The following is a 219,350-nucleotide window of genomic DNA, read 5'->3' on the forward strand; positions in this document are numbered from 1 at the left end:
TGCCTGTTCTTTCTGACTCATCTTCAAGTATTCATTAGAGACACGTCTGGAAATGATTTTACATTAAGTGATTCACAATAGTTCAAATATGGAAAATCTATGTTCGCCGAGCAGAAATGCCTCTTTGGTTAGACTGAGGATGAATTCACCTGATGCCTGAATAGACTTTCTGTTAAATGTAGAGAAAAAGAATAGACTTGAATTACAGCTGAATTACTTCCTGTTTTTCTCTTTGGAAGCACAGCTGGTTTCTGTGGAGGTGCTTTAATGAATTTGCAGTGCGGTGTGCTGCTCGCTCTGTTGGTAGAAGTTAGTGGCGCTCACCCAGCATCCTTTTCCCAATCTTGTTTAGAAACGTGATCAAATCCGACGTGTTGGCTGATACTGTCGTCCAGCCGTATTCACACTTTGGATTCTGGTATTTAGGTGGATGGATATCCTGCACGAGTCGTCACAGTCCACAGCAAAAATCATGATTTTCTTTTATACGTGTGTGTACTCGTAATAAACAGACATACGACTCACATATTCAAAGCTCAGGCCAAATGACTTTGATTTGTAAAGATGACAATCTTGGCACCTCAAAGCAACAGAGGCGTGAAGACACGAGCATCCAATCACAAATCAGCCTGGACCAGTATCCAGCAATAACAGCTTCGCTGTTCCTGTAAAGATGTTGCTCTTTAATTACAAAACTGCTGCACTGTGTGACGCAGGCAGACAGAGCGCTCAAAAGGCTCCGTCTCCTTCAGATGGTCTAATAATGTTTAGGTTTGATATAGTGGATCGTTTCTGAATCTCTACACGAGTCCATGAACCCGCCCAGCACCAGGTCAGTGATCTTGCTCTGCAGCTCACAGAAGGGAACAAGTAACGTCTGACTACAAAGGTCAAGGAGCAACTCTGGATTTACAGCAGTGTCAGAGGAACTGTTCAGATTCTTCTGCAAATATGCTAATACTAGATTAAAACATTTTTATAAATACTCATGCAACTTCACTGCAACTGAGTATAAGAATGGCACATAAGGAAAAATACTGGAGAAAAATGTTCTCAGTTTATTTGTGCTCAGAGTTTAAAAAGTGAAATACAGCACACAGTGGAAACAGCACACAGTGGAAAGTGCACAGAGGGTTGTTCAAGTCAACCTCATAAAATCTACAGTTTAAAAACACTTTATGCAGTAAAAGATTCTCCACAGTTGATTTGAATCCAGGGAATATTGTTCAGAAAGTGCAAACTGCAAAGGCAAATACAGTTTCAGTTCTTTAGTTTTCTACCAACAGTGACGCGGGGATGTGTTTATAATAAGTGTAACACACAAAAAGAAGAAGTGGAACATTTGTGTGATCAATAGATGAGTAACAGAGATTCAAACCAGAGCAAAGGATGGAGGACGACGCAGAACTGCTCCGTAAAAACACCTAAATGTCAAACATTAAAGAAAATCATAGCCTCAGATTTTGCTCATTTCCAAGTTGAACAGAAAGTTTTCTGTTGTGAAACGAACAGTTTCCATTCTGCTCGTCTCTACAGGGACGTTCTTCAGGTCATTAGAAATATGGGTTACACATTCACACCCATTACCTGTCACCTTATTCTATGCATGTACACAGAGACACCTCCATCCTGCTGTGATGTAGTTCTTAGGTGGAAAGGACGTGAGAAACGTCCTGGATCACGTGGAACAGCTTATGTGTGGTGACGCTTGTGTTTCTTATTGTCCAGGAGCAGTCTGTACGCCTCTCACTGTTTACATTTTACTAACTGAAATAAAATTCTCATTATAGTTTTAAGTTTTGTTTAGTTCCCTATACTAACCTTGGTGTGCACGTGGCAACAGAAACGATGACAAATATACTTTTGATCGATAATTTATTACCAATAAATCATTTGCTTCAGAAACTTCAATCTAAAAATGAAAAAGTGTGGAAATGATAGAAAATGATGTAAAATTACAGTTAATAAAATCTTTCTTGTTACTGATGTAAAACGGTGCCGTTCCCACCACCACAAAACAAACTCGTGCTGACATGGACACGATCGTCTGCACTCAGGATTCATTCTTTTGTCACACGTTCTTTAAGCTGCTCATCACTCAGTGACAGTTTAATGCTTACAGTTTGAATCACACGCAGTTACAAAGTCCGATTGAAGGTCAAACCACAGAAAACATCCAGCTTCTTGAAGGCACCTCGATCCTGGCGCTCTTGCACATTTATACACAGCACACAGACGGTGCTCATGTTTCTACCAGGTGAAGACAAAGTTTGGGTTGTTGTGGTTAAAAAAGGTATTTAGTGTCTTAAACTTGGTATAAACGGGAAAAGCAAAAGGAAGCGGGCAGGATTCACTTTAGTCGCTGGGCTCCTGCAGCTTCGCTCGTCTCCTGAATCTCAGACTCCTTTTGTGCTGCTGGAGCAGGTGGCAGGAGTAAAACCTCTGACTCCTCCTGCTTGGATGATGGCTGCTCTTCTGCCACAGCCTGACTTTCCTCTCCCTCTCCAGCAGACTCGGTCGCCTGGAATTCCTCTTTCTGCTGCTCCTCGGGTTCGTTGTCGTCTTCTGGCTTTTCCTGTGGAGGCTTGGAGACTTGCAAATCCATTCTGGTCACACAAAGGTTTGTTTTCAGAGTTCTCCTCCCCAGCTCCATTCTCTTTCCGCCCCTCTCCATCTTCCTCTGGTATGTCTTCAACACCAGGCACCTCCAGGCACGACTCGCTAGGCAGGACAGCGGTGCCGTCCATCTGGATCAAGGACACCACCTGCTTCACTCTTTTCTTCTTCCGGGACGTCACACTTTCCACCTCACCATCGTACTCGGCATCATTCTCTGCCCCATCCACCTCCTCCTGGTCGCCTCCGTACTGTCCCGCCCAGTCGATGGAGGGATTATCTCCAAGCAGATGCAGGTTGGGGTCACTGTTGCTCAGAACAATACTGTCCCTGTACAGATTGTGTCTCCTTTGGACTGCCGCCTCCTTTACAGCTGCAGACAGAGAGAAAAGGGTTCAAATGTGGATTCTCACAATAAGTTCAATGACTTATGTCATGTGCACAGAGTACAGCGGGGACCAATATGAATGATGCTGATCTCCCAGGTTAAATGGATCCAAGATGCCACTTTTATATCATATTTAATCTGAATCTTATCACAGTGAAAGCAGCTGTGACCACTACACGGAGACGTTTGTTAAACACTAAATGCTTCTTTAGAATTTGATACCAGCATCTGTGTTGCATCACTTTGATCTGTTGCACAATTCAAGGCCGATTCTTCATAATGTACCAAATGTAGGAATCAGATAAATTAGTGGATGACCCGTCTGGACTCGAGGACCTTTCTGGGGAACTGTGTCGTTTGAATACTTGCAGAGTGTGCTTTGGCTTTCTCTGGATGACAGGATATTTTGCTTTGAAACCTTTTTGTCTTGTTCAACATTCATCATATCCTGTCTGATTTGTTGCTTTGTGAGTCCATGCAGGCTTTCCTCTTAATGGTTCCCATTGCACTGCCTGCAATGTTGCCTCCTGGTAGTATAATAAGGCCCTCAGTTCTGACTGCTTTACTCTGTCTTTCTTCATCGATACAGATATACCACCAAAGAAGACTGACCCATTATAATGTCCTTCATGACTGACTGCAGCACAACCTCTTCAAAGATGTTTTCTACCAGGATGAAGTGGGAAAAGTCCTCGAAGATGAGCTCCTCAAAGCGTGGCAACTCCTGGTGTTTCAAAGAAGAATGAAACCAAGAACAAACACAACAATGAACCAGTCACAATGCTTTTCTTTGTTACAGAAACAAAAACCTAACTGTGCATTATTAATTTTCCAGGTTCTGGGGAAGAGAGAAGGTGATGTACTCACAGATACAAAGCAAGGGTTGAGCTGCTTTAGAATGTAGGGGATGAAGATCTGCAAGAGAGCCTCGCGGAAGAAACACTTCCTCACTGTGCTGCTGTCATAGTCAAACTTCTGAACCACAGGAAAGAAGGAAAAGGACAGCTTTAGTGTGTGTGTGTGTGTGTGTGTGTGTGTGTGTGTGTGTGTGTGTGTGTGTGTGTGTGTGTGTGTGTGTGTGTGTGTCAGTCAGATGGCAACTATAAGTTGTAACTTCATTTTGAACAAATGCAGTATATGTGGAAAGCATTCACAACGCTATGATGTGAATGCTTTGACAGGAGCTTCCATGTGGTACAGAGGAAGGTTGTTGGCCCTTTCTTGGATGTCTGCCACTGTGATGGTTACTGGTCCCAGTTCAGGGAGGTTGCTGTGGTCTGCTCTTAGACCCAATAGGCACCGAGCACTGCCGTTATGTGTTGCGTCCTTCTCCCATATGCTCTTCCAGTATTGCTCCATCTCCAGTCTTCCTCCCCCTTGCTGAAGCATTTTTGCAGCAGAAATTGTTGTCCTTCTGGATGATTCTTCTCTCTCCACGGGGCAGCGACGGAGCTCAGAGAGACCATCAGGTTCGTGGTGACCGCCCTGACTAAGGCACTTCTACCCTGATAGCTCAACAGGCCACGAGTTCCTGCCCCAAAGTGGAGGAGTTCAAGTATCTTGGAGTCTTGTACACATGTAATGGGTGAAGGGAGCGGGAGATCGACAGATGGATTGGTGCTGCGGCTGCACTGATGTGGATACTGTACCGGTCTGTGAAGAGAGAGCTGAGCGGTCGATCTACGTCCCTACCCTCACCTATGGTCACCAGCTGTGGGTAGTGACCGAAAGAATGAGATCGCGGAAAGAAACTGCCGAAATGAGCTTCCTCCGAAGGGTGTCTGGCCTCTCCCTTAGAGATAGGGGAGTTCAGCCATCCAGGAGGGGCTCAGAGTAGAGCCGCTGCTGCTCCACATCGAAGGGAGCCAGCTGAGGTGGTTCAGTCATCTGACAAGGATGGATCCTGGGTGAGGTGTTCTGGGCCCGGCCCAGGATAAGCAGAAGAAGATGGATGGATTAATATGCTCACACTCTATATGGATGTTGTAAAGTGGAGCGAATCCAACCACCAACCTTCAAATCTACCACCCCAGTCCTCCTCTTCCATGTGTTTCTGGTTTAGGAGAAAATGGTGATCTAACAGGTTTTTACTGATCACGTGTTTTACCTTGATAACTCTGTCCTGGCAGCGCTGGATAGTCTTACAGAGATCCTCACCGCCCTGAGACTCCAGACTCTGGTGAAGGATCTGCTCAAATGTATAAACAGCATTGTCCATTTGCTGTAAACAGACACAGATGGGGACACTATCACGAGTGCATTCAAATGTATCAGTATATTTTATAATAGCTTGACTTTGATAATTATCACATAAATATGATATGAAAGAAGATCTATTAACTGATCCAAAACTTGATGCTCCATGATGTGCCTCCACCTAGTCATACTTCCCCTTCTCCTAAGCAAATACACTTTCAGAAGTGCTGCCTTCCTGCAGTCCTGTTGTGTTCATGGTACTCAATTCCTCTGCAAACTGAGCAGCAACTATTCAAGTTTAATTTATTCTTACAACACTGAGAGTAGAGAGATGCTCACACAAAATTAAAGCAGACATAAGCAGTGTAATGTTGACCTCAGAAAAGGAGGCAGGAAATGTTTCGAGTTCAAACACGGACAGTGAGACTAACAAACCACAAAGTATTTCATATTCAATAATAACTCAACTATTCTCTTTAGAAATAAAACTTTCTGATCTCATCCTGACAAATTTACAGCAATCAGTGAACATCTCAATTCTAAGAGATGAAGGCGACAACATAATGTACTTTGTATGTGATTTAATACACAGGAATGGAGGATATTTGCATAAGAGATGTTTAAATCCAGACGGGAGCATTTCTTTGTGGTGTTTTATGTTTTAGTGTCTGCTAGTGTTCTAAGCTTCTCAGAGCACACATCAGTGATTCTAATGCATTCGCCTTTTCATGGAAGTCAGCTGATATGAGTTTGTGTGTTACTTGTTTCTCGAGTCATTGTTTTCCTTCCCAACTGCATTCTGTTCTGGGGTTAGTGAAGGTGAATCATTTGTTTCACTATATTCATTTTGATTTACGTTGCCTGTATTTGTTACACATTCGGGGATCTGAGAACGGTCAAGTTCCTAATACAGCGGGGAGTTTGTTTTTCAAAGTGTGTGATGTTTATTTACCAGTAAGTGCTGATTGTAACCTCCTCTGTTTAGATCGTTTGTAACGTGTTGTTTCATTAGAAAATGTAATAAAATGAAATTTTCAACAAATAAAATGCAGATCTTTAAAAATACATTTGATCAGAAAACCATTCGTACAGTAAATTACGATTGTAATCAATACATCACTTAGACCTCCAGCAATATGTTAAAGCTGCACTGCTTTGAAAAGCCAGCTGCCAGTAAGCGATCATCACCTCTCTCATGAGGATCTGGACCCTCTGGATGAACACCGAGGGGCTCGAGATGTCAAATCTCTGATCCAGACCTTCCAGACTCAGCTGCATCACCTTTTCATAGCAGCTGCACATCTTCACTGGATGGAAGGCAAGCATTGAGATCTTCTCCATGTGCTGAGGAAGAGGAATAGATTACAAGCACTGAATGTCACTAAATGTTTCTGAGTTCAATGGAGGCAGAGGGAGTATCTCCTTTACTGAATTCCCCTCTCCAGGAGGACCTCTTCTACGTGCTCACCTGTGCCACCATCTCCTTAGTGCCCTCATTCAGGACGTTTTTGCTCATGTCCACCAGCTCTCGGAAGAAAACCTCGCGGACCTCGAAGAACCCTCGGCTGGTGGGCTCCAGCAGGGCCTCTAGGATGGAGCTGATGTAGGGCTGAATGCTCACCTTCAGCAGCTTCTCTGCTTTAGGAAGAACCACGGCTGCAAAACAAGAGAGAAAAGCAGGCTTGCAGTTTCAGGCAGACGTCTGGGATCGTTATGTCAGATTAGAAATGTGACAACCTGTAAATAAAGCCTCCAGTTGTTCAGTTATACATCAGTAATTTGTCTGTTAGCAGTGCATCTACCTTCCTGTGTGTCACCTAAACAGAGTAACTAACACCTCCACTCACAAGCTTCTATCAGTCACTTCAGTACGTACAGAACGTGGGGAAAAGGCATTTTCTTACAATGCTGAACTGAAGGGTTTTAAACAAATCCTAAGGACAACGGAGGAAGCATGAGGGCTGCTCCTGTTCTTCATGTTTTATTGTTACTGTCTTTTATTTTATTTTTTTTTCCAGTTAATTAGTTGTTATATGAATTATAATGACTACAGTATGTTTATCAAGCTGTAGTTTTGTGAGGATATTTAAAACAGGTTGCTGCTCAAAATGAGACTGTGTGTCTCAATGAGGTTTACCTACATAAATAAAGGTGAAATAAAATAAATAAATTTAAAAAAGTTAATCCAAAATGCTGCAGCAAGAGTCCTGACAGGGACTAGAAAGAGAGAGCAGATTTCTCCTGTTTTGGCTTCCTGTTAAATCCAGAATTCAAAATCCTGCTCCTCACATACAAGGTCTTAAATAATCAGGCCCCATCTTATCTTAATGACCTTGTAGTACCATATCACCCTATTAGAGCGCTTCGCTCTCGCTCTGCAGGCCTACTTGTTGTTCCTAGAGTATTTAAAAGTAGAATGGGAGGCAGAGCCTTCAGTTTTCAGGCCCCTCTTCTGTGGAACCAGCTTCCAGTTTGGATTCAGGAGACAGACACTATCTCTACTTTCAAGATTAGGCTTCAAACTTTCCTTTTTGCTAAAGCATATAGTTAGGGCTGGACCAGGTGACCCTGAATCCTCCCTTAGTTACGCTGCAGTAGACGTAGGCTGCCGGGGATTCCCATGATGCACTGGGTGTTTCTTCTTCACTCACTATGTGTTAACAGACCTCTCTGCATTGAATCATATCTGTTATTAACCTCTGTCTCTCTTCCACAGCATGTCTTTATCCTGTCTTCCTTCTCTCACCCCAACCAATCACAGCAGATGGCCCCGCCCCTCCCTGAGCCTGGTTCTGCCGGAGGTTTCTTCCTGTTAAAAGGGAGTTTTTCCTTCCCACTGTTGCCAAAGTGCTGCTCAGAGGTTTTGTCTGATTGTTGAGGTGAATGTTGTGATTTGGAGATATTAAAAATAAAGCTGAATCAAACTGAGTTAATTGGCTGGAAACAAGTAGAAGCACACGTAGATTAGATATCATACAATTTAAAAAGTTACCCTTCAGTAACTTTGTTTGGTTTAATGTCTCTTATCTGCAGCTGAAACCTTCTGAAACTGTCTCCCTGCTTTCTACTGATCGACAGTGATGTTAAAATATCAAACTGTAAGATATTGCTATATTTTTATTATCTTTTTTTTTTTTTTTTTTTTAAACCAAGACAATGTAACATCTACATATCTCCATCCATCTCCACACACACACACACACACACACACACGTTATGTATTTTTACAAACATGTAACAGTAAGTTGGTTGCTGATTTGGCCTTTTTGTTAGTTTGTCTGGTTTCCTTGTGCTTGCTGGACGTCTCTCTGGCTACTCTCTCTCTCACAGCTACATTTAGAACCAATCATCTAACTGCATGGATGCATGTCTTCAGCTTGATGTCATGGATGGATGCATCATCATTCCTTTGTTCCAAAGCAGGTAAACTATAGGTTTCATAGGTTTATACACAAGCATTCTCACTGATACTCTTGCCATGGTGCAGTTTTAAAAACAAGCAATAAACGTTCCTATTAAGATATGAATCCACATTTACAGCTAAAACTGAACCCACAGTAAGAATTTTAAGCCCTGTAGATATTTAGAACAACACTGCTTTAACATTTACAGTTATTATTACGACTTCTACTTCCATGAGTATTCTATCGATGACGGGCTTATAACTAACCAAAGATGAAAAATGCTCTGAGAAATGTGCTGCTAGTATCTGAATGAGGAGAAGTGTTGCTCTTATCCAACCTCTGATCTTGTTGGTCACGTGTTCCTTGGATGTGATGATCTGGTCCACGTCTGTTCGTATGGAGGCCTCTAAAGAAGAGCGGTTAGCCTCACACTTCTGCAACACTGCTTCATACTGCGTCTGGCACTGCGCCTGCACCAGGCTGTACACAGCATCACTGATCTACAAACACAAAACACACAGCTGCCAAACTCACACCTGTGCAGTACATCGTCTGGTTAAGTTTCACATAGTAGCCTAAATGGTTTGGAATATGCATGCAGTGAATATATTTGTATATCTGCGTAACACAGACTATTGAGTTTACAGGTGAATTTGGAAGCAGTTGGGCTGTACCTGCTGGAGAGGTCCTGTGGAACTACAGACCTTTGAAGAAATGTAGATCAGCTTTTTTTTCTGTTGCACTCACATTACTAAAATAAGCTCAAAGCTTATACATACACTACCAGTCACAAGTTAGAACACCCTAATCTTTCCAGTTATTTACTGCAATTCAAGTCATTCAGTCCAGTCAAGAGCTTGAAATGGTACAAAGGTGAGGGTGAACTGCCAGAGGATAAACAAAGGTGCAGTTACTCAAAACTGAAAAATAATGTACATTTCAGAATCATACAAAAAGCCTTTTCCAGGGACAACAAGGGTTAACAGGTTAAATCTGTTCTGCAGCAATGCAGGTTGATCAAGCCTTGAAAGCTGCTGCTACTAATTCCTGCAGCTGTTCCAACCTTTCTGGATTACTCCCCCCTCTGTCTGCATAGAAGCAGTGCTGAACACACCGTGGTACCATACGCTCGTCAGCTGCAGCAAGAAAGCCATTGATAAGATGTCAGAATAAGACAAACAGGTCTGTCTGGGCCATGAAACATCGACACTGGACTACTGAAGACTGGACGAAGGTAAGATGGACTAATGAATCAAAGCTTGAAATCTTCGGCTCATCACGCAGGATCTTTGTGCGCTGTCGAGTAGGTGAAAGGACGGATCCACAGTGTGTGGCATCAACTGTCAAACATGGAGGAGGAAGTGTGACGGTCTGGGGCTGTTTGCTGGATCCAGGGTCGGTGACTCGTACAGAGTGAGAGGCTCCCTGAATCAAAACAGCTACCACAGCACTCCATGCAGGACCCTCTGGTGTGCAGATGGTCAGGGGTTCATCCTACAGCAGGATAACGACCCAAACGTAAGTCCAAGCTGTGCCAGAACTACCTCAGGAAAAAGAACAAGATGGTGAGCTTGGAAACATGGAGTGTGCAGCACAGTCTGCAGACTTAAAGCCCATCGAGCTGGTTTGAACTGGACAGAAGAGTGAAAGCAAAGCAGCTACAAGGTCCACATTCATGGGGAATATTTGATTTCTATTGTAGAATGAATGGCACGGGTTTGTTCAGCTGCTCTATCTGACAAAGGTGCTACTTTGTTGAGTCAAAGGTTAGAATACATTTTAGTCTATAAACTGATTCAATGATTTCTTTTTTTTAACTCCACGTGTTTATTTGTACTACGCTTTTGTTTATTTCAGAGTGCAATCAGACAATCAACTGCATAACTTTCAATGACAAACTGGACAAATTGGGGTGTTCTAAAACTTTTGACTGGTAGTGTACATCTGAATGAATCACACAACACCTTTGTCATTAAAGTTCCTGTTATTCTGGCAAAATAGCACAATGTTTGAAACAAAAGTGCTAAAAAGACCCTGAAAAGTTCCAGAAGAACAAGGAGCATTTCAAACAGGTGATGTCAACATTTACAAGTCCCCCAATCACTGGTGCAGTATCCACCAAACTTGCAGGTTAACACTTATTTTGCTAAAGACTGAGTCTAATAATCCCAGAGTAGTTTCTCACCAGTATCCAGTTCCTTTGTCTCTCATGGAGTTTGCCTTTGAGGCGGGGGGAGATGAGGTCTCTCAGCTCCGAGAGGAGGCCCTCCATCACCAGGTTAGACAAGATCTACAAGGAAAACGATTCCCACATACAAATAAGAGGACCACGAGCACTCTGCATTTTTACAGTCGCTCGTGTGATCGTCATGGTAACCTCTCTCTGTACATTTTCCATGTTGCCACATGTAAGGAAGCAGAACATAACAGAGGGACTCACACAGGCCATGTGAGATGAACTACAGCGCGTGCAATTAAGTTTTCTTCCACAGAAGACAACGTAAGGTGGTTATGCTTCCATCAAACTAAGTCTGTTATCACATAATTAATAATAAGACATTTTATTTGTGGGCGCCTTTTTAAAGCATAATCAGTCAAACAGAATGATTTAAAAACACAGCATTAGACAATAACTTAATTTAAATGACATATAAATGTGATTTGGGTTTGAAGAAACATCTAGAAAAACCTGTTCAGCACTGAAGCATGCACAGCAGGGCCTGACTATGATGCAACATGTGCATAAAGCATTTAATCTTCTGACCATCAGGTGTTTGGTGAAAACTTTGAAGAACCTCGTGTCGCAATTCAATGAAAAATCAGGTTGAGGGAGGACATCAAGTTTACATTTCATGACACAGCACCTGATTCATCCCAGCTTCCAACCCCCCCCCCCCAAAGTCCGATTGAGGCCACAGAAGAACATTTCTGCCAACGCTACCTGTGACGGTGCACCACACATCATTTCCCAGGTGCCATACTGGCCTTGAGCTTGACGGTAGAGTCGCACTGCATTAGTGAAGGCTGGTGTCTGAACTTTTTTCTCATCTGACAAACCTGGAATTGAAGAAGCAGCCGTCAGTGAACTTTTAACTGATAACTGCAGGTCTTCTATCAGAGAAGTGATGAAGGTAAAACAGGAGGGAAAGCAGGGCTGATGACAGAATGCAGCATCGTGAGATTAAGGAGACCCTTTCAAATAATCGAGTTCTCTCTCCTTCAGATGGTACCAGGCGATTTCAAACAAGAACAAAAGTGGAACAAATCTGTTCCACCACAATTAATTTGACTTTTTTATACTTTGATCATCAATCACACAACTCCTACAATGATCCACGCTTCATTTGAATGTAAATATAAACTAATGGATGGATAAATTACAGTTAACTGTTTTTAGTTGTTCACCTCCACCAACCAATCAAGTTGCAGTTTAAACACATAACACACAAACAGTGTCATCATTTTATCCTGCTGAAGAAAACACTGCGATGGTGAATGAACAGATGACTTATTAAACTGGGGGTCGGTCGGGTGCAGGAGCCCAGATGACTTTTTACAATGAATGAATTTTGTTGGCTTCATATTCAGTGTTTTACACGAGAAATGTAAGTAAAAATGATCAGATTTCATAACTGTGTCTGAACAATATTTAGGATATATCTGCAAGTTTAGTTTTACTACATAATTAAAACTAATGTATGTACCTTGGTAAGGTAATTGTTTTGCCATGTAATTATAGGTTAGTTGTGCAAGGACACTGCTCAGCTTTTAATTTGTATCAGAGGGATTCATTTTTAATTTTAAGATAACAGAGGAGTTTTTGGCCATGCAATCCATAAAGAGGAAAACGTGGGGAGAGGACTTGTATGACACGCGGCAGAGGTCATCAAGAGGTACAAGCCACCTCGGAGTACACTCGTCAGGCCACCACAGATGGATCGCCAAATCTGACTGGAACAAAAGTCGGGTTGCTCAGAAGAATCCAGGGCAGGTTGAAAGAGGACAACCCTGAGCAGGAGGTTGTTTTTTCCACTGCATAATCCACCAGGAAGCCCTGTGCAAGTCTGTGCTGCACCTCGATCACACAGTGAAGCCAGTTGTAAAATGCACTTTAGAGTGAGGGGACCAAGCATCCAGATGATGTCACAGAGGATGCTGGTGTTGTTTGGCTCCACGTATGTGTGTGAACAGACAAAGCAGCACCCACAGATCCCAGCTGAGTGATGAACACCTCAGATCTGTTCTTGCCACAACAAAACTAACAGGAGATTCTGATTCACTGACAAAAAAGTGTGATCTTAATGTTTATGTTTGATATGCATGGATCTGGTGCTGGCCCGTCACATTTTAAAAGTCAATGTGGCCTCTGAGCCACCCCTGCTCTAAACTCAGATGAAACACGGGTTCTTGTACTTGGCCTTCAAAATCGTAGAAATGCAGCATCTATCCAGATTCTCACTCTGCATGGTCTTACTTTGGCCTCCAGTGAGACTGAGGGTTCGTGGAGTCATGTTTGCCCTTCAGTCTGCATATCTGTCTCTAAAGTTAGAAATATCCTGTCTCAGAGTGACGCTGAAAAACTAGTTCATGCATTCATTACTTCCAGGCTGGACGACTGTAATTCATTATTATCAGGAAGTCCTAAAAACTCCCTGAAAAGCCTTCAGCTAATCCAAAATGCTGCAGCAAGAGTCCTGACAGGGACTAGAAAGAGAGAGCAGATTATTCTGAAAACACAAAACAAAAACCTTATCATAGAAGTGTATTATCCCAGCAGAGCACTGTACTGTCAGGCTGCTGGTTTACTTGTGCCACCTATGGTGCCTAAAAGTGCAAAGAGAGGCAGAGCCTTCAGCTTCCTCAGACTCAGGAGACAGACGCCCCCTGTTGTGATTGCTGTTAAACGTTTCTCCTTCCCAGAGTGCAGATCCGATCGTGCTGTTGTATTGTAGTCTTGACCTTACAATACAAACTGCCTTCAGGCAACTGTTGTAGTGATTTGGCACTGTTATTTATTTATTTATTTATAAATAAAATGTCTAAAAATTACAGACAAAAGCAAAAATGTTCTGAATCACATTTAGTGTTAAATTTAAATTATCTCAGGATATTTGTTTTAGTTTCACTTCTGATGGTTGTAAGCACGACGTCAATTAGATGTGCATAAAAGCGAGTGTGTGTGTGTGTGTGTGTGTGTGTGTGTGTGTGTGTGTGTGTGTGAGACAGTACGAGGACTAAACTGTGTCACAGGGTATTTAATGAAAACAACTTCATTTCGTTCACTGTAGTCAGACTATCTGGGACTTTATGGCCCGTATGTAGTTACTGCTATAGCTCCGGTCAGGAGCTGACATCTTTATGGGCAAGTCTCAATCACAGCAACAGACTTAACAGTCAGTAAAGCAGAGAAGGAAAAGAGAGCAGGAGCGCAGAAGACAGAAAAGCAACGTGCAGATCTAGTTTTTGTTTACAGCACAGAGAAGAATCCAGAGCTCTGACAAACATGAAACTGTTGAGGACTGAAAGTAGCAGCTCTTCGTTTGCAGCCTGTCTAACGTGTGCTTTCCTCCTGCTTTGCATAGATTCCTCTAGTTTGTTATTCATTCTCTCTGTCCTACTATTATAGTTTTACACCACGCACAGCTGGTGTGGAGCACCCACCGTTTCGTTGTACACGCACAATGACAATAAAGGGTTATTCTATCATTACATTAGCATGACTCACCATTGTTGGAGTGTCTGACACAGTCTTGGAGTACCATATACCACTTCTGCTGCTCTTTCTCTGTCGTCACACAGAAATAGTAGTGGCGGGCATAAGGGTGCCACATTATCAGAGGGTACGGAGTGGCACACTTTAGAAAGGGGGAACTTCCCACCTTGGCTTTAACACCTAAAAATAAAATCGTTGCATTAATAATACACTGAAAACCTCACTGAAGTTTCTCTGTAGAGTTAAAGGGTAACAAAAAGACTTCATCATGTTGTCCGTGCTCACTGATGGTGTGCAAACATTTCTGATTTTGCAGTCAACTTTTCCTTTTCTTGAGTACAGCAACATTCAGAAACACCGTGGCTGCCAGTGTGACCCCCCCCCCCAGCCTCCAAGAAGACACATCTGCAGTCTCAGTGTTAAACTCCTGCATCCTCACTCTCCAGTTACCGCATTAACAAATTTGCGTGTGCTTTACCCCATCAGCCTTTTACAGCTAAGACAATGGCAGCTCTCAACTAACAGCTAAGAGAAATGTTGGTCTGCTTCACCACAGAGAGAGCTCAGTACCTTCAGCAACAACATTCAACCAGTAAGGCTGAAGTCCTGGAACCTGTTGTTGGATGCACACTATCCACCCCAGCTTCACCCCGCTGTGGTCTTTACTGAACAACAGGGGTCAGGATCGGGCAGCTTATATCTACCATAGAGGCAGGGTACACCCTGGACAGGGCTCTCACAGTCACACGTTCACAGTGACCAGTTAAGCTGACCCCACTGACTGCATGTCTCAAGTTGCCACAATAAATCATTGCATTTGATGAACTGAGTTTCCTGTTGATTCGAGTTTTCCCCTTCCTACTGTAATAAAACAGTTATTACCAATTTACCAACCATAAAGTACACTCTCCTTACCTACCCGCTCCTCACCTGGCAAGCTGTTGCTGATCAGATTCAGGTATTGCTCCATAGATGTCAGGACTTTATACCCGGCACAGTTGATGGTTCCTTTGGGATGGAGGAGTCTGTCATGGGACTGTGGTGAAGCCAAGGAAGAACAGAGTCGATGTATTAGACAGTGAGTAAAACTTGCTCATGTACAGAGAACACTGCACCCGTCTCACCGCCTTGCTGTCGTAGTACTTGACGTCATGGGAGTCTGGGATGGAAAGGAAGTGGTTCCTCCATTTCTTGTTTTCCTCCAAGTACTGGAAGAGGGAGCCTGAAAAAATGGCCTTGTTCTCCAGAGGAATCTGTGACACATTTCACAACCGAAGAGAAACCTTTGAGTCATTAAAGTCTCTCTCTGTCCATTCAGAGCCAAGAGGACTCACTATGGTCATAATCCAAATGATTAACAGACAAAGACTTTGGAGCATAGCTCGCTAATCTGTGAGCAGCATCGGTGTGACACTCAAAACAATGAGCCACGTGGGACATCCTTACTGCCATGGTTACTCGCTGGTGTTTGGAATAAAAGCAGAGCTTTCAGAGAGGAGTTTGTACCTTGCGGTGAAGCAGCTGAGGTTGCGGGGTTCCTCCTCCCTCTACGTCAAAGCGAACTTTGTTGAACAGAGCTACTGCGTACTGCTGCTCATACAAACGCCCAAACTCAGCAATCACCTTTCCGGTCCGAGCTGCAAACACACACACACACACACACACACACACACACACACACACACACACACACACGAACGATACAATTAAATCTGCGCAAATGTTTCATGATGAAAGAAAAGAAAAAACCTGAATTTGGGTTACAAAACAAATTATAAGGGCCTGTCTTTCTTTACAAGCTCTACTGTTAACAACGACACTTATTTCTCTTTGGTTCTTATTTACAGCAAAGCAGTTTACCAAATTATCATAATCTAACCAGAAGCTCAGGATTAAAATTACATTTTCTTTAAAAATGACCAACATCTAAAGAAAATGAAATGACAAAGAGGCCTGTCTTATCGCACACAGCCTGGATCTTACTGCTCAGTCTAATGTCTTGGCCCCGGCCCACAGACAGTGGAACCATTCCTGTCTTCCTTCTGGACCTTGTTAGTTTCTTCAGGCTGATTTGTTCCTGCGTTCTTGCCTTACTGGTGCTGCCTTCTTTAAAAACAGTCACAGCTTTCTCTCCAGCTAACCTCGTTTCCTTATATAGAGAAATTGGGGCGTGGCGGTATGCAGATAGTAAGACTACAAGATGTAAGCACAAGCCTGTGGATTTGGAGGCAAACTGACTAACATGTGCACAGTGGTAAGAACAAACTGGCCGACATGCACGTGTCATGAGTCTAACGGTGAAATGGATTATTTTTTTTGCACATGATGATCTCCACACACACAGGTAAATGAAGCCCACGCTTCTGTTGTATGATCAGTCTCACAGATGGTCTCACTGTCAGGTTTAAACAAAGCGGCCTGAGGCTGAATTAAACTCATCCTCTGGCCTTTATTACTGGAACAGGAATTCAGCCCGCTGAAAGCGACTGGCCTCCTTTTATACTCGACCTGCCTCAGGTGAGCATCTGGAACGGCCAAAAACAAAACGTCTGAAGAAAGCAGCACCAAACCAAACCAAAGAAGAAACTTTTACACGTATACAAACTCTTTCAGATAATAAATAATTATTCACATACTATATGTATTCATTCACCTCTCTCATTCTGCCATCCATCCGTCCCAGCCACCACCCCAACTCCCACCCACAAGCCTGAATCACCGTCCCCACCTGGGTGGGGGCAGATAAACTGGGCTGGACCAGTGTGAATGGCTAAACATCTGAATTTTGGGGTGTCCAACTCATTTTACACACACATGCGGCCCAGATTCCAGTCTCACGTTAAAACTGTGCAGCGTCTTCACCGCTGCTGCCTTTCTGTTTGAAACTGGGGGCTGTGTGGGCTTAACGCCGTCACCTTTTATTCAGATGCTGCTTGTATGGCAGGTCTGTTTTCAGTGGATGCAACACTCTGGTCTAACATATCGGCGCGCTGCAAAGCTGTGCATTAAAGGAAGCATAGAAGTAAACACTGCGTCCAGACTTTTTTTATTATTGAATTATTCAAAATTCTCAATGTATTGCAGCCCTAGAAGGGTTAACACAAACCATTTATACCCACCTGGAGTGGTTAGGAGTCATAGCTAATGTCACAATGCAGAGCAGCCAAGAGGCTTTGACTGTTGGCATTATATGAATAACATTGAATTTAAGTAACATATTGAAGTTGTAGCTGCAGTCAAAACTGCAACGGTTGCTGTAAACATCTGTGTCACTGTTTTTCACATAAACTATGAATATCAATGACTGCGGCGGCGGCTGGACACAGATACTGCAGGAGTTACAGATGACATGGCTGAATCAGTCCCAGATGAATGGACCACCAGCACCAACATCATGTCATGCAAGACACGACAATCCTATCACGATTGAAGAGAGTACCTCTGACAAGAAAGGAAAAATGATTTACTGCCTGTAAATAATGAGAGCACTGCTTTACACTGGTGTGCATAAATAAGCTCATCACTGTACACTGACAGTGATGAGCTCCCATCAACACCAGAAAGACACACGCAGGACGCCAGCGATGACCAAACCTAAAACGACTAATGCGACATCCTTATCTTAAACGCATTTACAAAGTCACTCGTTGTTTGTATTTCTCTAACACAAAGCTGGACAGTATTTTTCTGTCTACGTCTTCATTGTGTGATAAATACAAAGAAAGGGAGGAACCGTCGGCCACCTTTTCTGGTCCTGCTCTCGCGAGTTTCTGGGAAGAAATATTTAATATATAAAACCCGATCTATGACGGCATACTTGCAGTGCTGGGCACATTCAGATAGCGTTAATGTTCTGACTCAGTGAAATCATTAATGACTTGGAGATCTGCAGAGAGGAGTGGGACAAAATCCACCCTGAGATGTGTGCAAAACTTTTGGCCAACTACAAGACAAGTCTGACCTCTGGTATTGGCAAAACCTTTGTTGGCACCTAGTACTAAAGCATGTTTTCAAAGGGGTCAAATACTTATTTCCTTCATTAAAATGCAAATTAATGTGTAACTTGAGGTGCGTTTTTTGTTATGGTTCCGTCTCTCACGGTTCAAATAAACCCACCATTGAAACTATGAGCTGAACATTTCTTTGTTATTGGGCAAACTTGCAGAATCAGCAGGGGCTCAAGGAATTTTAACCGTATAACTTTCCTCAAGGTTTAGAAGTGCGAATACGGGAATTTTGAATAAACTTTCACGAGGCGCATTTGTAAAGTTGGACACTCTTGTTTGATGAGAACGCCTGGTTGGCAATCTCTGACCCAACTTATTCCAAAGGTTTTCTACTGGGTTAAGAATCCACACCAAAGTCACTCACTCATGTCGTCATGGAGTTTGTGCAGCAGCGCACAGCCATGTTGGAACAGAAAGGGCCCATCATCAAACTAGTTCCACTGGGAGCATGAAATTGTTTAAAATGTTTTGCTATGCTGAAGCGTTACAAGTTCCTGTCAGTGAAACTAAGTAGCAACTCCTCACAAACAGCCCCCCTCCAAACGTTACACTTGGCACAGTGCAGTTAGACAAGTACTGTTCCCCCGGCAACCGCTAAACCTAGACTCGTCCATCAAGTTGCCAGACGGAGAAGTTAGACTCCTCAATCCAGAGAAATGTCGCCACTGCTCCAGAGTCCAGTGGAAGCTGCTTTACAATTTGGATGAAGCTCACAGGCCAAAGTTGGCGACCTCCACGCAGCAGATTTAGAGTGTAAAGACCCTTTAATGTTACACAGAAAGCCCCAGAAAACACAAGCAGCAAGTGCTTGGAGACGATTAACAATGAATGATCATCTCGCTCCCCCCTTAAAAAACCAAAAACAAACAGTTTTGCATTTCATTGTTTTCTATGTTCTTTATAGATTTTTATTTTAAATCACATTTTATTAAATTTCTGTTCTGGTATCATAGAGATCATTTTCTGCAGTCACATGAGTCACATGATCCGAGAAAGGCCCCTTCATCATCACTAAAGGTTCAGGTTCATCTGATCCAGCCAAAACTATACGTTACCAGTAGTGCAACTGGAAAACAAACATAACCCTGGAGATGCCCTCCTGGAGGGAGAGCACAGGCCTATTTAAACCATCCCGAAGCCTCTACCCTGGTGTAAGCCAATCAAATTAACTACCATCACTGAACCTCTGCAGGGGGTAACCCTACTGAGTATACAAAAAGGGGAGTGGCCATAACAAAATGACGTGCTCTACTCCCTGAGCGACAGCCGTCCCAGACACAGAGTCTGTTTGCTGGTTCCACAGAACAAAGCTGAAGGCTCTGCCTTCCACTCCACTTTTAAACGGCCCAGGAACCACAATTAAGCACGTAGTCTGAGAACCAAGTACGGTACTGGAACAGTCTTTGAAATCAGATGGGCTTCTTGCTGCAGCATGCTGGAGGCTTTTCAGGCAGTTTTTAGAACAGCTGGTTGAATGAAGAAAATATCCTGGCTAAGCTGGAAACCTGGAAAATATTTTCTTAACTACAAAAATATCGAAATACTCTCCTATACAGTGAAAGGTCAAAGTCAAATAAAAGAAGACGTGTGCGATCTAAACTACAGAAACTGTACCTTTACTCTGTGTTCTTGGAAGGCTTTCTGACATTAACAGGAGACGGAAAGCGTTCATGCAGTGCTTTGGTTTGGTGTGTGTTCATGAGTGTTTGTGCGTGAGAGTGAACGAGTGAGGCGTTTGTGTCTGCAAGCCTGCGATGAAGAAAAGCGACAATATCAGCATTTTAAAGTTTGGCCTGAGCGCCGATGAAACATCTTTGTACTGCTGAAAACGAGTAATTATGATGGTTAATAATAATCCAGTGTGTTACCTAACAAGCCTCAGGTCACTGGCTCAGAGTTTTACCAGCCCGTGTTTGTCGTTATCAACTCATGAAAAGCTTTTATTTTTATATTTTTAAATATTAACGCACTTTAATTAACACAATATTTTATGTTATTTCACTTTCAATCTGAAAAATGTTATGAAAGCTTTTGGAAAAAGCTCCACCTGAGCTCAGCCTGTCACACTTTTACACGTGACTGCTGAATACGTTTGTACTGCAGGTCTAGTTTAGTCACAAACGTGGGTGAATCGCTCGCATTTCCATGGTGACAATGGCGCACTATAGACCGCTGCAGTACACAAAGCGTCCAAGCAAAGAATGTGTCAATTAAATTAGTTGAATGGTTGCATCCCTAACACATTTATTGTCCAATTTGAACCAAAAGTGTGATAGAGTCCATCCCTGAACACATCTAACTGCAGTATTTGACATCACAGTAGCACCTGATGGGAACAGCAAAGTCTTTTTACATGTTTAGGAACAGTTTTAAGGTGGTTGGGATGAACAGCCTAAAATGTGGTCAAAAAAAGCCTCCAAGAGAATGTCTTACTTTATGTTCAAAACTTTTCGCCAAAGGGCGCGACCCGGGCAGAATGGCGATTTATTGGCGTGTTTACTGGAGAAACTTTGCCAGTAAGCAGGAAACAGCTGTAACGCAAAGACACATTGTCCGATCCTCCCAACATTCTCCGGTGTGATGGGAATCCAGCCATGAACAGATGAAGCACCACATGGTGACGACAGGAAGCTGTCACCTACTGCTCCTTCCAGGTTGAGCACGTCCACCTCAGAAGCAGTCTGAATACACATCAGAACTTGATGATGCTGGCGTGCTCTGGTGGCTGGGGATTCGCCATGAAACAGGAAGCAGTTTGAGGGGTTTGGGAAGCTTGAAAAGTCATGAAATTTGGCAGAAACGTGCAGCGTGTTAAAGGCTCTCAGGTTGTATGGCTCTGGTCATTGAATATTACAAAATGGCTCTACGTTTCAACTGTGAAATCTTGCAGCTTATGCGATGTCTCAAGATGTACAAAACATCTCTTGGAGCTAAACGCCAAACCCAGAAGAAAGGCAGCTATTTTGAATTTAAAGTATAATTCTGGCAGACTCCCCGGGACTTCATCAGATCAACATGACCTTTGATGAGTACAGTCTAAAGACCTTGGTGATGTTAAATTGTGAAGCTTTTGAATTTTCGTGAAATAATTCGCCACAGGAGAAGATATCGCACATCTCAACTGAACATTGTTCAATCTGCCCCAGTGGCACGCTGAATCATCCAGTTAAGAAAACCTCAAAAAAGTCAAGTCCGTTCATCTGGATGTAGCATTTTCATGGGGAGAAACTTTTCATCACTCATCCAAGAAGTCACTTGTATATGTCAACTGAGAAAATGTTACGTCCAGATTCAACTTTTGGGAATCTCTCCCAGACTCCCAAATTCCTGATGGAAGACAGAGACTGGAGATATCTATGTGCCCATATTAGGTCGTGTTTATAGTTCCACCTACTGTCAAAAAGAAACACAGTAGGTTCTAATCATGATCCAATCTATGCAACATTTTAATTGATGGTTCCACTCGATATGTACCAGTATGTCATATAGTTAGTGGGTATTCTATATTGCCACCTAGTGGGCACAGAAGGTAAATTGTCAGTTGTAAACAGACCGTCTCTTATGTTAGCGCTTTTCTGCTCCCAGCACTCAAAGAGCAGTCAGTGAGGAAGTGATGTGACACTGAATCAGCCATGTGACTGTGTGACTCACCCTGCAGCACGCTGGCTGTTCCCAGGGTGCGAGGGCCTTTCATTGCTGCTTTAAATGTCATAATTTTGTTGGCGTCTGTCAAAACATGGATAGAAGGAGTTCTGTCGACTTCTTACTGGCCATGTCATATATTTCTATTGAGGAGAAGTTAACTTTGAAATAAGTATTTCTCATTTTATCAGACCTGTTTAAAACAATCACCTGTGCGCTTAGTTGGGTATTTGCTGAAGGTGAGAGGACCACATGTCACCAGGCAACAGGAAGATACAGGTCAGAGGTTAGAGATTTCACAGAGCCAGGGACAAGGGGAGGGAGGGGGGGGGATTTCCTGTTTCACTCACTCATAGACCAAGCAAAGCTCTACATTCATCCATGTAAAAACAAAGTCTTCATTAAGCAAAACACTGAAACACTGACTGTGACAACTGGAGCAAATAAACCCAACCAATAGTGTCCATTCTTCAGTCTTCTTGGTTTTAAACGAGACGCTCATTTTATCTTCAGTGTAGATACTGACCGGTACAGTTAGAGAGTTTTCACAAGTGAAGTGAAAATGAACGTTTGAGCTCTCTCTCAAACCCACTTTGACATACATATATGTGTAAATATTAAAAAAATGTCCCCTTCTCGCCCCTGCGGGCGGTTTATCCTTCAAGCTCGGGTCCTCTACCAGAGGCCTGGGAGCTTGAGGGTCCTGCGCAGTATCTTAGCTGTTCCCAGGACTGCGCTCTTCTGGACAGAGATCTCCGATGTTATTCCCGGGATCTGCTGGAGCCACTCGCCTAGCTTGGGAGTCACCGCACCGAGTGCTCCGATTACCACGGGGACCACCGTCACCTTCACCCTCCACATCTTCTCTGAGCCCTTGGTATTACTCCAGCTTCTCGTGTTCCTTCTTCCTGATGTTGTTGTCATTCACTATCGCTACATCAATCACTACGGCAGTTTTCTTCTGCTTGTCCAACACTACAATGTCCGGTTGGTTAGCCATCTGTATCTGGAAGCCCCACAGGACCTTAGGTCGGCCATTCTCCACCAGCCTAGGGGGCTTCTCCCATTTTCACCTCGGGACTTCCAGATTAAGGTTCGCCCATGCAGAAGTAGGTTGGAAGGCAATAACAGAGAAGCCCAGGATTGGGTTTAGTCAATGAACTGAGGTGCGGGATAATCCATAATCTGGAGACTCTGCTCAGTGAAACTATGATTCTCCTGCTGCCTGGTTCTTCATGTGTCCATTACCCACCCCAGACAACCCACTCAGTCAACAATAGTTCAGTTTTCTCTAACTACAGTCTGTTAGCAGCTATGTCATTCTCATTTTCACATGTCATAATACCAATTAAGTGCTGACAACTCAATGCCCAATAATAACAGTCAGTATCTTCAGGCATCCTGACTAAATGTTAAAACAAAGAGGCAACCTAACACTAACTGATGAGTTTAATTTCTCTAATTGTTACAGTCAGTTTCAGTGTTTTGCTCACAAAAAACCCCAAAACACACAAGTAACTGGCCATATTCACACAGACTTTGTTTTTACATGCATGCTCACTCCAAAATATAAATGTAAATAATCTGTTACTAATCCAGTCTTGCTTTTAAACCGTGTGGTATCAGAGGCCACTCTCAGTTTTCAATAACAGGACTCAGCTTCTCAGTGTGCTAAGGTTTCCATCCAGCCACACAGAAACGTGTTTTTCATGCATTCCTCAAATTCCACATCTGATACGTGTACGTGCTACTCTGAGTTGTAATGACAGTGAAGGAAAAAATTATCTTTAGCCTCAATCATGGCATTCACTACGTTTCCTGAGCTTTAGGTAAGCCCTCTAAACTTTAAGCAGAAATCAAGCGTGGAGGTCAGTGTAAAATAGAAAGGTCACTGAATGTCTGTAGGTCTATACCAATGAGGTTCATCCCACATTTCAACTTCCTCCATTCTCTGTAGATTCTATTTGTATTATAGCTAAATCCAAGTCTAGTATTACTCAAATTTTCTTTGGTCTTTCTGGGAATCTGTGGCCAAAACTTGCAATTGATTCTTCAGACGAGTCATCAAACCTCAAATCATTTTTTAGTAAAAAGAAAAGACTTTAAAAACAAAAACAAACCTGTGGAAGCGAGCATTGTCAGCTTCACACACACAAAAACTGTGAAGCTGGATTTTACAGTGCTTAAAGTTAAAATGTATTAAATCTGTTCAGCGCCATCTTCTTCCAGTACACAGTGTTACATCACTGGGTTGGTTGGTTTCGGTCATTACCAGTTAGGTAACATAAACTAATGTAACCGACCCAATAGCTCAGCGGAAGGAAAATTAAAGATTAATGTAAGGGGCTTACTGTGCTGCAACATTTTCATATTAAGACCAAGGACATACTGTCCACTTTCACTCTCTCTTAACCAGTAAGTGTTGTTGTTGTGTAGCTAGTTGCACTGATACGGGAAAATCCCCCTGTTGGCTGTAACATTCAGGTTTGTAAAGCACTTTAGAAATGAGAAAAGTGTGGAGAAGGGCCTGTTTGAGTTAGCTGACAAGTGGTTCACCCACATGCTGGAGTCAGAAACTCCACGTTTTCCTGGTCTGTGATGCTGTAAACAGTTTACCGATCAGGAATCCCATCAGTACGTCTGCAGGGAAAATAGGTCGTGTGTGCGCAACGGGGAGGAAACAAAAACCCCCAAGACAGTCCAAGGAAGAGGCGCCACACTTTTTTCACGTCAATGTTTAAAAGTTTAACTTTAATCTGTCAGAAAAACAAAAACAACTCATTCCTTGGATTTATATGTCAAACTGAAATTCAATGTTTTTAAAGTAAACATCTCAAGTACAGTCAAAGGTCAAACTCAGCTAAATAAGATGTATAAGAAATGTGCCTTGACTCTGTCTTCTATATTTTTAAATATCAAAGCAATTTAATTAAGACTTTATATTATTTCTCCTTCAATCTGAAAAATGTTACGACAACCTTGAAATAAATATGGTCTAGTACACCTCATGCCCCCCTTTAGTTGCAGCCCTGTTTGCTGCAGGTATTTGCTTCGATGTAAAATATCTTCAGCAAACGATATAATTGAAACATGTATCAGACTAGGTTAACAGTTCATCTGCATATTTGAACACTTCTGGAGGCTTACTGGTTGGAGCAGCGACAAAGTTTGTTTTTCTTCATGTCAGAGTTTGTTGGTGCTTTGATGAAAGACTCCCACCAGCTTTTTCCCAGTAAAGGTTTTAATTGTGGTGACAGGAACAGACGCTCACCAGAGACTGAACAGTGCATCCTTCATTTGAACATCAATGTCACTGTTGCAGCCAAAGTCAGTACAAAGTGAAACCCTTTAATGGGTTTTTAGTTTAAGTCTCATTATATTGGTTCAGTTATTAATTAGTTTATATCAACTAATTAAAGTCTATCAGCAGCAACCAACCAGCCAACCAAACGTTACTTAGATGTAATGTTCTGTACTGACAGGAGATGGCGCTAAACACGTTTCTAAAACTTTAAGCACGCGCTTAAATCGAGCTTCACAGACAGAGTTACATCTATGTAGGGCTCCATGACGTCAATTAGTCATTATACATGATGTGTTTCATGTCCATTTTAATCCAGTACTAGAAAACTGAGCCCAAATATCTACCTTCATGCGCGGTCTTCTTTATTTTATGTACGTTGCTTCATTTTCTAAATGGAAAAAAAGATAAAGAGCCTACTAGAAAGTATGATCTGCAGTTTGGGTACAGACCAAACCCCGTACAGGTCACTGGTCTATCAGGTCAGGACTGGTCAGGACTAACCCTACAAAAACATGTGTGTCAGTTGTTTTGAAAATTAAACATCCCAACAACTAAGCAATGAAACAGTAACATGAACACTTTTTGAGAGTGTAATAAAAGTCACTGAAGTTCCTGAAATTTGGCCCAGTTCAGGAGAAATTGTAACAACACCCCACCCACCACCACCAAAAGTTACAACATACTTGTGGATTCTTCTGTCAGCTGTAATCCTCACAAATAAAGAGAACTGAGGTGAAACAAGCCAAAAATAAGGAATTGCTAAACCTGAACTTTCCACTCCTAACACACAAACTGCAAAGTCAGAGTCCAACGGAACCTTCCGTCCAGTCTCGGGCAGAAGATGAGTGGCACATCAGGAGGTCATCAGTGATGCCTTTTATATGAGACACATCTGTGTGGACCAGGCACGAGTACTGTGACACTTAAGTCCAATAGATACTGTACACGAGTGTGCTGCTGAAAAATGTCAGCAGCTAGGCTTATTCGCTTCAGACTCGACAGCAAGGATTAGAGAAAACCTGATAGGCTGTGACATGTCCGAGGCAGGGCCACTGACGATCAGCAGAACTTTATCTGCTGCACTCCCCATTTGTAACAAACTTTAACGGGTCACATCATTTCCTATTACGTTTCCAGTTTTTCCTTCTCTTTTGGTGTCGTGGAAGCGCTTCAGTACGACAAAGAACAAACCCGAACCCTAAAGACAGAGCTGTTTGGTCCAGCTAAGGGAAGAGAGCGGTGCCCAACGCGCTACGTGGATATTTGTGGTTCATCAACGAAGCAGATAAAAAGCCCGTTTAGTTAGTAAACAAAGAGGTGCTGGACTCACGCTGACACTGTGGCAAAATGGAAAACACGCCAAACCAGCACTCATCAAACTAATCACCCGCGGCGCTCCTTACCTGTGATAATCTCCCGCTTGCCTTCATCCAGGTGACTAGAAATCACATCCCCCATGATCAGTGAAGCGTCCCACGCGAACGCTGCGTCAGACCGACAACTACTTTTTAAGACAAACAATAAAGTCTATAGAGACGTGTCTCCTGCCACAGCAGCCCTGTCCGCTCATGAAATGACTGCAGCGTCAGTAATAACGGGTGGTACCAAACACTCAAGTCGAAGCTGTCGAAAGGAAGTTCAAACTGTGTAAGAACTGTGCGTTTTTCTCTCGGACAGACACACCCTCCTAAGTAGGAGGAGAACTTCTGCCGTGCAGCCACGTTACGTTAAAGTCTCGTTGGGAAACAGCAGACCCAGCGCTGTGGGACAGAGAAGGTTATTATAGAGCAGCTGGACAATGGAGACGAAGTCAAAGCAGTAAAAAGAAGATACAATGGCAAGAGAGAGAGTTGGTCACACAGGTTTAAATAACACACTAAAGAAGATGAATAAGCACGAGACAGGGGATTATGAATTTTGTGGACAGGAGGAGACATTTGAACGTGTGATGTTAGAATGCGCTGAATACAGGCAAATACTCACATTACAGAAAAGCAGAGTTCAGTTAAGGGTGCAAGAAATATTACAAAGGAACGCAGGGCGATATTTGGGTTTTTAAGAGCAAGTGGTGTTTATATGAGAATATAGATGTATAAACTGACCGAGCCACACTCCAGTCCAGAAGGTGGCGGTAATGCACCTTGTTCGCCAACCGCAGCAAATAGCGACCACAGGGCTGTAGCCATGATACAAAGAAATCCTGAGGCCAACACAATCACCATTATTGTTTTCCTTTTCCTTGACCTCGATGGAAAACATCATAAGATCAAGAAAAGCTTCGAAGGATAATTGTTTCTGTAATTTTACACTGTTTTTGTTGATTAACAAATGTTTCCATCATTAATGTTTGATGGAAGATGGAAGAAGAAGGAAAACAGCAAAATGTTAAATTACAGTTTTATTACAAAATGAGTTTGAAGAATTCATGTTCCTGCCTCTAAAACTATATTAAAATTACTGTCGTTAAATATCATTTCGGCCCACAGGATCTTAGCTCGGCCACTCTTCACCACGCTGGAGGGCGTCTCCTATTTTGACCTCAGGACTCCCATATTCCCATATCCCCTCCATATTCGGCACAGATGTTTCTGTATACTATGCTGGACACTTGGTTATGGCGTTCCAGTTCCTGTGCTGCCATGATTAGTGCCTCTGTGCTGTCTTTCAGTCCAGCTTTGTCCAGCCTGGTAGGATTTCTGGATGTCAGCCACCTCCTCTATCTGTCGGTGGTACATACCGTGCAGGGGCCTGTCCTTCTATGATGGTTCCTCCTCATTCCTGGGCTTCTGCTGCCTGAGGTATTCACTGAGCACGCGGTCGGTTGGGCTCATCTTCCTGATGTATTCGTGGATGTTTGTTGTCTCGTCCTGGACTGTGGTGCTGACACTCACCAGTCCCCGGCCTCCTTCCTTCCACTTAGCGTACAGCCTCAGGGTGCTGGACTTGGGGTGACCCGTGGCACATTACGCACATGGACATAAATACATATTTCTTACTTGTCGGTGTTGCGTACTACACAATAACATTCAATATTTAGTATTTACTGTTAGTTACAGTTATCTAGGTTATTGCTGTGGTGTCATGTTTATTGTGTTGCTCTCTTTTTAATAATAATAATGGATTGGATTTATATAGCGCTTTACAATGCCACTATTCATTCACTCACTGGTGGAGGCAGCTACAGTTGTAGCCACAGCTGCCCTGGGGCAGACTGACAGAGGTGAGGCTGCCATATCGCGCCATCAGCCCCTCTGGCCAACACCAGTAGGCAAGTAGGGTAAAGTGTCTTGCCCAAGGACACAACGACCAGGACAGAGAGCCCAGGGATCGAACCGGCGACCTTCCGGTTACAGATGCAATTCCCAACCCCCTGAGCCACGGTCGCTTGTTTGCTTGTTTTCCTTTTTATTTGTTTGTTTTTTGTGTCTTCTCTTACGGTCCTTCTTCCCCTCTGTTTTTCTTTCTCTCTCCCTTTCTTATCCCCCAGTCATGTCTGTCCCGTCTGTAACAACTTGAAATAAAATAAAAGAAATAATAATAATAACAAAGGTCAACCAAATGGACCAATATGGCAAGGCTGTGATGATCCACTTGGTAAAGTAAATCAGTTGGGCATCTTTCTTGGCCTTCAGACAATAATTCTGATGGCTAAAGAACCAAACGGGACAGGCAAAGAAACCAAATTGATAAAACGTGTAAAAGGAAGATGTCCAGCGATAAAACAGGCCAGCTTTCCTTCTTTCCTTCTTACACAAGAAATATCTTGTAACTCACCAATCTCATGGACTCACACTCTCAAAGACTCACACCCCCCCCCAAATAAAATTATGAATTATCTTGAATAAGTTGGCTGTTGATTTTCTTTACTCATTTCAGGTATTAGCAGTAAAACAGTTGCATGTTTAATCATCTTGGAATTTGCCCAGATTTATTTATTTATTTAGACAGCGATCCTGACACCCCCACCCCAGTATTCAGCACAAAGTTATGCCAATGCACAAACTAATGTGTACACTTGTGTCTGCATTCATATTTTGTTAAATATGAACAAAATGATGGCAGAAGCGCTGCCAAGTGTCTGCACAGACAGAGAGGCTTCAGTTAAGAGGGAAGAAAAAGAATCTGTGTTCACGTTTGCATTTTTTTTAATATAATATTTGAATTTTAAAAAACAAACAAAACATTTTCAGAAACATTTGTGGATGTTTGTTTGTTTGTTTGTTTGTTTGTTTGTGTTACTTGAACACTAAAGTGGCCCTCCAATGAGACGACAGTGCCAGCAGCGGCCCACAGCTCATTTGAGACCCCTGATTTTAGACTATATTTTTTCACTACACCAACAATTGATAAATATCTTCTATAAACATGTTTCGAAAAATCTGAGACAACATAACAGCGATACTGGAATAGCTACATTACTGAAGGTGAGTGAAACATTTGGTTCAGGTTGGTTAGCACAGTAGAAAATTTACAAATAAAAACAAAACAAATAAATAATAAAGAGTGTCGTAAAATGATTTGTTTTTCAAAATAAAACATTTTACTCTCCTCTGTCCTTCTGGCTCACATTTGTGGATATTTGAACTCACAAGTTAAATGTATATTCTGCAGCATCTCTACTATTCCGCGTAACTCTGCACCGAGTACGCGTGAGAGCGTTGATTTGTCTTCTGCTGCCCTCGCGTGGACACCAAACTGAAAAGTCACCGTTTTCTAGAAGCGTCTAAGTGCGCCATCATACCATAATCATCTCAGTAACTCTTGATGTACATTAGATATAAACTCACATTATATATACCTAATACTGATTTATTATCCCCGATCCATTATTTCATTTTCATGTAAGGGCTCATAATCGAACGGCGCGGACGAGGCTTTCCAGAGTTTCAAAATAAAAGTACTTAAATTTCAGTCAATTTAGGGACAAAACTTGACCTGATAATCTAGATTTTTAAAATCCACAAGTAAAACACATACTTTACATTTTTCATAATAATAATAACAATAATAATAATAATAATAATAATAATATATTGCCTGGTGTGCAATATAGCCCCTTTAAGTCAAAAGTGTCCAAACAGATTACACTTATGTTGCAGTTCAGTGCAGCGAACTTCAGCGTTTTCTGCTCATCACATCTTTTTGACCATTTTCATGTTAGTTTCACTCCTGGAAGCTATTTGGTGGAGCAAACTAGAGCTTACAGGATATCACATTTTCAGTTTACTTTATTCTACCTATTCCAAAATCTAGAATGAAGGAGGAGTTGTTGATATGTATTAGTTGACTTACTTTAGAACACTTGCTATTCAGTATTGTGTTAAAGGGAAACCAGGAAACCAGCTCGCCTGCATGATTTGGCTTGAAACCTCAGGAGAGGTTCTCTCTCTCTCCCGTTTAGCCTGTTTTGCTATGCTCGCCTAACTGGAGGCTTTTATTTTGAATTTAACTGGAACGACTGGGTGTTACTTACTATGATGAGCTTTACAGCAGTAATAGCTCCACTCGGTTTTCTTTGGAGAGCAGGACGCGCACTGACGGGATCATCATGGCACCGCTGGGACTAAAAGCCATTGTTGGAGAAAGTAAAAAAATTTTTTATTCTTATTTAATTCTTATTTTTATTCTGATTGTTGTTGTAACGTGGGGCCGAGCTGCTCCTTTCTTTTTATTAATGAAATGTTGGTGCGCTAAGACGCACGGAGTCACTGGAGCAAAGCATCTGCCGCGAAGTGTCGCAGGCAGTGAATTAATTGCACTATTCGCTGGTGTTCTGCTAAATTCTGCCGTTATTGCCCGTTATTGTGTTGTCAGTGTAAAAGCATGGAGCCCAGGTCCGATGTAAATCCGGTCGCGCTAATCTTTGTGCGGATTAAATGCTTTGACATAATTCTCTGGGGAAGACCAGAGGTGGAGGAGGACAGATCCGACTCTGGCTGCCTCAATAACCGAAGAAGCCTTAGTTTATACTGCCTTTACTATCCCAGACCTGTTTCTTTCCTCGTGCATTGATTCCACGGTAGTTGTGAGCACAGTTTGGTAATTCCAAACTGTGCTCACTGATTTTCGATTTGTGTTAGTTGCGCTTAATAAATCGCACCAGCGCATCTTTAGACTTCCAAAAACAGCACGCACCCAAACGGCTAAAGGGAGGTTCAGTGAACTTGGCAGTGATGCGCCTTCACTAACTCATTGAGTAACCATATTAATAAAACTAGTTACAACCTATCAAGCCTTTGGATAGTGACTGTGCAAGTTATTGAAATACTGTCACAATCTAAATACATGTTTGCAGTGACATGGCCGCACACGGACAGGAAAGATCTGACATTTACTCCAGACCAGTATAACAGCTCTATGCAGATCATATTTCCATTTAAAGGCAGAGATTTAGGCCATTTAAAGGATGTTGAAGAAATTCATCAAAGAAAATCAAAAAACAAATCAGACAGTTGTCAAACAGGCGTATTGTTTAGATTGTGATGGAAATGAGACAGCTATGCTGGAAAACAACCGAAAATCAAGTGTTATTTAAAAACAAAATCACAAGGTAACAATCACTCAGAAAAATACTAATGCAATACTGTAAAGTACTTAAATCCTAAGAAAAGTCGTTGGATGAAAGCACAGGTGTAGGCGTCACGATATTTACGACACAAAGACTCGTCCCCTGCTCTCATGAGCATCCCCTGAAAATCGTCTATGTCGAGTTTCATTGGGTGCAAATTTCATGTTTTAAACCTTGAAATCTATGCAGAGAATTAGACAGCTGTAAGCATGTAACGCTCACAGCTGCCTTGGTTGAGGATCCTCAGAGAAAATAATGGTAACATTGAGCTGCACACATGCTTCAACAGAAGAAAACAAAGTATTCACATTACAGTGCATTCATGCTCTCATCTGAGAATGCGTCGTGATCACAGAGACTGTCTGGGAGTCCAGAAACTTCCAGGTGAATCTGAGCAGTGAAGGGTCACATCAGAATGAATGATAGTGAGGCTGTGATGTCAGAGGGAGTGCCCAACAGGTTATCTGTCTGCAGACCAAAGTCATGACCATAGATGGATTTAGTTTATGTTGCCCAAACATCAAAACGTTGTCTCTCATGATGACAGTGTTTGTCAGGAAAGAGGAGGTTAAAATCCAGCGAATCCATGTGGATAGGAGAGCTAGAACTGAAGCAACAGCCGACTGTGCCTGCTGCCCGTCAGGCGGTGCTCCGTTCTTCCACAGGCACTCACACCTAATCCAGCGGACTAATTGGATAAACAGGACTACTCACTGACTTCACTGTAGTGTGTCTCTGACAATAGCTTTCCTCGTCATGTAGCTTGGTCTACCTGATAAAGGTGTATCGGCTCATTGAGGTGTTGTGTAACAAATAATGTGCCTAAATCGATCATTTACAGTTATTGTAAATTCCTGCATGAGATGGCTGGCCTCACTGTGTGACTGTCATGTCACTGCAATGTGCTTATGTCAGCTGAACAGCAGCTCTTCAAGCTTAACGATACCTTTTGGAGGAACATGATATGTAGACTTATTTTGGAGAGCAAGTGTTTGTGTTTATCAGTGTGTGTGTGTGTGTGCGCGCACTGATGCAGCCATGTATGCTGCTTTCCTGTGATGTCACGTCCGCTGACACAGAAATAGCTGTGGGCAGTAGGGAGTAGTGGATGGGGTAAGAGGATTGGGAGCAGATTAGAGGCAACAATTGCAGTGGGCCTGTCTCTCTCTCCGTGCTCATTCTCACATCCTGGACATGTGCTTAAATCCCCAATAAGGGAAACCTTGACACATTTTAACAGAATATTGGGAAATACTAGATTTGCTCTGCTTAAAAAACAATAACAGAAAAAAGAATGAACTAATATCTTTTAGAAATGTCTCTTTGTGTTACTCTGTCTCTGTGAAAACAGTATTTTTTCCCTTCCTAGTTCTCTAGTGTTTTGCAAATTCTTCATAACAAAATGTTTTAAATTGTCAAACATTAGATTTTAATACCAGACAAAAACAAACTGGGCAAAGAAGAAAACTAAACTTTAACAGAACCTGAATCCAAAGATTAACAAACATACAAAACTAGAAAGACTATTGAACTCAAACCCGGGGACCACGACAGCTGCGCCAGAAGCTTGGACGCTTATGATTCACCAAATGTAACCAGTCGTTCTTCAGCCCGTGTCATTGGTCTGCAAATATGGAAATAACTTTGAAGTCTAATCAGTGTATTGTTCATACATGTTGCACTGCTATTATTTTCTATTTTATGGTTAAATTGTTATAATTTTAGACACAAGCTCTGAAAAAGGATTTATGTTACAAATTTGACATCCACACAGCCAAACACGTAAAATCACTGACGTCAGTTCAGTGCTTACATTTCTGTGGGAGATCTCCTGAGCTGTGACCATTGTGAAAGTTCAAGTATCAAACCTGATTCAAACAGAAGATTCGCTGTTATGCATCTATCGGCGTAAGTGTTTGCATGATAATCAAAATGCTGTTTGAATGTGGCTTAGAGCAAAACGTGCTTTGACTGCTCAGAGTTGAAAAGTCCAATAAAAGTATCCAAAGTACATTAACCAATCAGGTGAGGGGACAGGTGGCTGCACACATGTCAGCAGCATCCTCGTAGTGAATGCACCAAGGTGAAATAATAAGCTTTGCTGCAATTTGGCAAAGTCTGGTGTCAAATGAATAGTTTCTGATTTATACCTGCTACAAGAGTATTAAAAATCTTCTGACCGAGAGCAAAATAAAAGCATCTGTGATGCCTGAATAGAACTAAAATTCAGCATTGAATGGCTCCTCGCATTATTGCTGAGGTGGCAGCAGCACGTCTGTGACCATGTTTGTGTGTTTCTCAAAGATGAGATTAGAGTGGAAAATTACCCCCAACTGATTTTACATGTGTACATAAAAGACCTGTAGAGGACTTGATGCCCGATGTAGCTTTTCTGAACCAATAATAACAGTTTTTGTTTCATCTTAGTTTAACTTCAGGACCTTTGCACACATCTGTTAGACAGTGTATAGAGTGGGAAAGGTTAGCTCAATCAGTGGCTCTCACTGGAATGCAGAGCTGCCATCAGCACAGCAGTCTTATTAAATGTCATATGCCAGTATAATGTGACCTAGTGGTAGCATATACAATGTAGACCTTTGGGGGACTCCGCTGCAGAATATGGAAAAACATACAAAATATGATTTAAGACTGCAGAGCTGTCGTAGATATACCGACCCAGTGCTACAGCCTCACTATGAAACTGTAATGATCCACTATATTAAATGCTACACTTGGGTCACATAGTACAAGAACAGAACGTTTATCAGTATTGCTGCAACACAGTGAGTTATGATATCACCCTAACAAGCACAGTCTCAGGACTGTCCAAACCCTGACTGAGATGTTGTTCTGACTGCATGTTTCAGAAGGCTGAAGACAGTTATAATAGATAAGATAAGATAAGATAAGATAAGATAAGCTTTATTAGTCCCACACGTGGGAAATTTGTTTTGTCACAGCAGGAAGTGGGCAGTGCAAAAGTTATATAGCAAAAATTAGAATACAATACGAATAATAGACTGTACACAACTGTACAGAAGAGAATAGAGTAAAATAAAATACTATATACAATAGAATAAAATAGAATAAAATACACAATAGGATAAAAATAGAATACAAATTCTATATACAACTGAGTAAAAATACAACTTTGTCAGAAAAGAGGTCACTTTTATAGCATGTGGACTGTAATCGTAGCAGTCAAGGATGAAAACATCACAGAGAAGTTATGGGAAAATATTATCAATAAAACAACCAAGAGTTAGAATTTTTTATTTGATTTGATTCATTTTATTCTTTAAAAAAGTTTAGAAACTTTAATCTTAACGTGATCATCAAAGCTTTCATCTCTTGGTGATGTATATGATGATGATTCATCTTCATCCATCTCCGTTCCAGTCTGCAGGATTGTCTTTTAAGAATGTGAATGTCTTTATTGATCCAGGCCACCAACAAGCACCACATTTCTTCTTTACCTTAAAAGCTGCAGGAACCTAGAGCGGACATGCAAAGAAGGTTAAAATGATTCTCTAGTCTTTCCTGTCTGAGATAGAAGGAACATTTCTGAAAATGTTTCTCATTGAGAACGCTCCTGCTTGTTTAGAAACACGATATCAAAGAAAATACCTAATTGTTCTGATACAAATAAATACATTTAATATGAACTCATTAACACTGAAGAATGTCCACAGTTATGTGTAAGCCCAGTAACATGCTTTATAAAATCATGTTAATTTATTATACTGAGGAACTGTGAGACAAATCATTCTGAGTGTCAACATTAAGATTAAAATCCCCAGCTGCTCAATCATGTTGGCAGCTGCTAAAATAAAACCAATTCTGTCACAGCAGCACTTTGAGACAGTGATCCAGGCCTTTGTTAGCACTCAGCTGGACTGCTGTACTTTATAAAGGGGTCAGTGCTTCATAGGTTACTCGTCTACAGAGGAGGCAAAATGCTGCAGCTCGTCTTGTAACTGGAACTCGAAAGTTTGAGCACATTTCTCCTATTTCATTTATTTGCTTTTAAAGCTCTCCATGGCCTCGCCCCATGTTATCTCTCTGAGCTGCTACAGCCTCATACACCCGCTCTGTCAGGTCAGCTGATCAGCTGCTCCTGCATGTACCCAGGACTGGGCGTAAACTTAGAGGAGATCCTGCTTTTGCTGTAGCAGCTCCCAAACTGTGGAACGAGCTGCCTTTAGAGATCAGACGGCTTCTTCTCTGCCTGTTTTTAAATCACTCCGGAAAACCCAGCTCTTCACCCTGACCTTTGACACCACGTGAGATGTTGGTGTTTAGTTTAGTTTAGTTGATTCTATGTTGGTCTGTTTTAATTTTAATTCATTATGTGTTTTATTTATTTATTTATTTTTTATTTTATTCTATTGTCTTATTTACTGTACAGCACTTTCATCCTGTGCTGGCTATTTTAAAGCTCTTCATAAATAAAGCACTTTATAAAGTGCTTGGATTACTTAAAAGAAACAAAGAAGGTAAGAAAACAACAAACAGATGGTGTCAGTAAGAGCGGTCTGTCTGCTGTGACACCAGCAATGCTTTTGTTTTGCCAACATGCAGAGATAGATTATTGTCCTTGCACCAAAGTGCCAGCTGTTGCACCTCCTCTCTGTAAGCAGCAGCATCATCGTCCCAGCGCTCTGGTGTCATCTGCAAACTTGATAATGTAGTTTTTGTTGGAGCTGGAGGTGCATTTGTGGTTCAGCAGCGTGAAGAGTAGCGGTCTCAGCACACGTGCCTGCAGGGTGGGAGGGGGCCGTGCTCAGTGTGATGGTGTTGGATTCCAACCTGTGCTCTCTGGGGTCTATCAGTGAGGTCCAGGATCCAGCTGCAGTGGAGCAGGGCAGGCTTGCTGATCAGCTGTTGGTGAATGATGGTGTTGAATGCTGAGCTGAAATCAGTGAACAGCATTCTTACGTGGGCGTTACGTTAATCCAGGTGTGACAGGGCCAGGTGGAGTGCCAGTGAGATCGCATCGTCTGTTGATTTGCTTTGACTGGTGTGCAAACTGTAGCTGGTTCTTGATGTAAGTCAGGACTAGTCGCTCGAAGCACTTCATGATGATTGGAGTAAGTATTAGTGGGCGGCAGCCTTTGAGCTCCGAGGCTGCAGCTGTCTGTGACACAGCAGCTTGGCTCAGGGCAGCGGTTGTTAAAGAGTTCTGACAGGTGGGGCGCAAGTTATCGTGAGGATTGGGAGGAGTTAAAATGGAAAAAATGGAACGCCACAAGGAAGCATAGTTAGCCCGTTATTGTTTTCACTGCTGATAAATGATGTGTTTAAGAACACAGAGGGTGGGACGGGGTTTTCACTTTCTGCAGACGATGGGGCGATGTGGGCAAGAGGACGACGGTTAGACTTTTTGGTAAAGAAAGTACAGGCGGCAATCACAGCTCATATAAATGGGGGTTTAAATTCTCAGCTGATAAAACTAAATAAAAAAGAGTTGGTGTTGACATCAGGGTCAGATTATATGGACAAGCATTAGAAAGGGTAAAACAATTTAAGTTTTTGGGGTTGTGGTTTGATGAAAGGGTGACATGGACTGTACATATTCAGAAAATAATAAACAGATGCAAAAATGTGTTAAATATAATGAGGTGCTTAGTGGGAACTGACTGTGGGGCTGATAGGAAATCTTTAAAAGCTTTATATACTGGGTTGATTAGGTCAGTATTGGATTATGGGTGTGTAGTATATAATTCTGCGGCCAGAACAAGTCTTCGTAAGTTGGATAGTATCCAATATCAGGCACTAAGACTCTGCACAGGTGCATTCAAAACAACATCTGCAGCAGCACTACAGGTAGAAATGGGGGAAATGCCATTACAAACAAGAAGAGAGCAACTGACACTGACTTACTGGGCAAGTTTACAAGGACGTGGTCAAGATCATCCGACAAAAACTGTTTTCCAACCGTGCTGGGAAAAAGAGAAAACACAATTGAAGAGCTTTGGGTCTCTTAAATTCACATACAGTGCAGGAATATATTAATCAGTATTATAGTCAAAATCTACACAGATGCATCAAAGAATACAGCCAACCAAAGCGGGATAGCCTTTATTGTTCCTGAATGTAATATCAAGGTGGGGAAAAGGATCAGTGACGATTTATCAGTGTACACAGGAGAAATGGTTTCAGTATTGTTAGCAGTCCAGTGGATTGAAGAAACAAAACCACTAAGATCTGTGATAAGTTCAGACTCGATCTCATCACTGGCCGGTCTGCAAGACAGTCACTCAGACTGCAGACTGACATTCTGATAGAGATCCAGCAAACATTGTTCAGACTTGTTATGATGGGGCTTATGGTCACATTCTTATGGGTACCAGCACATCATGGAGTTAAAGGAAATGAAACAGACAGGACAGCAAAAGTCGCAACGAGGAGACCGATGGTAGATATTAGTGTGAGTAGGACGGAGCTCAAGAGTAGAATACGATGCAAAATGAAGGAAAGGTGGCAGAAGCAATGGGAGGAGGAGAGGAAAGGGCGATGGTTTTATAAAATCCAAAGGAAAGTGGAGGAAATGAGAAGTACAGGCCGAAACAGGAGAGAGGAGACGATTATATCTCGACTGAGATTCGGACACACTGGTTTAAATAGCACATTGTTTTTAACAGGTAAACACTGTACAGGGGAGTGTGGCTGCAGCAGGGAACAGGAAACAATAGAACATGTTTCCTTGAATTGTCAGAGGTTTGATATTGAAAGGAGACAACTGATCAAAAAGCGGGACGATATGGACGTGAAGTTGGACTTGATTGATTTGTTTCGCACGACCTCTGTAAGTGAAAGTTATCGGGCTGTACTTTGGTTTTAAAGGCAGACCCATTTGTTCGAGAGAATTTGAATTTTTCCACACCATCACGCCCTGCCGCAGCTCTGCAGTCAAAAACAGTGAGTAGTATTAAACTCTCACTAAATTATATATTTTTCATCTCTGCTCACCAGTTTCTGGATCTTTTGTTTTTATAAGACTAAGACTGAACTTTATTTTTCCATGTTTGGCGATGTTCACATTCTGTTTAACTTGTTGCTTTTTTGAAGAAGTGCTGCAGACGAATGAAGCAGTCGAGTGACAAAAGTTGCAAATAGTTGCTTGAAATGAAAGTTGTTTGTTTAAAACAAAAATTACTGACGGATTCAGTGAATCCTTCGGGGGGGGGATAATATCTCTGCCACGTGAGGAATGATGTAAAAAGACTGAGAACCACTGGTTCAGGGAGATGTTGAAGAAGTCTGCTCGGACATCAGTCAGCTGATCAGCACAGGCTGTGAGGACAGTATATTGTCTGGTGCAGAAGCTTGTGGGGTGACTTTAGCGAGACTCCTTCTCACATCGTGGACAGGGACAGCACTCGTTTGTCTGGCGAGGTGTGGTTTTCTGTGCTGGCTCCTTGTTTTGAGTCTCAAACCTGGCGTAGAATGAATTAAGTGCTTCTGGCAGAGAGGTGGGGCCTTGTAATGATGGCTTGGATGTCTTGCCACATTCGCTGAGAATCTCTTGAGCAGGCGAAGTAATCACTGACTTTCTTCGAGTACTCAGGCTTTGTTCGCTTGATGCCCCAGCACAGATCGGGTCTTGTCAGTCTGAGCGCTGCCTCGTCGTTGGCCTTGAAGGCACCAACCCGTGTTTTCAGCAGTTCTTGAACGCCTGCAGTAAAGCATGGCTTCCGGTTAGCGCATGTTGTGACAGTTTTGATGATGGTGGCATCTCCAATGCATATGTCACTGTCTCAGCATACTCATTTATGTCTATGTGATGTTCAGTGGTCGCCGCTTCTCTGAAGACGCTCAAAACTGTAACTACACTGCACTCTCCAGATTTTATTTTACATTTCTGTTATAAGACCAAACTTAGCCAAGGTGGACAGAAGTCACAATTAGAGCAGGGTGATATGGCCAAAAATATTTATCACGATATAGATTTGAAAATTTGCGATAACGATATAACTGACGATATAATTGATGTGAGACAAAATGCAACTCCACAACTTTGCTAGCGTTTACAGCATCCTGCCATGCGACTGTATTTGTCTCTAACCATCAGGAACCTTCACGTTAACTTTTATCGAGTGGAAAAGTGTTAGCTTAAATCCTGCAGCTTCACTGTTTATGTTATGCTAACATAGCTGTGTCGCTAGCGATCACGTAGCACATCATTATATACCAGCTAGCCCAACTTCAGTAACTTTACAAACATCACTGCTGTTTAGTTTTCTGTCTTCATTTATGTTGGAAGTGATAGCAGAGCTGTACGTTTGAATTTTTTCAGAAATCTCTCAGTCAGAACATGCTATATCATGTTTAGGTAACTAGCGAAACTAGCGAGCTAACTTCCGTTAACCACCTGCTAACTTCTAACTTCGTTAAATGTAATAAATTCTGTTTTCATGGATGCCTGGATGCTAAACTTCATAGTTACACCTGGTAAAGCAGCAACGCTGATCGTTTTATTAAAGATGAAAGAATTTAGACAGTTTTTAACTCTCAGTGACGCTGCAGTGTTCATTTGACTTTGGGACTGAGTGACGGACAAACACCAAACCAGTTCCACATCACTGAAGTGGCAGCATTTTTACAAACCTATTCTGGTTCATCCGTTTCACTCAACGATCCGCTTTCTCCATTCTCATTCTCCGTTGCCGCCATGCTTTTTCGGCCATGTGCGTATGAAAACAAAGGCACTGCACATGCGGGTTTTACCCATATTCTAACGCGATATTTCATTTTCTTATCGTTGCCTAACATTGTACCGGTATTACTGTGAACGGTATGATATGGCCCAGTCACAATAGAACTGTAGGTTGGAAATTTTCAATTTCAGTTCAGCTGTTTTTTTTTTATTTAGCAACAACAGCCGAACACTTAATAAACTGGATGAGGCAGCAGATTTTCTAGGTTTGCACAAACTAGTCTGTTAGTTATTAAGACTGGAATATCAAAAATGGGCAACTGGCAGATTTATGACCTGATGTGTGAAAATGCTCTAACTCTTGATTGAACTGTACAATATACACAAAATATTTTGTTTACAGAGATAATGAATGACGTCATCAAGAAGGCAAGAGAAAAAGGAAAATGGAAGGTAATTGTCATTAACATCATTATTCATACGAAGTTGGATATCTGTGATTCAAAGATAAACAAAGACATTCATTAAGTATCAGATATAGTAGTTTCCTTTGCTATGTGTGATTTTATTATAGGTTTTGGTGGTGGACAAGCTGAGCATGAGGATGGTGTCCTCCTGCTGTAAGATGACAGACATCATGTCTGAGGGAATCACTAGTAAGTACTACCAACCCAGCCACACCCAGCTCACTTGTATGGAAGCCCGTTTCCGCCACTAAAAAAAAAAAAAAGGATCCATAACTCAAAATTCCGAGTTACTTTCTCGAATTTCGACATAGTAACTCAAAATTTCGAGTTATTTTCTCAAAATTCTGAGTTAATAAATCGGAATTTTGAGAAAATAACTCGAAATTTTGAGTTACTATGTCGAAATTCGAGAAAGTAACTCGGAATTTCGAGAAAATAACTCGAAATTTTGAGTTATTTTCTCAAAATTCCGATTTATTAACTCAGAATTTTGAGAAAATAACTTGAAATTTTGAGTTACTATGTCGAAATTCGAGAAAGTAACTCGGAATTTCGAGAAAATAACTCGAAATTTTGAGTTATTTTCTCAAAATTCCGATTTATTAACTCAAGATTTTGAGAAAAGTAACTCGAAATTTCGAGTTAGCGCTGCCAATCAGTAATCTACGTGACTGACGTCATTTCCTCGTTACCCGGAAGCTGAAGCCCTCAGCTACAAACGCTACAGCTAAGCTGCCGGTATTACACCCAGTCGTGAATGCACAGATTGCTGAGTGTTTTCAGCCTGGCTTCACAAATGATGAAATCCCCGTGTTATTAGCTGAATCACATGGTGTTACTATCAGCAAACGTACTCGCAAAAGCGCCAATTTGTTGGGATCCGTTTTTGAGTGCGCGTTCCTCTGCGCCATATGCTTCCGGGTAACAAGAAAGCGACCTCATTCACATATATTTTTGATTGGCAGAGCTAACTCGAAATTTTGAGAAAACTAACTCGAAATTTTGAGTTATGGATACTAGCTGTTTTGTTTTTATTTAGTGACGGAAACGGGCTTCCATACACTTGACCTGTAGCTGTGTAGTTAGTTTAATCTGTTTTAAATAAATCAAATTTAACTCTAATTTCTAATTAAGTTAAATGTATCCAACAGTGTTTACAGTGTGAAAATATTTCTATATTTATTTATTTTTTTGCAAGGTAATTGAAATATTAGAAAAGGATAAGATCAGCTGTGCGGTTCCTCGGTCGTTGATCCAGTGTTTAGTTTATTTTCCTCTGTTCTCAGTTTAAAGTTTCTTATTGATTTCCAGTGTTCTTGTAATTATGTTGTGAATTACATGCTGGAGTTCAATGTTCGTAGTTGTGATCTAGTCCCAGAGTTTGACTTCATGTTTATTTTTCTTATAGCAGTCTGTTGAATACCGGCTGTTTAGTCTTCCCTACGTATCCCATGCCCGGTGTACGTGTCTTACTTTCCAATCCATCAGTCATGTGCCAGTTTTACTTCCCCCTTTGTCTTTCATTAGATTCTGTTCACCTGTTCATTATCCTCATGTGTGTATTTAAGCCTTCTGTTTTCTTCCGTTCCTTGTTGCATTCTACCAACAGGTGTGTTCCAGTATTGTTTTTTACTTTTGCAAGTTCCAATAAAAAAAGCTGTCTTTTATGAGTTCACCATTTTGAATAAAAATGTCAGATTAAAGACAGGCTTTGGTATCCGTTCCCACCAGAACATTGCTGACTAAATAGTACTTTGACTGTGAGAAACATGGCACCAGGTAGTGACGGTGTGATGAAATCCCTTGAATGTGTCGACTTTTTCCAGCCAATTGCTTTGCCAAAAGGCAGATCACACGAAGCTCATTTGGAAGTACTGCTGTGATGATGCAAGTGGGCTACGTACCAAACGTAATGATTAGGGATGTTACTGGCCATTAATTTCTTAGTTGACTAACTGTGGAAAAAAATTCCACCAACAACTAGTCTAAAATTAAGAAAAACTCAGATATTAAGTTAAATTTAAGAACCATCCATTTAATGGAAAACGTCAAAACTAATATCAGAGGTGTTTTGGAGAAAGCTAATTTCCGCCACGTGTAGAAGCTTCGTCAGTTCTAATGTCGAGTGGTGGAGAGTCCCAGATTTAAGTCCTGGGGGAGTGTCCCCAGGACTTTAATCACACGAGTCAGCAGTGTTGGGCAAGTTACTTTGAAAAAGTAATTAATTATAGTTACTAGTTACTTCTTCAAAAAAAGTAACTGAGTTAGTAACGGAGTTACAAGATTCTAAAAGTAATTAATTACTTGAAAAGTAACTATTTCGTTACTTAAAAATAAAAATAAAACGTTTAACCCTTTTGATGTTTCCTCCACATTTCACCTTTAAAAACTGTTTATTTGCCGTGTTTGGTATCATCCTTTTCAGCACAACCTCACGTGTCTGAATTTACAGTTATGTTTTCATTTTGACATATTGTATTAACACAATTGATCTAAAATCAGACAAAACACATAAAATCCGAGTAGAAAAAGTGATATTTTTTTACTGTAACAACCACAAACATGTTTAATAAATCATATTTCATAACTTTAAATGCAAAAATAAATTGACAATTTTAAAATTATATGTACAACATCACAGCCTGATACCTGCAGGTCTGACAGCAGCAGGTGTATCACTCCTGTTTCTACCTGGAGACAGCAGTCACCTCATTGTTCTGACACACAACACAAAACTATCCACAACACTACACACTAACTACACAAGACAACACGTCACTCCTAAATCTTCCCCCTCTTCCTAAACAACCAAATGTCATGTTGCCATGTCATTTTTTGATTTGTGATTATATATCGTTGTTGGGATGATAACAACGATATATATTGGGATATATTGGGATATGAGATCATACCAAAATCTCAGACTTTAACCAGCCTGATGAACGCACTGACCTTGCTCTTTATCCACTTCAGTTGTCGAAGATATAACAAAGCGGCGTGAACCTCTGCCCAGCATGGAGGCCATCTACCTGATCACACCCTCAGACGAGGTAAATAAAGCAGTTCCTCTACAGCAGGGGCGTCCAGCTGCAGTCCTGCAGCTTTTAGACGCATCCTTGCTCCGACACACCTCAATCAAATGGGTGGCTTGTTACCAGGCCTTTGTCAAACTTGATAACCATTGATTCAGCTGGTTGGAGCAGCGATGCATCTAAAAGCTGCAGGACGGCAGCTCTCGAGGACTGGAGCTGGACACCTCTGCTCTACAGCCTCATTATGTGATTTTCTTCATTGCAAATGTTTGTCCATCAAATTAGAAACGACACTTTCCTTTGATTTGAATCCTTTACTACAATACATTTAGTTTGATGTTTGCAGTGATATGTAACTCACTCAACAATGTAGCAATGAATTATTATTCTGTTCGTCTTTGCTCTTTCAGTCTGTCGAGGGTGTGATTGAGGACTTCAGAGACCCTCGGACTCCGAGGTACAAAGCCGCCCACGTCTTCTTCACTGACAGTGAGTAGACCAAAATCACACCCACAACATACACGATTTAGTTTTATTTATATAATTCCAAGTCATAACACATGTGGTCTCAGGACACTTTATATAACGAGGTTAAGACCATATCAGGATCACTACTCTCTTTAACTCGAAGCACGTTTACTGTATTTAAAAATCTTCACAGGTGTCTTTGGTTTCTGTATTTTTTCATCTGTCAGTATAGTTTCACAGCTGTTACTGGCTGGATGATGCTGTTTTGTCTTTCTTTTTTCCATTGGGAGATAAATACAACTGAATAAATGTAACTGAAAGTAAAATATCCTAAAATTTTAAGTTTTACAAAATGTAAAATAATTAGCAGCTTTTAATAGTGCAAAATAGGCTCTTTGAGGAGTCACTATGACTAATAAACACCACTGCTAGTCCAAAATAGTAGATCATACAATACTGAAAACACATTTTAATAAAGTCCAACACGCCACACTGCAGCGGTGCTTTGTAGACAAGTGGGCAAAGTTACAGTCATTTAACTTGTGCAAATCCACGTGAATTTAGTACGCCTACATTTGCTTTTCGAAAAAGGAATTTAATTTGAAAAGCAACAACAGGGGCCCGTGTTTTATATTTGGCTGTATTTTGTTTTAATAATTTCTATATTTGTATTCCTCTGTTTGACTTTGATAAGCTGCCCATTATTACTGTAAATATGGACAGAAAAACTACACGTGCTTAATTATACTTTCATCTAAGACTGATTTAATGCGGCTGAAGTTATTTACAATTTTCACTCAAAAAAACAAACAAAATCACTCCTTTGTTCAAATGTGTATTTTGGACAGAAAAGGAAACAGAATCCAGAACCATAAACACCATGTTGAGCCAAGCAGATAAAATAAATGAAACGTTTAATTCTTACTCTGTAAAACCTACAGTTTCTCTAAGTAAACCAATATGTTTGTCTTTGCTTGCAGCAATCCCAGACTCTTTGTTTGGACTCTTGACCAAATCCCGCGCTTCTAAAGCGATGAAGGCCTTGACTGAGATCCACATAGCCTTCCTGCCCTATGAGTCTCAGGTAAGATCCTGGCCACCATCAGTCATGACTGATGGGTAACAATGTTCTTATTGAGTGTTTTGAGATCTTTGTGTTTGTATAATTTGAATACAGATGAATGAATAGTCAGTAAAATCTCAGCTGTCTTTCCACGATTTATTGAACTGAGCTACAAGTTGACTTTTCATGTTGCAAGAAAGTGAAGAGAAAACTGATTGTGCTGAAACCATGTAACACATTTATGACCAGATTTAAGAACGTTGCATTATTAATGAGTAGAAGGAGACGAATCAGCTTTGCACAAGGTTCACAAGGTACCAGTTTGATTTCAGGATTATATAAGACCACCAGTAACCACCCAGACTCAGGCCTGCATTAAACTGGGAACTGCTGTAACACTGAAACGCTGTGCACATGGGAGGTGTTGAGGATGTATCCTGTAGTGTTGCCTCTGTATACCACTATACAATATTAAATATTCAATCAAATAGTCAGCCCAGTTATTGTCCAGTTATTTCTGAGCCTGTGAAAACTGAGCACTATGTAAAGAAATGGCTTTAATTACTTAATGCTGAAATTCAGTTCGATTAAAGCTGAACCCCTGCACTTCAATCGAGTATTGCTGCATCTAAAATCCAGTGTTGTGGTGCAGATGGGAAACTATACAACTGTGTGTCGTCTTTGTACTGTTTTCTGTCGTCAGGTCTTCTCCCTGGATAAAGTGGATGCTTTCCAGGACTTCTACAGCCCCTTCAAGGCTGACGTGAAGAATAACATGTTGGAGCGTTGTGCTGAACAGATCGCCACCCTCTGTGCCACGCTGAAAGAGTATCCAGGAGTTCGATACAGAGGGTGAGCTCCTTTTGATTTTTTTTAAAGACTGAATTGGCTCTCTATTTAAAAAGTGGTGATCTCTGATCCTGTGGGTCTGCCCCAGTAGGTCTGCAGGGTTTGGATGGAGCCAACGGGGATTTGCTCAGTACTAACTGCCTCTCTCCTCTGGGTGTCTACCCTGTCTCCTCTGATTAAAAATCAGGAGCCCTGAGCAGGCTCAGTGCTGGTGGAATACAACTGGAGAATGTCAACAATGCAGACTTTGAATGTAGCAGACTGTAGCTTTAGCAGCAGCAAAGCACTTATACTTATCAGCCTGCTACAAGCTGATGCTGACTTTGTTCTGATCTTTGTGAGGAAAATGCTTGGAGAGGACGAGCACAACCAGATCTAAAGATTCACTTATCTAGCAGCATTCCTCGGAAATTCAATCCCCCAGGAATACAGTGGAAATCCAACACGGCACAAATGAGCAGAGAAAAATAGAGTAAAACCATCAAAATCAATTTGCAGCGTCACAGTTTGTGGTTGATCTCTCTGGTGTGGTCTGTGCTTCACATTCCAGCTTCTTATTTCCAATCTCCTGACCTGACTTATATTGTAGAAAAGAATGGGAAGAACGACTTATCTCCTCTGCACAGCACTTTTGACCTTCTGAACATTACATCATTTGAGATGGCCTTAGTCCCTCTGTGACACCCGTTCACCGTTGTTGACACATAATGTCCTGATGTCCTGATATCCAGCAGCTCCTCAGCATCCTCTCTCTGACTTTTCAACAAACATGATTTGAAACAAAGTTTAAAATCTAAACTTTAATATCACTTCATTTCATTTTCTGTCTTTGTATGATGCACTTTACAAGATTCTTCTGTGTGTGTGTGTGTGTGTCAGTCATAATATGCTCCATACTGCTCCCATCCCACACACACACACACACACACACACACACACACACACACACACACACACACACACACACACACACGTTTAAGTCTAGATCATGTCTACGCACACACTCATTTCTATTCTAACACATTAATCACACTTGTACTTTGATTGCATCTCTGATCAAGAATGAAGATGTTTCATTATTAGCAAAAGCACATTTAGACTTTTAACATAACAGGCTGGATGTTAAGGCCTTTTCCCCTCAGACATGATCGGAGGTGAACCATCGGACTTCAGTCTCTGCTTTCTGGACAGAGTGGTGTGCACATCTTTCTCAAAGCAAACTCTACCAGAAGACAAAGAGGCCTGAGGGCTTTGTGTTGTTCTGAGGTTTAGCAGTTTAGCAGAAGACACTGTACTCTTCTGGACATAGGTCTAATTTTGTTCCTGGAAAATGCTGGAGCTACTCTTCCAGTTTGGATGTATGCAGCACAAATGTTCTCGTAGTCCACTTGCTTGATCCAAGTGCTGACTCAGCTTGCATCGTCCCGTCCTGCTATCATGTACCAGGCTGTCTGCAGGACGCCTGTGATAGACTCCTGTCTCTATCTGGATCTGTTCTTGTGCTGCCTTGATCAGAGCTTCTGTGTTGTCCTTTAGGCTGGCGTCTTTCCGTTGCTTGTAAAGCCACGTGATGCTGTAATTTTGGGTGGAACCCTCCATGCATTGTGGAGAAAGTGACATCAATATCCTCCTGTTGTCAGCCTATTATTTCAGTTGAGTATCTGCTGACTGGGATATGTGTTGATATTCCTGTCAAGGATATCCTTATTCCATCCCACTGAGCTGTCCTACCTCCTGGAGGAATCACACTGTGGGTTTTTGTGTGTTTCTTGTGGTTCCTGTCTGAGATGCCCAGCCCCCTCCTCTATCTTGCTTTCTAACAGCTTGAATTTGGATGACCGTCTTCTTGCCAACACTGTTTTATTAGAATCTGATTTCTGGATGATTTCTCTTATTTCTAAATAAGCCAAATGTTTTCTTCCTGGCTGTCTCTTCCATGCTGTTTGATTTTTAAAATGTGCATGAACTAACACCTGGATAAATGAATACCTGTGTGTGTTTTGGATTAGGGACTACAAAGACTGTGCAGTTCTGGCTCAGATGCTTCAGGAGAAGTTGGATGGCTACAAAGCTGATGACCCCACCTTGGGAGAGGTAATGAAGTGAAATGACTAGATAATGAATGGAAGAACCAGATTATGGTAAACATGTGGACATTTCTGAAACGAGAGAAAAACAGAGGAAATTACACACAATGTAATAAATCGTACCCAGCTCTAATCTGCCATAACATCCAGGTTGCTTTTATCGATCATTAGTTCTTTTACAAGCTGCATTAAAAACTGTACAGCTATTACACGTGTTAATTAGAGTTAAGTAAGAAAAGAATAAACTCACATAGTAAATAGATTTTCACTCAGCTGTAGTTTTAGTTTTCTGTGTTGGGGGAGATCAGCTGGACTGCTCCCATGACTCAAGCATCGACTGCGTCGCTGTTGAGTGGGTAACCATCCACAGAGGATGAAACAGACGTTATGGTCTGTCTGTGGGCTCCATTGTTCTTGGGGCGATAACTAAGCTGCTTCAGTTCTTCCAAAGGTTAAACTGATTGCTGTTGGAAGAAAGACGTGTGGTACATGTTAAAGCAGCGTTTTCTACATGCTCTGGTGCCTCCAGGGTCCCGACAAGTCTCGCACTCAGCTGCTCATTCTGGACCGAGGCTTTGACCCCGTGTCACCTCTCCTGCATGAGCTCACACTGCAAGCCATGGCCTACGACTTACTGGGTGTCGAGGATGATGTTTACAGGTAGAGATGCTACTAAAGGAGGTCTGACACCTGCCACATGTGTTTTTTAATGTTATGACTGAAGGTTTGGGTCGCACAAATAGAAATAATAGCGACAATGTGAAAATCAAGCAGTCTGTTAACACGTGTCTGTTAACACGTGTCTGTGAGGTTTGAGACCAGCGGGATGGGAGAAACCAGGATGAAGGAGGTAGTGCTGGACGAGGATGACGATCTGTGGCTGAGTCTGAGACATAAGCACATCGCTGAGGTGTCGACGTAAGTGGCTTTCACCTCCTGCTCACAAATGCAGTCAAACAAAGGACCGGTCCCTGCTGTCACTAACGTGCTTGCTCAGGATACTGAGAACTTTTTCTTTTACGTGTCCTCTTTGTGTCTCACTACGCACAGAGCTGTGACTCGCTCACTCAAGGAATTCTCTGCCAGCAAAAAGATGAACACTGGAGAAAAGGTAAAAGCCACGGCGTGTCTCTGTGTTCGGCTTTCTGGATCCTCTGTTCGTCCTTCACATAGTTACAGTGAAAACAACATGACCATACATTTGTTCACTCATCTCAGTCACTTCCTACCACCAATCACTAAATTCTCAAAGATTCTCAGACAGTTCATATGTCGAGTTATCGAGCTAGTCATCAAAAGTCAGCATTATTAATTTGACTAATAACCTTTCATTCAAACTAGTGAGTCTGTTGTCTTTGTAGATGAAAGGTATTTGTTCTGTGTGTCTCTGTAAGAAGCACGGCACACTAAGAAGCCACTGTCAATGTGCACAAAATCTTCATTTTTTATCCATAATTGGAAACTTTTGTTCTTTGAAATCAGCATTAAAGCCACTTTTGGTTTACTCTGCCTCCTCTCAGTCCTGCAGCTCCTGCCTGCCGCTTCAAATAGGATTTTCAGTTACTGGAAAAATATTCACAAACATATAAATCAATGTGTACGCAATAAACTGAGCTGTAAACTTGTACTTTACTCACAACTATTACTCTACTAAAGAGTATTAGACACATTCAGAAAAAAAAAGTTATGGTTTATTTTGCAAATAAACTCAAAGTTTTGTAGATCAAACGTGAAATAATATTTATATTAAGTCAATGTGGAGATAAAAGGAGTTGTTATTGCAATTCAGCTCCAATGGCTGCCTTGTGTAAGTTAGTTGGTGAAATTGTGCTTCTACTACTACTAAACACGAGTGTGGTGTAAAGTAGGGTTGTGTGGTATAAGGATGTTGCAGAAACATGCATTCAATCAGAAGGCAGTGGGTGTAGTCATGGCGATGGCTAAGATGCATGTTACATCAAAAGACACAATGAGACAGGTGATCGAGCTGCCTCACTGACCCAACAACACGAGGCATGTGCAGAGTGTGTAGCTGCAGTGGGACTTGACTTAAAATGACAAGTTCAACATTACTCTCAAAATGAACAATGTTTCCTGATCCATTGTGGATTTACACCTGCTTGACTGCAACCTCTCTACTGACAAATTCATGAATTTGCGTGCTTTGGCTTTTGCAACACTTCTTGTGCAGATACCTGAAACCCGTCATTCCTCATTAGGTCCAGTAGCAAAAATGAGGGTGAACAAGCATTTTGGCTGTCAGTAATAATGTTAGCTAACTAGCTCTCCAGCATAAATAACACTGATCAGTATGGTGCTGTGACATTAGTGTCACATCAGTGTGTTCTCGTGCAGTGTGGCTCATTGTTAGCAGTAAAAGAGGACAGTCAGCTGAGCCCTCGCTCTCAACCACAGGACTCAGGGGCATCAGGACATTCCACTTTAAATGACGCAAAACTAGTCTTCCTCAGTACGTTCTTGCTTCATGCACCCATGGTGCCAGTGCGCTCTTCCAGCCGGCATGTAGGCTCTATCAAAAAAGAAAACAAAAATGATATTGACCCACAAGCTCTTCTGCACTGTGTCCCAGATTACCAGTCCAGCCCTGTTGTTACCAACAGCCAAGATGATCGTTCACGCTCAGTTGTGCTTATGTAGCAAGAAATGAGGGATTTCCAGTGTCTGCATTGATTCCAGGAAGAATAATGGCAGGGACTAGAAAGAGACTGTATGTTTCTCCCATATTAGCTCCTCTTCATCGGCTCCCTGTCAAATCCAGAATCAAACTTCAGATCCTTCTCATCACATGAAAGCTACCACGCCCCACCTTATCTTGGTGACCTTATAGCACTGCGTCACCTTCACGTGATGCACTGGTGGCCTCCCCTCCCGTGGCCTGGTTCTGGTGGAGGTTTTTCCTCACTGTTGCCCAAATGCTTGCTCAGAGGGGGTCATGTGATTGTTGCAGTTTTCTCTGTTTGCTTTGCATTGTTGTGGGCTCTTTATCTTACAGTGTAAATCACCTTGAGGTGCTTGATTTGGTCCTATAAAAATACAATTGAATAGCCTGTCTTGCCTGTAGTGGGATATTGCCTGTTTTGGCTGATACTACTGTACAAATCTTTGGTGTTTCAATCACTGGCTGCCTTAAAAAATGTTTTTTCTCTTTTTAAATATACAGAATTCTACAGATGACTCCTTTAAACATCTGCTCAGCGTACAGGACAAACAAAACCTCAAAAACTCATCAAACTGAAGTTCTTCAAAATTATTCTATTAATATAACATTACAGTAAATATGATAAAATTATATATTAATATTACAATCAATTAAATATTGATATTTGGGATATGAAAGGCTTTGTACTCCTTTATGGAAGACATTTAAATGAAGGTGCAGATAATAAGTCATATAAGTGAATAAAAACATGATCCTGGTCCTTATAAAAAGTAAAAAGCAGCTAAATGTATTCAAAACATTGTTCAGTCAGTGGAGAATAAAACAGTAAAAGCATTTGGTTTATTGTTTTAGTTGTGTAGCATCATTTGTAGCTGATGTTGTTGTTGAAAGAATCTTTCATACCCAATGACCCAATGAATGAAGACATTTTATTCACTGCAGGTGTCTCATTGTCTTTCAGACCACCATGAAGGAACTCTCGCAGATGCTGAAGAAGATGCCTCAGTATCAGAAAGAGCTCAGCAAGGTAGGAGCTAAAGTCACAACGACAACAGCGTTCATGGAATACTGAATATGTTTACCTCATTATTCAAAATTGTGGTCACATTTGATATGAAATCATGATGTTGTAGAATTATACTGCAGACATGACAGAAACCAAAAGAAAACATAGCAGCAGCTTCTTCTGCTATGAAGTACATACAAAGTGCTGCTTTCCCCTCAGCATAAGCATAAATTATTATAAAGTTTTTGTCTTTTTATTCTCAGTCCATATGAGAATATTTTGTTTAATGTGTTGAATTTGTTTATAGCTGTGAACTATATTGATGTAGAGATGTGTGGATAATCCACAACACATTTGGTTCTGACACTTCATGACAAACAGCACGAGGAAACAAGCTCATTTAGAAGCGTTATGTAGAAAATATTAAGATTATTATTAAAAAATAATAAAGTTTAGATCTGATGGTGGTCACTTTGTCAGCCTGACTGGCAGCGTCTCTCTCTCTCTCTCTCTGCTCAGTATTCAACCCACCTCCACCTGGCTGAGGACTGTATGAACCGCTACCAGGGCACCGTGGACAAACTTTGCCGTGTGGAACAGGTAAATCATCAAAACTCTGTTGGATCTGTCAACACTGAGGGAACAGGCCTCAGGGTCTTGTTTCAGTGTGACCGCTGGGAGCATTTAGAGTGCCATGACAAAATATTTGTCCCCTTCCTCATTTCTTTGCATATTTCTCACACTTAAATGTATGACATCATCAAACAAATTCTAATGTTAGCCAAAATGTTAGCTAAAAAGAAAGTGTGGTTTGTCGCTATTATTGGACATGAGGGTTGAAAAAAAAGGGTTTTCAGCTTTAACCCTTGTGTTGTCCTCGGGATTCCCATATACTTGTTTGCCATTCACCTAGGGGTCATTTTTGACCCGAGGACAACACAAGGGTTAACAGCTCTGTGACACTCGAGTATTCTTTCTTCTGAAACTTTGAGGCGATCTTTCTCCCATCGTCTCTCTGGGCATTGCCAAGTAAGCCAGGAGTTTAAGCCAGATATTCTCCACTTAACCATCCAAGGTGGCAGGGGAACAACATGAGAACAGAACAGCAAGGCTGGAGTAATATGGGAGAAGTATGCAACGCATCTTTATTAATCCTGGGAAATCAGTATCAGTTGAATGATTGAGGTAAAAACATTATGACAAGATAAGAACTAATAAATAGGCTGATATTTAACACAAATGACTCTCGTTCATTTATTCTCCACGAATTGAAATCCACTTCTTTTTACACAAAATCACAATCACTTAGTTTAAAAGAGGAAAAGAGAAAAACAAATGAAATGGAACAAATTAAAAAAGAGGATTTCTGCATTTCCTAAAGCTGCACAATGTTAAGCAGAATTAATGTTCAGTGTGAAGGTCATCACTGTCACTCGCCAACATTTGCATGCTGTTCAATGCAAATACAACAAAAGAGCACAAGCATGTTCTCTGAAGGTTGTTCCAGCTGCCATGTTGTACGTTGTCCCATCCAGCACTGGGTAGTGATGTGCGACTCATGAACGAATCGTTCAATGCTCGAGAATCACTTTACTGACTCGTGAATCACGATTCACAAGCCCAACTGACTCACTGACTCATCCCTGTTGCTGTTAGCAAACTAATTCCATTAGTACAAATATATCTAGCTTATAATTAAAATTGTGGAAAAAAACAACAGCCAGTTTCTTAACAGAAACATTTCTGCTCTGAACTGGAAGAAAAAACCCTGAGCAGAAGCTCACATCAAGACAATCGCTCCTCAGTTCACAGTAGCATCGCTCTGCTAACATGCTAACAGCACATTTGAGTTACTCACCCCCTCCCTCCTGGCTCACAGCTTCTTCTTGGTTGGCAACCAATGTTAAGGAGCATTACCGCCCCCTGGCTCACAGCTCAGTGGACATTTAGATGAGAAAATAGGAAAATACTTAAATAATAAAATAAAATAAATGTTCCCTTTAGAAATCTTAATTTTTTTGCTCTTTTTTGCTCTATAAAAATAGTTGTTTTTCTTCTTCAGTCACTCATCTTAGCTGTAGGATTTACATGAAAAGAGAAACAAATTAAGTTTGAGTGAAAATGTACATTTGTTGCACTCTCTGGTCAACTGACTCAGTGACTCAAAAAACCCGATTCACTTTGGTGAGTGACTCATTCAAACTCGATTCAGTAAAAAGAATCGAATTTACCATCACTAGTACTGGGCACCTCGTCATGTTGTTGGACACTCCCTCTGCTAATGTCCTCTTTCTCCGCATGTATTACTGTTCGTATACATGCTCTGTAGAACAGGTGTGCCCCTTGATCTCTTTTGGGTCCGTATATCTCGCCATGATATTTGGCGTCGATGCACATTGCGCTGGTTTGGAGGCGTTCCCCCACGTTGCTGGAGCAGGTGGGTTTGGCTGCTGTTGCTTCTGCTACTGCTTGCTGTATCTCAGCCTCCAGATCCATAGATCTTACCAATATTTGTCCAGACCTCACCTTGGTCTTGGTGGTTTCTCTGTTCTTCTCTGCTATCTGATGTTCCAGCATTTCTTCTGTCAATTTTTCCTTTTTCTTGCAATATTGATCCAGTCTTTGACACATTTTCACTCTTTGGATCGCCTCGTCTTCCAACTGTTGTTCCAGTTGGTCAGTTTCTCTCTGTTTAACTGCTAAATGCTCCTGGACTTGCTTCAGTGTAGTTTCTTTCTGTCTTTTCTCTTTGATGAGGTGAGTTCATTAATCAGGGATGCAGAAGCAGAACCATAGGTGTGGCCTCTGCAGCAGCTGGTCCAGTTTCATTAACACTCTGGCTTTGTGTTGTGTTTTCTGATCCATCAACACATTTTTTTAGGTATTTACAAATTACTAACTATGTTGTCAGAGTATAAAAGACTTATATGTCTTCCAGAAGACACCGGATGTTACACACTTCTGTTGGGCCGCCAGACTAAAAAAACCTGGTTGCTATTTTGTTATTCTCTGAGACTAACTCTGATAAATAATCTATTAAGATATCCTGGTCGGGGTCTGGGCTGTTGGGCTTCCCCGCTGCTGCAGGACTGGGGGCGGTCTGCTCATCTCCACCCCAGAGGACAGGGAAGCATCTCCTGGGTCTGGCACAGATCGCCCCTCTGGGGGAGATGGTGCCTGGATCTGGGAGTACAGAGTATGTTTGGAGGAGTGTGAGTGTGTGTACAGTGTTCATGTCTGTGTCTCCATGTTGGCTGAGTGCTGAGTATTCCTATATGTGTGCATGTTTGTGTCTATGTGTGTCTGTTTGTCGAAGTTTATGTGTCAGGTCAGGGGTTAGACTCCACCTCTGAGAACATCTCAGGCCCCGACAGGTGGGGGGCCTATTTTCCCCCACCACACTCCCTGCCAGTGTCTGATGCCCCCACCCACTGGTGCGTTGGTGGTTCTTGGTGTCCGGGGCTGGGTGCTCGGGTGTGTACTGGTTCACTCTTGGCGGTTGCTTGGCGGGACCTTGGCTCAGTCAGACCCCTTCCAGGGTGTGGAGGCCCCTTGGATCTCGGGTCTCTGGGCCCGGGGCTCAGTCTGCTCTGGCGCAGCCAGCTGCCAGCACAGCCTGCTGCCTTGTCGCCGAGGATCCCTGTGGCTTCTGCACTGTAGCTCCTTGGTAAGCCAGATGTGCTACCAGATGCTCATGCAGTGCAGTTAGCTTCTTTAGCCAGACATGAATCATGTCAGGGCGCGGTGGTGTTCGACTCTTTATGCTTGAGATTCTTTTTTGGATGTCTGCACTGTAATGGTTACTGGATGGCTACTAGATTCTGGGTCTATCTGCCTCTTCTACCCTGTATAGTGACATTTTTTTTCTCCATAGTATTATTGTTCTTAGTTTATGCTGCATCCGTTTATTCATTCATTTCTGCCCTGTCCACTCAGTGTAACCTTTTTAACACTGTATTTTCAGGTATGTTAGCGTAATTAAAGATAAGGCCCGTTTAAACTCATTAGACTCATCTCCTGTTTATCATTGAATCACTTTTAAAAATTTTAAATCTCTAACATCTCCTGTGACATCACTTTTAGTAGACTGCAAATGAAATACAGCTTAGAATTGTGACCTTAGTCTCCTGTTAATGTGTTAACCAGTGACTGGCATTAATTGCAGCAAGAAACCACTCTAATAATGTTCTCCATTATTTTGAAGGATCTCGCGATGGGAACAGATGCAGAAGGTGAGAAGATCAAGGATCCCATGAGGCTCATTGTCCCCATTCTGCTGGATGCCAATGTCAATGTGTCCGACAAGATCCGCATCATCCTGCTCTACATCTTCCTTAAGAATGGTCAGATATCCACCGTCATCCTGTTTTTCATGTCAGCTGAAAACCATCGTTTTTATCTATCGGATCACCTGCAAATGAAAGACGGGCAGCCCACTACCAGTCTTTCAGTTTTGTCCTTAGACAGTGTCCTATTGCTACAGTTTAATTTTTCATACGTGTATTCTCAGGTTTTGATTTATTTTCTTTTGTCAATTCATTCTTTTTTTTCTAAACATGCATGTTCCCATGCGTGTGAATTGCATGTTTGGACCGGGTATTTGTACTGCATGCATTTGTGTGTCTCACTGTGTGTGTCAGGTGTGACTGAGGAGAACCTGTGTAAGCTCCTGCAGCATGCTAACATCCCACCGGAGGACAGTGACATCATTTCCAACATGGCCCACATGGGTGTTCCCATTATCTCTGAGGTGAGCAAATCTGCCAACAACCTCATCAGCTCATTTAACATGACCCCCCCCAAATAAATAACAAACAAATAAAAGCATTTGGAAATGTCACTACTGCAGCTTCCTGCATCAAAATGTCTCAATGCTGCAAAGATAAGACCACTGAATATTAATTTATTTAGTCAAAAGAATCTGAATCTCCAATTCATCCAGCCTATCCAGTGGAACACAGAGGTTTTTCCCATGGCCTGGGTCTGCTCTTGCCCCCTTCTGGTGGGACATACCTAAAACACCTCTCCAAGGAGGCATCCTTGCCAGATCCCTGAATTACTTTGACTGCCAATCTCGGATGGCTGAATTCCTCACCCTATCGCTAACAAAGAGGCCAGCAGTTTCTGACATTTGTAACTACAGTCTCATGCTTTTGGTCACTACCCAGAACTCATGATGGTAGGGACGTAACTCGACTGGTAAATCAAGAGCTTTGCTTTTGTGCTCAGCTCTCTCTTTACCACGATGGACCAATGCGGTGCCCAGATCACTGCAGCTGTGTTCCCATTTGGACCCCGACTCGCAAAAGGCACTCCACTTTTTTGCAGCTAAGGACCATGGCCTCAGACTTGGAGGTGCTGATTCTCCTTCCCACCACTTCACACTCGACTGCGAACTATCCAGTGAAGTCAACAAAGCCACATCATCTGCAAAGTGATGAGCTTCTGAGGCCACCAAAGTGCAACCGTCCACCATCTGGCAAAGAAATTCGATCCATAAAAAGTATGAATAAAACTGCTGGCAAAGTCCAACACGCACCAGGAACGAGTCCAACTTACTGCTGGCAATGTGGACCGAGCTCCAGGAATGGTTATGCAGGGACCGAATGGCCCATAGCAATGAGCCAGACACCCTACATTCCCAACCATCCCCCGCAGGGATGAACTCTCCGGCACCCTGGCATAGTGTCTGAGTATCGTGATCCTCTGGTAGTTGAAGCTCACCCACTGGTCCCCCCTTGTTAAAAATGAAAACCACCATCTCAGTCTGCCAATCCAGTGGCACTGCTTCAGATCTCCACATGACATGTCAGAGGTGTGGGAGCCAACAATGCCCTACAACATCCAGAGCTTCTAGGAAACCTCGTCCACCCCTTAGGCCTGGCTACCAAGGAGATGTTTAAAGAGGACATGAAACACATATAAAGGTTTATTTACATCAGAATGATGTCAGTACATAACGTTACGTCACCGGATGGGTCACCAGAGTTTATGTTGGCTAACTAGTGACAGAACTGATAACTCAGTGGAAATCAAGGGGACTGAAAATCTGTTTAAAAGGATCACTTTTGTGCTGCCCCCTGGCTGCAACAATGAGCTTTATGTTAAAACCAAGGATATGCTGTCCACTTTTTTGGCCCTTCATTGTTTGTTCGGCTGCACTCAAATGGGAAAATCCAGCTGTTTGCTGTAATGTTCGGTTTTGTAAAGGACTTTATGAATGAGGACGGTGTGGACGAGAGCCTGTTTGACTCAGTTTACAGGTGGTTCACCGCAGCAACAAGCTGGAGTTAGAAACTGATTTTTCCTCATCTGGCCTAGTGCACTGAGCGACGCAATCAGCTTATGATCTTCAGCTTGATGCTTCCTTCACCTCCAGTATCCACCATGTGGTTCGGGGACAAGCATGAAGCTCCTTGCAGCTGCCTTGGCAATGAAGGTGGAGAACATGGTTCCCAGCCTCCCTCGAAAAGCTGCCAAAGTTCTGCTGGAGGTGGAAGTTGAAGATCTCTGGAACAGGGTCAGATGTTCCAGAGATCGTGTTTGGGTGTGTCGGGTCTGTTCAGCATCCTTCCCCGCCACCTGATTCATCTGGTCAATTGACACCTCAGCTGCTCTCTTTATCTGAGTGTAATCATATCACATCAGGTCTGTGGCCACATTTATTGTACAAAGTCACTCAGGTTCCTTCCCCACCAGAGGCGTGGCGGTCCATGTCCCGATAGCCGACTCAGGTAGCTGAGGTTTGGATCACCAGGGCGCACATTGCACCCGACCCCTATGACACCTCCTGCAGGTGGTGGGCCTACAGGACGGTCTGCAGAATGACTTTTTTTAAATTAAGGAGAAATAGGTCAACTATGATAGCCGTTTATTAAGAGTACCTTAAAAAGAATGAACATTTTAAAGAATAGTAATGTTTTTGGGCTGAACAAAAGTCATTTTTTGGTGCTCATGTGTCAACAGTAAAAACACTTTAGTTAAAAAGAGCATTTGTTCACAGGGCACCACCAAGAAAACCAAGAAGCCTGATCGCAAGGAACGGATCAGTGAGCAAACCTACCAGCTCTCCAGGTGGACCCCTTTTGTCAAGGATCTCATGGAGGTACTTTCCATCTGCTGTTGCTTTGTGTCAGTATTTAGGAAACAAATGTGTTAAACAGTATTTTGGGTTACAATCGGTACAGTTACAAATTGTTGCTACTTGCATGTCTTCCCACAGGATGCAATTGAAGACAAACTTGATCCCAAGCAATACCCGTATATTTCCCAGCGACAAGCATCTGCCAAAGCCAGTGCTCCATCAAGGTGTGTAGCTAAATACAGATTTCAGGTGATACAAAATAAGAAGCTGATTGCCACTATCGTTGTTTCAAAGGGTCTACGTATACATGTGTAAAACTCTCAGGACTTTGGCATAAATGTTTGTCTGTTACTCATCATACAGTGCTCGCTATGGTAACTGGCACAAGAACAGGGGCCCCACAGAGGTGAAGACAGGGCCCCGGATAATCGTCTTCATCATTGGAGGCATGACATACAGTGAGATGCGCTGCGTGTATGAGGTCACCCAGGCCAATGGCAAGTGGGAGGCTTTGATTGGTGAGTTGATTTGACTGAGAATACTTATAGGAGAATTGGGTCATCTGTTAAGGGCAATGCATGTTTTATACAGGCGAATTGGTTTGCTCAACACAGAGAGTACTACTCAACTTTAGCATCCCTATAACTGAACTTAGAACGAGGTGATTTTGAAATTCATGCCACAGCTGCATCTTCTAGAAATCTTAGATTAGTTTGAATCGCACTAATCTCCACCTCAAGGTCAGAGGTCAAGTTTTCTCAGAATCTTGTGAATGTTAAGAAGTAATTTAGGATTTTGAAATCCGTACCATACTATGAGGGTGACAGCTAGCACTGGACAAAATACACTTTAAAGTATTTTTAAAACTCTTGCGACTCATTTTTATCAAAAGCGCTCTGATCCGATCCAGGCTCTGCTGTGTCCTCTGAATCTGAAACATCACCTGGTTGTTTGGTGTAGAAACACTGACCTCTGTGGACAGTCGAGCATTTGTGACTTTTCAGTAAAACCTTTGCAGAGTATTTGTTTGTGTCTCACGTTATTAACAAGCTTTCATCCAGCACTTGCTGAGCTTTGAGAATTTTGTTTCCTGTAGGCGCCACCCACATCCTCACCCCACCAAAATATTTAAAGGAACTACAGCACCCAGACTTCTTGGACCCCAATGCCTCACCAGAGGGCGCCGAGGAGCCTCCTGTACAATAAAAGAACATCTGGAAGTAAATACTGAATGTCATTTTGTTCTTTGTGTACCTCTGTGTTTGCTGCTGTAGCCCTGTCCCCCACATCATTTGATGCCCGTGGTTTTCACAAACAGTCAGAATCTGTGTTTGTCAGTGTTTTAATAAATCGTCCTGCAGGCGAACTCGACTGTCACAGAGATCCTCCCTGTTCCTGCTGGATTTCTACCATCCCTTGTGTTTGACAGCTGTCTGAGGCAGGACTGTGTTCTGGTTGTAAAATGGCACAGGTTACCTGCAACATACCATGTAATCTTTGAAACCTGCATTTTGTTCTAGCGATAACGTAACATTGTTGAAAAACATTTATACATTTTAAATTCATAGCACCTGTCAGTTACAACAAAGTGATCTTCTAGATAACACATACAAGGACCCAACACCTCCAGTAACACTGTGAGGAATCCTGTAGTGTGCATATTAGACAAATATGTAGGGCTGCTCTCTTCATTTGACTTCTTTTTATTTTATTCTGATCATTTTGCATCCTCACCTCTATAAAAACCATAGACTACAGTATTACATGATGATGAATTATCCTTTCGTTCTTGATCGAGTAACGACAACTTTACGGTGCATCCAGAAACTATTCAGAGTCCTTCACTTGTTCCAGATGTCGTAATGTTACGACCTTATTCTAAAATGGATTCAATTCATTTTCACCTCAAAATTTTACACACAATCCTATAACGACGAAGGACAGTGGTTTGCTTGAAATGTTTGCAAATGTATTAAAAAATAAACAAAAATATAACATCTAATTAAGTATTTACAGCCTTTATCATGACACGCAGAACTGGGCTCAGGTGCATCTGGTTTCCTCCAGACTCCTGTCAGATGTTTCTACAGCTTGTTTGGAGTCTACCTGTGGTAAACTCAGTTGACTGGACACCACCAACACTGGTCTGTATAAGATCACACAGTTGAGAGTGCAGAGCACAAACCACACCATGAAGTTCAAGGAGTTGTCTGTAGACCTCCAAGACTGGATTGTATCGAGGCGCAGATCTGGGGAAGCGTACGGAAACGTTTCTGCAGCTTTGGAGATCCCAGTGAGCACAGCAGCCTCAATAATCCATAAATGGAAGAAGTTTGAAACACCTGGACTCTTCGTAGAGCTGGACACCCAGCCAGTCGGTGTAGAAGGGCCTTTGTCAGAGTGATCATCAGTTCTTGGTCACCTCCCAGACTGAGCTCCAGCATTGCCCTGTGGAGAGAGGAGAACCTTTTAGAAGGACAACCATTTCTGCAGCACTCCATTAATCAGGCTTTTATGATAGTGTCCAGTTGGAAGCCACTCTTCAGGAAAATGGCCCGACAGCGCTCCTAGAGCTCGCAAAAAGGCAACCAAAGATTAAGACCACAGGAAACAAAATTATCTGATCTGATGAAACAAAGATTGAACTCTCTGGCCTGAATGCCAATACCATTACTATAGTGCAGCATGGTGGGGCCCACATTATGCTGTGGAGATCTTTTTGCCAGCAGGAACTGGGAGACTGGTCGTGGTCAAGGGAGAGATGAATGCAGGAATGTACTGAGACATTCTGATGGTAGCCTTCTGCAGAGATTGGGGTGAAGTGACAAATAACATTTGTGTTTGAATGGTCTTCAGTGTCCCAGAGCACAAACTTGAATCTGACGATCCTCCTCCAATCCGATGAAAGTGAAAAGGTTCCGCAAAAAAGTTTGTAGCATCACGCTCATAGACTTTAGGTTGTAATTGTTTCAAGCAAACCTCTTTTACTTTGTTTTTATGGGGTGAGGGATTATTTTAAGGTGAGAAATGAAGTTAATACACTTACATTTCCTCCATGAGTACTTTTATCACTACACATTTTACACTTTTAAATTTATATATATACACACTGCATATCCTTCCAAGGCAGGTGATTATACTGTGTATCACGTGTTCTCTGAATCCACCGTTATACAGGATTATATAAGCTCGATGAAAGCTACAGCAGCCACATAACAAAGTCTAAAAATACAAAAAGTACCTCAATCATAGCAGGCTGTGTAAGTAGTTACACTCACTGGACATGTTATTAGGTGCACCTTGTCAGTTAGATGCTTTGTTAGATAAAAACCTTTAATGTTAGACTCTTGTAAATATGAAAATAAAAAACCATCACGTAGAATTGTCTGCACACTGCACCACCTATACAAAACAAAACAGAAAGTTAACGTCCTCTGAGGAAGTAATTACATAGACAACAACTCTAATGAGAAGATGATGACGTGAGGTGGTGGGAGATGACGTCTGGTGGTTAACAGAACAAATGCAATCAGTGCAATCAGTGTTTAAATATTTAATCAGCTTGGTGTCACCATTAATCCTGCAACATGTAATAAACTGAAACAAAAAAGCAGCTGAAGCAAAACCTGACAAAGTAATTCACACACTTGTTGCCATGGTGAAGTGCAGCAGGTTTACAAGAACACTTTACAAACTGCAGAATTTCAAAAATAACTTTTATTTTATGTGCTCTGTAACATATTCATATTCACAGCTATTACTTTTGAACAGGCGGATATGCTAAATCAATATTTCCAGTTCATCATAATGCATATTCATCATATTTTAGCCTTGGCCTACCCAGAAGACATCCTTTAACCGTTAAAAGCAGAGAGGATGTCTCTGCTTTAGAGGTTGATAGATCAATCAGAGTTTTGTTTGATAAGATAAGATACCTTTATTAGTCCCACGAGTGGGAAATTTCATGTTTGTGAGGAGATTTAGATGAAATTCTGAATTTAACAATGAGCCACTGAAGAAAAAGAAAAAGTTCTTTCTTTTCATTGAAGACTTGAGCAAACAGACTGGTCATACAGCATCTTGTGTCTTTCAGGGTCAACTGAAACCTTTACCCCTTCTCACCTTGTAAAAACCCTCAAAGACTTGGAGAAAGAAGAACAGAGCACTGCCTGTAGTACTCCATAAACTCTTACTCTAGATTCCCCACCCACTCACATGTCAGAGCCAAACTTTGTGTTGTGTACAAATCAGCTGTTAAAACTCCAAACATGGAAACTGCTAATCACGCTGGAGTCTTTGTTGTTGTTAACTCTGTATTGTGGGATTATATTTATTCATCTAAACAATAACAGCTCTATGAGATTCGGCATTATTGGAGCAAAATCTGGCACTTCTCATCTAAAGTAGTGTTTTTCATGTAGTGGTTACCATGGCATACTGTAAAAATCATTAGCTTTATAATAACGTCTGACCTGGAAGCCGCCAACATAAATGTAGCTGTAGCTCCATCATTTACTAGATAAGTAGATGTGATAGTGATTGTTTGTTGTACACTGAGTATCATTTTTCCTTTTATTTGACCATAATGCTTGGTTTTTATTTTATAGTGGTTCTGTATGACTAGTTATCAGCTGTTGTTTGAAAAGAGATCGCAGTGTTATCACACATTTGTACCTTTTTGTCCTCATCAATAAACAGTACTTGCTACAGGTGGTGTGTTCAACTAATAAAGCGACTTCCATTAATCTCTCCTCTCTCTGTGAGTTTCAGAGGTTAAAAGACAGAACATGAACAGTATATGTACATATATGAACATATATATACAGTACATATATGTACATATACTGTATATGTACATATACTGTACATATATGTACAGTATATGTACATATACTGTATATATATGTTCATATATGTACATATACAGTACTGTGCAAACGTTTTAGGCAGGTGTGAAACATCCTGTAAACAAAGAATGCTTTCAGAAATATAAATGATTGTTTATTGGCCCTAAATGTATTGTGCAGCAGGACAACGACCCCAAACACACAGCAAAAATCATTAAGAACTATCTTCAGTGAAAATAAGAATAAGAAGTACTGGAAGTGATGGTCCGGCCCCCACAGAGCCCTGATCTCAACATCATGGAGTGTGTCTGGGATTGCATGAAGACCCAGAAGGATGTGAGGAAGATCTGTGCTTAGTTCTCCGAGATGTTTGGAACAACCAGCCGAGCTCCTTCAAAAACTGTGCACGTGCACCTAGAAGAAGACAAAGGGTGGTCACACCACACGTTGATATGATTTAGATTTCTGTTTGTTCATTTTGTTGATGGATGAAAATAAATGATCAACAATTTTATTTTGAAAGCATTCTCTGTTCACAGTAATTTTTCACACATGCATAAAAGTTTTGCACAGTAGTGTAAATACACAGTGCTTAATACATTTATTAGACCCCCACCCAGTGTGAGGTGTATGCCACAGCTGCCACAGTACTGGTAATCACCAAAGTTTTTAAGCTTCTGTAATGGTTGATCCAGCAAAGTGCACAGACAATCCTAATGTGATAATGAAATTATGATTGTTATATTGTACTTTTGTAAAATTCAGAAAACAATAGTAAAGCACATTATAGTTTTTTTTCATCAAAATACCAAATGCTGCTAAACTGTTAATTTCTAATATAAATTGTATGAAACATTGTTTTTTGTTGAGTCCTCAAATGCTTGTTTTTCCTTGTTTTTATAAGAGGTGGTCTAATAAATATGTTAAGCACTGTACTTATTCTGTTACATAACAGAATACATGCAAATGTTGGTCACTTGACAAATCGAGAGGTGTGAAGAAGGACTGAACCTGTATTTTGATGCTCACATACATTATGGTCTTCAAGTTTGGTGTTGACCATAAGGACCAAATGCTTTGGCAATGTGACACTTTGATACTAATATTTGAAAATCTACCTTGAAAATATTTATTTTTTGCAATAGCAAACTCTTATTCATTCCTTATTTTTTTATTTCCACACAGAAACATCATATTATTTACACTACCAGACAAAGTGTGGACACGCCTTCTCATTCAGTGCTTTTTCTTTATTTTTACCACTTTCTAGTTTGTATATACACACTGAAGATATGTGGAATTATATAGCAAAGAAAAAACTGTCATGTTGGTGCACAGCTGACAGCGTATTTAACAACTCATATTATGGCAAGAAGCAATCAGCAAAATAAAGAGACAGCCAGTCGTTAAGAACTGAAGGTCAGTCCCTTTGCACTGTTTGAGTTTTGTATCTACAAAGGCAAAGAGGTGTGTTGACACCATGGACACTTTATCAGTGACGATTATTTCAGCACTTAGAAGTTCTGATCTGACTTCCCGCTCATTGCCAAGTCCCTGAATGGGAGCTTTGAAGCTTCCAGGCAGCTTGAGAGGAGAATGTTAAATGCTGCAGTTAAGCAGTTTACAGCACTGTGGGGGTTGATATGTCCGCTTCCTGTGCCTGTCTCAGGACTTTGCTCAGCATCTTAGATGCTTCTGTTTTCAGCATTTCAGCAGCTGGAAATGTGCAAACAAACATGGGAGTTGACAACCAGCTGATCATGGCTGCATGATCTCACTGCATCTTGACTTCATACCAGTTTCTCAGCCTCATGTTTAACATGCGTCAGGTTTTTCCTGGGCTTTGGTTTCTTTAAATGAACAGTCATGCTTGAAGTTGCCAAGTGTATTTCAGCCACAAACTGTGCAAAGAATAGAAAATGTGTGTCTTTCACACAACAGCTACAAATACAGAAAAGTCTTGATTAAAAAAAAACACTGGGTAATCAGGCTCTTTTCATCCAGTGTGTTTTGGCCAGTGGTAAACTGCACAGGCTTCCAGCTGTTTAGAAGAAGCAAATTGGATTGTTTCTTTCTGCCAGAGCAGCAGAGTCGATATTTTCACTAAAACATCTCTTCAGTCTCATTGGAGGGCGGCAAAAAGGACTCAAACCCACGATTAGACATTTCATCGTAGTCTCTGTCTGAATCCACCATTGTTAGCATAACATTTAACAGTGTGGTGTCTGTGTTTCATCCTTACATTCCTATGATATGAAGTACTGGCTTCTATTTTATTTTATAAACATCATTGTTGCATCTTGTTTTCATTTTTCTCCTGTAGCTTTTGTGTACTTTTGGTCTTCTTTTGCTGCTTGTGACAAAACTTTGAGATGTTGGTTTTCTGAATCTGACAGCATGTCCGTGTACGTGCCAACGGGAGATCTGCGCTTTGTGCTGACATGTTTTTGTAGAATCTGTCGTTTACCTGCTCTTTAACCGTTTCCTGTGGTTTGGTTTGTGCTGTGGTTCACGCATTATTATTATTAATAATCATTAATTATAATAATTGTTATTATTATTATTATTATTATTATTAATGTCAGCAAATTAAAATGAACGAAAGGGCTGTTGTCAGCGTTTGCAGCCCTTCAGGGTGCCATTGGCCCAAAAGTCAGCCCTTCTGTGATTGGTTGGTTGCAGCTAATATAGTTACATTAGTTTATGTTAGCTAACTAGGGACAGAATCAATAACTCAGAGGAACACACTAAAGTCACACTCAGTCTCAACCAGTGACTATCTTTTATACCAGTGGTCCCCAAACTTTTTTTGCTAGGCCCCCCTTTGTTTTACAACATTACAACAAGTGTTTGAACTAAAAATCACGAATGTGGGATCCTGTTTGTCCGTGATTTAAACAGCCCAGCGCTGCTCACAGGGAAAACCAATCCTGCAGGGAGACCTACCTCGGCACTTGTGCAGGTGAAGCCAAGGGGAAGATTTGCTTCACCATATTTTCTAGTCTTTGGTGTGGAAGGAAGTTGGTTTGGAAACATATTCAGCGATGCTTCATCTCCTGCTTTGCGTTTGTGTGGGAGCCCCGTCAAAAACATGTCCGTTATGCTAGCAGTGTCTAAGCGTTCGTTTTTTTTCTTTTCATACCGCACCCCCCCTGCAATGGCTCTGCGCTCCCCCTAGCGGGCGGGCCCCACACTTTGGGAACCTCTGTTTTATACAGTCATTGGTCTGAATCTGCTGAATTTGAATTCACCAATCAGGAGCAGCTTGTGTCTACTCAGATTAAGCTGTTTGGTTTCTCCCACCAAAACACAGAAGAATTTGCTGCTGAGATACCAAGAAACAAATGGTTGCCACGCACAGGTCCCACTGTCAACTTTCTCCACTTCTTCTGGCACAAGGATAGTGACGTCAGTGGCATTTTTGGCTGTCTCCTGCCGTGCAGCCTCCAGCCTACGATGAGCCATCAGAGAAGTAGCACAGAGGCATGGTGTTGATACAGTTAACTTTGTGGATGATGGTTTAGTGTCTGTACCATCTAAAGATGATGCAGCTGTGACAGTCAGTTACAGAAGAGTTTTCTCTGGAGGACAGCTTCAGTGACCAAGGATCTAGATTTCAAAACAGAAGCAACACTAAGCCGTACCAGATCAGATTATTAAGACTCTCTTTCGTCTCCTATTTCCAGTGCCACCACTAACAATCCTCTCCCTCTGTTTCAGAAAACCACGCTTGAACCTCACGCACCACACCTAAGTGTGTAGTTCCACACTTGAGTATCCCATCAACCTTATCCCCCGTGACTCTTATTGTGTTCTGTAATAAAGTCTTGTTGAATTTAAGAACAGGCTTGCAGGCCTACCATTGACAGTGCGAACTGGAATGAATGCACCCAGATCTAGATCCAGCCCGAGCAGGCATCTCAAAACAGGATTCTGTACTGGGCGCCCGTGAACGGTCTATTCAGTTTCTAATGATGCGATGGTCAAGAGAAAATTCTCACTTCATAACAAAGCCTTCAACCCGTTTCTGTCCCTAATGCCATTCCTTCCGCACCATTGTCCCTCCCGTCTTGATCCCCCTCAGTTATCCAATTCTACAGAGTCGCTATGGGTTTTTCTTTTTTGTTTTTTTCTCCACGCTCATTTCCCAGCAATGACGCAAAATTATCTTACCTGGTGGGCAAGTTGAGGGGGAGGGCATTGACGTGGGCCAAAGCTTATTTATCCACTCAGTTGGTTCTCAGTCACACCAGAACCCATGCTGATTGGCCGCTCCTGGCTCACTCGCGAGACACGTGAACATTTTCACGCATTTGAGTGATTTTATTGTGGGTCCTCTGGCCATTTCCTGGCTAATTGTCCCAAATGTCTGCTGTTGTGATGATTGTGATGTGATGGCTGCTCCTAGACCCACTAGGCACTAAGCATTGAAGTGTGCTGGTCATTAGCTGCTAGCTAACTGGGTAAGGGCGTCATGGGTCTGTGGGTCTGTCCACCGTTTTAGAGAACATATTTAGTTTTAAAGTAAGTAAGTAAGTAAAGTGACTCACTGATGTGAAGGAAAACAGACAAACAGAGACACCACCTACAATCAGGGAGAGCGTGACAGAGCAGAGGGAAACATAGCTGACACTAATCAGAAAACTGAACATAATACACATGAAATAGACTATCAGAATAAAACAGGAAGTACAAACACAGAGACCAAGACCAAGATGCATGGGCTTGACACAGGAGCTGGGGAGAACACAGACAGACATGGTACATGACTGGGAAGGCTGGAAGATGCAGAGATGTGACTATGGAAGACTGAGGTCAAGAGACACCAAGTAGAACATAAACCAGGACCATGACAGCTTTTAATCTGTTACCTTAATTTTATTAAGTAAATAGGGTGTATGTTTTATTACAGTGCTTATTTATTAAGTCTTCAAGATAATTTAAGAGTATTTCAATCATTTTCACAAAGAATACTGCGAGATCCCTTATAGACAAAAACAAGTGAATTGTTTTAAATAGTTATTGATGGTGTAACAGCTGTGATTGGACAAGGGCAAGAAAACTTAGAAGGGATGTTAGCAGTTACATCAGCCACAAAGTAATTACATAATTGTGTATATAAGTCCTTTATCCTTTCATCACTTACTCCATATACACCTTTATAAATATATGTGAAGTCTTTTCAGACAACATATACATATATATATGTATATGTTGTCTGAATAGTTTGCGCTCATGATTAAAAACAAGCAAACAAAAACACGATTTTTATACGTTATTCAAATTGCACAGTATTCTAATCAACACTTCATCGATAAATCCAGACATTCAAACCCTACACTCGCAGCAGATCTTATCACTATACTACTGTGATGGGATTATAAGATTACAAAAATACAATAAAGCCATAATAAATAGCACTGGCCAAGACCACCATGTCTTATGGAATTAATAAACACTTTAAATAGAACATAGCAAAGTCCCAGATCTGACTGAGTCCTCTACTTTTTTCTACAACAGAGGTTTACAACCACTGCTCCAAAACTATACCAACTACGGTGTATTGTTAGTGTCAGCTAAATTTATAAAAACTGGAAGTTCCTGTTGAATCATCAATCAATTGGTTGAATCATTTTTGCAACTGAGAGACTATAAAAGGTAAGAATGTAACCAATATGAAAGCTTTCCTATTTGATTGCTGTCTGCATGCCACTACTGTATAGGCCATTTATCCTCTCTTCTCACCTTTGGCAATAATAATAATAATAATAATAATAATAATAATAATAATAATGATATGGACATTTTCATGTCAAGCACTCCTCCTCCTCTAAGGTCAAGTAACAATAGGAAACAGCAGATCTTTTACAGGAAAATCAGCCACAATCACCTTTTTCTAAAAAGGTTGAACACTGTGTAAAATGTCTTTAAAAACAGTATAAAGTCAATATACTTGAACTGAGACACAGTTTGCTCTCAGTTCATTTTGGTTTCAACACACACACACACACACACACACACACACACACACACACACACGACATCTGTGACGGCAGCAAAACCAAACCAAGCCAAGAAAACAACTGGGATATGTGGTGCTTGTTTGAAGAATCTACGAGTTACCTTTTCTTAACTCTTTCCGATTTAATTTTTTATTAGCTCAGGACATAACAAAGTCATTTTGTGTCTGGCAAGTTTTAAAATTAGGTCATGATTTTGCAAAGATGTGCAAATCTCAAAAACCCATATTTTTCAATCTTTAAAACAACGGTTTTCCATCAGGACCAGACCAGATCTGAAGGCATCCATTAAGCATGTACCAAAGTGAAAGCGAAACCTTTCATGTTTCACAATTGCTTCTTGTCTGTTTGCTTCCATTGTTCACATTACTACCATTTTCTAGCTGAGACTGGCTGTTGTTGCTGAAAGCTGCTCTTGCCTTGGATCCCATTTTTAAAATAAAGTGTTTCTTGATTTCACAGGTGTGTAAGTGTCTCCTTAACAAACACTGGAACCTGTCAAGCTGAGAAGGCTTTTTCTGGTTGTTTGTGCATGCACATTGTGGATAAACCTCCGGTCTTTGATGGTAGACTGATGGGAGATGAGTGTGCAAGACAAGCTGCCACTGACCTTTTGTTATGGAAGGGCGTACATGTTTCAGCAACACAATGCTAAGTGGCACGCTGTGTCTATTAAAACAGCAAGGCTTTATAATAAAAGACGTCTGTGTATCGGCTGCCTGAACAGGGTTTCTCTCCCAAAAGTCCAACAACTAGTTTCCTACGTTCCCAGACATTTATGGACTCAATCATTTTGGTACAATTCTCATAGCAGAAAAATCACTCATATTGCAGTTTTCACAGACTCAACAAAAGACACAGCAACAATCGAAAGCTTCACCATATATGTCAAAACATGAGTCAGTCAGTCCCTTCAACTGATGAATGATTGAAAACCTTTCACAACCATTTTAAGACTAAGACATTGAAATGATTTTTACTTTTTCAGAAGCATCACTCTTTTCTGTAGCTATTTCATTATACAATCATTCAATATTTCATAGTATTTATAAATGATAAGAACAGGGATGATTTTATCTTTTATAAATATTAATCAACTTTGTTAGTATCCCCAGTAAAGCCAAAGCACTTTGTTTCAACAGTTTTGCAATAAATCCTTGTAAACTCTAATTAGGAGTGATGCAGTTCACTGTTGATGATGACGTCCAGTGATTTTATATCATTTTTAGATGATTTTCAGCAACAGCTGTATGGGCAAACTGTGAGTTCCTCCATTCAGTAAGTAGTTGGTCAAACTGCTTTCTGTATAAACATGAATATCATAATCATATATGGTGATTCATGTCAGACTCGCACTGATATCTACAGTATGTGTGTTTGGACATGGTTTCATGGTGAGGATGGCACAAACATATACAGCTGGGTGAAAAAAAAGAGTTAAAGGTGGAGTAGGATTATAATAATATAATAAAGTGTTGTTATTATAATATCTATTAGAATTAAACTGTTTTAGTTTTTCATGTAATATGTACAAGATAGTATTCCATTTGTATTTGTGTGGAGCTATTAAATACTATAAAACTAGTGTCACTAAAAAAAGAAAAAACACTTATTACTTATTAGTCTGCTTGAGTTGCTTGGTCATCTTTAATTGTAAATTGGCTTTTATCACTAAATCCTGCCAGTTGTGATCACGTGGTACTCATTATGTTTATTACTGGAAATCTTAGAAGCAATTAAAACGGACCAAAATGGACTGAAGCATTTTTCTAGTCTGACTGACAGCTCAGTAAGCTTTCACTCACTAAACAACAGCTCGCTATATAGGAATCAGTTCATTCACCAGTTACCATAATGCAAGTACAGAAATGCATGGTTGGTTGGTGCACAGAACCCCAACCTCAACCCCATCAAACACCGTTGGGGTGAACTAGAATGAAGATTGTGACACAGGTCCTCTCTTCCACCATCAGTGGCTGATCTCAGAATTGCTATTCTAGACGAATGGGCAAAACTTCACACAGACACGTGAAAAACCTTGCAGAGAGGTTTCCCAGAAAAGTGGAAGCTGTGGAAGCTCAAAGGACAGACCGACTCCATATCAATGCCTATAACTGTGGAATGAGATGTATTAAAAGCTACTGAAGATAAAATGTGTAGGTGGCCCAACATTTTAGTCCATATAATGGATCTTCTAATTAAGCAATTAATCTGACCTAACTGTATGCTTGTATTGAAGTTCTACATGCTAAGTTGGTAAGTGCAATAATACTGTTGCTCTTTGCCATAAGAGACTGTAAACAGTTCTGTTTCTCTGGATTCTCTAAACAATGAAAAGCATACAAAGACCAGGTTCACTCACTTTGGCATGATTGGCTGTTGTCAGTATTACTTGCTGTAGCATCAATTAGTGCTAATAGCTCTTCTAGTGAAACAAATAAAATGAAAAAACTAAACAACTGCAAATAGCACAGGTATTTATAACAATTGTTATCATACTACCTACTTTAAATTGTGCAAATTTCTGTAGAGTGCAATCAACAAGTACCTGATACATCAGTCCAATAATCCTTTCCCTGAAAATAAAATATGAGCCTTGATTATAGGACAACACCATATGGAGTTTAGCATCTTTCACATAAAACAGTGTTTTCTTAAACCAAGCTGCATAAAGTGCAAAGTTCCAATACTAGAGCCCTGGCTCAACTACCAGGAAGTCAATGTGTCCCTTTTCTTTTGTCTTGAAGGCTTCAGCGATGATCCTGGCAGCATCTTTGTGTTCCCGGCCTTGCAAGGGGATGCCATCAACCTCCAGAATGACCTGGCCAGTTTTCAGCTGGCCGCAGTTATGAGCCGAGCCTCCTTTCTGTCAGCGGGAACATGAGAGAAGAATAGAAAGACAATAATGTTAGCAGGATTAAGGCGCTCATGGAAAGAACAGTTTGTTGTTCTTGAAGTTACAGTACAGTCCAAGGCAACTACAGCTTGAAACACACTTGGACTGAATTTAAAATATAAATAAAAGTTTATGATTAGTTCAATAAGGCAGATGTGTAATCACACATCTGCCTGCTTCCCTCGTGTCTGGTGACTAATTCATGCGTCACGCTTTCCCATGCTTTCAAACTCGTTGCTGACATCACTGGTCCAGTCAAATCATCTTTCAGCCTTCTTCAGCCTCCACTCTGCGCACTTTAAATCTCACTGTTCATCTGTTCGTCTACCTTGAAGATGTCGCTCCCATATAACTCAGGCTCCATTCAAGCCTCCATCTTGATCTCCACCACCTGCATCTAGACGCCAGGGTTTCCTGCGCTCATTCCTATCACTGGGCTTGGTGCTGTCCAGCTCTTCACTCTTCATCTGGGATGTCTGCCACTGTGATGATTACTGGGCCCTGTTCAGCGAGGTTGCTGGGGTCTGTTCTTAGATCCACTAGTCACTCAGCATTGCTGTTATGGGTTGTGTCCTTCTCCCATATGCTCTACCAGTATTGCTTCGTCTCCAGCAGGGGTCGGCAACCTTTCTGATGATGAGTGCCATCTAACATTTCCTCAGAAGTCAATGCAAAATGCAGCTCCATGAACACGCACAGCTGTGGATTCCAGCTGCGTTCGTAGTTCTGCGAACTTTGACCCCACAGAGTCGAGCTTTTCAGTTCAATCAGCTGCATTTCAATGTCCTCTGTGTCCAACCAGTTAATGCGAGACAAACCAGCTGCTCATTAAAGCTTTCTGGTTTGATCAGAAAGAAAACTTTGGTCCAAACACCTGAAAGTCCCAAAAACACATTGTGAATTCTGTCCTGAGTCTACGGATGTATCCGTGTATTTCCGCGGTGCTGATGCTGCGCTGAGCGAACAGCTGCTGAAGCATTTGAAGTGTTGGAATGTGGAAATTTCAACATCGCTTGAAAAAACTGCCAGCTAGCAACGTCCCTCTCACCGGTAGGCGAAGTTATTTTTAGCCAATTACAAGTTGAATCTGGTAGTTGGGGTTGTTAGCTAACATACTGTCATTAAGAAGTGGCACAACTAATGTGTCTATGCGAGCTAATTTGGGATGTGCACCGCTGGCCCGGCCATTTATTTTTTAAAGCACCTTCTCAGATTAACTCACTGCGTGTCGTGCGCAGGGCTGGACTGGGACAGAACATCGGCCCAAGCATTTTGACTAGAGACCGGCCCCCCAGGTATTACAGCCATAAAGCCTTTGAATGAAAACAGACGCTGACAGTGATGTACAGTCTTGTTGGTATATGTATGATTTCTATACATTTGACATCAGATAAAAACTTTGGTTGTAAGATTCAGATAATTATTTAATAACAGTGAGACATTTTAAATGAGAATAAGAAAGAAAAGTATTTCTTTGTGCCCCCCTCTCCCTTTTAATGCCCTACATGGACCCCTGGCAACACTTTGCTAGACCCGCCCCTGCACAGTTACCAGCTGTCAGCTGCTTAGAAAAGGATCCTGGTGTTATTTGTCTCTCAGAAACAGTTCATAACTTCCCTTCAACTCATTCCTGTCACCTAAAAGGTAAACCTGTTTCTCCATCACCTGTTCAGCTCTGATGATTCAGTAAGGACATCTCCTGGTTTCATCTTCATGTTTCCCTCTCACCACATATCCAAACCGACATCATGACCAGCAGCTTCACAGCTGTGGCTCCAGCAAACATCAGCTGATACTAGAAATTAATATTAAATAAATTCTAACAACAGCTGATCAAGCTTAAACGTGCTGCTGTTGTTTAGAGCGACATCCGCTGGTTTCCTCTTTCTGGCACAAAGTGATAAACAAACAAGAGAGACGATCAGCTGATCATTGATCAGTTTCATGATTGAAGTAGAAACAGGAGAGGGAGGGGGAGAATGAGAGAAGAGGCAGCTGTGCAGCAAAGACACAGAATAAATCCAGCTGATTCTGAACACCACTGTGTTCAGAATCAGCTGAAGTTGTAGCTGAAGTCCGGGACAAACTGTGTTTCTTCTCAGCTCAATACGAAACGCGTAATATTTTCTCCCAATACGGGACGATTCCATTTTTTACGGGACGGTTGGAAACTCTACTAACTAACCTTATGAATAAAATAAAGTTCACTGTCAGTAACATCATAGCACCCACCCAGCTGTATAGAAACTCCGTCATGCTAGCTAGAACGCAGTATGAGTTATTGTAACTGACTGTAAAAAGTCAGCACAAGGAAAATAAACTGCACCTAAACTTGGTTTATATCTGACCCAGACAGACTGCAGGTCATAACTTCTTACCTGAAGCTCAGTTCACCTGACGCTCGGACCGGCGGCCGCCTCGGGGCTCTCCTCCTGCCTCCCCTTTCCCTCATCCACCTGCTGGCCTCTGTGGAAGCTCCGCCATAGCCACCACCAAACAACTGACTTATTTTTACACACCGGCCAGCATCTGCCCAATCCACCACCTTTTATTGTTTATACCGCTACAAAAAAACCCCAAACCCCCCAAAACAAAAAAAATCACATCGGCCAGTCCAGCTTTGGTTGTGCCATCAGTTAACCCTTCACGTGTCAGCTGTGGCACACGTGCCCAGGGTTGCCAACCCCTGGTCTCCAGCCTTGGTGGTGCTGTTCTCATATTGTTACCTGCCACTGAGAGTACACCTTGGCTGCTTCTGTGAAGAACAGCTGGTTTATTCTGCTGCTTTCTTTTTTTCTGGTGTATGTCTTCAAGCGGCTGGCCAATCTGTGAGACTTTGCTTTGCAGTTTCCAAGGCCTCAGTTATGGACAGCTTGCTGTACTTCTTGGGCACCTCCTTTGTTGCACCTTTCAGCAGCTCCGATAGTTGGCTACCCCCCGTTCTACCTTGATCTTGGCCTCTAGTCTCCTTCTGCATGCAGGGTACTGCTCCTTGTTCAACTTGTAGCTAAGCTTCTCACTGATTGCTGCTGCCATGATGTAGATCAGCTTGTTAGTCTCAGTAATGGTGGTGGTAGATATCTTCCATAGTGCTGCATTCACATCATCTACTAGATCTTCTGAGGGTACATAGCAATACCGAATGACAGCAACATCAGGAAGAAGGAACACAAGAAGCTTGAAAAGCATCAAGGGCTCAGAGAAGATAAGAGGGTGGAGGTAACAGTGGTCCCAGTGGTAATCGGAGCACTCGGTGCAGTGACTCCCAAGCTAGGTGAGGGGCTACAGCAGATCCCAGGAACAACATCTGAAATTCACGCTTGAAGGATGGATCACCCACAAGGGCGAGAGGGGATTTTCTTTTTATGTTTTACTGTTTTTTGCAGTTTCAGTACATTTTGTTGCTTGGAAGACTTTAAACAGTGACTTACTTGAAACCTTCTAACGCTTTCTTACCTGAATGGAGACTATGCGAGGCAAAGGTTGGCGTGTACTTCCTCCACCCTCTATTGCGATGCCCAAGGTGTTTGAATTTTTCAACACTCGCACCAGCACAGCAGTAGGCACTGGTACAGGTGAAGGAGACTGCTGGGAAAAAAAGCAAGGAGAGCTAAGAAAAATATATTTGTGAGCAAGAAGTAGCATCTTACTGCATGCAATTTAGCCACTAGCTTGTAGGTGAACACCTGAAAATCTCAATATAGTAAACATTTCATTTTCTTCAGGTGATGGAGCCTTATTTACACATCAATGAGTCTGAGTCTAATGTTACTGTGTTCCCTTTGTTTTCCCTCACGTGTTCTAGCCTAATGCTAATAACAAGATTTCCTTTGAATTCAATAAAGCTTTTAAGAGTTTTGTTTAGGTGCCCACAAAGTAACTTCAGGTCTTAAGATCACAATCATAGACCGTTGTATAAACGGTCACCAAGGAGATTACTTTAATCTCCCTCTGCTATTTCAGTTTTGCCGAAGCCTTTCTTCAACACAACTAAATTAGCTCTGATTGTTTCTCATCTCTCCAGAATATTTTCATCTTATTTGTATTTGTTGCTAATGCGGCTCTTCATAGTTTTTATTATCTTCTTTTTGTCAACAAAAGGTTTTTGCCAAAAACTATGATAAAAATGTTTTGGTCAATGAAATTAACACTGGCTTGCACACAGTGATATATCAGTATGACATGTCATCTCGTGGGATACTCCATAATGAATCACATCATTCTATCTGCTGTCATTTTGTTGGTAAGAACTTGTGGTTGTAGTTTGCAAACTTGACCGATTAAAATAGAAATTAAAGCAACAAAAGAGGTGATCCAGTGAATTCTGAAATCACAAACTAAAACTGGGTTTACACCAGCACTAATTTGCTTGTTTTGAACACACTGAAAGATATGCTACTGAAAGATTGCTTAGTAATGAAAACCCTCACTTGTCTGCCAATCCCTGGAGAAAGTGCATGAAATCCTGGCTGTTCCAGATGGGTCCGGTGAGTTTTGCTAGGTCGTGGGCTGCCATCCTTACTGAAGCCTCCTGCCTCTGCTATATCCACCCCGCTGTCCTCACTCAGAGTCTGGCCGCTGTCTGACAACTGTGACAGGGTGGCCCCTGGGGGGAGGAGTTAGCTAGCATACACTGAATTTAATTCAAATTTAATTATATAGAAAAAAAGCGCTTTGGCGACAGTGGGAAAGAAAAACTCCACAGGAAGAAACCTCCAGCAGAACCAAGCTCGGGGAGGGGCGGGGCCATCTGCCACAATTGTTGGGGTGAGGACAAAGACACACCGTGGAAGAGAGCCAGACATTAATAGTAACTAATGTTTATATGCAGAGAGGTTTCTAAACACACAGTGAGTGAAAAAGGTGACTGAAGAAGAAACACTCACTGCATCATGGGAATCTCCCAGTAACCTACACCAATTCCAGCAGAACTAATGGAGCGTTGAGGATCACCGGATCCAACCTAAACTCTGTGCTTTATCAAACAGGAATGTCTTAAGCCTAATTGTCATGGTCCCTGTGTCCCCGGCTGGCTCAAACAGGCTACAGGTATTTGTTGTTGTTTTTCCCCCCTCGCTCTCTCTAGCCTGGGCGATTGCTCACTTGTGGCTCATTATTCCCGCCTCTCCTGGCCAGCATTTAAGACGGTGGCTCGGTGTTTCTCGTCACTGGAACGTTAAGCAACTATCCTAGTGTTGCCCGGCTGTAAAATTATCTCCAGTGTTTCCTTCGTGGCTTTCCTAGTGTTGATTCTCTCATCTGTCTCCATGACTAGATTCCCTGGTTTGTTTGTGTTTCCCATCCCTGGACTACCTGCGCGTGAGTGTGTGTGAATTACAAGTGTGGCGTGGCAGAAGAGGAGTGTGTGTGGAATTTCCCTCACCATTGCTCTGCCTCCCATTCTACTTTTAAATACTCTAGGAACAACAAGTAGGCCTGCAGCGTGAGAGCGAAGTGCTCTAATAGGGTGATATGGTACTACAAGGTCATTAAGATAAGATGGGGCCTGATTATTTAAGACCTTGCAGCCAGGGAGGCAGAAGAACATCACATCAAGAAGGCCCTGAGTAAATGTGGTTATCCCAGCTGGATGTTTGTCAAAGCTGGGAAGGCTCCTAAAGAAATCTCCAGCCGATCCAGGAGAGAAGGACAACCGCTGCCCAAGTGAAAACCTGTAGTGATCCCGTACGTGTCAGGAGTATCGGAGCAGTTGAGACGCATTTTTTCTAAACACCAGGGTCTCTGTAGCTTTTAAACCCCAAAACACGCTGCGCCAAAAACTGGTCCACCCCAAGGATCGGGTCCCCGACACAAACGGAGTAACATAGTGTACGCTGTTAAGTGCAGGAGGATTGGCAGGATTTATACATCGGGGAAACCAAACAACCTCTGGCGAAGAGGACGGCACAACACAGAAGAGCCACCTCGTCAGGCCAGGACTCTGCAGTCTATGCACACCTACAGGCCAGTGGACACTCTTTCAAGGATGAGGATGTAACATCCTGGACAGGGAGGAGCGCTGGTTTGAGGGCGGAGTCAAGGAGGCCATTTATGTGAAAAGGGAAAGACCATCTCTGAATGGAGGAGGGGCCTAAAGGTACATCTGTCACCATCTTACAATGCTGTGATTGCAGCCATTCCCCAACTCTCTGTGAATGGGACTCATGGCCATTGATCAGAGGTACATTGTGCAAATGTCCTGTTTATAAGGTTGTGTAAACCTGCAGTCAGCTGAGACTGAAGAAGTCACTTGGATGATGATGAAATGTTTCTCCCACTGAACATGTCCCGATGAACAGAACCAACTTTTGGGGATTTCCTCCCCTGGATGTTTGAGCACGCATCAAGATATAAGCAGGGCAACCGCCTACATGTTTCTAGTCACAAAACATGTGTTGTTCTGGTTATTACTAATACATTTTACCTTACAAGTTGAGTGTTTCTCTGTACTGAGAAACAACACAAACACACAGAGACACAGACTGTGTACCTACTTAACTCCAAGTTACCCCCAATGGATCCATCAGAGAATGTTGGTTAAAAGTGCTTGGGCATAGACAAAAGCTTTTAAACAAAAGTGTGTCTGAATGGGTGAATGAGACATGCTTTAAGAACATTTGTGTGCTCAAATACAGCAGAAAAGTATTACATACACACCATTTACCTCTTTGCTGTGGTCTGGCATCTGCTGATAGCCGGTTCATTTCTGTTACAATGACTTTCTGTGTGAGAGCAGGTGAGCAGCGTTGGTCAGCGCTAAAGGGTGGAGCAGCAGGCGTGATGAGAGAGGGGCACGGGGACGGACATGGTGAGGGATGGTGAGATGGTTGAGGGGATGGCAGGGGAGTTGCTGCTTTTGAAGAGGATGCAGACATTGACAAGACGGAAGACTTTTCATAGGAGCTGGATCTAGAAGAAAACTTGATAGATGCCTCTGGTTTAGCAGAGCTGGGCAAGTCCCGGTAATGCAGGAAACCTGGGCAGGTGTGGTGACCTGAAATGGGCTGGCTATGATGGTGGACATGGTAATCAAAATGGGGATTATTGTGGTGTTCAGAATCAGAGAGCTGGAAGGAATTCTGGCAGGTGTGTTGAAGGGAATTAAGGGAAGTGTAGTGGGCGGGACCAGGGCATGCATGGTGGGGGGAGGCTGGTTTTGGCTGGTGTTGGCTGGTGGGAAGGGATTTGATAGGCTTGTGGGGACAGTCCTGGAGTAAATGGGTGGGACCAGTGACGAGCAGGCAAGAAATGGGCTGCACCACTTTGGCTGAAGGCTTGCAATTGAACTCTTTCTCCGGGAATGGTCTTCTTTGGGCCTGGACAGAAGCAGCTCTGAAGGGTGGAAGAGGTTCACTTGAAGCCTGCGTTTCATCCTGTCATTCAGAAAAAGGCAGTGACATACAAAAATCCAACATGAATAGTGAATGTTGCCTCTTTAATCATTATCTTTAAGATTTTAGATCTTGTATATTTAGAAACACAGCTTGTCACGGACTAATGACTTTTTCAGAAAAATAAAATGAGAACATCTGTAGCCATCACATGGTGCATGTTGAGTACAGAGAGTCAGAACAAGGTTAGATTAACGTAAAGACAGAAAAACATGTATTTAAGAACTGTTAATTATGTAAAGGAGGATAAATTGGATAAATTGTTAGATATTTGTACAAGCAAACGCAGTGATGTGAAAAAGTGTTTGCCCCCTTCTTGATTTTCTGTTTTTTTTTTTGTATGTTTGTCACACTTAAATGCTCCAGATCATCAAACAAATTTAAACAGTAGACAAACATAACACAAGTAAACACAAATTGCAGTTTCTAAATGAAGGTGTTTATTATAAAGGGGAAAATATCCAAACCTATGTAGTGAAATCTAAACTAAAAAAAGGAACAACTGATTTCCACCTGAATCTAATAACTGCAACAACCTTAGCGGCAACGACTGCAATCAAGCATTTGCAATAACTGATATTGGATCTTTTACAGTCCTATGGAGGAATCTTGGTACACTCATCTTTGCAGAATTGTTGTAATACAGCCACACTGGAGGGTTTTCAACCTGACCTGCATTTTTAAGGTCATGACACAACATCTCAATCAGATTCAGGTCAGGACTCCAAAGTATTTATTTTGTTTTTCTTAAGCCATTCATAGGTGGACTTGCTGGTGTGTTTTGGGTTATAGTCCTGCTGCAGAGCCCAAGTGCGCTGCAGCTTAAGGTCATAAACAGATGGCTGGAGATTTTCCTTCAGGATATTTTGGTAGACAGCAGAATTCATGGTTCCATTTACCACAGCATCAAAACAGACACGGTTTATTTTCCTTCCCTCCATCTTACACATTTAGTGCTTATGATAGAAAGTGTGGTTGTTTTGTTGATCGTTGTACAAGTGGAATAATAATAAAGTATGAAATCTTCACATTAAAGGATGCATTTGAAATGCAGGCATACACAAAACTGTCCACCAGCATGAGTTAACCATTCATTCATCCATCCATCCATCCATCCATCCATCCATCAATCGTCTTCCAATTATCCAGGGTCAGGTCGCGGGGGCAGCAGCATAAGCAGAGAAGCCCAAACCTCCCTCTCCCCAGCCACCTCCATCGTAACTGGGGGAACAAAGATGTTCCTAGGCCACCCAAGATATAGAAGCTCTCCAGCATGTCCTGGGTCCTCAGGGGCTCCTCCTGGTAGGGACATGCCTGGTACACCTCACCAGGATGTGCCCAGGAGACAATCCTAATCAATTGGCCAAACCATCTCAGCTGGATTCTTTCGATGTCTAGGAGTAGTGGTTCTAACTCTGAACCTGCCAGACGGATGAGTTCCTCACCCTAAGGGAGAGGCCAGCCACACTTTGGAGAAAGCTAATTTCCATTGCCTATATATGCAGTCTTGCTCTTTCAGTCACTACCCAGAGCTAGTGACCGTCAGTGAGGGAAGGGATGTAGAGTGACCAGTAAATTGAGAGCTTTGGTTTTACGCTCAGCTCTCTTTTCACCACAATAGAGCGATAGAGCGTCTGCATTACTGCAACTGCAGCACCAATCCGTTTGTTGATCTCCTGAAGCACTTCCCACAGTATACTCCAAGCGACACAGTCAAATGCCTTCTCTGGGTCCATAGATCACATCTAACTGACTGCACGAACTCCAATGCAACCTCATATATCCTTGAGAGGATAAAAAGCTGGTCCAGTCTTCTGGGACCAGGACAAAAACTGTTGTTCCTCCTGCATCCAAGGTTCAACTAACAGACTGACTCTACTTTTCAGCACCCTGACATAGACTTTCCCGGGGAGGCTGACAAACTATAGTAGGAGCCTGCCTCCAGTCCTTCTTGGGAACCACCACCCCTGTCTGCCAAGTCAGAGGTACTGGCCCTGATGTCCACACAACTTTGTAGAGGCATATCAAATAAGACAGCCCTACAATATCCAGACTCTTCACCTTTCATTGGGAACCTACCCACCCCAGGGGTCCTGCTACCAAGAAATTATTTGACTGCTTCAGGGTGGTTTAATCCCTGGCTGCTCCAGCCTACATGCCAAATATCCTTGCACAAGAGTTTAGTAACAGAACAGCTTAGGTTCAGATCAGGCAGGCCTTTCCTCCCAATCACACCGTTTCAGGTCTCACTGTAGTCACAGCAGGACAACAGCATTTCCAGGGCGAGCACCCTCGAGTACCCCACCCAGGGACTCTAAGAAGGCCAGGTACTCTGAGCTGTTGTTTGTTGTGTAAGCGCAGATGACAGTCAGGACCTGTTCTCTGATCCGAAGGGTCTGGGGCACCTCTCAACCTCACGCACCTGCTCAGGCTCCTTCCCCACCAGAGAGGTGATGTTCCATGTCCTAATTGCCAGCCTTGGTAGCCAGGGATCTGTCCACCAGGGCCTCTGCCCTTGGCCACCACCCGGCCCACACTGCACCCAACCCTTACGGCGCATCCTGCGGGTGGTGGGCCTTTTGGAAAGTTGGCCCATGTCCCTTATTTGGGCCACACCAGGCCAGGACCCATTGGCTAAGGCCCAGCCAGCAGGTGCGCTTCCTTGGGCACCCTCCCCAGGCCTGGCTCCAGGGTGTACCCAGGTAATTCTATCTCGGGCAGAGTGAACTGTTCCCTTGATTGTGTGCACATAAGGGTCTAGTGAATCACCCTTTGTGTGGTTCCTCATCCAAGACCAATTTGCCATGGGAGAGACCCTAACGAGGGGCAAAAGCCCCCTATCGACATAGCCCCTGGGATTCCTGGGACACACAAACCCTTCACCATGATAAGGTAGCGATTACTTCACTTCACTTCAAGACAAGTCAAAAGATTAAAGGCATTACACCACACAATGTACTTAAAATAAATAAATAAATAAGGACCAACCATAGCAGGGATGGTTTGCTCTGCATCATGGATCACAGGGGCTATATGGCTACAGTGGCCCTGAGACTGCCACACTTCTAGGCCTCCACGCCAGGACTGGTGAGACTCCCTTCCATGGTGCAACACCAGTCTATCATACACGTCCAGATCCTGTGGCGCCACCAGTCTCCTCATCTCAGACAACATGGACAACTGGCAGAAAGAAGAAGACAAAACAAAAAAAATAAGATATGCTTATAGTACAGTGAAGAAAGGATTATACAGACATGGAGTCAGGTGCTGTGTAGCGATGTACCTTTGCATGTGTATTGAAAAGCTCAAACAGAGCCATGGTCAGAGACTCTACTCCTATATGTCCTTCTTGGTACTCCTGCAGGTAGTAGGCCATGGTTTGCCTCTCTGGATCTGTCAGCAACATGTAGGCCTGCTGTTCCAGTGACACCTGAGCACTGGGTGGGCCCACACCTCTGTATCCTGCTGGCTGGATGGAGCAATAGTTTGACAAGTGAAAAATGATGGAATCAAATATAGGAGAGATGAAACATGTTGTCATTGTGTCTAATACTACAAGGACTGTGACATGCAATGGAAATTCTTCATATACTGCCGAGTTATAAGAAATACTGTTTTCAGAGAGTCATCACCTTATTTGTCTTATTAGAAAAGAACAGAACAGACTGCACAGGAAGCCAAGGTCATAACTCAGGCTCACTGAGAGAGAGAAAGAATGTGGATGTTTAGGTTTTATGACGGGGGGGGGGGGGGGGGGGGGCTGAAGCTATAAGAATGTGAGGAACGCTCAGACACTTCGAGATCAGGCGGACACCCTCCCGCGCTCATCTCCCCTCCGGATGGTTATTGCGCAAAAGTGTTGTATGGAATAAAATGATTGTGGATTGAGAATTATACCGAGTGTTGTCCTTCCTTCAGCCCAAAGATGAAAGGATTGGGAGGTTTTAACAGAACAACACAGGTTGACCAAATGTGCTTATAAATAAACTGATTGATTGATAAGTTCAGTTCACCTCAATTCAAGTTGATTTGATTTATACAGCACAACAGTATACCAACATATGCCTCACAGGGGTTATTTTCTAAGGCTCTATAGATTGAAGGATTTGTTGTGACCAGTCATCAGTACTTGTCATGACCTAATATCTTTTAGATGATATTAGGTCATTATTAGGTCATAATTACAATGATTTCTTAACCTCCTAAGATCCGAACTCTTTCATGGCATTTTTAATTTCTCTTTGCTATTTGGGCTGATCTGGGCCTGAAGAATATAAATAAAAGAAATTACCAGATTATCTTATTTTTAAAAATGGGATTTCGATAATACAGTAGCAGTATAATATCAGGCCCTTGTAGAGCAAAATTTTGTATTTTGGTCTAGACAACCCAAAATGTGATGTCCACATATGTGGACGCCAGGTCCTAGGAGGTTAAAGAAGCACCCAATCATTGCTGGATTCTGCCTGCACTTATTGTCCTCCAAGGGCTGCTGACATGGAAGTGGTTTCTCAAAAGGCAAATATGGCAGAATACACAACAACACTATATTAGTGAAAAGAGTAAAAGTGCATTCCTTTATAGAGGGAATAAAATATAGGAGAAGGTATTTTGCTCTTTTTTTATCCACTTTCTTCTTATTCTTCTGTCAGCTACGGTTGCTGACAGAAGAATATGAAAGGAAGCAGATGATCTGCTTCCATCTCACCCTATCCAGAGCATCTTCTCTGTTACACCAACCCTCTACATATCCTCCTTTACTAGATCCATGAACCTCCTCTGACGTCTTTTTTCTTTTAATATTGACTGGCGACTCTATTTTCAAATTCCTTTGTCCAACATATCCACTTTCCTCCTCCTCCATGTCCAAATCATGTCAGTATGCTTCTCTAACTGTCTCCAAACCACTGAAACTGAGCTGTCCCTCTGATATGCTCATTTCTAATATAGTCAATACTGGAACTCTTGATCTTGAGATTAGCCACCTAAAACGTAACTCTTTGAAGGACATTTCTACCACTTATTTTTGTGTAAAGCTAACCGAACCTTGCATAATATAATATCGTTAGCTTCATAGCATAAGTGCCTAAGTCATTTTTTGGTCAAATTGAGATTTTTGCCTAACTTTACTCCCCTACCACTGCTGCATCATCCTGTCCGTCTGCCTGCCGAAAACACAAAAAAATGACTTAGGCACTTATGCTATGAAGCTAACAATATAATATAATATAATATAATATAATATAATATAATATAATATAATATAATATGGGCTGTCAAAGTTAACGCGATAACAATGTGTTAGTGCAAAAAAATGTTAACACCTTCTTTTTTTTTGACATGGAATTAACGCACTCACACACCTGTGGCCTGTGACCTTTGGCACAGTTACCTTTTACCTGTGACCTTTGGCACGCCCAGTTTTTTTTCTGGAAATCAGGAAGCGACGCATGCAGCAGTTGTAGATGTGAGCAGAAATGGATAAAGAAAAAGGTCTTTTGAACAGCAAGTTCAATTTTAAAGCAATGCCATATGGTTGTCTTGACAAGACCAAAGTAATTTGTATTTACCGTTGATGTGAACTGTGTTATCACCGCAGTACGTCCAGTCTCAAATACCGCTTGCTAGCCAAGCACACAGCTAACGCAGAGAGCCCTCCTCCCTCTCGCCAAAGGCAGACCACGCTGGACAGCTTTCAAAGGAGACGTCTGGACAATTCTACAACTAACAAACTTTCAACAGCCACAGCAAAATGGGTGGCTACAGCTTGCAGGCCGATTAACATTGTGGAGGATGAGGGGCTACTTGAAATAATTCGCATAGCATCCAACAAATCCACGCATGAATTGCCTTCAATAGCTACCACTGTAACCAAGATACACAACTTGTATGAAGATGAGAAAGTCGAGGAGGCTTTGGGGCAGACCAACACGGTTGCACTCATCGGAGGCCATTGGACTTCTCTAGATATTCACAGTTACCTTGGGGTAACAGCGCATTATTTTTCACCACAGAGGGAACTTCAGTTGCATGCTTTGACTGTTATGAAGATGGAGGAGAGGCACTTCACTGACACGTGCGCTGAGCACTTTATGCAGCTAGCTAGACAGTGGGGAATTGAACATAAGGTCAGCACGCTGACCACTGACAGTGCACGCAACATGGTCGCAGCGGCAGGCAGCTGCCGTTTGAGCACATGCCTTGCATCACACACAGCCTCCATCGAGCCATCACAGTTTCTCTACAGAACAGTCCATTTAACAGCACACTGACAAAATGCAGAAAGGTCAAAGGCCATTTCAAGCATAGCCCACCAAACGTACTGGAACTTGAAAAACAGCAAATTGCACATTTTCATAAGAAAGAGTCACTCAAGAGTCACACAAAGGCTCTAAACAGTACCCTGGAGATGATCAGGCATGTTTTAAAAAATCAAGAACCACTGGGAGATGCACTGGCACTACATCCAGCCAATGTTACAATGCCAACAGCAGCTGAACTGGAGAAACTGAGGAAGCTGGACACTGTGCTGGAACAGGTAACTTATTAATACTTACTCTTACCACTTCTGACATAGGAAAGTGTGTGTGTGTGTGTGTGTGCGCGCGCGCGCGCGTGTGCGTGCGTGTGTGTGTGTGTATAAAGCATTTTAACCTTATGTGAGTGAATGTAGCAAATTCTTAATGAAGTCTATTTCTCTATAACTGCAGGTATATAACTGAACTTTTGGGAGAAGTTTGTCTCCTGCTCAGTGGTGCTGCCAACTTTGTGTCACCTGTCGCGAGTGATGGAGCTCTCTGAGGATGACCCAGCTTAAGCTGGGCAGACACTGCAATTTTTTCAGCCGCGTTATTCAGCTTCTGCTCAAACTGTACGATTGACTCGCAGGGGTTAGAAGTTCGTAGGTCACGATGCTCTGATGCAACCCGAGTGCTCACACTGTGCGTCCATAAAAATGAAGGTAATCTGTCGCTCACTCTCCCTCTCTGTCTTTCACTCACACACGCCACCACCATCAACTTTGCTAAATTGCTAATGAAAAACATGATCAGGCAGCTGTGATTGAGCAGCAGTGTAGATCCAACTATTTTCACGGTTGTTGTGGTCGTGATAATTTTGTGAGGCCACATCGAAAAGGCTCGGATGAGCTTTCCAAAGTTCTACAAGTGCCTCCATCGCTTGTGTCCAGATCACACGCTGCACTGCCGTGCTGCTCCGTCTTTTTCACCGACGTTTGTGTGTTTACGCGTGAACAGTGTGAGAAGCTCAAAATGGGCCAAAAATCGCACAGTGTGAGCCCAGCTTACATGGTTAAAGTCGAGGAGACCTTCAAAGCAAAAATGAAGAAGAGCAAGGAAAAAAGTAACATCGTACGGCTCAGGGTTGCGACAGCTCTGGATCCTCGGTTTAAGGATCTTAAGTGTCTAAGCATACCTCACAGGGCTGAGGTGTGACGCTTGATCAGCGCGTTGCCGAGGGAGAAGCAGAGGCCTGCACAGCCTGAACAACCAGCAACATATAAAGGAATAAAGGCTCACTTTTCTTTAAAGTTTAGCTCCACCTCGTTCGTCTGCATTTGGGTACGCACAACACAACCTCCACGCAGTCTACCATGGCAGATCATGACAGTACAAACTGACCAGAATGGAGCCAGCAGACTCTGCATGGAATCTGCAGCGTGCGGTTTCAGACGTTTGTCTCTGTGAGGGCCTTCACACGTCCAAACTGGGAGTGCTACAGCTGTTCCTTTGTTTTCTCTTTCACTGGCAACAAGTCCCGAGGTCTCCAGCTCTCTGGCCCCGCAGGAGGGGTGCGTGGCAGGAGAATAAGGATTGTGTGGCTGAATTCTGCGGGCTTACTCTGCCGCAGTGCTTCACTCTCGTTTTGGGATTTCCAAGCTCAACTGTCTGCGGCTGCCATGCTGCCACCTGCTCAGACACCTGCTCAAGCGCCTGCGGCTGCCACACCACCATTTGGTCCTCTATGCCAGAGGTCGCAACCGCACGGCCTGCCCGTCCACGTCCTGACTGTCCACGGCCTGCATGCCCTCACACATCCACCAAACCACACCAACAACAGCCCTTCTTCGCCACTGTTGCCCTCCAGCCCTGTTTTTCCTGTGCTGCCACTGCTTCCCATGTGGTCGGCCCTCATAACTGTTTCGGCGCAGTCACCTTCCACGTGGTCGGCCTCCTCAACTGCTGTTTTTGTGTTTGGACTGAGATATTTTAGATCCAGCGTCCAGCTATGAGAGAAACTGATTTATAATCACCACAATTCTTGGAAGTCATCAAATCTGGAAGTCAGGATTCACTAGTAAATTCTATCAGGGTTCCTACTTCAACTTGCAAGCCTGGTTGCCATAACAAGTGTCCATAAAGTGTTGCATCTCTCCACAATACAAACACTCAGCTACCACGATTCTTCTCTTATGCTTGTTGAGCGGCAGGTGAGCTCAGTTTTAATAGTAGGTCTGGTGGAGTTGGGTTAGGAAACCCCAAGTTTAATCCGACTCACCCAAGAAGGCAAGGGAAGGGATTTCTGCCGACTCCAGAGGCTGTGTAATTGATTTTCAAATGGTTTCAGTTGAATTAGGCCACTATCAATTTTCAAAAATATAACTTCATGATCTATAATAAAAAATACATCAGCGATAGAACAAATTTTCAAAAATGATATGGAAGTTCCCTATCAGATGTTTCTTTGTCTCAGTAATTGTAATGTTCTAATCGTGACAATTGTGATTTGGCTAAATATAAATTATATCAGTAATTTGCTTATAATTCAAAAACTGATTTTGGGGAAATTGTAATTTTAACAAATCTAATCTATATGCAGACAGACTTCAGGTCGAAGTCACTGAGATTTGAACTTTTCAGTATCTGCACCCTGACTGACTTCCTCTCTGCATTCACAAGAATTTCAGAAAACTCGGCCTCTGACTTTGAGATTGAGGTAAATGAGAGTCAAACTTATCCAAGATTTTTAAATATATATAATTATGGTACCAATTTGAATCTCCTTGAGTTACTGCGTTCACAATGTAGGTGTCCACCCCAACAGCCTTTTACGGCTGAGGGGTAAAAATCGAATAGGTGATGAAAACAAAGATAATTAGCGTGATGATCAGTGTCATTTCCTATTAGATGAAGTCATACAAGTGACCAATATCTACCATAAGTCACGACTTAGCACTACATACAGTTCGCGTGAGGATGGTGCAAGATGCTTATGTTAAGTGTGGATCTAGGAACATGAGAATATGAAGACAGTGGTGAAGTGTGCAGAAAGAGGGACAGATGAGTTTGAGGTGTGGGTAGGATTACACCATCAGCTCTGAGCCCTGTCTTGTTTGCAATGGTGATGGGCAGACCGACAGTTAAGGTCAGGTTGGAGTCTCCATGCACTGTGATGTTTCCAGACGACATTGTGATCTGTGACGAGAGTAGGGAGGAGTACTGGAGGTATAAAATGAAGATAAGAGGAATGAAAGTCTGTGGACAGATTACATGTGTGTGGATAGAGGGAGACAGAAAGGTGAGGATGGAAGGAGTATTCAAAGCAATGGACAATACACAAGAAAGGTGAAGTGGCAGGTTAGAGTGGAAGTTCATGGTTTCAGTGAAGGAAGACAGAAAAGGGTGAGATGGAGGAAGATGATCCACTGTGGCAACCTCTAAAGGATGCAACTAAAAGAAGTACTGATCATATCTCGCTTGGTAAAATATGTTGTGCCAATATTATTTCAAGGGTGTGACAACCTATACAAACCTAAGAGTAAAGAATGTTTTTCTTGGGTAAATGTTAAATGTCAGGGCCTTCTATGGCTGTTTATTTTAGTTGGACCGTGCCGTACACTTCGTGATGTGCTAATACAAGATCAAATTGAACCCACATAAACCATTTTAAACAAAGAAACTCCAAACATGTCTTACATACACTAATTTTAAGTGGTTTTTTTAACTTGTGAATTGTAACTTAGACCTCACTGGGAGGCAGTGCAGATGCTTTAACAATGACATGAGATGAGAAAATGTATGAATGGATTAAAATCTTGTAGCAGCATTTTGAACAGATTGAGGGATTTGCAGCTCCTACAGACAGACAATATGAAAATAATGCCCTGATTTCCTCCTAGTTGGATTAAAGTAATGCACTAAGTTCACTTTTTGAGATGATGCTCTTGAGTTATATTTCTTAAATGAAAAAATCAAAAGCTGGCTGGAACTTGAAGTCAAGGACTGATCGAAAGAAAGAAAGAAATGGTTTTAAAACTACTCATAATGTGACTTAACTGGATAATGTACACTGAAAATAACGAGGGACCCTAGGGGGGCCGCAGATGCTGTGGAGGAAGCACACTTGGAGGCAGGGATTCTCTTCACCCGATGTGCCATTTATTTACAAAACAAGCCAAGCTGGGGGTACGAACAACAAAAACGAAACTTGTACAACCAAACTTAAAGCAGGTCCAAACGCTAGGCTCATGCCTAGTGGGGTGCTACCCAGCCTTCAGTCATACAGCACCACCTTGAACTCAGCATTAACTCTGCTTTTAAAGCTTAAACCCCTCCCCAAGAACAAGCCATGCAAGGCCTTCCTCTCTTTCTCACACTACACCACAAATCCTGCCAATGATTCACTTCCTTATAAACATTGAATCAGGTACTGAATCAGTGACGTACTGAATGAAGCTTTGTCCCTGATCATGTGAATCTGGCTAGATGAACCAGACCACAGTGCTTGTGAAGTAGTGTGATGTTTGTTTGACACATGCGCCGGAGCTTCAGGTTCAAATGGACCAGCACTAGCAACATGAAACAGAGAAACCTCCAAACATTTTGGTAATACTGATAATCTAACAGTGAATGGTTTTGAATACATGGGCCCACTGCATAACTATTTCATGGTATGAAACTTAGGAGCATTTTATTTCACTTCCTTAGGACATAAAACAAACTAATGAAGGAATGGTCCACATCAGCATTAGGCTCACATTCATAACTAAAACAACTCTATGAGGATGGTGAGGAGTCTGCATATCGACAGGAAGTTGAGCGGCTGGTACTCTGGTGCAGTCAGCACAACCTGGAGCTGAACATGCTTAAGACTGTAGAGAAGACAGTGGACTTCAGGAGACATCCCTCAACACTGCTCCCTCTCAAAATATATCAGACAGCTGTGGAGATCTTCAAGTTCCTGGGTACCACCATCTCCCAGGACCTGAAGTGGGAGACCAACAGCTCAAAAAGACCCAGCAGAGGATGTACTTCCTGAGACGACTGGGGAGGTACAGTCTTCCACAGGAGCTGCTGATCCAGTTCTACACTGCAGTCATTGAGTCTGTCCTGTGCTCCTCCATCACAGTCTGGTATGGAGAAGCCAGTGAACAGGACAGGAGCAGACTGCAGTGGACTGCACGGGCAGCAGAAAAGAATATAGGCGCCCCCCTGCCCTCCATCCAGGACCTGCACCTCTCAAGAACCAGCCAATAAATTCGATTCTGATTCTGCATCTGGAGCTCATTGAGCCTTGGTCCCTCTAGGACACTGTTATTGAGGAGGGGGGGACTCCCTCTATGCTGCTCCCGACTAGTTGTTGTCCCCCCTCCCATGGGACTTGGGCACTTGGTGGCTCTGTGGGTTAGCTGACTTGGACCTCTTCATTGTGCAATGGGGGCTCTGCCAGGTGTCAGGAAGTGAAGGAATTTCTAAAGAGTTCCTGAAGAATGGATGAAATGACTTGTTTGAAATCGAGTGACGGTTAGACGCAGCCATATTAATTGGCAATGGCAAAGCAGCTCCGGTTAATACAGTAGGGACTCTGTTTCAGTGAGTGAAGCACACTGCTTCACACCACTAAACTGTGAGATGATAATATAATCAATAACATGTTCTGGAAAGACGAGCCTGAGATCAAACTTCCTGATGAGGCCAGTGAACAGAACAGCAAGACTGTTCCAACAAACCCTGGTTGGTGTGTCCAGGAAGTTCCAGCAAAATCTTCGACTGTCACACTCAACTCGGGATGAATCAGAGCTTCAATTATGAAATTATACAAGCTCAGTTGTATTTGTTCTATTTGGCTTGGCTTTATTCTGCAGTTTGTTTGTTTTTAATTTAAGACAGCTTTTCTACAGTTCATTTAACCACTTTTGCAGTAAAATAATTTTACAAATTCATAAATGAGTGAAACAAAAGACCTTAGAGAATAACAAAAACATTGTTGTGATCTTTCTACTTCTGGCTGGGACATCTTGAAATTTCGGTAGCATTTCCAGTGTGCTGTTTTCCTTGTTTGGATGGAGAAATAGGATGTATGCGTACGCAATGCTTCAGTGAAGCAGTGTACAATTTCAGGTAGACAGTGTTTACAATAGGCAGTAATGCAAAGCTGCCATTCTTACCTTTCCTAATACAGGTGTAGCTCTGGCTGAAGATGGTCTGCAAGAAAGAACACAACAAACAACAAACAATGCTTAGCATATTTAAAAAGTAAACACACAAATGATTAGTTATGCTTATAATTGGACTGAGACCAACACAGTCAACTTGTTAAAAACCACAACGTCAACAACATCATCATGAAGTGACGAGCTGAGAGTCTCCGTAATCTTCTTCTCTGTCGTGACGCTGCACTTCCTCATGTGTTTCCCATGAAGAATTATAGTGAGAGCTCAGGTTGGTTTGTGGTTTGGGTTACATGCACTTCCATAATGTTAACCACATATGAACTAAAAATGTCTCGTCACATCTATTACCACCCCAAATTCATAAAAATTGGAACACTGTGGAAAATGTAAATATGCAATGATTTGCAAATCTAACCCCATCAGAACATGTAAAACACGTTTTTAAATGTTTTTACACATAATGTTCAAACTGTGACATATTACTATTGCATGAAAAGTATTAGCCATTAGTACAAAAAAGCCCAATTACTCAAGTTAATTGGGTAAAAAGTCCCCACAATCACCTCCACACTTCTGCCTTTTCTTCTTTCTAGCTGCCTCCACGTGCACCCTGTTCCTGTGTCTTCAGCCATCAGCAGCACAGTTTCCATCTGACTGATCTGTTAGGAAATCTCACCTCATGTCTGATTTGGCAAAGATTTTATACTGGATACATACAAATGTTGTATGTATCCAGTTTTGTAGGGTTACATGACTTTGCCACAGTCGTGTAAACCTGGGCCTGGCATTAGGAGTATGGCTTGTGGCACCGCCATGGCTGGAATATATACTTTCAAGGGTAAATCAACCTTTCCATTTCTCAAGGCTCATTCATGATTTTTAACATTGTATAGATTTTACAGTAGTTACCTGCTGGGAGCAGGTTGTGATGTTACTAATATTAGGCATTACAGTGAATAACAGCTTAAGAAGTTAGTTGTCAGTTTAATTAGAAATGGCGATAGTGTAGAAGCTTCAAGGTGGAGGGGCATTAAGTCCTATGATACGGTGGGTAATGAGGACCATGTGAGACAAAATAATATGCAGTATCTCAGCCAGGGTTGCCTTCATGGTCACTACAACAACATTAGGCTGGGTTGGGACCAGTGAAGGGAGAATTAAGTGTAAACTACGCTTTCTCCTCATTAGTTTGAACAAATCAGACAGACGCACATTCTCATATAAAACTTTGTATTCTGCTGAGCAGGGTACTCGCTTGACTGCAGCTGTTTTCCAGCATGTGGTTTTCTGAACAAACGGGATCCACGTACATGACGCTTTATAATCAGTCAAGGCCTTGTAAATAAATGTATCAACAGAAGAAGTGTTTTGGCTGCTGGTTCCTCGAGGTGGATAAACAAACACGCTAACACAAACCAGCGCTCAGTACAATTAAAAGGAACTCTTCAGATGATGAAATAAGAACAAACTGGTTATCAATTAAAAACACTCTAATTCCACACAGGGACAAGTATTCACATTTCTAATAATCATTCTCAATCGCTCTCATATACTTACCTTGTACAACAGTTACTGGAACTGCCACTACCATGGATGCCACTGCTGATAGTGGTGTTGGGGACAGAACTGGGGTTAGCAGGCGCACTGGACTCGATTATTCCCCGACCGCTGATACATTTTGGCTCATCCACCACTGTGCATGCGTGAGGTAGACGGGCAACATCCCTCACGTTCATCAGCAAGTTGTACCCTGTTTTTAGGATATGAACCGCCTCATCGTGGGAGATGGTCACAAAGCTCTGACCGTTGACTTCCAATATCTGATCACCCACCTGCAACAGAGAACTCTGGTTATGCACTACATGCTTATCTATGTCTCATAACACCTTCTGTACATAGTTCCTACACGCCTGCATCTGGGAAGTATTCACAGCGCTTCACCTGTTCCACATTTTGTCATTTTACAACCCAAAATAAATGTAATTCATTTTTCACCTCAAATTTTCTACACACAACATAATGTGTGTAACATTTTTGCCATAATTACAAAGTGAAGAAATTTGCCTGAAATTCTTGCAAATTTCTTCAAAAAACAAAAAGCATGTAGAGAAGCATTCACAGACGTCCATAAATGGAACAAAGCTGGGACCCTCAGGAGTCTTCATAGAGGTGGCCATCTGCCCACCTGTCAGCAAAAGGTTTGGCAAAAGGCATCTGAAACAAAGTTCTCTGTTCTTCATCATCATCACCTTCATTTATAAAGCACTTTAAAACAACCACAGCTGACACAAAGTGCTGTACATAGGAACTATATAATAAAATGACATAAGATATAAATAGTGTTGGCCCTGCGACAGACTGGCGACCTGTCCAGGATGTACCCCACCTCTCGCCCTATGACAGCTGGGATAGGCTCCAGCACCCCCGCGACCCTGAAAAGGATAAGCGGAAGCAAATGGATGGATGGAAGATATAAATAAAAGCAAAAGAAAAGAAAAAGTAAAATAATTAATTAAATAACTAATTTCATTACAAGAGAAACTAAGTCTCACTGAGGTTAAAAGCCAACAAATAAAAATGGGTTTTAAGACGCGATTTAAAAGTGGAGAGGGCTCTCTAACGTGCACGCGCAAATTATTCCATCATTTAGGACCCACGATAGAAAAGGCCTAGTGGGTACTTGTACCACTAGGTACAAGTATGTAACACATGTACATACATGTGTTACATGTATGTACATGTGTTACATACTTGTATTCTGACTATTTTTTCAATTCAATTCAGTTTTATTTACACAGCACCAAATCACAACAACAGTCGCCTCAAGGCGCTTTATATTGTAAGGTCGACCCAACAATAATACATACAGAGAAAACCCAACAATCATATGACCCCCTCTGAGGGGAAGAAGACAGGATCAAAGACATGCTGTGGAAGAGAGCCACAGTGTGTCTCTGATTAATAATAAGAAATGATTCAGCGCAGAGAGGACTCTATCTATGGGCGAATTTCAGGGGGTTGGGAAGCGCATCTGTAACCGGAAGGTCGCCGGTTCGATCCCCGGGCTCTCTGTCCTGATTCCTTGGGCAAGACACTTCACCTGCCGCCTACTGGTGTTGGTCAGAGGGGCTGATGGCGCGATATGGCGGCCTCGCTTCTGTCAGTCTGCCCCAGGGCAGCTGTGGCTACAACCGTAGCTGCCTCCACCAGTGTGTGAATGTGAGAGTGAATGAATAGTGGTATTGTAAAGCGCTTTGGGTGCCTTGAAAAGCGCTATATAAATCCAATCCATTATTATTATTATTATTATTATTATTAACACATAGTGAGTGAAGAAGAAACACCCAGTGCATCATGGGAATCCCCCAGCAGCCTACACCTATCGCAGCATAACTAAGGGAGGATTCAGGGTCACCTGGTCCAGCACTGACTATATGCTTTAGCAAAAAGAGAAGTTTGAAGCCTGATCTTAGGAACAACAAGTCAGCCTGGAGTGTGAGAGTGAAGTGCTCTAATGGGGTGATAGGGTGCTATAAGGTCAGCAAGATCCTGATAATAATGAATTACAGTCTATTATAGAAGTAATGGCAGATTTTTTTTACTCATTTCAAGCAAAAATATCTTGTATTAAGTGAAAAAAATCTGCCAATGGAACAAGTGAAAATTCTCCAGATCCAAGATGCACCGTCTAAAAACAAGCTCATAAAAACAAGCTCATATATGTCACTGAAACGTTACTATGTAGCTGACTGTGTATTTTAGGTGTGGTGAGATATGTTTGACTAGAAATTAGACAAATATACTTGGTAAGATTTTGAGTTTTTGCAGTGAGGCAGAAGAAAGAACAAACAACAAGAACAAATACAGCCCTGCGGCCTACTACTGCCACCCTCACTGCTGATGAGGCCCACAAGCCCACACTAAGGCAACAACAACCCCCGATCCCAGAACTCCAAACTGCAGCACGGAGCATCACGCCACAGGACCTCCCCTCCCTGGACAGCAGTGCAAGGACAAAGAGACAGACAACCCACACCACACAGTTCTCCCCTAACCTACATAACATATGAGGGCTGAGCAGGTGCAGGAGACTGAGAGAGAGCAGCACCCACACACTCCCACAGCCTCACAGGATGGAACAGTAAAATGATCCCGAGCCTGTATAACTGGGAACATACTTCACTGCATGACAGAGTTAGAAAAGCCACATCAGCTTCCCTGCAGCTGAGTGTTGGACATCCTGAACCAACACTCATGTCAGTTACATCCCACTTGGTGTCATGTCCTGTGGACTGTTTTGAGTCCAGTGAGAGACACATTTCTGGGAACTTAGCAGAGCTGCTGCTCAAAATGGCAGAGTGGGCTGAGGAAAACAGTGCAGTGGTACTGACAATGCAGCTAACATGATACCTTAAGCAACAAACATCCTGCATTACTTGTACATCCTTCATCTTTTTGTAAGAGACGTTCTGACGGTGATGAAGCCCACTGTGGGAGCACAGCAGTCACAGGGGAACGACACATGGGCATGCCTCAGTCACTCAAACAGGAGTGTATTACAAGCAGGAACTCAACGTTTCATATTCTCAAACATGGATCCACTCATCTCTGCGCTGGCTGTTATGAATGCACTGATGATCTTTGGGAGACACTGCAGCCATGCACTGTTTGAACACAGCAGTGCAGACAGGTGTACAAATGTTTTATTATTGTTATTATTAGACAACTTCTATTTGTTTTTGTTGCATCATTGCTATGAAAGGCAGAGCAGACATGAGTGGAAATAAGTTTTAAGAGAATATAACAACAACCACCATGCTTGACCCAAGAAAGGGGAAAAATGTGACCTTTAATGAAAACAGAGCAGCTGATGAAAGCTTTCTGAGAATAACTGCAGCAACAGTAAAATACAGCCAGCCAACTCCACTGCCAGGAGGAGAGGAGGCAACAGAGGAGCAAGAGGAGTCACAAGCTTCTAATGTTTGGAGGTTCAACTGGAGACACTAAGAGAAGGAATCCCTCAGCTGATGCAACGCGTGAGGGGCTTCTATTCCACTGACCCGCTGAGCCCAAGGCTACAATCCATCCACGTCTTACACTGACATGAAGACTGTGCGTGGTATCAGTCCCCTCTGTTTTATCTCCTTTAAAACAGAGAAGAACCACGATTAACCCCTCAAAGCTGAGGCGCACGGCTTTTCTTAATGCCAATCGTCACTAACAGCTAAATCTGTTACCTGCTGTTTTATTTGTTTTACAGATTTAAATGCATATTTTGTAATGTGATTCTGTTTTACTGTAAATAGTTAAAAGCGTATAAATATTAAAGATACGATCAGAGACTGAATCTTTTGTCACTTTGAGATGGGTCTTTGTTTTGTACTATTTCTTTTCCCCAGCACTCTGTTCCATGTTTAGTGTCATAACTCATATAAATAATAACATTCGTTATAATATGTGGTTTGTACATTAGTCATTTATTTTATACAAACATTTACTTAAATCCATCCATCCATCCATCTTCATCCGCTTTGTCCGGGGCCGGGTCGCGGGGGCAGCAGCCTAAGCAAAGAAGCCCAGACCTCCCTCTCCCCAGCCACCTCCTCCAGCTTATCCGGGGGAACACCAAGGCGTTCCCAGGCCAGCCGAGAGATATAATCTCTCCAGCGTGTCCTGGGTCTGCCCCGGGGCCTCCTCCCTATGGGACATGCCTGGAACACCTCACCCAGGAGGCGCCCAGGAGGCATCCTTGTCAGATGCCCAAACCACCTCAGCTGGCTCCTTTCGATGTGGAGCAGCAGCTGCTCTACTCTGAGCCCCTCCCGGATGGCTGAACTTCTCACCCTATCTCTAAGGGAGAGGCCAGCCACCCTTCGGAGGAAGCTCATTTCCGCCGCTTGCATCCGCGATCTCGTTCTTTCGGTCACTACCCACAGCTCGTGGCCATAGGTGAGGGTAGGGACGTAGATCGACCGGTAAATTGAGAGCTTCGCTTTTACACTCAGCTCCCTCTTCACCACGACGGACCGGTGCAGCGTCCGCATTACTGCAGCTGCAGCCCCAATCCGTCTGTCGATCTCCGGCTCCCTTCTCCCATCACTCGCGAACAAGACCCCGAGATACTTGAACTCCTCCACTTGGGGCAGGAACTCATCCCCGACCCGGAGTGGGCACTCCACCCTTTTCCGGCTGAGAACCATGGCCTCAGATTTGGAGGTGCTGATCCTCATTCCCGCTGCTTCACACTCGGCTGCGAACCGTTCCAGTGCGAGCTGGAGGCCCTCACCCGATGAAGCCAACAGAACCACATCATCCGCAAAAAGCAGAGATGAGATTCTGAGGCCACCAAAGCGAAAGCCCTCCGCCACTTGGCTGCGCCTAGAAATCCTGTCCATAAAAATTATGAACAGAACCGGAGACAAAGGGCAGCCCTGGCGGAGCCCATCACCCACCGGGAACGAGTCCGACTTATTGCCGGCAATGCGAACCAAGCTCTTGCAACGGTTGTATAGGGATCGAATGGCTTAAATCCTTTGTAATAAATTGATCTGAAGAGCTGCTTGGGAGCCAACAGAGCCGACTCACTGAGCCATAAGAAGCAGCTCTCTTATTAAAAGAGCCAGAATTCAAATCACTAATAGTTTCCATCACTGTTGAATGAGCTGGCAAAACGTTACGGAGAAGCACTGTGTGACTGTCCAACAGTTGCTAATGGTTTGAATTTACACCTAATATTCACTGAGTGATGTTAGGCACCCACAGTGACATATACACTGTGTCTGTACTGGAAGCGAAACAAAACAAATACCAACAACAGCTTTGCAACATGTACTTCTGTCCATATACTGCTAGTAGTTTATAGTACAACAGTCAGTTATTCTGTGTATCCACAAACACAATCAGACCTCCTGCAGGACAAAGGGTGAAGATGAAGTCACGGCATTAGATGCTGAGTTTGAGCAAAGAGACTAGAAAACGTTATGTTTCATTATTCTGATGCAAATTTGAAATTATAAAAACTGTTCATTTATTTAACAATACAAATACTTACATTTTGAATTGTCTTTTAATATTTGTTTTCCAGGGTCAGAAAAGTGACTCTAACTGAATGAATTTAACCCTTGTGTGGTGTTTTTGTTACTCAGCCAGTGTTCATGGGTCTGGTGGACCCGCTAGAGTTTTGGCTTTCCAATTAACACTATCAAACAATTTTATGTTAAATTACTCAACAGACGTTTACTTCATCCCAATTACGAGCCATGTGAACAGCAAACATGGTTAATTTTTCCCTTCACCTTTGTTCGGTCACATTTATGAATTAATGTGCTTCTCATTTTTTTAATAAAATGTTAGAAAAAATAAAATAAAATCAGTTATAATCAAGTGTAAATATCTTTATGCCATATTTTGCAGGTTTTGATGGTATATACTGCCTAAAGGGGCAGCGGCCTCCACTTGGCATGGGTCTCACAGACCACCATACAAGGGTTAAGTAGATTTCTATCACTTTCTAATGCATATGTAAAATAACGAACAGGCGACACAATCGGTCACACATATAAATACACATATACACACATATAAATGAGCCAGGTCCTTTCATATGGAGCTGTGATGACGACTCTGCTAGTCTGAAAACCACAAGTTTAAACAGTATCCGAGGCTACGCTGCCTCTGGTGGCCACTAGCTGTATATGCCATGTGATCCAGTTCACTAGCCAAGCCTCCATCTTATTAACTGCAAAAACAATTTCTGACAGGGACGAAGGATGGATGCACAAAGAGGAGGAAGGAAAGGTTATCGATTGATTGATTGATCATACTTTATTCATCCTGAGGGAAATTGGGTTAAGGCTGCCAGCTGTGCCAGCGCCATAATCCAGCTGCTGATCCCACTATAACTGCAGGATCACGCAGTCGGCTGCTGCGTGACCAGCACAGCAGACACACACAGATCCACACACACTAGCAGCTTGTTACACAATCAATGAATCACTGCAGAGTATCAATGAATGAGCCTTATCTCGACAGTGAGGACGGAGCTTCTTCATACCTTTATCAACATCCTCTCTGTTGTTGTGGCTTTAACACTTTTTTTCATAGTGTGTAAAGTATGCCAGTCCCAAAAATAGCTCTTTATCTCTCTGTTAAAGTAGTGCAGCAATATCTCCCACCATGCTTCTTTGAAAAGTTTAGTTTTAAATTTGGCTTTTTCTCTTGTTTTTAGCTGTCCCAATTATTTCAACACATAATCTAGAATGCTGCTTTATTTTTATCTCATAGTCAGACGTGGTGTGACAACATCAAGAAAGCCATGTTGTTCACAGGCAGGAAGCAGTTTCTGTTCTCCCCCCCTCAGGCAGGTTGAAAAGGCCTGAGTCAGAAGACTGACCTGAAAGCACACAGCGACCTGGAACATATATATAAAAATAAAATTCCCCACTCGCCCCTGCGGGCGGTTTATCCTTCAAGCTCGGGTCCTCTATTAGAGGCCTGGGAGCTTGAGGGTCCTGCAGTATCTCAGCTGTTCCCAGGACTGCGCTCTTCTGGACAGAGATCTCCGATGTTATTCCCGGGATCTGCTGGAGCCACTCGCCTAGCTTGGGAGTCACCGCACCGAGTGCTCCGATTACCACGGGGACCACCGTTACCTTCACCCTCCACATCCTCTCGAGCTCTTCTCTGAGCCCTTGGTATTTCTCCAGCTTCTTGTGTTCCTTCTTCCTGAATCTCAGGAGCGGGACCACGCCTCCAAACATGCTCCTTTCGGTTCTCATCTATACATGTTCCCCCAGTTCTACAAGCTCCTCAAATGAGGACGCGGGCCCAGCAGTGAATGAACAGTTACCACTAACATAACATTCAGAGATGATACTGATCCCACTGCTTACAGAGGGAGTTTACAGACACCATCTTACTGCATCACATTCACTAAACTCTTTCACAGATGTTTGTAAAGCAGACTGAAAGGCTCGGCGCTTGATTTTTATATACCTGCAGTAGTGGGAGTGCAGTGTGGGTTTGTATTGTGTTGTGGTGTAACACAGCAATGCTCTGAAGGACAGATGAGACAGGCTACCTTTAGTCCACCAATGTCTGCAGCAGATCCAGGGTCCACTCCAGTAATGTATATGCCCAGTCCATACTCAGCACCACCCCTGATCATTAGACCCAGAGATCGACCTCCTTCCATGTTCAGGTTCACCTTTAGGAAAGACAGGATATTCAGATCAATCTGTGTTGTTAGTAAACAAAGACTTACAGAAGAAAAGTTTGGAGGCAGAATAGTCAGAATAATAAACAGAGTTTAAAGAAACGTTCTTTCCTTGGAATCAACACATGAACAGCTGTGCTCAGCCTTTATGAGCCGTGGCCATCAAAGCTGAATGGAGGACTCAAAGGCAGACAAAACCCAAACAGTAATCGCAGAGTTAAGATCTTTATTTGGCTAAAAGTAAGGTTCACTGGACTGATGGGAACCAGGCATGTTGTATAGAGCGCTTTGAGTACTCCGGGAGAGTAGAAAAGCGCTATATACGAATCAGTCCATTTACCATTTACCATGGATTCTGTTTCTGAGTTATTCACACCAGTGGCCTGCGAGAGGTCATCCTGCAGGGCTGTGGCGATGCTCATGCTGTTGTTCCTTGCACAAGGACGGTTTAGGTTCTGTAGGGTTCAGGTATCACCTCATACTAGGAGTAGGGACACTGACCCTAACCAAGCACGAAAAAAAGAGTCAGAAAAGAGAAAGGTGGGTAAAGTGTCAGTGGCTGCAACCTGCTAAACTATTTCAGGTTTTGAGGTTGTATCACTGTTGCCTCTGTAGTGCACCTGTTGTTAATTTCATTAACTCCAAAGCAGCTGAAACTGGTGAACAGTTCCCTCTGCTACTGATCTGACTGGGTCACTATCCTGGAAGTTTAATTCACTTCATGCTTTACTTTGATTAAAAAGTGTTCTTTTGTTTTAGCAACATATATATAGCACCAATTCACAGCAGTCACCTCCAAGCACGTAATGTTGAACAGACTCTGCACTATTAGAAACAACAACTTTCCCACCCATCATTTCAATACAAGCTAAAACTATATTAAATAATTCAGATGACATTATCTTTCCTCCATTTTGCCCCCTGCTGGTGAGATACCTGATTTACTGGCAGTGGATAGTTTGAGTGCTCAGGTAGAAAAGCTTTATTTAAATGCCAGTCCATTCATCTTTCACACTTGTTACAATGTTTAAACCAGTAATCATTAAATCAAAACATCATTTATAGATTTCATATATGTGCAACATGATGCAGCAATGGGTCTCTATTTGAATTCCACAGGCCACACACACACACACACACACACACACACACACACACACACACACACACACACACACACACACACTAGCCTACCCGCTGTATGCCCTCAGCCAATCACAGGTAGGTAAGTGAGATAGTTGTGACAAGATTTGGAGCCTTGCAGTCCATTAATGATTCATTCAGGAATTGAAATGCTGCACTGTGAGAGAATCTCTGATTTAACTAAGTAGCAACTGTGAACACATTAACATTAACGACACAATAACCAAATTAACTTGTAATACATTACAACCCATCCATTAGAAAATGCTGTTGTTGTTGTTGTTGTTTTAACTAGTTGATCTCATTTCAGTCAGTTAACCAAAGTGGATTTAAACATTATTTCTGGAAAGACACTGATCTGAATATCCTTCCATCAGAGAAGCAGAAGCTCTGAAACTCAGTGACCTGAGGTGGACAAACAGCCCCTGGTCTGCATACTCATCTGTGTCTACTCTAATAGCAAACTATTCACTGAGTGAACTGTCTTGTCTATGTATTAGATTTTGTTTTCATTCGGTGTTCAGATTACAATGGTTGGGCATATAGTAAGTGATCAGTTTATTCTGCAAACCAATATAATTTTAGAGACCATAAAGACCACCCAATTCAACAGTCTGCCACTAAGGAAGGGAGACCATGCAAGCTGACACAAGATAAAAAGTGGGGTTATAGTAGAGATGGACCAATCTGATATACAGTGTCGGTATCAAACATAAAAAAGTGGTACGGTGCCATCTCTAGTATAAAGGCTGAACAGGTCAAATTGAACATCAAAACTTGTGACAAAAAGCTCACAGCCACACTGCACTGCTGTGCTTCCTGCTACTACTAATACTGCTGCTGGAGGGCAAAAGATTCCTCCATAAAGACGCCAATACTGGACAGTCTGCAGTACTACAGGACAAAAAGAGCTGCTTTTTTCTTTTTTGCACCCGTGTTGATCCAAAACTATTTGAGTCATCTATCCATGGAGGAAAAATGAAGATGGGAAGAGAAACTTTTGAGATTTGTGACTGATATTTTGCCCCAGCAACTTTATTTAAGAATATCAACGTGTTGATTTGAATTACTTACATAGTAATTGTGAAGGTAGGGCTGTGCGATATGACCAAAATCTCATATCCCGATATAAATCGCAAAAATGTAACATTTCCTGTAAATTCTGTGAATCTCGGGCAGCTCGACTTGCCTGAAGTGTTTCCAGCTGCGCGTCCTTCACCCGGAGTCGAGTGTTTTAACCGATGCATGAAACTATACATTTTTAGACATAAGCCATATTTATTACACGGCGTGCTGCGGGGAAAAGCCTGTTCTAACGTTTGAGTCTAAGGTTTATTTTTTAGCACCTGGCGGCTCTTTTTTACTCTTTTTTACTTCTCATCCGTAAATAATCTTTCACGTGATTCAGTTTATTTTGAAAAGTCTTGATGCACGTGCAATCATCCAGGAAAGTAAATCTCCAAAAGTTGATTCTGTTCATCTGGACGTAGCGTTTTGTGGGAGAAACGTTTCGTCACTCATCCAAGTGACTATTTTGAAAAGTCTCAACAGGATCTTGAGCTTTATTGTGAAAGGTTTATGTGGAACATAAACAAGCGGACACGTGATGGTGTTACCGTCGTTGTTGCTAACCACAACGCATAAAAACAGGCGCTTGTCCGTCTGTAATGTGGTTATATTAAATATAAGAGAAAGAGAGAAGTTTAATAAATGAATACAGCCACTACAGCGACATCAGAACCATGAACAAATGTTGCCGTAAACAGTTTATTTTGCGACACCACGGAACAAACGATAGCGTAAAATGAAACGATAGATGTTTTTATATCGTCACACGATATATATCGTTATATCGAACAGCCCTATGTGAAGGTGATATCTATTCATCCTCACTGATTTAAACCAAAGAAAACTGAATGACAGATACTCTCTGAAAGGTTTGAATTCTACTGATGCCTCTTACATCACCGAGAGTCCAGTTCCAGTGTTTGTCCAATGCAGTGCAGCTTTTTCATCACACTGGTATGAGTTGGTGTTTGGGCCGTGATTCGCTTCTGTGGCAGGTGCACTCTTGCACTTCGTGAGGACACTGCGTGCACTCACTCATGAGGACGGAGCAAAATTATCACAAACAGCTCTTCTACTGTCTTTCACCATGATGGTGTTAAAAGCTCCATCCAGCATTTTAATTTTCTGTGGTCTCTGCATTTCTTGTATTCACGAATAATTCCCATTGTGGAGAATGTAATAGTCCAGGATCCATCCAGACTCCAACCGAAGGCCTTTTCTAGGGTCTTCATCAAAAGGAAACAGACCATAATCTGAAACCTGTCCATTTTGAGCTGGTCTCTGATGATCAGTAGGACTGTAGACAGCCTGCTGTCAAAGCAACTTTCTTGACAAATTTTCTTGCCAGGCGATATGGACCTCCACCTTATCCATCCATCCACCTCCAGTTATCCTTTTCAGGGTGGCACTGGGGGCACTGGAGCCTATCCCAGCTGACTTAGAGCTAGACCTTATAGCTGAGAAAAATCCAGCCTTGGATATCTACTGATCCTCACAACTTCAGTTCTTGTGCTGAAGCGTTTCAGGCACGTCAGCCCTGAGAGGACTCCCATCACCCACAAGTCCTGCTCCTCTACATGTAATAAATGTAATATTGCAGGATAAATACAGTTGGTGACAGTACAGGTTGTTCTTACACATATACACTTACCAGGATGAGTAACTTGACTGTGAAAACACTCACCTGATGAGTTTACTTTGTGCTCTCAATACATCTTTAGATTTGTTTTGAATTCAGACACGAGATCGTCTTTCACTCTCTGCTGCAGGCTGGATGCTTTAAAATAGCAACATTTGAACTTTGTGTCTCTGTGGCTCCAATGTAAGACTTGGAATATCGTGTAATCCAAGGTTAGTCCAAGTATGTACATCTTTACTCATAGTATGAAGTGAACAACATAAAGTAATTTATTTCTCCTTTCATTTATTATGTTTTCTTAGATTTATACTGATTGATGAACTTTTGGATAAAGTATGCCAGTGTGTGAATGTGTGTGTGAATGTGTGTGTGAATGTGTGTGTGAATGGGTGTGGATGACTGAACGTGTAAAGCGCTTTGGGGTCCTTAGGGACTAGTAAAGCGCTATACAGATACAGGCCATTTACCATAATTTGTCTATATGTAGTTGATTTTCAGTGCTACTTCTGCAAACATGCCCGTCATCACCCACATGTTGCCTGCATGTGTGTAGACCTGAAGACACTGCGTGACGGCAGAGACAAGAGTTCTGAAAGATTCAGTTTAAAGACTTTCAAACATGAATGTCTGTTTTCCCCGAGAAAGCATCTTCAACAATGGTGTTCTCTATAAGTGAGAGCTTTGACAAACATTTAACATCTTTCAGTAATTTCACTGGTTTTCTTTCCAGACTTTGCACATAATTACACTCATATAAAAGTGACATCCTCTCAAATTTGGTCTACTATGGGAACAGCAAATGACAATTTAGAGTTACAATGCAAAGTAACAGGATTGATTTTTTGGTGAGTCATTTTGAGCAAACCTTTTCTTTGCCAGCAGTCACTGGATGAAAGGCCTGTGCTGGGTGATTTTATTTTAGGATGAGTCTGTCTTTCAAAATGTCGGCAGAAAAGATCATGAGGACCTTAGAGGAATATACTGCAGCCCCAAGCTGACTGCTGTCAGACGCAGGAGGAGGACAACTGCAAAAACCTGGTAATAAATCCTTGATAATAAATAGTTCTGGATCTGACAGCTGCTTTAAAAGAACTCTCGCAACATCTTTGTTTCCAGTGACAACAGTCTCAAGTGTTTGTATACTTCAGTCTGCTGGTCCTCCATATTTCACCGCCAATACACAATTCCACTTTGTTCTTACCGTTCGCTCTTCCATCCTGTGCCCGTGCCTTTGACTGTCTTCCTGGCTATCAGGTGGCGGGGAGACACTCCGGCCCTGCGGGTCCACCCAGCTGTACAGATTGTTGGTGATGTAGCCGCCAGGAGTCGGTCCCATGGAGCACACAGACATGTTCAGCGTCTTGCATCCTTTTAGCACCTGTATTCCAAGGACAGTGACGTTGCAGATTCCATTAACGTGCAACAGCAGACTTTATACCCTCACACATGTGTTATTTCATGTTATTTTGACGCTCAATAAACAGCGACCCTGAATGTAATATTTTATTGCAGAGAAGTTTGGCCTCTGATCAATCAGGGCCCCGTATGCTCTTATTTCACCCGTCCAATTCCACTAGTCACCGGAAAAATACATTTTAAGGAATTTGACATCTCTGAAAACATTTGGAGTCAAGTAAGACAAAATAAAATTGATAATTGACTAATCAGCTATTTGATTTGCATGTAAACAATGCCATACTGTTAGCTTTTTGTTGTTTGTTTGTTTTACTGTAGATTATGCAAAAAGTGACAGATAGAGGACAAATGAGACCTTGAAGCATCAGTTGAAGAAGTTCAGACTGTTCAAGATGAGCTTTTGTTTGGTGACATTATAACACACCGACAACTGACAGGAGCTGAGACCAGAGACGGAGAAAAATGGATCCAAAAAATGGATTTAAATGTTCATTTTTATAAGACCTACAAGAAGTTCAAACTCCATGGGGAAGAACACAGTTTGTATAACTGAACAACACATTTGCAAACAGGGCAAGCTTCTCATACACAGTGTGCAGGTGAAAGACACAATAACATGATGCTGTTTGAATATTTCAACAGCGCTTGGTCTGTTGGAGGTTAAATTATGTATATGTTTGAACAGGAAACGGGACAAGACCAAATATGGAAGCAAAAACATTAAAGAACAAAACATGCATGTACATGAAGGACAAATAATGGCTTTTATGGCCAGATTTCCTTGTTTTAACACTCTGTTTATCTTCACTACAATGAAATCTTTTGTATTTTCTGAGTCATGTATTTTCAGTGGCTGAGCACCAACAACACAAATACAGACAAAAGTTTGCATTATTACTATTTTATTCAATATATTTTTGCTACTTTTTGCTACTGTGGACCCTACACAACTAAAAACTGTATACATGGGACTACATGTCTACATGAACTTAATGTTACCAATGAACTCTCTTAACAGGAAGAACCAGGCAGCCATCTGCTCTGACTGATGGAGGTGAGGAGACGTAGACAGCAGAGATTCATAATAGCCAATGATTCCATTCAAAGTGATATATAAACATGAAGGGGTGAGTGAAGGAGAAACACTGGGAAGCAACTGTTGTTGTGATTTGGAAACATAAACATTACAAAGCAAACAAACATAAACAATATAACTTTATATAAAACTGAGCTGAATTCAAAGTCCCCTGCAGCTCCAAACTACTGTGCACTTTTTATGTTTCTTCTGCCTTTTCGTTGCATCCTCCTGCAACGCACTGATCACTTTCAGTCATCAGGAACTAACAGGCATCGTCCTTTGCCTGAACCCAGACTTTACTTCAGATTGGACCGACCGGGCGCTCCATTTGTTATTTCAGCAAGTGATGCAAACGGCGCAGGGAGAGGAAACAAGAGCAAGGATGAAGAGCTGTCTATCCAATCCAGCGGCGAAACCAAACCAGGCCATGTCCATTCAGCGCAGGCGATTTAATCTACCTCATGAGCTAACACTAACCATAGTTACCATTGTTTACATTCGTCCGAATGCTAACGTTAGCACCCAACCACTTCCAACTTATTATAAGTGAACAGCAGAGAGGGACCTGTTGGGCGTCCATGTTGTTGCTGGGAACTTTAATAAGCCATGTTTGAAATCTGTACTCCCCAAATTCCACCAGCATGTTTAAGTGTCCTACCAGTGGGGACAGGACACTGGACTGTGTGTACAGTAGCATCAGTGCAACATCCCTCTGCCACTGTGGACAATCTTACAACCTCTCTCCACTCCTCATCCCTGCCTCCACCCCCTCAAGAAACAAACCCCTACAAGCAAATTAAAACATGACCAGATGATGCTCCAGCTACAGGACTGGTTTGAGCTGACAGGTCCATCTTTGAACATCTTGACGTGGAGACTTTCACTCAGTCTGTGCTCTTCTACATTAAGTGCTGTGTAGAGAATGTGACAGTGACTAAAACCATCCAGGTTTTTCTTAAACGGGGGACAGTTCTCTCTATAGCCAACCTGAGGAGGGCTTCCTCAGAGACAACAACCCCCACCAGGTGTGGAGAGGCATCCAAGCCCCCCAACCCCCGACAGCAGCCTAAAACTCACAGAGGAGTGCAACACCTTCTTTGCTCAGTTTGAGGCTGATACTACGGTGGCCCTGAGAGGCCAAACGGACTGCAACTTCAGAAAACACTTGCAAAAAGAAAAATGCAGCAAAAAGAAAAACGCTGCAAAAAGAAAGACGCTGCACTGCAACTTCAAGAAAAACGCTGCACTGCAAAAAGAAAAACGCTGCAAAAAGAAAGACGCTGCACTGCAACTTCAAGAAAAACGCTGCACTGCAAAAAGAAAAACGCTGCAAAAAGAAAAGCGCTGCAAAAGCACACAAAGCACAACGGAAATAGGAAAAAAGACAACGGAAATGTTCCTGGGGAGACAATAACCCGACGGACCAGTTGCACGAACCAAAACAAGCTGTCTTTTTTTTTTTTTTTTTTTACCAAAACAAGCTGTCTGTCACTATCCGATCCGTACCGGAAACCCGATCGGTCACCCGCATGCGCAGGGGTTTTCTTCTTCTTCTGTTCGTTTAATGGCAGTTTACTCCCCAGTGTACGAGGATACCGCCACCTGCTGACTGAGCTAGTGAACCCTATTGTAAACTGAATTAGCGTCATCACAAACGTGTGTTACATTTGATTTAGTGATAATCGAGTGTGTTTATGCTTGTCTGTGTGGAGAGGATTGTTGGAATAGTGATGATGATGTCCGCTATCACTGTCAATTGCCAGTAAACACTTCATCTGGCTGATGAACCTTCACGTGACATATTATAAAGTCTGTATTATTAACTCTGTCATTAGGCACCATTCTTCTTATTTGACGGTGCTGTTGTTCAATCGGGGAACGCTCTCTGTTGAGGAGAAAAGAAAAACTTTGTTGCGGTTACGGATTATCCATTGTTTAAATGTCCCGGTAGTCAAAAAGGCTGTTGAGAAATGCTAGGAGCTAAATGGGTGCTAACCGTGTCATTCAAATATATTGAATGTCGCAATGTTGGCAAAGAGAGGAAGTGACGTAAGATTTGCGCATGCGGGGTACCGTGCAACTGGTCCGTCGGGTTATTGTCTCCCCAGGAACATTTCCGTTGTCTTTTTTCCTATTTCCGTTGTGCTTTGTGTGATGCAGCGCTTCTCAGCGTTTTCTTTTTGCAGGCAGGTTTCTGAAGCGTGCAGGTCTTTCTTTTGTAGCATTTTCTTTTGAATGCAGTTTTTCCTGAAGTGCAGCCGTCTTTCTTTTGCAGGTTTCGTTTGCGCATTTTCTTTTTCAGTTTCTGAAGTTGTCCGTTTTGCCCTCAGGGCGTATGATAGTGGTATAGACATATACTACAGACCTGTAGCCCCAGTCTGTAGTCAGGGTTTTGCGCAGATATCTCCCATCAGGGGTCCTAAACCCCTCCCACGACCTTCATCAGTTTGTTTACAGAGCAAACGGGGATGCCACGACCATCATCCTTCAGTGAGAGCTGACCTATCTGGAGAACAGGGAGATCTACATGAGGATGCTCTTCGTGGACTACAGCTCAGCTTCCAACACCATAGTACCACCAAACTGGACCATCTTCACCTGTCACCTGCTCCTGAATCAGCTTCTTAACAAACCAACGTGTAAATTTTTTGTCTCAGAAACTTTTCTTACCACACCTTTTCTCTTCATTCAAGTTTCCACTAATGTGTTTTGATACAGCACTCTGTGAACAGCCAGCCTATTCAGCAGCGACCATCTGTGGGTGATGGAGGGTGCTGATGTTTGTCACCTGCACAGCTATCAAGTTAGCAGACTTCCCCGTGATTGCAGATGTGTTTACTGAACTAGGCGAGAGATATGTGGTATTTATACTGTTGATTTGCTCTGACTGAAAACTACATATTTAAATAATTTGAGGTACTGGTTTTCTGATTTTCATGGGCTATATAAAAGCTTTCCTTTTTGAAATAAGTTACAGAGAATTATTTTTCTTTTTTTCCTTGTGCATTAGTATGTTCACACTAACAGAAATGACTGAATAACACAATACAGTTTATACTAACTGTTATACTAACGGGGCAGACCATAGCAAAAAAAGGTAATAACAGTGGGGGGAACCATAGCCCTGCCCCCCATGACACAAAGCTGACGTGTACCGTAAACCTACGCATACAGGTCAGGATTTAAGGTTTGACTCTCATCATCCACTGGAGCACAAACTGGGCGTCATCAGGACGCTACAACACAGAGTGAACACCAAGAAGAAGAAGAAGTCACTTCGATAAGTGATGAAACTCCAGACGTCCAGATGAACAGAATCTATCACATATGAATACACTTAATGCTTCATTCAGCTCATGCAGTTTATCTTCAGATTTGTCCTCACTTCATTCTTACATAAACATCCATGTCCACATAATTTGGTTTTAATCCAGTTGCACAGAAATGCTTTCTTCGACCCTTTCTGTTCAGAACTCCGTGTCTGCTGATCAGAATATAATCAATGCAATTTATTTTATTAAATCATAACTTTAAAGTCAGACATTCTTTTAGATTAGTGGCTTCTTGGTGTTTGCACATGCTGCACTCTGTTTTAGCACTCTGTACCACTTTTAACAACAAGGTTGGATGTTAAGATCTTTTAGTCTCTTTCAGGTGCGATAACAGGTAAGTCATGGGTGCTTCAGTCTGTCTGTTATATGGTGTTTCATGGCTTGCAATGTTCTGCTAGTCCTAAAAATGCTACTACCTTCAATCAACTATTCATGGAGCTGTTCTCTTGCTTGTAGACTGACAGTATACGCCTACTTCTTTGACAGTTTTTCAACTTGACTAGATGAGTAATTATTCTTAAAGCAAAAAAGAATGTTTTCAGAAACTTTAGTTTCTGATAGAAAAAGTAATTAACCAGGGAGGCAAAAGGAACAACTTTGTTTTCCCTTATGTGATAACTTTATAAGATAAACTCGAGAATTTTCTCCAAGCGTCCCAGTGAAGTTCAGAACCAGCAAAGCCCTCAGATGAAACCCGTTCCTCTCCAGGACAAAGCACAACCTAAACCATATAGTGTGTGCTGTGCAACACAGTGGACCCTTAAAAAGATCAAACGCTAAGACCTTTTACCCTCTCTATAAACTTTCATAGACATGCAGGAGACCAGGTCAACAGGACAGTACATCAATGCCCAAAGGAGAAAGGACACTATTTCAAGCATGCTAATATTCCCATTAGGATCCAGTGGAAAACAGCCAGTGGAAACTGTGCCACCACTGGCTGAAGACAAAGGAAGAGGAAGGTTTGTTAAGTGGGAAAGGACATTTAAAGTCCCTGATGATAGGAACTATGACTATGATAAAGGGAAAGGGTTGGCTTACATGATGGAGAGAAGAAAACTAAATATACTGTGTAAAACCAGATAAACGGGAGGAAAGGCCAGGAGCACTGGAGGCAGATTCAAGCTGTTCTACCATGGTGTTGGTAGAAGAAAGAGGATATAAACAGGATTGTGACGAGAGTGTCCAAAAGGCTCATGAGTTTGAAGCTGGAAATTGAAGGGATAATATTAAATGTTGACAGTAAATATGCCCTTCAGGTTGGATTTGTACCACAGGGACCACCGTTGCCTTCAAATTCCACATCTTCTCTAGGTATTCTCTAAGCCCCTGCAGTTTCTTCTAATGTTCATTTTTCCTTATGTTGCTATCACCTAGAACTGTCGCTACGGCCTTCGTCCTCTGCTTGTCCACCAACACTACATCCTGTTGTTTAACCATTAGCAGGTTTTCTGTCTGTATCTGGAAGTCCCTCAGGATTTTGGCTCGGTCATTCTCAAACACCCTAGAGGTTAGTCCGTGGGCCATATTTGGCAGAGATGTTCCTGCACTATGCTAGTCACTTAGTTCCATGTAACTCCCTGCTAGCATCTTGCACCTTGTTTTTATGTGCTGGATTGTCTCAGGGGCATACCTGCACAACCTGAACTTGGAGTCTTGCCTGGTGTAGTAGCCTCTATTAATCTTGTGCTTAAAGCTTGTTCCTGTGATTACTCTCTGCTGTCGTAACTTAGTCTGTATCTCAGTGTCAGTAGTTTCCCGTTTTATTTTGGCATCTGGTCTTCCCTGTATCTTGTGTCTCTATTGCCTCAGCCTTCCCTTGCTTTTTGTCACATTCTCCTGTGTGGTTGTGTCCTCCCTCCCAGTAAGTTTTCCCTGTTGAGTTCTTTTTAAAAATGAAAAATGTCTTTTTCATGAGCGATCTGGGCAAGAGGGAAGAAGATAACTGTTCTATGCAAATATCTGAAATGGACGAAAATTACTGTATTGACTATAATGCAGAACAGAAAAGTAGGTGCACTAACGGGTTATAAAAATATTTGCAAAACAGGTAATTTTTTTATAAGCGAACCCCTTCATAACTTCATTTTCTTCATAACCTTTATATAAGCTAAGCCCTTCGTAACGGCTGTTGAGTACAGGCACAGGAAACATAAGCAAAGACATTAGAGATTAAAAAAAACCAGAAATATCTGAAATTATTTTTGGCACACATTAACTTTTTGGCAAAGGTGAGTGTGTTATCGCTGGCTGTGCTGTGCAGCTGAACTGGGCAGATGGTTCAAAACGCATATAAACATTAAATAAAAAGTGAAGGCCTGAAAGGCAGTGCGGAGGACGTAAAGGGCTTTAAAATGTGTTTCTTCTGTTTTTGTAGCCAGCTGTGAAACTAGTTTTATCATTACAAACTTAACCTCTTCAAAAAATGGTGTCTTTGCCATTGCTGCAGTTGTTACAGGTCCGGGTCAAAATGAAACCTTCTGGCAGTGCTAGTGTTAAATGTGTTATCCTGTTACTGTTTATATTAGTCTGCTTGAAGCATCTCACATCTCCTTGTAATGAGAGTGGTAAAGATTGGAATCAGTCACCTCACTTCCAGTTTTTCATTGTGACATATTAGGCCTCAAACGTTATCAGTCACATGATCACAATTTGATACAAGCCGCTTAAAAAGCGCGAAACAGGCTTCGGAGCCTCAAAGTCCCATCGATAATAAAACCTCTTTTTACTTTACTCCTCTTGTTACTCCTCGAGTCCTGCTTTCTGGGTCCAACTCTCCCAGCAACACAGCCAGCCCTGACAATTAGACTTCTCCACAGACAATAAAATAACTGACCCAGTTAAGCTACAGAGATTGATAGTGGTCTGCAACTAGAGCTTCACTAACAAATGGCAGACAGAAAATGCTGGATAACAAAGTATGTCACCGCGGGCGAGTCACTTTTCTTTGTTCAGCCTTGCATCATAGCAGTGCTGAGGCAGAAGTAGCTGTTCTATTCTGAGCTCAGTGTTTCTGCAAGCTCAGAGCCATCCAGAGCAGGAAAGAATCAAAGATGGGTGCTGTAACAAGCAGAGACAAGTGGCACTCAAGTGCAATTTGAGCTATATATGCATCCCCACAATGCTTCAACTGTGAGGGAGTGGGTGGAAGAGGAGCTCTTAGCAGCCCTTGCATGGGGCTGGATGGGTAGGTGGTTAAAGAGAGAAAAAGAAGGGAAATGTTTCTATGATAAAATGGATTTATTTTTATGCTGGAGGCGAGGTGATTCACAGGACAAAATGACAGTGCCGAGGTCAGCACTGGTCACTCAGATTATAAGGGCCACAGTGAGGGCCCTTAATTGTGACTGAATCACTACTTCTGCCTCTAAGCATTGCTCATGCTTAAGTGTCGGTTTGTTTTCTACTCTTTCTGCAGAATAAGAAATCTGAAACGGTCCAAGAAAAGTCCAAATCATTTAAATCCTTTTTTCATCAGGTTTCATGGTTGATGGTTTTTTCATGCTAGCCTGGAGAAAACAAAACACAACAAATAAACAACTTGATTCATGCTTGATTTAATTATTTTTAAATAAATCTATACCAGTATTATTTCATTCATAATTATATCGATTCGCTGGCTCAGCTCAAGTTGTTACTTGCATGTTAAATTTAAAGCTTAATGTAATGAACATTAGTAAAACATGTGTAGTGTGTTTGTGTGTACCAACAGCAATACACACACATGTGTAAATCTTTCTCAATAGTCTAAATTTGTAGTCGGCTGCTTTGATTTGGTTTTCTCTTCTGCTATGTGGCACTATCTGTTTGTGTGTCTGTGTGTGTGTAGATGTGTCGACTGTCATCTCTAATCTGCCATGCCAGCTGTTTTCCTGCACTTCATCTATCATAGTTGCTGCATCTGAATTCTCTTTCTCTTGCTGCCTCAGTCTCTCTGAAGCCCACAGACATGTATGTGTACCTGAACTGCAGATTCAATTCAATTCAATTTTATTTATATAGCGCCAAATCACAACAAAAGTCGCCTCAAGGCGCTTCATAGATACAGAGAAAAACCCAACAATCATGTGACCCCCTATGAGCAAGCACTTTGGCGACAGTGGGAAGGAAAAACTCCCTTTTAACAGGAAGAAACCTCCAGCAGAACCAGGCTCAGGGAGGGGCGGGGCCATCTGCTGTGATTGGTTGGGGTGAGAGAAGGAAGACAGGATAAAGACATGCTGTGGAAGAGAGACAGAGATTAATAACAGATATGATTCAATGCAGAGAGGTCTGTTAATACATAGTGAGTGAGAAAGGTGACTGGAAAGGAAAAACTCAATGCATCATGGGAATCCCCCGGCAGCCTACGTCTATTGCAGCATAACTAAGGGAGGATTCAGGGTCACCTGGTCCAGCCCTAACTATATGCTTTAGCAAAAAGGAAAGTTTGAAGCCTAATCTTAAAAGTAGAGATAGTGTCTGTCTCCTGAATCCAAACTGGAAGCTGGTTCCACAGAAGAGGGGCCTGAAAACTGAAGGCTCTGCCTCCCATTCTACTTTTAAATACTCTAGGAACAACAAGTAGGCCTGCAGAGCGAGAGCGAAGCGCTCTAATAGGGTGATATGGTACTACAAGGTCATTAAGATCAGATGGGGCCTGATTATTTAAGACCTTGTATGTGAGGAGCAGGATTTTGAATTCTGGATTTAACAGGAAGCCAAAACAGGAGAAATCTGCTCTCTCTTTCTAGTCCCTGTCAGGACTCTTGCTGCAGCATTTTGGATTAGCTGAAGGCTTTTCAGTGAGTTTTTAGGACTTCCTGATAATAATGAATTACAGTCGTCCAGCCTGGAAGTAATAAATGCATGAACTCGTTTTTCAGCGTCACTCTGAGACAGGATATTTCTAATTTTAGAGATGTTGCACAAATGGAAGAAAGCAGTCTTACATATTTGTTTAATATGTGCATTGAAGGACATGTCCTGGTCAGAAATGACTCCAGGGTTCCTCACAGTGTTACTGGAGGCCAAGGTAATGCCATCCAGAGTAAGAATCTGCTTAGATACCATATTTCTAAGCTTTTCAGGGCCGAGTACAATAACCTCAGTTTGATCTGAATTAAGAAGCAGAAAGTTAGTGGCCATCCAGGTCTTTATGTCTTTAAGACATTCCTGCAGTTTAACTCATTGGTGTGTGTTATCTGGCTTCATGGACAGATAGAGCTGGGTGTCATCTGCATAGCAGTGTAAATGTATGCTATGTCTTCTAATGATGCTGCCTAAGGGAAGCATGTATAATGTAAACAGAATTGGTCCTAGCACTGAACCCTGTGGAACTCCATAATTAACCTCAGTGTGTGAAGAGGACTCTCCATTTACATGCACAAACTGGAGTCTATTAGATAGATATGATACAAACCACTGCAGTGCAGTACCTGTAATACCTACAGCATGTTCTAATCGCTCTAATAGGATATTATGGTCGACAGTATCGAACGCTGCACTGAGGTCTAGCAGGACAAGCACAGAGATGAGTCCACTGTCAGAGGCCGTAAGAAGATCATTTGTAACCTTCACTAAAGCTGTTTCTGTGCTGTGATGAGCTCTGAAACCTGACTGAAACTCTTCAAATAAACCATTCCTCTGCAGATGATCTGTTAGCTGTTTGACAACTACTCTTTCAAGGATGTTTGATATAAAGGAAGGTTGGAGATTGGCCTATAATTAGCTAAGACTGCTGGGTCTAGAGATGCTTTTTGAGTAAAGGTTTAACTGCAGCCAGCTTGAAGGCCTGTGGTACATAGCCGATCATTAGAGATAGGTTGATCATATTTAAGATCGAAGAATTAATTAATGGCAGGACTTCTTTGAGCATGACATTCCCAAACAAATATTTCTTTGGTACGTTTTCTATAACAAATAATATATAAACTAATAAATATGCATTCACACCTAGTCTGCTGTGAGAGTGCCGGCTTGCTGCTGCAGCTCCTGCAGTTTCTTGTGTTTTTCTACATAGTTTCTTATAGTTGTAGATAATGTTTTTAGAATGTTAGTTTTTAAAAACTATGGACCTTAGTCAATTTTTCTGTGCTTTTATGGTGCTCACAGGCTTTTTTCATGGGGGTGGGGGGACCAACAGCTGATAAAAACTGACTACAACCTGACTCTGGTGCTACTCCTAAAAAGCCTTTGAAAAAAGGTGTGTTTTTAAAAGTGATTTCAAGTGTTGGGGCCAGCCTAATATGAAGGGCAGTTTATTCCATAATTTGGGGGCCAAAACAGCAAAAGCTCGGTCCCCCCGGTGTTTCAGTCTCAACATGGGGACAGCAAGGAGTGACTGGTCAGTTAATGTGAGAGACCTTTGTGGAGTGTATCGGTGTAGGTCTGACAGGTAAGAAGGAGCCATTTAAAGCTTTAAAAGCAAACAATGAAATGTTACAATTTTAAAATGATTCTAAAATGGACAGGCAGCAGTGTAAAGACGCACTGACACCAAATATAGTATTAAAGTGACATTAATACCATCCAACCACAAGGTGCTCAGGATGGGTGTCACCACTTCTACTGTCTCCTGGATTGCTGACTGTAAGAGAGCCCTCAGTTTGTACAGCTGGGGGGGGGCATCATTCTACATTCCTAAGATTTCATTCCAGTGCAACAGCAGAACATCCTACCTGGAGAATTTCTGTGATGACACTGCAGGTGGGCAGGAGTTGAAATACAGGGAACTGGTGAGAAACTTTAGTGAGTGCTCCAGCTACAGGACTGGTTTGAGCTGACAGGTCCATCTTTGAACATCTTGACCTGGAGACTTTCACTCAGTCTGTGCTCTTCTACATTAAGTGCTGTGTAGAGAATGTGACAGTGACTAAAACCATCCAGGTTTTTCTTAAACGGGGGACAGTTCTCTCTACAGCCAACCTGAGGAGGGCTTCCTCAGAGACAACAACCCCCACCAGATGTGGAGAGGCATCCAAGCCCCCCAACCCCCGACAGCAGCCTAAAACTCACAGAGGAGTGCAACACCTTCTTTGCTCAGTTTGAGGCTGATACAGACTGGTATAGACATCCTCAACTACAGACCTGTAGCCCTCACGTCTGTAGTCAGGAATTGTTTTGAGCAGATAGTGTCTCAGCATATCAGAGGCTGTCTAAACCCCTCCCACGACCTTCATCAGTTTGTTTACAGAGCAAATGAGGATACCATGACTAGGACTGTGGGATATGACCAAAACCTCATATCCCGATATAAGACATCTATCGTCCCGATAACGATATAAATCACAAAAATGTAACATTTTCTGTAAATTCTGTGAATCTCGGGCAGCTCGACTTGCATGAAGTGTTTCCAGCTGCGCGTCGTGTAGCTGGAGTCGAGTGTTTTAACCGATGCATCAAACGATACACTTTTAGACATAAGTTGTAACGGCCGCCGTTTTCTTTGTGAGTATTTATTACACGGCGTGCTGCGGGGAAAAGCCTGTTCTAACGTTTGAGTCTAAGGTTTATTTTTTAGCACCTGGCGTCTTTTTTGCTTCTCATCCGTAAATAATCTGCTCTTTCACGTGATTCAGTTTATTTTGAAAAGTCTCAACAGGATCTTGAGCTTTATTGTGAAAGGTTTATGTGGAAAATAAACAAGCGGACACGCGATGGTGTTACCGTCATTGTTGCTAACGACAACGCATAAAAACAGGCGCTTGTCCGTCAGTAGTGTGGTTATATTAAATATAAGAGAAAGAGAGAACTTTAATAAATTAATATAGCCACTACAGTGACCATCAAAACCATGAAAAAATATTGCTGTAAACAGTTTATTTTGTGACACCACGAAACAAACGATAGCGTAAAATGAAATGACAGACGTTTTTATATCGTCACACGATATATATCGTTATATCGAACAGCCCTAGGAGAAGAGTAGTCGGATGGTAACGAAGAGAGGGAAGGTAGTCAGAACTGAGGGGATCGAAATACCAGAAGGCAACGTTGCAGACATAGAGGACAGCTACAAGTACCTGGAGATCCCGCAGGCAAATGGGAACCATGAAGAGGCCGCTAGGAAAGCTGCAACCACCAAGTACCTGCAGAGGGTCAGGCAAGTCCTGAGGAGTTCGCTGAATGATAAGAACAACATCCGGGCCATCAACACCTACACCCTGCCCGTGATCAGGCACCCTGCTGGGATAATAAGGAGGCCAGAGGACGAGATCAAAGCTGCTGACATCAAGACCAGAAAACTCCTGACTATGAATGGAGGGTTTCATCCCAAGTTCAGCACCCTGTAGGCGAGTGGCTCCAGCAGATCCCGGGAACAACATCGGAGATCTCTGTCCAGAAGAGCGCAGTCCTTGGAACAGCTAAGATACTGCAGGACCCTCAAGCTCCCAGGCCTCTGGTAGAGGATCTGAGCATGAGGGATAAAGACTACAGGAGTGAGAGGAGTATTTTTTCTATATATATATTACAATAAAGTTGTCAGATGGTGGGTCTGTGACAGAGAAATCTGCAATAGATTGCTTTTTTAAGTATAAAAATTCAAACCTACAAAAACATATTTAGTTTTTCATGTCTAATATTTGGAATAAGTCCTACAAAAAATGTTCTGTAGAGAACAACTGGATCCTGGAGATCACTCCGCCTGTGCTGATCACACAATCGTGCAATACTGTGACCACGGTCCTGCTCTCCGATCTCCTGTAGCAGCAGAACATGATGTCAGACTGCTGCCTCTCTCTTCAGGGAACTGAATCAATTCGGTTTCTCCCACACACTGATGTCTGTTACTTAGAATATGTGCTTTGCATAGAGAGCTGCATTCAAGGGCCCTTGACAGTAACATAACTTTGGGCTTATCAAGCTGACAGCAAAGGATAACTTACTCCTCCTCCTCCTCCATTTGAAAAGCTGCTATTTTGGGAGCTCATCGAAGGCCGGTGCCTGTGAAGTCATCTGATTGTGATTATGTAATGTTATTTCTCCACATATAAGTAGAATGAAAGAGTCATTGTTTAAAAATAAATTCAAACACTTGCCAAAGTTAGACATGCTGCTGCTCTCAAAGATCACTACAAGCTGAACACACAGAAAATACTGCAATAAAGACTCAAAGTGCTTTTCACAGATTTCACAACATCTGATCTGCTGTTAACGTATAATAGTTTTGAGTCCACAAAAATGGATTCCCTCTGATGTTTACTATGAGATATACAAAACCACCACAGCATGTTTAAACCAGCGAAGAACAGTAATAAATGTCAAATAAATGTCAAATAAAATAAAGGGTTTGCACACAATGAAACCACTAAGAAAATGCTGAATTATATAATAAAAAACAAAACAAAGCCTGAGTCACATACTTTTCTGAAATTAATCTCACTTAATAGGTCAAGGTCGAGTTTATTTATATAGCACATTACCAGCAGTCTATGCTGCATAAAGTGCTTAACAATGTAAAATGCCACTAAAATAAATAAAATGCACAACAATGATGCAGTAAAATATAGATAAATAAATAAAATAAGTAAATATAAACAACTGAAACAACAACAACAAATAAGGCTTTTAAAACCAAGATGTTTTATTACCAAAATATTTAGGACAACGTGTGTTAAAAGCCAGAAGATAAAATGTGTCTTCCGTAACAATTTAAAACGGTCAAGTGGTTGTGCAGATCTAATAATGAGGGGAAGACTACTCCACAGTCCAGGGCCTGCCACAGAGAAGGCTCTGTCACCACGAGATTTCAGTTTAGACCGTGGAAAAGTTAAGGTTAGTTTTGACCTGGACTTCACCGTTCTTCCTGGAGCATAAATAAATAGGAGCTGAGACAGGTACGAAAGGGCTCGGCCGTTAAGTGATTAAAAAAAAGTAACATTTTAAATTGGACCCTGTGCAGAATAGGAAGCCAATGTAGAGAAGCCAAAACTGGGTAATATGCTCCTTCTGTTGTGCCAGTTAGCAGATGCTAAAGACGATAAATAGAGGCCTGGTCCAAACCAAAGTACAGAGAATTGCAGCAGTCCAGTCTGCAGTTAATGAACAGATGAATACTGTAGGTGGGAGTAGCTCAGGAGATAGAGCAGGTCATCTAATGTTAAGATGGTTGGTGGTTTGATCCCTGGCTCCCCCCAGTCTGCATGCCAAATATCCTTGGGCAAGATATTAGCCCCAAGTTGTTACTTACTAACTATCATTCACACTCTGAAGCATCCATCAGAGTGTGAATGATAGTAAGCACTTAAAGAAAGTATAGAAGGCAGTGCTTGTGTGAATGTGGCATGTTGTAGAGCGCTTTGAGTGCTCTGGGAGAGTAGAAAAGCACTATATAAGAATCAATTCATTTACCATGAATAACATGTTCAAACACGTTAGCTGGAAGCTATGATTTTACCTTGGCTCGCTGTTTTAAATGAAAAAAGCTTGATTGAACTACTGTGCTCACCTGCTTACACAGTTTAAAGGAACAGTCAAGGTTTTAACATTTGACTTACAATAGGAAGATAAAGGGCCAAGAGCGCTGTCAATGTGATTATTAACGAAGGTGCCAAATATGACAACTTCTGTTTTGTTTTAATTTAAATAAAAATTTACAGACATCCACATGTCCCTGCGTTTAAAGATGGATAGATCTCCAAGTCATCTGCAAAACAGTGAAATGAAAATTTTTTACCGTGAGAAAATAGACCCCAGTGGCAACATATACAGTGCAAATAAGGCAGGACCTAAAAGAGAGCCTTGAGGTACACCATAATTAAGAGGGGCTATTTTGGAGCTGTGGGGGCACATGTTGACATAAAAGGTTTTTCCAGATAAGTAGGACTGAAAACACTGAAGAGCAGACCCTTTTAGGCCAGCATATGATTCCAGCCATGAAAGCAGGATATCATGATCGACCATCAAAGGTTGCTGTCAGGTCCAACAACAAGAGGGCAGCAGGGCTGCCACAATCTAGAGTTAAAAGAATGTCACCGTCTGGCACTGAGTGCAACACTGTATGTGTTGCACTCAAATGCAGACCAAAAACAGAATGTGAAACGTGACGTGGATTAACACAAAACGAGCAGTTTTAGTTCATGGGTGAAACTAAACAATAACCTAAACTGGGGGAACTAAAACATGAAAAAACCTTAAACATGGTGAACTGACATGGAAACCTGAAGTGGACGAGCAGATGACCTGATAAGGAATGAGTGGAAACACACGGACTAAATACACACAGGAGGAAAATGAGGGAAGTGGGAACACATGGCGAAACAGCTGACGCACATGAACATAACGACGTCACAAGGGGAGAGTAAAACTGAACACATTGAACATAGGAACACAGGACCTCTTCAAAATAAAACAGGAAACATAATGAGACACAAACATGAAACACATGAAGGGCGAGGGAGACTTAACAGGGGTTGAAAACACAAAGGGGAACTAACAAGCAAATGAACTTAGATAAGCTAATGAACTTAAACAAACCATAAACATCAAAATAAACTAAAATGCTGGGTCAAAAGACCCAGGATCGTGACGGACCTCATCAAAGAAAACAGAAAAAAAAAAAAAAACTAACAATCATCTATGAGCAAGCGCTTTGGTGACAGTGGGAAAGAAAAACTCGCTTTGAACAGGAAGAAACCTCCAGCAGAACCAGGCTCAGAGAGTTTTTCCAGCGTCACTCTGAGACAGGATATTTCTAATTTTAGAGATGTTGCACAAATGGAAAACCGGTGGCGCCAGTGTCCGGCAGCCTCGCCTCTGTCAGTGCGCCCCAGGGTGGCTGTGGCTACAATGTAGCTGCCATCACCAGTGTGCGAATGTGTGTGTGAATGGGTGGATGACTGTGTATAGTGTAAAGCGCTTTGGGGTCCTTAGGTATACAAATACAGGCCATTTATGTCTCAAGACAGCATCCTGGAGAATCTGACCTCCATACCTCATTTAATGAGGATGAAATTCCAGGCTAGGATACAGTTATGTAAAAGAAGGAAGGGAGGCAGGGAGGAGGAAAGCATGTGTAGTGGTGTAAGACAGAGAGGGTGAGCCAGAATCTTCTCGTGCACCTGTAAAAGCACACTGTGTTTACATGCGTGTTAGGTTTTCTGCCTGAATTGCTTTGGACACACAGGCAGCACAGAACATGCTCCACATGTCTTACGTTGTCTGCATGTCCTGGACAAATATTAACATAAATGTATAAATTGCCAAACTTTCGGCAACAAAATTAATTTCATGGCTGCAAAGTAATTGTAAGTTACCACAACAGCAGTAGGCATGCTGTTCAGAAACACTGGTGTTTGTGTAGCCATAAACAATTCAACTTTCAATTCTATTCAATTTTATTTATATAGCACCAAATCACAACAACAGTCACCTCACGGCGCTTTATATTGTAACGTAGACCTACAATAATACATACAGAGAAAAAGCCAGCATCTGTCCTCGCTTGAGAAGCTAGTCAGAAAGACACTCTAAGCCCCAGAGGTCTTTGTTTTGTGCGCGATCAATCATCTACCTGGAGCCCCGTTGCTGTCCAGCTGTCTGAACAAACTATGTCGACCAATCATGTTAGCATTATGTGTTTGCCTGGGTGCAGCAGTCTTTTGTCTCTGAGCCACAGAGAGCAGGTCCATGGTGCTATGTAGAATTCATTTCAAATTCTAACTGTTTTGATAATAAATTGAGAAAACTGATAATTGGAGTGTGTTTGTCTTCTCTCTCTCATTAAAAAAAACCCTACACCGACCATTAATTAATGTTTCAGTCTTAAATATGATCAGTCTGTTTCTATTAATGGCCTACAAAGCACAGACCTTCAAGCTGGCAGTAAACAACCATCAGCTGGCCCAGCTGTCTTAGCTACTTGTAGGACAAACTGAAAAACTTTTGAAAGAGTCGTTGTAAACAGCTAACTGATGACTGACTCTCCATCGGGTTTCAGAACTCCAATAATATTATTATGACCTCTGACAGTGGACTCCGCTCTGTGCTTGTCCTCAGTGCAGCGTTCAATACTGTTGACCATAATATTTTATTACAGGCCTTTGTGTCTTTGAGTTACAGCAGTTTCTTGGCGAATGATGAAAACTTGACGTGCCGCCATGAACATGCCGTTTCACAAAACCTTAAAACCTTCGCAATTTATCATTAAATTCAAAACGTCTGACTTCCTGTTGGGTTTAACATGTGGCTCCAAGAGACTGTTTTGCATGTCTTGATATCGTACATCAGGCGGTCAGAGGATGGGCCTTATCTACCAAGCTACTAAATTTAATCCAGTTAGTTACCGAGTGCATCTAGAGGACAGCTGACCGATAGAGCCGAGGGAATAGACACTATCATTTCTGCAGAATCAATTGCTACAGACTTCCGAACTTCATATAAATATCAAACTTGGCTCAAGAACAGTGCATAAATAGCTTCGTGGAATGGGCTTCCATGGCCTAGTGGCTGCATCAAAGCCTTACATCACCAAGCACAAAGCAAAACATGCAGCCACTGGACTCTACAGCAGGGGATATGTGTTGTCTGCAGTGATGAATCATGCTTCTTGCATGAGTCTTTGCCAGGACAACAATACCTGTCGGTAAAATAAAGTGGAGCAAATGCACTTATATGTGACCCACAATGTTTTAAAATTGTTCCTGTGCTTCTGGGCTGGTTTAACCTTCGCTAGAGTTGAACCAGTCTTTGTGGTTTTAATTTAGTGGAATATGAGCTCGATGGAACAACAGAGTCCAGGACTGCAGTGTAAATACCATTAAACAATGGATCTTGACAGTTCAGTGTAGAGTCTTGGCTCTAGCAAACAGATCTGCAGTTGTACATGTGATTGGAGCATGGATCATGGGTGTGGCTGTGGCATCAACTTCAAAAACGACAGGCATTGGTCAGAGAAAGTCACATCCTCAACACTACAGCAACAAGATTAGATCAAGCATAAGACCCAGCTCGTGATTGGATCCAGCAACCGTGATATTAACATAATCAAGAATTAAATACTGTCACATTTAGACTACTTTAGGCTACGTTCACTCTGCAGGTCTTGAAGCTCAATTCAGATTTTTGGATCAAATCCGATTTTTCTGTCTGCTTCTTCACACTACAAATAAAATGCGACAGCAAACGCGCTCTAGTGTGAACACTCAAAGCGGCCGCATGCGCAAAAGAAGACGTCACACACAACGCGCTCTGTTTAGACCCAGACCAAACAGTGTTGTGTGACTGATGGACCTTAAGACTTGTTTCGGACTTTACGTTTCCCAATTTTTGCTTTAAGTTATTTTGTTATCTACATTTGGCCTAATAATGATCCTTATTGCTGTTTTAGAGGAGCTTCAAAGGATAGCTGCAGATTTCTGTCAGAATCTGCAGATTATACAGTACAAAGAAAATGTTCACGTTTCTCCAACGTTGTCTTCCCAACAGTTTCACTGGATGGACAGGAAGCGTTCGCGAGGTCTTCTCCGGCGCTGATAATTGGCGTCTGTCTTGTGTCAGTGACGTAAAAGACGGATTTAATGCGACGTGACCATCAAACAGCAGTCGCAGATTTGTATCGTATTCAGCACCACATACCAAAGTGACCCAGGTCTGATTTGAAAATATCGGATTTGTGCCGTTCACACTGTCACACCATGATCGGATAGATGGGTCGCACAGGGTCAGAAAAGTCTTTCGCCTGCAGTGTGAACGTAGCCTCAGTTAACAATTCAGAAAACTCCAAGATAAAATTATGTCCTTAATTTGGCCATACATACCGATTTGTGAAATTTTAGCTTCATATTTCAAATAGTTTGCAAGAGGCATGTTTTTAAATGGACCGAATTCCAGCATGTTATTCTCACGTTTTAAACTCTGAAGCTATGTTTGAACATAAGTATCTCAAAAACTAAAAACTCCAACATGAAATTAATACAACTGAATAAGTTTCTGTAATTTATGAAAATTCAAGCCGTCCTATGAAGCCTGATATTTGAGGACACACGAATACAGAAAAAAGAAAATCACATTTCAAACGACACCTACTGACAATTTCTGATTGGTATCTATATTTGTATTTTGCAATAATGCAAAATTAACCTTTTAGAATCATTTTTACACTCTGCCAGTGTGAGCCAGGTATACGGTCACGTTGCTTCTGAGCTGTTCAGCCCTTGCTGAAATGATTCACTAACCCTTGCACAGGCAGGTAAAAGTGTCCTTTTTTCTGTTAAACAACACGTTACCCAAGGCCTGAGCCATTTTACCTCCACACAAAAGAGTCGTTTCTTTTAGAAGATATCTGAAAGTAGAGTGCAATTCAAACTTGCAAGGTCGTAAAATCATTCATCATCATCAGCGCATAAAACATGTATGTAGAATAATTAAACAGTCCATTAACAGTCCATATTTGTTCATTCAGCTTAAGTAACTTTCCTCCTACATCTTTTCATCTTCCACAATGTGTTTCTGCTGCGTCAAGCAAGAACCAAAATCTTAGAATCTGGCAACTACAACCTACAGTTTTAAAAGGTACAATGGATTTTAAGTGCTGCAAAGATTTATTTAATATGTTTTTGCTGTAAAGTTTGCACTTGGGTCTGGGTGTAATTTGTGTCCATCTTTCCACTAAGTTAGTTTTCAATAGCATACAAATTATTTTCATCCACATCCATAGGAGTAGGAGCTGGTCAAACTGGGGTCAGTTGGACCAGCAGTTAACCCATTACAGAATAAGTGACTGCAACCGAGATGGTGTAATGAAGAGTCCAATGTCAAACAGACGGAAACAACTTGAGATGTCAGAGATGAGCCAGCGCATTCTATGCTACATTTTGCTCTTATTTCATCCTGACTTGTTCTAATGCCATGCACAGAAAAAACTAATAAGGTGCTTGTTTGTCTGCATTTATTATAGAAACTTTGCTTATGCAAAACTGCCATGGAGATTTGTTTATTATAAACCAGCTGATTGCAAAAAAATCCAATGGTTGCTAAAGTGTTTTTAAATTGATAAAAAAAAAAAAGCTCATAACATTTTTTTTTAACCATTGACTGCATTACGTGGGAACAATAGCAACCATACCCAAAAGGTTTTTACCCCGAACAGTTTTGTAGGTCTAAGCCTGAGGTATATCCATCTGAAGCTAAAATGATCTAAAACTGAACTAAACTAGATGTGAGAAATATTTTTAGATATTTTGAATTTAAAAAAGATCTAAACTAAAAAGCTTCACTAAACCGCATACTAGTTTAATAAAAAAAATCTATGCAAATTGAAATCAAAATCTATAGCTAATATCTTTTGCTGTATTCTTTGGTAATGGGGTTAAATCTGTCAGCCTGCCTGATCAGGCTTCAGTGAATGATCACACAAAGTGTTGTTTGTACTGTATCTAATTTTAGATAATTGTGTGGTGAAGCACATTATCTCCACATGCAGTGTAGTGTTCCCTCAGAATGATCATCATCAAGGATTCCTGCTGTATGGATCATGAAATAAGAACTTCAGCCGGTCTACTTTACATTTTAGTTCATGTTGGTTCCCTGCCTGCAGCCAGATGTCAAGTGGTGTAGAAGATTAAAAAATAAATAAATAAATAATAATAAAAAGTTAAACTAGAGGTAGTTTAGCATTGGACCCGAGGGCTGGCACAGAAAGCAGCAGTGAAACAACGAGTGTGTTTTTAGGACAGCCGTGCATGGCCCAGTGCCTCCTTAGTAGTGTGTGCTTTCTCTGCCTACAGCATACACGGTTTGAATCTGCACAAAACCTGCAGCGCACACACCACAACAGTCGCACTCATAAACGCCAGCATTTGCGTCAAGTCCTACCTTCACCGCCTCTATGTGAGTGACATTGTCAAACAGGATGTCATTAGCGGCCACTATCTGGTCCCCGACTCTCAGTCCTTCTCTCTCAGCCGATGAGCCTGGCTCCACTAGGGACACATAGATGCCTACGCCGTGCTCTGAACCACCTCGAACGCTGAAGCCCAGACCCTCGTGGCTCCTGGAGCGCGTGAGGGTCACTTTGCGCGTATCTCCAAAGGGGCCCACGCAGAACGGTGGGACCACGCACGCAGCGAGTTCAGCAGCTGCGCTTAAACCGTCCGGGCAGCCCGACGACGACAGGACCTGCTCAGGGATGGAACTGGCAGCTGAATCTACCTCACCCGCAAAGTCCTCTGCGATGCCGTTGCTGGGGATGAGGTCCGACTTCAGATAGAGCCCCTCGGACGTGTACTGATCGAACAGCAGCTGGTCGGACCTCGGGATGACCAGGCGCAACATGGGCAAGAGGTGCCGTTTGTCTGGCGTGTTGAGAATCACTTTAAGAGTTTGAACCAAGTCGAAGACGTTGCGCTTGGCGTGGTAAACATTGAGACAGTGGATGAACTGCTCTCTCTCCCGGTCATTGAGCAGAATATTGAGAGCTTTGTGCAGCCTTCGGACGTTAGTCGAGAGCGCACGGCCGCCCAAGACGATCGAGTTCAACGACGTGTTGAGCGAAACGCTCTCGAGGTCAGCGCTCATCCTACAACATAACAGAGCGTCATACAGATACGAGGTTTGACCGTGAATATGATCAAATTCACCTCAAGTCGGCACTCCTCCTTAAAAGTAAAACTTGAAACGCGCATCAGACAGTTTCAGCAAGTGCCACGCACACGATGTAACACCTCGAAACAAAACATTTCCACAGCCGATGCCCGTATTCATCTGGCTCTGAACAAAGCAATATGTCCCCGCGTGTTTTATTCCATGCACAGCGCCAGCTCCACCGCCGTCCACGGAAAGCTCTCCTTATCAATATACACAATCTAACTGCACCTCATTCCAACATTTGATTCATTTTCCCTGCAGCTCGATCAGTTCTCCCAGCAAACTCAGCGCGCAGAGTGGAGCGCTGAACTCAACGCGCTGACCCTTTATATAGGAAATGACGCAGGTGCGCGCGTGTGTGTGTTGCTAAGAAACTGACAACACTATTCACCCTTATTTAAATTATTATGTTGGGCAATTACCTAATATTTTAGGCCACAGTGTAGATGAGCCGACCTGATGAACAAAAACAGATCCCTGTTCTGTCCAATCGAGATTTATCCAGACAACTTAAAAACAACGTGTAGGCTGGATCATCCACATGCATTTAGTAGTAGGTGTCGACTTATCAGTCTTTAAGCTGATAAAGCAAATATCTCTCAGAGGCATAACTAAAGCGTTTTCTAAGCAGCAGTTTATAGGAGCCTCCCCATGAGAGGAAGACTGTCTCACAAAACATTTGTGTTGCACTATTGTGCTGCTGAGGGGACACTGACAGCACAGCATGACTCCGTCCAGGTAAACAACAGATCATAAAAGCCCCTTTGGCATGAAATCAGCCCCGGGTTCCCTGTGTGATCCTACAGAATAAATGTGTACCGCCTACTGTTTTCCACATAGTGGCTGATCACGGTAAATTTATTTATTTGTTGAACAGTTGTTTATTCAAATAGACAGCAATAAACGTTTAAGACATGAATAGAAACTTCCATTGGCTGACACTTAAAAAGAAGAAAAAGTCTATTTAACTTCTGGGATATTGATCTGGTCCATTAAGTAGCAGCAAGGGTCGTTAAATCGGTTTCAGCTGCTTCTGTGTTAATGAAATGAACAACAGAGAGACTAGAAGGACAACAGCAGGATGGCTGTAGCTCAGGGAGTAGAAGGTCGTCCACTAATAGGAAAGGAGGGAGCTCAGTTAGCCTTGTATTCAGGCATTTTACAGAGAAGGAGACACAAATTGCAGTGTAAGTCATTCTATGGTGTAAATAATGTTAAGTAGTAATTTCATGGTAATTTAAGGAAAACCAAACAAGAGCTAAGCTGCACTTTTCAGGACACAGGCCATATTATGGAGTAACTTCATCTTGTTATCCAGGTATTTTACACTGCTGAAGTCATTTGTGTATAATGAATATTCTACTAATCAACTGTCTTTTTATATGAAATACAAAATAACACTGTGATGAGAACTTTTCTGCCCCTCCTATTTGATTTTATACATTGATACATACAATCAACCTTTGCAGGACTCACCTGAGCATATAATAATACAGACAAGGTGAGTTTCATTAACCTTTTTAATTAGAAACAAAAACATCAAACTGAACAACTGAACTTTGTGAGCGAGGATAGCACACTGAAGCTTTCTCCTTTCAAAGGACAACTGACAACAACATGAAATTAGAGTTTGGCACAGGATCCTTCTGTGACCAGTAAGAAAACAGGCCTGGACCCTTTTTTCTTCAGAGCTGTCTTAATTCTTTGAAGGTCAGATTCAACAAGGAGCTGGAAACATTCCCCAGACAAGACATGAGATGCCATCTGAATACTAAATGTTCAAAGAACCAGTTTGAGATCATTTAAGATTTGTGACCACCATCTCCTGCTAGAAACATCCACACCGACAAGATATTTTCCCACAGAGAATATTTTCACACATCCTCAGGGTGGTTATGGGGGAAATGCCAGCATATCTGAACAATCATGCAATACTCGGAGTCCTTGAAGGGACTTTTCTTTCCCATTCTTACCCTTGGTTTGAATATCAATAGGCTGTTTTGACCTTGTCTACATGCATGCAAACACACAGAGTTGTTCCTGAGGTCGTAGGTTAATGGCTCAGTGCTTGGTTAAAACATATTTACATACTACATTTACTTTTGTATGAGAGAAGAATGACAAAGTCAGTAGAAATATTTTTTAAGTACATGTTAGGGCATTACACTCTTTTCATTTTATGTCAACAAGGTGAATAGGTGAGGTGTTCTCTCAGTGACATAGTGTCCCATGTCTCTCTTGAAACTTAAATTCCTTGGTGTCTGTTTCATTATAGACAAAGCTGTTTTGACTCTGAATCCTGCCAGGGGGATGGTGAAACAAATAATAAAACTCACGGCGTTCATTAAACCCTCTTCCCCCACAGAGGACTCGGATAGCTCAGTAGGTAGAGGTTGCCCCATGATCGGAAGGTCGGGTGTTTGAATCCACTGAATGGCTACCCTGAGGTACCCCAGAGCAAGGCACCGCCCCAACACACTGCTCCCCGGGTGCTGGATTGGTGGCTGCCCACTGCTTCACTGAGTGAATGGGTTAAATGCAGAGGACTAGTTTCCCTATGGGGATTAATAAAGTATACATTACATCATATTATCCCCCATGGAGGAACTTACAGAGGCAGTAACTAAAAGCTGATGTTGGATGACGCAGCTTTTTGAGTGGCAGAAAGTTGGATGACAAAGCGCTATGAAGCTAGATTAGCTCAATCTACGCTGGAGGCAGCCAGATTACAGAAAATGTCGAATCCTCACGTATTTCTGATCCCTCGCCGCTGTCTTCTGCAGAGTCTCTTGGGGAAGGGACGGCAGGGGGGAAATCTAGAAAGGGGGGGGGGGGGGGGGGAATTTCCATCTTTAATAAAACCAAATAGAACAAACTGTGCAACACTGAAACATTGAAATACAAATTACCAGGAAAAGTGAAGCCAGAGGCATGGACCTGAGTGAAGGGAGGGAACTGGGTTTGGGGGTAGGCGGAGCTCCTTCCACCTCTCTTCTTCCCCCCAGCCGGAACTCACAATCCACTCCTCTGGGAGACCATCCCTTAACCGACACTGCAATTCAGTGAGGTGAGAGATATTCCCCCTCTCCGTACGATTTCTCCTATTGTTCCTGTAAATAGTAAACAGACAGCTACAGGAGACGTGGACTCCTTCCGGATCCCTCCGGCTCCACAACTGCTACACATAACTCCTTCTAAGTCCTTCTGTACCGTCATCCCATCCTCTCACTTCTCTCCTTCCCCCTTCAACCTCCCTTCCTGCGCCGGACCAAAGACAGGGGGAGGGGAAGAGACCTGGGAGGGTGAAAGCTGTGCCTCTAACCTCCCATATGGATTTTGTCCAATAATACACAAAAGAGGCAATGAACCGGGACCAAAAGCCATTCATTAAATCAAATTAAAGGCATTCACTCTAATGTGTCGGCTTTTTTAGGAAACCACCAAAATATCAACCTGCAGTGACGGGTCCAAGAGCACCAGCCAGAGTCCTCCTCCTGTAGTCAGAGCTCTGGATGACTGCAGGGGCGCCCCCTGGGGGAGGTCGGGGAATGGACTCAAATCCAAAGGGTGAAAGGAGCTCATGTAGAAAAAGGTGGTGGGAAGTGACAACAGCATGATGATAGCAAGGTCTGTGAGCCATAGTATGGCTGAGTACAAAGTGGCGGCGACCTCATCTGACCCCAAAAATATCCACCCCGCTGAGCCTCCAGCCAGACCCGCCTCCTCCCAGGGGAGAACCCGAGAGATGACAGAGGGTGAGAAGGAGAGACACAAAGGAAGAACAGTGAACAGGGCATAGGTATCATCCCAATTATCATAATGCTAGAAAAGGGAGGAAAATTATGGATTGGGAATTCTGAGGGAATAAACCAATTTGGTTCATTAAAACCAAGTCTTCATTTTGTGCTTCTTAAGCCATTCAGAGGTGGACCTGCTGCTGTGTTTGGATCATTGTCCTGCTGCAGAACCCAAGTGAGCTTAAGCCTGAGATTCTCCTTCACAAAGCTTTGGTAGACGGAATAATTCATGGTTCCTTTTACTACGGCAAGACTTCAGGTCCTGAGGCGGCAAATGATGCTCTTCTGAAATGTTGTGGTACTTTTACGCCAGATGTCATAGAGCAGCGGTCTCCAACCTTTTTTGCGCCACGGACCTGATTATGCCAGACAATATTTTCACGGACCGGCCTTTAAGGTGTCGCGGATAAATACAACAAAATAAAACTAGTACCGGTACCGAAAAAAAGAAGATTTATTCATAACACACGTGAAAAGACCCAGGAAAACGGAGTAAACGATAAAAACGATAACAAAATAACGCTGAAAACCGATAAAAACCCTGAAAACCAGATATTTCACACCTGAGCCTCAATTCTCGCGGCCCGGTACCAAACGACTCACGGACCGGTCCGAGGCCCGGGGGTTGGGGACCGCTGTCATAGGGCACACACCTGCTGAAAAGTTCAACTTTTGCCTCATCAGTCTCGTCAGGATATTTTCTCAAATGTCTTGGGGGATCATCGATATGTTTTCTGGCAAAACTGAGACAAGCCTTTGTCTTGGATCCTTGTCATGCACTTATGGTGGAGTCATGAACACTGACCCTCACCTGCGGTTCTTCAGATGTTGTTCTGGGGTCTTTTGTGAGGAATCGTCCCTGCACTCTTGGAGTCATTGTGGTCAGCCAGCCTGGGATGGTTCACCGCTGTTTCCTATTTTCACCATTTGTGGATAACGGCTCTGACTGTGGTTCACTGGAGTCCCACAGCTTTAGAAACAGCTTAATAACCTTTATAATTGATAACCCTAACTTAATAAAGCTTAATAACCCAGACAGACAGATCTCAATTACTTAGTTTCTCATTTGTTCCTGAAATTCTGCTGCTCCACTTTGTGTCGACCGAAAGGTCCTATTTAAGTGTTTTGTTTTTTTGATTGTGGCAGAAATCAGGCCTGGGTGTGGCTAGAGAAATTGAATTCTGTTTTTCAGAGATGTGACACACCACAATTAATTTTTGTTATCATTCGGGGTCACTTGTTCATACAGGGCCATGTAGGTTTGGAGGCCAAGGAATAAAAGTGGGTTTTCAATTGAATTTTGAAAGTGTCTAAAGTGTCTAAAGTGTGACAAACATACAAAAAAAAGGAAATAGGAAAGGGGCAAACAGTTTTTCATACCGTGGTAAATATACTCTTCAATAAAGTGATTGAATTTCTGCTGTTATTGTCATGTGCTTATAAATGTCGTTTATCTTCTGCTTTACCTCGTGATTCAGGTCCTTTATGTTTTATCTTGTCTTCTTAGTTTTGTTACTGTCGGGGTTTCCTTCTGTTTATTCCCATTGTGTTTCCATTCTGTTCTTCCTTCTGTGTCTTTGTTTTGCTGTGATTTGTCTCATTAAACTATTTCTCTCCAGGTGTGTGTCCACAAGTCATCTCTCCCTTTATTTCCTCCCTCAGTCTTCCCTTGTTCGTTGTTGCATTATCCTCAAAGCTGTGTTCTCCAGCTCTGGTCACTAGATTGTTGTTTATCTCCTTCATCTGTGTTGCCTACAATAAGTTGTGTTGTTTGCAATTACTGTTGAAGATGTACTCTGAGTTGTAACTCGTTCCCTTACTAATTAACTAATACAGATGGTTAGGGCGTAATGAAATCTAAAATTATTACATTATCCTGCTTAACTTGTGTTTCAAAAAGAGGGTCATCTGGCTGTTTCCTCACTACACACAGAACATTTGTTGACTGCTTTCACTCTCTTATGTAAAGCTGATACGATTCCCATCCTTTCTGCTGTGACAGGGGGATGTGGGCGCTGATTCTGTGCATTCAGAGAGTACTGCAGTAATTAGAGGTCTCTGTTTGATAAGCTATCTGAATGGCTGCATCAACAGCTGTCTGCTCACACATCACAGGCAGTATTTTACATCTACCATTTGTGATGACGGCTAAAAGCACCTGACATTTCCTTTCCTCGCAATTAATGCACAAAGTAGTGAACTTTTCATGGAGTCTAGGTCTCCCACCCAGCTAATATCACTATCTTTAATCCATCATTAAGACACAACTGGGAAAAAATGAAAGGCACCTGAGTGCATTTCTATTAACAAAGAAGAACATGACATATATATTTTAGTCTAATGAAATGCTTATGTGCTTTTGTAGCTTTTACTATCTTAAATAAGTATAAAAGTGAGTTAAAGGATAAGTGGGTGTTGTCATGGTGTGGGGAAAAGAACACAGTACCTGTATGGATGGGTGTGAATGAGGCATGTTGGATAAATCACTGTGAGTGTTCACGTAGAGCAGATAAGCCCCATATTAGAACCAGCACATTCACCACATTCACAATGAAAATATATCTGTGCACACGAGTCAGAGAGAGAGTGTGTGTGTGTGTGTGTGGTGTGTGAGAGAGAGACGTGCTATGATGCATGATTGAGACATGGCACTGACAAAAAGACACCGACCTGCAGTTGGCAGAGCTGAAGATTTTCAATTCAATGAAACTGAAATTTTATTTGCACCAAATCACAGCATCAGTGGCCTGCAGGTGATTTATACTGTAAGATCCTACAGTAATATAGAGACAACCCGAACAATCAGATGACCTCCTATGAGCAACCACATGGTGACAGTGGGAAGGAAAAACACTCTTTTAACACAAAGACATGGTTAGACAGCGTGTTTCTAATATTTATAGGGGTGAATACAATAACCACAGTTTTATCTGAATTTAGAAACAGGAAATTAGAGATTATTCAGGCTTTTGCATTTTTAAGACTTTCCTGCACTTTAACTGGTTTATCTCCTCTGGCTTCACTGATATACATAGCAATGAAAATATATGCTGCATCTTCTAAAGCTGCATAAGGGCAAAATACAGTATGTGTACATTTGGATCAAGGCCTGCTTTTGGTATATATGGTTATTACGTCGAGTTCTGCAAGAACTTTTGAAATGTGATCACTCCCCTGACTGATTTGTCAGATCATGTTAATCTTTCGAGCGCATTTCTGAGTGTCAGGACTCAGATCAGCCGAGGCTCTGATCGCCCCTGATTTTGCTTGAGACTGATAGCAAAGCTCAGGGTACAAGCACAGTAGTTTTGCAGGTGTCTTTGATAAGGCCGTGTGCTATTTTTCACAGAAATCCAAAGAACACCACATGAACCACAATAAACCCTGTGTTACGTTTGTCACAGCGACATTTTGAGGTGTGTGTTGGTTTCAGCTCCACCCCAGCTGTTGCAGACACTGCCTACACCTTGTGTTCCTGCCTCTGCTGTAAGCCGACAGTCAGCATGTTGTGGGCTGGTCTATACCGCTGGAAAATGTCAACATTGAGATTCAGCATCTGAAAGGGACTGATGCTCGGTGCCATGTAGAGTTGGGTTAAAAATCTTAAGTTTGGGGTCCTCCGGGTGATCCACAGCTTTTGTATCATGTTTGCAAATATCGTAAATGTGTATCTTCCTCTAAAATCAGTGTTAGATGCAGGAGTGGAAGTTCTTTTTAATAAACTGTTTGTTATAGAGACAGATAACAGAGCTTTTGGGTTTTGCCAAGTTTGGTAGAAAAAAAATGAGGGGGGGGGGTAATATGATGTACTTGTACTTGTCTCTCTCATGTTTTCAACTAAAGCTTGTTTATATAAATCTACATATATATGTCTGTGAACATGTGTATGCATGCATACTGTATACATGTGAATAATCATGTGATGCTTTGCTGTATGGCGGGCAGGATGCAGGACCCCAACGCAGGAAATTTAACTGAAAGCAGCAGCTTTATTGCTGAAGTCACTATTATCAGTATAAAACAAAACTAGAAACAGAAAACTCACTACAACACTAGAAAATAAACCAGGACCTGAGAATTAGAGTTACTTGGAGCACAGAGGACGAACCACAGCATTGCGAGGGTATGACACGACAACTAACAGAGACAAACACGAAGGGCGAAGGTAATGGGAAACAGGAAGGAGGCACAGCTGGGGCTAGTCCGACATAACGAGACAAAGGAAGCAAAGCAGGATACACGGACATAGGACAGGAAACACAACACATATGCAAAGACAGACTCGGAGACACAGGCTTCACACTGAGACGTGACTGACTCGGGAACAGAAGCTCATGAACCAGGAAGTGTCTGATATCACACTTGAGAGTATATACGTTAATAATATGATACAAAGGATTTTTTATCAAACATGCAATAAAGATTATATGGTAATGATGGATACACCAATATGATTGTTTTCATGTATAATGTTCTTAAACAAAAGTTTCTGTTAAAAAAAGATCTTCAAAGCATAGTGAAGATAGCACTTGGTGCACTTAACAGCCTCGTGCCTGTTTGCTTGCTCCAAGCCTGTAAACTGTTACAATTCATAGAATAATAGGTGCTTTAAAAAATTAATGCAACAATGAACTTTTGATTACAAAATCTCTGAGCTCGTAGTGATATTGTTATTCTCCCTGTAGGCGAAGCAGCCGGGGAAAATCCCAATACTTCCTGCACAGTGTCCCTCCAGCCACTCCTGGTTAACTACAAACGAGTGTAACAGAGAAACAAAGAGGAAATTAATACTTTTTGCATCTAAACAGATGACCCAGGAATGTAGCATCAATTCGAATTGCAGACAAAAACAATGATTAGAAGTTTCACTTTGAGCCGTGGAGCCTCACCTTCACCGAGGATGTCAATAGTGTCACCTTCACTGAACTCCAGGTCTTCGGGCCCCTGAGCATCATAATCATAAAGGGCCACCATCTGGTAGAGGATAGTACGGCCGGCCAGGGGATCTTCTTTCTGCAGTTCAGTAGCACAGTGTGAGTAAGAGAGCGAACCTGTAAACTAGCTGAGATATCATTAGAGAAGCATCTTCACATCTTTTGGTGTGTGTTACAATTCGACACAAAAAGACAAACAGTTAAATGTAAATAACATTTTCTTTAAAAGTGTGGCAAAATTTCATGTTCGTGTTTTATTTTTGCATCATTGATAAATAGAATATTTAAAGCTGAAATAACTAAGACAAAGTTACTTGCTGTCTTTTGCAGTGTAAAGTATTTTGTACTAGTATGTGCTCAAATATGGGACCTAACAGGACTGCTTGATTTTTTTTAAATTTCAGTAAGTCGTTACTGCAACATTTCAGATGTATCTGTTCTAAATTACGTCCTGATTTATTTTGTTGGTGAGAAGAACCCGTGAATATCTGAAGCCTTTAGCTTTGATAGTTTTTCACATATTTCTGTACAAACACTACCTCCACATTTTTGTGCACATTGAAATGTACACATGGAACAAAACGTATGAAAGTTTTGTAGAAATAAAAAAAAGAAAAATTATTGAATGAGTTAGTACACACACACACACATGCATATATAAATATATGCATGGAGGGGAAGAGCTACGCAGGACCCTCGAGCTTCCAGGCCTCTGGTAGAGGACCCGAGCTCGAAGGATACAGACAGACAGACAGACAGATTGAATCAGTTTATAGACTAAAATGTATTCTAAACTTTGACTCACCAAAGTAGCACCTTTGGCAGATAGAGCAGCTGAACAAACCCGTGCCATTCATTCATGTCTGATTCTGTTCTGCTGCTTTTAGTTATTCCACAGCAGATCTTCTGTGTCAGCGTCACCCTTTCCGAGCATCCTCTTCTGTCGCACCACCCTTGTGCATGTCCTCTTTCACTACATCCATAAATCTTCCTCTTTTGTTCCTGCCTTGCAGCTCCATATTTCAATCCTTTGCCCACTATAATAACTATAATCATCCCTCCTCTTCCCGTCCAAGCCATTTCAGGCTTCCTGCCTTGTTATGAACATAAACTAACACAACATTTATAACGTGTGGGGAAGCTGGTGGCAGTGTTGCTGTGACACCTCCACCACCATATTTAGTTTAGATACAAACCTGGCACCACAGGGTAGCTCTGCCGGCCTCAGCCAACCGTTGCACAGTGTGAGCTGACTCGATTTCCCCGTCCAGAGGTGTCAGCACGCAGGAGCCGTGGTGCTTACGTCTAATGAGAGAGGACGAGGGAGTGAGAGGAAGTGGTGGATCAGCAGGAAAATAGATGAAAAACTGGCAGATGAGCAGGAAAATACAGAAAAGGAAAATCTTCTGCCTGTTCATGTCAGATGTCTGTGCACACTGTAACATTCTTACTCTGATGGAGGGCATTTGTTTGTCAGCTTCTGCTGTTACCTGAGGCGCAGATGAGATGCCGGCTGGTCCAATTTCTCTGCGACTCGTTCCTTAAGTTCACTGTATGTCGTGTCCAGAGGGACAGACAGAGCCACAGTGTAAATGTAGTGAACCTTCACCACCACAGAGTCTGCCTCTGCTCTCTGAGCTGAGCTGGCATGCTGCGAATACAAGAGCGTCTAAAGATAAATCATCGGAAAACAGGTTTTTTAGATATAATTTTTTGTCTATTTTTTGTTAAGGTTTGTGAACTAAAGCTGCCTGTGTAGCGGTGTGGTTGCAGCCAACCAACTGAATAGCCCTCATTCATTCATTATGTCATTATATCATTCACCTGCAGTCATCATTTCAAACATAACATGAGGCCCAGTATGTACCCAGTGTTGGGTTTGTCCTTCCTCGGCTACTGCAGACACACGATGAGCTCCATGGAAAGGCTGGAGCTATACACTGCTGTAACTGGTTGTGTAATTTGCTGTTCGCTGTCAGACAACTGATGACGTACTGGACATTTCTAAATGCTGTACGGGCAATTAAATTGTTAGCTAAGTGACTTATTTCATGTTTCTGCAAACTGCTTCACTGCTGGCTGGTATGTTAAATAAGTTTGGAAAGAAACTCAAACAAATAAGTGATTAGTTTAGATTTGAGTTTTGTTTTAGCTCAGAACAGGTGTGACAACATACCAGTGTCACAAACATCTGCAGCACTGCATGCATGCGCTGTGTCGTGAAATCTCAACAAACCGTCTAATGACTGAAGATCATTTGATTTTCAGGAATCTTACTAGGTTTTAATGTTTTGTGCTTGTTGTTGTTTGATTCAAAGACTTCTCTCTACTCACCTGAATAATTTAGCAAAAAATTCATATCAGAGCCCAAAGTGAAACCTTCACAACGCTGTTTAACCAGCAGCACCAATATTCACGTGTCAGGACAAGAATATTTACTCCAAAATCAAACACGTCTGCTGTCCTCCAGTGTCACAGTGACTTAACTGGAACAAATCAACATTACGCTGTTAAGTTCAACTTTACAAAACGCTTTCTTCAAATGCACAAAACTTATTATATTTCGATCAGGGAAAAAGTGTGTGCATTTGTGTGTCCGAGGCAATCAGCTGTGAGTCCTTCTTTCAGTGCATCGGCTTTCATCTTTCGAAGGAGGATTTACCTGCTCTCGTGCTTTGGCTGTGCATTTGGGAGTCTCAGAGTGGGTGGCAGTAATGTAAGATGGAGGAGGTGTGTCTGAGGTAAGATGTCCTGCAGGGAAACCACAGTAAGGTGCATATCAGCAAACACAAAAAGGATGAAAGCCACTAGAACCAGCAATGATTTTTTTAAATCGTTGTTTTATCTCCAGTCTTCAGTGCAGGCTTTATCTTCCAACAATACAACTAAAAAGAACAACTCACCAAACACATATAACCAGTAAAGTAGATTTCATGGAAAACCATCCTAAGAGCTGCACAGTGTGTGCAGTAGCATCATCCATTACACAAAGGCACAGACAGTCTTCCATGATACTGTGTAGTGCATCAAAATATTCATGCATTTTTCTGCATTCACAATTTTATCCATTTTGACGAGACCCTCAACACCACTGGCTGAGATGCAGCCCCAAATCACGAGACAGCCTCCACCTTGTTTTACAGATGTCTGCACACGCACACGTTGCACCTCTCTCCTGACCTTTACTGAACATTGAAACAATTTGAACTCAAATCTGACTGTTTATGACACGGCTTCAGCCAACAGTCGATGGATTGTGGCTCAGTTGTGTTGCAGTGGGTTCGGGGGGCGGTGCCAGGAGGCTATCAGAGGGGACTGATTGTGTAATTGTGCGCTCTCTGTTCTAACAGGCAGCTGGGCCTACACTGTAAAAAATGATGGATGTTACATTTACAAAAGTTTAACTTTCTCCAAAAGTTGATTCTGTTCATCTGGACGTAGCGTTTTGTGGGAGAAACGTTTCATCATCATCCAGGTGACTCCTTCAGTCTCAGCTGACTGCAGGTTTCAATCTTATAAACAGCACATTTGCATAATGACTGAAACCAGCCCACTGAAGGAACAATGGGCTGGGAGGTCAGTCTTAATTATGCAAATTCTCATGACCACTTGCACTACGACGTTACATCTCTCTTCATTTGCATCCCAGTCACGGAAGCGTTGGAGGCGGTCCGTAAGAGATTACAGGATGACCCCAACCTCAGCAACAGGACCGCTCTCAGCATCGACCAAGTGTGTTTGAACTGTGTCTTCATTCCACCTACTTCACATACAAGGCTCAGTTCTACAGGCAGAAACATGGGTGTGCCATGGGCTCCCCAGTTTCACCCATCGTGGCGAATTTGTACATGGAGGAAATGGAAAAGAGGCCTTTGCTATCCTACCCTGGAACACCACCAAGCCATTGGTTCAGATATGTGGATGACACCTGGGTGAAAATCAAATGTCAGGACGGATCACAATTCACGGATCACATTAACTCGGTGGACCGACACATCAGATTCACCAGGGAGGATATGAACAGTGGCAGGTTAGCCTTCTTAGACTGTGAGATTTCCATCAGTAATGGGGGACATCTAAAAGCTGACGTGTACCATAAACCTACACATACGGATCAGTATTTAAGGTTTGACTCTCATCATCCACTGGAGCACAAACTGGGCGTCATCAGGACGCTACAACACAGAGTGAACACCATCCCCACTGACACAGCAGCCAGGGAGGCAGAAGAACATCAAGAAGGCCCTGAGTAAATGTGGTTATCCCAGCTGGACTTTTGTCAAAGCTGGAAAGGCTCCTAAAGAAAGCTCCAGCCGATCCAGGAGAGAAGGACAACCGCTGCCCAAGTGAAAACCTGTAGTGATCCCGTACGTGTCAGGAGTATCAGAGCAGCTGAGATGCATTTTTTCTAAACACCGGGTCTCTGTGACCTTTAAACCCTAAAACACACTGCGCCAAAAACTGGTCCAGCCCAAGGATCGGGTCCCCGACACAAACAGAGTAACATAGTGTACGCTGTGAAGTGCAGGAGGATTGGCAGGATTTATACATCGGGGAAACCAAACAACCTCTGGCTAAGAGGACGGCACAACACAGAAGAGCCACCTCGTCAGGCCAGGACTCTGCAGTCTGTTTACACCTACAGGCCAGTGGACACTCTTTCAATGATGAGGATGTAACATCCTGGACAGGGAGGAGCGCTGGTTTGAGGGCGGAGTCAAGGAGGCCATTTACGTGAAAAGGGAAAGACCATCTCTGAATGGAGGAGGGACCTAAGGGTACATCTGTCACCATCTTACAATGCTGTGATTGCAGCCATTCCCCACCTCTCTGTGAATGGGACTCACGGACACTGATCAGTGGTTGTTGATCAGTGGTTGTTGATCAATAGTCATGAGAATTTGCATAATTAAGATTAAGGAACTGCCCTCCCAGCCCATTGTTCCTTCAGGGCTGGTTTCAGTCATTATGCAAATGTGCTGTTTATAAGGTTGAAACCTGCAGTCAGCTGAGACTGAAGACGTCACCTGATGATGACGAAACGTTTCTCCCACAAAACGCTACGTCCAGATGAACAGAATCAACTTTTGGAGATTTACTTTCCTGGATGATTGAGATGCATCAAAAGTCTAACTTGTAATTTGAAAATAATTTCATGTTTCTATGGTGAAGGTAATTAAATCGTGTAGGATCTTTATGAAATTCACCAACTTAATTTGTTCTTGTTGAGATGACGTGATGCAATCTAGTGAGAGTGGTTAGTTGCTGGACTCAAGAAATTCACAAGATCGCACGAGATTTCAAACTGCAGGAAAATCCCTGGAGTTTTAAAAGGCAACTACACACACACACCATGTATGCTCGACACTATTTATTGTGGTTTAACCTGTCAAGGACAAAAACGTACGGAAGAATTCTGCATCAAGCCTTGAAATCATAGCCTTTCCTACTTTTGTTGAGCCTCGATTGACAGCTTGGTGGCGTGGTGGTTAGCGCTGTTGCCTCATAGCAAGAACATGGGTTCAAATCCACAATCTGGCTAGTTTGCAGTGGGTTCTGTCTGAGGACTCTGGCTTCCTCCCACAGTTAAAAGTCATGCAGTTATTAGAGCTAGGTTAATTGGTGATTCCAAATTACCCTAAAGTGTGAATGTAAGTGGTTGTTTGTCTCTATGTGATAGACTGGTGAGCTATCCAGGTCGCACTCTGCCTCTTAACCTGTCACTTCTGGGTTATACCCCTGCAACCCGGATAAAGCTAGGAGGATGGTAGTGGCTGTAAATCCATTCAGCTTTTATGTTAACCAGACTCTACACTTTGTTGAACATTATGTAATATGAAGACAAATGTAATTATCTAAGTGCCCAAGTAGTACTGGGGTAAAATAGTGTTGGAATAAAATGACAAAATTGTGAAGGATTAAAATATTTCAAGAGCTCAACTTACTTCATTTAAACATGTTTCAATCACGTTTTATCAACACAACATGCACAGGCTTACTGAATATGAATAAGTACAGACGTACCTTAACAAAATCTGCATTGGCTTTAATGATCACCACAGGGTGATACCAATAGTTTGTTTTGGAAAAGACATTCCTGATTAGTTTATGGCAGAGGCGGGCAATTGAGTTTTCCAATGGGTCTGAAATCAGGTCAACAAGAAACTTCATAAGGCCTTCACAGCAGACCCAGTTTGTCATATCACCTGGTTACACATCAGATCATTACTGATTTCATGAAATAAAAGAAGTTCTTTTTATAAATTTTGTTCATTTAAAGTGTCAGAAAGGATTTTCTCTTTCAGAATATGACCACTGGCTAATGACTTGTGTTTGTCAAGTCACTGGTTAGTGTGCATGAAGTTTAACAGTCAAATGACCCCTCGCCGTCACATCTATTTTCAGAACAAGCTGGCAATGGCAAAAGCCAACTAGCATAGTTCCTATTTAGCATTGTTTCTATTTAGCATAGTTCCTATTTAGCATAGTTCCTATTTAGCATTGTTTCTATTTAGCATAGTTCGCCCTGTTTTGTTTCCCTGATTAGTTCCAGCTGTGCTCCATGGTGTCTCCCCCTCCCTAATTATTTTATATGTGTTTACATCCTTTGTCACCCTCAGTCCCGTTTACGTTTTCATCACACTGTGTTCTTTAATCTGTAGTGTACTTATGATACTGTTAGCATTCCTCTTTCTTACTGTTCCACGGTTCCTCTAGTTCTGTTCCCCAGATCCTCCAAGTGTTTCCCTGGCATTTCCAAAGTTTCTCATGGAGTTTGGCATTTTTACTGCTTCCTGTTTAGTTGCTATTATGCCTCCAATAAAGGGCCGTTCTCGTTTTATCCCTGCCTGCTCTGATCCTGCATTCTAGGTCCTCTTTCACCAGCAAAACTGACACAAATATGGCTGCTGTGTTTTACAAAGCTTTACTTTTCAGTACTAATTCAGTCTGTGAGGAGGATGCACCTTCATACTTCATCTGTGGTGCAACTCCAGGTATCCAAAAGTTAGTACTAGCACAAAACAGCTATACCAATTTATGTTGCCATGTCAACAGACATTTTAATATTTTATCCTTGTTCATCAGAGCATGAAACAAACTGGCGGCTGTTATCGTTCATATACAACAATTTGGCAGAAGATTTACTTTTAAATAAAAAAATCACACCGTAATCCTTTTCCTGGTTTCATGTCCGTCTTGTTAACAATGTAATACAACTGCAAATCTTAAGAGTACTGTGATTACAACCATAGTTACAAGTTTCATCATAAAGATTTTGTATTTTTATGTTTTATGTTAAGAAAATCTGGCAAACATGAAGCCACGAGACCAAACAGAGAAAACATTGCTGTAACGTTGGGATGATCTCTCACAGCGGAGAGTTGCTTTGAAGGAGCAAATGAAATGAAAAAAGGTTTAAGATAAACCAGAGTGTGAGTGATTTTTACCCTGAGGAGGAGCTGCAGGACTATGCTGAGACTGTGGGCGAGTGGGTGGCTTGAGTCCTGGTGGGAGGGGAATCCCACTGGAAATTCTCTGTGGAAGGAAGCAGAACAGGAGAATAAATAACGAAGAGTTTTCTTTCCACAATGAAAACAGATTTGTCACAGAGCAGAAGCTTGTGTTTTTTGTTGAAGTTGCCTTTAATCCATTTAATGTCACCAGACACAACAGTTGTGCTGTCTCATCTCGGTGGGTGAAGCAGAGAAGAACTTAGCAAGAATGTCATTTTGATCAATCTGTAAAGTGCCTCCATTAAATCTCTTAAATGGGCGGCATGAACATGAATGCTGTGTGTTGTGTTAGTCAAAGAGAAGTATATTACAGTGTCCTTTTTGCCTTTGGACGTCTTGACATCTGCTGGTTGAAGAAGGGATGCTGGCAGAAGTCCTCTCTGCAAATAAACGACTAAAAATTAGATTTGTAGCAATGAAAATAAAGCTTGTATACAGAAATTCTCAGTATTGTGACAGCAAAAGAATACATGCTCAAGAACCTGAGCAGGAATGAATACATATTAAGATTTATATAAAATATAAATAATAATAATAACTTTATTTATAAAGCGCTTTCAAACAAAGTGCTGTACCACTATCTGAAACTAAAGAGATAAATAAAATAAAAGCGATACATAGCAATACAAGTTAAAAACTGTAAAAATGTAAAAACTCAAAGCCATAGAATTAAGACATGTAAGACTTTTAAAGACCTGCACAGAGCACGCCTGCCTAAGGTCTTGAGGGAGGCTGTTCCACAGAGACGGGGCACAAAAAGAAAAAGCTCTCCAGTTGTCTTTTTTCTGGCTCTAGGAACCTTTAGGACAGGGGTCCCCAATCCCAGTCCACGAGGGCCGGTCTCCCTGCAGGTTTTAGATCTCACCATGGGTCAACACACCTGAATCACATGATTAGTTCATTACCAGGCCTCTGGAGAACTTCAAGACATGCTGAGGAGGTCATTTATCCATTTAAATCAGCTGTGATGGATCAAGGAGACATCTAAAACCTGCAGGGACACCGGCCCTCGTGGACTGGGATTGGGGACCCCTGCTTTAGAAGGCCAGAGTCAGTCTGTTTAAAGTGATAATCATATTTATGATCAAAATAATGTTAGAACATTGGGAGAGGAGTGATGCTGGCCTGTAGTCTTAAACTGTGGTATAACTTCACACTTTTCATTTCATTTGGAAATGAACCAGTTCAAAGAGATAAGTTGCAAAAATATGTTAAGCGCTCTGAAATACCATCAACTACTTTTATCAGTACCATTGCAAATCAGCACATAATTAATTTTTGCACATATTAACAAAGGTTTTGACTTCAAACTCATCCAGAGAGAAACTGAATACAGATTATTTTGAATTAAAGTTTCACTTTTATTGTCTCTTCCATGTTCTTGAATCTTTGCTGCTTAAATAAAAGTGATTAAATCCACTTACTATAATATTCATATAATATTCATATTGTCAGATTCAAAACCCTCTTTCATTGTTTCAGATTGCAGGTCACTCCTCACCTGTCCATCATATATGACAGTGGCCATCCCATCTCTGTTCTCCTCTCCAAATAAAAACACCGTCGCACCTCCAGGCACCGTCAGCTGTCCTGGTCCTCGTGCCATGTAAGGGACACGCACTTGCATGTATCGAGAATCCCTAACAGGTAACAGACAAAATAAGCTGTAAATCTACAAGCACGGCTTTGCTGTAGCCCTGTAGCAGCATCGGCCACACACATATTCTGTGTCATCACGTAACAAACTCACTGAGCTCCATCCACATTCGGCTCGTAGAAGCCAGGTTTCTGTGCAGAGGACAAAGACAGTTAGCATCTGCAGCAGCTCACAGTAACGTCACACATACGCTGTGGTCAGGCTCACCTGCTGCCTCAAAGGCTCAAAGCCTCCAAAATCATCATTGGGTATCATGGAGGAAATCACCTGCAAAGGGAGAGCATTACACATGAATGAATATAAAGTGCAGTTTAAATGACGTGTTTTAGTCATATTTCAACTGTCATACATTTAGTCAGGGCCGACGTTTATATTTACTTTAATGAGCTACACTTATCGGTTTGTTTGGGTTAAAATAACCTGATACATGTGCCAGGATTCATTTAAGCGTATTTTAAGGGCACATCTTAATCATTTCAATAATCAAATTGTCATAGTTCAGCATTTTGAGTTTGTGGACTTTTGAACCTTGTTGTCTTACAGTCATTTATGTCGTTATGTTGTATGTCGCTCGATGCTGTCCTGGAGTTGGTGACTCAGTGTTGATGTTTCGATTAATATCATCTTTTGTTTCAGTTTAGTTCTTGTTATGTTTCTGGTGAATTTCTGGTTCTTAGGTTTTGATGCTTCCTCTGTTCTCTGTGCTCCTTCTTTTATTTTGACATTTCCTGTTCGCCGTTCAGCCTCTGTCCTCGTGTCGTCTCTGTGCCTGTCCGGGTCATCCCTGTCTGTCAGCTTGTGTCTCTGAGTCTGTAAGTTCAGTCGGTGTGTTTCCTGTTTTACTTTGAAGGTTAGGGTTTGTGCTGTGTTTCCTCCCGTCAGTTCAGTTCAGTCTAGGTTTCATTTTTGAGGTTTTGGTTTGTTTTGTGAAGTTTGTTTCTTTGCCAAGTTGTTGTTCCTGTGAATAAAGCTGCGCATTAAGTTCACTCTCCCTCTGCTGCACTTGAGTCCTCCTTCCTGCCTGCTGCATAGCACTCAACATGACAGATGCAGATTGAATTGAGGGTGTTTAGTTCCTTTTGCATCTTCTCTCTGTGTCTCATTCAGTGTCTTTGTGCTTGTCTTCCTAGTCTTGTCTCTGTCCTCTCTCTGCATCTGTTTCTAGTTTATTTTGTGTGTATCGTGTTCTGTTTTGCTTCCTCTGTCCTCTGTCTGATTGATTCGAGCTGCGTCTCCACCTGCTGCCCATCCTCTCGTTATCTCGTTAAAATTGAACTGAACTGTTAATTGCTGATTCTAAACGTGTCAGCCCTGCAACAGGCTGGCACCGTGGCCAGGGTGTGCCCTGCCTTCTCACTGTGTGATGGCAGGGATAAGAGGGTCAGAAGAAAACGAATGGATGGATAAACACGTGTACCACAGGCACTCTCTACGTACCGTTGCTTTTCCCAAGAAGTCTCTTTGCTGCAGCTGCTCCACATCCTGTTTCCTGGGACGAAACACCACACCCTCAGGTACCAGGAGAGGATCCAGGGCCTGCTTACTCTGTTTTTAAAGTTATAGTGAAGAGTCTCATGATCATAAACTGACTCCCAGCACCGTGTTCATGCAGTGGTGCTGGTGTCAGTCACTGTGCAAATATCCCGTTTATAAGGTTGTAAACCTGCAGTCAGCTGATGATGACGAAACGTTTCTCCCCCTGAAAACTCTACGTCCAGATGGACACAATCAACTTTTGGGATTTACTTAGCGACAGTCTTACTGTAATATTACTTTAGAATAATAAAATCACCACTTGTACTTAAGCGCCTATATTTCATTTTTTAAGTCTAGGCTTTAGACATCATTGTAAGTCTTCTTTGGTGAAATATTTGTTTTATTTAAACCAACAACAGGTGACTCCATCGGCACTTTCTGCAGTCATTTGTCATGTAAAATTCTCACTGCTGGTCCATTTGATTGGATAATAATAAATACCATGGTAACCATAAAACCTGAGGAAGGCTTTGTGACATGTTCGGTTTTCCAACAGGGTCTTTTTTTCAGCTAAACCAGGATCGTACCAAGTAGTCTTTAACCTTAAACCTAAAAACAGCTACAAACACTAAAAACAAATGAACTCACCCTGATGCTCTCCAAAGCTGCCTCCATGCTCCCCCCTCGTCCTGGTCCTTTCTCCTGGGAGGCTGACAGCAGGACGTCCCTGGCCTGCTCCCACTGGCCCATCTGACAATACACAGCTGCTGCATTGTATAACACCTTGGAACATACCACAGTTGCCCATTTTAGTGCATTCAAACAATTTCTGGTGAATCACAGGTTGTTTCTCCAGAATAGATTTGGCATTTAAACTGAAATGAAAGTGCTTTATTTCAGATGTTCGCTGAGCACTGAGCTGGTAAACTGGATATGTATGATTCTTGTGGACGATTGTCTGGACAACCACCACAGCTGTTATGTAGTTTACGTTATGCTGACTGTATCTGATGATGAAATGTTTAAAACTCACAGTGGCACACACAGTGGCACTGTTGTTTGGAACCAGTAACAAAACCATCACGTGTGTCTTCTTCCATTAACGAGGCTTTGACAGCTCACAGGTGTGTGGCTGATATTTGAACTACACAAAGGTGGTGATGAGACCGCACGGGGCTGAATTTCCTTTTTATGGCGTTTTAATGTGCACTGAACCGAATCCTTGATGAAGGTGTGTCCTTGTGTCGAGGTGTGTGTAGGTGAGGCTGAATGTCAGACCTGCCAGCTGTACAGTTTAAATCTCAGTCCCAGCTGTTTGTAGTCGATCACTACGTTCTCTCGCATATGTTTCTGTGCCCAGATGTAGTCAGACAGAGCCTCTTCCAACCTGGAGAGAGAAAGAAATGCGGGCAGTATATTTAAAAACCTGAATAGCACACATTGTATAAATAATATAATCACATAGATACCACACCAGCACCAAACTGTTCTGTCATAATTTGTCATGTTTTAGTAATACATGAACATCTTTCGTAGTTTCGTGTTTTCACATTACATCAGTGTGGCGGGGGCGTGGTCTGCGGTGCCGCTGTGTGAACTGGGTCCTGCTGTGGTGTTGTTGTTGTCAGTGTGTGCGGCTGAAGAGCAGGTCTGCCGCGGTTTGTTACAGTCTGTTTATTTGGTTTATTTTTACAGTTTTTCTTCTTCATTGTCTGTGTGGAGCATATGATGTAACGTTGGTGGTGATGCGAGGTGCTACACATCTAAGTGGTTTTTTTATTATTATTATTTTATTATTATTTTTATTATTATTATTTTTTTTTATATTTTATATATATTATTATTGTTATTATTATTAATATATATTATTATTATATATATTTTTATATTTTTATATTTATATTAATATTATATTTATATTTATTATTATTATTTTATTTTTATATATTATTATTTATTATTTAGTATTCATTAGTGAAGAATGATGTAAATGTTCTTTTAGTTTTTCAGATTTTCCAATAAGCTGTTTTCAAATTTAACGTAATCTCTGTTTCTTAGTTTTAGATGTTTTTTCCTCAGTTGGTCGACTCAGAAATGAGTTGCCAGGAACTAATCCCAGCCCACCTCCCACACCTGTGGGTCTCTGGTGTATCAGTACAAAGGAAAATTTCACAATAGTTTTATTGTCTGTTCCAGCTTTCCACCACAATGGTCCACAGGCCGTCTCCCATACTCCTCATAATACACTCTTTAATGTATTTAGTGAATTAACATATGGCGTACTGCATATGATGGATGAATTATATGATTTTTGGTTATTTTTGTGTATTTAAATTGTGTATTTCGGCACATCCTGTTCTCTGCCTCTTTGTTCACATTTATTAGGCAAAATCTTAAGTTGTCATGAAGTCGAGCGTTAGCAACTATTACCAGATTTTATGTTTAGCTCTCATTTAAATCTTATTAATAATCCATCATATTAAAAAGTAAATATTGTTTGTCTCTTTGTGTTAGCACTCAGATGGACTGACCTGTTCGGACTTTAGCTGAATAATCAGGATTTATTACTGGGTGAGTGCTCCTGGAAGCGTAGCCTTCTGTCAGTCTGACTCTCTCGTATATAAATCATCACATCTTGTTTATGTTGACACTTTACACAGCGTCTTTTTGAGAAATGGTAATATGTACACAGACTACGAGTTAGTTTGAAATGGTCCTTCTTACCTGCCCATCTCCATCATCACTGCTCCTCGCTGGAAGAAGGCGACAGCAAGGCGTTCATCCTTAGCAATGGTTAAGTCTAAAGCCTGGATAGCAGAGAGGGGAAAGACGACATCAAAGCTTTACTGTACGTGTGTGTATACTCACGAGTGATACAGTAAATAATAATGCATGTACAGCTTTTTATTGACCTTCTTTGTATGTTTTTCTTCATCTTCACTCCTTCTCTTTATCTCTCTCTCTCTCAAACACACACACACACAAACACAACACACACACAAACACACACACACCAATGATCCACATACGATGCTCAGTTTGCTCATTTACAACCTGGAAAGTCCAGGACGTTTCCTGATTTGACAGCGTTTGTGAAATAACCAGTAATCCCTGACAGCCACTGGTTAAAGATTGTAGATGTTTCCATTTCAATCATTTGGAGTGACTCACCTTCAAGGCCAAATCCAGCTGCCCCAGGGCCAGGTAACATGAGGCAGTATTAAACAGCGTGCGAGAAGTGGGCTCACTGATCTCATTGAGTTTGGCCAGAGCTGTTGGCCAGTCCTTCGCATCCACAGCCTCGACCGAATTTTGCCACAGTTGCAGTAACTCAGTGTAAAGCATCCTGTAAGCCAGGAGTGGAAACACAAGACAGAGACACTCTGATATCAACAGGTGACATTTGATTTGATTTTTGTGCATTTCCGTGTTTACTCTCAAAGCAGATGATTTTATCACAGTTACTTAATGCGGTTATAAAGTTATTCATGCATAGAAAAATAATTTATACATATTCTAATTTTTCTTTTTTGACCCAATACGAACAAAACAGGAAACCCTTAAAATCTGATAACAAATGTCACTTTTAGACTCTCGTTGTGCAAACACAATATTTATGTCTCATATTGGTGCATTACATTAAAAATAGGTGTAGACATATAAGATATATATATATATATATATATATAGTGTGTGTGTGTGTGTGTGTGTGTGTGCCTTCATCCTATCATGGTGTTGTTTGAGGCTCTCATATATATTTGTGAGGGTTTGTCTTACTGACAGTAAATGTTGGTCGCTCTAACATATGTTACACTTCAGTGAGAGCAAGTCTGAAGATTTTGTCATTATTCCCACATTTTCGGAATATCGATGACAATAATAACTATTTGTGTTAAGAACAATAGGAACTTCTGTCAGGCTGAAGAGAAACTGGTGTGAATGTGAGCACAGATGGTTGTCTGTGTCTCTGTGTTAGTTCAGTAACAGACTGGTGCCTCTCGCCCTATGACAGCTGGGGTGAAATGTAAAAGGATCAATGAAAGGATGTTTAAGGCAGGAAAGAAAGAAGTAGTCTGATGGAGAAGAGTAAGGTGATGTAAAAGAGGAAGACAATTAGACAGGTATTAGAGAAATACAGTGATCTGGTTAAATATATCGAATATATCGAACGCAGCAAAAAGAAGGAAAAGATGCAGCTGGAGAGAAAGTTCACTGATCTGTAACATTCAGCACAATTTTCCTGGAATACTTCCTTGTACCATATGCAGTGCCTGTTTGCCCGTGCTGCTTACTTCACTTCACACAAGTTTAAATGCTTCTCTCTGAAATATCACTCCACACTCAGACTGCTGCTTACCTTTTGTTCCTGAATGAGCGGCTGCTGTGAGTTCTGTCAGTGTTGGTCTCTCGTCCTCTGGACCTGTCTGTGCTCACAGGGAAGTGTGAGTAAGACATACTGGTCTCCTCAGAAGTCTCCACCCAGCTGCAACAAAGAGGTTCTCTATTCACATTCCTGAGATAAAACCCACAGTGGCACAATGACTGTGGAATTCACCTGTTAACGCTGCACGTACCGTAAGAACGGCCGTTACAAAATACATGAATTGCCCATGATTTACGCATACCTGTTTGACATTATGTCCTGATTCTAGTCATATATCATTTATAAGTCTGAGTCAGTGGATTTTTGTTTGTTTTAATTTATACAGCTGGTCCCTCTGAGGCTCAATGTCTGATCATTAAACTAACAATGAAATACCTCACATTGTCCAGTGTTTACAGTCATATCATATTGCGCACCTATAACTATGGTGTAGCTTACATTATATCTCCAAGCAGTTCTGAGCTGAATCTATTCACACTGACCTTTGACCTACCTTTACCTGAAATATTTCACAGAAGGAAACGAGGAGACAAAGTCATCTGTTTTCCAGAAACCACAGCTCTGCACAATAGAAAGCTAACAGAGGCATTAAAAACTGCCATAAAGCTGCAAAACAAGGAAAAGGATGACTTTTTTATTCATACCTTACTGGGTCAACCGGCTGCACTGGTTGTGTTTTACTGTTTATGTGCACCACGAGTCTTATCATGGCCCTGCCCATTAAAGAAATATGTAAGCACTTTGTTGCAGTTGCTGCTGCTGCTAAAAGTGAGGGAAGTTTAGGATATCCTAAATTATCTGAGACAATCATCATCAGTATGTAAGGAACAGGAAACAAGAAACTCAACAACAAACAAAAAAAGTCACTTTAAGGGAGAAACCACATATTTCTTCCCGTCAGTAAGACGTGAAGGTTGAGACCCCTGATCTACAGCAATCTGCAGTTTTTTGGTTTTTCAGGTGTGTAATTTTTCAGCAAGAAAATGATCTAGAAACCTCTCAATGCAGAAAAAAACCTGCACAGAAAATACACAATGTAGCTGTGAGTCATAGATTAACCTCCCACAACCTGGATTTCAGCATTATTCAATCAGCATGAGATCATCCTAACAGATAACAGAAGAAAAATCATCAATTCCCAAAGAATCTACTCGGAAAAGCTTCGAGAAATGTTGGATAAATTCAAGAAATTATAAAGAAACTTACTAAAGAGAATTCAGGCCCTGTTGGTCACGCCAAATATTGACTTTTAATCTCTTTAGAGCTGTCAGTAATTCAATATTTTTCCCATTTCTCAAGCAGAAATATTTAACCAGAACACTGAGAGGTGGCTCAAGACTCTTTCACGGTACCATGTATACGGTGACATTTTTGTTTATTTTCATTTTGCTGTCAGGTAAATTTAATGCAGATACTAACTAGAGTAGAAGAGTATTTAGAGTATTTTGAGAGAGTGTTTTTATATGTGTTAAATGTTGTCATGTTACTTCTACAAAGAACAAACGTATTCTCGGAGATTTGTTTCCGCGTACTCGGGTACGGGACTGTGAACCTGGAAATTCCGACTTATTCAAGAAGGCACTTAAACACATCACTGCGACGTTGGATCATATGACGTGCGACGCAGGCGTAGTCGGGAATTTAAAAACTAAAGGACTTTCTGGCCAGTTGTACTGTGACGTGATTTTGGTGACATCCGTGGACATGAGATTCGTTTTGTCCTCCGTGGCGCTCGTCTTGTGTGTTGACGTGCTGCACAGTCTGCCGCACACGTATTTGCAGGTAACGTGACACTATGTTTTCATCATGCGTTACTTCCGGCCAGAGTCTCGTGATCCAGTTAGCCTAACTGGCTGCTCCGGTCTGTGTTCATGTAAAGCGCGTTTTTAAACTACAGCCGGAAAATCAGGTCGAACACCTGATGTTGTAAGTTTGCTCAGGCTCTGATTTTCATGGTTGGAGATGAATTGCTGAAGCTGTGCGGTCAAATATTAAAACGTCATTTCATGCTCCATCGTTTATTTCGTGCTGAGCGACCTGCACCGTTACAATAATTCATGGCAATATTTTTGCTTTAGATTGACTCTGTGATTGACAACGTCATATAAAAACTCGGGAAGACCAACACCCAAATTATGAATGATCATAAGCTGACCTCCCAGCCCAGTGTTCATTCAGTGCTGCTGGTTTCAGTCACTGTGCAAACGTCCTGTTTATAAGGTTGGAAACCTGCAGTCAGCTGAGACTGAAGACGTCAGCTGATGATGACGAAACGTCCAGATGAACACAATCAGCTGGTGTTGCTTATGTGATGTGTTTTTCTGTCTGTCTCTCTTAAAATGAAACTACCATAAAAAATTAGAGACTTTATTTTTTTGTAACTGAGCAATGTTGCAGAGTCAGCAATAATTGCTTCCCCTGCTATGTTTTGGTTCTGCAGTTAAACATGAAATTCTCTGAGTGTTCACAGATTTGAAGAAGGGCGAAAGTCACACTACGATGGTTTTTAGCAGACCTGGTTTATTTTTCCACAGGAAATAGTGGGCAAACATGGATTTACTAATGCCAATAATTGGATTTGTGCCCACAGCAAATTTCCAAGGAAAGATATTCATGATTAAATAAAAACTCTTAATTTCTCAGTAGTTGGTTCTTAATTTTTGTTATTCTCACCAATGTAAGTGTCTGTTGTAGATATCTGTAATTCAATTACAACTACTGATATTTTATCATTAAATAGTTTAACTCCATTAAAACTAGGGATGGGAACCAAGAACCAGTTCCCAGCAGTCCAGTTCCTTGGATTTCTTATTGATCCCACTTATTGGTTTTTGTGAAATCAGCTGATTTCCGTTTGTGTGTCAGAGGAGGAGAATAGCAGCGCAGTCTACATCGTGCACATGCACATTACTTTTAAAGGATGAGGCGCAATGGTAAAGTGGAGGCTCCATCCCAGGACAGCTGGGTTATACTCTACAGACAGCATGGGAACGTTGGGAACGTTGGGAACGCCAAGAGCCCAGAGTGATAAAGCTGAGTGTTTTGTTGACTTCGGCCCAGCAGAGCTTGAGCTTCAACAGGGATTTGTTTGTGGTGTGTGGACTGGAGCCTACAGGTTTATATGCTTCTCAGTTCCCAGTTATAACTGTTGTAAGTTTTCATTTAATAATTCAAATTTCTGAAAATTATTCAGATATTCGATCGTGGCTCAAGAGTTGGCAGTTCGTCTTGTGATCGGAAGGTTGCTGGTTCGAGCCCCGGCTCGGACAGTCTCGGTCGTTGTGTCCTTGGGCGAGACGCTTCACCTACCGCCTGCTGGTGTTGGCCAGAGGGGCCGATGGCGTGATATGGCAGCCTCGCTTCTGTCAGTCTGCCCCAGGGCAGCTGTGCCTCCACCAGTGTGTGAATGTGAGAGTGAATGAACAGTGGAATTGTGAAGCGCTTTGAGGGTCTCGAAAAGCGCTTTATAAATGCAATCCATTATTATTATTATTATTATTATTGTTATAGTTGTCACTGGTGAGAATACCCATTTTCTATCTAGATGGTTTCCATACTACAGATATCAGAAATGGATTTGAAATGACCATTAAATGCCTGATTGAGGAAAAAAGTTACCAGTTTGTGAATTATTGTTACCAGTTTGTGCACAAACCAGTAACAATAATTCACAATGTAAAATGACACTCCTGTTTAAAGTCTTGATCTTTATGCATTTCATTCCTTTTTGTAGTCACGACAGCATCATGACGCAGATCCACGGTTCACAGAGAAGTTTTTCACTCAGACTCTGGATCACTTCAACTTCAACAGTATGGGAAATGGGACATTTAATCAGCGCTACCTGATCACAGGTGAATGTAGTTCCCTGTTAATAATATAAGACATTCAGCAGCAAGTGATCCGTAATATCGGTCTCTCCTGTCCTCTTAGATCAGTACTGGGAAAAAGGCTTTGGACCCATCTTCTTCTACACTGGCAATGAAGGAGACATCTGGGAATTTGCCCTGAATTCTGGATTCATCACAGAGTTGGCTGCACAGCAGAGGGCGCTGGTCATATTTGCTGAGCATGTAAGAAGATTCTTTTACAACTCAGACAGTGTTTGTGACCAGTCTATTAGTGGCTCAAGACTATTTGCACCTCGTGTAACAAAAAGGCAAGTAGAGTAAAGCTGAAGCTAGAGTAAAGCATGAGGATGTAGGAGGACGTCCTCATGCTGGATCTGTGAGCTGCAGCAGCTGGACCGTGGCTGCCCGTCTTCTGATTGTTGCTTAAAGCTTGAACTTCTTGTTTGGTTGTTTCTGTCTAACAGAGGTACTACGGCAAATCGCTACCATTTGAGAAAGACTCCTTCAACATACCTCAGATCAGCCTGCTGACGGTGGAGCAAGCCCTGGCTGACTACGCCATCATGATCACTGAGCTGAAACAGCAGCTGGGAGCCACAGACTGTCCAGCCATCGTGTTCGGTGGCAGGTACGATGCCCCTAACTCACACCGACATCATTGTTCTCTGCTTGTGTGACTTGCCTTTAGCTGTGCTTTACACTGTAGGTATTTATTTCTTTACTTTAATATTTGGACATATTCAACAAAGCCTGTTAAAGCCGGTTTAAATGAATGTGTATATCCTGCCCCTAGACATAACAACGTTTGATTCCAATTTCTAATAACTTGCTTTAATTAGATTTTTACTCATTCTTGAAATATTTTTTTTTAAATTGGATATTAAGTAGAGATGGACAGGAAATGTGGTTAACACATGCAGCAAAGGTCAAGGGTCAGGCTTGAACCCAGCTGCTCACGCACTGAACTAAAGCAGCAGCCTGGAATGAAACAAACTTCTCTGTTCTGACAGTGTAAGGTTACTAAAATACATTTCCAGGATAAATAGTGTTTGGGAATCAGACACCAGATCTAACAGGAGCCGCAGAGTGCAAGCTTCAGTAACCTCTGTGTGTTCCTGAAGTGTAAAATGATAAACGAATAATAAATTGACAAGTTTAAACACACAGGTATTTACAATTCTGGCATGTGTGAGTCTTCTTTATGATATATGCTGATCTGTTGTTTGTTGTATCTGCTCCTGCAGTTATGGTGGGATGTTGTCCGTTTATATGAGACTCAAATATCCAAACATAGTGGCTGGAGCTCTGGCCGCCAGCGCCCCCAGTCCTGTCCACTGCTGGCCTGGGAGACTCCAGGCAGTTTTTCCGAGATGTTGCGAGTGTAAGTTTCTTCCTTTCCTTCTCACCCAGCTCGTGACGCTGAATGATTGAGAGGCAAACATGGAAAGACTTTTCTGTATCCACCCACTTTAAAGTGATCTTTAACTAAGCTGCAAGTATGGACAAACCAGCCAGACAGAGCTTTTAAACAGGCCCAGTGTTGTTGTTGAAAAAGGAAGTGAGCCCATGTATAAGCTTCACACGAGGATTATCCTGCCCACTGCACTTCCTCAGCTGAGGACGTTTGCTGACATGCAGTGTTTTCGTGTTGTTTTTGTTGTTGTTGCCGTTTTAATGTGTTATGGTCTTACTGGGTTGGACAGAATGAGCCAGGATTAAAGAAGAAGAGATTGCAGAGTCAGAATCACTGCACTTCTGCTCTGATACTTGATTATTGGGTTTAATCAAAAGGAACCTGTGTTGCTTCCATTATTTACTTATATGAACAATGCGCTGACTGAAACTCATCCCAGGCTCTATAGTAACCATTGCATTTTCCTCGGATGGTGGAGCTGGCATCGAGTTCATTGTGTTTCAGTAATAAAGCTGACGAAGAAAGGAGAAGCACAGTTTGTGTTGTATTGTGAAGACTGAGTAATATGCCACCTGGTGGTTCTTGCTGAGTGACCTCAGGGCTAAAGAACCCCTGATTTACAGACAAGCCTCCACGTACATTTGCAGATCACTGTGGATCTGTCATGTCTGAAGTGTGCAGACTGCAATACACACAGTAGTTCTGCTAAAACTCCTGGACCTCCTAACCTCCTGTAGTTATTCACAAGGAAACGTCTTGATTGTAGACTGACAAGAAAGTTTTAGTCTCTGATGAGGACAAATGTAACCTTGATGGTTTCCAATGTTATCAGCATGACAAGCAGATCCCACCTGAGGTGTTTTCTATGCGCCACAGTGGAGGGGGCGCCATAATGGTCTGGGGTGCTTTTCCTTCAGTGGAACAAGGAGGTGCAGGGGCGTCAGACGCTGGCTGAGTCCAGATGTTGCAGAGAGCGTCCCTCATGACCGAGGGCCCTCGTCTGTGTGGTAACGACTTGGTTTTTCAACAGGATGATGCTACAGCACACAATGCCCGTAGGACAAAGGACTTCTCCCAGGAGGATAACATCCCTCTGTTGGACCACCCTGCGTGTTCCCCTGATATAAATCCAACTGAGATCTTTTGTGGATGGATGGCAAAGTTTACAAAAACAGTTCCAGGCAGTAGATGCCCTTCATGCAACCGTCTTCACCACTTGGAGAAATTTTCCCCACTCACCTCATGGAAACGCTCGCATCAAGCATTGAAGTGATCAATAATAACGGTGCACTCATTACTGGGTTCATGTTTGATTTCTGTGTTTGGGGGTTTACGTGGTTTTTGGAGGTGCGGCCCTTTGATCAGGACTGTACATAATGATTATGTGCTCTCATGACCATCAGCTAGGGGATGTATGTTAATAATGGAAACCATGTTCTGCAGGAACTTTCAACCCTGTGTCAGTTTTCTTTGGCTCCTCAGCGTTGCCATGCTACTGAAATGAAAGTGTTTTCCTACCATAGCGTTGCAGTAACCGTCAAACTGATCTTTCTTTTGCTCCAGGACTTTGAGAGTGTTTCCTCTGACTGCACAGATGCTGTGAGAGGAGCTTTTCATCAGCTGAAAGAACTGGCTGAATCGCAGGGTAATGAAAAGATGGCTTTAATTTGAACTGCTATTTAAATATTCAGTGACGCAGTGTTGCTATAGCAGCACATCGCACAAAAGGTTTATTTTCTCTTTGTCGAGGACTTCTGATAAAGAATATGTGGTGCTACTTGTAGTTGGAAAGTCCTGTAATAAAAAGTAAAGTAACTGATAATGAAAAACTCTCTGTTGTTGTCGCCAGAGTATCGTCACATTCAATCAGCGTTTGCCCTGTGCAAGCCTCTATCATCTGCCCAGGACATCCACCAGCTGAATGGTTTTCTAAGGAATGCCTTCACCCTGATGGCCATGCTGGACTACCCTTACAGTACTCACTTCATGGGGAACATGCCTGCCAATCCTGTCAAGGTACACAGGCTGAAGAAGGACGTGTGGCGTCTTTTCCAGACTATAATTTGACAGAATGCTATAAATAACACTGTGTTACAGAGAAATCCGAGACCATAATAAGTCTTTCACTAGCAAGGATACGGTTACTGGTCAGGGCTACCGGTTGGAGAAGACCTCTCTGAGGGCCGGTGACAGATTTCATTAAAGTATAAACACATTTACAAAGGATGCCACACCAACAGAAGCCATAGTGTTATAATCAGATGCAATGAGGCCGTCTGCTTCATGTCATTAGATTTTGTGTTATTTAAATGATAAGCCGTGCTTGAGGCTGGTCGAGCCTTGGATACCCTCCCCAACACGTTTCATTGATATCAGGGAGCATGATAATGGAAGAGCTCACTCCTAGAAATGTTTTATTATAGAGTAAAGGTGATCATTGTGAACAACTTAACACCAGCATGAAGCCCCCCAGACAAAGGTGACACAGCTTTGTCTTCCAGGTAGCCTGTGAAACCATGCTGAGAGGATCGGACCTGCTGGGTAACCTCAGAGACACTGCAGGTGAGACTTTCAGTGATGATTAAAAACTTTGTTTAAACAGCACAGCTAGGACAGAGAGCATAGGGACAACAAGGAGGTAGCACTTCTCGCTCCCGGCATTCATTTCCATGTGTCTCTATGGGATGCGCCTCCCTGCGTATTTCTGCCCATCCTGATTGGCTGGTGATTGTAATGACCGCGTCACGCATAACCAACCCTTAAATAACTTGCACTATTATGTAACCATTGTTCAAACACCTCTTCTCACTGCAGCCTGCTTTAGACTGGCTCGCTTAACTGTACCTAAGCTTCAGGTTTGCTGATGATGTTGTGGAGAGGCCTGAGTCCAGGGGCAGGCTAGAAGCATCGTGGTCCAGGATGTGGAGGTGTCTGAGAAGTTCACGAGTGAACTGCTGTCCATCATGGACCACCCGTTACACCCGCTCCATGTGACACTTTTTGTTTTCAGTAAATAATTCAGACCGTTCTCTATAAACTGCACCAAACCTTGCTGCTGGTTTTCACTAATGACGTTTGCACCACTATATGATTAGTTCTTCAAATTCCTTTTGTTATTATTTTATTTGATCACTGTTGTATATAAAACTTTATGTCACTTAATGAGGCCTTCGGTGTGGACCTTTGGTACTTTTAACAATGTTGGGCTTTTGCGTTTTCTCTCTCTCGCTCTGAAGGTTAATAACACGTCTGTATGTCTCTTTCATCTTTCAGCGATCGTATACAACGCCACCGGGATTCTGCCCTGTTTTGACCTGTACAGCCTGTATTTGGAGTGTGCTGATCCCACTGGGTGTGGGCTGGGCTTCGACAGCCTGGCCTGGGACTACCAGGTACTCCAACACCCACTGGTGAATTAGTAATACCACATGTGTGACATTACTGATCCACTGTGGCAGAATGGGTATTTTCAGAGATGCCACAGTCGTAGTATGTTTCGCCGACCTCGTCTCCTCCTGTTGCTTCCAGAGCACTAAAGTGAAAGTTATCCCAGTCACCAGTCTCCTCTGATTAAACATGTGCATTTTTTGCCCTTCCCCATTCATAAAATGATTCAGATTTATCTTTGTGCTTTGGTGAGTCCAGTTTTAGTGACTCTGCACAGAGATGTTTGGATCTGGCTCCAGATGTGAATCCGGGGGTGGAACAGTAGATTAGTAGACATGGGTTTGAATCATGTAAACATGGATCTTAAAAGACACAATTTGTGGAATTGTTGATACCGATAACAGAGCAGAAGAAGCCCCGAGGCAGTACTACAGTGCTTTGGAAAGTTAGATTTCGATCATTTTAACTGTGAGTAGCTGGATATTATCCTTTCTGATGTTGATGAACCTGCGTCTGTGTCGTTGCAGGCATGCACGGAGATCGAGCTATGTTACGAGAGCAACAATGTGACGGACATGTTTCCTCCGATGCCTTTCACTGAGGAAGACCGCAGGCTGTACTGCTCCAAACGCTGGGGTGTGGTTCCACGACCGGGCTGGCTCAACATCCAGTTTTGGGGTGAAGGTGAGAGCTGAAGACCAACAGACTGATGAGACTGACATTTAGAAGTTATATTGCACGTGGCTCAATAAAGGAAATGGTTTGTTGATTGGAGCCACAAACTACATAGTAAATGGACTGTGTCTTATATCGCGCTTTTCTACATGCCTGCCTGCAGCACAGACATTTCACCAGTTCTGCTGGGCTGGCTTGTAGTTCAGGAGGTCAAGCAGGTCGTCCCCTAATTAGAGAACTGGTGGTTTGATCCCAGGCTGCATGCCAAAGTATGAATGTACGTTAACATTAGATAGAAGTGCTCGTGTGAATGAGCCATGTTGTATAAAGTGAAACAAGAAGTACGACGAAAAACTTTTTGTTGCCATAAAGTTTGATTACATTTGTCTCTCGGTTAGTGTTTCTAATGAAGTCTCGTGTGTGCAGCTCTCTCCACAGCCAGCAACATTATTTTCTCCAATGGAGACCTGGACCCATGGGCCAACGGAGGGGTAAGTGTGTCAACCACTTAGCTATAATTCAGTAAAGCTTCTGTTTCATGTGTGTTACTCAGCTCTTTGTGCTTTAGGTGCGCACATCCCTGAGTGACTCACTGATAGCACTCAACATATCTGGAGGAGCCCATCATCTGGACCTGAGGTACAGCAAGAGCATTTTTCACTTTTTATAGAAACTCCTGAAACCTCCCAAAAATGTGCAATTGCTTCATATGGTTTTCTGCAGGGGTTCTAATGAGGCTGATCCAGTGTCAGTGATTAGTGCCAGGAAGACAGAAGCAGACCTGATTGCACTTTGGGTGAAGATGGAGAGGACCAGATTACAAAAGTTTGTTTGAGCACGTTCACACAAGAATATTCGAACTGCAGTTACAGAAGAATCAGACTGCAGCTTTTTGAGACTGTTCAATGTTAAATAAATTTATTTTTAAAAATATTGAAATAAATAAAGTGAAATGTAAAAATGAAACACCAGTTTGTAAATGAATTCATTGTAATTTCATTTTAAATGTGTACTTTTTCAATGCATATGTTAGTAAATCAGGATCATTCCAAACCAGCAGTGTTTTGGAATCTGCACACATCTGCACACATCTGCACACATCTGCACACATCTGCACACATCTGCATACTGCCCCACCCCCATTTCTCTGAACGGCGAACACATTTACCTCCAGGTGAAGAAGCAAAAGCAGTGAACTGGTGACGATACGGTAAGACAGAAGCTGCACCTCTAAGGCAAGAAACAAGAAGACTGACTGTGAAAGTTAAAGATAATTTTGTCTGAGGTCCAAAGAGGAAGCTGGAAGACTTGAAGCTTTTCAAAGTGTTTACATGGGAGTAAAGTTCAGTTAAAAATAAATGTTTGAAAAACGTTCAGGCTAAAATAACAAGAGTGCTGAGTGTGACTGTATCTGAGACACTCATTGAAATAAACAATTGATATGACAAAGACCAGCAGACTGCAAGAGAAATAGAGGAAGCTTCTATTGAGTCTGTTTGTCTTGACCTGATTCCCATGATGAGTTTTTCCTTTCCAGTCACGTTTCTCACTCACTATGTGTTAACAGACCTCTCTGCATTGAATCACACTTGTTATTAACCTCTGTCTCTCTTCCACAGCATGTCTTTATCCTGTCTTCCTTCTCTCACCCCAACCAATCACAGCAGATGGCCCCGCCCCTCCCTGAGCCTGGTTCTGCTGGAGGTTTCTTCCTGTTAAAAGGGAGTTTTTCCTTCCCACTGTCGCCAAAGTGCTGCTCATAGGGGGTCATATGATTGTTGGGTTTCTCTCTGTATCTATTATTGTACGATCTACTGTACAATATAAAGCGCCCTGAGGGGACTGTTGTTGTGATTTGGCGCTATATAAATAAAATTGAATTGATCGATCTGTAGCGTTTACCAGCGGGAAGGGGGGAAAAGTGAGTGTCCAGGGTTTGAGGGAACCTCGATGATGATACAGGATTTCTGCTGAAGTCTGCCAGTATAAATGTCTCTGAGGGGGGTCAGTGAAGTGCCAATTGTCTACACTTCTGACGTGTTAAGTCCACCCAAAAACCACCTATCATAACCTTAAAAACATATTTGGTCTTCATAACTAACAAAAATATTAAATGATTTGCAAATAGTAAAACTTACATCTGCAGAGAGCTATGGCGGTATCTTTTGGAAGCTGTTTACATAGTTAATAATGTAGACGTAACCATGGAGACAGAGTCACGTTAGCTAGCAGCGAATGTTTACTGCAGTGAATGAGGTGATTGTGCACACAGCCTCCACACGTTGCACAGGTTAAAGACATTAGTTGAATATTGTTCTAAAATATAGGTTTACTTTCTGTTGCCCATCACCTCAGGGTGAATATTACAGTTTCAGCCTAAAAATGTTTCACTGTCTAAATATTAAGACATTTGAATATTCTTACAAACGTTCATGTCTCAGAAGCACAGCTATTCATGTTTGCTATTACAGTTTTATTTGTTAAGAGAATTGTGAACTTTACATTATATATCTCATCAAATTAAGTAAAACGTTATTTGTATAGCACCTTTCAAGATAAACATCACAAAGTGCTTCACAGAAGCTAAAACATTAACACAAAAAGTCAGTTTAAAAAGATGAGTTTTTAGCTGTTTGTTTTTTTTTAAAGCGACCACAGCCTTGTATGATAGACAACCAGCAAGCCCTGATCACGTGACCTCAGGGACCTGTTGGGGATGATAAAAGATCTCTGATGTATGTTGGTGCTTGCAGAGCTCTAAATGTCAAAGGTCATAATCTGAAAGTGGAGCCAGTGCAGCTGGATCAGCAGGGGTGTACTTGGAAGTACTTAGAAATAATATCAAACCTATAAAAGCTGTTTAGGGTCATCATTTTTACAATTTGTAATTGTAAAAAAAATCAAACAAGTGAACTTTTCTGTTTGTGATGCATATCAACAGCAGACCTCTTAGACTGTAACCTCTAATTAGGCAAATGTCTTATAAGAACAAGAAAAAATACTTCAGTACACGGCCTAAATATTTCTTCCCCGACTTCTTCTGAATTCCATCAGTTTTGTCGGTTGTTTGGACTGTTTGGTTGGTTGGTTGGTTGGAAGACAATGAGCAACAAAAAAAAGATGATTTAGTAATTTTATTTCCAACCTGCTGCTTGAACGTGTTGTGTAATGAGGCTGAACACCCATAGTTACCCCTCTCATGTGTCAGGAGAAGGACTGTACTGTACAGCATATGATTGTTATGTGATGAATGCTTATGTAATATGATAACAGGCATCTGGTCTTACATCATCAAAATATAAATAGCAGATGGTGAATATACTAAATAGCTGGATGACCATGAAAAATATGTTCATTACTGCAAATGGCCATGAGAGTCACTAGAATAACATTCAACTGGACACGTGAGGAACATTTAATAATGTATTTTAACTAGCAGAACTAATGAAGATACTGTTAATCACTTACATAAGATGTACTCAGCTACTTCCACAGTTTGATCATTGGATCTTCTCATCCTGTGGATGCAGATTTGTTGTTAACTTTAGGAAAGGTTTATTTATTTAACATATCCAGCTCCAGCCCCACTGTGACCCTGAACTGGACAAGCAGTTAAGAAAATGTGTGAATAAATGATCATACATCAACTAGCTGAAAAGGAGACTTTAACAGTTTCTTCTATGTAAGATTGTCTTCTACTGATATATCTGCAAACTTGACAGGACTGCTGTTTTTCAGACTACATGTTGATGTACATACATCACTGTATGTTGGGTTAACACAGTTCATTACTCCTTATGTCTGTTTTTTCATTTTTCTAACTGGTCATTACTTACATTTTGATTCGATCATTTCAGTTTGTAAATGATTACTGTTAGATTTGTATTGTTGATTGTCATTTATGCTTAGAAATATCTACTCATATATGCTTAGAGTTGTATAATCAATGTCATGTTGGTAGAGGTCTGATCCTTAGGAGTCTGCAAAGACTTCGTGTGCATTCCAGAGTGTTCTGGCATTCACATCCACACCCTGGGAGCATGGGAGAGGTCACACCTTGTTTTATTGTTTTATGGTAGGATAAATGTAGCTATGTCAGTTTTAGTCTAAGTGCCTTTTCTTTAGATGAACTGCTGGACTTCCAGACCAGCAGGTTTAGGGAAGTCGTTTATAGGGTCACACTCTGACCCCCCCCCACACACACACAGTATTCTTTGTCTTCATGTGTACCTATATGAAACGTCATATGTTAACGAACCTATGCATATTCATGTAACCACAATAAAAGGAGTGCTATAGGGAACCTGGCTGAGAGTCTGACGGAGGTCAAGTGGGTGGAACGACACTTGGCTCCCGGCAGGCCTCCCTCATGCATGAGTAACACAAAGAACTTTGCCTACTTGTGTCTTGCTTTTGCTATGTAGTAAATTGTCTTGAACGTTCCAGCAAATAGGTTTATGCTATAAAACTATCAATCACCCAACTGGAATACAATGTATCCAGTTCAGGGTCGCGGGGGGTGACTACCCCAGCTGTATAGTCCTGTATAGTCTGTTAACACTATCGGAAGTAAAATAACTCGAACTCCAATTTTGAAAACAAACGTTTTTTAAAAATAAAGCTCAGACTTTATTATGAGTCTGTGTGAAGGTCCTGCTGTGGTCTGGGAGAGTCCTGCAACTCTCTGTCTGCAGAATACAGTATATAATGACCAATGCTGGGCAAGTTACTTAGTAACAAGTATAATTTATAATTAGTAAAAGTAATTATAGTTATTAGTTACTTCTTCAAAAAAGTTACTGAGTTAGAAACTGAGGACAAGTTTTGCAAACAACAAAGTTATATGTAGTTATTTATCTAAAAATGCAGCCAAGGTGCGTTTTTTTTTTTATAACCATTTCAAACTATTCACAGAACAATCAGCTGTTCTGCATCAGATAAGAGTCACACAAATTATTTGTAACACTCCAAAAAATAATTTCTGTCCACTGTAAGATAAAGGAGAACATCACAGGCCTGATACCTGCAGGACTGAGAGCAGCAGGTGTGTCACTGCTCCTGTTTTCCACCTGGAGACAGCGTTTACACTGTAATCTGCCTTTGGTGGCTTTTTGGCAGCAACTGCGACATTCAGCAGTCGACTCAGTCTGTAGTGGAGTCGATAGTTTTGTTTTGTGTGTCAGAACAATAACTACACAACACAACACACTAATGTTAGACTCACGTCGCAAATCTCTCTCATCTCAACACTCTCTTTCTCTCTCTCGCAGCTGTCACTCCTAAAACTTCCTCCTCTTCCTAAACAACCAAATGCCATCTTCCCATATCCTCCCAACTACCAGCAATGCAAATTTATTCTCTTTAGAGGACATTTCTAAACCTGAATTTCTCCCATCCACCACATACTACAGAATTACCTCCTTTTGATATCTACAGAGGACATTTAGGGATTTCCAATGATACCAAATGTGAAGGGGTGGGGCTTTAGGAACTTTATTTTTTTCATCAAGGAACATGGCGGACATCACTGCAAGCACATTTTGCATAAAACTTTATTGAGCAATTTTTGGCTATAAATGTTGTTAACGTCCATTCATTCATTTTCTTCCACTTTATCCGAGGCCGGGTTGCGGGGGCAGCAGCCCAGACCTCCCTCTCTCCAGCCACCTCCTCCAGCTTATCCGGGGGAATACCAAGGCGTTCCCAGGCCAGCCGAGAGATATAATCTCTCCAGTGTTTCCTGGGTCTGCCCCGGGGCCTCCTCCCGGTGGGACATGCCTGGAACACCTCACCCAGGAGGCATCCTTGTCAGATGCCCAAACCACCTCAACTGGCTCCTTTCGATGTGGAGGAGCAGCAGCTGCTCTACTCTGAGCCCCTCCCGGATGGCTGAACTTCTCACCCTATCTCTAAGGGAGAGGCCAGCCACCCTTAGGAGGAAGCTCATTTCCGCCGCTTGTATCCGCGACCTCGTTCTTCCGGTCACTACCCACAGCTCGTGGCTATAGGTGAGGGTAGGGACGTAGCTCGACTGGTAAATTGAGAGCTTCGCTTTTACACTCAGCTCCCTCTTCACCACGACGGACCGGTGCAGCACCAATCCAAACATGTTTTAGATAAGTCTTATAATAACACATTAAAACATAGTATGCCTAATTTGAACTTTATTTTAGTATAGTATTGAAGTGTTTAGAAAATGTCCTCTGTAGTGGACATTTGTAGTCCTTTCCTCCATTTTGTTCTGTTTTTTCAAATGACCAGAAAGGGAGTTTTCTTCAGAAGCAAAAATAATTTTATTGCATATTGTTGAGGGAAAATCAGATCTTGAGTTGTCTGATGAAGAAGATCAGGGTGCATTGTTTTAGCCGGAAGCAGAGGAAGATGATTCAGGGAGCTCTGAGGATGAAATTCAGGCAGGGCATGCAGATACTGAGGAGTCAGATCAAGCTGAACAGTCCAGTTGGCGTCCACTGTGGAGCAGGAATTCAAAGTACACCATGAGTTTAAAACAATACCTCCTGAACTTGCTGTCATTAAGTGGTTGGACACCAAGCTAGTTGTCATGGCGTCCTGTGCCTATGGCATTGAACCTCAGGACACATGTTTGTCCAGGTGCCAAGGCCACTGGAAACTGCTGAGTACAATACCAACATGGGTGATGTGGACCTTGTTGACCTAATGTTGAGTTTCTACAGGACGGCCCTCGCACTCAGAAATGGACAGTATGTGCAGTTCTCCACTTTTATGGTCTGGCAATCACCAACACGTGGCTTCAGTATAGCAGTGACTTGCAGTTTCGGGGGAAGAAACCATTGAAGTTCCTTGACTTCAAGCTGCTCCCTGGTGAAAAGTTGATTACTCAGGCTCAAGCAGGAAGTGCAAGTGACAGTGAAGATGAGTATACTCCCCCACATCAAAAGTGGAAACAACAGCTAAACGAAGCTCTGATATACTATGGTGCCATCCACCTTCCAGAGAAGGTGGATGAAACACATCTATCAAGATGTTGCAGATCCAACTCCAGAAGCAAAACATGATGTGCACAAAGTGCAAGGTATTCCTCTGGTTTCCAAGAAGGGGGATTGCTTTTTGAAGTATCACTCCAAACAAAAGAACTAATCAAAAGTGATTCTGGTCTGTGGATGTTAAACTTGTTCTTAGGTTTACCTCTTTTTTGGGGGGAAGCAACTGTTTGCCATTGAAGTTCAGTTTTACATGTTTGGCCTTCCAACGTCCTCTGCAGTGGGCATGTGATATCTACAAAATAAAACCTTTTTTTTCATAATTTTTTTAGTCTTCTGATTACAAACACTGGGGGTTCAAACAAATGGCTTCCTTGGATGAGGGCGGCGAAACACCCAATGAATCCACGGTCCATGACTGATGATTTTTTTTTAAAACTTTAAATAAGATATTATATTATATATTGGAAAAAAATGAACAGGATAGAATTTATGTGTATATTTTGATTCAAAATTAAGATTTTAATCCCTAAAACTAACCAAGGAGTTTAAAATACAAGCGGTACCTAACTGGAAGATTTGCCTTCTAAACCTAACACTAGAATTTTTACTGGGGCAAACCAGAACTCTGAAATATCAGTACTTTAAAACAATTCTGATGGTTAATATTACTTAGGCTGACTGATGCAGATGTGTCACGGTCTCCTGGGGGTTATACAGTTGACCTCATGGGAGGGGGGAGCGGAGATGAGTACAAGAGAATGGGGTGCCAACTGTCCAGTCGTCGGATGGGTGGGGGGGGGGGGGGGGGGTTCATTGTGTTATATCTTTCTCATCCCTATCCCCAAAGTAATGCAGTAGATCAGATTAGAACAAGAGTGGGCTGAATGGTGAAGCCTGTGAATAGAGTTTTTCAAAACATGACACAAAGGAATATAGAAACAGACAATGTGGATTTGCCAGGAATTTATTTCTGTAGGACGACTTGGTACATATGTTAGTTAGATGATCATTTTGGATGTTAACATTTATTTTGAGATCCCAGTTTGTGATTGTTTCAAACCATACACTGCAATATGCATACCCAAGGAATGGGGGATGGAGGAGGAATAACCCATAAGATAGCTCTTTTTGCCAATGATATTATTCTTTTTATTAAAAATCCACTTCTTTCCATTCCTACACTTATGCAATGTCCACACAGGAATGGTTCAGTCTCAGGATACAACATTAATGAAAATAAATCAGAGGCAATGATGATATCTGGGAATGGCCTATACAATCCAGACAACGATTTAGTTAACTGGGAGTTACACTCAGATAGTCTAAGCAACTATTTGAAGCCAAAAAGCTCCTTAGACAAATAAAGAAACATACAACACAAAGGGATATTCTGCCCCTCTCTTTAGTTGGAAGGGTCGAAGTGGTGAGGATGACTCTTTTGCCCCGCCTTTTGTTTCTATTCCAGTCATTGCCGGTAAGAGTTCCTGCTTCTACCTTCAATATGCTAAATAAAGACATTTCCACATTTATCTGGTAGAAAAAGACACCCAGAATAAGACTTAAAATGGTGCTACTCTCAAAAGAAAAAGGGGGTCTGGGGCTGCCAAACTTTAAATACTACTGGGCTGCACGGCTAAACGCAGTCGTGGCATGAATTAGAAATGACCAGGAAACTGGGTGAGTCCAGATAGAACAAAGTCGAGTTAAGAACAAATCTTTGTCACCATTACCTTTCATTAATGCAAAATCCTCAAAAACCAAAAAGTAGAAAATGATTGGGTAAAACATACTGTGAAGGCATGGACAACAATAAGAAAAAAACTGGGGGGCCCTTTATCTGTCTCAAGGGGCCAGTGAGGGGCCAGATAGAATTCCTGCCTTCTGTGTGGGTCGGTGGCTTTAGTAGACGGGCCATGCGCCGCTCCTGCGCTGAATAAACATAGCCAATGAAGACCGCTACATCCCCATTCTCACTTTTGATGAGGTTAATTACACATCAGTGTCCAAATCGACTAAAACTACCACATCTCATTCCTTTATAACTATCGTAAAACTACATTTTAGACCAGCAACGAGACATTTTTTTAAAAAAAAGAAAAAAAATGCACACACCATTTGTCAGGAAGTCTGTTTAGGTTTGCAGTACCACTGTTAAAAAGAGGATTTAATATCCCAAAGCCTCATCTGAAATCGGCTGCTACAGGCATTGTGAGAAATGTTAATATTATTAATCGCGGGTGTTATGTTCTAACAGTAACCAGTGATAGGTGAAATCGTGAAGTAGCCAACTTTATTTTTTATGATTATTATAGTTTTAAGGCTGTAAAACCCCTCACTACACACTTTATACACTTATCTCAGACAGGCATGAACATTTTCACACTTTTCTTTCTTGTTTAAACTCTCAAAGTTCAAACCTTTGTAGAAAAATAAGTCCAGTATTATAGAATGAAACCAAAGATCAAACCCTGTTTTCAGGTGCACAACACGGGAATAGAGCAGCTACCAGAGAATTCAACATTAATGAATCATTAATGAATCAATGAATCAGAAGCCCAACTTTTTGTGTGATGGTTAGCATCTTCCTCTGCCTTTTGGGTGCTACTGCAGGAGCCTTTGACGGTGCAAAATGTTTTGTCGACATTGTTGTGTTTGTTGGGGAGAAAACTTACAAACATACAGTGCAGCATTTCAGAGTCACACTGCTAGTGATCGATGTTGCGATTCTGTACTGTACAGTAGGGAGGGCACGGAGGAGGTCGACAATGGCCTACAGCCGATCGGGACGCTGTAGGCCATTGTAGGCCTGTTCATTTTCATTTGTTGCCTCAAGGCAACGTGTGTGTGTGTACGTGTATTACTTATTGTTGTGGGGACACAAATCTGTTTACACACTCACATTGTAAGAACCAAGAAATGGTACCCTCGGCTGGTCCACTTCCTGGACATGATCATGGTTACCACCTGGCTGCTCAACAGAAGAGACTGTGAAGGCACTGGCACGGAGCAGAAAGACCAAATGAGACTCTATACCTTCAAATCATACGTTGCAGATGGCCTCTGCATGTGTGGGAAGAGCCTGGAGAAGAAGAGAGGTCGTCCCAGCCAGTCCATTGCTAGCACATATGAGGAGAAGAGGAAGAAAAGACGCACAGCTCCCATTCCAGTCCAAGATGTCCGCCTGGATCAAACATCCCACTGGCTGATCATGACTGGGGACAAGGGACGATGCAGGGTGTTAGGGTGCAATGGTCCACCAAAAGCAATGTGCCGCAAATGCAACGTGCACCTCTGCTTCACCCACGACCGCAACTGCTTCCTGAGGGTCCACGCTGAATGAACAAGACATCCCTCAGAGATCCCTGATCCAACGTTGGATGTATTTTTATTGTTCTGTGAAATGTTTACAATGTTTATTTGCTGTTTGTTTATTCGTTCATCCTTGTTGTACTATTATAATTATGTATTATAGAATAACTTGGTGTTTGACTACCCTTGTCGCACAGTGTTGCCTTGAAGCAACAAACCAATATCTGTTTTGGGGGGGGGGGGGACCCTAAATCTGCCCCAAAATAGGGTGAAATATTTTTTCCACAAAAATTAAAAAGTCATGCAGTAGAGGGTAAAGGGCCATGCCTGTAACACCCGTGTATTAGGGCTGGGCCATATATACCGCTATAATGTTAGGCAACGATAAGAAAATTAAATATGGCGATAGAATATGAGTAAAACGTGCATGCGCAGTGCCTTTGTTTTCATACGCACATTACGGAAAAAGCAGTGATGGAGAACGAAAAGAGCGAAAGCGCCTCGTTGAATGAAACAGATGAACCAGAACTGGTTTGTAAAAATGCTGCAGCTTCACTGGTGTGGAACTGGTTTAGCTTTCGTCCGTCAGATACACAACAAAGCACTATTTTTGGTAGAGCATGCTAGCGGGCCGTCGTTATTACCGTGTTGTTTGGAAAATGAGGCGCACTTAAAATCCTTTGATTTTCTGAAAAATCAACAGTGCCCCTTATAATTCTTGTGTATGAACTCTGGTTGTGTTTACTGACCTCGAAACGATTTTATGTGCACGGCGCTCGAAAATCTGTCAAATGTTTCAGTACGACTTTGCTAAGCTACGAAGCCGCACCGCTTGATGGATTGTCGGAGCATTACGGCTATCGTAGGCGGAGCCTGGTGGAATGTGAGTGAAGTTGGCCCCCCCACCTTCTTCAAATCCAACAAAAGTGGTATCAAACGTTTGTGCTACGTTTGTGCTGGTTTGTGCTGCAAAAATTTTCGTTTGTACTACTATCATTTTAAAGATATTAATAGAAATTTCTAGAGGTCATCAGAGGTCAACCAGCCCCCCCACATTACCCAAATCAAACAAAATGGGTGTCAATCAACTGTGCTACGTTTGTGCTGGTTTGTGCTGCAGAAATTTTTGTTTGTGCTGCTATTATTTTAAAGATATTAGCAAAAATTTCTAGAGGTCAACCAGCCCCCCCATATTAATGGAATCAAACAAAATTGATGTCAAACGTTTGTGCTGGTTTGTGCTGCAAAAATGTTTGTTTGTGCTGCTATTATTTAAAACATTTTAATAAAATAACGTCTTGATGCGTGCTTAATCATCCAGGTAAGTAAATCCCAAAAGGTTGATTCTGTTCATCTGGACATTTTCAGTTGGAGAAACGTTTCGTCACTCATCCAAGTGACTTCTTCAGTCTCAGCTGACTGCAGGTTTCCCCAACCTTATAAACACATGTGAGTGAAATTGGCCCCCCTACCTTCTTCAAATCGAACAAAATTGATGTCAAACATTTGTCCTGCAAATTATTTTGTTTGTGCAGGTTATGTTTCCCTAATTTTGTAAACAATACATGTACAGTGAGAGAGAGATGTTACATCTGTCTTCACTTGCATCCCAGTCATAGAAGCGTTGGAGGTCGTTCATAAGAGATTACAGGATCATCCCAACCTCAGCAACAGGACCACTCTCAGCACTGATCAGTTGTGTTTGCTTTTGGAACTGTGTCTTAATTCCACCTATTTTGCATAAGGGTCAGTACAGGCAGAAATCTAGGTGTGCCGTGGGTTCCCACAGGCCCCTGCTCAAAGTCACCAAACCAGTTCGTAAGCAGGTACAGGTGTGGCCAGAAGGGTCCTCAGAGGCACTGCTTTTCCACCACAGGCTGCCACACACGACAACACCACAGACTTTCAGGAATATACAGAAACTGTCACTGCCTACATCCCAAAATGCATCGATGATGTCACAGAGACCAGGACTATCACTGTCCGGGCCAATCAGAAACCATGGCTCACAGGTCAGGTTTAAATGCTCCTAAGGTTGAAAAATGCAAGCCTTCAGAGCCGGGAATTAGGTGAGTCTAAGAACAGCAAGGGCAAACCTGTCACGTGGCATCAGCTACAGCAAAGCTTCAGCGACAGCAGAAATACTTGGAGGCAGTGGCAAGGAATACAAACCATCACAGACTACAAGCCCACTCTACAGACCGTGGTGACACAATCCCCAGACAGTGTGTGGAGAACCCTTTCCAAAATCAGTACACGCAAAGCTCCAGGTCCTGATAACATCCTTGGACAAGCACTGCAGGACTATGCTGTGGAACTCACAAATGTCTTCACAGACATCTTTAACACATCACTAGGGTCAGGCCGTCGTTCCCACATGCCTCAAAGCCTCCACCATCATTACTGTACCCAAGAAGTCATCTATCTCCTGCTTTAAGGACTACCGTCCTGTCAAACTCACCTCCATCATTATTAAGTTAAGTGCTTTGAACGGTTAGTCATGCATCAAATCAAATTATTGCTTTCCCCCAACCTGGATCCATTTCAGTTCGCATACCGGTCAAAACGCTCAACCGATGATGGAATTTCAACTGCCCCTCACTCAGCCCTCACACATCTGAACACTAGAGACTCATATGTCAGAGTGCTGTTCATAGACTTCAGTTCAGCATTCAACACCATCATTCCCCAGCAACTCATTCACAAACTGGATCTGCTGGGGATCAGCACCTTGCTGTATAACGGGCTGCTAGATTTCTTGACAGGAAGACAGCAGACAGTACGGGTCAACAGCAACACCTCCAGCCCAAGAACACGGAATACGGGGGCTCCCCAAGGATGTGTGTTGAGCTCCCTTCTCTTCACTCTGCTGACCCACGACGAGATCTACTACAGGGGTGAAGTTAACCATCTGCCAGAGTGGTACAGCAACAACAACCTGTCCCTGAATGTGGAGAAGACCAACAGCGACTCTACTTCCTCTGCAAACTGAGAAGCACAAGAGATTCAACCCCCATTATGAGCACCTTTTACAGAGGCACAGTTGAGAGTATCCTCACCAGCTGCATCACTGTGTGGTATGACTCCTGCATTGGGTTCTGCAGGAAAAAATGACAACGGGTAGTGAGAGCAGCCGAGAGCATTGTGGGGACCTCTCTTGCCTCCCTCCCCAGGAGATCTACTGCACCTGCCTCATCTGGAAGGTCCTCTCCATTACAGGTGACTCCACTCATCCCTTCAACAGCGTCTTCAGTTTGCTGCCATCAGGAAGGATACTGAAGAGCCTCCGGGCCAGAACCAGCAGACTGAGAGACAGCTTCGTCCATTGGGCTGTCAGGATGCTGACCATCTCTGAATCGAGAAGGGGGGCCCAAGGGTACATCTTTTTCCATCTTACAATGCTGTGATTGTAGCCATTCCCCACTTTCTGTGAATGGTACTCATGGCCATTGATCAGTAGGCTTTGATTAGTTGTCATTGATCAATGGTCATAAGAATTTGCATGCTAACAATCATGGAACTAACCCCCCAGCACATTGTTCATTCAGTGGCTCTAGTTTCCTTCACTATGCAAATGTACTGTTTATAAGGTTGGGGGAACCTGCAGTCAGCTGAGACTGAAGTCACTTGGATGAGTGACGAAACGTTTCTCCAACTGAAAATGTCCAGATGAACAGAATCAACCTTTTGGGATTTACTTACCTGGATGATTAAGCACGCATCAAGACGTTATTTTATTAAAAATTTTAAAATAATAGCAGCACAAACAAACATTTTTGCAGCACAAACCAGCACAAACGTTTGACATCAATTTTGTTTGATTCCATTAATATGGGGGGGCTGGTTGACCTCTAGAAATTTTTATTAATATCTTTAAAATAATAGCGGCACAAACAAAAATTTCTGCAGCACAAACCAGCACAAACGTAGCACAAACGTTTAACATCAATTTTGTTGGATTTGGGTAATGTGGGGGGGCTGGTTGACCTTTTGACCTTTACCTTTTCATTAATATCTTTAAAACAGAGGCAGCACAAACGAAAATTTTTGCAGCACAAACCAGCACAAACGTAGCACAGTTGATTGACACCCATTTAGTTTGATTTAATTAATGTGGGGGGGCTGGTTGACCTCTGATGACCTCTAGAAATTTTTATTAATATCTTTAAAATGATAGTAGCACAAACGAAAATTTTTGCAGCACAAACCAGCACAAACGTAGCACAAACGTTTGATACCACTTTTGTTGGATTTGAAGAAGGTGGGGGGGCCAACTTCACTCACATCCTGGTGGAGTGATACATACTGTGCTTCAACATAATATTACCGTATTGTGTGTGTATAACCTCTTTTTAAGTTTTGTGGATATTATACATGGTTATGCTGAGGATGTGTCGGCCAGTTTCCACTGGAAATGCCTTTTGGTTAAACTGTCAGCGAGGAATTTGCACTGTTACATTTTTATATAACTTTAATGCACATAAAAAAACAGCTGCTTGTTTAAGTGAAAACACATTGATGGGATTTTTCTTTTTTTTGCACTAATAAAGTTGTGGAGTTGTAAAGTATTCTTTCTCATTTCAATTATATCGTCAGTTATATCGTTATCACAAATTTTCAAATGTATATCGTGATAAATATTTTTGGCCATACTGCCCTGCCCTACCGTGTACGTTAAAACCTGTTTCAGCACTCGGGCCATGACTGTCTTTATACTGACCAATACTCCTCTGCACCTCAGTGTCAGGAAACAGACAGGAACATTTTAATAAATAAGTTGCTTTATGTGTTGCTGTTGCACTTTTGACCAAATCATAGACATGTGAAGCTCTGATTACTTGTTTCTCAATAATAATCTCCCCTATCACGCCACAAAACATCTAATGAATGGGTGAGGGCTGTTAAAATAAGGTCTGCATTTTTTCTGCTCATCCACAAACACATCCTGGGAGAAGACAGGCGCGAGGGCACGGGAATGAGCGAAGCAGTCGGTTCTGGAGGGCAGTGCGCATGAACGTGTCTGTGCTGGTGCATGTACAGGAACAAGCAGAGCTTGAAGTAACTTGAAGTAAAAGTAAAGGCAAATAGGCGGAGCGGTTAGTGCTTCGTTTGTGCAGATTTGTGCAGGTAAAATGATCGTTTCTGCTGCTTTGATTTTTGAAATAGTAAACTTTATTTTATAGATCATTCAAAGGTCACCATCCCCCCAGACTGCTCCAAAATGGCCTACTTTTTTACTGCTTTGTTTGTGCAGATTTGTGCAGGTAAAATTATTGTTTGTGCTGCTACAATTTCTGAGATATAACAGTTTTAATTTTTACGGCCTACACTGTATAACACCAATGTCTGTGGCGGTGTGGCACTTTTATAGAAGATTGTCCACTTTTTTCAGGCTTGCTGCGTATTTAGTTTTATGAATGTTTTGTATGTTTCTGTACATTTTAGTAAACCAATTTAGTCAGCGGAAAGGTTGATATTTCTGTTACCAGTGCAGAAACGTACACACGGTAGTTTTCATTTTTTTCTGTGTAAAACTGAGTTGAAGTGATTGACGTAAATTATTTTTTTTACATATCCAGTTTGTCTCTATGATTTTGTTTTTAATTATATATGTTCATTATTATTAATGTAGCTGTCTCAGAAAAAAAATATGTTTGCTTTCACATTAATTTCAAGTGTTATTTGAGTATGCACCTAGGTGTCTATGGAACGCCAGGACTGCCATAATGAATTAATTAAATACACCATTAAATAATTAATTAAATGTGGCAATAATTAATTAAAATTGGAATTAATTAATTAAATAAATAGTTATGACACATGTAATTAATTAATTATTGACACATTTAATTAACTATTTATGTATTTCACATTTTAATTAATTATTGACACATGTAATTAATTAATTATTGAGACATTTAATTAATTATTTATGTATTTCACATTTCAATTAATTATTGAGACATTTAATTAATTATTTAATGATATATTTATTTATTTCATTTTGGCAGTCCTGGCGCCTGGCTCTCATCTTGAATTAATTTTATCTGTCAGCCTCACCCATCAAGTTCAGGGGGCGGGGTTAACGCTGCCCATGCAGCTTCTCTAACATTTGATTGGTTGCCGTGCAAAGTAAGTCAAATCAGGTCGAGCCTAGATAATCGATTGCTTGTGTAGACTTGGGGCAGCCAGGTATCCCAGAATGCAGATCAAATCACAGGCAGCAATGGTGGTGGTGTAGTTTTAAAATACCCCGTTTTTCTGTCACCAGCTACACTTTTAACAGTGTTTTAGCCGCGAATGTCGCGCCGTATGTCTGGTCAGGTTGTCAACATAGAACATGTTTGCAAAAGTGCTCAGATGTTTTCAGAGATTTCACTAGCTCTGCTAACAATTAGCATGCAGAGTGCACCCAGGGGGTTACGTTAACCGGTTTGTTTACATATTCCACTCTCCGTGTTCCACATGTTGCATTCGTTTTTTAATAGTTATTCAACTGTATTCTAAGCACCAGCTGTCTGTTAGAATGTGATTTTTTTCTCTCTCTTTTTTTTTTTTTTTTTTTGATTTTTCGGTCATGTTATGTTTACCTGTCAAAGGCTTGTTACAAACTATGAAACACATCGTGCAGACTTCTGGATGTTAGAAGGAAACTAATACTGCTCATGAAGGAGACTAAAGGCAGGAAGGTGTCCTTTAAAACTAAACATGTTAATAGGACCTCCCTATTTATATCATAGTTTATGATATAGCACGTGTATTTCAGTAATAGCCTGCTGATTTCAGGTGAACAGTCGCTCACGCAGGCGTTATCTGTGATACTCCTTAACTATAATTTATCCAAGTTAACTTCAGTTAACCATTCAGACACTTCTTTTGCAATGAAAAACATAAACACCCATGCTGGTGTAGGTTTCCTCAGTGCCAGCTGTTAACATTATAGCTGCTTATGCAGTAACCATGGTAACCACAGACTGAGCGGCTGGATCGACGGAGGTCAGACAACAATTTTACATGTATGATCTTAAAACAGGACACAGCCACTATACGTGCTGGCCTCATATCAAATGTGAAGGCAGACTGAGTCTATGTTTGACGTTTTTTATATCTAATCTTCCTTTTCAAACATTTAAACAGCAGCGAGTCTGCAGCTGAGGGAATACAAACTCAAATTGTCCGAACAGGTTGGCTCGTTTCTTGGATTCATTTGGTGATTTATTAAATGTATAACTGTTATTCTAATCTGCTGCTGAGTCTCTTACACTTTTCTTTATGCTGTATATTTTCACGTCTCTGGAATAGTTGGAAGTTAGATAGTCAGCTGGGAAACTCTGTGTTAACTCATGGAGCTGAGGATATCGTGGATATGCTGACCTCGCTGCGTGGTGTACAGAGCGAGGTCAGCATGATTAATATTCACAATAAAAATATTAGCCGAACATCATGAAGTCTGTATGTGTTTCATAGTGTCGAACAACCTTTGTACAGTTAAAGCCAGCAGTTACTACATGACAGAAACACCAACGTTATCTCTTTTATGCGTTTATACACAGGTCACGCTGATTACTGAACAAAAACCCAAAGATCAGATGTTAAACAGATTTATTTGCTCTCTCTCCTCCTTAAACATGTTTTTAATGTTAGTTATAATTCAGAATTGGCGACTGAAACACGTAGGACACATAAGAACATCAGGAAATAAAACACCGATAAATATAACCTCAGTAAAAGAAGTCAGCGGGGGTTACTACAGCTGTGTACCGGGGCCTGCGCTTTGTCGGTGGGATTGCTTGCGAGGCGAGCGGGTCTGTCCCACGCTTTGCCGTGAGACTGGGCTGACATCTCCGAAATCATCGAAGCACTTTTGCAAAGAGGCTGTATCTTGACAAACCGACCAGACACATGAAGATTAAACCACTACATGCTCGGCTAAAAAAATATTAAAACAGTATTTGGTGACACACAAACAGGGTTTTTCAAAGTTCAGTTCTGTTAGCTTCCACATGCCGGTTGTTGTGTGCTAGAAACAATGGCCACCAGGCCAAAGCAATGGTTTTGACTCGATCAGTGTTAACCCCGCCCCCTGAGTTTGATGGGTGAGGCTGACAGATAAAATTATTTCAAGATGAGAGCCAGGCGCCAGCACTGCCAAAATGAAATAAATAAATATATCATTAAATAATTAATTAAATGCGTCAATAATTAATTAAATGTGTCAATAATTAATTAAAATGTGAAATACATAAATAATTAATTAAACGTGTCAATAATTAATTAATTACATGTGTCATAACTATTTATTTAATTAATTAATTCCAATTTTAATTAATTATTGCCACATTTAATTAATTATTTAATGGTGTATTTAATTAATTCATTATGGCAGTCCTGGCGTTCCATAGTGTTCCCACCTACATGTAGAAAATTGAATATCCCACAGCACCTAGGCCAGGGATCTTTAACCTGCTGTAAAGCCACATGTGGCTCTCTGGCCCCTCCACTGTGGCTCTTATAAGAGCAAGTAAGTTATGTTATATTATATTGACAACAAGAAAGGGTTGTTAGCAGTTTTTGTTTTTTATGAAATATATGCATTCACAGAAAGTACAAGGCTTTTAAGAGTGATTTAATGTTTCTTAGCTTCAAAACTATTTGCTGTAAATTTCAGGTTGGTTTCCCATTTTTCCTAATTTTTAATTTTTATGGAAATAACTCACTTAGCTGGCTTCATTTTAACAAATACTTTTCCAGATGTAAAGGTTAGGTGATTCATTTTGTTCTAAAATCTAAAGATAAACATTTTTATTTACATTTCAATAGCTTTCATGTTACAACAACTCATTTTGTAGATATTTATAAGCTTTCTTTTTTAGCCTCGAGGAGATGACCTGATGCAAGTTATTGAAGGCTTCAGACAGCGATGGGGGTTGAGTCACTTTCTCATCACTGCTCCTGAGGACAATCACTGTGATTAATTCAACTGCAAAGGTTGGTACTCTGTCATCCTTCAGGGCGTCATCGACCATCAGTTCTGGTAAGCATACTATGATCTACTCATTATGAAAAACTGAAAGGAAAAAAAACATACATTTTAATGCCTCAAACGTTTATACAGAGCTGTGTAGAGTAGCCAAAATTCTAGTATTGTAGCTCCACAATACCATTTCTACATAGAAGCAAAAAGTAGTAGTTGCAAGTAACTGTTTGAACAGTACTGTGATGATCTTTTTGTGTTGTTTTCCTTCAGTCTCTCTGCTTTCAGGAATCTGTTTCCCTGTGCATTTAAACTCACTTTACTTGTATTGTTTTTTTTATGGAACATATTTTTTAAATGATTACCATTAAATCAATGAGTGACCCTTTATAAATATTTCATAAGTAATCAAGTGTTGCTTAATGTAGTGGTGAACAGTTACTTTTTCACTAATACTATAATAGTAACAAAAATATGTTGCAGTAAAACTCTTAAAAACTTTTTGAAAAAGTTTCCATAATGAAATGTACCCACCTCACCATCAGCTTTCATATATTTTATTAGAATATATTGCATCAGCTCTTTCTGGGACAGTGGCGCGGCTGCCCCTCTGTTGGTCTTCCTTGGTCTCTTGTGTTCTGGGGGCCTCTGGATGTCTGGAGTCTTGATCTCCTCCGTACCTGCTTCATGCCCTGGAGGACGGGGCTGTGGCTCCCCACACTCCCTAGCAGATCGTTACATGGAGAAACCTTTGGAATGCAAGCATGCTGATCCACACAGGTATGCACACAGGTGTGCACACAGGTGTACACACGGGTATTCACAGACGCGGACTACAGCTTTCTTGGCTGCTGCCTCAAAGCACATTGTGCGCTGTCTATCTTGCGTGCTGCACAATATCGTTTATTATTTAGTATCTACTGATATCTACTGCTAGCTAGTTTATTGTGATGGTGCCGTTTTTTTTATTATGTTGCTCTTTGTTGTTTGCTTTCTCTTCTGTTTTTTTTCTCCATACAGGTGACCCAGGTGTTTTTTTTTTTTTGTTTGTTTGTTTTTTTTTCTCTTTCTTCCCCCCCTTCTCACCGTCTCTTCTCCCCTTTGGTTTTCTTTCTCTCCCTCTCTTTCTTTCATTCTTTCTCCCTGTCCTATCCCCCAGTCATGTCTGTCCCGTTTGTAGCAACTGAAAATAAAATAAATTCATAATTATAATAAAGGTCAATCAAATGGACCAATATGGCAAGGCCATGATGATCCACTTGGTAAAATAAATCCGCTTGGCATCTTTCTTGGCCTTAAGACAACAATTCTGATGGCTATAGATCCAAACGGGACACAAAAAAAAAAAAAAAAAATTGAATATATTGCATTTTCTTGCACCCATAGCCAGGCCAAACAGTATTGTTTGACTGATGGCCCAATTTTGCTTTAAGTTATAAAGTAAAGTTATTGTGTTATTTACATTTGGCCTAATAATGATGGTAAATGGCCTGTATTTTTATAGCGTTTTACTAGTCCCTAAGGACCCCAAAGCGCTTTACACATCCAATCATCCACCCATTCACACACTGGTGATGGCGGCCACAGCCACCCTGGGGTGCACTGACAGAGGCGAGGCTGCCGGACACTGGCGCCACCGGGCCCTCTGACCACCACCAGTAGGCAACGGGTCAAGTGTCTCGCCCAAGGACACAATGATTGAGACTGTCGGAGCCGGGGCTCGAACCAGCAACCTTCCGATTACAAGGCGAACTCCCAACTATTGAGCCACGATCGCCCCAATGATCCTTATTGCTGTTTTAGAGAGGAGAGGTGCTTCAAAGGATAGTTGTAGATTTCTGTCAGAATCTGCAGATTACACAGTACAAATAAAATGTTGACGTTTCTCCAACGTTGTCTTCCCAACAGTTTCACTGACATCTACACTGTTTGGCCAGGAAGCGTTCGCGATGCCAGGGTTCTCAAGAATTGTGAGATATACACAATGGCAGAGAGAGGGGAGCTATTTCCACCAGTCAGTATCTTTGAACACAGTGAATTGTAATTAAAATTATTTTACCATTCTTCCTTGTTCATGTGTGTCACCTTGTAGTCACGTTATCTTAGGTTACAGAAGAAATCATGGGTGTTGAAGTTCCAGTCATGCTGCTTGGTGACCCTGCAGATCCCCTGCGAAGCTGGCTGCTGAAGGGATACGCAGATACAGGAACCCTAACTGAACATGAGGGTACTGAGCATCCTGACGGGAAACATCTTAACCTGGTTCGGGAACAGCACCATGCAGGACAGACGAGCTCTACAGAGGGTTGTGCGGTCAGCTGAGCGCACCATCCGCTCCGAGCTCCCTGACCTGCACTCAATCTACAGCAGGCGGTGCTGGACCAAGGCCAGGAAGATGGTGAAGGACCTCAGCCATCCCAACAACAGACTGTTCTCTCTGTTGAGGTCAGGAAAGCGATTCCGCTCCCTGAAGACCAACACAGAGAGACTGAGGAGGAGCTTCTTCCCGCAGGCGATACGGTCTCTCAATCACACCACCACACAGTACTGACCCACACATACAGTTCTTACACACACTGGACTTTCTGGACATTGTTTTCACTTCATCACTTAAATCACTTTAAGCATATTTGCACTGCACAAGACATAATGTGGATTGCACAACACTGGTCACTATATTCTTCATTTCCAGTTAATACTTGTACAGCTGCTGTTATTGTGTATATATTTATTTATTTCTTCATACATTCTTATATAGTTCTATATTGTGTATTTTGTTGTACAGTTATTTCATTTTCAACTTTAATTTATATATTTTATCTTATTCTTTCTCAGTTAAATTTACCCTTCATTCTAATTTGTGTTGTACAGTTATTTCCTTTTTAACCTTAATTTATATTTTATTCCTTCCTAGTAAAATTTACCCTTTTTAATTTTTCATATTTATTTCCCTTTTTAATTTTTCATATTTATTTCCTATCTTATTCATAGCCTTTTCCTTTTTTGTTTTCTTTAGGTCACGAGCAGTTGTCCAAGCATTTCACTGCATATCGTACTGTGTATGACTGTGTACGTGACAAATAAAATTTGAATTTGAAGAACAACAATACTTCAACGAGCGACACAGCAGAGCCAGGATGACAGTGGAGTGTGCATTTGGCCGACTTGAGGGTCGGTGGAGGTGCCTTGGGAAACATCTTGATGTGGACAGCCACACTGTTCCCACAATAATAAGTGCATGCTGCACACTCCACAGTTTGTGTGAAAAACACGATGAAGCCTACAATGAAACTGATATAGCTGTTCTGCATGATTCTAGAGGTACCGAAGGAGGCATCTTACCAGATGTTCAGCCAGTGGGAATCAGAGAGGTGCTGACCCAGTTTTTTCATAGTCAACGTCAAGGCACAAAAGCCGTGGTTTCACCTCATGGTCAATAAAGCTGAGCTTGAACTTTAAGCGGTGCATTCACAAAATGTCAAATAAAGTATTCAAAGTTATTTTTGTATGAAAAAATAACTTTTTTCATAAAAAGTTATTTTGTTATGAAACACACATCAAAATTTTTATTTATTAAGACCCGAACTCTTCCGTGGCATGCATTTTAAATTTCTCTTTGATCTTTGGGTATATTGGGACCCGATGAATGTAGAAACAAAGAATTACCAGATTTTTTTTTTTTTTACCTGACTTTTTGAGATCCACATATGAGGATATTCGTTTAAAATTTTGATAGAGCAGTGGCAGTATAACGTCCTCTTAAGTGGATATCAGGCCCCTGTAGAGCAAAATTAAGTATTTTGGTCTAGACAACCCAAAATGTGACGTCCACATATGTGGACGCCAGGTCCTAGGAGGTTAAAGTAGTTTAAGCCTGTTCATCTGGAGGAGGGTAGGGTGACTTTATAGGCCTGGTTAAAGGATGCATGCTGAGCCTGATCTCGAGGGTTTGGTCGTTCTGGTCTAAAGGGCTGACTAGGATTGTGAGATGGTGGAAGGGCATTACCAAAAGGAAGAGGTTGAACTAAATCTTGTTGGAAAGACAGAGACTGATTGGACATATCAAATGGTGGAGACTGAGATAAAGCCATGGGGTATGGAGGGGAATGAATGAGTGAAGATTGTGTTGGGCAGTAAAGATGTGGAGCTTGTACTGCCTGCTGGTAGAAAGGTGGTTGTTGGCGTGTGATAAGCTGGGTCAACATGGAGGGAACTTTAAGATCGTGCTCATGTTGAGCTGCTTGCATCTTCAACAGAAGCTCCGACTCATCATTCTTCAAGGCGTTTGTAATCGTGTCCACAAATATTTCCAAAGTTGACTCCATCTTTGACTTTCTCTTCCTGCTCTTGGCAGATGTATGTGTAAAGAGAATAGTTGTTTGTGTTATTTCAACAAAAGGATAATTTTTATGTTCAAGGATAGAGGGAATTTTCATATGCAGTTCTTGTACACACCTTGGAGAAATGAGAACATCACCAAAATAGTATAGGTCAGAAATTAAGAGTGTAGGGTATTTGATCATTTGGGTCAGCTCATGGTTTTTATTTGAAAAACATTGCACAATCTACAGTATGTCTTGCATTCCAATCTCTCCCTTCTCTCTCATTGACAAAATGAGTAGTATTAATTAGAAGATACGTGTGTGCTTTATCCATGCTTAGGAATCCAGAGTAAAATTGAACTCTTAGGGATACATTATTTTGCCTTGTGAGGTCTCGACATGACACTTTACTTAAAAAATGTTTTTTCTAATAGAATAATGAAAAGTTTGCAACAACAATTTTCTATTTAATATATGGGTTACTTACTTTTGGTGTATGCATTCTTTTTTATGCATTCTTTATCTGCACTGACTGCAGATGAACTTTCCTTTGAGGCAGAATCAAATGTCAGCAACACAGGAGTACCATCACCCAGTGTACAGGCACCTTTTGAAAATACAAATATACAATCATACAACCTATTAAAATGCTATGTACATGGTTACAGCTGATGTAGTTCAGCCTTCATTTATAATTTCGCTATTGCTGACATATAGAATGTTCTCAATTTTTGTTCAGTAATTTATTCAGTTATGTTATGTGTTTAGACGTGGGTTATACAGAACGTTTAATGTAACGTTACTTGCACCCACAATTTTATTCTCCACACATGACTACAACAAAGTACAAGTTAGCATACCTTTTTCACTGTTGAGGCTGAAAGCTGGACTAGCGATAGCCCCTGGACTTTCAGGCTGTTCTTCCGCTGTTTCAATGGAGCTATTGATCAGCTCTATTGGCTGACAGATGGGTTTGTCGCCCAAAACACAGTCAAGCTCATCATGAAACGGCAGGTGACTCGACCACGTCCGCTTTGTTTGTTTATATCTTTAGCTTCTTTAAAACTTGGCTCTGAGGCTCTTCACTTTCCTCTGACACTGTAGCCACGTTCACCTGTGTTCAACCATTTCTTTGGCAATGCACTCAAACACAGCCCGGTTACAATACGACGCTTCAAGTTTAGCTTGAATAGAATTGTCTCCCCATATGCTAATCCAGACCCTCCCAAAGTGTGGGGCCCGCCCCCTGGGGGGGGGGGGGCGCAGATCCATTGCAGGGCGCGGTATGAAAAGGGGGGGAAAAAAACAAAACGCTTGGACACTGCTAGCACGGGGGCCACAGAAACGCAAAGCAGGAGATGAAGCATCGCTGAATATGTTTCCAAACCAACTTCATTCTAAGCCAAAGACTAGAAAATATGCTGAAGAAAATCTTTGGTTTCACCTGCACAAGTGCCGAGGTAGGTCTCCCTGCAGGATTGGTTTTTGCTGGGCTCTTCAAATCCCGGACAAACAGGATCCCACAGCTGTTTGTTTTTCAACCCATTTTGCACAGAGAGGCGTTTTTTGAAAAATGTATTGACAGCATTGTTGAACATTATTACACAGGAAAAAAACAACACGTAAAATAATCACACCATGACGCTTCTGCCTTTGTAAATGGAGGGACAGTAACTGCGTGTAAAACCTGCAGACAGTCAGATTAACAGTAACAGTATTTTGTCTCTATCTGCCATTCTGCAGTTCATCTCATGTAAACAATAACGTGGCGCACAGCGTGACGTGAAAAAAGGCGCATACCTTTGACGTTGCGTGTTGAACTCTGTATTCCTCGTCCACAGGTAAACGCAAAAAAGGAGTTTTAAAAAATCTCAGTTTTCGGTGATTTGAAACGCCGTTTACGTGTGAACGAAACAGCTGCGTGTTCAAAAATACTCGTGTAGGTGCGGACGCAGCGTAAGAGAGTTTGGAGATTATTTTATTACTACCTGTAATTTATTGCAGATTACTTGTATTTGCTTAATTGTTTACTAAATGTTTGAGGTGTGAAATAAACCGCAATGGAGCAAAATATGGGCGTGTGTGGTTGGAGGATGTGTTTGTGCGCGCGTGCACGCGCCGGAGGGGGGGAACATTTTTCTTGCAAAACAAAGGGGGGCCTAGCAAAAAAAATAGGGAACCACTGTGCTAATCAAGTCCAAAACCTCAGTTTCTGTCCATTGACTCGCTCCGTCTACAGTTTCCACCGCCATGCTTTCTCGCTTGTCTTCTCCAGCGCTGATAATCGGCGTCTGTCTTGTGTCAGTGACGTAAAAGACGGATTTAATGCGACATGACCATTCAAACAGCAGTCGCTTTCTAAAACATCAAAAACATGCTCCATAAAGCACCCCTCCAATAGCCAAACCCATCTGTTCTCTGATTGGATAGTTAAATTTGTGATTGACATGACATTGGCCAATCAGATGAAAGGAAGAAAAATGGGGTCAAAATTCGTACTTGTAGCTTGATACTTGAGTGCAGAGTTTCACATGTATTTTTTGGCTAAGTCCACACACAAATTCTTTTTACACATACAAATCCTGATTTACAAGTACAAAATATTTATGACCACAATTTGAGCCCATAAATATTTCCCAGCGACAGCAGAAGTGAACAGCTGGATGAGAAATCCATTCAGCATTAAAGCCTCTGACATACCCGAGGATTTCACAGTTGTTGAGCAGGAGAGCTTTACAGAACTATCTTGTGATGAGACACTGAAGTCTGCTTTCAGAAATCAGACATTGTTTGAACTTTTGGATGCAGCTGCGCAGCAAATACCCTGCACTTTCAGACAAGGCTGTGCGCGTTCTCCTCCCATTTGCGACCACATATTTTTTTTGAGAAGGGCTTCTCTTCACTCGCCTTCATAAAGACAAAATATAGAAACAGATTTGATGCTGAATCCAACTTGATGCTGAAGCTGACCTCAATCGACCCAGACATCACAGAACGCCATGCACATCCCTCTCATTAGGTATGAAGAACAACAAAATTTTAATGTTTTGATTGTTTCCATGGAGCTGTTGTTATTATATCCCTTTTGCTGTGAATGTTTTCATGCAGTACACTTGTTAACAATCTTGCTAAGTGTTTCAGTGCAGTACATTTGTCACATCCTGAATGTGTAAATGCAGTGCACTTCATATTGTCACTTGATGGGTGTTTCAGTCAAGTACAGTTGCGGCTTTTTATGACAGTTAAAATAAATAACATTCTTATAAGAAATAAAATTGTCTCGTGTAAACTGTATATGTTGTTAAATAGGTCTATACTACTGTATGTTAATGTCGGTCATAATGGTGGTACTTCAAAAGCCATATATTTTCTGAGGTGATACTCATTGTGAAAAGTTTGAGAACCGCTGCCCTAATATAATAGGCTGATGAAGGTTTCCACTTTTTAATAATCCCGCCTTCACCCCAAAAGATTCATCTGCATGGAGCCATTCGGTACATGGAGAGAGGTAGGAAGTCCTCTTCCTTTTTTTGGGTGGAACAGCCAGGCCCCTCCAGTTCTCAACTGCATCTTCATCAGCCAGAGGAATGTTTGTGGCAGCATCAGATCCCACAGACGGGTGAGCATCCATTTTCATTTTGTCTTCTGCACTGCGAGTCGTCATGGAGCCAGAATTGGCATCTGTGACTTACAGTGATTGTTGCCTCATCTTTGATCTTTTGCGGAACAAATCCGCATATTTCCTTCGATGAAGGAAAGATGACGAGCAATAAAGGGATTGACACAAACAGGCAAGTTTTCGTGTTTGAACTCAGCTTCAACAGTGGCTGAACTTGCTGTGATGCTGGTGCTTTGGAAGAGAGGGACCATTATTCCTGTCCAGAGTGGCAAGTAACTTGCGAGTCTTATTATATGAGGAATAATCTCAGGGAGAAAGTGAATATTATCTCTGTCCCCGTTTGCTGCAGCAGGTGACCTGCTCTCCTCACATATTTCTGTTACCCAGTGTCGTAGGTCAGTCTGGATCTCATCAACTGAATCCAATCTCTCACTTTCCTCTGTCTGTTCATCTGGAATGATGATGGAGTCTTGAGGAATTTGGGCTTTCAGGTATTTCTTGCAGCTTTCTGAAGGAAGAGGGGCTCCTTCATCATGTTCTGCCTCACTGAGGGCCACAACAGTGATAGCACGTAGGAGCTATTTTGCATCGTCCAAGTATTGTGACTGAAGAAGTTTTGCTAATGACCTGACAAATAAATCTTTAACACGATGTGTTTTCTTCTTCAGGCAGTCCCACTGGCATATCATCTTGATACAGTGCACAACATCAACCCTGATAAAACAAGGGGGACTTTGGCAGACTGGGTTCCAAGAAGGACATGAAAGCATTCATTAAGGTAGGACTTCAGATCAGGATGAGCAGGGAAATCCTTGACCAGAGCTCCCAGAGTAAAGTCACTCCCAGCTTCCTTTGGCACAGGTGCACCTGCACGAATCCATTCTGTCAACCAGTTTGTGATGGCATTAACATCCTGTTTCTCTGACAGCATTTGCACCACTGGGACACTGAGGCAATTGTTTTCTGTCAGAATGCCTTGATAAAGGAAGATATGGCCATTTGGTGTCAGCGGTTTTCTCACAACTTGCATCAAACACACAGTTGGGGGAGATTTTTTTGACAATGTCTTGTAAACATGCATCTGAGTTTGACTCCAGTAATGACAGAAAACCTGTCCAGCCCAATATCTCTGATGCTACCACTGTGAGGAACACTATATTTTAATAATTGCAGAGATGCAATGGGGTCCAAGTCTATTCTCTCTTGTTTGGCTTTTCGCAGAGTGGCCAAATTTGGAAAGTGGCTTGGCTCAGGATCTCCAACATCCATCAAATCTGCTGCCTCCGCTGACCTCCATACAGCTGGTTCCATTTTGCCCTCACACAACTCTTTAGCGATTTGTTCACACAGGTTTTCAGACATGAACTGTTTGGAGTGGCAAGTGTGCAAGGAGAGATCTGTATTTCTCATGAACACTGGAGTTCAATTGGACTGTTAATTGCCGTCTGTCTGTCACATGACATTTCTAACTGGCCATGACACTCCTTACAGCACAAGAGTAGACCACTTTGGTCCATTATCGAGCAGTCTGGGATGTTGACCTTTGAATGACCTATAAAATAAAGTGTAATATCTCAAAAATCAAAGCAGCACAAACGATAATTTTACCTGCACAAATCTGCACAAACAAAGTACTAACTGCTCCGCCTACTTGCCTTTACTTTTCAAGTGGGTGGGTACCTGTGTCGATTATTGGTATAGGTGTGAATCCAACTTGGTCTTTTTTGTTGTGACCTAAAACCATATCAGAAATAAATAAATGCCACTTCACCTTAAAAGCCTTTTTAATTGTGTATTTTTTTCATAACTGTTTTTTCCCCAGTTAAACAGATATTAGTATGGTGACTTCAAAGAGACTTGACTGCAGAACAATGTGCATCTTCAACAAACTGGTTTGGTGAATCACATTTTTTCTGAATTCTTAGTCAAAATCCTTGCTGTGTTTGGGCTTACATAGGCCTGCTGCAAGGACCTAAACGCAGGACTCGGAACATGGAGGAATGAACTGAAAGAGGCAGCTTTACTGTGCTGAAAAACTCAGATGGCAAAATGCAGGGAACAGAACATATAAACTGGGAAATAGGGAACTAACATGAAAACTTGAGACCTACGAAACTAAAGACTAAAAAAATAACAAATTACACTTTAACCAGGAGCACGGAGGAATTACACACCTGTGTGAGGGTACGATGCAACAACAACTGTCTGTTCTCTAAAAAGAGCTGGAAATCCCATCACTACGCTTTAAGGATCCGGCTCGTGTCGTTCAAAGATCTGGCTCTAAGAGCCATTTCGTTCGCGACCGACACATCACTACTGGGAAGAAATCAGGGAGTGGGAGACACAGCTGGAAGTAATCAGGCAGACGGGGAACAGAAGCTGAACACAAAACACCACTATCAAAATAAAACAGGAAGCACATGACAGGGACAGAGACACGGACTCGACACCGAACAAGGTACCAAACCTAAGAACTAGAACTCAGAAAATACTGAGCTAGGAATACTTGAGAGAGAAACCAAAACTAAAAGACTAGCAATGACACATCATGAAATCTAGGATAAATAACACAAAACAGATAAAGACCTTGAACTTAAATTTGCCAATGAATTGGTATCAGAGCCTCTCACCCTAGCCTAGCAACTAAGTTAAATGATTTCTTCCAAAGTACCATTAATGAAACTGCACAATTGTTTTATAATTCACGTCACTCTCAACAAAATACCGGGGGAATACCGACCCCAAAATGGATGTCTCTTTTCAAGACTCAAAGTTCAATATTCAAAAAAATTACAGAAAATGAAATAGAAAGTATATCTCAAAATTAAAAAGTTCTAAAGCAAGGGATGAGTTTGTTTGTGATACCAGTTTTTTTAAGCATTGTAAATCTTGTATTTTGGTCCCTATCTTTTCAAAGATAGCGGAAAAGTGGGTTGTGAATTCTATCAATGAGCATCTTAATGATTCCAACCCGGTTTGCACCCTATGCAATTCAGATTTCACACTCTTCATTCAACTGAAACGGCTGTCTGCTTTTGTTCAGATGTTGAAGTCTTATTTAGACAAGAGCCGTTATGTTGCGGCTGTTTCTGTTGATTTTAAGCATGCGTTTGAGTTCTTATCTAGACTGTCAACATTTAACTTTAGTAATCACACTGTTAAATGGATACAGTCTTATTTATTAGATAGAAAACAATGCGTGCAAATAAAGAATAGTAAGTCACCCCATCTTCACTGTACGAAAGGTGTACCCCAGGGTTCAATTCTAGGCCCCCTGTTATTTTCACTCTATGTAAATGACTTGCCCAATGTGTGCAAAAATGTGGACGCGATCGTGTATGCTGATGATACGGTAATTTTTCCACAAGCCAAAACTGCTAATTTTGCAGCCCATCAGCTTTCATTGGAATTACGTGATTTACAAAAATGGCTGAATGACTCATGCCTGTGCCTTAATTTTTTAAAAACGTATCATTGTGTTTTAGTAAACCTAAAACAACCGTGGCTGCATAAAAGTTTGATTGGGTGCACAAGAACTAATTAATGTTGAGGAATTTAAGTATTTTTTGAGTGCTACTAGACTTGAAATTATCCTTTAAAAAAACGTTAAAAAGTAGCAAACTGTAAATGTTAATATACGGAACTTTAGACATATTCGCACTTCATTAACAGACACAGCAGCGATTACATTACTCTATGATACTGGCTCATACTCCATACTGTATTACAAGTTGGTCTTATACGAGTCTTGCTTCTATTGGGCCAATTTAAGTATGCTACAAAAGAGCATTGAAAATATTAGACAAGAAACCTTTGTCATACTACCATTGTCAAATTTTAGATAAATACAAGTTTTTAAATTTTATCAATTTCAAATTATTTAAATGTGCCTGTCTGATCTACAAGGTTATACATGGTGGGGCGCCTCCACCAATGAGTGATCTTATTAATCTAAAGTCTAGCAGTGTTGCCGGGTCTCGACTGACTCGAGCCACTGTGAGAGGTGATTATGAATTGGCATTTAGACGGACCACCTTTTCACAGAATGCTCTGTCATATCAGAGAGTGAGCTACTGGAATAGTCTTCCACTGTCAGTGAGGGAAAGGACAAGCCTCCCTATTTTTAGGAGTAATTTAAAAGGGTGGCTGTGATCATGTTTAATTAATCATGGTTATATATTGCACGTGAAATAGAGTTATAGCATTACAAAAAGGGACACAGTTATTAGTGTAATGGGTCAGTGCAATATCAGGACAGGACTTATGTGCAATATAACTGGTGTGTTTCCATTATTGTTTTCTATATTGGCCTATGTTGTCCACTCTTGTTGTCATTGTTTGTTCTAATATAATGTGATCACTGTTTTTGTCCTTGTCTCTATATACATGGTCTGTAAATGATATCTGTATGTTTTTATACAGAGGGTCTGCTGATGGAAATGAGCCAAAAGCTGTTGTTATGGTCTGGGTGAAGCACCTGTGTTCCTGGTGTCTTCACCCCTGGGCGGGGCCCCTTCGTTTCCACCGACTAGCTGCACCTGTGAGCAATGAGGCTGCAGAGATATAAGACCAGCAATCCACCATTGCCAGATTGTCCGTGAATCTGCATTAGTGAAGGTTATTGCAGTAGTTGAATGTTGCCATTGGTTTAGTGGAATTAATTCTTTGCTCACAGTCAATCCTCCAGATGACAGGTTGCCTTTACCTCACTGTGTTTGACCGCTGGATTACTTGCAGCTCCACTAGATATGCTCACCTGCCCAGCACATGGACCGTGCACTAAGATCTCTCTTTGTTTCCCGCAGACAGTCTCCCCCTCTATGTTTCGCCTCCGCCTGTAGAGAATAAGGCTACGTACATGAGTATGTTTGAAAATGGAGATTTTCAGGGTGTTTTGTTTTAACTCCCGTCCACACGTGAAGTTTTGAAAAAAAAAAACTCCGTTCACATGAAAACACTAAAATGAAAGTCTAAACAGAGTTTTGTGCCCTCACAACCTGAAGTGCTTCTGAAAAGTTTTTGTTTTTCTTAAAAGGGAGATAATTTTGGGTTACTTTTCATGTTCCAGTGCTTCAAATGTTAATGACCAAAGAGAGTATTTTGGTTCATCTACACTGACAACCTAGGAATGAACAAAATACATACAGCATACATAAATGTAATTTAAAAAAAAATTTTTTTTTAAAGTGAATTTATTCAAAACCGACATCGGGATTTGGGTTGTGAGAGCGTCTGTGTTGAATGTAGAAGTCACGTAAGAAGTTCACTCTGACGCCTCTTTCTACATAGTGACAGTAACTGTGTGTATATGTAAGCATGTAAAACTGCAGATGGTCAGATTAACAGCAACAGTATTTTGTCTAAAGCCCGCCATTGTAGAAATGTATCTCATTTCAACAATAACATGGCACACAGAATGACGTCAAAAATGATGCACACCTTTTGATGCAAAAACTGAGTTTTCGAAAATCTCCACACTGGCAGGAAAAAAAAGTGTTTTCAGTGACCCCAAAATGCTGTGTACGTGTGGACGAAAGGCCCAAACGCATAGAAAAATCTGCGTTTTGAACGATACCCGTGTACGTGTGTAGCCTGAGACCGTTTACCAATCTGACTTTTTCTGGGATCTGCATCTGGGAATGTAACCAACCTCCTTGTGTCCTTATTTCAGTGACGTCCCTTTCTCTTCCACCCCAATTCCGGGGTTCCTGCTCTGGATGTTACCCAGTGTTGCCCCCCATCTCCATCTCCATGACAGCCACGCCTCCCTCGTGTACTCCCTCACTGACCATTTCATGTGTAATACTGATTGTGTGACCCACGTAGTGCTTCTCCCAAGAGGACAGCATCAATGATATTTGTCTTGAGTGTTTTGTGTTATCCTCGTGTAACATTCAGAGGTCGTAGGAAATCTGAGCTTACCTCTCATTCATAGTTTGTCTCAGGGACATTCATAGTTGTTGGCTGTTTCTGCCTCAGCTTTTTCGTAGCACGACGTGTTGATAATTGATCAGAGATGATAGTTGAGCTATTGGTTGAAGTCTACAATGATCTGAAAGCCTCCAGTCTATATTTAAGTTGTCATCCTGAGTTCACGCCAAATCACGTAATCACACCAAAGCATCGTTTTTATTTGCATTTTTCTCCTGTCTGTTCTGTGACATACTGTAAATAAAGTTTTGAACTCCTTCCTTCACGTCACGTGGGTCTGAGTGGACGTGACAGCCATGATCTGGCATATTTACATTTGTTAAAATGTTCATTAATATCTATCGTCCCCCTTTTAAATTAAATAATTTTATTTTATTTATTTATTTATTTTTTTAAAAAGGGTCACCGACCCAGATCCGTGACAACTGTAGCTCATCTAGCTGTAATGTTCAGATTTGTTATACTGGCGTGCACTTACACTACTACAACCTCGTCTTTCTGTGGGGAAATGGTCAAACAACTGTTTAAGAACTTTTGAGATTGCATGCCTCAGCAGAAGGAAAACTTAAAACTGAATCAGGTACACACAAAGGCAAAGATCTAATTTCAAAACAGAAGTCCTTTTATTGTAAAAGATAATTTAATAACATGTGATTTACACATTTGTTGACATTTGTAAGGAATTGTTCTTACGTGTGTCTTGAGAGTGACTGACTAACTTCAGTCACGGTTGGAATTTGGTATTGGACTGGTAATCATCAATATTGGCTTGTCCTGTACATTTAAAAAAAACAAAAAAAACAAAACCTAAATGCAGCTTCATGTTGGTATTTATGGTTTAAATACAAATCAAACTGCCGGGAATGGACTTCAGCCCCCTACCTGCAGGTAAAAGTTACAGGCGCCTGTGGTATCAGTTATAACGGCACAACAATGCATGCAACAGCTAGGAGCTGCAAAGATGGCGTAAAGCTGCAATGCCCCCAGCTCAACACAGGCACTAACATAACCCAGTATATGACACACAGGACGCCCAGGGGTTTTTTTCGTGGCTGTCTTAGGAACCCTTATCCGTACTTGTCCTTTGTCCTCTTCCGAATTGTCTTCCTGTGTGGGTAATGTGGTTCTGGCACCACCAGCACCTTCATCCTGAGGGAGGCTCCCCATCTGGTACAAATATGAATATAAATATGTTTGTAAGTAAAATTGATCTATATAGCACTTTTTAAAAACAGGAAGTTATTTCAAAGTGCTTCACATGGGAATAAAAGCATATCAATCGAAACCATAAAACACTATAAAGAGGGTATAACAGCATATCCAATAAAACGGTTTACTACTCATGGATATTACCTAAATGCCTGTCTCAACAGATGTGTTTTGAGCTGTTTTTTTTTTTTTTTTTAAAGTAGCTGCAGGGGAGGTAAACTGTTCCACAATATTGGAAGGTTTGAAAAGAGCGATCCCCCTTCGTTTTCAAACGGCTCTGTGGAATGGTTAGAAGACCACTATCAGTGGATCTAAGGAGCCGGTTTGGAGAAGCTCAGTGATATAAGTGGGGCCTCACCTTGTAGGGACATGAATGTAAAAGTGAGGATTTTAAACTGATATCTGTACTCAACCAGAAGCCAGTGCAAGGATTTTAACACAGGGTGATATGGGAGAATTTATGACTGTGGGATAAAAGCCTTGCTGCGGCATTTTGGACCGTTTGGAGGCGATTTAGGGAAGCCTTAGACAGACAAGAAAAGAGTGCGTTACTGTAATCTAAACGAGAGGAGATGAAGGCATGGACAAGCATCTCCAGTTCACCGTTGGATACAATAGTCCTGAGTTTGGCAATGTTTCTTAGATGAAAAAAGCAGGAGCGGGTCACAGACTTGATATGAGCATCAAACGACAGTGATTGATCAAAAATTATCCCAAGATTCCACTGATTTGATCTTGGAAAAATCCTAGAAAGTCATTGCAGTGCTTATCTGAAAAGACAGGTGTGCACGGAGTTGTGGGGGAGACTATGTTATTTACTGTGTCGAAGAGAACCTTAGGATTTCTTTTTCCTACTGCGAGTAGTTCAGAGAAATAAGTGGCTCTCGCATCTTTCACCATGTTTTTGAAGGTAGATAATAGTGGAGCTTATGAACCTCAAGTTTTGTGGCTTTCCACAGGCGCTTAGTTTTACGGCAAATTCACCTAAAGCTGTGAATAGCTTCTGTGAACCAGGGCAGGGATTTAGTAGTGCTGCCGTTTGTTCATGTTGGACTAAAAGATTATATATGAAAGGAGTGCAACCAATCAAAACTCTCACTTTTGGGATTCGGGGCACACATACCTTGTTATTCAGACACTGGGAGAGCCATCTTTCTAGAAGCTCCTCTGGTCCTGATGACTCCTGCTCTTCCTGGTCAGATCCTTGATTGTCTTTGTCCTGCATAGATTCTCTGTCCTCTCTCCTTTTCACTTTCTTTGCTGCATATGTTGAAAATGCATTCGTTGTCAGTGCTCAGCTCTGGAGGGTGTCCTCTGCAGGGTCCTTAGCTGTGCAAAGCAATATTGCTAATTATTAATAAATGTAAGTGTACAGATAAATGTATAACATAAACAGGTCTGACTTTAGCTTGTTTAAATAACCTTGGGTAAACCCTTTTGGCTGTGATGGCATCACAGCACATAAATGTTGCCACTGTGTCGTTAAGTTTTACGTCCCAACTGTTGCTTGGCCGGGAAGAATAATTAATGTTTTAAAAAGAAACCAGATGAATAAATTCCATGACACTTCAACCCTACTTCATAGTATGTCTAAAAAATTAAAGGTTTTCTTACATAAGTGCTACTGGAGAAATATAGCATGTTGAATGTGGGTGCAGCATGCTACCCTCTCCCAACTTCTGAGGTGTGTTGCTACCATCAATATCAAAATGAGCTAATGTTCGCTTTAAATATTACATTGTCTCATTTTAGACATTTGATACATTTTCAGTGTTCAAGTGTGATAAAAGATAAGTTGAATACAAGTTTTGTGATGCATGCTCAATCATTAAGCCAAGTTCGTCCCAAAAGGTTGATTCTGTTCATCTGGACGCAGCGTTTCGTGACGTTCCTCCCACTGAAAACAATATGTCCAGATGAACAGAATCAACCTTTTGGGATTTACTTACCTTAATGATTGAGCATGCATCCTGTGAGCACCATAGTATGTCTTGAAATAGTCAGGGGACACCCTGCCCTAAAAATGTTTGTCCGCTGTCCTTAACCTTGAGCTTCTGAAAATAATGGACTACATTTAATGGCTACAATGTGGTGATTCTGTTAAATCCCTTGAATTAAAGCTGAAAGTCTACACTTTTAATCACATATTGATTGATTAATTTTAAAATCCATTGTGGTGGTGTAGGTGTACAGAGACAGAAATACAATAAAATTACAAAGAACGTGTCCATCAGCTTAGGGAACCAACTGTACCTCATTTTATTGATTCTGTCTTATTCTATTTTAAATTTATATTTTAAAACACATAAGGGTACTTAGACCTAAACTTCCCTTACCTTCAGAGGGAGCGGCAGTTTCATTGCTGTAGGCATCCATAGTAGCACTTCATTTGCTGGTTACACATTTTGATTAAGTTTTAATATTCGCAACAAACACATTTTATCCACTGAAACCAAAATAGTCATAACTTACCACAATCTCCAGTGTCTTGGACCTGCTCTGCGTTTGTGGACTCGGCGACTGCATGCACAGGCTCACATGTACCACATGCCGACGTTGCGAGTTCTGTACCATCATCGGATTCAGTCCCACTCTCACATGATAAAATACAGAAGAAAGTTAATACTGGAAATAACACTTTTATCACGGTACATAGCAGAGTGTACATGGGCCACCACTCTGCTAAGTTGCAAAGTGATGAAAGAAAAGACTTGAAGAACCTTAAAACACGGACAATTCTCTTAATTGTCCGTGTTTTAAGGTTTTAATTCTGTTGATTAAGGATAATGTTCAACTCCTGCCTAGCCCTAATATTTGCTCCTTTCAATACAAACCTTGAATTTCAATCTCATCCAGTGATTTTCCCTGGATCATGGAAAGTCTTTTCTCCATTGATAAAAGAAGTTTGGAAATCTTGGCCAGCTGTGCTGTGTTGCTTGGATTATCGTTATGAAATTTAATGTACTTCTAAGATGGAAGGGGGTTTTTTTTGTCTTGTTTTACTCTTTTGCTTCGAGCACTATGTAAATGGAAAGATCTTTATTCTGTATTCATTCAGAGACTTGAATGCTAATCAAATAAATAAATGAAAAAGAAAAAGCTGTGGCTTCGTTCTCCAAGTAACAAAAGGCATTTGCTGCAGATTTTTGAAAGTAGTGAGGGAGAATCTGAACATCTTCTGTGAAGGGCAATGTTTATACTTTGTCTCACTCGATGTGTTCAAGGCACAGAGAGACAATTTGAGGCTTACAACTTCTTGAACGTGTCAATGGACTTGATTAGGGCTTAATCCTCTGCCATGAGGGCTCGACAATGGATAATGTCAGAGATTTTGTGTAGTGTATGTCCCAGTTTTTGTGCGAGGCTTGTGAATGACAGCGTCTCTTCAACGAAACCTGAAGCTTTCTTTACCGCTTGCACAACTCTCTGGAAGTTAGCAGGCGTAATGGCTTTCTCCATGTTATGCACTAAGAATTCTGCACGCAGACACAACAAATATCCCACTTCACTAAGCTTCTGTCGAATACATTCTTACTTTGTGGGGTCTTTTCCGTGTCATCTTTTGGTTTGTTAATACATCTGCGGACATGTCTCCAAAGGTCCTTCCGAACATACATCCCTTGACAGTAAAAGCAATAAACAAACTTCCCTCTACTGCTTTAGTCTTGGGTCTTCTGTTCACTGTCATTGGTCCCATTCCACCATGCAAAACTGCAGCATTATGCTTAAAATTTCCCTTATTTCTCGATTTCTGTAACAGGATTTTATGCTCCAGGGAGGGAAAATACATGCACAACATCAGGAGCCATTTTGTGTGTTTTCAGGTTTGTGTTAGTTTAGCTTTTGAAATTTTAGTTTGTGGTTTGAGTGGAAAAATGATTGCCATTTTTGTGGCAAAGTCAGTTTTTCAGATTTAGTCTTGTAAAGCTCTGTTTTATCTTCTGGCTTTTCCTCGGTCAAGTTGTAGATGGAATTTGTTGAATCTGATTGTTCATTTGCTGTGGGGATGTCATCTTGGCATAGCAGATCTTTTGATGTGTTTGGCATAACTAGGATGCTTGTGTCTGATGATGTCACTACAGAGATTAATACAGACCACACGGTTTTTACTACCCTATGGATTGCCAAGAAAATGGTCCTCATGAACTTTAAAAATAAAAATAATCTAAATTCTAACCAATATGGAGACCATCTGACAGATCATATTTATCTTGATACAGCCTCTGCCACCACATTAGATCAATCCCTCTGGGCTCCTTTGATCAGCTCCATCACCTAGTGGGGGTGGGGAGTCATAGTTTTGTCCCGCCTTCGCTATTGTGGTTGTTTTGGGGGCAGGTACCAGCTTGGGGTGTCTGGGGATTCCCTAGGGATGTTTTTCCTGGAGGGCTCAATCCAGGGGCTGTGGTCATGACCTGGTTGGGGCTTCGGGGACTGGTGCATCAACAGAACTGGGGGCCTCTTCAATTGGCAGGGAGGTTACATCGTTGCAGGAGGTCTCTGCTCTCCAGGAGTTCACTCTGTAGGTGGGGCAGAGATACTGGGTGTCTATAGTCTTATGTAGTCTGGGATACGATTAAATGATGGGGTGTGTGTAGTTTCCTCTGCGGTGGGGTCGGATGGGCTGCCCCAGGCCCATATCAATCTTACATATCAAACCATGTCAATGTGACATTGAAAAAGAGGCAAATCATCTGTAAACAGTTGTTTAAATATGGCTCTATTAAAAGCTTCAGTCTGGAGAGAGAGTTGAGACAGCAATATTAGGCAAAAAACAGAATTTTTACGCTCTCTAACATCTTACCTAGCATTTGTGTGTAATGATTTTCTCCAATTTTGTCAATAAGAAATGGCAGGATTTTTAAGAAAACCAGCATCTGCCCAGCTGACTGTTTTAATTTATTGTCATTGATGACAGCGTACTGACAGATATGGGACAAAGCTTATCCCTCACATCCACAGGAGAATAAGGAAAACACAGAATTGCACTGTTGAATGAATCTAAGTTCATTTGCCCTGAAAGCACAAGATTCTTTAAAACACATTTGACTTCATATGAGGCAACACCTTCAAGAAAAACATGCATGGTGTCTTGTGGGGTTTGATTACATCAACGTGAGGAGATTCTGTTAACTTGCTTCTCCTGTTTATACCATACGTTATATTAAAATTGTCTTTCAAAAAGTCAGTATTTGCCCTTTCAATGTCATTACATTTCTTGTAATGACTGGCCATGGTCCTTTTAACAAACAAATCGTCATTAAATTGTTCCTGCATGTCTTCAGAGTGGCATTCGCAGTGCCTGCATTTACTGTAGACAAAACCCACTCCTTCCTTGAATCCAGCCACTTCATGCTGAGCTAGAGAGTCTCCACACACAGATATGAGTGCCCAGTGAATTGTCCTCTCACCACTTGCAGTGACAACTCGGACACCATCACACAGCTCAATTAAATCACCATTAATCCTCTCAAACATCTCATCCATAGCACAACAAGGAAGATCTTTTGATTTTACCATGGCAAGCAGAAGCAGGAAGTCTTGATCTGTACTTAGGACTGATGTTACCTAAGGTGTAATAAATCACTAACAACTAGTTCCATTTTATCTGTATATAAAATCAACCGCAATGCTGTGCGGACTTAAAAATGTCTCCATCAATGAAATGATGAAAAAAAAAAAAAGCCATCCTTGCATGGGCCTCTCGTCAATCACTGCAAGCATTCTTGGCTGTGATAGCAGCTGCTCTAAACTTTTCACCAACGGTATAGAATGAAAACAATGGTCCTTAACGGCAAGAACTCTGGAGTCTCCACACTTCATGTCACTGTTTGCGGGGCAAGCCGTGTGAGGTATGAATGAAGGACCCAAAGTGCAGGCACTGACTGAGATGTAAGTGAGCTTTATTTAAGGAGAGTGACATACAACCAAAAGCGGAAGCAGAACTCAGAAATAATCTAAACAGGAAAAACTAAGAACTAAACTACAAACCTGAACACGAGAGGATGGAGCGGGGAGGTAACACGAAGACCGACAAGCAGGAAGACCAGCATGGAGGGACACAGACAGACCAGTAACACACACAAGAGGACACATGCTATAAATACACACAGAGGGAAACGAGGAGACTGCACACAGGAGGGACACACAGCTGAACCTGATGAATCTGACGAGACAGGGATGATGCAAACTGAATACACTGACACAGGACACAGACCTTCACAGTAAGACAGGAAACTCAACACACACGCAAAAACACAGACTAAGAAACACGGGCTTTACACAGAGGAAACACACAGGCCGGGAATGACAAGATGCAGAACGAACTAGAAAGTCTCAACCAGAATACATAATAATAATAATAATAAGAAACACAAAAGGCTGGGTCAAAAGACCCAGGCTACGACACTTCACATAACATACTGTATGTTTTGCAACAATAATCTCTGGTTCAACTGGTTTTAACAGTTCTTTGATGGTCTTGTCCTGCAAATGGGTGGAAGCAATTTGAATGAAAGGGTCAACACACTGGTCAAATACCCCCATTGCATCATCTTTAGTTGATCCAGGTCCCCAGAATGTCTCTCAGTCATTTGTTGTTTCAGGTGCTCCTAACAGGGCCTGATATTGCTGGACTCCACTCACGATGTGGTCAACAGCTCTCTGGGGAAAAAACAAATGAAAATACTAAATCACAGAATTCATATGAAACACAGTGAACATGCAAACTCACAGAGACACACTTTTTGAAAATGGAACCCTTCAATTACATAATGTTAGTGAGATGTAATGATCAAATGACTTGCAATGATTTTTTTCCTCAAATTTATTTTAAATAATAATATTATCTTCTGCAGCTTTAAGACCTTGTTGTCACTTGATTGTAATGTGTTTTGAGGGATGGGCTCATAGGTGGAAAATGTAAATTGAAAGTTTGTGTTATGTGTGTTCTGTTGTCTCTATTCTTAGCTCATGATAGGGAGATTTTGGATGCAACATACATGTCTACTTCCACATATAGCGAGGGAGTGAGATCTGAGTGGTCACTCATGAAGTACATGGAGACACATTCTAATGTCAGGTGGTTCACTCACATACCTAAAGCTGTCCATGACCAGCTATAATATTGGCCATATTATATTTACATTACCACAGTGAGATGACTTTAGTCTCATGAACAACATCAGCTAATTTTTATTTACTAGCTAATCTTAAAATGACTGTTCAGTACAGAAATGAAGCCCAACAATTATGTTTTTACAGTCCTGTGGTCTCAGCCTCAGATACTTATCAAATTAAACACAGCTCATATAAAAACAAACAGATGAACCAAAGATTTTCTCTTTCATTTCTGTCAAACAATGCTGTATGAAACGTTTCCAGCGGTTAATATGATGGTTGCAAGGCAACCTGGGCAGCGCGACGGAGGCTAGACTGTCCAATATCACAAGCCTCGCACTTCTGGCCTTAGCGGTATTTGAGTACGCGGCCCTTGAGGACTGTTAGGGCTGCGTACTTTAAGGCTGCAGACCCTGAAGTGGGATACAGCCATTGACTGCAGTACTAGTATTAGAGTACTAGACTCTGCGTTAGAGTATCACTTCCTGTTCCTGTTACAACATACAGTGGTGTTTTTGTGTAGCTTATCTGCGTAGCACTTTAATAAAAACTTTTGGATAACTTCTTATTTCATCGTTTAATCTTCAGGCGCTTCATCCGAAGCACCCTCTCCGTGTACTCACTAATTTATAGTCAAATTTATAGTCAAAGTATTCATTCACCGTGTCTTTACTTAGCTTAGCTTGTAGCCAACTTGCTAGCAGCGTAGCTGAATGCCTGTGCGGACACCACTTTCTCCAGGACTTTTTGACAGGAATCTGAGTTTGGACATATTTATTTAAGAGTTGTCAAGGTTTGCACTGTTACGTGCACATAAAAAGGAAAAGCCACAGGAAAAATCCTAGTTCTGTTATTTTCTTTATCTCCAGCTATTGAGTATTTTAGGTAGGGGACAACACTACCATTACTCAATATCACAGTCAAAAGATCAGTAAGTCACAACCTTTGAAGTTCCTTTTGATACCACAAAAATGCAATTTAGTGGTCAAACCATGTCTCGGAAAGCCCTTTGTTAGGACCAGCTTCCTGTTTTCAGACACTGATTTTATTTATTGTGTGCAAAAGTCACTGATTTCAGGCTACAAATAAAAGCAAGCAAATGCAAAATGACTTAGGTTCAGGGAATACACATGCATTTTGTGTTGTCTATAATTTATGTTACATATACAGATTTAGTCCAAGCATTAAACCCTTTATTGATTTAATGCTTGGACAGGAAGAAATAAACATATAGCAACAAACATGCAGACATAATCTACTGAAAACTATTAGATACAGTTGAAAGCCTCAGAATTCCCTCATTCAGAGATAATGCGATTTGTGTCCAACATTAATTTATCAATATTTTTGAAGAACAAAAATATGACAAAATGCTAGAAATAACATTTACCTACTAAACTGACAACGCAGGCAACTGTCTTAAAGGCATGAGCATCTAATTTTCTAGTTTAAGCACCACTGCAGCTCACTGTCACTGTGGGAAGATTCATTTCAGTGAAGCTGCTGCTGGTTGCCATGGTAATTAAGCATAATTGCACAGTTGAAACTGACATTTTTTGAACAGGTTCAACAACATTAGTGTCTGAGTCTGTGTTATAAGCCTGTCCATCCTATAATATACAGTTTTAATTAGTCAGAATTGTTTTTAGAATTATGTAACTTTTATGGCATTTTGATAGAACAAGCTCGAAAGGTTAGATGATGTCCTGAGCTGCATTCCCCTTGCTGAAGACCAAAGGCAGAGTGACACCACAACAAGGCAGCAGTAAAGGTCTGGAGATGTATCACCACAGAAGATGCAACTGGACTCATTATGTTGCTGAATAGATTATCCCCATTAGATCACATCATGTCCAATAATTTGTGGATGACAAACTATGTGGTTCAGTGGTTAACACTATCACCTCACAGGAAGATTCTCCTTTGCCTTTGTGGGTTGTTTTCTTAGGGATCTCTGGCTTTCTCCCACAGTCCACACACATGACAGGTGATTTCTCTCTCTGCCTGGGGGTGATGTGAGCTGGGCAAATGAACTGAATAACTTCTTTAACAGGTTTGATTCATCCAGGAGGCAGTCTTAAACATCGTCTGCAGACTCACCCACCCCCCCATGCTGCTGTTCCACCTCAGCCACTTCACACCTCCTTCACACACACAGCTCACTACTCCCCACCCCCAACCACAGCATACCAACTTTATTGTCTAATTGGCTTTGTGACTCTGAATTTGACTTTAAATCAGTGCAGAAGAAACTTGTTATTCAGTGCCAGCAGGAGTGAAATTTGCTGATATGAGCCAAGAGGTACAAGAAACGAGTTTGTGTGCGGCCCATTTTTTTCAGAACCGTGAGGGAGCCTGGGGTGACTGAAGCCTTCCTTTGTACTTCCCCCAGCTGTTACACATAATTTTAATGTTTTTACGGTTAAATATTATCTGTAATCTTGAAGTCTTTTGATCAGGATATGTGCTTCAAGGTGCACATTAAACAAATATGTAGGACAGCTTTCTTACATTTCTGTAATATCTCTGAAATTAGAAACATCCTGCTTCATAGTGACACTGAAAAGCTTGTTTATGCATTTACTACTTAATACTTCAAGTACTTCTCTTGTAATTTATTATTATCAGGCTGTCTTAAAAACTTTGTCTGATGACCCATTCACAAAAAAATAAATCACAAAATCATTTCCAACTTCACTGCTCCATTATATTTACATCATATCCTGTCTGTCTGTTGGAGACTTCCTGTAAATTAAGACGACTGCACTTAAACTTTTAACTGATGATCATACAATGTAAACAGTTTGTGTCGAGGCCCTGGCAGTAATGGAAAAGGCAAATATCGAGTGCCATTACAGCTCCAAACATATACAAAGGGTCTTTGAATAGAGGTCTGCGTGTACCACAGAGCCATGGCTCACTGTCTGAGTGTCTAAATGAGTCTCACAGGCCTGAATGCTCGCTTGAAGTTATTAATAACAAGCATGAATTTTGGACTTTAAACTGTGTTTTAAAGTTTTACAGCTTTTCCTAGTAATAAAAACCTCCTTTATTGCCTTTCATACTGCACAAAGTCATCAAGCAAACAACAATTAAATGACAAAAAAGTTTGTTTTTCACTTTTTACCACAGAAATGTCAGTTTTTTACGACTACAGTTTAAAAAACAAAAGGAAAAAACTGTGCAGTTTGAGCAATGAGCTGTCAGGGCTTTTTTCTGTAATCTGTAAGAAATTCACATTTGAGATTTGTTGGTCTGGAAAAGGTTATAAAGCCACGTCTAAAGCTATGGGACTCTACCAAACCACAGGGAGAGCCATTATCCACAAATGGAAAACATGGAACAGTGGTCAAAAAGGAGTGGCCGGCCGTCCAGCCACGACTCATCCAGCCCAGAACAACATCCAAAGAGCTGCACGACTCACTCGCCTCAGTTAAGGTTCATCACAAGGGGGAAGTAACAAAGTACAAATACTTTATATTCTACTGTACTAACGTAGAATTATCAGGCATCTGTACTTTACTGGAGTAGTTTTTTTCCTGACATTTTTAAACACATATCTGTACTTTGGACTGCTTAAATTTTCTCGTTACTTTTGGTTTAACACATTTGCAGGGAGTTATTGTTTCTGTCACTGTGAGCCTTCAGTCCTCTTTCAAATAATCACCAGGGGACATGGTGTAAAAAGAGATCATGTGTGCCATAGTAACAGGTCCAAGTGGGCCCGCTGTGTGGTTTTGTTTTTTTGGCACAGCTCTGGAACGACTGCAGGTGTCCATAAGTTGTGGTTGCCATACGTCAGCATCTAACAAGCCCTAAGCATAAAGGGAGTGGCAGGTCATTTCAAATGCAACGTTTCTATCAGCTCAACAAACATCAGCAAACACGCAAACTGTTTTTGTGCAGTTTGTCTCACAGTGTGTTGATAGCTAAAAGTCCAGCTGCTGTATTTCACAGGGACAGAAGCAAGTTTGAGATAACTTCACTCAGAGGTGGACAAAGAATACAGGACAGGACGGGAAGAGGAGAGCTTATATTTAAAGGTAAGGACTGCTCAGTGGGATTTGATGTAAATTTAAAGCTTACATTGATTTCCTCATGTTCTCATATTGTGAAACATGCTGCAAAGCTAACTTAGACTAACTGTGTTATTTAAAGACCACATGAAAATCCTCTGCAGGTTAGTGCAGGATTATCAGGTTGGTTTACAGTAAAGAACTGTGTGTGACTGATGCACAATGGCTGTGGTGCTCGTGGTCTGTTACATCAAGTGTAACAGAGATGAATATGAATTTTAGCTGATGATGCTTAAATGTAGAAAAAGAGACGGTGTAAACAATGACCTGTCAGTGTAGAGGGTGGAAATCAGCCAGGTCAACTCGTGAAATACCTGCTTACATCTTGTTGATTTCAGTTGTGTCAATCTACAAAGAGCCACTACAGCTGATTTTAGGGTTCCCCCACTCTAAGATGGAAACCCCTGCTGAGCAAAATGAACAAAGGCTGCTCTCAGTTTTGCCAGAAAACATTTCAATGATCCCCGAGACTTTTGGGAAAATACTCTGTGGACTGTTGAACTGTCTCTGCTGCTCGTCTGCAGAGTGACGAGTATCTCAGCCTTCCACACAGTTAGCCTTTTGTTCTCTTCATTCAGATTGTATCTTTGACTCTAAGACCTGTTGTTTGATCTTTTCCCTCCACCTCTCCTGGTTTATTTCTCACCGATCTCACTTGCTGCAGTGACTACAATAAAAATGTCTGTGTGTGTCTGATCACTCTGCACTGCACGCTCAATACAAATCTCACTGCCAGTAAGGACCTCAGTCGCAAAGAGAAAACCTCAACACATAATATAATATACACAATACATAAATCCCAGCTGTCATAATGTGCACCAAAAAGGGATTAATACTGTTTTTTCTCAGTCCTTACAGCGCTTTCTGTCACCTAGAGCCAGTTAATATGTCCAGACCAGCCCTACTGTGAGTGTGTGAACAAATGCCATCGTTTTTAAGCCCCACAGATACAATCATAGTCTACCTGTACAATGCAATGTAGTCCAAATAGTGAAGCACATATACTGCAGTTAAGTAAAGCGACAGAGGGGTCAGTGAGCTGGGATTTTAAACCGTAAAATGTAGCATTTTTAATCTTTTGCCAGAATCACACTCTTACTTTTCTGAGTTCATGTATTTGAAGTGAAATTAAAGCTAATTATAGTTTAATGGCAAGAAAGTCAAAGTGGAAAGTGCTAAAAATAGAGAATTATCCTTTTAAGTGAATCTAAATATTTTCATTCCTCCTTCTAAAAGAAGCTTCATCTCCTCTCTGTTTATACCAACTCTACTGTCTGATTGGCTTTTGGGGACTCAGATTTGACGTTTGCCAAACAGAAAAATCAATATTGTTTTCACTGAATGTTTTCTAACAGTAAATATTTTTCAAACATTTGTTGTTTCTGTCTTTCCATGTGTTGTCCCTTAATCTGAACTGGAACCAAATGAAGCAGAGTGTAAGCACCTCCTAAGCAGCAGCAGCTACAGTGAGCCAGTGCAGGTGATTTGAGACTATGAGAAATCTGAGAGACTCAACACTGATCAATTTAGGCTCCAGAATCTAGATTCAGGAATGTGCAGTTGTGAAGACGCCAGTAAAGAGAGCATGGAGACCGATAGCATCAATATGACCGATAGCCATGATGAGAAGCCTGACGGCAAGGGCGAGAATGTGGGAGGGAATAAACAAAAGGCAGATTTTCAGAGGCTGTTTGGAAGCAGCAGAGGTGTTTATTCAGGTTTGCTCTGATTATGAAGCAGCAGGCTGACAGCCTGGAGCCTCCCAGCTTGGATTCAGAAGTGTGGAAGTCTAAGTCAGGAGCAGCTAAGTCAGGATAGGGTCATGGAGGATGCCAAGTCCACTGAATCCACACGCTTCCTGTTTCCACCTCATCCTTCCAGTGCTTTACTATACTCCCTGCTCTCTCTACCACAACTGCCTTTGAACTTGCCTGAGCCAGGTCTGAGTCCAGCTTTGCTACTCCAGCCAGGTCACATGACACAGGGGTGTGGTCTGATGTCAGCAGGCAGGTCAGTGGATCCCTCTGGTGATGGATATATGCCAGTGAAGCAGGAGGAGGCCTGAGAACAGACAGCAGGCTTAACTAGCAGGACAAAGTAGCATGTAGTACTTGAAGGAGTCATCACAACCAATCAGTTCTCAGGAAAATCAAACACCACATAAATATTTCTCTTCTTTGATTTTCATCAATGTATATATCCTTTTATATATTTTCTGTCAATATTTCTGCCTGATTAGAAGCTCATAGGCAGTTCCTGTCACTCTACAATAAAATAATGAAGAGGCTGCCCTCTCTGCCCTCCCACTAGCTGACCTAACTGACACAAGTAAACTGTGCTAAGATGCCCTACATGGACTAAGGTTCTTGGCCACATACATATAGATTTGCTTGGCTGTAGAAATCCATGCCATGAAGCTCCCAGCGCACATTTTTGATGCTTCTGTTTGTGGCAGAGCAGGTTTGGAGCTCTGCAGAGCCTTGGTAACTTTTACTGACTATGCACCCCTACCCATTTATTATAAACTACCAGCACAACTGTTTTTTCTTTTTTCTATATTACACATGTATGATTTAGATTTAGATTTATGTGGCAGCTATTTACTGACCTGACAAAGTTATCTGAAATGATGTCATGTCATGAATAACTCAAGTTATTTTCCATGAAAATTAAAAGTGGGGAGATTCTCAAAAAATGAATGAGACGTGCATGTAATTTGATATATTTTGTTGTTTTGTGTGTGTGTTTGTCTGTGTGAAGTTTTGATGTGTATCTGAAAAACGCATTTTGAAAATACTGGAAAGACCTCAAGACATTTTTTCTTTATTTTCTATGCAAAAACACCTTCCAGCAAGGCTTTTCAGTGTGAAATTTAGTGCGTATAGAAAATACCTGTGCCAGGTTGTCTCCATCTAGTGGTGAACATGGCCTTACCACTACATCAGGTGAGTTTTTCTCTGTGCACAGTGACACAAAACTCATCTAACAACACAAAGTATTAAAAAAATAAAGCATTTTAAAATGATGTAGGACGATCAAGGCAACGTTACAGATTCAGTAAGAGCTGGAGTTTATTGTAAAATATGCAGGGCTTCACACTGACACAATTGCTTATGTCCAGCATAGCTCTGTTAATATAAATTTTATTCAAAACGTGTCCAGTTTAATGTCTTAAACTAAAATGGCATTAAGGTTTCAATGAGCTAAAGTGGTCCCCCTGAGTCAGCACCCAGAAACCTATCATCTTTTAAAACTGTGGGCATAACAACGAACGTTGCTGGGATCTTAAAACACTGGGGCTAAACCCAGACCTGAACTCTTTTGTATTTTCACTCAGTAAGAGCATATGTGCTGGTTATTACACAATATCAAACGACAGCATTAACACGGGGTTACAATTACATTCTCACATCGTCGCATCGAGAGTTTATCCATTGAGCATTAGAGTTCAACAATGTTACATCCAGTTCAAAGCAGTTTCACTAACGCCAGCGAAACAAGGCTAACAGTATATAAGAGCACAAAGACAGCTTATCGACAGCTCGACGTATCGTCAACAACTCACGTCAGTATGGCTGCCATCGGTCATCTTTTAACTAACCAGAAAATGAACTCTTACGCGGTACACTATACACATATACAGTATATTTCTTTTACTTGTTTTTAAAGTTGGAGTATTTATATATTACCCTGAAATCTTTTGCTGTTGAGCAGGAGAGCTCCAAACCGTCCCCCTGTAACCATGGTTACGCAGAGGCGTTAGCGTTCCAGTGGTGACGTCACAGAGTATACAGAGGACAGAAGTGTGACAAACTGATACTTGGAGGGATCTGCATCTTTTGTTGGCACTTTTCTGCTGAGATCCGGAGCTCGAGTCCCTGGTGCCCAGGGGTAAGATGAGTTGCTGTGTTCCTCACGGAGAAAAACTACTTAACATGGAATAACTTCAGTCTCGGATGGAAAAAAAAAGATGCAAGCAAAAGAGGACAGCAGATTTCTTCAAACGGTAAGGAGCTTCTACCAAGTGATATCTGATAAGCTTAAAACTTCGAGCGTAAATCTAATGTCCAGATTCATGCTAAACTTTTCTGATTACTCAGTGAATCTGCTCGTGTGTCGCCGTTTAAAGCTATCAGGTAATTTCATGGTGAGAAATGTCTTTGACAAAAAAATTGCAGGATTAATTAAAGGCTATATATGTCTGCTAGGTTAGGACGTGGTTAGGAGCAAATACTTAAGACAGAGATAGAGAGATTTTGCTCTTACAGGAATCTTTATTAATATTTATTAATATTCCATAAGATTGTTTGTGGGCAAAGTCAATAAATGGTCTCCTGGCTGTAGGTTTTCCCACTGAGCCAAATTTGCAAAAATACCAGATTTTACAATCAAGGAACAAACTAGTGTAAAGAACAAATTGCCTGTTAAACAGGAATTTGGGTTTGGAGCTTAGGGGCAACTTCCTCTAAAGCCATTGAAATGATTTGAGAGATTTTACAGTTTTGCAATTATGAAAAACAAAAACAAAAAACAAACAGATTTAAGGTGAAACAAATGTTTTCAAATCATGGAATGGTGGTGACATTATCACTCATTCCATATTGTTCCCAAAGCGTGCAGTCTTTTTCTACTTCAAAAGTTAAAGCAGAGTTTGTTTGTTTTTAACTTCTTTAATAATATAACTCTACATATGTGTACATGCATGTGCACTGATGTGAAGTTACAATGCCTTGATAAAGTATTCATAGCTCTTGAACTTTTACACATTGTGTCACCTTACAACCACTAACAAAAGACGTTTTTTATTGACATTTTCTATGCTAGATTAGCCTGGGGGAGGTCCACCCAAATAAAGGGTGGCCAGGCGGCCCGGTCCGGGTATTTTCTACGTTCATTTGCGCGTCTGGGATGCGGTGCCACCTCATCATGTCGTTTCTGTTCTCATTGTCATCCCCCATTATTGATCAGGATGAGCAGCATTTCATTTTCCTCCTCGACTGCCTTTTTGTGTTATACATTTCATTGTTTCATCTATGCTTCCTCTTCTGACCTGTCTCCCCATTGTTATGTTTGTGTATTGTATGTACGGTCAGAAAGGTCCCATTTCACTGCAGGCAACTGCAAGTGACAAATAAAAGCTTCAATCAATCAGGAGGGCTGGCCAGGCTTTCAGAGCCTGGGAGAGGTCCACCCAAATAAAGGGTGGACAGGTGGCCCTGTGTGTGTTTTTTCTGTTTTCGTTCATACGCCTGGGGGGCGGTGCCAACCCATCACGAGGGCTGGCCAGGCTTTCGGAGCCTGGGGGAGGTCCACCCAAATAAAGGGTGGCCAGGCGGCCCGGTCCGGGTTTTTTTTTCTTTTGTTATCATTTATCCGCCTGGGGGGCGGTGCCAACCCATCACGTGGGCTGGCCAGGCTTTCGGAGCCTGGGGGAGGTCCACCCAAATAAAGGGTGGCCAGGCGGCCCGGTCCGGGTATTTTCTACGTTCATTTGCGCGTCTGGGATGCGGTGCCACCTCATCATGTCGTTTCTGTTCTCATTGTCATCCCCATTATTGATCAGGATGAGCAGCATTTCATTTTCCTCCTCGACTGCCTTTTTGTGTTATACATTTCATTGTTTCATCTATGCTTCGTCTTCTGACCTGTCTCCCCATTGTTATGTTTGTGTATTGTATGTACGGTCAGAAAGGTCCCATTTCACTGCAGGCAACTGCAAGTGACAAACTGCAAGTGACAAATAAAAGCTTCAATCAATCAGGAGGGCTGGCCAGGCTTTCAGAGCCTGGGAGAGGTCCACCCAAATAAAGGGTGGCCAGGTGGCCCTGTGTGTGTTTTTTCTGTTTTCATTCATACGCCTGGGGGGCGGTGCCAACCCATCACGAGGGCTGGCCAGGCTTTCGGAGCCTGGGGGAGGTCCACCCAAATAAAGGGTGGCCAGGCGGCCCGGTCCGGGTTTTTTTTTCTTTTGTTATCATTTTTCCGCCCTGGGGGTGGTGCCAACCCATCACGTGGGCTGGCCAGGCTTTCGGAGCCTGGGGGAGGTCCACCCAAATAAAGGGTGGCCAGGCAGCCAGGTCCGGGTATTTTCTACGTTCATTTGCGCGTCTGGGATGCGGTGCCACCTCATCATGTCGTTTCTGTTCTCATTGTCATCCCCCATTATTGATCAGGATGAGCAGCATTTCATTTTCCTCCTCGACTGCCTTTTTGTGTTATACATTTCATTGTTTCATCTATGCTTCCTCTTCTGACCTGTCTCCCCATTGTTATGTTTGTGTATTGTATGTACGGTCAGAAAGGTCCCATTTCACTGCAGGCAACTGCAAGTGACAAATAAAAGCTTCAATCAATCAGGAGGGCTGGCCAGGCTTTCAGAGCCTGGGAGAGGTCCACCCAAATAAAGGGTGGACAGGTGGCCCTGTGTGTGTTTTTTCTGTTTTCGTTCATACGCCTGGGGGGCGGTGCCAACCCATCACGAGGGCTGGCCAGGCTTTCGGAGCCTGGGGGAGGTCCACCCAAATAAAGGGTGGCCAGGCGGCCCGGTCCGGGTTGTTTTTTTTCTTTTATAATTTATCCGCCTGGGGGGCGGTGCCAACCCATCACATGGGCTGGCCAGGCTTTCGGAGCCTGGGGGAGGTCCACCCAAATAAAGGGTGGCCAGGCGGCCCGGTCCGGGTATTTTCTACGTTCATTTGCGCGTCTGGGATGCGGTGCCACCTCATCATGTCGTTTCTGTTCTCATTGTCATCCCCCATTATTGATCAGGATGAGCAGCATTTCATTTTCCTCCTCGACTGCCTTTTTGTGTTATACATTTCATTGTTTCATCTATGCTTCCTCTTCTGACCTGTCTCCCCATTGTTATGTTTGTGTATTGTATGTACGGTCAGAAAGGTCCCATTTCACTGCAGGCAACTGCAAGTGACAAATAAAAGCTTCAATCAATCAGGAGGGCTGGCCAGGCTTTCAGAGCCTGGGAGAGGTCCACCCAAATAAAGGGTGGCCAGGTGGCCCTGTGTGTGTTTTTTCTGTTTTCGTTCATACGCCTGGGGGGCGGTGCCAACCCATCACGAGGGCTGGCCAGGCTTTCGGAGCCTGGGGGAGGTCCACCCAAATAAAGGGTGGCCAGGCGGCCCGGTCCGGGTTTTTTTTTTCTTTTTATAATTTATCCGCCTGGGGGGCGGTGCCAACCCATCACATGGGCTGGCCAGGCTTTCGGAGCCTGGGGGAGGTCCACCCAAATAAAGGGTGGCCAGGCGGCCCGGTCCGGGTTTTTTCTTTCTTTTATAATTTATCCGCCTGGGGGGCGGTGCCAACCCATCACGTGGGCTGGCCAGGCTTTCGGAGCCTGGGGGAGGTCCACCCAAATAAAGGGTGGCCAGGCGGCCCGGTCCGGGTTTTTTTTTCTTTTGTTATCATTTTATCCGCCTGGGGGGTGGTGCCAACCCATCACGTGGGCTGGCCAGGCTTTCGGAGCCTGGGGGAGGTCCACCCAAATAAAGGGTGGCCAGGCGGCCCGGTCCGGGTATTTTCTACGTTCATTTGCGCGTCTGGGATGCGGTGCCACCTCATCATGTCGTTTCTGTTCTCATTGTCATCCCCCATTATTGATCAGGATGAGCAGCATTTCATTTTCCTCCTCGACTGCCTTTTTGTGTTATACATTTCATTGTTTCATCTATGCTTCCTCTTCTGACCTGTCTCCCCATTGTTATGTTTGTGTATTGTATGTACGGTCAGAAAGGTCCCATTTCACTGCAGGCAACTGCAAGTGACAAATAAAAGCTTCAATCAATCAGGAGGGCTGGCCAGGCTTTCAGAGCCTGGGAGAGGTCCACCCAAATAAAGGGTGGACAGGTGGCCCTGTGTGTGTTTTTTCTGTTTTCGTTCATACGCCTGGGGGGCGGTGCCAACCCATCACGAGGGCTGGCCAGGCTTTCGGAGCCTGGGGGAGGTCCACCCAAATAAAGGGTGGCCAGGCGGCCCGGTCCGGGTGTTTTTTTTCTTTTATCATTTATCCGCCTGGGGGGCGGTGCCAACCCATCACGTGGGCTGGCCAGGCTTTCGGAGCCTGGGGGAGGTCCACCCAAATAAAGGGTGGCCAGGCGGCCCGGTCCGGGTATTTTCTACGTTCATTTGCGCGTCTGGGGATGCGGTGCCACCTCATCATGTCGTTTCTGTTCCATTGTCATCCCCCATTATTGATCAGGATGAGCAGCATTTCATTTTCCTCTCGACTGCCTTTTTTTGTTATACATTTCATTGTTTCATCTAGCTTCTCTTCTGACCTGTCTCCCCATTGTTATGTTTGTGTATTGTATGTACGGTCAGAAAGGTCCCATTTCACTGCAGGCAACTGCAAGTGAAAATAAAAGCTTCATCAATCAGGAGGGCTGGCCAGGCTTTCAGAGCCTGGGAGAGGTCCACCAAATAAAGGGTGGACAGGTGGCCCTGTGTGTGTTTTCTGTTTTCGTTCATACCCTGGGGGGCGGTGCCAACCCATCACGAGGGCTGGCCAGGCTTTCGGAGCCTGGGGGAGGTCCACCCAAATAAAGGGTGGCCAGGCGGCCCGGTCCGGGTTTTTTTTTCTTTTTATTTTTATCCGCCTGGGGGGCGGTGCCAACCCATCACGTGGGCTGGCCAGGCTTTCGGAGCCTGGGGGAGGTCCACCCAAATAAAGGGTGGCCAGGCGGCCCGGTCCGGGTTTTTTTTTCTTTTGTTATCATTTATCCGCCTGGGGGGCGGTGCCAACCCATCACGTGGGCTGGCCAGGCTTTCGGAGCCTGGGGGAGGTCCACCCAAATAAAGGGTGGCCAGGCGGCCCGGTCCGGGTATTTTCTACGTTCATTTGCGCGTCTGGGATGCGGTGCCACCTCATCATGTCGTTTCTGTTCTCATTGTCATCCCCCATTATTGATCAGGATGAGCAGCATTTCATTTTCCTCCTCGACTGCCTTTTTGTGTTATACATTTCATTGTTTCATCTATGCTTCCTCTTCTGACCTGTCTCCCCATTGTTATGTTTGTGTATTGTATGTACGGTCAGAAAGGTCCCATTTCACTGCAGGCAACTGCAAGTGACAAATAAAAGCTTCAATCAATCAGGAGGGCTGGCCAGGCTTTCAGAGCCTGGGAGAGGTCCACCCAAATAAAGGGTGGACAGGTGGCCCTGTGTGTGTTTTTTCTGTTTTCGTTCATACGCCTGGGGGGCGGTGCCAACCCATCACGAGGGCTGGCCAGGCTTTCGGAGCCTGGGGGAGGTCCACCCAAATAAAGGGTGGCCAGGCGGCCCGGTCCGGGTTTTTTTTTTCTTTTTATCATTTATCCGCCTGGGGGGCGGTGCCGACCCATCACGTGGGATGGCCAGGCTTTCGGAGCCTGGGGGAGGTCCACCCAAATAAAGGGTGGCCAGGCGGCCCGGTCCGGGTATTTTCTACGTTCATTTGCGCGTCTGGGATGCGGTGCCACCTCATCATGTCGTTTCTGTTCTCATTGTCATCCCCCATTATTGATCAGGATGAGCAGCATTTCATTTTCCTCCTCGACTGCCTTTTTGTGTTATACATTTCATTGTTTCATCTATGCTTCCTCTTCTGACCTGTCTCCCCATTGTTATGTTTGTGTATTGTATGTACGGTCAGAAAGGTCCCATTTCACTGCAGGCAACTGCAAGTGAGAAATAAAAGCTTCAATCAATCAGGAGGGCTGGCCAGGCTTTCAGAGCCTGGGAGAGGTCCACCCAAATAAAGGGTGGACAGGTGGCCGTGTGTGTTTTTTCTGTTTTCGTTCATACGCCTGGGGGGCGGTGCCAACCCATCACGAGGGCTGGCCAGGCTTTCGGAGCCTGGGGGAGGTCCACCCAAATAAAGGGTGGCCAGGCGGCCCGGTCCGGGTATTTTCTACGTTCATTTGCGCGTCTGGGATGCGGTGCCACCTCATCATGTCGTTTCTGTTCTCATTGTCATCCCCCATTATTGATCAGGATGAGCAGCATTTCATTTTCCTCCTCGACTGCCTTTTTGTGTTATACATTTCATTGTTTCATCTATGCTTCCTCTTCTGACCTGTCTCCCCATTTTTATGTTTGTGTATTGTATGTACGGTCAGAAAGGTCCCATTTCACTGCAGGCAACTGCAAGTGAGAAATAAAAGCTTCAATCAATCAGGAGGGCTGGCCAGGCTTTCAGAGCCTGGGAGAGGTCCACCCAAATAAAGGGTGGACAGGTGGCCCTGTGTGTGTTTTTTCTGTTTTCGTTCATACGCCTGGGGGGCGGTGCCAACCCATCACGAGGGCTGGCCAGGCTTTCGGAGCCTGGGGGAGGTCCACCCAAATAAAGGGTGGCCAGGCGGCCCGGTCCGGGTTTTTTTTTTTCTTTTATAATTTATCCGCCTGGGGGGCGGTGCCAACCCATCACATGGGCTGGCCAGGCTTTCGGAGCCTGGGGGAGGTCCACCCAAATAAAGGGTGGCCAGGCGGCCCGGTCCGGGTTTTTTTTTCTTTTGTTATCATTTATCCGCCTGGGGGGCGGTGCCAACCCATCACGTGGGCTGGCCAGGCTTTCGGAGCCTGGGGGAGGTCCACCCAAATAAAGGGTGGCCAGGCGGCCCGGTCCGGGTGGTATTTTCTACGTTCATTTGCGCGTCTGGGATGCGGTGCCACCTCATCATGTCGTTTCTGTTCTCATTGTCATCCCCCATTATTGATCAGGATGAGCAGCATTTCATTTCCTCCTCGACTGCCTTTTTGTGTTATACATTTCATTGTTTCATCTATGCTTGCTCTTCTGACACTGTCTCCCCCATTTTATGTTTGTGTATTGTATGTAAGGTCAGAAAGGTCCATTTCACTGCAGGCAACTGCAAGTGAGAAATAAAAGCTTCAATCAATCAGGAGGGCTGGCCAGGCTTTCAGAGCCTGGGAGAGGTCCACCCAAATAAAGGGTGGACAGGTGGCCCTGTGTGTGTTTTTTTTCTGTTTTCGTTCATACGCCTGGGGGGCGGTGCCAACCCATCATGAGGGCTGGCCAGGCTTTTGGAGCCTGGGGGAGGTCCACCCAAATAAAGGGTGGCCAGGCGGCCCGGTCCGGTATTTTCTACTTTCATTTGCGCGTCTGGGATGCGGTGCCACCCTCATCATGTCGTTCTGTTCTCATTGTCATCCCCCAGTATTGATCAGGATGAGCAGCATTTCATTTCCTCCTCGACGGCCTTTTTGTGTTATACATTTCATTGTTTCATCTATGCTTGCTCTTCTGACCTGTCTCCCCATTTTTATGTTTGTGTATTGTATGTACGGTCAGAAAGGTCCCATTTCACTGCAGGCAACTGCAAGTGAGAAATAAAAGCTCAATCAATCAGGAGGGCTGGCCAGGCGTTCATAGCCTGGGAGAGGTCCCACCCAAAGAAAAGGGGGGACAGGTGGACCTGTGTGTGCTTTTTTTCTGTTTTCGTTCAATACCCTGGGGGCGGTGCCAAACCAT

The 219,350-nt window shown here is 42.0% G+C and overlaps 5 protein-coding genes and 3 long non-coding RNA genes across 15 annotated transcripts in view; 4 read left to right on the plus strand and 4 right to left on the minus strand.

Annotated features, from left to right (window-relative positions):
* Positions 1-1,035: 1,035 nt before the first annotated feature.
* Positions 1,036-26,998, minus strand: niban2b (niban apoptosis regulator 2b). Its single transcript, XM_040046523.1, has 14 exons — positions 26,674-26,998; positions 15,824-15,954; positions 15,442-15,570; positions 15,248-15,353; positions 14,330-14,497; positions 11,546-11,661; positions 10,790-10,894; positions 8,942-9,104; positions 6,669-6,856; positions 6,389-6,544; positions 5,112-5,225; positions 3,872-3,979; positions 3,617-3,728; positions 1,036-2,989 (listed from the first exon to the last, which is right to left on the minus strand). Exons 1-14 carry the CDS (start codon positions 26,726-26,728, stop codon positions 2,397-2,399), a joined length of 2,244 nt encoding a protein of 747 aa, XP_039902457.1. The 5' UTR covers positions 26,729-26,998; the 3' UTR covers positions 1,036-2,396.
* A 3,756-nt stretch (positions 26,999-30,754) lies between these two features.
* On the plus strand, positions 30,755-64,041 carry stxbp1b (syntaxin binding protein 1b). Of its 2 annotated transcripts, XM_040046570.1 has the most exons (20): positions 30,755-30,855; positions 40,901-40,950; positions 41,072-41,153; positions 43,938-44,014; positions 44,407-44,485; positions 45,445-45,548; positions 46,231-46,379; positions 48,386-48,470; positions 48,993-49,123; positions 49,274-49,381; positions 49,514-49,574; positions 52,105-52,170; positions 52,669-52,749; positions 56,354-56,492; positions 56,790-56,899; positions 59,153-59,254; positions 59,372-59,457; positions 59,597-59,751; positions 60,330-60,453; positions 63,327-64,036. In XM_040046570.1, the coding sequence occupies exons 1-19, from the start codon at positions 30,819-30,821 to the stop codon at positions 60,437-60,439; spliced, it is 1,812 nt and encodes a 603-aa protein (XP_039902504.1). In that variant the 5' UTR covers positions 30,755-30,818; the 3' UTR covers positions 60,440-60,453; positions 63,327-64,036. The 2 variants fall into 2 exon arrangements, with proteins under 2 accessions (XP_039902504.1, XP_039902503.1); XM_040046569.1 differs by having other exon boundaries at positions 60,330-64,041.
* A 5,265-nt stretch (positions 64,042-69,306) lies between these two features.
* Positions 69,307-129,585, minus strand: LOC120742988 (whirlin-like). 3 transcript variants are annotated; one of them, XM_040046529.1, is made up of 11 exons: positions 128,484-129,583; positions 107,065-107,241; positions 101,879-102,004; positions 94,357-94,631; positions 92,794-92,830; positions 83,671-83,856; positions 83,376-83,567; positions 79,661-80,369; positions 77,427-77,602; positions 76,453-76,581; positions 69,307-72,966 (listed from the first exon to the last, which is right to left on the minus strand). In XM_040046529.1, the coding sequence occupies exons 1-11, from the start codon at positions 129,183-129,185 to the stop codon at positions 72,790-72,792; spliced, it is 2,886 nt and encodes a 961-aa protein (XP_039902463.1). In that variant the 5' UTR covers positions 129,186-129,583; the 3' UTR covers positions 69,307-72,789. The 3 variants fall into 3 exon arrangements, with proteins under 3 accessions (XP_039902463.1, XP_039902462.1, XP_039902464.1); XM_040046528.1 differs by having other exon boundaries at positions 76,453-76,584; XM_040046530.1 differs by lacking the exon at positions 107,065-107,241 and having other exon boundaries at positions 76,453-76,584; positions 128,484-129,585.
* Positions 129,586-137,020: 7,435 nt separating this feature from the next.
* Positions 137,021-154,320, minus strand: LOC120742995 (NADPH oxidase activator 1-like). 5 transcript variants are annotated; one of them, XM_040046545.1, is made up of 17 exons: positions 154,223-154,320; positions 152,990-153,115; positions 151,804-151,978; positions 151,357-151,439; positions 149,911-150,019; positions 149,281-149,415; positions 148,594-148,701; positions 147,364-147,423; positions 147,250-147,287; positions 147,001-147,139; positions 145,811-145,879; positions 145,434-145,521; positions 140,648-140,736; positions 139,476-139,636; positions 139,182-139,290; positions 137,941-138,064; positions 137,021-137,800 (listed from the first exon to the last, which is right to left on the minus strand). In XM_040046545.1, exons 2-17 carry the CDS (start codon positions 153,085-153,087, stop codon positions 137,691-137,693), a joined length of 1,695 nt encoding a protein of 564 aa, XP_039902479.1. In that variant the 5' UTR covers positions 153,088-153,115; positions 154,223-154,320; the 3' UTR covers positions 137,021-137,690. The 5 variants fall into 5 exon arrangements, with proteins under 5 accessions (XP_039902479.1, XP_039902475.1, XP_039902476.1 ...); XM_040046541.1 differs by lacking the exon at positions 154,223-154,320 and adding an exon at positions 153,661-153,765; XM_040046542.1 differs by lacking the exon at positions 154,223-154,320 and adding an exon at positions 153,510-153,640.
* A 292-nt stretch (positions 154,321-154,612) lies between these two features.
* Positions 154,613-163,309, plus strand: dpp7 (dipeptidyl-peptidase 7). The gene is given in 14 exon segments (XM_040046546.1): positions 154,613-154,798; positions 156,750-156,870; positions 156,950-157,089; positions 157,332-157,495; positions 158,112-158,187; positions 158,189-158,248; positions 159,845-159,926; positions 160,131-160,297; positions 160,783-160,843; positions 161,555-161,673; positions 162,196-162,352; positions 162,770-162,834; positions 162,912-162,982; positions 163,067-163,309. Coding segments are annotated over 14 exon segments (1,566 nt in total). The 5' UTR covers positions 154,613-154,627; the 3' UTR covers positions 163,179-163,309.
* A 32,788-nt stretch (positions 163,310-196,097) lies between these two features.
* On the minus strand, positions 196,098-198,510 carry LOC120743003. Its single transcript, XR_005698015.1, has 3 exons — positions 198,287-198,510; positions 197,796-198,001; positions 196,098-196,630 (listed from the first exon to the last, which is right to left on the minus strand). It is a non-coding gene; the product is annotated as an uncharacterized LOC120743003 (long non-coding RNA).
* A 5,596-nt stretch (positions 198,511-204,106) lies between these two features.
* The window catches only part of LOC120743002, a 19,524-nt gene continuing 4,280 nt past the window's right edge, over positions 204,107-219,350 (plus strand). The window contains exons 1-3 of the long non-coding RNA XR_005698014.1: positions 204,107-204,232; positions 206,146-206,151; positions 210,732-210,742. This is a non-coding gene — a long non-coding RNA (uncharacterized LOC120743002). The remainder of the gene's footprint in view (positions 204,233-206,145; positions 206,152-210,731; positions 210,743-219,350) is intronic.
* LOC120743001 lies at positions 211,616-215,243 on the plus strand. Its single transcript, XR_005698013.1, has 3 exons — positions 211,616-211,873; positions 212,692-213,816; positions 213,945-215,243. It is a non-coding gene; the product is annotated as an uncharacterized LOC120743001 (long non-coding RNA).

This window comes from Simochromis diagramma, unplaced genomic scaffold (assembly GCF_900408965.1).
Source record: "Simochromis diagramma unplaced genomic scaffold, fSimDia1.1 OVJJ01000005.1, whole genome shotgun sequence".
Lineage (NCBI taxonomy): Eukaryota > Metazoa > Chordata > Actinopteri > Cichliformes > Cichlidae > Simochromis > Simochromis diagramma.

Excerpts from the sequence above, each read along its gene's own strand:
- niban2b (XM_040046523.1), bottom strand. The coding sequence starts at position 26,728 with ATGGGGGATGTGATTTCTAGTCACCTGGATGAAGGCAAGCGGGAGATT. Across the intron at positions 10,895-11,545 it reads TGTGTGGTGCACCGTCACAG|ATCTTGTCTAACCTGGTGAT; the intron begins GTAGCGTTGGCA and ends TTTTCCTTGTAG. Across the intron at positions 6,545-6,668 it reads CTAAGGAGATGGTGGCACAG|CACATGGAGAAGATCTCAAT; the intron begins GTGAGCACGTAG and ends CCTCTTCCTCAG.
- stxbp1b (XM_040046569.1), top strand. The coding sequence starts at position 30,819 with ATGGCACCGCTGGGACTAAAAGCCATTGTTGGAGAAA. Across the intron at positions 44,486-45,444 it reads CCACGTCTTCTTCACTGACA|CAATCCCAGACTCTTTGTTT; the intron begins GTGAGTAGACCA and ends CTTTGCTTGCAG. Across the intron at positions 49,124-49,273 it reads GTCGAGGATGATGTTTACAG|GTTTGAGACCAGCGGGATGG; the intron begins GTAGAGATGCTA and ends CGTGTCTGTGAG.
- LOC120742995 (XM_040046541.1), bottom strand. The coding sequence starts at position 153,737 with ATGGGCAGGGCCATGATAAGACTCGTGGTGCACATAAACAGTAAAACA. Across the intron at positions 140,737-145,433 it reads TCCTGCAGCTCCTCCTCAGG|GACATCTTACCTCAGACACA; the intron begins GTAAAAATCACT and ends GTTTCCCTGCAG. Across the intron at positions 139,291-139,475 it reads GCATCTCATCTGCGCCTCAG|ACGTAAGCACCACGGCTCCT; the intron begins GTAACAGCAGAA and ends CTCTCTCATTAG.
- LOC120742988 (XM_040046528.1), bottom strand. The coding sequence starts at position 129,185 with ATGAGCGCTGACCTCGAGAGCGTTTCGCTCAACACGTCGTTGAACTCG. Across the intron at positions 83,568-83,670 it reads TTTTCAATACACATGCAAAG|TTGTCCATGTTGTCTGAGAT; the intron begins GTACATCGCTAC and ends TCTTTCTGCCAG. Across the intron at positions 77,603-79,660 it reads TGCCAGACCACAGCAAAGAG|GGGCCACCCTGTCACAGTTG; the intron begins GTAAATGGTGTG and ends TCCTCCCCCCAG.